The sequence below is a fragment of the Perognathus longimembris genome, chromosome 2, assembly GCF_023159225.1.
Source record: "Perognathus longimembris pacificus isolate PPM17 chromosome 2, ASM2315922v1, whole genome shotgun sequence".
NCBI classification, from domain to species: domain Eukaryota; kingdom Metazoa; phylum Chordata; class Mammalia; order Rodentia; family Heteromyidae; genus Perognathus; species Perognathus longimembris.
Window position 1 is genome coordinate 88,382,128 of NC_063162.1, and position 288,358 is coordinate 88,670,485.

Here is a 288,358-nt window from a genome sequence, read left to right on the forward strand (position 1 = left end):
GTTCTCTTTCCAGGGGGATTTTATGCTTGGATTACTGTCCCATTTTACTCCATTAGTTACCACTCTCTCCCCTCTTCTTTCCATCTTAGCAAGATAAGTGAGCTGAAACCAATAAACAAGTTTAAATACCTTTTTCCATTCTCCCCAGTCCCCTCCTCATTACTAACAAATGCCTTCCTCTTTTGCTGTTTAGGGTTGATCTGCAAATACTGTTCAATCTCCATAAAATGTTTTCATCAAGGTCTCAAACTTCATACTCTCCCCTCTCTAGAAGAATGAGTCTGGTAAGGGAAATGTGACAATAATTTAAAAACAAACCCAATTGTTTTTATCCCCTTCTTTGATACATTATAAAGTTTACCAGATAGATAAAATTCCCATTCCAATTCTGACTTAACAGTTGAGAATTTAAAAGAAAAATCAGTTTCTTCCAACCATATTCTGGAAAATGTTGATTGCATTAAAAAAAAAAAACCCTCAAGATTTTGAGAGAATATTTGAAAACATTCTGGGTTTTAGTTTTGGCTTATCTAGAAAAACTTGGATTTATTTTGCACTGGCAAATCCCTCTAGAATAAAACATTTTATATTGTATCATTTCAAAACATAAAAATGAATCCAACTTGAAATCATTGTCCAGATAATCAGGTCTATCAGGTCTTCATATTTCACATATCTGGAGTAAAAAAAAAAGGTTAGCTAATTTAACTCTGCAATCTTTAGCACTGCACTATAAGTAAATACAGTCTCTAGGCTTTAAAAACTTAATTTGCCTCAGATTAAACAATTTTTGTCTGAGGAATTATTTTAAAAGAAGGCTACAAAACCACTATTAAGCACATTGGCTGAATTATAAAATATAAGAAAATAAAGTGTAATAATGACTTCTGTTTCAAAAGTGTTTCCTTACAAATCAATTATTAAAACATGTTTGTAAATTGTTCAAATAATTTTTAGCAATTTGGAACATAGCAGTTTGTTAGTTTTCAGAAACTACATCTAAACAGTACAGAAGAAAATATTTTATAAAAGAAGTATAGAGTATGATGTAATTTACTATTGCTCAGAGTTAGTAATAGAAAAAGTTGAACTTAGAAAACCAATTCTTTAAACGTTTTAAATTGTTAGTGAGGAATTACCGTTTTATCGTTTTTAAAAAAACCAAATTAGTTTGTCAATTTTTAAAAAAAGAACAATTAAGCAATCTCTGAACAAATTAAGTTATATTCCTAACTGGTACATTTCCCTTTCTCCAGATACTAAAACATTGGTAACAATTTCTTGTGAGTTTAGTTGTATCAAATTTACACTTCCTTTTCCCCCCGTTATGACCGAAGTTCTGATTATTATTTTTGAGACCAATAGAAATTTATTTATATAACACAAATTCTCTAAAGGCACCAACACTTAGAATTCACCATCTGGCTGTATACCTTTTCAGTTAATCAAGAAAAATATGATTATTTCGTTTGTTTCGTGTTTTTCCAAGCCAAATTCATATTAATTTTTTCTCACCGTCTCCACCAAACGTCAGTAAAATTAGAATATTTCAGCTACAGAAATCGTTAATCCTTTCAAGGTCGGTGTCAGCTTCGCTGATCTTAGCACAGCTTCAAAGAAACGTGGTCTCGGCATAGTTGATTTTACCCGGAATTTTTCGTTTGCTTTTTTTTCCCCCCCTTTTTGAGGGATTGTTTGGTTTTGCTTAAAACAATTCCACGGACCACAAAGGGGGCACAAAAGAGGCGGGGATGGGGGGGAGGACACCGAAAGAGTCGATTTCTCTAGAAGCCCTGTGAAGTTTAGACAACTGGAAACGTATTTTGCTGTTCTAAATAAAAAGGACATTTAGATTCTAAGATGTTGGAAAAGATGAGCTTCCAGCTGCTGCGCGTGGCGCGAGCCCAGGACCTCTGGACGCTGGGGGGGTGGGGGGCAAGGGAGGGGACTCCGCGGACACCACGCGGCCACCCGGAGGGCGGGCTCCACGCCCGTTGCTGGACTACCTTCCTCTCTCCCTAGCTGTTACCTTCCCCTTCCTTCCTCGGGGGGGGGGGGGGCTGGGGCAGGGGGCGAGCAGTTAAAGGGCAGGAAAAACCCGAGCAGTCAGGGAGCCCGATCCCACCCCTCAACCACAACAAAACCAACGAGGGCGCAAAGGGTTATTTTCGCGCCATAAAATATGGAAATACAGGGAGGCTCGGGGGGCCAATGGGTGGAAACCAGCAAACGGCTGCTGCGGAGATAGCCGACGGTGATAGGCTCCCTCCATGCACCAATCAGGGACGAGCAGCCCCCTCCTCGCAGGGGCGGTGCCTCTCTCGACGCCGTTTGCTCAACTTGGTCTGGTCGGTTCGGCCCCTGTGCAGCGCCGCAGCCCCGCCCCGGGCCGCTTTTGCGCGCGGGTCTCACGGCCCGCTCCCGCCCCGCCCCAGGCTGAAACCCTGGGATCGACCAGCAGCATTTTGTGTTATTTTTTTTTTAGTGGGTACCGCGCATCTCCCGAGCCCCCTACAAGCCCGAAGCTGAGGTGGGAGGCTCGAGAGGGTCGCCCGGCACTCGCTGCGGGCCGGTGGTGACCGCGGCTCAGGCGCGGGGAGGGGCGATTTCAGGTGGAGTCGTGCATTGGATGCGCCCCTCCTCCTCCTCCCCGGCCCTCGTGTCCTGCTCGGCCACGCGACTTCGCGCGCGAAAGCCCCACCCGAGGCGGCTCCGGGAGCTTGCTATCCTCCGGAGAGCGGGCGGTCCAGGAGGATCGAGGCCCTCCGAGGTGGGCTGGCGGCCCACCAAAAACCTTAACCTAGAGGGCGAGGATCCCGCCCTCTCCCCCCCCCCCACCCCGGGCAGAGCCAGAGGAAAAAGGAAATAAAACAGCCCCATCTTCATCTCCTTGGGCACCATATTTTATTTTAAATAAATGTCAGGTTCTGGAGAGACCCAAGAGCCGGATTATCGCCGCTCACTCTGTTTTAAACAGATCAGCGTCTAGGAGAGCGCACGAGTGGGCAGAAATGTCTCCTGAGCCTTTGGCGATGCAGCGAGCATTGTCTGCCCACCCGCGAGCAAGGTCTCCGGCGGCCCACCCAGCCTTTGCTCACAACTGGTGGGTACAGCTACGACAACCGACTTTGTAGATATGCTTTTTCCTCCCTTAAAGATCACAGTGACCCACAGGAAACATTCGTTACTTTTCTCAGGTCAGCAGTTGAGGAGAGGCAGCTCTTTAAAAGTAAACAGATGGGCGGGAATCCTTCGTGGAATTAACAACAATTAGCTACAACTGTTTCTGGGAGAACTTGGGGGAGCCCATTTATAGTTAATTTGTGAGATTTATAAAAGACTTAAAGGTTACATTGACTTTATTCGTAAAAGACTTAAAAGTTACATTGACTTTATTCGTTGTTGAAAACTCACCTGGTATTTTTGCACCAGATTTATCTTTGTACTAGTAAACAAGTACTTTTCCCCCCTAAATCTTTCACTGAGTATATGCTTAGCCCTCTGTGGTTTAGTAGATTGCAAATGGATACACTTTTATCACTTTGCTTTTTGATGTCTCAGCTTATGTTACTTGTGTATGTTTTTAAGGTCCTAGACAGAGTATCCAGTTTGTTACAATAAGACACGGATTAAATTCACAAGAGTCACAGCAACATATTCTTTAAGCACACACACACTTGTTTTAAATTCCAGCGGTTAGATTTTTTTTGATGATTAAATCACAGGCTAGTATTTATCGAAAATAAGTATTTATCCCATGTCTTAAAAGCAGTTATTTCAATAGGTACCAGTTTTAGTGAAAGCACATAGTCAATCCAGAAAATCTACCTTGGAAGCAAACAACACACAAAAGTTATGAAAAATTAAGTTAAGTGATCAACAGTACAACATTTGAGGTGATCTATAAAAGCAAATGTTATGAATAAAAACATATTTCCCAAAATACTTTTTGATCACATGCAACAGGTACTTGAAAAAAATTCACGAAATTTTATTCTTACATTCTGAATTCTATAGAAGCCAGAGGAAAGAATGCTCTCCCCTTTATATAGTGATAAATAAGCACTTAAAGAGTTATAAAGAGAAATTTCAATTCCAAAATGTTCATTCCAGATTATTTATAAACAGTTTTTAACTCTGTGACACAGGTCACGTTTGTCCTCCCCCCCAGTCTCAAAAGTAAAAACATTTCTTAAGTTAAACGTCTATGAAAATATTGTGAAAGTGTGTTTACTTTCAGGAAGTTGGATTTGCCTGGCAGGGAAGAGGGGGGGAAACCTGTAGAAAGAACACTTGCATTTAAAATGGATGTTCTGACACCTTCCGGTTACTTAACATAAGATTCTACGTGTTTTTAAAAAACAAAATGCAAATACTCTTTAGATCTTGCAATACTTTCAACGCTGAGAAAATAATCTTCCATTCATCTTTACATTGGAAAATAACTTTTTAAGCGCTGCAGTTTTGACGAAGAGAAGCAGTGTCAATTGTTAATTACGAATTTCCAGTGTAAATCAGTATTTTCTCCATTCATTTGCCTACTAGTATATACAAGATTCTTGTTTAGATTTCCATGGCATGTAGACTTTGATTCACTTGCTAAACATTAGCACTTTTTATCTGTTTCATGAAATACCCGTTACAAATATTCTTCAAGTGTCTGGCACAAAGCCTTTGAATGGAACACACAACCCTTTAAACCACAGTGGGAGATTTTCACAAGAACCCCAGCACGCCTGCATTTCCGTATTCCTGGTCCCCAGTTCCGATTTTGTTGTCCTAGGAAGGCTCCTCCGGGCCCAGACCTCCCCCACCACCCCGACCATTGTACTCGTTACATACAGGGGAAATTATGAATGGCTTGCCGGCCTAAATGCGGGCAGAGGGGACTCCGAACAGTTTTACAAGTGGAAATAGCACCTAGGGCTAACGCGCAGCGCTGTTCCTGTTTGAGTCCCAAGTTCTCCAACTAAATTTTATTTAAATAAAAGTATCAGCCTACCCAAGCCCTCCCCCCGCCCCCCCAACCACAGGAAGAGAGGGTTTCCCTTTAAGTACCGACTTTTCCCATTTTGACTCCTCTCCAGAGCTGGCCCAGGCCCCCGACTTCCCCATCCCCACCCCAGAAACCTCCGCCCCTGCGCTCCCCTCCCCCACCGGTGGCCGAGCCCGCCCCCGGCCTCATTTATCCCAGAGCCTTTTCTGAATCCAGCAACCAATGGCAAACGCGAAGCCCCGAGCCACGGCGAGCGCAGGCGAGGCGGAGGAGGTGTCGCCCAGACACCCGCCCAGGACGCCGCGGGCTCCCCTCCCCCATCGCTGGGTCCCGGGCACACCCCCCTTTTCCCCGGGAGATCGGGGGCGGTGGAGGGTGCTGAGGGTGGGGCGCGTCTGCCCGCCCCTCAGCCCCGCACCGCGTTTCCGTCCCTGCCAGCCTTGGAAACGTGCTCGTCGCTTTACCGGGGCTAGACTTCCCTTGTCATCAAAGCCACCAAGCGAGTTGGAGATTGTGACTCGTTGCTTTTGTTAATTTCCTATCAAAAAAAAAAAGAATCGAATGATGAAAATAGCAGTAACTAAAGAAGAGGAATTGCCTACTTAGGTCTCCTAGCTTTTTCCTCATTAAACATAAAAAAAAAATCAGTATTCGAATCCTCCTTCACGAATCCTCCTTCCTGCACGAATCCGCCCAGCCCCGATAACCATTTCTAAACTCGGGTGGTGACAATTAGCTCCCCGCTCCGCTTTCCCTTCGGTACCCCGGCTGCGGCTGCTTTAGCATTTTTTTCTTCTTTTCTTCCTCCTCCCCCTTCTCAGGGTCCCTCGCCCAATCTCGTTTCCCCTCCCCCTCTTCCTCTGGCTTTTTTTTTTTTTTCTTTTTCCTCCGAAACCCACTCTAATTGAGGCGCAGGGATTCCTCACGTGAGAGGTTGATTTGTAGTTTGAACACGTGGCTCATTCAAAAAGCCGGACACTCAGAGCGGATTTTTTCCGCCCCCTGCGCCTTCCTCCCTCTCCCCCACCCGCGTCCCCTCCCTCCTGCCAGTCACCCGTCGGGGGTTTTTATGGGGAGGCGGCGCCTGCTTCACGTAGTGTGATGTTTTCACAGTCCGCTGGCTGATGCCAAGGGGCTGGGGAGGAAGAGACAAAAAGTAGTTTTCCCCCCTCCTCCTCCTCCTCCTCCTCTTTTCTCTCGCTAATCCCGCCTCCTCCTCCCCAGAGTTAGGAAGACTCGTTGAAGCGTTGGGTTTGTAGCTAGGTTTCTTTCTTTCTTTTCTTTTCTTTTCTCTTTTTCTTTCTATACCGAGGAGAGCGAACACAAGAACCCTCAGATCTGATTTTTTTTTTTTCTGCCCCGTCGTTCTGGTGTTTGGTTCTTAGTGTTTGTGTGTTTTAAAGGCGAGAAGACGAGGGAACAAAACCCTTTGGATCCATCCATCACCGTGGGTGGTTTTAGTTTTTTTTCTTCCCTTTCCTCGTTTTTTTTAAATTAAAAAAAAAAGCAACCAGTCTTCACAATGAACAAACTGTATATCGGAAACCTCAGCGAGAATGCCGCCCCCACGGACCTAGAAAGTATCTTCAAGGACGCCAAGATCCCGGTGTCGGGACCCTTCCTGGTGAAGACGGGCTACGCGTTCGTGGACTGCCCGGACGACAGCTGGGCCCTCAAGGCCATCGAGGCGATTTCAGGTGGGCCTGGCCGCACCCGGCGCCCCCCCAGCCCCGCGCTGCCGGCCGGGGCGTCTCCAGCGGGGCCCCAGGCCCGGCGCGGCCGGGGAGCTGGGGGTGAGGCCGGGGATTCTGCCCAGCTTCAGCTCCGACTCCGGGACCGCGGCTCGGTTCCCCTGTCCGGGAATGCTCGGTGGGGGACCGACGCGCTGTCAAGAACGACCGGGCGCAGGCTCTGGGGGGCGCGGGGCTGCGGGGCGCACTGCCGGGCTGCCCCACCCGGGCTCCGGCGCGTGCTCCAGGCCGCGGCACTCCGGGCCTCGGGGCCGAGCGCGAACCCCGCGCTTACCCCCGGCCTTCCTGCTGCCCTCTGGCCATTATTTACGGCGCTGGCCTCCCAATGTCCCCAGCTGTAGAAAATTGAAAGCTCCTCGAAGCCCGCAGCCTAGGGAGGCCAAGGACTGGTGCCTGGCATGGGGCCCCCCACACCTCCCCTGCCTGCGCCTGGAGGGGAGCAGTGAGCCTCCTTTCCAGGTTCCACCTCTCCGGGTCCGACGAGCTGAAGGGGCAGGTGGGCGGAGGCGGGCCCTGGGCACGGGGCTGCGGCCTCCACAGCGACCGGGGGTGGGTTGCTCTAGGCACAGCTATCTGAGCTGGGGTCCCCCCTAGGGGCCCCAAGCTTGGTGCCTTCTTTATGGGCAGACGGGATCCGGGCGCCCCAACACTCCTGACTCTTGGTTTGCAGTCGGTGCCGACCTGCACCCTAGGCCATTCGCTTTTTCGTCGACTCCTCTGTGAGTCCCCGACCCCCTCCTGCCACCCCGTGTCCTCTCCAACCCTATCGCTAAGTTTTCTCAGGCTTGGGCCAGCAAGGAGGGCAGGGGCGCCCCCTCTCCGAATGTGTCCTGTGGGCCTTGTAGAAGTTGGGGGTGACCCTCGAGGGGGCGAGAGAGGCGGTGTTGGGGAAATAGAATTTTGGCCACGTTGTGGACCGACAGTTGCCCCCCTCCTCCGCGTCTGCAAGTCAGTTTCCCACCCACGCCGCGCCTGGCTTCCCCTGTGGATCTGGGCCTTGGGAGCCTTCCAGGGCCCCAGAAGCCGTTTGTGTCGCCTCTTAAGCTGTGCGGATCCGGTGGCAGGGAAAGCTGCTGAATCTGGCCAACAGTCTCACCACCCCTTCCTCGTATGCCCACAGGTAAAATGGAATTGCACGGGAAAGCCATAGAAGTTGAGCATTCGGTCCCCAAAAGGCAAAGGTGAGCTTATTTAATTAGCTTCTCCCCCCTCCCCCATTAACGAGAAGCAAGACTCAGCACAGCTGAGAACACTTCTTTCACTTCATGGGGCTGCCACGAGGGTGAGGTTGCTCGTCCTTTTCATTTGCGTTCAGTGATGCATGTGTGTGAATTCTGGGGAAGACTGGGAGGGCTTGCCTGTGGTCCCTGTCCCAGGTTATAAAAAGGCTGTCTAGGAAGCACTCATGGCTACAGGATTGCTGCAGAGGTGGTCAAGTTGCCACAGGAAGAAATCAAAGCCTCAAAGGGCAGGTTTTGGGAGCCTGAGGGATTTAAGAAACTGTGGATTCTCCGCCCCTTCACCCCCCCTTCACGTTCAGGACAGGCAGTGGACTCTGCCCTTCTCCTGTCTGGACCCTGCCCTTCCCTGTCTGGAGTTGGTTCATACTGTGGGTGCTTCTGTGAGGAAAGGAATTTGCCTTTTCCCTGTTCACTCGCCAGAGGGTATTGGGAGTGAGCTCTTGAGTTTCTCCAGGCCAGCAGTGCCTTTCAGTCACTCTGAAGTTATGCTGGTTTCTGCCAACACCGCCATTGCCCACGGCTCCACCCACCTCTTGGTGTATTTTTGCTTGCAAATAACTACCATGGTTATGGTGAAGACCAGATGAGTTGTGCTACTTCAGCAGTGGCATTTCTTTTCTCTGAGAGCATATGTAGTATGTCACTTTACAAAATGTTTTCGGGCTGTTCTAGCCACTGAAGTATTTTGGAGAAATGGTTCTTTTTTTTTTTTTTTTTCCTAGCCCAGGCCAGTTCGAGGTCTCTGTAACTCTTAACTGGGATGGTGCTGGTTTTCCCAGTGGCAACTCGGGTTGTTTTGCAAGGTGGGGTTAGGGTTTCTGCCTTCCTCTTCCCATCCCCCGGCTCCCAACGAGGCCAAACAATAACCTTGAAGTTAATTCAAACCAGGGTTATGTGTGTCTGGTTAAGTATTGGTGAGAATGTGTGTTCTAGAAGTCCTGGAGGGTTTGCTCTGCAGAAATAGATGGCAGCAAAAATGTCATTTGTGTGCCTATCTGTTTCTAGTTGAGCTCTCTTCCAGATAGAGTATTTTTTACAAATCGATCTGTCCCCGTTTGAATTTTTATGGGTTTTTCTTTATGTGCTTAATGTTGCTTGGACAATTGGAAATATATTCAAATGACCTGATTTGGTCTTAGTTGAAAGTTTTTGGTAGGGATCAAGTTATTTTATTTTGAAGAATGCACTCTTTTTTTAAGCTTCTGAAATAACGTGTACTGAAAAGTATACAATTACAAATTGATCTTAGTTCCACAGGAATTTAAAGATTGAGGGGGAAGTTATAGCTTCTCAGAGTGAAGTTAAAGGCATAGTCTGAATTGATTACCTTGGGGGAAAAAGAAACATTCTGTAATTCAAATTAGTTTCATATCTAACCAGAATGTCTTAGTTTTCATCATTTTGTTTGTTCCTTTTAAAATTTTGTACTGAGAATCATTTGGCTTCAAGCATGCCATGGAAGTATTCTACCACTGAGCTAAATTCCTAGTCCTTAGTTTGTATCAAATATTGAATTAAAAGCAAGCAAATCACCATATGTGAAGGACTGACATGCAGAATTTGTGAGTTTCTAAGTTTAAAACAGTAAATGTCTTGAACTATTAGGTCAATTTATTGACCTGCACTACTCTCTGCCTTTCCTTTCCAACCTGGGGTTAATTTCTCCCCCTGTGTACTCTATAAAATTAGAAACATTGTCTAGTAACAACTGTGTTTCATTCTTTTTTTTGTGCCAGTCCAAGGACTTGAACTCAGAGCCTGGGCATTCTCCCTATGTTTTTTTGCTCAAGGATAGCGCTCTACCACTTGAGCCACAGCACCACTTCTGGCTTTTTCTGTATATGTTGTACTGAGGAATTGAACTCAGGGCTTCATGCATGCTAGGCAAGCACTCTACCACTAAGCCACATCCCCAGCCCCTATTTTATTCTTAATTTTTTTTGCCCAGCTTAAAACCTACTAAGTTATTTGTTGCTTTATAATGAACAGAAGTTCATTTGGGAAACAGAGAAGATATAACCATTACCAGTAGCAGCAAATGCTTTTTATTGAGAACATCTTCAGTTTATTAACAGTGAAGAGGGCTGGGGATATGGCCTAGTGGCTAGAGTGCTTGCTTATTTATACATGAAGCCCTGCGTTCAATTCCCCAGTACCACATATACAGAAAATGGCCAGAAGTGGCGCTGTGGCTCAAGTGGCAGAGTGCTAGCCTTGAGCAAAAAGAAGCCAGGGATAGTACTTGGGCCCTGAGTCCAAGCCCCAGGACTAGCAAAAAACAAAACAAAACAAAAACACTTCATTAAGTGCTTGCCTATTAACAGTGAAGATTGACTTTTCAAGCTTATTGTTTCACTAGCATTTAATCCAATGCTTAGGATTTTAAAAACCATCTTACTAGCAAAGTAAACAGGACTGAGTACATTGAAGACTTTTGTTTTTATAATTGGAAGAACAATTGAGTACTGTCAATCCTTTCCTTGGACTGTAGTGTCTTAAAACAAAAGTAGATTCTTTTCTCTGTCCTGAGAAATTTACTGGAAAATCTACATTAGATTTAAAGTGCAGTTTCCAATCTGGACTGCTTTCACCACCTTCATAGGCTCAGGAATAGGGCCAAGAAGGCACCCTAGGCTGCCATATTCCTAGCTCCCTGGCAAGGTTAAGAGTTGGCCTTGGCTATTGTGGGCTATCAATGGCTCATGCCTATAATCCTAGTTACTCAGGAGGCTGAGCTCTGAGGATTGAAGTTCAAAGCCAGCTGGAGTAGAAAAGATCGTGAGACTCTTACATTTAATTAACCTGCAAAAAGTCCGAAGATGGCTCAATGGTAGAGTGCCAGAAAGCTGGAATTGTAGACATGGATGGCTCAGTGGTAGAGTGCCAGCCAGCTATGAGTACCTGTGGAGTTTGTGAGGTCCTAAGTATAAGTCCTCAACCCCACCCTGCCCCCACCACGGAAAGAAAAAAGAAAGAAAAGAGTGGCATTATGGGGACTGCTTTGATAAGGAGTTGATTGTCAAGACAGCCTGCTGGATTTGTAGTGGTCTTTACCTTAAATTGTTAGTTCAATCTCTCCTTGTCACCTTGTGGATTTCTGAAGCAAGTGTACCCACTTGGGCAACAGTGACCTTTATACCTGCTGTGCAAGTCATGTTGGGAACCTGGTGTTGGAGAATGCTTATGGCAGCATTCTGAGATGGATGACTGGACTTGCACTAACTAAACCCAGAGCAGTCCTGGGAGGTGATTAGATACTTTGGAGGCTAGCGTAGCTCTGACTGCAAGCCGAGAGCTGGGCGGGAACCCTTTCAGGAAGGGCTTTTGTTGAATTTGGTTCAGACCTAGCTTAGTTCCCCCCCTTACCGTGGTCTCAAGGGAATGTGGAAGGAATGTGGCTTTTCTGCATTCACATATCTCTTGAGTTGGAGAAGATTAATGTAGGAAGGCCCTAAGCTTGAGGTCTTCTCCAACTGAATGAAGAGAGGACTCTTATCTGTGATAGTATGGCATTTTGCCTTCTAAGTGTAAAAGACACAACATTGAAAGTTTTCAATGACTTCAAAATGTAGACTTGTTTTTGAGATAAAGGTCAATGTGGAAAAGAATGATTTTGAAAGATTCTAGTTGATTCTAGAAGAGTCGCTGGTTGGGACTATGAGCCCCTATGTAATTAATGTAAATCACACCAGTGTTCTTTTATTGATAAATTGAGAGCTTTGGGGCACTAGTGAGGGAATGGCAAAGCTATTTGGGAGGAGGGGACTGAGAGGATGGTGGTTCTAGAAATTTCTATGACCTTTTCAAATTCTGAAAATTTTTTGAATATTCAATTTTTATAATCTAACCATTGTTTAAATCCAATGGGTCCATAAGATTCAGCTGGTAGCCATGATTATGATCATATGTTGCTGGAAATACATTTGAATAAAGGAGAAGCAATGGTGGAATATCATAGTTAATGCCTTTCCAAGAGGGTGTTTCTAAACAGCCTGAGCTCAAATATCCTTGTTTTCTACATTTTGGTCACATTATCAAATGATATTAACTAGTTCTGAGTTTCAACTTCTAAACCGCACTTTGGTAAAAAAAAAGTCCTTGTGTTGTGTTGCACTGAAAAACGAAGGTAAAATGAACAGCTTGATTTCTTAGAATTTTGTATTTACCACTACTGAATGTAGCATCATAAAAGTCACTGGAGTTTTTAATGTACCTTTAAGTGGCTATTTAAAAGCTAGTGTTGCATTTTAATAGCTGTTAAGTATAGAATACGATGGTGTCCTGACCAAGCAACATACCCATTAACCAGGGCTTATGATCTCCTCACTGTGGGGCTAACTTCAAAGTCTTAGGGTATTAGAAGCTATTTTCAATGCTGAACATTTAAACACAGGTCTGAATAGCAAGGCTGCTCCTTATCAGTGTGGTACTGGTGAACTTTATAAGTCAGGAAGGTTTTCACATATTCAAAGACTTCAGGTTCTTAATATTAGCAAACTTTCTTGCCTTTACAAGCAGGATTATCTGAAGAGTGCATAATTTAAGATCAAAATGTGTGACTGCTTACATTGTTATTGCTGGAGGGATTTCCCTTGATTTCATATTTTCATTTTATAGTTGAAAGGATCTCTTGTTTTTCTTTTTGTTCCAGTCCTGGGGCTTGCTCTCTGGGGCCTGGGCACTGTCCCTGAGCTTCTTTTGCTCAAGTTTAGCACTTTACCACTTGAGCAACAGCACCACTTCTGGCTTTTTGGTACTGAGGAATTGAATCCAGGGCTTCATACATGCTAGGCAAGCACCCTACCACTAAGCCACATTCCCAGCTCCTTAATAGAATTTTTAGAAACGGAATGTGACTAAGTAGCTTCTATCATGTGGGCTGGGCTGTTCCTAGGAGCCCAGGGAAAAATGTTGGGAGACATGGTGTGCCTGGAACCAGGGAGAAGTAAGAATTTGGTTTCTGTTCCTGGCTTTCCTTTTGATTTATGTGATCACTAACATTCTCCATTGAGGTCAACTGTCGCTGTAATACACTCATAAAGCAAGGGGTTTATTTTTTTCCTGAGATTTTTGCCACTCTTGAAATAGGTTATTAGCTAAGATTTAAAAAATGCCCCTGGAATTAGGAGATGGAGGATTTTTTCTCTTCAAGGAGTTTGACTTAAAGAGTATGGTAGTGTGTGTGTATGTGTGTGTGCACGCGCGTGTGTTTGTGTGTGCACACCAGTTCTGGGACTTGAACTCAGGGCTTGGGTACTGTCCCTGGGCTTTTGTGCTCAAGGTTAGTGCTCTACTACTTGAGCCACAGCTCTACTTCCAGCCTTGTTTTTCTTTTGGTGGTTAATTGGAGATAAAGAATCTCACAGAGTTTCCTGGGCTGCCTTTGAACTGTGATCCTCAGAGCTCAGCCTCCTGAGTAGATAGAACTCAGTTTTTGCCTGTGGAAAAGGATCTTTGCCATGTTTTGAAATGCTTTTGTGTGTCATACACATATCGCTATGGAATTGAGATTTTGTTTTAAAGTGAAATGGTGGAACTGCCTTCATCTCTTTGAGGTGACTCCATTATCATTGTCCTTAGAATTCATGCTGTAGCTTCTCTAGCACAAACTAGTTTTTGAAAGGTATGAATTATCCATTCAGTAACTCTGGCAGTTGGTTTGGTCTGAGAGGAAGGAGAGGCGGAAAGATGGGTAGCTAGATGTGCTATTTTTAGCTGAGTTTCCTTTATCGACTCGTCTCTGACTCAAGCTTCCAGAGTCATAAGACAGGAGGTGGCAGTGTGGTTGCAGAGACAGAGGGCTAGGGTTGGCACTCATAGTTGAGATTTCTACCCCATTAATGTGCTGTTTACAGATTGGCTTAGATTGCCAGGATTTTGCTTGAAGGCTGATGGCAAGCGTAGTTTTGAATGATCCATGAAAATTGAGGGTGTAATTTATCTTAGTCTGAAGTTGCTATTTGGCAGTCATTCCATATTTGTGAATAAATACAATTAAAATATTGTGCATGAATATCATTTCCCCAAAGGGCGATACATAATACATTAAATGTATGTGTTTTTGAGAATTATCCTGAGACCATTTAACTTGACTAGGAAATAGCATAACTACAACACACAGAAATATTCTAGGGGCAATCTAGTAGAAGTCAGGTATCTATGGCCCATGATTGTAATGCTAGCTACTGAGGAGGCTGAGACCTAAAGGAGCAAGTTTCAAGGCCAGCTTGGGCAAAAAAGTCTGAAAACTGAGAGATTTAACCTAATTAGCAAAAAACCAGATTTCAGGAACGGCTTAAGTGGTAGAGTGCCAACCATGGGCCAGCAAGCTTAATGAGAACATGAGGCCCTGAATTCAAGTCCTATAATGGCACAGAAAAACAACAACAAAAACAAAAAAGAAGAAAATATAAGCTGAAAAGAGGCCTAGGGAATGGGAGAAGGTTTAGTTGTATAGCCTAGGCTGGCCTCTATCTGACCATCTTCCTGTCTCAGTCTTCCCAGTGCTAGACTTGCCCTGGAGTGCTGGGTTCCATCCAGTACAACATCTGTCGTTACCACTTATTGTCTAGGGAAAATTTCCATTGTCATCACGGTATTTCAGTTACCTGTTACTGTATCACAACTACCCCCAGACAGTGGCTCGGCATAAGAACTTTTTCATGGTTCTACATGGCGCCATTTTAGGTCATTTACCAAGCTAGGCTCTCTGGTCCTAGAAGGCTTCATTCATATAACCGGTCCTTGGTGCTTATCCTTGTGGCCTTTCTCCACATGGCATCTCGTCAGTGGTAGCCTGAGGTTTTTTGTTTGTTTTTTTAAGAGCGCAGTGGTGTAGTGACTGATTACCCCAAGTAAAAGTGGAAGCTGCTAGTCTTCTTAAAGGATAGACCTAGAATTGATTGGCACATCATTTACTTCTCTCTCATTCCATTGATCAACACAAGTCACCCGGCCAGATTAGATTTAAGGAACGTGGAAATTGTCTCTGGGGGTGTGGAGTGACATGGTTGTTGTACAGAGAGGGAGGAATTGGTGGTTGTTATCTTTGGTTATCTTCTTTTTTTTTTTTTTTTTTTTTTGGCCAGTCCTGGGGCTTGGACTCAGGGCCTGAGCACTGTCCCTGGCTTCTTCTTGCTCAAGGCTAGCACTCTGCCACTTGAGCCACAGCGCCACTTCTGGCCATTTTCTGTATATGTGGTGCTGGGGAATCAAACCCAGGGCCTCATGTATACGAGGCAGGCACTCTTGCCACTAGGCCATATCCCCAGCCCCGATTTTGGTTATCTTCTTGTATGTTAACATACATTTGGGAAAGTCTCTGAAGTTGTCTGGGAAAAGGCAGTATTGGCTTCAAGACGTTTGGAATATAAAATATCAGAAATGAATTTAGCAATAGAAACAAAGTCGATCCATTGTAATGTCTTGGGAAGAGGCAATGGCATTAGCTAGAGATAATGAGTAGTGGCCAGGCCGTTCTCCATTCATGTGTAAGAAATAGCCAACCGGATTTGCTGATGGATTGGATAAAGGGTTAAGAATAGTCAACAATGATAAGATTTTTGGGAGCAAATGGGAAAAATATGTCAGTCACATGTTTCCATGGAAATTGGGAACTTATTCAATAAATTTTTTATTTTACTTTTTTTTTTTCAGTGCTGGGGATTGCACTTAGGATTTCATACTTGCTAAAGTAGATGCTCTACCACTTGAACCATTCTGCCAATCCTGGAAACTTTGCTTTTGGTGTGTTTGTAATACTTATTAGAAATTTAATTGGAGTTGTTAGTAACGCAAGGGAAGGAAGTGGAGAATCAGAGGCTTTATAGTTTGTGGCATTTGAAACCTTGGAACGGGACAGGATCACCAAAGATCTGAACCTGAGGCTGCAGGAAAAAGGAATGGGAAAATGATCCCACACACTGGCCAAGGAAAAGCGAACAATGAAGAAAGCCTGTGGAGGAAGATATAATCACCTGTGGAGGGGATCACAGAGGGTTAAGTTTGTGAGTAAGAGTGTTATTAACTCTTAGCTTTCTGAAGCTTTTGTTTGTAATCCTCTCAGGAGGCTGAGATCTAAGAATTGTGGTTCAAGGCCAGCCTGGATAGGAAAGTCTATGAAACTCTTTATCTCAAATTTACCACCAAAAACGTGGAGAAGCTATAGCTCAAGTGGTAGAGCACCAGCTTTGAGTGAAACAGCTAAGGTGTACAGTGCCAAGGCCCTTAGGTCTTTTGAGTTCCTTGAGTTCAAGCCCCAGGACTGGCGCACCTCCCCCCCTAAGTCTTCCAGCTCTGTTATAAATAAAAAAACCTGGAAAATAGTCTTTCTTCTAGGATTAGTAGGATCTTGGTTAGTTTTCCTAATTTATAGAAACCTGTGAGCATGTTCTATTTATAATCTGTTTGAAATGAATCTCTTAAGTTGATTAGATCTTTTTGCTCAGTGGACAAGAGTTGTTTGGGTCATCTGATCATTGACCTACCCTCTGGCATGTTTCAACATATCTCGTTGGAAGCTGTGAGCCTCACTTTTTTATAGACCAGTAATTTACTTTTTTTTGTTGTTGTTTGTTGTGGGGCTTGAACTCAGTGCCTGGGTGCTGTCCCTGAGCTCTTTTGCTCAAGGTTAGAGCTCTAGCACTTTGAGTCATAGCCCCACTTTCAGTTTTCTGGCGGTTAACTGGAGATAAGAATCTCATGGACTTTCCTGCCTAAGCTGGCTTTGAACCGTGATCCTAAGATCTTAGTTTCCTGAATAGCTAGGATTAAAGGTATGAGGCACCAGGGCCTGGCTAAGTAATTCACTTTTTATTAAAATTCAGAGAAATTATCTGAAGAGAATTTTGGCCTCAAGACCCAAAACAGTGGAGACCATGTACTTCAATTTGATGCTTTAAATACATAGTGATTTGATGTGCAGAGGTTGAAACGTGGCCAAAACATTCTGGACCTAGGCATGAGTGGCTCACTCCGCTAATCCTGGCTACTTGGGAGGCTGGAATTTGAGGCAAAGCTAGCCCAGGCAGACAAATCTGAGACTCCAAATAACTAGCAAAAAAACAAGAAATGGAGGTATGGCTTAAGTGGTAGAGTGCCATTCTTGAGTGTAAAAGCCAAACAGAAGTGAAAGATCCTGAGTTGAAGCCCCAGTATGGGCTCCCCTCAAAAAAAGTTATGGATATCATTGGTGAGGTTTAAAATACTTAAATCACTTTATTTTAGGTTGCTGGTATAATTGAAGCATACTTTTTATTCATAAAACTTGCTACAAGAGATGTGTTATGAAAGTACCTATGTTCCTTCAGTTTCATGTATTTAAAAATCCTATCATTGATAAAAAAATATACTCCCCGAATTACCAGATCTTTCTTTTCTTTCTCTTTTTCTTTCTTTCTTTCTTTCTTTCTTTCTTTCTTTCTTTCTTTCTTTCTTTCTTTCTTTCTTCATTGAAGAGTTTGCTTATTGTCATCCTTTGGGAGAAAGTCAGATTGAAGTTGTCTGGAATCAGAGCTTATTACAGAATGAAAACATTCAGACATCCTGTTTTAAGAAGAAAATGACCCCTTTTTTGCCCTTAATGTTTTTTATACTAATGCTAGCTTAATGCTTTGTCTATGGGGTCCTGCAGGATTCTATGAAGCACTGAGACAGCTCCATTTGACTGTAAATGAGGTAGGGGGATGGAGGGCAAAGGCTGAGGGGATGGGAGAAGAGGGCAGAGGCCACGGAGAGGGAGATGCCTTTGTTTTCTCAGGAGGGTGATTATGACTCATGGTGATGTTTCTTAGATTGCAAAAGAGGCAGAGGTGTCCAGAGTGGTGTCGGGGACACCTGGAGCTTGCTTGTCTCATCTCATTACCAACTGTGGGAAGATTCTGCTTATAGAGGAAAGGTTTTTCCCTTGCATTGTTGAGGATGAGGAGGGGGAAGCTGTGCTCAAACCTCTTATGTTGAACTGAAGGGTGCAGCCTGGAGAATGTGACATGTAGTCATTGGTCTGGGTCTGAATACCAGCACTGTATGCCAAATGCATGACCATATTTTAGGATAAGGAAGTTGAGGTTTGGGAGTATTAGAATGAAAAGGATGCTTTATAGCTGGGCACTGGCTCACACCTGTAATCCTATCTACTCAGGAGGCTGAGATTTGAGGATCATGGTTCAAAGCCAGCCTGGGCAGGAAAGTCCCTGAGACTCTTTTTTTTTTTTTTTTGGCCAGTCCTGGGCCTTGGACTCAGGGCCTGAGCACTACCCTGGCTTCTTCCCGCTCAAGGCTAGCACTCTGCCTCTTGAGCCACAGCGCCGCTTCTGGCCGTTTTCTGTATATGTGGTGCTGGGGAATCGAACCTAGGGCCTCGTGTATCCGAGGCAGGCACTCTTGCCACTAGGCTATATCCCCAGCCCCCGAAACTCTTTATCTCCAATTAATCACCAGAAAATCAGAAGTGGCACTGTGGCTCAAGGTGGTAGATCACTAGCCTTGAGTGAAACAAAGCTCAGAGGCAGCGCCCAGGCCCTGAGATCAAGCCCACGACCAGAAAATAAAAGGATATTTCATACAATCCAGTAGGACTACATATTCAAAGCATTAAGACAGCATCATATAGCTGTCACTCCAGTGGCAGCTGTTGTATTGTGTGTGGGGGCATGTGCCGGCACTGGGGCTTGAACTCAGGGCCTCCTGATCTCCTTTAGCTTTTTCACTCAATCTGGTGCTCTACCATTGGAGCCATAGCTCCACTTGCACCTTTTTTTGTTGTTGTTGATGTTGGTTATAGGGCTTGAACTCAGGGCCTTGGTGCTGTCCCTGAGCTCTTTCACTCAAGGCTAGAGCTCCACCACTTTGAGTCACAGTGCACTTCTGGTTTTCTGGTGGTTAATTGGAGAGAAATGTTTCATGGACTTTCCTGTCTGGGCTGGCTTTGAACCGCAATCATCAGATCTCAGCCTCCTGAGTAGCTAGTAGCTAGGCCTATAAGGCCTGAGCCATGGGCTCCTGGCGATGTCTTTTGAGTGTTAATTTTTATTATCTTTAAGTAGTTTTACAAAGGGGTTTCTCTTCAACAAATAAGTTTATAAGTACCATATAAAGTACCTCAGAAACTTCTTACAGTGGGAATTTAACACAGGAAGTTTATTATTTTCTTTCTGTGTTTGTCTCCCCTCTCCTTCCCTTCCCTCTCTTGTCCTCCTCTTCCCCTCCCCTGCCCTGGTAACTAGGTTTTGAAGTCAGGACTTCGTGTTCTCATGCTTGCTTGCTCTTGACTGGGTTAATTGGAGATAGTGTCTCATAGACTTTTCTGTGCAGGCTGCCTTGGAACCATGATCCTTCAAGCCTTAGCCTCTTGAGTAGCTAGTATTATAGGCATGAGCCACCAGTGCCTCACTGAAATCATTTTCCGAAGAGAAATTTAATTAGTTTCTAAAAGAAAGTGCTATTCACTTTGTCATCCTAGCTGGGCAGCAAAAAGAGCTTAGTTAAGAAAATCCATGGTTAAAACTATTTGAGAAGTGATTTGAGTTCTTCCTTACTGCATACCCAGGCTGGCCTCAAAAGCCTGGGCTCAACGGAGCCACTTGCTTCAGCCTCCTGAGTAGTTGGGCCCACAGGTGTGCCTCATTTTGCCCATATGCAAATATTTTTCTTTTTAAAATCAGCCAGTTTTGCAAAAAAAAGAAAATGGGGATGCTCTTGCCTTTCCTTTGGTGAGTTAGTTTTCTTATTTTTGTGGGGTAGTTTATTTTTGTATTTTTTGGGGGGGGATTAGAAATGAATACATTCATTCTAGCTTACTTGAGCACAGACTGAACACCTGTGGTCATTCTAGGCTTCATAGGTTAGAAAGAAAACGAAAACTCCTTGTCTTAAAGAAATGTTCCTGGAATACAGTGAGCTTTCACTATGTTCTGGTCCATCCCTGGGTGATCTCACTTTTATTTTCAGTAGTATGATTTGCTATGGTAGTGATCTGAAAGGTAGATTAAAGTTTCTGCAAGTAATGAGAATGTTTAACTGTTGAATGGTACGTATGGGATGCTGAAAAAAACACAGATGGGCTGGGCACTGGTGGGTCACGCCTATAATCCTAGCTAATCAGGAGGCTCCTGGATTGGGTTCGAAGCCACCCAGGCTGGAAAGTCCGTGAGGCTCTTATTCCAACTAACCACAAGGAAACCTGAAGTACAGCTCTGTCTCAAAGTGGTAGCGCACTAGCCTTGAGCACAAAAACTCAGGGACAGTGCCCAGACCCTGAGTTCAAGCCCTATGACTCACAGAAAAGAAAAAGAAAAATCAAACAAAACCCCCACAGGTGTGGGGAATTAGGTTTAGCCTGACAGACTCAGAAAGGGATATAGAGCTGAGGAGAGACTAACCAGGCTGTGACCGTGGAAGTAGAAGGGACAGCATGAAGCATTGTGTGATTGTGTGTGTATGTGTGTCTGTCTGTCTGTCTGTGAGTAAGGTGGACCTACAAACTGTTTGGGATTAAAGAAGCTCAAGTGAAGATGGGATTGAGGCTGAGCCTAGAAGGGGTGTCTAGAGGGACTTGCCTGTCAGGTGGAGTGACTGTGTCTTTCTCATTCTTCATGTTTTTAACTTTAGGGCTCCATCAGTTCAGTTAATGCTGTTTATTCAGCAAATGGTTACTTAGGATTAGCATGGAAGACTTGATGTCTGGGTTAATTTAGGATCTGGGCACTGGAGAGCCTGTTGAACTACTTTTGCCTCTTTAGTGCTTCATGGGAACGGCTGTGTCCTAAACCACTCCATGGAGTTCAGAGCTGCTCTTAGACTATACCTTCTGACAGGTAATTAGTGTAAATTATCAGGTAGGACTTGGAGCCCTGTAATGAGGATGACTGAACTTGTTATTCACATGATCTATGCTAAGATAATCATCAATAATCATGAAAGCGACACATTCTTGATTTTATAACTCTTAGAGAAAATCATGACTGCTGTTTTTATGTGCATCCAATGGAAGTTGGGGCAGCAGCCCAGTAGAGGGTAGGGAGGCGCAATGGAGCCTTTTTCGAGCCACATGGATTTCTTTTGAAATCGTAGTTTACCTCTGTGGTCTCAGACAAACTTGTTAAACTTTGAGCTTCTCAGATTTTTTTTTTCATCTGTAAATAAGGGGAATAAAACATGTGGTACAAGGTTGTTGCCAATTGACTTCTGGGATTATTTGATATGTAAGCAATATTATCTCAGTAATAACTTTATACACTACCACATGGCAATGGAGAGAGGAAGGGATGGGTGTGTCTTTCCCTGCATAGTCCTGTGGTCTTTATGTCCCAGATGTGTGCAGATTCATAGAAATGTTCCACATTCCTTTGTAATATGAGTTATTCACTGTGAATAAGCTGTTAATTTTTACTTTATATCTGATGTCCATAAGATGTGTGGAATGTAGTTATGGTATGAAAAGATCACGCTGTTTTATTTATTTATTTATTGCCCATCCTGGAGCTTGAACTCAGGGCCTGAGCACTGTCCCTGGCTACTTTTTGCTCAAGGCTAGCACTCTACCACTTGAGCCACAGTGCCACTTCTGGCTGAGGAATCGAACCCAGGGCTTCATGGATGCTAGGCAAGCATGCTGCCACTAATCCACATTCCTAGCCCCCTGAAGAGATCATACTTGAAAGACATAATAGATTAGCAGAGAAAGAAAATCTTGCTAATTTCAGAGGTAGACACAGCACAAAATGGACAAAGGGTAAGTGGCAGTTCCAAGTCTATATTGAAAAATATATCCAGCTCTAGTTGTTAGGGACATGCCAATTATAATGGTGTTTTCTGCCTATCAGTTGGGGAAAATGAGTAAGGTTGATAAATCTGATATTGGCAAGACTGTGGAGTAAATGGCATTTTTACAGCTAGAGTAGATTGCCAGGCATCTTGGCATGCATGCCATTTGGCAGTATAGATTGAATATCACTTATCCAAAATGCTTGGGAGCAGACATGTTTCAGATTTTGGAGGTTTTAGATTTGGGAATATTTGTATAGATGTTACTGGTTGAGTTCTCTATTCTGAAAATCTGAAGTAGTTAAAAGGTTGAGATTTTTGGTTTTGGCTCTTTTTTGGGCGGGGGGGCAGTGGGATGGGAAGGTTGCTGGTACTGGGGCTTGAAATCAGGGTCTTGAGATCTTGCTTGACTTTTCCCACTCCAGTTTTACTTATGCCACCTGCATGGCTGAAATTACAGGTATGTTCCATCATGCCAGTTTATTTTTTTTGTCTTTTCTTTTCCTGTTTTTTTTTTCTTCTTCCTGGAGATTGAACCTAGCATGTTGCACTTGCTAGGCAAGCGCTTTGCCACTGAGCTATATCCCAGCCCTTCTATTAGTTTTTGAAATAAGGCTCCAAAACATTTGCTCAGACTGGCCTCAAACTGTGATCTTTCTATCTCTGTCTGCTCATCTGAGTAGCTAGAATTATAGGAATGAGCCACCATGATGCCCCATTGCAGTTACCGATCTTTTAGCTGTAGAGGGTAGTTTATTTTTAAAGTATTTTTTTTCTCTTACACTTTTTTGTTTTTGGTGCCAGTCCTGAGGCTTGAACTCAGGGCCTGGGTATGGTCCCTAAGCTTTTGTGCTCAAGGCTGGCACCACCACTTAAGCCACAGCTCCACTTTTGGCTTTTTGGTGGTTAATTGGAGACAATAGTCTCATGGACTTTCCTGTCCGTGCTGGCTTTGAACCACAATCCTCAGATCTCAGCCTCCTTAGTAGCTAGGATTATAGGCATGAACCACTGGTGTCCAGCTCCTGGTTATTTTGAGATAGTTTCCTGTTTGTTTTGTTCTATGTTATTCTTGCCTGGGCTGACCAGATTTGCAGACTTCTTGTGACTGGGATGACAGGCATACACCACTGTGCCCAGCTTTTCCTTTGGTATGAGCTGTGTTCTAACTACTATCCTCCCAATTTCTTCCTCTTGAGTAGTTAGGATTCCACGGGTACATGTCCCATTTTTTTTTTTTGAGTTTCATTATGCCCTTTGTGTATGTGTGTATTGTACTCAAGTAATAATCATCCATTCTTCATATCCCATGGTTCCAACCTTCTAATAATAGTCTTCTTCTGTCCATTGCCTTAAAAAATGTAGATATTGCATATGAGAGGAAACATGTATTTGTATCTGACTTATTTTGCTTCATGTAAAGCTCTACAGTTCCATTCACATTCCTGCAGATGACCTCACTTCATTGTTCTTTATGGATGAATAATACTCTATTGTGCATATCACATGTTCTTCTTTCATCTATTGTAGACACCTAGGCTAAGTCCATAACTCAACTATTGTGAATAGTGCTGTGATAGACATGGGTGTGTCACTCTCTCCATTGTATGCTGACATACAGCCTTTTGTGTATATGCCCAAAACTGGGCTATGAAGTTTTGGAGGCCCCTCCGTACTTATTTCCATAGTGTCTGGACTAGTGTAAAAGGGTTCCCTTCTTCCCACTACATCCTCACCAGTATTTGTGCTCTTGGTGGTAGCCATTCTAACTAGGGTAAGATGGAATCTCAGTGTATATGTAGTTTTGTGTGTACATGTGCGTATGTGCATGGCTTAAACTTGGGGCCTCAATTATTTCTCCTCCTCCTCCTCCTCCGCCTCCTCCGCCTCCTCCTCCTTTCCCTCCTCCTCCTCTCCTCCTCTTCCTCCTCCTCCCCCTCCTCCTCCTCCTCCTCCTCCTCCTTCTCCTCTTCTTCTCTTCTCCTTCTCCTCCTCCTCCTTCCTTTCCCCCACCCCTCCCCCTTCTTCCTCCTCCTCCTCTTCCTCTTCCTTCCTTCTTTCTTTCTTTCTTCTTTGTTTGGTCAGTCATTGGGCTTGAACTGAGGGCCTGGTAACTGTCCCTGAGCTTTTCTGCTCAAGACTAGCACTCTGTCACTTTGAATCACAGCTCTACTTCTGGTTTCTGGTTAATTAATTGGAGATAAGAGTCCTATGGACTTTCCTACCCAGGCCTCCTCCTACCTCTCTCCTCGGATCTCAACCTCCTGAGTAGCTAGGATTACAGGTGTGAGCCGCCAGTGCCTGGCTAGGGTCTCCATTTCTTACTAAGCTCTTTTATTCATGGTTGATACTCTTACCACTTGAGTAACACCTCTGATCTGTCATTTTGCTGGCCAATTGGAGACTGTCTCTTGGACTTTTCTACCCAAGCTGGTTTGAACCACACTCAGCCTCCTAAGTAGCTAGGATTTATGCTATGGATTCCTGATTCATTGTTTTGATTTGCCTTTCCTTTATGAATGATATTGAATCAAGTGTTTATTAGCTATTTGTTGTTTTGAGAACGGTCTGTTTAATTGCCCTTTTGTGGTGTGTGTGTGTATGTGTAGTTTAAACTCAGTCTTGTGCAAGCAGTCTACACTTGAGCCATGCCCCTACCCCTTTTGTTTTTATTATTTTTCAGATATGGTTTTTCTCTTTCAGTCTTGGACTGAAATCCTTTGGAATTAATCTGTGAGCTCTGTACCAAGTTCATTTGCCCATTGGTTATTTGGGTTGTTTGTTCCTTTGATGCTTTATATTTTGAGATACTTTATATAGCCTAGGTATTAATCCCTGTCTAGTTAGTAGCTGGAAAAGTTTTCTTTCCATTCTGTGGGTTGTCTCTTTATTCTGATGTTCATTTTCTTTTTAATTTGATGCAATCCCATTTGTCAATTTCTGTTCTTATTTTCTGAGCAGTTGGTGTTACATTTAGAAAGAAAATACATCATTACCCATGTCTTGATCTTAAAGTGTTTTTCACTATAAGAGGAAACTATAAGATTCAAAGTTTTAGGTCTTATATATAATATCCTTAAATCTGATTGTTTTTCCTTTTTTGGTCTGAGGCTTGAACTTGGGGCCTGTGCATTGTCCCTGAGCCTTTTTTTTTTTTTTCCTCTTCCAGGCTAGTTCTCTATCACTTTGAGGCACAGCTTCACTTCCAGTTTTGGGGTGGTTAATTGGAGATAAAAGTCTCACAGACTTTCCTGCCTGGCTGGCATTGAACTGAAATCCTCAGATCTCAGCCTCCTGAGAAGCTAGGATTACAAGCATGAGTCACCAGCACCGGGCTCCATTAATCTATTTTGAATTGGTACTTGGAAAATGTTCCAGATTGTAACCAAATACACTATGGTATATTTTGTAGCAAAGAATAATACAGAATTATAAGAGCTGACATGAGAATGAAAGGGAAAACAAATTATGGAACAGCTCTTAAAAAGACATTTCAGAAAAAAATTTACGTGTGGACATGTGCATAAAAATGTAGGAAAAGATCTGGTGTAATTATCTCTACCCAAAAGCCAGTGGTTGGTTTTGGCTTTTTACTCTTTTGTAGTGGTTTTGAAACTTTATGGCTTCAGGCCTTTTGCATTTGAAAAAAAGGATTTCTAACTGTGTGTGTGTGTGTGTGTGTGTGTGTGTGTGTGTGTGTGTGTGTATATATAACCATCAACTTAGTAAAACAATTTTTTTTAAATTCTAAAGTTTGAACTCCCAGTACTTGCTAGGAAGGTGCACTACCACTTGAACCATGCTCTTAACTCAATTTAAAAAAATGAATTAACTATAATGTATGTAGGTAAGGCTGGCCTTAGACTCACACTCCTCTGCCTTTACCTCTTAAGTTCTGGGATGATAGGCACACCTCTCCATGCTTTTTTTTTTTTTTTGTAGAGCTGGAAGTGGAATCCAGGGCTTTTCATTTGCTAGGCTAATGCCCTACAACTGAGAACTGAATTATTACTCTGCTCTCCAGTAGTTAAGGTTGTGGGTTGTTTTTTTGGGGGGATTGCCGGTCCTTGGGCTTGAATTTACGGCCTGGGTGCTGTTCTTGAGCTTTTTTTTTCTAAGGGCTGGGCCTCTACCACTTGAGTCATGGCTCTACTTCTGGCTTTTTTGGTGGTTAGATGAAGATAAGAGTCTTTACAGAGTGCCAGGCTGGCTTCAAGCCTTGATCCTCTAATCTCAGTCTCCTGAGTAACTTAGGGTTACAGAGTGAGCCACCAGTACTTGGCTTAGCAGGTAGCTTTCTTAAAGACTACTTGCAGTGTGAAAGCTGAAATTCTATCTGAACTTTTTCTGTTATGTTTCCTTTGATCTTTGAGGGGGTCTTTAAGTAATGAGGAGCTATCAGCTCATAGTGGTGGATGAAAGTTATCTAAAAACAGTTTGTCTGAAATGCCTTCATTCAGTAGTGGTGCTTCCTAAAGCCAAAGAGTGAACAGGGCATGGTGGGACACTCCTGGGATTCTAGCAATGGGGAGACTGATGTTGGGGCATTTCCAAGGATTTTAAGACCAGCCTATACAACATAGCCTATTTCAGTATTAGGGAGAGGGGAAAGGAGATTATTTTGCATCTCAACTACACAGTGTTGTTGTTCAGACAACCATAGTATGTAGCAAAAAGGCTATATGCATACTTAATGTGTGCTCATGGGTTGAGACTTAATGAAATTCTATAACGAGTTACTGTGAGAATACAGTGACTACTTGCAAAGATGGCAGCCACTGCCTTGATTCATGTCATAGGCCAGCAGTTTTACTCTCTAAGGGTGTGCATAGTCAGCACAGTGCAGAGGAAAAGTAATGTTCTAGTATTATAAAGATAGTATTGGTTGGGTGCTGGTGGTTCATGCCTGTAATCATAGCGACTCAGGAGGTTGAGATCTGAAGATTGTGGTTTGAAGCCAGTCCAGGCAAGAAAGTCAGTGAGACTCATAGGTCCAATTTACCACCAAAAAGCTGGAAGTAGTAGATCGCCAAGTGAGAGTGCAAGGTCCTGAGTTCTAGCCCCAGGATTGGTACACACATACAAACATTTTGACTCCTTGAAAGTGTCACAGGAAAATGCTCCTCAGACTAGATTAAACTCTACATGTTGACACCTGTCATGCCCAAGGATATGAATCAGAACACAGGGAAACAAGGAGGTCTAGTTAGGATCTTTTGACAGTGTATAGATGCTTGAGGCTGGATATTGTTGTGGCTCATTGTAGAGATGACCAAGGGAATGGTCCAGCTTGTGACATTTTCACTCAGCTTTAGTCACCCTGAGTAACTGTTACTTAATTTAGAAAATAGCTTTTGTTCCTGTCACTTGAGAGATACTTAGACAATGATTTGTTCCAGAATTACAACCATGACCTTTCATGGTTTTTACCTCTATCTTTTCCATTGTGTATGTCTTTTTTTAGGTTGAGAAAACTTGGTGACTTGCTGTTAGACTTTTCCTTTTCAGAGTTTTATTGGGCTTAGGTCTTAGCACGTTTTTTTTTTGGCCATTCCTGCGGCTTGAACTCAGGGCCTGAGCACTGACCCTGGCCTCTTTTTGCTCAAGGGTAGTACTCTGCCAACTAGAGCCACAGCACCACTTTTGGGCTTTTTTATATATGTGGCACTGAGGAATCGAACCTACGGCTTCATGAATACAAGGCAAGCACTCTTGCCATTAGGCCATATTCCCAGCCCATGATCTTAGCAATTTTAAAGTGGTGGATTCAATAAAGTGTGTGTGTGTGTGTGTGTGTGTGTGTGTGTGTCTCCTGGGACCTGAATTCAGGCCTGGACACTATCCCTAGCTTTTATTCTTTACTGCTTTACCACTTGAGCCACAGCTCCACTTCCCACCTTTTTCTTTTTCTTTCTTTTTTTTTTTTTTTTTTTTAGTGATTACTTGGAAATAAGAGTCCCATGGACTTTTCTACCCAGGCTGGCTTCAAACTGTGATCCTTAGATTGCAGCCTCCTGAGTAGCTAGGATTATAGGCATGATCCACCAGCTCCCATCAAAATTCAGTAAAAATTTGAATGTTCACATCCCAAGTATTGTTTTAGGTGCTTGGAGTAAAAGTAGTCAGAAGACAAGAATCCTGCTCTGGTGAAACTTAGGTTGGAAAAAACGACAGTGGGACAGCGTCCATTGGCCATGTGTTGCTGTTGAGCAATTGAAATGTGGCTAGTCCATTTAAGGTGTGGATAAATATAAAATGCACATTAGATTTCATGTAGTTCAATAAAGAATATAACATTTCAGTTGTGTGTGTGTATGTGTGTGTGCGCATGTGCGCGTATGCACCAGTTCTGGGGCTTGAACTCAGTGTCTAGGTTCTTTCCCTGAGTTCCTTTTGCCACTTGAGCAACACTTCAACTTTTGGCTTTTTTTTGGTGATTAATAGGAGACAAAAGTCACAGACTTTCCTGCCTGGTCTGGCTCCAAACCACAGTTCTCAGAACTTAGCCTCCTGAGTAGCTAGGATTACAGGTGTGAGCCACCAGCACCTGCCCTCAGAAATAATATTTATATTTCAATTATTTTTATTTGGATGTGACTAGTAAATAATTTATCACTCCTGTCATATTATGTTATGTTATATTTCTAATAGGCATCACTGGTCTAGAGGGCAGAGATGGATAAAGTAAACTTACGGTGTGAGGCATGTCAGAAGCTAGAGAGCAAAATAAAAGGGAAAAAGAATGGATACATTAAGTAGACAGCAGAGTTTTTCCAGATCATTTGAGGGTCATTTGCATATACTACACTTTCTATGTAGATATTTCAGTGTATTGCTTAAAAGCAAGAATGTTCTGTGATGTCATCATACTACAGTGGCTAAGATGAGCAAAAGTAATACACAAGTGCATAATAATCTACAAATGTCATTCGTACTTTGCCAATTGTGTGTGTGTCTGATTGTGTGTGTGTGTGTGTGTGTGTGTGTGTGTGTGTGTGTGTCCATGTCCATTCTGGGGCTTGAACTCATGGCCTACGTGCTGTCCTTATCCTTTTTTTCCTCAAGGTTAGCATTATACCACTTGAGCCACAGTTTTACTTCTAGTTTTTTTTTTTTTTTTTTTGTGGTGGCTAATTGAAAGTAAGAGTCTCTTGGGCTTTCCTGCCTAGGCTGGCTTTGAACTATAATCCTCAGATCTCTGCCTCCTGAGTAGCTAGAATCAAGGCATGAACCACTGGCACTTGAACCTTTTTTAAATCCTGGATTTGATCCAGGATTATGTATTTGGATATAATATCTCTTTGGTTTCTTAATTTGGGACAGTTGCTAGGTCTTCATTTGCGTGTAATGACTTATGTTTGGGGGAGGTTTAAGCTAGATAGGTCTTGTGTCTCCCATGTTTAGAATTTGTTTATATTTTTATTCTTAGACTGCAGATGAAACCCAGAGCCTTGAACTAGGCAAGTTTTCTAGAACTAAGCCACATCTCCACCCCCCAGATTGTAGTTATTATTGTTGCTTATTTAAAGTTTTAGCAAGGATTTACTTTAGTACAATAGGAGAATTAAATTTACATTAGAGACGAAAAATGGCTATTCATGTGTGGAGCCTTCCATTCTTTGTTTCTACCCACTTGTGAAGACTTTTTTTTTTAATTAAATTTTTTTAACCATCTTAAAAGAGAAGGTAGGCTGGGCACTGGTAGCTCACATATCCTACCTACTCAGGAGGCTGAGATCTGAGGATTGTGTTTCAAAGCTATCCTGGGCAGCAAAGTCCATGAGACTCTTGTCTTCAATTAACCACCCAAAAGCTCAAAGTGGAAAGCTGTGGCTCAAGTTATACAACCCTAGCTTTGGGTGAAAAAAAGCTCATGGACGGTGCTCAGACTCTTGAGTACAAGCCCTAAAACCAGCACCAAAAAAGAGAAAGAGAGAGAAAGCAGGAGGGAGGAGGGGGGGGGGGAGAGAATGCATGTGCGAGAGCACAGGCAGGTAGCTTCTCTGTGTCCTTGTTCTTGGAGCAATATCCAGAAGTAGATATGGTAGGAAGGGAACTTAACTGCCTTTTCTCAGCTTATCTCCTATTTTCAACTTGTAAGTCTGGCACTTCTAGTGTCTGTTGAATATAATTTGCCTGTCTCCTCTGTCCTGCCTCATTCCTCCCTGAGAGAAGGGTTCCCCTCAAATCTTCTGTCAAGTGTCATCAGCCATACTTATGGGGTGGGGGTAGTGTCATGGAGCTCAAGCCCTAACTCTCCTGGGAGTGTGAGATTCCATCAGTTGCTGCAAACACTGCAGTGAGGTTTGTTTTGCCCATGGCAACTTCATGAAGTAAGGGTTGGATCTCCTGGTTCAGCATCACTTGGTGTGTGATACCTCTAGTCTTCAGTTTTAGTAGAATTAACCCCATAAACCATATCAGCTTGCAGTTTGGTAGCCTGCAATCCACTAAGATTTAAAATCTGACTCAATTTGACAAGTAAGTACTTGTAAGAAGAAAAAGCTATCCTAAAGGAGCCTGACTACAAATTCTCCAAGGAGGATCAGATCTTGTTAGAGTCAACTTCTGGTTCAGGCTGTCCAATTTCTGTCACCAAATGATTCACTAGATGATGGATGAGGGGGTTCCCTCTACTTCAAAGTTTCCTCCCCAAATCACAAGACTTTGAAAGATCTGTGCATGAGCATTTCAGGATGTCTCCTCAAAAGGAGAGTCTCACAAGGTGCAAGTTTTAGCAAGGATTTTAGGAAGGCAGAGGAAAGTAAAGAGAAATGAGAAAAACAAGTAGTTTTCTGCTCCTCACACAGGAAATGAGAGTTAAAAGTTCCCATTACGCATCCTTAGTGGAGAACCTTGGGGCAGTGTGTTGACTTGATGTTGGTCCTGCTCCAGTGGTGGCGATCACTTTGATTAATTGCCTAAGGTGCTTCTACTAAGTTGCTTTAGGGTAAAGTTACTGTGTTTTACTTTGTAGTAAGAACTTTGAGGTAGATATTATGAGACAGTGTAAAGATCTTGTTTCTTAGTGCTTTTCACTAACTTTTTTTTTTTTTTTTTTGGCCAGTCCTGGGGCTTGAACTCAGGGCCTGAGCACTGTCCCTGGCTTCTTCCCGCTCAAGGCTAGCACTCTGCCACTTGAGCCACAGCGCCGCTTCTGGCCGTTTTCTGTATATGTGGTGCTGGGGAATCGAACCTAGGGCCTCGTGTATCTGAGGCAGGCACTCTTGCCACTAGGCTATATCCCCAGCCTTTCACTAACTTTTTAACACACTGGTTGCTGTCTGAAACTTATTACTGTAAGTATTACTTATGGCTGTTACATGGTGACATTCAAATAGTGTCAAATGGTGACTTTCTTACCCTTCTTAGTCAGAATTTTACATTGAATTTTCTTTCCTACCCTATTTTGTTTATATTGGTCTGAGTTTATGGCTTATTTAAAAGAAGATAGCACGGTTTAACTACCAATTCTCTGTTGCTTAGACTGTCAAAAGTAAGGGGTTTTCAGGTAATGGATACTTTAGCATGATGGTGGCATGCCGAAGGCAGTGATTCGGTGCAGATGGAAAAGATAGTTATGATAATCTGATGTCATGGCACTAGATGAAGTCTTTGCTTTAAGCTTCGTTTCACATGAGCAGTTTGTGCTTAGCTTCCGGCCAACTTTAGCTACCTAAATGCAATAAATCTAAGATACTTGACTCTGTTCTTTGGAGTATCTATACCAGGACATTCTTCCTGTGTGTGTTACACCAGGGCATACATTTGATACCCGTCCTTCACAAAGCACTGCGGATATTACCTGTGCCACAACAATGTTAAACAGAATCAGATTTGTGTTTTTTCATACTAGTCACTTTGTGCAAAATGCAGACTCATGAGCCAAAACAATCTATTGCATTTTAAATTTCTTCAGTGTTTTACCTACTTTTAGGTCTTGGTGAATGGGATATTCATTGAAAAATAAGATCTCAGCTGGGTGCCAATGGCTCATACTTGTAATCTTAACTATTCAAGGAGGCTGAGATCTGAGAATTGAGATAATCAAAGCCAGCCTGGGCAGGAAAATCTGCAAGCCTCTCGTCTCCAATAAACTACTCAAAAAAGGCCAGAAGTAGTGCTGTGGCTCAAGTGGTAGAGTGCTAGCCTTGAGCAGAAGAAGCTCAGGGACTGAACTCTGGCCCTGAGTTCAAGTCACAGGACCAGCAAAAAAAAAAAAAAATTAAGAAAGAAAGAAAAATAGAACCTCAAACTTTTTCATAAATTACATTGTAAAAAATACAGGAATTAAGTAACACTACCCCCCTCCCCATGGTAATTAAAAAAAAGCCTGAGTACTGGTGGCTCAGGCCTGTTACCATAGCTGCTCAGGAAGCTGAGACCTGAGGATTAAGATTTGAGACCAGCCTGGGCAGGAAAGTTCATGAGACTGTGTGTGTGTGTGTGTGTGTGTGTGTGTGTGTGTGTGTGATATGGAATTATAGGTAGTAATTTAATACTGAGTTACATCTTGGATAAGTTGTATGTCCTTAAATTTCGATGCCTAGTTTATTAAAAAAAAATGTTACTATTAGCTGGTCTAGGGAAGAAAATCAGTGAGACTGTTATCTCTAAGCACCAAAATAAAAAAATTAAGAAGCTGGAAGTGGAGCTGTGTCTCAAGTGGTAGAGCGTATTGAGCATAAAAGCTCAGGGATAGCATCCAGGCCCTAAGTTCAAGCCTCAGGCCTAGCATGTGGATGCCCCCCCCCCCATAAAATGTCACCATTTATATGTTTAAATATATAGGTCCAATTGATAAATTTTACTTTTGACCATATTTGTGTATCAGTATTAACATGTAAGTTTTTCAAAATGAGCTTTTAACCTTATGTAAGTAATCTTATACAAGGAACTAGAAAATGTTAAATTTTGGCAAAGCATAAAGTTCTAGTTGCCTGGTTTTGTAATGAATTTTAACATGGTTTACACGCTACCACTCTAAACCTATCAAGTTCAATTAAGTTTGGAACACTATCACCTCTTGATATGTATGATTGCTCTCAGGAAGGTATGAGCACATTTATGTATTGTTTTTAGTTATTATAAAAATGAAAAAAATACCAGGTGGAATATGTTTTACTGATCTAGCACAAAATTTAGGACAATCCATAATCTTTAAGGGATTGTACCTTAAGGTTACTGACATTTGCAATTTGACTTCTGTTACTTATTTGCAAATATCTGTCAGCCTGTCTGTCTGTCTATATCTGGAGAAGAGATTTAGAATCCTAAATGCTTATAAATGATGTGCTCTAAAACCTAGGCTCTAGTTGCCATCAGAGTAGACTAAACTCCAGTGTCTATACATGATGAGGGGGAAATTAGGACAAAAAAGCGCTACAATTTTGACATAAGACTTTCTTGCTCCAGTAAGAGCCTGTGTAAAAAGAATGCCTGTGGGCAGCTTACTGGTGCTGGGGTGTGTTTGGGTGCCCGTGCGCACCTCTGGCCTGTGGACAGTCTGTTCTGATCACTTCCATTTTGGTGGGCTGGCTTCTGCAAATCAGGCTTCAGGCAGTTATTAGAGGGCTTGGCTATTAAACTTAAAGCTTGTGTATTTCCAAAACACTTCTTTCAACATTTTTTACAAGGTATTAAAATGTAAATAAAGCTCAGCCCACTAAAGTTTAATGCCCTGTACAGATTCTTAATTACAGATTGAGTTTATGGTTCTTTTGCTAATTGTAATGCTTTCAAAAGAGGTAGAACATTTGGCTGGGAGGCAAAGGGCTGTTTTAATCTCTTGGTGTGTGTGCTCAAGGAAGCTTGAACTCAGGGACATGTACCATGAATACATAAAGCCCTAAGTACAGTGGAAGGAAGAGTCATTTACTTAGACCTTTGGCCTTGGTGCTGCCTCTTCCTTGTTTTTGGACTTGTAACTAGCCAAAATGTTAAGCATAAGCATTCATATTGTAAAAATGAAGCGATCCTTGGAAAATTGTATTCTCTGTACTTAGACATTTGTTGAGGACATAGGTAATGGGTTGTTGGGTTTTTTTGTTGTTGTGGTTGGTTTTTTTTGCACATAATCACATTGATGGTGAGGATTGTCAGGAGACATGTTTTTATCATTGTCACTTCTTTTTTAAGATACAATTTTATTGTTATTAAGGTATTGTTCAAAGCGGTCACCATTTTATAAGTCAGGTGATACGTATATTTCTACTTTTTGGACAATGTCACCTCTTCCTTCCCTTTCCCAATTTTTCCTCCTATTCTTACCCACAAGTTACATAGTTCATTTTCCATGTAATGCATACTGAACAGCATGATTGCATTTGTTCACCTTTCCTTCTTCCCTTTCTGCATTCCCGTCTCTTTGCTCCCCCTAAAAATAAAATCCAAATGCAAAAACAAGCACCATCACCACTACAACCACTACTTTTTAAAAATTATTATTTATTTAACCAGTCCTGGGCCTTGAACTTAGGGTCTGAGCACTGCCCCTGCCTTCTTCTTGCTCAAGGCTAGCACTCTCCCAACTTGAGCCACAGCGCCACTTCTGGCCTTTTCTATACATGTGGTGCTGAGGAATCAAACCTAGGGCTTCATGTATACGAGGCAAGTACTCTTGCCACTAAACCATATTCCCACTCCCACTTTTTATTTTTGAGACTAGGTCTTACTCGCTATGTAGCCTCAGCTGACGTGTTGACTAGCCTGCTTCCGGCCAAAGCCTCCTGAGAGCTAGGATTACATTCCACCATGCTTGGCCCCCAAATACTGTCCTTTTATCTTCTTAAAAGTCTTAGGTGTGCTGGGCATTGGTGGCTCACGCCTGTAATCCTAGCTACTCAGGAGGCTGAGATGTGAGGATGGTGGTGCCAGCCATGGCAGGAAAAGTTTTGAAACTATCTCCAATTAACCACCAGAAAACTGAAAGTGGTGCTGTGGCTCAAGTGGTAGAACACTAATTTTGAGCTGAAAAGCTCAGGGACAGTGCCCCACGACCGACTGGGGGAAAAAAAAAGGCTCAGGAGAAAGTTGTGCAGTTTCATAATGATCCTTGGGAACTTTTCCACTTACAAACTTCTAAAGCTCTGCCGTGGATAAAGGCCACACTTATTTTGTGATAATGAGAAATCAAGCTGGGCATCGGTGGTTTATGTTCGTAATCCTAGCTACTCAGGAGGCTGAGATCTGAGGATCTTAGTTCAAAGCCAGCCCAGGCAGGAAAAATCCATCATTATTACTTCCAATTAACCACCAGAAAACCGGAAGTTGGCACCGTGGCTCACGTGGTAGTGCATTAGCCTCAAACAAAAGAGCTCAGGGACAGCTTTCAGGCCCCAAGTTCAAGCCACACCACCCTGCCCCCCCCCAAAAGAAATCAAAAGTGCTAATATGGAGATATTCCTATGTAGCAGTTTTAAGTTTAGTCATTATAAAACATCTTTTATGTGGAAAATAAATACTACATTAAAAACTGCCTCTTGATTTTCGAGTGCCTTTGACACAAAATTTAAACAGTTTGCCTTTGAATATCAAGCACACTAAGTTTTCTGTTAGCTCTGTCCAATTGAAATATGTGAAGTATTCATAATCTAACTTTCTAGTAGCCACATTAAAAATTAAAAAGAAACAAAATTAATTTTCATATTTCATAAAACTAAGCATGCCTAAAATATTAATCATTTAACTTGAAAACAGCATAATAAATCATTGAGAAATTCATTTTTTGTACCGAGTCTTCAAATCCCACTGTGATTTTTATACTTACAGAGCAACTCATTTGGACCAATTGTATTTCAAGTACTCAGTTGAACATGGACTTCTTTGAAAATCACTTAAAACATGTTGAGTTTTGGCTAGATGTGGTGGCCCAAGTCTGTGATCCCATCACCTGGGAGGCTGAGGCAGCATTGTGATTTTGAGGCTAGCTTGGTCTACATAGGGGGAGACCCTGTGTAACTCTTGTTCGAGTTTTGTTGGGGAAAAAATAGTGCTTATAAAATTTATCTATAAAATGTACAGGAATTATTAATTGATGGTGATGATGATTTTGATAGGACATAAAGCTTGGTATGGGCGCTGCCCCCTGAGCTTTTTTGTTCAAGGCTAGCCCTCTACCACTTTGAGCCATAGCTTCACTTCCAGTTTTCTGGTGGTTGGATACAAGAGCCTCACCGACTTCCTGTGTGGGCTGACTTTGAACCTTGATCTTCAGATCTCAGCCTGCATAGCTAGGATTATAGGTGTGAGCCACCAGTGCCCAGCTAGGAATGATTAATTTTAAGTGTGATTCGGGCATTTTATTATTTCTGTCTCTGTGTGTGTCAGTATTTGGGCTTGATCTCAGGGCCTGAGCACTGTTCTTAGCTTTTTCTCTCAAGGCTTGAGCTCTACCTCTACCACTGGGAACCATAGCTTCAGTTCTAGTTTTTTTTTTTTTTTTTGTGGTTAATTACTGCTTGAGCCGCCTTCAAACCATGATCCTTAAATCTCGGCCTCCTGAGTAGCTAGGATTACCGGCACCTGGCTTCAAGCATTTTATGTGAAGAGGTAGGTCTGTAGCTCAGAGGTAGAAGGCTTGATTTCTAAGGTCCTGGATTCAGGGCCCAGCAATGCCAAACAACACATCAGTCACAAATTTTTATAGCCAAGTCTTTAACTTACTTGAGGCTTAGCATCCTACTTTTCAAGAATGATGTGTAGTTTAGTGTTAGACTTTGGAGAGAGCTACTTTCTGGAGTCATAATTGCTGACATTTATATTTAATATAAATTTTTGCTGGTGTTCACTTCTATGTGTTGAAATGTTGAGAGATACTTTGTTTTACAGGCATTTTTTCCCCAGGTAAAATCTCAGCATGAAAGCCACAAGAATCCTTGGTTATTCAGGGATTAAAAAATAAGTCTGGGGGCTAGGAATATGGCCTAGTGGCAAGAGTGCTTGCCTTGTATACATGAAGCCTTGGGTTCGATTCCCCAGTACCACATATACAGAAAATGGCCAGAAGTGGCGCTGTGGCTCAAGTGGTAGAGTGCTAGCCTTGAGCCAAAAGGAAGCCAGGGACAGTGCTCAGGCCCTGAGTCCAAGGCCCAGGACTGGCAAAACAAAAACAAAAACAAAAGTCTGCATCCTGTAATACTAAGTTCAGCTGTTTTTCCTGTTTTCTCTTTTCGAGAGACTATCTCACTATGTAGCCCAGACTGGCATTAAACTTGTGGTTTTCTTGCCTCCGCCTCTTAAGTGCTAAGATCATAGGCATGTACCACTATGCCCTGTAATTTATTTATTTATTTATTTATTTATTTATTTATTTATTTATTTATTTTTTTGGCCAGTCCTGGGCCTTGGACTCAGGGCCTGAGCACTGTCCCTGGCTTCTTCCAGCTCAAGGCTAGCACTCTGCCACTTGAGCCACAGCGCCGCTTCTGGCCGTTTTTCTGTATATGTGGTGCTGGGGAATCAAACCTAGGGCCTCGTGTATCCGAGGCAGGCACTCTTGCCACTAGGCTATATCCCCAGCCCCTGTAATTTATTTTTTTTGTGTGCCTGTGCTGGAGCTTGAACTCAGGGTGCTGTCCCTTAGCTTTGTCTGCTTAAGGCTGGAGCTTGACTACTTGAGCCTCAGCTCCACTTCTGGCTTTTTTTTTTTTTAAAATCATGTCTGAGCACTGTCCCTGAGCTCTTTTGCTCAAGGATCTAGAGTTTTACCAGTTTGAGCCACAACAATACTTCCTGTTTCCTGGTGGCTATTTGGAGTCTGGTGGTTAAATGGACTTTCCTGCTTTAGTTGGCTTTGAACTGTGATCCTCAGATCTCAGCAGCTAGGATTAAAGCAGGATCCACCAGCACCCAGTTTATTCCCTTTTCATAATTGGTAGAGTTTCTTTTTTAAACATAAGAGCTAAAAGAAGTTGAAAATTGCTCATGATTCTACTAGCAAGCGCTGTTGTCATTATTTTAATGTTATATTTCTTTCCCTTCTCTCCCTTATTTTTGTGTGAGTGTATGTCTTGCTTGGAGATTCTATGCAAGAACACATTTTACAATGAGGCACTTAATGTTCTATTTGTGTTTTGTTTTCAGTGAGTAATGTAAATCTATGTCCTTATTAACTCTTCCACATTTATAACATACACAAGATTTTTTTTTCCCTAGACATTGTAGCTTATTTTGCAAACCTCTATCCCTCCCTCCTCTTTTTTTTTGGGCAGTACTAGGGTTTGAATTTAGGACTTCCTATTTGCTAGGTAAGGTGCTCTTCCATTGAGCCCCATCTCCAGCCCTGTTTTTCACTAATTATTTTTAGGATAGGATTGCCTGGGCATGCTGCTGGGCTAAGAACTTCTTACTTTAGGCTTCTCTCATCATTGCTGGAATGACCCCTCCATTGACATGACTTTTCTGCCCAGCCTGGTCTAAACTGTGACCCAATTTCAGCTTCTTGAGTAGCTTAGATTGATGGGCACAGGCCACTGTGCCTACCTGTGCCCAGCTATGAGCTGGGAAAGGGGTCTTATGAATGTTTCTGCCTGGTCTGGCCTTGAATTGTTATCTTCCCTGTCTCATTCTCCTGCAAGTAGCTAGAATTACAGGTTTAGTCCATTGGTTCCTGGCTAGCAGTCCTTTTTCTTGGACCTCTTCCCCCCCCCCCCCCATCTACAAATGTAAAGCTAAGCCTTGAGCCTAAAAAAATGATATAAGAAAAAAAATCCTTGAATTAAGTGGCACCTTTTGTTGGGAATTTGATAAGACATTCCCGACTTAGCACTAAGGCAGAGTTATTCTTTGTGGCACGGACAGTTAGGTGATAGTGGTCATTTCTCCCACTTTTTATCTACTTGGATTGTTATTAGCCTTCAAAGATGGAGCTTTTTAATTTTTTGTTTTGTGTGTACACATTTAGTTTTATTGTAACAAAGCAACTTGTATAACTTTAACATTTAAAACTGAGCATTATCTTTCCAGTGAAAACAAAAGAAAATTTAAAAATAAATGAACAAAATTACAATAGAGAATGTCAATTCCGAATAAGATCTTACAGGGTCTGTTTTTTTTTTTTGATAAATAATTTATTATTATTTTTTTTTATTATTAATTGAACATAAATTTTTTTACAAGGTGTTGTGCAAAGAGGGTGCAGTTACATAGTAGGGCAGTGTGTACATTTCTTGTGATATCTTTCAACCTGTTTTTCCATCCCTTGTCTAGGTCAGGTAGACCCATATGCAATATACAATGTATCAAGCACATACACAGTGTTCACAGACTTGGTCTCTACTGTCTCTCCGTCTCCCTTTGTTAACAGTCATATATCAGGGAGATCTTGCCCCTTTGTTTTCTGTGTTCTAGGCTTGTCTCACTCAACATTATTTGTTCGAGTTCTTACAGGGTCTGTTGATTCTCCCGTAAGGGTAGGGCTCAAGTCATCATTAGGAGAGAATTTTATTTAAAAGTGTCATCTTAACTGTATAAAATGTGTAGGGAATAAATGAAAGGATAGGGAAAATCACCATGTGACAGTATCAGATTTATCCAGGCTGAGCAAATTCCTCTTTGGGTATAGATTGACTTAGTCTGACACAGCTGGAATACAGTTTGTAGCTAGGACAAAGTGATACTAAGAAGTGGATAGGAAAGGATACACTTTATTGCTCTTGGTTTACATGGTTTGACTTTGTATTTAGAAACAACCTGTCCACATGTGACCTGGGCACCATCCCTTTGTATAGTAAAACAAGGTAAAGGGAGCAAGTTGCCCATGTGACTTGGTTTTTCTCTTGTTTGCAACTGGTATTAGCAGCATTAGTTGGCTCCTCAGTGTCTTTTGCTGATTAAGTGTGAATGCAATGATTCCCACTTGATTGTTAGTGTTGATAGAAAAAAAAGAGGGACAACTGAAATAAGGTAAAGAAAACTGTATACTCTGGATTTGGGGCTGTTTGATGGAAGGTTGTAGGTAACTCAGGCCTTCCTCACATTCTCGCTTGGCTTTTTTGCTCAAGGCTGGTGCTGACACTCTACCACTTGAGCCATAGCTTCACTTTCAGCTTTTTACTGGTTAATTGGAGGTAAAAGGCTAGAAGATTTGTCTGCCTGTGCTGTCTTTGAACCATGATCCTCAGATTGCATTCAAAGATGAGTAGCATTATGAGTGTGACCACTAGCACCTGGCGAGTCTTCTATGTTTTGTGAGTAGATTTTTTTGTTATGAAATGTATACATCCTATTTATTACTATGTATGCTGCTGGAGGAAGTAAAAAACTTAGCTAATTGTTGAATTGAAGTTCATGATTTAATAGTGTATTAGAAACAATATTTACTTTGTTGACTCAAGTATTTATAATCCTAAATATAACTTTACTCCAAAGGGTTAGATGGGATATGGTCAAAGAGGTGGCAAGATGATCATGTTTGATTGTGGCTTCTTTGACTGTTTGATTGTGTGGGGTCCTGAGTTTCTTGCCTTCTTTCCTGTGCTGCATGAGTATAGTTCATGTCTTTGGGTCGATTTGTTTCAGGAATCAGAAGCAGAAAGGTAAGATAAAAGAGTAGTAGGAATGAACAATGTGAGATGTCAACACTAGGTGTATAGAAATAGTTCTGTTTGTCTAAGATGACATAACGGAAACAAATCATCTGTTTAAAGGAAAGAATTATTTTGCATGGGCTGGGGATATAGCCTAGTGGCAAGAGTGCCTGCCTCGGATACACGAGGCCCTAGGTTCGATTCCCCAGCACCACATATACAGAAAACGGCCAGAAGCGGCGCTGTGGCTCAAGTGGCAGAGTGGTAGCCTTGAGCAGGAAGAAGCCAGGGACAGTGCTCAGGCCCTGAGTCCAAGGCCCAGGACTGGCAAAAAAAAAAGAAAAAAGAATTATTTTGCAGTAAATCCCAATATGTGAATGTTGAATGTTCATTTTAAGAAAGTCTTGGGAAACACAGTGGATTTTGTTTTTTTCTTTTCTGTGTTGCTTGGGTTTTGAACTCTGGGCCCCCATTCTTGCTAGGCAAGTGCTATCCCACTAGAACCATGCTTCTCAGCCCTTTATGCTTTAGTTTTTCAGACAGGGTCCTCTTTTTTTTGGTCTGGGGCTAGCTTTATACCAAAATCCTTCTTTCTGCCCTCTTAAGTAGCTAGGGTTACAGGCATGCACTAGCAAGCTCAGTCTTTGGATTGCTTTTAATGTACAAAAGATATTATCCCATTTAAACAATTTCTTGGAAGCCTCAGTAGTGGATATTTGTTTTTGTGATTAACCATCGGCTAGTTGACTTGAACTTTTTAATGTACATTTACATGGGACTTTTGGGAAAGTTTTTAGGGTGTATATGTACTTCCCCAATGAGCCCAGTTGTGGTGAATATACCATTTTTTAGTACTGTGCTGCCAGTTCTTATGGTGTCAGATGCATGATTAAAATAGATTTATATTTGCATATATATAGAAAAAAGTTCTTACCTCATTAGTTACTTGGGGTAAATATTTACAATGTCAGTAACTTATGTTAGCTGAAGGAATATACAGCAGCTCAGAAATCCATGTGTTCATACTTGTCTTACTTCATTAATGATTATGAGAATGAATCATTTTTAGAAACATCCCAAACTATTTCATCTGCAAATTCTAACTAGGTGGCGGCTGGAATTATTTCCCCTTAAATCGAGGCTTTTTTTTTTTTTTAACCATTTCTTTGATACACTCATCTCTTGATGATTTGCTTTTTCACTCTGTCATAAAGCTGATTTAATTGACAGTGCCTAGCAAGTTAAAAGCTTGCTCTGAACTCAGTTCAAATCCTAGTCTCTCTCTCTCTCTTTCTCTCTCTCTCTCACACACACACACACACACACACACACACACACACACACACACACACACACACACACACACACACTATCTGCCTTTCCTGTTCCATTTTGATTGCAGTGTGCCTGAATTTGGTTTATGAGAGCAGTGCCATTATTCTCTGTGTTCATTTCAAAATTGACCTGGGTAGGGAAGTTTACCACAGTTTAGAAATCTAATAATTTCACTTGATGTCAAGGTCAGTTGCTAAATTGGTATTGATAATTTATTGTTATTATTAAGGTCTGTCTTGTCTTAGGTGGTATCTAACTTGAAATCCCCTCCATTGGTCTCCCTGGTAGCCATGGAGGTAAATACTTAAGTGTGCTCTACTGTACTAGCATTGTGGTGTTTAATAGTTAACTGTAAATGTCTTTCCCTTCAAAGGGATTGATTGGCATGTGGTGCCTGTAGTACAATCTCACATACTCAGTGAGTTATTTCTCTCCCTTCACAAATCTACATGTACATGTATATAAGTGAGCATTTTAACTAAGATGAAGAATCTTCATAATGGTTTGTTTTTTGTGTGCGTGTGTGCGTGTGTGTGTGTGTGCACGTGTGCTGTGAATTCTTGTGGCAGTCTCAAACCTCAGGATATTTTTAAGCACATGAAGTACATAAGCTTATCAACAAAACAAGTCATATCAAAATGCAGCTAGCAGATTAAAAACTTACAGAAATATGTGCTTCTTAACAGAAGTAACAAGTTTTAGCAATATATCTAAACTTAACAGCAATGAGTGTTGATATTTAAATATCGGCAACAACTTGGTGTGGCATGAAAATATCTGATTTATATTCATATAAAAATTTCAAGTGCTATCATTCTTTGTGACTTAGTGCCAACAGTCATAATTCAAGAAAGTGTTGAATTTTAGTAAAGGGATAGTGAAAATAAATAAATGTGTGATTCTTTCCCCTCCCCCCACCCCAGTCTGTGTTCTCTGAATTCCCCTGGGTCTTGGCTGTGATCTCAGAGTAAAAAACATCTGGACTGAATCTTTGTGTCCTGGGAGACTTAATTTGAGGAAAAAGGGTTTGAACTTTGAATATAGTCATCTGATGAAAATGTTTTTTTTTTCTCCTTCAAACATCCGCTAGTTATCATGGATGGCTTTTAAAATATGTCACAACAATCCAATAATGCCAGCCTTCCAAATGGTCTCATTCTGCAACTCATGATTAACTTTCTTCCTGGAGCCACATTTGGGAGACACACACGCGCACGCACACACACACACAAGTGTGTGCTCATGTGTACACGTATGCATGTATTTGCACTTGTAGTTAATACTAAAATTAATATTTTAAATAGTTCCTAACTTCGACAGTGGGTGGCAGTGGGCTGGGACTATTGATGTGGTTTGCTTGGGATGTTCTGTTCCTTAAAATTTTTTTTTAAACTAATTTTTTCTACAGGATTCGGAAACTTCAGATCCGAAATATCCCGCCTCACTTACAGTGGGAGGTAAGAATTAAGAATTTCTCTATTTAAAGTTAAGATGTGGGCTGGGAATATAGCCTAGTGGCAAGAGCGCTTGCCTCCTACACATGAAGCTCTCGGTTCGATTCCCCAGCACCACATATATGGAAAACGGCCAGAAGGGGCGCTGTGGCTCAGGTGGCAGAGTGCTAGCCTTGAGGGGGAAGAAGCCAGGGAAGGTGCTCAGGCCCTGAGTCCAAGGCCCAGGAATGGCCGGGGGGTGGGGGGTGGGGGGTTAAGATGTAATCACTTAACTCTATTGCTAATAGTTTTCCCAAAGTTTTCTTTCTCAACTGCTGGATGTGTTAGAACTCAAAATCCTTCTCTCATATCATAGCTCCCCGCCCCCCCTACTATTCTTTGCATTTTTAAAAGTTGAAATAGTGTCTTGAATTGCTGAATTGTCTTTTTAGTCTCATCCAGACAGGATCTTGTTGATTTGAGTTTTTCTAGTGAGTGTACCAATTATATTTAAATATAAAGGTCTCTTTATCAAGTACTTATATTTTCATTTTTATGCTGGGGCTTAAACTTAGGGTTTAGACACTGTACCCTACCTATTTTTGGCTCAAGGCTGGCTCTCTATCAGAGCTCCACTACTGGCTTTTTCTGGTTAATTGTAGATAAGTCTCATTGACTTTCTTGTCTAGGCTGGCTTTGAACTGCAATCCTCAGATCTGAGCCTTCTGAATAGCTAGAATTAAAAATGTGAACCATTAGCACTTGGCTGGCAAGTTTCTTAAAAGACAAATAAGCCTACTTACATTTATTCTAAAATGTCTGCTTCCTCTTGCTCAGATGATAGCCTGAAGAGATTGTGAATGAATGCAAACTAGTAGCACAATTGAATAGTTCATGTCAGCAATTTCCAAAGGCATAATAATGATGTCATGGTCAGAATTTGGGACACCAGTAGTTGAAGAGATCAGGGGAAATGATTGTAATCTCTTCCAGACCATGAAAATGCAAGGATGTTAAGCTTACCTTGGAGAAGTAGTGCTAGAAAGCTGTTGGTGGGTCTTCGTGTCTTTGTAAATATCACTAGTTTTGTGTGTGTGTGTTTCAGATTAGTCTTCTAAAGTGACATTTGATGAGCTGCTAAAACAGAGCCCTCATCAAAACACAAACTTGAGTAAAAGATTTCTTTGATAGTTGAGTGAGATTGGTCTGGATTTTAAAAAAAATACAATTTTATGTTATTCAGGGGTTATACAAAAAGGTTACCATTTCATAAGTAATGAATACATTTCTTTCTCTGACTAATGCTATCCCTCCCTTTGCTTTCCCCCAGTTGTCCCTCCCATCCCTGCCCACTTTAGTTTGTATCAAATCAGTTGTGTTGGCTGGTCACTGCTGGCTCACACCTGTAACCCTGGCTTCTTATGAGACTGAGATCTGATGACGGTGGCTTGAAGCTGATCCAAGCAGACAAATATTGGATTTTTATCTGCAAATAGTTAGCAAAAATGCTGGACTAGAAGTGTGGTTCAAGTGGTAGAGTGCCCGAGTCCCGAGTGAGAGCCCAAGACCCCAACTTCAAGCCCTGTTACCAGCATGCATGTGTGCACACACACACACACACACACACACACACACACACACACACACAATCAATACATGCATGCAAAAAATTGTGGCTAAGAATAGCTTACATAATGCTATCTTCATAATAGTATCACTGCATTTTATCTTTGAGTGAAAGAGTTAATGTTTTGGTAGATGCAAAATATTTTTCATATGTCATAAATATACTTTGTAGATGGAAACCGTGACTGAAGGTTAAACTCAATATATTCCCATATTTTAAGTTAATATTTGTTTAGGGATTTCAGTACCTTGGGAAATGAGATCCCAGATCAGGTGTTTGGTATAAAGATGACTACTTTGATTCCCTTACTTTAAGATGAACCATATTTTGTAGAATTTTATTGGGGTGGGGGGAGTGGTACTAGTCCTGGAGCTTGAACTCAAGGCCTAGGCACTGTTCCTGTGCTTTTTTTTTTTTTTTTTTCTCAAACCTAGTGTTCTACCATTGAAGCCACATCTCTATTCTGGCTTTTTTTGGTAGTTAATTGGAGATCAGAGTCTCAGACTTTCCTGCTCAGACTGGCTTTGAACTGTGATCCTCAGATCTCAGCTTCTTGAGTAGCTAGGATTACAGGCATGAGCCATTGACATCTAGTTCTTTTACATAGGACTTTAAGTATGATATAATATGGTAATTCTGTTAAGGAATTACATCTTAATATAGCCTCTATGAAATAGTGAAATATTAGCAGCCAATTTTTAGGTAATGGTTAGAATGCTAGTGTATCTGCCAAAGGCTAGTGGCAAGAGTCATTCATAAATATCTCTTTAAGCCAGGTACCCATGACTCACATCTGTTTTCCTAGCCACTCAGGAGATTGAGATCTGAGGCTGCAGTTCAAAGCCAGACGCATCAGGAAAGCCTATGAGACTCTTTATTTCCAATTAACTGTCAGAAAAGACAGAAGTAGAGCCATGGCTCAAGTGGTAGAGCACACTGGTCCTGAGCAAAACAGTTCAGGGACAGTGCCCAAGCCCTGAGTCTAAACTCTAGGACTGGCACCAGAAAAAAAAATCTCAGATGTGCATTGTGGCAGTTTCTAGTTCCTTTCATTTTCCTTCTTTCTTGGTAAAATCTAGCTTGTCTATTTTTCTTAATTTTTATAACTTTTCCCCCCTTCTGATAGCCTTTTTTTTTTTTTCTTATGCCAGTCCTGGCACTTGAACTTTGGGCCTGAGTGCTGTCTCCTGAGAAACTTTTGCTCAAGTGTATCACTTTACCACTTGAGCCATAGTTTTACTTCTGACTAATTGGAAATAAGAGCTTCACTTTCCTGCCCAGGCTAGCTTCAAACCATGATCTGAAGATCGCAGCCCCCTGAGTAGCTAGAATTACTGGCGTGAGTCACTGGCATTGGCTCACATCATCTCAATAAGTATCCCAGCCTGGCCTTAAATTCAAGAACCTCCTGCATTTGCCTTCTTAGTTCTGAGATTCCAAATGTGCACCACCTCACTTAACCTTATAATCTTCTGAAGTATTGCCACGTTGGTGACATTTCCATCTTCAAATGGGCAAACATGACACACGATTCAAAAAAGCAAGCAGATTCCTGGTGCTGGTGGCTTCTATTTGTAATCCTAGCTACAATAGTGGCTGAGATATGAGGATCAAGGTTTGAAGCCAGCCCAGGCAGAAACATCCTTGAGACTCTTTTATCTCCAAGCACCAACAAAGCAGGAAGTAGAGCTGTGGCTCAAGTAGTAGAGCTCTAGCCTTAAGCACAAAAGCTCAGGGACAGCACCCAGACCCTGAATTCAAGCCTCACGACCAGCACTGGTAGAAAAACATGTAAGCAGGAACACAGAAGTTTGGAACTAAACTTTGGAACTACTGTCTAGCTGTGACTATTTTATTGATTGACATAGATCAGCAGAAACAAACTTACCAGAGGTTTCTTAGGGGTAGGATGAGCTAATTAGCATTTCCTTTATTTGAAGATTTTAATAATAGCATTATTATTTCCCTCTGGAGAAGGGTTTGTGTATCTTTTAGTTTTACACAGTGGGTATGTTGGCCATCTCTTGTGCCAAAGCTTACGGTAGACAGTGATAATTTTGCACTTACAGCTCCAAATTCCCATGATAATGAAAGGCTTAGGCTTTGAATCCACTGATTAATCTTAGGATTATAGACAGTAGAAAACCAGACATTATGTGACTCCTGATGTGCTGGGGTGGGAAACACATAACATCCAGACAAAATATTCTTGTTTGAAAAAGAGGTTTGACTAGATTCTGCTTCAGCCTACTTTGAGTTTCCAAGACAGATGCAAGATGGAAAGCCAAATTAAATGATGCCATAAAGAAATAACTAGCCAAATCCAGAATGTGGACATTCCACAGGATAAATGATACTGTCTAGCTAGACAAGCAGTGGCATGAAAACAGGGAAGTGGACTTGTAGAATAAGACATGAGAAGATAAGAAAGTAAGCACGTGCCTACAGTGAGTTCTTGTGAGCAGTGTGAACATGTCTGCGAAGAACCACAGAGAGCTAGAGAAGCCTTACAGTTTTGTAGGAAACATGGCAGCCTTGAAGCCAGACTTAGAATTGTATCCCAGCTCCATCCACTACCTTCTAATTGGGTGGCCTACTTGTGGTTTCCGATTGATCAGGCTTAAAAACATCTCTGCTTCAGTCAGGCACTGGTGGCTCATGTTTGAATTCAGATTGAGATATGAGAATCATGGCTCAAAGCCAGCCAAGCAGGTAAGTCTGTGAGACTTTGATATCCAATTAACCATTAAAATGCCTGAAGTGAGCTATGGCTTAAGAAGCAGTGTCAGCCTTGAGCAGAAAAAAGCATGAAGTCCTAAGTTCAAGCCTTAATACAGGCACCAAAAAAAAAAAAAAAAGTAAAAAATCTCAGCATCATTTTTCTTACGCTACATGGAAACAATAATTACTAGTTCCCTGAAGATTAAATAGGATTGATACAGTGTTATATATACATATTACATATATACTACACATATATATATATAACAAAAAGTTTTATGTGTGATAGAGCAACCTTTGTTATTGCTAGATCCAGCCAGGATCATAGAAAGCATACTGGGTATTCATCAAGAGCTTTAATATGGAGAATATCCCAGGTGCTAGAGGGGGTAGAAGAGCAAAATGAGACAGAGAAGTAGCAAATCCAGGGACACACCATTCTGAGTGATGAGAATGAATAAATTGAGGTTATCAGATCATAGGAAACTTAAGAGGAAGAGCCCCAAAGACCTGAGACTCCAATCTCTGAGCATGGGAAGCTCCTGGGCTTTGGCTGGCCCCTGGGATGGGAGGAGGCCCAGAGAAGCTAGAGGCTGGATCCAGGTACTGACAGTGGGGATGCTGACAGGGGCAGCTGACCAGAGTCTTGTCTCCCTCCACTCTGCCTTGCATCTCCCTCCAGTGCCATCTCTCAGCAGAAGGTTAGAGAACAGCTGAGGAGGGAGAATTAGAGAACACAGTCCCAGCCTCTGCCTCCCAGAGTTTTGCAAGTGGATTTGGAAGGGAGGGATTCAAGCCCAGCCAAAGTTGTAACAGAAATGAAAAGGTCATGTTGTCTGTAAGCCATTTTCTGTGAAGTTCCTTGAAGAGTCACAGAATCTGCGACTATGGTGGAAACATTTTTACTTCGAGGTCACTGTGCAGTGTGGTGTTATGTAAGATCTGCGGCTGAACCATTCGCTTGACACACTGTTGTGTCTTTTGCTCTACTTGTCCATATGCTACTGAAAGATAAAAAAGGAATTCCTCTCAGGTTCTTTAGGTAGTGGCATTTTCACACTGCATGTATGTCAAGCAGGAGTAAATGACTTTTAACCGTTTAGTTTTGGAAGATGCTAACGTATTATGGGAACAAGATTGGCTGAATATTTTACTTTTATTGGTGGGAGGGGGTACTATGGTTTGAGAGCCTTGTACTTGTCAGGCAGGTTCTCTGCCACCTGAGCCCTGTTCCCAGGTAGGATCTAATCCCCTCCTCCCCCCCCCCTCCAGCCCCAGGCCATGACCTTCCTACCTACAGCCCTTCTCCTGCCTCCTGTTTAGCTGGGATTACAGGTATCATGCCTAGGTAAATGTTTTACTCTTAAATATTTGTGCAGATAACAATATGAGGAAACTCATTGTTTAAAAGACCTGCTCTGGAGAATTAGGAAAGTTTGTTTTCCCCCAAATATGTGGAATGGAGACAGGAAACAGAAAACTTTTTTTCCCCCTCTCATCCCTTACTTCCTTGCCCAGGGGACTTAGAGTAGAACTGGTATAACTATCTGGAAGGTTCCTTTTCAGAAATGTTTCTGATGGTGGACAGATTTGGGCCATCAGATACCCTTGGGAGGCGTGTGGGTGGGTGGAGTGGAGGGAATCCTTCTTTGAGTGGATCATGTGTTTGGGGGTGGTGGAAGAATTCCTAGGATGCTACCATACCATCCTACCAAATTCTTTATTTTTTTTTTATTTTTTATTTTTTTTTGGCCAGTCCTGGGCCTTTGACTCAGGGCCTGAGCACTGTCCCTGGCTTCTTCCCGCTCAAGGCTAGCACTCTGCCACTTGAGCCACAGCGCAGCTTCTGGCCGTTTTCTGTATATGTGGTGCTGGGGAATCGAACCTAGGGCCTCGTGTATCCGAGGCAGGCACTCTTGCCACTAGGCTATATCCCCAGCCCCAAATTCTTTATTTTTAAAAAAATTTATAACAGTGATATAATGTACAGAGGGTTACAGTTATATAAGTAAGGTGATGAGAACATTTCTTTATGGACAGTGTCACCCTTCCTTTGCTCTCTCTAGTTTTTCCCTTCTATCCCACCCACAAGTTGTAGAGTTCATTTTCAACACAATGTCCAGTGACTACCATTGCTACATTTGTTCACCCTTTGTCCCTCCCATTTCTGTGCTCCCTCTTACCCTCCCAAAGAAATATAAATGAACAATCAGAACAAAAAGAAAACAAAAATAGCAAACAAACAAACCTCTTGTTTCCATTTCCTGGAGTTCATTTAGATATAAATATCATTTTGTATGATCAAACACATAAGTATTGCACCTTTTTGTTCCTCTTCTAAGAATATCCTCCTTTGCTCTCACTGCGTGTGAATGCCTACAGTCCTGTATAATTTATTATGTCTTGGTGTATTTTAGATCTAGCTTCTGAATATGAGAGAAAACATGCACTGTTTGTTTCTATGGATTTGGTTTACCTCACTTAACATTAATTGTTCTAGGTCCACCCATTTCCCTGCAAATAACATTCTAAAGGCTGTGTAAAATTCCATTGTGTACAAGTATCAGTTTTTGGATTCACTCATTGATTGCAGGGCATCTGGGCTGTTTCCATAACTTGACTATTGTGAATAGTGCAGCAATGAACATGGATGTGCAAGCGTCTTTACAGTATCCTGGCTTGTGATGTTCTGGGTAGATACCCAGGAGTGGTATGGCTGGGTCATAGGGAAGATCTATATTGTTTTTCTTTTTTGTTGTTGTTGTTGTTTTGAGCAACCTCCAGACTGCTGTCCAGTGTGGTTGGACTAGTTTACATTCTTTTTTTTTCTTATTTATTGTCAAAGTGCTGTACAGAGAGGTTACAGTTACATACATTAGGCCTTGGGTACATTTCTTGTACTGTTTATCTCTCCTCATTCCCTCCTCCCCCTCCCCTTCTCTCTCTCCCCCCATGAGTTGTTCAGTTGGTTTACACCAAATGGTTTTGCAAGTATTGCTTTTGGAGTCGTTTGTCTTTTTATCCTTTGTCTCTCGATTTTGATATGCCCTTTCACTTCCCTAGTTCTAATACCAGTATATATAGTTTCCAGTGTACTCAGATAAGATACAGTGATAGTACAACCACAGGAACAACCACAGAAAGGATCATCAACAATAGAAGCTACGGTTTCACATGGCATGTTGAAAGTAATTACAACAGTGATATAACAGTCACTTCCATAACATGGAGTTTATTTCACTTAGCATCATCTTATGCATTCATAAGGGCATAGCTATTAGGCTCTTGTGATCCTCTGCTGTGACTAGCCTAAACCTGTGCTAATTATTCCCTATGAGGGAGACCATAGAGTCCATGTTTTTTTGGGTCTAGCTCACTTCACTTAGTATAATTTTTTCCAAGTCCTTCCACCAGCACAATGTTCATCGCAGCACAATTTGTCATAGCTAAAATATGGAACCAACCCAGATGCCCTTCAGTAGACGAATGGATAAGGAAAATGTAGTACATATACACAATGGAATTTTATGCCGCTATCAGAAAGAATGACATTGCCCCATTCGTAAGGAAATGGAAGGACTAGTTTATATTCTTACCAACAGTGCAGTACGTTCCTTTTCTGCCACATCCCCACCAACATTTGTTGTTTGAATTCACAATGTTGGCCAATCTAACTAGGATGAGATGGATTCTCAGAGTTGTTTTGATTTGCATTTCCTTTATGGTGAAGGATGATGAGCATTTCCTCATGTATTTCATTGTCATCCTTCCCTCTTCCTCTAAAAGTCTCTTCTTAGTTCCTTTTCTCATTTAGTGATTGGCTTATTTGCTTTGGGAGGGGTTTCTTGAGCTCCTTGTATATTTGGATATTAGGCCTTCATCTGGTGTATTGCTGGGAAAGAGCTTTTACTCTGTTAGCCGTCTTTCTAGTTTAGTAGCTATGTCCTTTGCTGTGCAGAAGTGCTTTGTTTTGATGTAATCCCATTTGTCAAGTCTTTCTCCTATTTTCTTGAGCTGTGGATCAAGTGGTAGAGAGCTGGCCTGTAGCAAAAGAAGCTCAGGGACAGTGCCCATACCCTTGAGTTTAAACCTCAGGACCAGGGGGAAACAGAGTACCTATCCCAAAGTGAACATTACCAACTATATAAATGACATGGTCCTAAAGGAAACATAAAGTCTCATGTTGGGTCAGGTGAGGAAAACAGAGCATGATGCCTCCAGTGTTCAGTGTTTGGACAAACAGTTACGGTTAGTCATCTGCACCATAAGGTTCTACATGCTAATGTGGCCCTCTTGTTGCCTCTGACTGAAATGACTGTGTGTTCCTACACAGAGATTTGAATCTATGATCTGAGAAAAATTTATAGAGAATGCATACTGAAAATCACAATCTTACTAGAAAATCCAGAGTCTTTTGATTTACTTCAGCACCTGGATATCTCATATTTCCCAATCTTACTTGTACTAGAAAAATAAATATTTTACAAAGTTTCCACTGTGCAAGATCTGATTTTTTTTCCCTAGTGTATTGTCCAGTGTAATTGATTAAGGAGGCCGAAGCCATCTCCTGGACTAAAAGTAGATTCCAGCGGAGTTCTCTATTCCCAAATTGTATCTGTGCTTCTGACATGCCAGCAGGTCAGTTGCTACTGTTTAACATGCAAAGCAAGTGATCAGCATGCTAAAAACAAAAGGCCTTGCTGGCCACTGGTGACTCACATCTGTAATCTTAACTAGGAAGCTGGTAGAGAATTGAGGTTCAAAGCCAACCCTGGCAGAAATGTCTGAGAGACTCCAGTTAACCAGCAAAATGCCAGACTGGAGGCATGGCACAAAAAGAATGGGGAAATCTTAGGGAATGTTTATTTTCATGTGCAAGGAGGCTCATGCTCATAATGGAGAATTTATATCATCCATATTAACTTTAGTGGATTTCTTTTTTCAAATTAGATGTGTTTGTTAGGCATTTCTTTTTGGACATTGTCACCTGTTCATGCTCTCCCAGTTTAGTGGGTTTCTTAATAAGGAAGTCAGAAACTTAAGGTTAACAATGGCTTCTTAAAGCAATTAACATCTTAGTGAAGTCTGACATTTGGATTTTCTGTATAGATTGAATGTAGAAAGAAAGACTGAATAGAAGAGATCTCCCTTTTGAAGGGGTTAAAAAGTAGCAACAAGAGTATCATTAAGCTAGGGGTTGGAGGTGTGGCTCTATTGGGAGAGAACTAGCCAATTTTGAGTGAAAGCATCAGGTTTGAGTCAGTCTCAGACTTGCCCCATCCTACTCCCCTCCCCCCCCCCAAAAGAGAAGAGTATCATTAAGCTAGGCTCTGTATTTTTTCTTTTTTAAAAAGGGAAACCAAGGAATTGTTATTTTGAAGGAATAAGGAAAGAAGCAGGAGAATAGCAATGCCATGTTATTTACTGTACAGAGGAAACAAACAATGGCATAGTTCATGTGAAATAACTCAGGGACGTCTCACTGTGAGCCTTGGGTGAATGTACAGGGAGAACAGCAAGACTGCTTGTTGTGAGGACGGATGGGAGGTGGGCAAGTTAGACAGGGGCCGTGGTAGATCTGCAGAAGTCCTTAGAGGCTAGAGATGCATTCTTCTGCACAAGTGCTGTTTTTGTTTGGCTACGGTGGTCAGCCATTACTTAATTCGTGATGGATACAGTTATTAATGCTAGGTAGAAGTCAGGTGAGACAGGCATATTAGATATAATGGATAATACAAAATGAATGCAAGCTGATGGCTCATGCCTGTTATTCTAGCTCCTTAGGAGGCTTAGATTTGAGGATCATGAAAGGTTCAAAGCCAGCCCGAGCAGAAAGTTCTTATCTCCAATTAAACAGCAAAAAAACCCAAAGTAGAGTGGTAGAACGCCAGCCTTGAGTAAAAAAGCTAAGGGACAGTACCCAGGCCCTGAGTTCAAGCCCCATTACTGGCACCCCTCCCTAAAAAATTATAATGAAGTACCTTAAGTACTTCAAGAAGTTAGGGGAATCAGTGATGTGAAATATTAGAATTTAGAACTGGAAGTATGGCTCACATGGTAGCTTACCGTGAGTTACAAAAGATGAGAGACCATAAGGCCTAGAGTTCAAGTCCTAGTGCTGGTCATGAAGGCTAATACAACACAGGACTAGGTGCATTCATTTCCTGTAGGTGCTGTAATGAATTATTGCAAGTTTAGTGGCCTAAGGCAACATGAATTTTTCTCCAGTTCTGGATGCCAAGAGCCTGAAACCAGTAGGGCTGATACTGTGGTAAGAGAGGGTCCTTTCCTTTGACTTTTCCTGATTCTTGTGGTCTTTCTCCATCTTCAACATGCGTTGCTCTGATCTCCACTTCTGTTATCACCTTACCTTCCTTTTGACTTTGACTCCTCTTCCCTGTCATTAATCAATCCTACGCAGATAGCTCTTATGATTTTCACAACTTTAGGATCTTAATCACCTCTAAGTTCCTTTTACTATGTGAGTAACACTGAGTACTTTCAGCAATTAGGAGATGGATATATTTGGGACTCTCTACACAGTAGAATCACAGAGTAGACAGCACTTAAATGTTAAGTAAATGATGTGGTCACAACCCCAAGAATGGGGAACCTAATATGGGAAATGCATGAACTTAGAGGGACCTCTGTGCAGAAAAGATCTTGTAGCATTCCCAGCAGGTAATCAAAGAGAATGAGGCACATGTTGTTGTAAGGCCAGTTAATAGCCTGTGCCTTTTGAGACATAGAGAAGAGATGCCATTGCAGTGGTGGTGGACTGTGACTCCTCATCTCATGCTTGACTGTGTCCAGCTGGCAGCGCTGTTTTACATCCTCTCCAGGTGCCTGAGCTCAGCCCTCCCTCCCCTCCTCTCCCCTCCTCCTTCCTCTTCCTTCCTCCTCCTGGATCTCCTTCCTCCCACTCCCCTCTCTTCCCACCCCCACTCCCCACCCCCCCCTTGTCATAAGCCCATCTTGAACTTGGTCCAGGGAGGTGACTCTCCTGCACAGGGCAGCTTTGATGTTTTAGCCAATCAGTACTTAACCTCACAAACTAAGCCAAAAACCAGATTCTTCCTTTGGTTTTTCAGTTCGCAGGGCCTTGTTTATTCTCCACATATATATCTGCAGAAGAATTTTCTTATTTCGGTCAGTCATGGGGCTTGAAACTCAGCCCTTGGGCATTATCCCTGACTTCATTTGCTCAAGGCTAGCACTTCACCACTTTGAGTGGCAGCTCCATTTCTGGTTCTCTGGTGGATAATTGCAGATAAGAGTCTCACTGATTTTTCCTGCCTAGGCTGGCTTTGAACTTCAGTCCACAGAGCTCAGCTACTAAGTAGCTAGGATTACAGGTGTAATCCACCAGCACCTGGCTACAGAATTTTCATAAACTGTAAAGCAGATGCAGTGGAGTTTCCATGTCCAGAACACCAGCAAGTCTTGGAATGGTGAAGTGGAAGCTTAAAAGACTTCCAGGGCGGCTTCCTAGTAGCAGTAGCAGTGAGATGAGGGAGGTGATGGGTAAAGAGACTCAGCCATTCAGAGTCCCCCTTTCCTGCTGGTGCTTTCAGGATCATTGTGAGTAATAGAAAATAAATAGTGCCAGCACCTCACCATACTGGGCACGCACAATGTGACTTACACAGCCTCTCCAAAGCAACTTTCCTTTGCTCTCCTGTGAGGGGCTTTTCTTCCTCAGCTCATCTTGCTCTTCGTTGTAGGGCTTTCCAAGTACAAGTTTTCTCTGCCAAGAATTCCTTGCATTTTTCTTAATTCCCACACATCAATGCCCAACTCAGACATCATTTCTTCCACAAAGCTTTCATTTATTTTCCTGCCATACCTGGATCAGGTGTGTCTCCCATACTGGCTAGTTTTGTAGCACTTAGCACTTTATGGGTTGTTATTGGTTGTGGGGCTTAAACTCAAGGACTGGGCATTGTCCCTGAGCTCTTTTGCTCAAGGCTAGCGCTCTACCACTTTGCGTTACAGTGCCATTTCAGGTTTTCTGGGGGTTAATTGGAGATTAGAGTCTCATGGACTTTTCCTGCCTGGGCTGGCTTTGAACCATGATCCTCAGATCTCAGCCTCCTGAGTAGCTGGGATTGCAGGCATGAGTCACCGGCAGCACCCAGCTTATTCCTCTTCTCTTTTTCTTTTTTGATGGAAAAAACCTCCAACTTTAGTGTTATAGAATGAGCCACACAGAATCAGAAGGCTAGGTGAATGATGGTCCTTATGGCTGTGTTATTGAGCAGGCTGTGCCCCCAGATGCCGGCCTCATTAAAGTGGATTAATGCTAAGCCCTCGGAGCTTACACCCCTGATTACTCCAAGTTCTCTTTCTCAGGCAATGCGGTGCTCCGAATGTTCTGAGCCCCTTCCACTATCCCAGAACTGTTGACTACAGCTTGAAGCTCCCCAGCTGAACAAATACTTGTGATTTCAAACTTTGTACATGATTTCCTTTCCCATAAAAGACATGGCTTCATATTAGATTCTGTCTTAACTAAGCATGGGCAAGTCTTTTCTTTGGCCACAGCTTTGTTTCTGTGTAGTAGGAATTTTATCTGGACTTGCTGCTTAATTAATGTTTGTTTTAAAAAAGGACCTTTGCTCGTGGGCTCCCCTCTGCTGCTGGAGACGGCCCTTGGCAGTACGAGGCAGGGCCTGAGCTACCTCTTGCTGATCAGGTTTGGTGTGTGGTGTCTGAGTTTAAGGGTCACTTCTACCTTACGGTATAGTTTTAAAATATTAACTTTACTACTGACTTATACATTTTTAACTCTTTATTTCCCTGGCTTCATTTTTGCAATTATGGATAGCCTCAAACAGTTTCTGTTGATTATACATTGCTTTTTGGAAGTAGTTGTGTTGTTTTTGGCTGTGCAGGTTTTTCCATGGCTAAAAGACTGGGCAAGTGACCTAGATTGATGCTTCTGTTACTTCAGAAAGTGATAATTCTAGTCCATAAGAGAAAAAAAGTCTGTTCATATTTATATCTGAAAAATAATGGAATATTTTATGTGTATGTAGCATATATTGTTTATTCACTTTAACAAGCATTGAAAGAATGTGTGATTATTGTACTCTTGCAATAATTCTGTGGCCTCTCAAGGACCTGAGGCCACAAGACAGGGCCACTGCAGGAAATCCAGTCCTCTTACAGGAGAAGAGTCTTTCAGGGAGAGAATCCTCCTATTGAACCCCTTAGATAAAACCCCCAAACCTTCTCACAAGCTGCTCCACATATTTACAGTTGGTCATTTGCTCCTGGCACGCATGGGCTCGGCATGCATTTTGGAGTACACCCATTTGCCCCTGTGAGTCTGTTTGTAGAGGTGTGCTCCTGAGAGGGTGATGCCTCTTCCACATACAGCTACCCTCAGCATGGCAGAGGGCATGGCCAGTGCCATGTTGCTTATCTACAGTAGGGTTCCCCAGATGACCCATCTGTCTTCTAGTGTTCCATTTCTCTCACCCCTGTTTCTCTGGAGTTCCAGATTCTGCGTCTGCAAATAAGGTTGAGAAACAGTACATTGTATTTTGTGTGGCTCTGAACTGTGTCTGGCCATGTGGGACCCTGGGCGTTGACTTCCATTCAGTGGGTGGAAGATTGCACATCCGTGTTCCTGGAACCTGAGACTTTATTATTGATTACAACTGAATAAGCTCATTAAGAATGTTAAAGTAATTAATTTACATGTTCAAAGGTGCTGTTAAGGTGTGTATCTCCACAAGTAACCATGTTGTTTGGGTGCGAGCACAGAGGGAATCGGTCAAGGTAAGCAGGGGTGAAGTGTCCACCCCCAGGCCAGGGCTCTGTGGAGGGACACATCTGTGGGCAGGTTAGATGGCAGCTTGTTCTTGTTCATGGAAGTGGAGATGAGTTCATCCTAAGGAAGGTGATGAGTCTTTCTTAGTGCCCCCCAGGAAGACAGGCATCAGGATACCCTCACTACAAAAGAAAGGACTACTGACCATCTTACAGCAGGTGGGAGTTGTAAGGAGTCCACGAAGATTTTTTGATTTTTTTTTTTTTTTGGGCAACTGTATGTTAGGGGTTTCAACATAATAGTTCCATATATACTTACAATATACTTCAATATATTCACCCATCCTCTCCGTATTAACTTCCTCTTCCCATCTTCCCAACTTTTTTACCTCCCTAGTAATCATCTTTGAATTTCAGGACTTTGATTGTGTTGTTTCCCTTTAGTTTCTATGACTGAGAGAAAAACAGGACACTTGTCTTTGTAGGATTGGGTTATTTTACTTAACTTGATAATCTCCAGTTCCATCCATTTTCCAGCAAATAGCAAAATTTCATTTTATTTATTTTTTTTTAAAGTTTTTATTATCAAACTGATGTACAGAGAAGTTAAGTTTCATGCGTTAGGCATTGGATACATTTCTTGTACTGTTTGTTACCTCGTCCCTCATTTCCCCCACCCCCTCCCCCTATCCCTTCCCCCCCATGAGTTGTTCAGTTCATTTACACCAAACAGTTTTGCCAGTATTGCTTTCATAGTCAAAATTTCATTTTAAATGGCTGCCATTCATATCTTAAAGAAAACTGGAAATGTTGCTGGCACTTGCATCTCACACCTATAATTTAAGCTGCTCGGGAGGCTGAGATATGATGATCACAGTTCAAAAACAGCTTGGGCAAGAAACTTAAGACTCTTACCTCCAAATAACCCTCCAAAAAGTCAGAAGTGGAGCTATGGCTGAAGTTGCTATAGAACCCTTTCCTTGAGCAAAAAAGCTTAAGTACAGTGCCTAAACCCTGAGTTCAAGTCTCAGGATGATTGCACAAAAATATTTTTGTTCATTGTGGATTTTAAAAAACTGATCATGAGGCTTGAACTCAAGGCTTGCGTTCTGTCCCTGAGCTTTTTTTGCTCAAGGCTAGTGCTCTACCACTTTGAGCCACAGTACCACTTGCAGTTTTCAGATGGCTAATTGGAAATCAGAGTCTCACTAACTTTCCTGTCCAGGCTGATGTCGAACAGTGATCCTCAGATCTCAGCCTCCTACTTATCTAGAATTACAAGTGTGAGGCACCAGCACTTGGCTAAATTTTAACTTAAAAATTCTACCATTTTGGAGCTGTAGTTAGTAGCTTTATATTTTGTTGACTTATATAGGGTGAACTATTTTTCTCAAAAATGGTGTCCTAGGTGTCTGAGCCTTAGTGATAGCCAGGGCTTGATGTGTTCATAGGTATCGCTGGCTTATCCTTGGAGAATCATCATGCTTTAGGAGTTCTGGTTATTCAGGGCTAGTGAGAACTCTACCTTCTTTGTTCTATCTTCTTTCTGGCCAGATCCATTGAGCAGAGCAGTTTTGGCCACCATTTTAGGACTGCTTTGAATGCAGAGAAGAATAATTCCTTCCTTTTTGTCCTTTACCTCCCTGTCCCCAATTATTTCAAAGCTGAGTACTTTGTGCCTTTGGGTAGGCTAGCTGTGCTGGCCAGTGTGGATGGTAGCAGGTAACACCAGTGTTGTGCATTTTAATCAGAGCACAAAATGTTGAATATCTTAGAGTATCAGTGAGATTCACTAGGTTTCTCAATTCTTTGTTGCTTTATATGCATTGTGTTCATTGTTTTTTGAACTCAGTGGTGTATTAAAGAGTCAGGGATAGCTGGGCACCAGTGGCTCATGCCTGTAATCCTAGCTACTCGGGAGGCTGAGATCTGAGGATTGCTGTTTGAAGCCAGTCCAGGAAGAGAAATCCCTGCGAGTCTCTTATCTCCAATTACGCACATAAAAACTGGAACTGGTGCTTTGGCTCAAAGTGGTAGAGCACTAGCCGTGAGCAGAACTCAGGGACAGTCGATGACTGTCACTGATTTTTTAAATTATATCTTTTACCTGCAGAGAAACTTTAATTTGAAAGTTAAAAAAAATTTTTTTTTATTGTCAAACTGATGTACAGAGAGGTTACAGTTTCATACGGATGTACAGAGAGGTTACAGTTTCATACGTTAGGCATTGGATACATTTCTTGTACTGTTTGTTACCTCCTCCCTCATTCCCCCTCCCCCTCCCCCTTTCCCTTTCCACCCCATCAGTTGTTCAGTTCATTTACACCAAACAGTTTTGCAAGTATTGCTTTTGCAGTCGTTTGTCTTTTTACCCTGTATCTCTCGATTTTGGTATTCCCTTTCAGTTTCCTAGTTCTAATACTAATATACACGGTTTCCAACGTACTCAGATAAGATACAGAGATAGTGCAGGTTCAACCACAGGAAGGGGATACAAGAAGATCATCAATAATAGAAGCTACGGTTTCACATAGCACGTCGAAAGTAGTTACAACAGTGATATAACAGTTGTTTCCGTAACAAGGATTTCATTTCACTTAGCATCATCTTATGTATTCATAAGGGTATAGCTATTGGGCCCTTGTGATGCTCTGCTGTGACTAGCCTAAACCTGTGCTAATTATTCCCTATGAGGGAGACCATAGAGTCCATGTTTCTTTGGGTCTGGCTCACTTCACTTAGTATAATTTTTTCCAAGTCCTTCCATTTCCTTACAAATGGGGCAATGTCATTTTTTCAGATAGAGGAATAAAATTCCATTGTGTATATGTACCACATTTTCCTGATCCATTTGTCTACTGAGGGGCATCTGGGTTGGTTCCATATTCTAGCTATGACAAATTGTGCTGCGATGAACATTGTTGTGCTGGTGGCTTTAATTGGAAAGTTTTGCAATTTTGAAGAGGGGCAATATTGAGATTTGAATTGAAGGGCTTCTGCTTAACTAAGTAGGCACTTTACCTCTTGAGTCATGCTCTAACCCACAGTTTTATTTTTGCCAGTCTTAAAGCTTGAACTCAGGTCCTTGGCTGTCCCTGAACTTCTTTTTGCTCAAGGCAGTGCTCTATCATTTGAGCCATTACCCAGTTTCTGGCTTTTTGTAGTTTAGTGGATGGAGATAGAGGGTCTCATGGCCTTTATCCTGCCCAGGTTGGCTTTGAACTGGGATTCTCAGATCTTAGTCTTCTGTTTTGCCTTGGTGACTGGTGATTGTTAGATTTTTTTTTTTTGATACCTTGGCCTTTGTAATAAACCCCAATTATCTGTCTTACTTGGGACTCCCTTCTGAAGACTGGCCAACTGCTTTTAAATAATATTTCCACTTATTTTTTGGAGACAGAATCTTGCTGTGAAGCCCAGGTTACTTGAACTCCACTCAATGGCCCTATCTCAGCCTCTCCCAGCATTCCCACAATAAAATTTTTTTTCTTTTATGATGTAGGTATTTATTGCTGCCTTCACTACTGCTTTTGCTGAGGAAAAAGCAAAGTTTTTGGTATGTTGTACTTCCATTTTGTTGAAGAAATGTTATGTTTTCTTCTTACCTTCTTACAAAGCCTATCCACGTGTCCACTCTCCATGTGCTCACACACTTTTCCTGCTTTTTGCTGGTTAATTGGGCATCAGCGTCTCATGGTCTTTCCTGCCCAAGGTGACTGAACCATGATCCTCAATTCTCAACCCCTGAGTAGCTGGGATTACAGGTGTGAGCTGCTGGTAACCAGCTTGCTAGTGTTTCTTGGTTCTTCATGCTGCTGTTTCCTGTCTCTGTAGTTAGGCAGATAAAGCACAGGACCATTCCTCTTGTGTCCTTTCATATGCATGTGAAGACATATTGCTTTTCTCTTGAATGTCTATAATCAGTTAAAATCGCAACTCCCTAACCACTGTATCTTGGTAAGGGTAAAAAGGTTTTTCTCCCAATACTTTCATTTGTCTGGCAGATGTCTAAAGACAGAATAATTTAATCATAAGGTAGGCAGATGTTTATGTTTCTAGAAACCTTCAAACAATCTTCTAAAGTAGTTGTACCATATTTTTTGTTCCCTCTAGCAGACCCAGTCCTCAGCAATACTTCATATTTCCAAGTTAGCCCATACAGAGGGTTGTAATATCTAATTTTGTTTATGTGTATTGATAACCGCTTTATTGAGATACTCATGTACTATCAAGGTCACTTTTTACAGTGTGCATTTTCTAGTGCATATTTAGTACATTCACAGAATAGTAGAATGTCAACACTATTTTTAGAACATTTTTGTCACCTTAAGAGCAAACATGCATTTTCTACTTTTCTCCTCTTCCCAGTAGCCCCTGGCAACCAGGAATCTGCTTTGTTTCTATAGATTCCTGTGTTGTTCCAGCACACACTGGTTTATCTGTGATAGCTGTTGCACACAGAAGCAGCATGCTAGTGATGAGATGCATCTGAGTATACGGGAGCACGCTCTTCCAGCTTTTCAGTTTTCCTTGTTATCTACAAAGTTCCTTTAAAAAGGAATGAAGCAGCCAATACATGCTGAAACATGCTTGAACCTTCAGAGTTGAAAGGAACTAGACACAAAAGGCTCCATTTCATTCCATTTACAACACATGAAGTGTCCAGAATACACGCCTCCAGACAAATGAAGACCTGTGAGGAATCGCTGGTGCAGCCTCCTGAGTCCCATCTGACTCTTTCATGTCTGCTCTGTGATGGATGAGAGGCCTTCCCTCTTTGAAGTCTACTATTTGGGTCCTGGAAACAGGGTTAATATCTACCTTGGAAGATTGGATGAGTAGAAGGGATAATGTGTGCATAATCATGAATGCTTGGTGGCTATAGAGGATGCAATTCTGAGCAAGGGCCTACGCTAGATAAGGAGTCTCAGTCCATCAGAAAGACTAGTCAGCTGCCTGTGGGAAGACAGGCTTTCCTGGGTGAGGTTCATGGTACTTTACCTGGGAGACAAAGGTATACATTAGTTTTTCTCTAATATGGAGCTGTTTTCCACAAACCAGGAAGCTTGAAGCAACAGAAATTCATTTTTGCACAGTTCTGAAGACCTGAAGTAAGAAATGAAGTTGCCAGCAAGTGTGTTTTCTAACTGGTGGCCTTTGTCAGTTGTTGGGCTTGAACTCAGGGCTAGGGCACTGTCCCTGAATTCTTTTGCTCAAGGCTAGTGCTCTACCACTTTGAGCCACACCTCTACTTCTGGCTTTGTAGATAAATCTTACGGGCTTTCTTATCCAGGCTGGCTTTGAACCACAATCCTCAGATTTCAGCCTGCTGAATAGCTAGGATTATAGGTTTGAGCCACTGGCGCCCAGCCTTGCTTCTGTGTAGCGTCTGTGTAGCCTATATGTAGGGCCTAGAACACTAACCTACACTCTCCTCTAGATTTGCCTATTCTGGAGATTTAATTAAATCATACGGTATATAGCCTTTTGTCTTTCTTTTGTTTGTTTGGGTTTTTTTGTTTTCGTTTGTTTTTTGGGACAAGGTCTTTCTGAGTAGCCCAGGTCTAAAATGCATGATCCTCCTATTTGTATGCGAAGTACTGACATTATGTCTAGCTTGCTTCTTTCGGCATGGTATTTTCGAGGTGTAGTCATTTTAGAATGTATTTTAATTCCTTTGTATAGCTAGAAAATATTCTACATGAGTATGTCCACATTGGTTCTCTATTCTTCATTTTATTGGACTTAGTTTGTTTCTGTATTTTGGAATGCTACCATGAACATTGTATACATGTTTTGGGGCAGATGTAGTCTTTTAGTTCTTCTTACCTAGGAGTGTAACTGCTGGTTGGTGTGTGACTCCTGGGAGGAATTGTGAGACTGTTTTCCTAAGTGGTTGCATCATTTTACATTCTTGCCTGAGGATTTCAATTTCATCATATCCTTGGCCAAACACTTGTTATTGTGGTTTTGGTTTACATTGCCCTTATGAGTAATGATGCTGATCATCACCACGTATTTATTGGCCTCTTGCATATTGTTTATAGGAGAATGTTTATTTAAATCCTTTGCCCAATCCAGTTTTTTAAAAATTAAGTTTCGATGGCGCCAGTCCCTCATGCTTGTAATCTTCGCTACTTGGGAGGTTGAGATTTGAGGATTGAGGTTCAAAACCAGCAAGAAAGTTTGTGAGGGCTTGGGATATGGCCTAGTGGCAAGAGTGCCACATGAAGCCCTGGGTTCAATTCCCCAGTACCACATATATAGAAAACGGCCAGAAAGGGCGCTGTGGCTCAAGTGGTAGAGTGCTAGACTTGAGCAAAAAGAAGCCAGGATAGTGCTCAGGCCCTGAGTCCAAGGCCCAGGACTGGCAAAAAAAAACAAAAAACAAAAAACAAAAAAAGTTTGTGAGACTCTTTATTTCCAATAAACCACTGAAAAAGCCAAAAGTGGAGCTTAAGTGGTAGAGCATTAGCCTTGAGCAAAAAGACACTCAGGAACAGTATTCCTGTCCTGAGATTAAGCCGCAGGACTGGCACCAAAAATATAAATTAAAAAAATTGAGTTTTGTCTAGTGATTTGGTTTTTCAGTCAGTGCCTCATCGCTCTACCACTGAGCTATATCCATGACTCCTTTTGTCTTTTTGTTAAGTTGTGAGTGTTCTTTTATGTAAGGCTAGTGATCTACCACTTGAGCCACAACTCCACTTCCAACTTCTTTGGTGATTAATTAGAGATAAGACTGACAGACTTTTACTGCCCAGGCTGGCTTTGAACCACACTCCTCAGATCTCAGCCTCTTGAGTAGCTAGGTACAGGCATGAGTTTAGTTTGTCTTTTCAATTTTTAGTAACATATTTTGAAGCACAGAAGCTTTAAACAGTTTAAATGTAATTAGACTTCTTCAGTGTTTATAATGGTGGTCTGTTCTGTTTTATTTATATAGTTACTAATTTCTTTAATCATTCTTCATTGCTGGCTGTGTAAATAATTTTCAGTTTCAGTTCAGCAATTCATATAATGACACAAACATACCTGTTAACATACCTGTGCACAATTTTTCTGACATTCTTGATTTCTTCAGTCATAATTAAACAGAAATTAAGTTAGTGTATCAGAAGTTACTTATGTCTCATTTCATTTTAAATAATTTATGAGATTGGGTCTCATGGTATATTCCAGGTTGGCCTCAAACCCAAGATCTTCTGCCTCAGCTTCCTCAGTGCTGGGATTACAGGTGTGAACAACCATACCTGGTTGGCTTCATTTCCCTTTTTCATTGTCAAATTGCTTTAGAGAAATGTTGAAAGTCCTCCTCCCCCTCCTCCCCCTCCTCCCCCTCCTCCCCCTCCTCCCCCTCCTCCCCCTCCTCCCCCTCCTCCCCCTCCTCCCCCTCCTCCCCCTCCTCCCCCTCCTCCCCCTCCTCCCCCTCCTCCCCCTCCTCCCTCTCCTCCGTCTCCTCCATCTCCTCCATCTTGGGGCTTGAACTCAGGGCATGAGTACTGTCCTGTTCAAGGCTTGCACTCTACCACTTGAGCCACAGCACCACTTCTGGTGTTTTTTTGTTTATGTGGTACTGAGGAATCGAACCCAGGGCGTCATGGGTGCCAAGCAAGCACTGTACCGCTAAGCCACATTCCCAGCCCAGTACAAGGCTTTCTGGTGCCGTATGGTTAGAATGGCACACAGCATGATCCCTTAGGCCTGTTGGTGTCCCTTGCCCATTTGCAATTGGAACTGCTTAGTTTCTTCAAAACTATTAATCTGTTTTAACCAAATTAGGACCTTTTGCAAACAAAACCCATTTAATGTGACACTAAGACCCTGTAATTGCTAATTCAGTCCAGACACAAATGGGAGAGCCTTGACTTTTCTATATTCCCTTCATTAAAATGTACTGTGTATTCTGATAAAGTCTTGAGGTATGGAACAACAAAAGCACATTTGAAGGATGGATCCTTGTGAAAAACATCAGTATTGACTTCAGAACCATTTCTTTCCCTTCTTAGTATTTTTGTCTTTTTTTTTTTTTTTTTTTTTTTGATACTAGGGATCGAACCCAGGACGTTGCACTTGCTAGGCAAGCGCTTTGCCATTGAGCTACATCCCGGACCTTCCCTTCTTAGTATTTTTAAATCATTCTTTTAAAAAAGTATTACATGGGAGGATGGCATGTATGTGGCTCATGTGGTAGAGTGCCTGACTAGCAAAGGTAAGGCTCTTGAGTTTAAACCTCAGTACTGGGCTGGGAATATGGCCTAGTGGCAAGAGTGCTTGCCTCGTATACATGAAGCCCTGGGTTCGGTTCCTCAGCACCACATACATAGAAAAGGCCAGAAATGGTGCTGTGGCTCAAGGGGCAGAGTGCTAGCCTTGAGCAAAAAGAAGCCAGGGACAGTGCTCAGGCCCTGAGTTCATGTCCCAGGACTGGCAAAAACAAAACAAATAAACCTCAGTACCCCCCCCCCCAAAAAAAAGCCCCCCACAAGAAAAGCAGTATTGAATAGGGCTAGTGAGTAAAATGCATCTGGGATGATTACTACTGCTTCTTCTAGAGGCTGTTTACAAAAGCTACTTCCTACATCAGTGACTTTATTCAGAATTAGACTTTTGACCTGCCTGCTGCCTTTCTCTTTTCCTCTGGTGATTTGTAGCCTTTTGGAGTGATGGCCTCTGCCTGTTTACTAAAGAAATAAGCTACCGAGTTCTGACAGTGCTATGTGACTCTCATTGTTTTGTCTTGTGAGACAGTCTTACTATGGAGCCCAGATTGACTTCCCATTAAGGGTCCTCCTGCCTTGGTTCTCCTAAGTGAACTATTGCAGGCTGATGATTATCACCAGCATTATATGCTATGGATTGAGTGATAACCCCTTATGGTTTTCATTTGCATTTTCCTAATGTCTTTATGGGACAATCACACTTCTAAAAACCATCTGGAGAGATCAACTAAAGTGATTTCTTTTTTATAGTTGAAGGTACCTCCACCTGTTTTTGGAAGCAGGTGATTTAAAAAAACAACCCTAACATTGCAGCTTTTACACATGTATCAAAAACTAATGTGAATACCTTCATCTGACTGAGGAATATTGAAATACTGGATTTGGTACTTGGAGCTTGAGCTTATTGACTCTGGGAACAGATGCACAGCACAGGTTTGGTTTTCTCTTCAGGTGCTAGCCAAACAAGAACCATCCTGTTTTTCACTCTGTATGTTTATATGATTTTATTTAAGTTACATGGTGAGACGAAATAGATTTATAGATCAAGGTTAAGACTGTGGGCTGTGGCATCTGACAGCTGTGATTTGAACCACTCTGCACGAGTTCTGCGGCTGTGAACCTTTCTGTGCTGGACTGTGTCCGTCTAGATGGGGCAATCACGTTACCTTATGGGATTGTGTAGCTTACAGTGAGAAGTCAAATGTGACCAGCCACGTTGATGACCAAAAGATGGTGCTGCCAGAGATGAGATGAGCAGGTCCCACAAGGATTTTAAGGCACTTGTTAGAGACTTGGGCTCCTACTCTAAACATAAAAGAGAAGCCCTTCGAGGTTAGGGAGAGCTGTGGCTTGATCAGCACAGCACCGACTGTTTGCTGGAAATAGAGTGGAAGCCTCTTAGGCTCTGAAGCTTCTGCGCCTTCAGAGGCAGCAGAGGGCATGGCGACTCTCATTTGTCTCTGATCACGTGACTATTTGGAGTGCTAAACTACCCTCTCCCTTCCTTTGTTAGAGGATCTAACTGAAAATTGGAGGGTTTTTTCCAGAAAGCTGTGAGGCTTTGCTCTGTGTGGCTGGATCACTGGGACTGGGCTTTTCTGAAGGTAATGGAGTATGCCCAGAAGGTTTTGTGAGAGTACCATGAGCAAGAGTCTTCCTTAGCTTTGTTATAAGGGTTAGAGTCTTTTCTGAGTGACTTTATACTGGCAACAAGGTGATAATTTTTTCTTTTCAGTGTTTGAATTTTGTGCCCATATTTGCTATAAATTATTGGGGCCTGTGATGCAGGACTGTCTTATAGTCACACAGTTTTCTCTCAAAGAGATAGAAAAGAACAAAGTTACCAGGATGATTGTATCCATATTTGATGATTGCTTCCTGTTTCTACAAAATGTATTGCACCGTATTTGAAGGAAGTTCTGCCCTCTTCCTATTGCTGCTCTACAAAGTGAGTTCTTTGGAGCCGTTACCCTCACCTTGTTGAAATAAGGAATAACCAAAGCATCTTTATGGTAACCTTTCCTGGATGTCTGGAAGGTTATAGGCTGGGCAGGTATGTTTCAACAAGGTTTGGATTGGAAGATGTTAAATGCTCCTGCTTTGAATATCACTTGAATTTCACTGTGCCTTTGGTCCTGCTGTGACTTTGTGCTACCACAACTTTTTAGTATGCATTTGTAACAGATGCCTGTTAACTTAAATGACCATGGGCTTTATTTAGTGTCAATACTGGGGCTTGAACTCAAGGCCACATGCTCAGCTCCTCTTTCTACCCGCTCCCACCCCCTACTCCCAGGCCGGCACTCTACATGTGCCAAAACTCTACTTCCAATTGTGGACTTTTTTGTTGTTAAGGAGTTGCACAAAAGCGTTAAAATTCTGTAAGAAAACAAGTTCAATCATCCTAGGACAATGTCACCCCTTCCTCCATTTTCCTCTATTTTCCCCCACCCATCCCTGCCTATAAGTTGCATAGTTTACTTTTTACATGGTGTATATAGAATACTACGACTGCATTTATTTATACTTCCCTCCAGTCCTGTGCCTCCCCCCTCCAAAAAAAGAGACAAAAGCAACAACATTTTTGTAAGAGTTTCTATTTGCTGAATTTGTTTATAACTATGGACCTTTTTTTGGGCAGGGGGTGGTCATTCGTGGGGCTTGAACTCTGGGCCTGGGCACTGTCACTGAACTCTTCAGTTCAAGTTGAGCCAAAGCGCCACTTCTGGCCATTTTCTATATATGTGGTGCTGGGGAATCGAACCCAGGGCTTCATGTATATGAGGCAAGCACTCTTGCCACTAGGCCATATTCCCAGCCGCGCTGTTCTTCTCTTTTGGCCCTTAGAGGTCAGATTAGCTGTGGTTGCAGAGCCATGCAGAAGGTACCCCATTCCCAGAGGGCCCTACAGAATATGGCATGTCATACAGAGCTTATTGCCCAGTGCTGTGGCTTCATCTTCTGAAACACACAGGCAGAACAGCACATAGACAAATAAAGATAACTGTAATCTAAGGCCATACATATGCATCATAAATGACCTGCCCACCTAAGTATGGCTACCAGTGGGACTATAAAGAACAGATTTCTCTGAGGCTGGGAATGTGGCTTAGTGGTAGCGTGCTTGCCTGGCATGCATGAAGCCCTGGGTTTGATTCCTCAGCACCCACATGCACAGAAAAATCCAGAAGTAGGCACTGTGGCTCAAGTGGTAGAGTGCTAGCCTTGAGCAAAAAGAAGCCAGGGACAGTGCTCAGACCCTGAGTTCAAGCCCCAGGACTGACAAAAAGAAAAAAAAATAACAGATTGCTGTGACACACTGACAGCCCTATCAAAGGTTACTGACCATCAGGATAGTGGGAGAGTAGAGATAGGAAGATTATAAAATGATACTGCTTTCATTTCCAGGAACCATCAGAGCCTTGAGGGTGTGGCTGGCACACAGATGCAGGGAAGTGTGGGTAGTACATGGACTCGGGAGAGGGGGCAGTGGAAAAGGGGCAGGCTTCTCCATGCTGAAGCAGGAGCAACTTGCTGAAGCATCCACAATTTGAAGCACTGAAGCGGGGGAGCAGTGACTTGTGGGTGGAGGAGTGTAGTGTTGGAGTGCTGGGCTGAGAGCAAAGTTCCTCAGCCTCTTGGTTCAGATACTTCAGAGGTGACAGGACCAGAGCAGAGGGGATAAAGAATAAGTTACTGGCAGAAAGTTTGTTTCTGCCACTGGTGTTACCAGCTGAAATACAGCATGTGTTGTGGGCTGCTGGGCTGCTGGGCTGAGGCTCGAGCACAGAGGAAATCTTGTTACACTGGAGATAAATAACTTTTAACTTTATTGCGTGATATATGTACAAATATACTGGCTACTAGATGGCCTCAAGGACTGAAGAAACTTATCTGATAGTGATGGATCTGAGTGCTCTAATTTCCAATTAACAAAAAATCTGCAACTGGAGGCATGGCTCAAGTGGCAGAGCAACAGCTGTGAGATGCAGGGTTGTGGGAAGGAGCTGAGTGCGAGCTCCAGGTTCAGTTTCTGGTGTGTGCGCGTGCATGAGCATACACACAAAGAAAGGAAGGAAAGGTCAACATTATAAGGAAACTCACCACCAGAGCAGGGCACACCTCATGAAGGGCACTGTTCTAATGTGCTGTACCAGGCTCCTCCCCAGCACACGTTTCACTTAAATATTTGATGTCAGGCAGATCAAATATCACAGGTGTGAGGTGGCTCACACCTGTAATCCTATCTCTTCAAGAGTCTCGAGGTCAGAGGATTGTGGTTCAAAGCTAGCCTGGGAAGAAATTCCATGATACTCTTTATCACCAACTAGCTACCAAAAAGCGGGAGGTACACCTGTGGCTCAAGTGGTAGCGCGCTAGCCTTGAGTAAAAAAGCTCATGGGCCGTGTGCAGGCCTTGAATTCAAACCTCAGGATGGTGGGGGGTGGGTGGGAAGGAAGATTATATTTGAACAAGTTTTTGTGCCTGTGTGTTCTAGAGTTAGAGCTGGGAACCAATGTCTCCTTTTCTTGTGGAGTGCATGTGCTAGTGTCTGAAACAGATGTGTGTGGCGTCTTTAATGCTTAGAAGGAAAAATGTGAACATTAAGTTTTTTGATGGGAGGTATAATTAGAGGCAAAGGTTAATGTGCTTCTAGTAGTGTACTCAGAGGAAATTCACCGTGTGAACACTTCCATGAAAGGGCATTCTATGCACAAGTAGGTATCAGCCTTACTCCAAAGAAGAAAAGCACGTCCCACAGAGAAACGCTGTTACAGAGTTCACAGTCAATGAACTAAAGGCCTAAAGGATGCCACCCAAGGCAGAGCTTCCTTCAGTGTTACAAGTCGCTTAAGTAGGAGCTCACCATAAAAATTTAGCATGTTTCTTTTTTTGCAGTGGTTGGTATCAGACCTGGGGCCTTGACCTTATTGGGCAAGCAATCTACTCACTTGATCCATGCCCTCAGCTCCCCTCCTCCCTTTTTGGAACTTGTTTTTGAGGAAGGGTCTAACAAACTGCCTGGGTTGGCCTTGAACTCTTGGTCTTCCTGCCTCTGCCTCCTGAGTAGCTGAGATTACAAACATGCATCACCATCCTGGGTGTGGCTTTCTTTTTTTTTAAGTTTGTTTTATTCTGGGCCAGAAAATATTTTCAAGAAACTGCCCTAAATTTGGCAATTAAGTTAATGAATGATTAAATTAAGAAGTTTCATGGAAATGTATAGAAACTTATTTTCACTGTTCCAGAAAAAAATTTGTTATATAGTTTTCAGAAGCGAACAACAGCTGACATAAGCATATAGCTCATAATATGACAAACGTGCAGTTACTGTTTTAATGGCTTCTTCATAGACACAAGAAAGATGTTGAAAACAGATTTAAATTTACTTTTCCAACCAAGTATAGATTCAGGAATGTTGACTTCACTTGATACCATTTATTCTACATGCTTTGTGTATATTAGTCTTCAGTGCAAGACTCCAAGAAGAATATCAAGTATGCTTCATTTTGCAAGTCTGTTCTGTTATACATGGAAGGGCTATAAAAGGAAGTTCTTTGGAAAGAAGATCTTATAGTTTCTTAACTTGGTCCCATCTCATGACTGTGTGTCCAAAGAGGAAGTCAGATGACATGCTCAGTGTGTAAGAAATGGGTGCTTCTTTCTTCTTCTTCAGACTCCAGATCCTGTTCACAGGGGCCTCTGGACACTGTGCAAAGCTACTAATACTTCTTCTTCTTCTTTCTTTTTTTTTTTTTTTTTTTGGCCAGTCCTGGGCCTTGGACTCAGGGCCTGAGCACTGTCCCTGGCTTCTTCCCCGCTCCAGGCTAGCACTCTGCCACCTGAGCCACAGCGCCCCTTCTGGCCATTTTCCATATATGTGGTGCTGGGGAATCGAACCAAGAGCTTCGTGTGTAGGAGGCAAGCACTCTTGCCACTAGGCCATATTCCCAGCCCTACTAATACTTCTTGATGTGCTTTAGGAAATGAGATTCATGTCAGGGATCAGAAAGTCAGCCTGGTGACCGCCCCCCCCACCCCCCACTCCAGTACATGAAGCTAAGGCAGGAATATCTTGAGTTCAATAAAAGCCAAATCAGGCTTTGGGTGAGACCGTGTGTCTATACAAACCATGGGCCAGGGCTATAGGTCTGTGATAGAGTGTTTGCCTAGCATGTATAAGGGCCTGGGTTTTGATACTCAGTACTACCCAAAACAACCAAACAGTAGGTTAAGGGGTGGACAAGAGAAAAGTTCAGCGTCTCTAGTGTTCATGGTGGTGATGCCTCTCCCATAGGTGTATGGTGCAAAGTCCCAGCTAACTTTTGGTTTTGGTTCCTTTTTGTCAACAGTTCTTAATTATTTTAAAATATATTCTTGCTCTGGCTAATAAGTTGGGAAACTCAACATGTATATTTTTCTCTCCCCTCCTGCTAGGTGCTGGATAGTTTACTCGTCCAGTATGGAGCGGTGGAGAGCTGTGAGCAAGGTACAAGTCTTCTGAATTCCTTTCAAAGTTGTAAGAGGAAGGAAGTAGAAAGGAAACTAACTTGGATTTGCTTTTTCTTTCTCCAGTGAACACTGACTCAGAAACTGCCGTTGTAAATGTCACCTATTCCAGCAAGGACCAAGCTAGACAGTAAGCAGCCTGAATCTTATCTGTTATTTGCTAGTTTAAGTACAGTAACTTACTGTTTGTGGATTTCTTAAGAAACTTCATCTGGTAAAGTTCCATCCTGCAAATACACCTTTCATCTCCCGTTTGAATGGCTAGTAAGAATTTACATTGGCCTCACTTTATTCCCTCTTCTGGGGATCGAAGACCATTTGTAGATTGAGGTAGTATGAAGCTGAGCCACAGCCTACTTGCAGAAAGGCCTGAGCCTGGATATTGCTTCCAAACCCATAAATTCCTTTTCCTCCCTCTTGTGACACATTATTACGATTGTATTTGAAAGTGGTAAGTTGGTCATGTGTTAAGCCAACAGGAGCTGAGTGTTCTCTTGTCTCCCTGAATTCTCTAATGATTGCTACTGACATTCAGAAGGTGCCAGACAATGAACCAATGGTGCTTTTAGATTTAGGCAGCATAATTAATAAAACTTCACAGATGAATTTCTGGTAATTTTGTAGACCCCAAATGACTGATCTAACGAATTGACACAGAGGGAGAGGAAGAGAAAGAGAATGGCACAGACAGTGTGAGAGAAAGAGAGAGAGAATGAGGGTCTCATGCCCCCGGCCTCTGTCAGCTGTGTTTGGGACATGAGAACCAGGCATCACGGAGTCCCCAGCAGTAAGATGCTGAGGGAGTGGCAGTGGACTGCGGGAAACCTCAGGCCTTTGTGTGGGAATGGCGAAGGGACCCCACACCTCTGCCTGAGCCCTAGGGAAAAAGGCAACATGAACTTCACTGTCACCAAAGGCAATTCTCTCTCTCTCTCTCTCTCTCTCTCCCTCCCTCCCTCCCTCCCTCCCTCTCTCTCTCTCTCTCTCTCTCTCTCCCTCCCTCCCTCCCTCTCTCTCTCTCTCTCCCTCTCTCTCCCTCTCCCTCTCTGTCTCTCTCTCTCCCTCCCTCTCTCCCTCCCCCCCCCTCTCTCTCCCTCTCTCTCTCCCTCCTAGGAATAAGGTAGCCATTCAGGAGACACATGGAACTTTTGTATTAAAACAGGTCATATCTCCATGGCTCAAAATTGTAAAAGATCTAGAGATGTACATAGTGCAAATCTTCCCAGCATTGCTCCCTCCACGACCTTGACACTGTCAGATAGCCCTGTGGAAGACAAATACAGTCTTCTATTTTTCTTTCACACAAATGTTATTTATTTTGGTAGTGGCTTTAGGATATGATCATATAGATGTGAAGTGACTGTTTTAGTTAATCCCTCATTGGATGTTTAGACTGTCCCAGTCAGGAACAGTGTTGTGGTGAATCCTTTCACAGATGTCATTTTGGGCACGTGTGTGCATATGTCTACAAGATAAATTCCTGAGGTAGAATTGCATTTGTGATTATCCTTTGTATACTTGAAGTAGTTTAAATCTCCTTAGCACTGTTTGAGGGTGTTTGTTCATACACTCCCTAATGTAGGGCTTTATCGAAGATTACCTTTCTGATGGAATGAAAGCGATATCCCGTTCTGTTAATTTCAGGTACCAGTGGCTCACACCTGTAATCCTAACTACTCAGAAAGCTAAGATCTGAAGATCAGAGCTAGCCTGGGCAGGAAAGTTTGTGAGACTCTTATTTCCAATTAACTACCAAAAAAGTTGGAAGTAGAGCTGTGGTTCAAGTGGTAGAGCACTCACCTTGAGAATATAAAAAGCTCAGAGTCACAGCCTAGGCTGAGTTCAAGCCCTAGGACTGGCATTTTAACAAGAAAAAAAGTGGGGGGGAGGGGGCAACACTGAAAAATTTTAATGTGTAAAAATTTTTATTTTCTTTTGGTTTGTCCTTTGTGTTAGTAAAGAAAGGTTGCAAACAGAAGGAAAAATATATGTGAGGTCTTATACATCATAGGAATTGTGGGTTTAGTTCATCAGCTCTGTCATGTAAGATTATCTCACTTTAAACCATCAGTAGGAGGGCTGGGAATATGGCCTAGAGGCAAGAGTGCTTGCCTCGTATACATGGGGCCCTGTGTTCAATTCCCCAGCACTACGTATACAGAAAACAGCCAGAAGTGGCGCTGTGGCTCAAGTGGCAGAGTGCTAGCCTTGAGCAAAAAGAAGTCAGGAGCAGTGCTCAGGCCCTGAGTCCAAGCCCCAGGACTGGCAAGATAAATAAATAAAATAAAATAAAAACCACAAAAAAAACCCAAAAACAAACTAAACCATTGGTAGGGTGGGAGTTGAACTGGCCCTGTGGTTCTTACATGTGTACACTCACCTAAAGATCTTCATGGGAGTCTTGGCAAGTCAAGAAGTCTTTATTAGAGGGAACCAATGGTAGAATTTGAAAATTGACAAGGCTAACAAGATGAAGGCAACAGGTCTACTTTAGCTGGTAAAGTCCTGGGAGACACGTGTGTTGGAGACATACCTATGTATCTTTAATGAGGCAAACTTAACAGAGACAAACTAATTGATAATATAGCATGTAGCTCCTGGTTCCTGTTAACAATAATTTAAAAAAATTCCAAGGCATTCATGAGTAATTCTTAGCAGGAGAGGGAATGGGAAGAGAGGGGCAGGGAGGTATGGGGAGGGGAGGAAAGTGTCTGCCTAGACAGGATTAATCTTATCAGACAGCAAGCTGAATGTGGAGAATTATGCTTGTAAGAGACTGAGCAGTGACTTAGTGATATCAAGGAAGTAGGGAGAAGGTGTTAGAAATTGTATAATTTTGGTAACTAGGTAACATAGACAAGTAAATTAGGCACTGGAGTTAGCAAAGTCCTATCCATCCACTTAGTTCTCATTGCATTGAGTACTAATTCTTGGCCACAAGCTGCTAGTGAGCAAAGGGCTTGTTGGCACTACATGCTTCCTGAGGTTGGAGAGTGCTTGGAGAAGGAACACGTGAATTTAGTTCCTGCCAGAGTCAAGTGGCTTTAAAGAATATTGTCCTCCAATCACTGCCTTGAATTCCAAGATCAAAGGGAATTAGAACTCCATTATGGCTTTTTTTTTTTTTTTTGGCCAGTCCTGGGCCTTGGACTCAGGGCCTGAGCACTGTCCCTGGCTTCTGTTTTGCTCAAGGCTAGCACTCTGCCACTTGAGCCACAGCGCCACTTCTGGCCGTTTTCTGTATATGTGGTGCTGGGGAATTGAACCCAGGGCCTCATGTATACGAGGCAAGCACTCTTGCCACTAGGCCATATCCCCAGCCCTCCATTATGGCATTTAAAGAAAGGTTAAAGGTATTTCCAAAACATAGAAAGCTCCGTTTGGAGCCAGTGCTGGTGGCTCATGCCTGTAATCCTAGCTACTTAGGAGACTGAGACCTGAGGATAGTGGTTTTTGAACCACTAGCCCAGGCAGGAAAGCATGTGAGACTGTCTCCAATTAACCACCAGAAAACTGGAAGTGAGGGTGTGGCTCAAGTGATAGAGTGCTAGCTTTGAAGCTTTGAGCAAAAGCACTCAGACAGTGCCCAGGCCCTGAGTTCAAGTCCTACACCTAGCAAAACAAAAACAAGACAAAAAAACAACCAACCCCCCCCCCCCCAACAACCTCAGTTTGTGACAGAATTATGAAATGGTCTGTTAAGGCTTTCAATACTTTCTAAAGGGATATGGAGTGTGGTTGCTCATTTTGGTAAGGGAATTCATTTGATGTGAGTCTCACTGGATGAAGTGGAGGAAGTATGCACCATGGAGTCAGACATATTGACTTGGTGAACTTGAGATTTCAGTTTTTTTCAGGTACAAAACAAAGATGGAAAAGCAACATATCCCCTCATATATGTGCATATTATAGAAAGGCCCAGCACTCCCCATCCAGGAAGGCTGGTCCCTTTAGGCCTTGCTCCACGGGGCTCTCCAGGCCCACAGTGCCTGCCTGTGCCCGAACCAACACAGTGTTGTTTCTCTACGCTTCTCGTAGCTGGCCACGCGAGGCTCTAGTCTTCACCATGAGGGCTGTCTTGTCCTTAGTTGAGTGGTGTCTGTTCCTTGGAAGTCTGTGTGCCTGGGATGCATCTGGAAAGGGGTGGGTAGAGCTTGCCAGTTTACAGGATAAGTTCTGGTGTCCATTTGCCAAGGGCCGCACGCTTGCCCTATCTTAGATTTTGGTGAAGTTCATGGTCATGGTTCACCCTCATCAAGTTTGTCAATCATCACTTAGCCCATAGGGCTGTTGAGAAGCACTTGGATAAGGCTTGGGAATTCAACTGAGTGATACAATGCCCACTTAACACCTGCAAGGCTGGGGGTTTAGTCCTCAGACCACATTATATACTTAGAAGGTGGTGAGCATGTTAAAAGCAGCTAGTGTGCATTTTCTGGTATCACTTGGTTATTGTGCAATGCATTGGTCTTCAGATAATGACTGATTCCTCACAGCCAGACCTGTGGAGGATTCCTCAAATAGCTACTTCTAAGACAGAATTTTCCATGGTGATTTCTGCCACCTTGTGGCTAAGAAAAACCAAGGCTTCCTTGCACATGGATTGGAAATGTATTTGTTCTAAGCCAGCCTTGAATCATTAAATTCTTGAAGTAGTAAAATTAACGGAAACAACAAAAGTTTAAAACCCATTAGAAAGAGAAGTTTGTGTTTAGCAGATGCAGCAGATTGAGAAGCTTAAGTCCCCGCTCCCCGACTTCCTTCCTCTTCCAGGAATGCTGAGAGAAAGCCCTCAAGGACGGACAGTGCTCTCTGGAAGCATGTGGGTGACAAAGAAATAATCCTGTCCAGTGTGTAGACACTGAGTTCTTCTTATGTTGTCACCTGCTGGATGCTCCCATTTCTGGTGTGGCTTTCTGGGAGCACAGGAATGGCGGTGCTTGCAAGCCATCAGTGCAGATCGGTTCTCAGTGTGAGATTCTGTGTCAAGCAAAGGTTAGAAGTGTTCGGGAGGGCTGGGAATATGGCCTAGTGGCAAGAGTGCTTGCCTCGTATACATGAGGCCCTGGGTTCAATTCCCCAGCACCACATATACAGAAAATGGCCAGAAGTGGTGCTGTGGCTCAAGTGGTAGAGTGCTGGCCTTGAGCAAAAAGAAGCCAGGGACAGTGCTCAGGCCCTGAGTCCAAGGCCCAGGACTGGCAAAATAAATAAATAAATAAATAAATAAATAAATAGAAGTGTTCGGGAGGAACTTCCCATTAAGACTTCAAAATTTATGTAATTAGATTTATTGTGGAAAAGAAACTGGATTGTACAATGCACTCAGGAGGCCGAGGCAAGAGCATTTGCACGTTACTTGCTAGCCTGGGCGCCATTGTAAGACACTGTCCCACAAAAATCCAAAGCACAACAGAAAATGAGACAGATGGTTCAGGAAGAAAGAGAAAAGAACTTTTTGCCATTCAAAGATAACCACTGCTACAGTATTGTTGGGTTTATTTTTGCAGGATCCTGAGCACACATGTTAGTAACCATCCTTAGTTCTGCTGAACTAAAGGCATGTGTTTTAAATAATTATGAGGATAATGTTTGCCTCATGTCTTGCAGGTACTGTAGGATATGTGAAGATATTTTGAATTTTTCGCCATGAATTTAGAGGCATGCCATGTGACAGAACTCAATATCAAACTCTGAGCATAGGCGATTTCACTGCAGTCCGCTTCCTCCAGCGCCTTTGCAGTTATTTCTAGCTTTGGGGGCCTGGACTCGGCTTTGTTCTGTATTGTCTCCAGAAGGTTCTGTACCCTTTTGTAACATAAATGATTTTAATTTGTAGTCACCCCCCTTCCCTCTCACCTTCATCCCCCTTCCTTTTCTATCTCTCCCTCCCCCTTTCCTTCTTCCTCTTCTCCTCCTCTCCCCCTCCCCCACTGTTTTGATGTTATTGGGGTTTGAACTTGGAACCTTGTGCTTCCTAGACAATTCTCTTCCATTTGAGCCACACACCCTACCGTATTTGAAGCTACCATTACTGTTTTACAATATGGAAAGGTATGAGATCAAACTGTCCTTCTTGTCTACATATGTAGTTAATGCCTTTACTGCGCTCAGACTTTTTTCTCCCTTTTGTTTTATTGTAAAGGTGATGTATAGGGTTCCAGCTACACAAGTCACATAATAAGTACATTTTGAACAGTGTCACCTTGCCCCTCCTAATCCCTTCCCTCCAGTTGTATAGTTCATTTTCAGCATAGTGTCTAGTGAGCATTACTGTTGGCATTTGTTCACCTTTTGTCCCTCTATTTCTGTGTGGTCTCAGACTTTTTGAGAAAAAAAAAATTCTACTTCTGAAAGTTGTTTTGACTTTTTAATTGGTTGAAATTTTACATCTCCAAAATAAATATGTAGCATAAGTATTAATAGACTTTCTCAGTTCCCTTTAGAAATAAATTATTTTAGGGCGCTTAATCGACATTTCCTTAAGAAAAAAAGAAGAAATCTCTAGGGGCATGGCTCAAGTGACAGAACAGAGAACAGTGTGGCAAAATCTGCCATGAGGTTATTGGTAAATACTATGTGCATGTTAGCCTTTGATGCTTGTATAAGCAATCAGTGTACTCTGACATAAAATCTCATGGAAATATTCTAATACATACTGTATTTGAAGGAAAGCCAAACAGAGCAATGCACATCATAACCCCAATTAGATATTTTTTTTGGTGCCAGTCTTGGGGCTTGAACACAGGGCATGTGGGCACTGTCCCACTGTTTTGCTCAATGCTGGCACTCTACCACTTGACCCACAGCTCTATTTCCAGCTTTTTTTTTTTTTTTTTGAGATAAGAGTTTCACAGACATTTCCTGCCTGGACTGGCTTCAAACTGTCATCCTCAGATCTCAGTCTCTTGAGTAGCTAGGATTATGGCCTGAGCCACCAGGGCCTGGCTCCCAGTGAGATTTTTTTGTTTTTTTTTTTGCCAGTCCTGGGCCTTGGACTCAGGGCCTGAGCACTGTCCCTGGCTTCTTTTTGCTCAAGGCTAGCACTCTGCCACTTGAGCCACAGCGCCACTTCTGGCTGTTTTCTATATATGTGGTGCTGGGGAATTGAACCCAGGGCTTCATGTATATGAGGCAAGCACAAGCACTCTTCCCATTAGGCCATATTCCTAGCTCCCCCAGTGAGATCTTGAAATAAGGTACTGCATGTGTTTGTCCAGTTCGGAAAGGACTGGTCTGTTGGCAGGGTGTCACAGCTTGAGTTCTGGCAAAGGCCTCAGAGGGTTGTTGGTAACTGAGCAACATCTCATTCTTTCTGTATTTCCATGTGACTGAAGGTCTCTGACAATAGGTTCATTCATGTGCTAGGAGAGAACGGATCAGTGAAGTGAGGAACGTGGCAGAATTCTGGGCCCGAGGATGCTAGTGAGCCGTCAGCACAGCTTGTCTGAGCCCGTCTTCATTCCATGGTTTCTTCGTTCTGCAGGGGGCTAGGAAGGACCACCTTCACTTTCTCTCCCCACCATCTTTCTCCCTCTCCCTCCCTCTCCCTTTCATAAGCCTCTTCTTTTCCATGGAGAAGTGAAAGCAGATCTTCAAGTAAGGGCACAAATGTGCAAGGCACACCTGACATGAACATGGGACAGCCAAAAAGTGCATTCTACGCCATTTCCTTTTCCTATGTTGATGGAACTCAGGGCCCTTTGGAACAGCATCTGAGCAAAAACTGAGTGACCTAGGAAAGATGTAGGACTTTTCTGTTTTGTTATTGCCAGGGAGTTAAAAAAGAGATGTGTTAAGATGGACTAGGAATATGGCCTAGTGGCAAAGAGTGCTTATCTTGTTTACATGAAGCCCTGGGTTCAATTCCCCAGCACCACATATGTAGAAAACAGCCAGAAGTGGCACTGTGGCTCAAGTGGTAGAGTGCTAGCCTTGAACAAAAAGAAGCCAGAGGGCTGGGGATATGGCCTAGTGGCAAGAGTGCCTGCTTCATATACATGAGGCCCTGGGTTCGATTCCCCAGCACCACATACAGAAAATGGCCAGAAGTGGCGCTGTGGCTCAAGTGGCAGAGTGCTAGCCTTGAGCAAAAAGAAGCCAGGGACAGTGCTCAGGCCCTGAGTCCAAGGCCCAGGACTGGCAAAAAAAAAAAAAAAAAAAGTGTTAAGAACATTTATGTATATATATTTTTTTTTTTTTTTTTTTTTTTGGCCAGTCCTGGGCCTTGGACTCAGGACCTGAGCACTGTCCCTGGCTTCTTCCCGCTCAAGGCTAGCACTCTGCCACTTGAGCCACAGCACCGCTTCTGGCCGTTTTCTGTATATGTGGTGCTGGGGAATCGAACCTAGGGCCTCGTGTATCCGAGGCAGGCACTCTTGCCACTAGGCTATATCCCCAGCCCCTATGTATATTTTTTTGAAGTCCTGGTTATATACACTAGACTATCTATTGCCTTTTCTCCTTTAAAATATATAGTTCAGGTAGAATAAAAAAATGAATCAACCTAAAAGCACAATAAAAGATACCAGACATGAGAGAATGAATACATAGTAAATACTATGCATTATATGAATCTTTATTCCTACAGACTCATATGGAATTTCAAAATAGGCAAAATTAACCCATCATATCAAAAGTCTGGGAGAGAGGCAACTACTGCAAGGAGTGCTTTTTTGGTGCTCTGTGGCATGGGTTTGGTTGTGTAGCTAAAATTCAGAGATATTTGCCTAAGATTTGGGTGCTTTTTTTCATATAAATGTCAATGAAGTCAAAATATGGGGGGGGGGGGGTAAAGTTCGCCCTAGATAGATACCTAGTGTATTGGATGGATCAAAACTAGCCAGCATCCATCCATCCTTCTTCTCATCTTCCTCATGTTTCTCATGGAGAGAAAGGACTACTGTTTTCCAGGCTTGAGCTTATACTAAAGTACTGAAATTTTACTGAGTGATTGACTACCATAAGTTAGTTCTATCTGTCTCCTATACACGGTTTAGAGATTTTTGTCCCCTGGTGTGTAAATATTTTAAACATTTGTGCAAGGGGATGAATCTTCCATCCTGGCTTGGAATCACTGGCTGTGACAGGGGACTCATTCATTCCTTTCCTGTTCTTTGGCTATTTTTTAAGCTGATTCAGCTAAGGGCTGAATCATGAGGCTGATAAAATGTATGCGTTTGCTTTTTTTCCCCGTTGGTAGAAGGTAGAGCCTGTCTGCCCTTTTCTTACCTGTGTGAACTTCAAAGGAGAAATGAGGGTAATGAGATTGTGTTTGGGGTGCTCCCTGGAGCTGGTAATTCTGAGTGGAGCAGATGGGTGCTGCTTTGTGTAAGGATTTATCATATCAGTCCGTTTGCCTTCCTGCCCCTTTCAGAGCCTTAGACAAACTCAATGGATTCCAGTTAGAGAACTTCACCTTAAAAGTTGCCTACATCCCCGATGAAATGGCCACCCAGCAGAATGCCTCACAGCAGCTCCGAGGGCGCCGTGGGCTTGGGCAGAGGGGCTCATCCCGACAGGGCTCTCCAGGATCAGTATCCAAGCAGAAACCCTGTGACTTGCCTCTGCGCCTGCTCGTTCCCACTCAGTTTGTTGGAGCCATTATAGGAAAAGAAGGAGCCACCATCCGGAATATCACCAAACAGACGCAGTCTAAGTGAGTATTACTGAGGGTGGTGGGTGTTATTACAGAGGAGGTGGCTTGTTCTCAAGAAGGCTAGGAGTCTTCTTTTACAGTTCTTGGGAAGGTTGAGGGGTAAAACCCAAGCTTGTGATTTGATATCTTAGTGTTCACTTGTACAAACCTCAAAGGGAACCTCAAGTTTTCACACATGAGTGGAAAACAAATGACACCTGATCACCTTCTGGTGTGAAAGGCCCTGGCAGACAAAAGGGCATCGTCTGAGTTGTTCTCTGCCTCGTTCCCTCCTCCCTGCCAGCAGTCTGCTCTTGGGAACTCGCTCTGTGGAGCAGTCCATTTCCTCTGGGGTACCAGTACAGAATTGCTCAGCCTGTGGTTGGTCTGTTCTGTGATGAAGCCCTATAGAGGCGTGGAATGGCCTTTTCTTTGTGATGTTTGATAGTTTTGCCAGGTTTTAAAGAACTGAATGGTCTGTTAAAATATTGGAGCTAGCTTTTTAGGAGTAGACCTAGGAACTGCACGTTTCTATTTTCCTTCATAGTTCTAGAGCCAAGACTGTGGCCAGACACACAGAAGACTTTACTTGCATTTGCAAAATGAGTGAAAGGACCATGTGTGAAGTAGGTTGGAAGCCCTTACATATAGCTTACTTGAATTTACATATTTCTGAGTTTGGAAGCTCCAGTACATTATGTTATATATTTTGCCTTATAAGCCATACTCCTGTTCAATATGTGGATATCTTGCTCCAAGAAGCTTGGTGATGGACGCTCTCTCCATCCCTAGCTCTGAGTGCTCCAAGCACTCATATTGTTCCTATGCTAGCAAACAATATGACCTTTAAACCTTGGGCCAGCTACAATTGAACCATAATTTAAATGAATCTGTCTGGCTTTAATCTGAAAATTTTAACAATTTCTTATTTCCTGTGATCCACCATTACCTGCATTTTCCATGTGGCATATTAGAGTTGTTCCTTTTCAAGCTCCTCATTTCCTTATCAGGTACAAGAACTGAGACTTAAATTGTACTGTTTTACTTAAAGCAGGAAGAGGATCGAGAAGGGAAGCAATTTTTGTTGCATCCGATGATTTGTGTGTGGAGCTCTGCCTAGTACATTTAATTAACTCTTGCCATTGGAATTAATCATTATTAGGACCTAAGTTTGTGGAATGGTCTCAGGAGGCTGCCTTAATCACCAAGGCAAAACCTTCCTTTTTCTCAAGGGATCAGAGTTTGGCAGCCTTCACATTGGCAGGCAGAAAGACACTGAAGGAGGGGTATGTTAACATGTTACCAGGAGAAAAGCGTAACTGAGAGGGACAGTCGGGTTTTTCATTATGGGCTAACTGGAACTGTTACTTATTGTTTTTCATTACTTATTTCTTAGTAGCTTTTGTTTATCCTTGAAAATGAAAAGTAGATGACTGAAATCTGCACACACCATGCCTGTGGACTCCGGGATGCCCTGTGCAAGTCCAACTCTAGCTTTTTGTTTTTTTAATGTTGGTTGTGGGTCTTAAACTCAGGGCGTGGGCACAATTCCTGATCTTTTTTTTTTTCTTCCCCCTCAAGGGTAGCACTTCATATTTTCTGGTTACTTGGACTTTCTTATCCAGGCTGGCTTTGAACTCAGATTTCAGCCTCCTAAATAGCCAAGATCACAGGTGTGCACCACCAGCACCTGGCTCTGGCTCTAGTTCTCTTGGTGCACTTTCTAGCTCTTATTTGAGCCTGAGTAGCCTGAATCTCAGGCTCCGTGACATGATATGTATGTTCTGGAGCATCTGGAAGGAAATTTGAAGCACAAATAACTAGGGAAGGTTGAAAAAGATGCTCCTGAAATTCAGTTTGTCTCAGTGTCATCAGTGTTGATGCTTGTCAAGTTTCTGTCCTTGTGGGAAGTGAGTCATCCACGTCAGGACTCCCGTGACTTTGACGTCAGTAGTTGTGCACTGTTGTGATTCCACACTTACAGCTGTCGTGTTTCTTTGTTATTGTGCCCACGATCAGAATCGATGTCCACCGTAAAGAGAATGCAGGGGCTGCTGAGAAGTCCATTACTATCCTCTCCACCCCTGAAGGCACCTCTGCGGCTTGTAAGTCTATTCTGGAGATTATGCATAAGGAAGCGCAAGATATAAAATTGTGAGTAAAGAGGGCTTGCCTGTGAAGAGGTTTCTAGCTGGTCTATTTTAGACTTCTCTGATACAGTTCTTGGGGATTATCAACAGAGAAATGCTATTTTGATGCGTGACAATTCAGTGTGAGGCATAATGATGGACTATGGAGCAAAATGGAGTAATGGGGAAGAGACATCTAGCTGTAGGGGAAGGTACCCGGGCGGGATGCAGAGAGCCCATTTATCTGAGGTGGGCCCAAATCCACACTGGTCCTTCACTGAGAGACTGTAGAACATCTGGTCTTGTCCTTTAGCCAAGATCCCACACATAGGAAGTTTGGAGTTCAAGAAGTTCCCAGTTCTGTGCTGAGGTAAATTGGAGATTTATTTGGCGGTTACAGGTAGGAACGCTGTGTCTCTTCTATAGGAACTTGGAGTAGAGTTGAGTTCCACACGACTTTATTGCATAAAAGGGCACTGTACTGTGAGTAGGATCCAGAGAGCAGCCCCCTCGAGTTAGCCTGGTGCCCTCATCACTGACACATAATTTGTAGAGATCACTAACTAGGTTCTGCTAATACATTCTGTATGGGCATCGCATTGTGGCAATTCAGTTACTTTTCGTATGAAGTAAATATTAAAAAAAATCCCACCATATGATAACCATAAGGACATTTAAAAGAGTGATATGTATATGGCTTAGAAATTCTCAAAGACATAGAACTGTAAAGTGAAAGCCCCACTTCTTGCTCTTCTACCATGCCACAGTGTGAGTTGAGTGTCTTCTGTTTTCCACTTATGCATATATCTCCAGGTATGTATCTTAAAGTTTAAACTAGACTTATACTATTTTACATTTCTATATTCTGATATTAGGAGTTGAGGTGAATAAAAGAATCCATCACTGAAGGTAGATATTCTCTGAATCGGATAAAGGAAGTGTGTGTGTGTGCGTGTGTGTGTGTGTGTGTGTGTGTGTGACTGAATTCAGGACCTTCAGCTCTTGCTTCACCTTCACCTTTCTGCTCAGAGTTGGTCCTCTACCATTTGAGCCACACCTCCATTTCTAGTTGGTGGATGTTTTTTACTAACTAGAGAAGAGAGTTAGCGTGTTTGGGCTGGCTTTGAACCACAGTCCTCAGATATCAGCCTCCTGACCATGAACCACTGGCAGCTTGGCAGAAAAACTGTATTAAAAGTGAGCTCATCAAGTACTGAGTGTTTTCACCCACTTCATCCCCTTTTCATGCATTGCTAGAATTATGCCAATTACTAGCGTATTTAAAACCATACCTGATGTAACATTTCCTAGAGGAAGCTGGTATGAAGTATTAAATGAATTAATCTTCTCTACCCAAGAGTAAGTTTATTTTCTCTTATTTTTAAAACTATTGTTCTCTCTACAGCACAGAAGAAATCCCCTTGAAGATATTAGCACATAATAACTTTGTAGGTCGTCTTATTGGCAAAGAAGGAAGAAACCTTAAAAAAATTGAGCAAGACACAGACACTAAAATCACAATATCTCCGTAAGTGCTGCCTTGCCTTTAAATTAGAAATCTGTAAATACTGCTTTAAAATTGTATGTCTTTGGGGCTGGGAATATGGCCTACTGGTAAAATGCTCGCCTCAAAATTGTATGTCTTCTATTAAACGTCTATTAAACTGCACAGCTGTTTGAGTAAGCGTGGACCATCCCACTAGATGCTAATTCTCAAACTCTGACCACCACCCGCTCCAACCCATCCTGAAAGCATGGTCTTCTCTCATAGAAGAGATAGGAAGAACTGATCACATTCCTTCTAGTTCAAACCTTGATGGAGTCTTTAACATTTCAAGCATGGGAACAGCTAGCCGCAGGACCTCCTGTTCTTGTTTCATTTGCTCACAGCTGATGCTCTAACCACTTGAACCTTTGCTGTGTAGTTCCTGCATTTCTCAGCCTCAGACACTAGTGGCTCAGGATGTTAAGATTATGTTAAGAATCCCAATGGCTTTTTTTTTTCCTAGTTGGTCACAACTGTCTATGTCTAGGCAGTCAGGTTTATTGACATGTTATATACAGTGGGATTGAACAGTCATGTGCACACTTTCCACAATAACCTTCCATCGATGCAGTTATTTACGTGTTAATTCACAGAGTTAAACTCATGGAGAGCAGATCAAAGGGCCAAGTCTCTGCAGCTATGAAAAGACAATGTGGTGCTGCACCATAGAAACTCCATTTACTCTCCAGGGCTCTCCAGAGGCAGGGGAACCCGACCTCACGCAGTCAGTGACACCAGGAAGAAACCCAGAAACTACCCATCTCCTCTTATAGTGTGCTGGATTACCACATGGGCCTCTCCACAGAGCTACTTGTTCCAGAGGGAATGACTTACGAAAAGAGAAGTGGTAGCTGCCATAGTTTTTGTGACAGAGCCTCAGGAGTTACTCTCTTTTGTGTGTTTGCAGTACCACTGATCAAATCCAGGGCCTCGCACACACTAGACAAAACACTGTAATCATTTAAGTCATACTTCAACCCCTTTCCCCCCAGATCTTACCAAGCTCTTCATGTGTTGGTAACTTTATTTGGGTGCTTTGAACTCAAGATCATCCAGTCTCTGCTTTGTGAGTTGTTGGTATTAAAGGTATATGTCACCGCACGTGACTAGAAGTTCCACGCTTTTCATTTTCCTAGTATTATTTATACATGTTAGTCTCTACCAAAGGGACTACAGATAACTTGGAGATGGGCGTCATCTTGGAGGTGGCCAGCAAGCCACCAATGCTCCATGTATATGTATATATGTGGATAAAAATATTTTTGCCTTTGCTTGAGTGGTGGTAAGCAAGTGTTAGTATAATGTAAGTATTCTTATTTTTCCTCAGAATACCCAGAAAGGTCGAAGGCAATGGCTTATCTGAAAAAGAGTGATTATAACTGCAAAACAAAATGCTTCTGAGGGCATTAAGTCATCTTTAAGTTGTCTCATACATTTAGACTTATATACTTGATTATATCACATTTTTAACAAGTTTGAGACAAAGTTAAGGAATAGTATGTCATTCATCTGACTCAAGGTCAGTCTACATTTTCCTAGTGTGAATTCTAGTAATATGAAGGAGTTACTACTATGCCCTATCTTTTCAGTCATTGTATTTAGACTGTTCTTTACTGTAATATCTCCACTGCTTTTCCTGTTAATGCTGTTGGCCAGGTTATGTGTTAAGTTTCCTCAGATAAAAGTTTTAGTAGATTTTGAAGCTTCAGCAAGCCCTGGGTTAAGCAGGATGTTTTTGAATATTGCTATGTTTTTGGAGTCTGGTCATCAGTGAACTGTTTTAAAATTTTACTTTAGATTGAGTTATTTTCTCCAGCCTACTTTAACTTATGAAAAAAATCAACAACAAAAAAAAGCTCAGATGCATGGATTCTTGTTTGCCTATTGGGACCATTTCCATGCTTTTTCCTTGCTTAGTGACCCAGGAAATGCAATCGCACAAAAAGCCAATTAAGTCTAGAACTGGTCAGTACAGATGTGGAACATACTAACAGGTTGTATGCCATTAAGACTGTGTGCATTCTTCTAATCATTCTGTTGGAATTCACTAGGTTTGATTTTAAGGGCCCAAGAAGTAAGCCATGTTTGAAACTGGGGCTTAAGGATAGGTAAATGGGAGAAAATGAGGGATAGGATAACGGTGTTTTAAAGACAAATGTATTCATTACCTTACTTGTAACTGTAACCCCCTGCTAATCACCTTTTCAATAAAGATTTAATAAAACTGGGGCCCAAACTATGTAACCTGATAATGTTTGAAAGGAGAGAGACTTTTCCCCTTACAGCTTCCCAGTTCTTAGATTCCTATCTTATTTCCCATCATGTTTGACCACCCACTTGTGCATGCCAGACTTTGCCATCTATGGATGAGTTATTAACTGTCTTCCTCCTGTAATTTCCATTCTTTATCTTTCCACTCTCTTTTCAATCTGCAGATTGCAGGAATTGACGCTGTATAACCCAGAGCGTACCATCACTGTGAAAGGCAGTGTCGAAACCTGCGCTAAAGCTGAGGAAGAGATCATGAAGAAAATCAGGGAGTCTTATGAAAATGACATTGCTTCTATGAACGTTAGTTTTAATGTGGTTTTTATTTCATGAAGTTCAAAGATTTTCTAAACTCTTATTTCCTTCAGTGGTAGCATCATAAATGGAATTTTAGCAACATACAAAAGTATCCTTGGGGAGTAGGAAAGACACACTTATTAGGCTTAGCTATCCCTTGATTTTAGTAAATTATTTAGCTTTTGAGCCTTGGCTTCCTTAAATGTGAGGACATTCATATCTGCCAACTAAAGATGAATACTTCCTGTATTATGTTCATTTAAAGGACACTCTAGAATGAATGTGGGCTTTGGAGGCATATGAACTGGACTTGAGTTCCATTCCAGTCAGTGATGAACTGAAGCCCTCTTTCCTTTAGTCATTCTCTGAGGCTTTTTCCTCACCTGTGAAATGGAGTTGTGATAAATCTTGCATGTTTATTAGGTTTGCAGTAGTTACAGCTCATATAAAACTACTGTATTTCAAGCTACTCAGGGGGGTGAGATCTGAGGACTGTGGTTCAAAACGGGCCTGCTGAGAGACTTATATCCAACGAATCCCCTTCTCTTTGCCCCCCCCCCCCAAAAAAAAACAAAACCACAAGTGCTCAAGTAGTAGAACCGTAGCCTTTTGGGTGGGGAGAGCTAAGGAAGCCAGGCATCAATGGCTCATAACTGTAATCCTAGCTACTCAGAAGGCTGAGATCTGTGGATCAAGGTTCACAGACGGCGCAGGAAAATCTGTAAGACTATTAGATCCAATTAACCACCAAAAAATGGGAAGTAGAGCTGTGGCTCAAGTGGTAGAGCACTAGCCTTAAGCACAAAAACCCAGGCCCTGAGTTCAAGCCCTAGTAGTGGCACCAAAAGGGAACACCAGATTTTAAGATGTAGAGCACCTGTTGTGAAGCAAAGTCCCTGCGTTCAAACTGGAGTACTGCCAAAAATAAAAGTACAGGTTTAAGAGCCTGGCATGGTGGCACACACCACTAACCCTAGCTACTTACTTGGGAGGCTGAGTGAGTCAGGTAGATTTTGAGTTCAAGGCCAAAATGAGCAATTTACGAAGGCCCTATGGCAGTACTAAGATGAACAAAAACAATGATGGCCCTATGTTAATAATAACATTTAGGGTCTAGAAGTGCAACTCAGTAGTAGAATACTTACTTCATGCACAACGCTTTCCACTATAAAATAGAAATCACAGCTAAGGTCTAAAATTTACTAGTTCTGCATATAAAACTTGGAGACATGAGAATGTTAAATAACAAAATATTCTGTGCAGTGTTTCTTGTCTGTTAAAGTCAATTCATGACATTCTTTAATGTGTGGAATGGTGCTGAAAATGAGAATTTGGAAATTTGTTTAAAAAAAACAGCCCATCTGAAGTTTTCAAATAAATGCATTAACATTTTTCCATGGGGTCTCTTGTATGAAACAGTAAACCTGAAGTAAGGCAGATGTGACACTGTTAGCCCTTGTGGGAAGAGCTGGATACTGCCTAATTTCAGGTTCTGCTTGTCCAGGCGCTTTAGACTCACCTGGTGCAGCCCCAGTTTACCCAGCTTTCATTTCCTCTCTCCATCTTTTTCAACTCTTACCAAATGAAACAAAATCCCCTTAGCGGCTATGACATATATTCCAAAGATCAATTTATCTGCAGTAGTTACATGAAAATGGGACATAATTCCCAGACTTTTAGGCTTATAGGTTCAAGGAGTAAAAAAGATCTTTGCACACTGGTTCCATGTGTCTGATACTTTCATAGAGCAAATCTTGTTGACTTACCTTTCCAATGAATTCAAACTGAATTTACAGGGTTCCCATAGCCAATAGTACTATTCTTTCTGTCTGATCCCTGTGGGCTGCTGGTGTGAGAAATGAAGGTGCTACTCTTTTTCCTCAAGGTACCTCAATGCAATGGATATAGGGGAATGGTGGCAAACCACCCCACAAATTAAAAATGCCACGATTTGTAAATAGCTGTAAACTCAAGTACAGTTCCAAGGAAAGGGGCTGGGAATATGGCCTAGTGGTAAAGTGTTTGCCTTGTATACATGAAGCCCTGGGTTTGATTCCTCAGCACCACATATATAGAAAAAAGCCAGAAGTGGCGCTATGGCTCAAAAGGTAGAGTGCTAGCTTTGAGCAGAAAGAAGCCAGGGACAGTGCTCAGGCCCTGAGTCAACAGCCCAGGACTGGCAACAAAAACAAAATAAATAAACCAAGGAACACCTGCTTAGTACTTTTTATTAGCCAGGAGGGTATAATCTGAACACTGTCACTTAGAAGTGCTCACTTTGAGGTTTTTTAATTGCCAAATTAAAAAGGATGTTTTTACCATTGCAGCTTCAAGCACATTTAATTCCTGGATTGAATCTGAATGCCTTGGGTCTGTTCCCACCCACTTCAGGGATGCCACCCCCCACCTCAGGGCCCCCTTCAGCCATGACTCCTCCCTACCCACAGTTTGAGGTAAGGTCACTGGCCTCTACGTGCTTTGTGGGTGAGTGGGATCCAATCAGGCAGACACTGCCTTGTGGCCCTCCAGTAGTGTGGCGTTTGGTGCTACCAGGGAACAGTCTTGATGGGGGAACCATGTGTCCATGTGGGCTCTCTTTTGTTTGAAGCCAGTGCTCTCTAGTTCTTGTCAATAGGACCTTTTAATTTGATCCAGTGAGAGTAATTTGATCCTAGTGAAAGTAATAAGCTTGAGTTGTTTTGAAGTTTTGGGTTTTATTTTTTGTTTTGTTTTTGATGAGAAGGTTGTCGACAAGTATTGAAATGTTTGTAATTTTATGGAACAGGAAAGGGTTTGTTGTTGTTGTTGGCTGCTATTGGTTTGGTTTGGTGCTTTTTTGCAGGTGAATAGTTGAAGTGAAATACTTTTAATTGTTAAAGAAAAAGTGTTTATAAAGGCTTCTCGCTGTGTGTAGTGGTAGATGCCTGGGATCTCAGCACTCAAACTGAGGCAGGAGGATCACAAGTTCTAGGCCAGCATGTTACTTAGTAAAATCCTGTCTCACAACAAAAATGGTTTCCTTCTTTGCTACCTGGAAGTTTACTGCCTTAAAAGGTCAAGAAGATCTGGGTGTTGGTGGCTCCTGCCTGTAATCCTATCTCTTCAGGAGGCTGAGATCTGAGGAGTGCAGTTCAAAGTCTGCCTGGGCAGCAAAGTCCATGAGATTCTTATCACCACTAAACTGCTTAGGAAAAGATGGAAGTGGCACTGTGGCACAAGTAGAGACAGTGCCTAGTCCTTGAGTTCAAGTCCCAGGACCAGTCCCCCCCCCCAAAAAAAAAAAAAAAAAAAGGTTAAGCAAAACTGGGACATGATTGGTTTCTGCTTTGACTATACAGTTTTTAGTTCATGAGCTAAGATAACTTTGCATGTAATTCTGTATTTGTGTACTATATCATACGTGTGTACACACATGCAAATATTAAACAACTTTTAATTTTGTGAGGAGGTAGATTATGTGAGAAATCTTATTTCTGTATCAATTCTTAAAGATGACATTTTACCTGGGAAATAGACCAGGTATAGTATGAAAACAATGGCACCACAGCAGAGACCTAACACTGGAAATTATCATGAAAATAACTCAAAATTAAGTTTCATTATCAATGATAATAGATGATAGACCTTCAAGTGAAATAGAGTTGAAAACATTCTAGGATCTTCCATCACAAATTTGTCTTTATATCTTTCCCTTGTTTGTCTCTTAATATTTTGAATAGTAACTCCTAAACCAATTCAGGAAAATATCCAAATGGATTAGATTAAGGATTCCATTTTGTCATTGCCTAGGATAAATACGAGTGAAACGCCCTTGCAATTCTGCATGGGGCACTGATTACTCGATTGTCTGTGTCTTATCTCAGCAGGAATAAAGATTCTCATTTCTGTCCTTGAGCTTGATATGCTGGTAGGTGGTTGGAACTCTTGCTCTCTGGCAGTGTTTCTTCCTTTGTCTGTATCCTCCCCTGTGACTCACTTGTCATTTCCTATATGTCTATTTGGAAGATGTAGCAAATCCAATGATAGCCATCAAATGGCTATAAATTGGGCACAGTGGTGTACATCTATAATCCTAGCTATTCAGGACGCTGAGATGGAAGGACTGCTTGTACCCCACACATTTGAAACTAGCCTGGGTAACACAGCATGTCTTTTTTTCCAAAAATATATTTTTTAAAAAAGCAAAATTTCAGGGGCTGGGGATATGGCCTAGTGGCAAGAGAGCTTGCCTCATATACATGAGGCCCTGGGTTCGATTCCCCAGCACCACATATACAGAAAACGGCCAGAAGGGGCGCTGTGGCTCAAGTGGCAGAGTGCTAGCCTTGAGCAAAAGGAAGCCAGGGACAGTGCTCAGGCCCTGAATCCAAGCCCCAGGACTGGCCAAAAAAAAACAAAAAAAACAAAAAAGCAAAATTTCAACTAGTGTCAAATATGAATGTATTCATACCTTATTTGAAGCTCCCCAGTATAAGTAAAGGCAGTCTGAAGTAGCTACTATGCTTAATATCCTTATACTAAAGGAATCTAGAAGAAAGAGCTCTGATATGGGAGTCCAGGCCTAGCCTTGCTCTGTCTTGAGTTTGTCACTGAAGTTTAGATCTCGGTTTGCTCTGGGTCTGTTATCTCACCAGCATAAGGAAAGCATGCACAAGATGGACATTTGAAGACTTGGGTCAAACATTTCTGGTGACAACAGAGCTCAGTAATAGGAAAATTTGAAGGGGTAAATTAGGAAATATAAACTCTTTAACATGCCCACTAGTTTATTACAACTAAGATATTTTTGTCATAAGACTGATGTACATGAAGTGTTAGGGCAGATGTATCCCTCACTTCTTTTAAGTGGCCCTTATGTAGAGTTATGATTTGCTTATCATATAAAGTAATTGTTCTAGATAAAGTCAAGTGTAATGAGCATTTCTGCTAGCTGCCCAAAGCAGCTACTCTGGACAGATCACTCAACTGCTATGCTGCTCACACTCCTTTGTATACTGAAGTGTACCTTTTACCATTTCTTTCCCTTTCTACACCTTCTCCTACTGATGATGGGATCCAGTCAGCAAAGCCTCTTCCATTAAAGGTGGTATCCTTGTAGAATGTTCTGGAACATCTGTCCTTTAAAATTACACATATATTTTCCAGTTATAAAAGATGATCATTAACAGGAACATTGTCCTGTTTTGAAATTTTCCCCTCAAGGATGTTCACCTGTATAACCACAGTGTTATTACTGTCAGGAAATTCAACACATTATCATCTCCTATGTTGCTATTCTTAGGTTGATATAGTTCCAAAAATGCACTGTATAGTTGTATACTTTCAGTCGAGTCCATCAAGGGCCATATGCTGCATTGAGTTAGACCCCTTTAAAAAATCTCTTTAACAGTACACTGGGCCCTCTCCTCCCTTTCTTTTTACATAGCATTACATGTTTTGAAAACTCGCATGCCAGTGGGTTATAGGATGCACCTTAACTTTTTATTTCCTGCCTGCAGGGGATTAGGGTCCCATCATCCCACACTGTCTTACTGTGTCACTTCAGGAAGGAAAGGAAGTCAGTTCGTCTCATGATTAAGGCGGTACCAAATTTTCCATTTGTTATGTGAGTCATCAGTAGCACTTTGAAAAGATGATCTTTGTCAGTCACCTGAGTTTCATACCTATTGCTGCCATGTGCTCAAATCAATCACACTAGTTTTCTTTCATTCTTTCCATTCATTCATTGGCAGTCTTGTGTACAGCATATACAGTCCCCCACCTAGAGAGGAAATGGTTTCATCTGTAGGTACATTAGATCTGCCCTAGGCTAAATCAGGGTCCCCAGGGGAAAGGCATCCCTTTGTAAAGTGTCCCAGGTGACTGCACTGTGCACCAGGCCACAGCTGCCTTGGGTTGAAACGGGGTGGGAGATTGTGTCCTGCTTACCATGAATGAAAACCTCAGTGGGAGCAAGCAGCTGCCCAGCTTATAAAGGCTGTCCGGTCACTGTAGCTCATTTCACTGTCAAGAGCTGATGCTCTACAGAGAATGTTTACTTGTTTGGAGAAGGGACTGAAGCATTGGAATATTTTCTGCCAACACCAGTGTTAGAAAAGATTTAGAGTAAGTATAAACACTCACCACTTCTGTGTGTCCCTCTTTTACCTTGTTCTGTGTTTTATTTTAAAAATAATTAAAAGGAAAAAAAAAAAGGCCATGTAAATTCTAGCTACTCAGGAGGCTGAGATTTGAGGATCATAGTTCAAAGCCAGCTCAGCCAGAAGTTTGTGATATTCTCATCTCTAATTAACCACCAAAAAGCAAGAAGTGGAGGTGTAGCTCAAGTGATAGTAGGTAAAGCACCAGCCTTGGGTGAAAAAGCCAGGTGAGTATGTGAGGCATGGAGTTCAATCTCCAGTACTTTCACACACAAAAAGGGGAAAACACAAAACAAAATAACACCTTCATCTCTGGACCAGTCATTCTAGGTCATAGGTGTACACCAAGCCCCAAGCCACTGAGGTTCTTTGTCTGTTCCCACTCTTCTGATTACACTCTGGCACATATGTATCAGGAGCAGGTTTGTCTGTGTGCTTAAGGATTCCTCATGAGAAGAGCACAAGGGCAGATAGACGGCCTATGGTGGCAATCTCCCTTCTAGGACTGTTCCTATCTGTTTAGCATGCCATTCCCCCACCCAGTGTAACTACTTAAGCTCTAGCCTTTGGCTTCCATTCTAGCCAACAAGAAGCACAAAAGATCAAAAATTGGGAGGATCATCCTCTAAGGATAAGGCCTGAAGAGATAGCTATTTAACACTTCCACTGGCCAAAGCAGAACCCCTGGCTTTGTGTGTCAACAAGAGAAAGTGAGAAAACACCTTCACGGGGCAGCCATGAGCCTAGTAAGCACAGGCTGTATCACTAAAGGGACATCTGCTGGACCTGGTAGTATATCCTGTTAAAGGAGCATCCAGAATCCTGGGCGGGGGTGGGGGTGAGAAGCAAGCCTTTAAATTGTGCAAAAAAAGGAAAAGAGGACCAACATCAATTTGAAAGGGGAAATCTCATACTCCAAATTCCACCACTACAGGTTATTTCACGTAAATAAGAGGTAAAATACCAGTATTCAGACAAAATGTCTCCGGACACACACACACACACACACGCACGCACGCACGCGCGCGGAATGTGTAGATATTAGTTACTGTGAAGTAGTTGTCTGGCAATGTTTAAGGGAACAATTCCTTAACAAGTTCTCAAGGCAGGGGAATTAGCTATGATGCCTTCACTGTCTACTTTTAGATTTTATTGTTTTTTGAATCTAGATCATAGATACAATATTACTGTCTTATCTGCAGTCTTGCTGTCTGTGCTGTGACGTAATCTAGTTGACTGTGGTCCAAAAATAACTGACTCAAGGGAGAGAATCTCATTCACTTAACACCCGCAATCTCTAATTTTCTTTTTTATTGTTATTACTCTAGTTGAACCCAATTTATAAATTAAATTATTATAGGAACAATAGTACTTGTAGGATTTGGTACTGTTGGCAGTTTTAGGACCTGTTGGAAGTTTTGGAGAAAGAGAGTCCACTGTATTTCCTGTTATACGCACCTAGTGGTCACACATTTTGAAATATATTTAAGATACTGTTTTTAAAGGCAACTAAAGAGGTATCAAATTTTCTTATTATATTTCTTTTGACTTTCTCACTATTATTGCTGAAGAATATGGTATTGTGGGATCTGTGGTGTGTTTTTTTTCTTCCTTTTTTTGTGTGTGGTATTGGGGTTTAAACGGAAGGGCCTTGATTTGGGTTTGCACCATACCACTTGAGCCACATCTCCAGCCTAGCATTTCACTGTTTTTGTTTTCTTTTTTAAGTGTAGTACTGTGGACCTTTCTGCCTAGGCTGGCTTCAAACATCAATCTTTTAGCTTTCTGAGAGCTCAGATTAAAGGCATGAGCCAACTGGTAGCAGGCTTGTGATGTCGTTTTGAAGAAATGGGAACAAACAATAGTTGATGTATTTTCTTTCAGCACTTTGTTTTTTTCCTTTTTGGGCCAGTACTGGAGTTCACACTCAGGGCCTTGGGCTCTCTCATGGTATTTTCCTCTCAGCTGATACTCTTACCACTTGAACTATGCCTTCAATCCAGCCTGTCTTAGCATTTTTAAGCTATTCTTCTGTGCATCCTATTATCTGGTTTTGCTGATGAGACTCTCATTATTCCTGCTTGGGGAATTACTTGAGTAGGGGATTACTTACCTAGTAACACCCTGGGTTTGATCCCCAGCATCAAAAATAAAGAGAAGTGTGCTGTTCTTAGATGCTATCTCAGAAAAGGCAGATTATTTGGCATTATCTTACCTTGGTGTCCTGTAAATTGAGTCAGTCTCTGCTTTAACTTTAAATAGATATTGATGGCTGTTAGAAAGAAGCTGATTCTGTGTTTTTATATATTATTTCCTCCATCTTTCTATTTTTCTCCTTCCTGCTTTGTAACATTAGAGGAGAATGCTGTATCTTGTCTTTGGATAAGCTCCTATCTCTGTTCCATTCCAGAATTCTGCCCACTCATCCTTCTACAATATTCTTCTTTTTCCCTGAGCCTGCCAGATTGCTTTTTCCAGTAGAGCCAATGGGCTGGCTCTTCTCCTAGACAAAAAGCCTCTAGTTCCTGCTGGGCAGCCGGCTCGCGCAGTACTTAATTGGCAAACCTCTAGTTTATAAATGACAGGAAATGCTCCTTTCAGAAATGCTCAAACAGTAGGGAAGAGGGAATTGGCAGCTAGTGAGGCAGAGCAGGAGCTGGCATTGGCATTGGCATCGTGCACATTGCCCTAGCTGGATGGCGCTGGCAGCTTGCAGTTGGGTTGGCAGGAGTAAACCTAAGGGCTGTTGTCTCCAAAATCTGATAGCCTCTTTGGAGTCTTCCCAAAAGTCTCCAGAATGATAATGTAACCTTCAAACTGCTAACTTCTGCTGGTGACAAGATGAGTACTTCTTTTTTAGGTCTAATTCATTTTAAGGCACTCTATAAGAAACAGGAGAGTTTCTGAATTGAAATTCCAGCTTTTATTTAAAAAAAAAAAAAGGAAATTCCAACTTTTAGATGAAAGAATTTTCATGAAGTCTCGCAGTTCTTAGGGTTTCTCATAGTGAGTGTTTCCTCCTTTGTTGGTAAACAGTCCCCAAGTAAATAACTCCCTGAAATCCTCAGAGAGGCCTTCATTGTTGAGTTTGGGGGAGGGACTTACTTTGCCTCTTTTTTTTTTTTTTGGAGACTTCAGTAATTTTTTTCAAGTCATGAAGTTGAGTCAATTTACTCTCAGTCCCAGACAAAAATTCCATTTAAAAACAAAATGCGCCCCCCCCCCCCCCCCCGGCCAAATATGTACTTTACAAGCAAAAGGGCAGCAGCACTGGCATCCTTCCAAGTTCCTGGAGGCTGACCCTGTTGGCTAGCATGCAGGTCTCCGTGCCTTTGTGATTAGGCTTTGTTCCCCACAAAGTAAATACACTTAACCTCACTGTTTGTTCATACTTCTATCTCTTCACAATGCATGAGTGGGAACTTACATGCTGGCAGACTTCAGCAGTTATGCAAGTTTAGCTGCCGCAACTTTGTTCTATGATTTCAAGCCATAGCACTGCGTTTGCCAAGAAGCTCAAAGGAGCTTTTGCTGGTAGGCAATCTGGCAGAAGCCCACTGGAAAGCAGCTTATATCCTGTGACTATCCTTCACCCTAAAGAATGGATCAAGGTTGTTTTTTTTAAATTGTATTAAAAATTAGTGTTATGACATTTTCATATATGTATATAATTATTTTGATCATGGACCCTCCTCCATTACCCTCTTGTGTACCTAGCCATTCCCATTAATGGACCCACTAGTCACCCTCTACTTCCATATCTTTTTCTTAAAATTATGGATTCCACATGAGTGAGAAAAAGTGTCTGGGTCTGGATTATTTTTGTTCACATAAACCATTTTCTTGAAAATGACATTTTATCTTTCTTGGTGGCTGAATAAAACTGTTGTGTGTCTATATCCAATCATTTTCTTTTTCTGGTCATCTGTTGATAGGCACTTAGATTCCACAAGTTAGCAATGGTACTGCAGGAAATATGGGGATGGCAGGCATCTCTCTCCAAGATTCCTTCATATCCCCAGCGCCATATATATAGAAAACGGCCAGAAGTGGCGCTGTGGCTCAAGTGGTAGAGTGCTAGCCTTGAGCAGGGACAGTGCTCAGGCCCCGAGTCCAAGCCCAGGAGAGGCCCCCCCCCCCCCCCAAAAAAAAAAAGATTCCTTCATATACTCTAGCTAGATCACTGCAGTGGTCCTGTTTTATTTTGCAGAAACCTCCATAGTGATTTTGAAAAGTGGCTCTACTAGTTTACATTCCCACTGTGTATAAATGTTCCTTATGAAAAAGGTTTTGAAAAAAGGGTTCAATGGGGCTGGGAATATGGCCTAGTGGTAAAGTGCTCACCTTGTATACATGAAGCCCTGGGTTTGATTCCTCAGCATCACATATATAGAAAAAGCCAGAAGTGGCACTGTGGCTCAAGTGGTAGAGTGCGAGCCTTGAGCAAAAAGAAACCAAGGACAGTGCTCAGGCCCTGAGTTCAAGCCCCAGGACTGGCAAAACAAACAAGAAGGGTTCAATGGAGTTCAATCCAAGGAGCCTGTAAAAAGAGGATAGATAGGATTCTACATTATTTGACAGGTTCTGTTGCTCTATTCTCAAGCTATCGTGGGACATTTTTTAAGTCAATATATTAGTTCTTTACAGTAATTGACCATTTCAGTTAATATTCTGGTCCTTTGACTACCATTCCTTTCCCAACACTTGCATGTTTGCTTTTGGGGATGAAGGAAGAACTAGATTTGGATTTAGGGTCTTGGCATTCACAAGGCTAGATTTCTATCCCCTAAGCCACACATCTCCACCTCCAGCCCTGGTTTTGCTATTTTGGAGATAGGAGTTTTGGTGACTTTTCTTTTGACCTGCAATCCTCCAGATTACGGCCTCCTAAATAGCAAGGATTAGAGGCATGAACCATAAGTTTTTGGCAGTAGTGGAAATTGAACTCAGGGCCCTTCTATTTGCTAAGCAGGCACTCTGCCACCCAAGCCAAACCTCCAACTCCTTTTGCATTGACTATTTTCAAGGTAGGGTCTTGCTTTATGTTTGATTGGCCTGGGCTTTATTTGTCCTACTTCTGCTTCAGATGTTCACTAAGCCAGTCCTCTCACGAGCTTCATTTTGTCCAGGGTAGCCTTAAACCTCAACTTCTTACTCTTTGCCTCTTAAGTAGTTAGGATACAGGCTTGTGGTTCTCTACTTGGGTGTTCTATCTTCTTAATCTTCATATTGGATTTGTAACCTTTCATCTTTGTGCCCTGCAAGTTAACAAAAACATAGTAGCCTTTCATTACTATGTCAGAAAATTAAGTTTTGTTCAGCTTTTGAGGCCTCATGGTGTCCATCTCTGTGGTGTTCTAGGCTAAGACACATGCTGTGGCTGTATTTTTGAGGCTGGGACTCTTACTCCAAGAATGATGTACAGGATGATGGTTAAATTTTTCCCCTGAAAAGATTTACAAGTTGTTCTCTGGGATCATCATCAGAAAAAAAGGAGTTTTAAACAAATGTAGTTTTTCTTTATGGAATTGGTGAATCGTGCCATTGATTGATATATTTTTAAGTTAGCTGTTAGCTTAAAGCCCTATGCATGTTAACAGATTTTGATTTCACCTTATGTTAATGTTCAGATCCCTATGCTCTTATTTTTTCACTGTCTGTTGCTTTATCTTTCAAATTATGTATTTTATAAGCAGCATGAAATTCTGGAATGAGGCCCAAGAAACAAGCAACACAATAGTCACAGTGAAGTACTATGGGGAAGATGTGGGCTAATTACAGTTTAGATTTAACCCAACCATTTAAAAGAATCTTATCATTTCGAAGCTAACAACAAAACTTTATTATTTATATTGTTATTTACATTTAGTTAGAACACAATATGGATGTTTTTAGTAAAATAATTAGATACTACTTGAAAAAATTAGTCAGCATTCACTTAACATGCGTGATAAAGGGCCAAATGACATTGCGCACACTTCATGGTCAATGTCAGCATTGATTTAGTTGGTTCACTCAATTATAAAACAAGAAAAGACTTATGATGTCGGGTGAATATATAAGACACTGCAATGTAATTCCTTCCAGAGAGGCACTCACTCTTCCTATGACCTGTAAGTTCTGGAGAATAAAACAGTTTTATTTGCTAATGGATATGTAAGAGAGATGATTTGGTTAGACCGGCCATGAAAGGACCCTATCACAGGTTGAGAGTTTAGTGAGTAGCACTTGACAAATGCAAAGTCTTGAGTTCAAACCACAATTCTGCCAAAACCAACAGAAACCCAAAAGTTAAGCTGGGCACTGATGTCCCATGCCTGTAAATCTAGCTACTCAAGAGGCTGAGGTCTGAGGTTGTGGATTGAAGCCATCCTGGGCAGCAAAGCCTGTGAGATTGTTATATCTAATAAACTACCAAAAAAGCCGAAAAAACAAATGCTGTGGCTCAAGTGGTAAAGCACTAGCCTTGAGGGAGATAAAAATAAGCTCAGACAGTGCCCCGGCCGTAAGTTCAAGCCTTGGGACACCAAAAATAAAATCTAAAAGTATAACCTACACACATTCAGGGATGGAGATGGTGTTCTTAAATGCTGCCATGTTTGCTGATTTGTAGCCCAGAATTTCATTTACTTGTCAAGAAACTACCTTGGGATATACAGTGGTTGGGAGATAGTAGTTGTTAATGCAGTTTTGTCATTTTCACCTGTATCTTTCAAATCTGCATATTCAGTGGCACTTTAAAGTTTAAGAAAATTATGTAAAGTGAAATTAAACCACAAATTCCTTTCAGAATGTGTATGCACAATACCCCTTGACTTCTTTGGCAAACTCTTGTCAACTTTCTTAGTGATACTACTGTGTAAGAATATGCTTATCTGGGCTGGGAATATGGCCTAGTGGCAAGAGTGCTTGCCTCATATACATGAAGCCCTGGGTTCAATTCCTCAGCACCACATATATAGTAAAGGCCCGAAGTGGCGCTGTGGCTCAAGAAGTAGAGTGCTAGCCTCGAGCAAAAAGAAGCCAGGGACAGTGATCAGGCCCTGAGCACAAGCCCCAGGACTGGCAAAAAAAAAAAAAAAAAGAGAGAGAATATGCTCATCCTGAAGGTGATGATTTATAAAGAACAAAAATAAACTTGGCTGGGCACTGGTGGCTCAGGCCTATAATCTTTACTATTCAAGAGGCTGAGATCTGAGAATCATGGTTCAAAACCAGCCAAGGCAGCAAAGTCTATGAGACTCTTATCTCCAATTAACTACACCAAAGGGCTGGAGCTGTGGCTCAAGTGGCAGATTTATGGCAAGTAAACATGTACATATTGGCTTTCTTTTTTAACAGCAATCGGAAACGGAGACTGTGCACCTGTTTATTCCAGCCCTATCAGTCGGCGCCATAATCGGCAAGCAGGGCCAGCACATCAAACAGCTTTCTCGATTTGCAGGAGCTTCAATTAAGGTACTGTTTTGCCAACCATGGCTGTCTTGGTTCTTCAAGCAAATTACAGAGAGATGAGTCTTCTATCCACTTGATTATTTCAATTGAAAGTAGCAGGCTGTTTTGGATTACATAGGGTATGACAGAAAACTCCAACAACTGTGGCTTTAAAAAGGTGAGTTAACTTTTCTCTCCAGAAAAATCTTGTCTGGCAGTGCAGAACTAGATGATATCTCTGCCCCACCAAGGCCTTGAACTCCCTATTTCCCTCTAGCTCATCATCTTCCCCAGGAATGACCTTTTATACATTCAAAGCTTGTCAGTGCTCTGCATGTCAGTTTTGGAGGGAGAAAGCAGAATTTCATTTAAAAATACTTTTTTATGTAAACGTGGGGAAAGGTCTTAGAAGACTGAAATAATTGGCAGTGGTCATTTTCAAATGTGGAATTTGAGGTGGCTTGGGTGGGGAGTCAGTAGTGAGGCTTGAACTCAGGGCTTGGGTGCTTTTTTGCTCAAGGCTAGTTAGTGCTCTATCACTTTGAGCCACAGCTTCACTTCTGGTTTTCCTCAGATCTTTGCCTCCTGAGTAGCTAGGATGACCAGGGTGAACCACTGGTGCCTGGCTTGAGGTGACATTTTATTTTTCCTGTTCTATAGTAATGATGCTTTGGTTTGTTTTACACAGTAAGAAGCTGGACATGGTGGCACAAGCCTGTAATTCCAGCATTCAGAAAGTGAAGGCAGGAGAATCACTGAGTTAGAGGCCAGCCTAGGCTAAAAAATACTAAACAAAAATCTTAAAACAGTCTGGGCACCAGTGGCTCAAGCCTGTAATCCTAGCTACTCAAGGAAGCTAAGATCTAAGGATCATTGTTTGAAGCCAACTTGAGCAGGAAAGTCCATAAAACTCGTACTCTTCAATTAACCAACAAAAGTCAGAATTGGAGCTGTGACTCAAGTAGTAGAGCATTTACCTTGACCAAAAAAATCTAATGGACAGTGCCCAGGCCCCAGTACTGGTGTGTTTGTGCATATGCACATACATGTACTATCTTACCTATAATTACCTTATACAGCAAATGTCTTATCAATTTTTATTTAAAGTAACACCTATCACCTGGGTCCCAAAATAGTTTCTTCCAATATGTGATTTTATATATTCTGAGAAAACAGAAAAGTCTGACTTCTCCCTTCTCCTGCATAGTTAATGTTATTTCATTTGGCATGGTATGCTAATGAGTGTACTTGCAGATAACTTATGAAGTCCAGAAATCCAGAGTTTGCTTTATAAATTAAATAAATTAAAAAGTACAATCTTGACTATTAATGTGTCCCTCCCCTTAAAAGTTAGGGAAGACTGGGGTGCAGTGGCCTCGCAGTGGTGTGCAGAGTCCCCTGGAGTATAATAGCACAGGCAATTCTGGAGAAGAAGCTCTCCCACTAGTCTAGTTTCTCCAGCTTTCCATTTCTCCATTTGTAAAGTGGAGGTAACTAATGAAGATGCAGGAAGGTTAGCTTTAGGCAGTGCATGCTCATAATATATAATGGAAGCCCCTTGTGATTAAGCCACATTATGCACTGCCTCCTGTTTAATTTCCAGTTGTAAGGCTTTCAGTTGTACATTTTAATCAGGTACGAAGGTCATGCTGGTGGCCTACAGTTTATCAATTACACCTGAAAGTATAACTAGTTGGTGATGGGTCTGTTATAGATTGCTCCAGCTGAAGCACCAGATGCTAAAGTGAGAATGGTGATTATCACTGGACCACCAGAGGCTCAGTTCAAGGTATGTGCTGTGTGTGTGTGTGTAACAAATTATAGGGAAAACAATAATTGCTGCCTATGCAAGTTGGTAACCTGCTTTCCCTGGCAAATGTAGCTGACATTTAAGAAGTAAGCATCAATGAAATCCGTATCATGGGGCTTGAGCTTAGGGCCTGGGCGCTGTCCCTGAACTTTTTTGCTTAAGGCTAGTGTTCTAACACTTGAGCCATAGCACTACTTTCTGGTTTTCAAGTGGTTAATTGGATATCAGAATCTCACAGACTTTTCTGCTTGGTCTGGCTTTGAACTACAATCCTCAGATCTCAGCCTCCAGAGTAGTTAGGATTACAGCGTGAGCCACCAGGCTAGCCAACTCAAGCCTTTTATTTCAGGTGTTCTGTAATTGTTGCTTTACCTGTCTTCCAAAGATGTGAATTTGCTCACTGCACTGTTATCTGTGAAGGTGAGACCTTAAAACTGAAACTTACAAACATGCCTAGTTAATATGTGTTGGAAACTTATTCCAGGATTTTCCTTGCTGTCCCTGAACTGCTATAACCTCACATCTAAACGGCTTCCATTCCTCTTACCATAAGATTAACTGTTAATTCCTATCTGTAGACTAGGCACAAATCACATTACTCCTAATTTTAGATGCAGAAATGGCAGAAGCCTGTTGGACTGAGAGATGGTGTAGCAGAGTGATGAAAGGCCTAAATCTTGGTGGCTAGTCTGGTGGTTCAAATATTAGCTCTGATTTTTACAACCTGTGTGACCACTGGGGCAAGTTACTGTTCTCTCATTGATTTCTTTTTGTTTGTTTTGGCTGGTCCTGGGGCTTGAACTCAGGACCTGGGCACTGTCCCTGAGCTTCTTTTGCTCAAGGCTAGCATTCTACCACTTGAGCCACAGTGCCACTTCTAGCTTTTTGTTTATGTGGTACTGAGGAATCGAACCCAGGGTTTCATGCATGCTAGGCAAACATTCTACCACTCAACCACATTCCCAGCCCTCTTGTTAGTTCTTCATGTATAAAAGCCAGGCATCAGTGGCTCACACTTATAATCCTCGCTACTTGGGAGGCTGAGATCTGAGAAATAGCAATTCAAAGTTAGCTCAGGCAGAAAAGTCCTTGAGACTCAACTACCAAAAAAGCCCGAGTGGAGCTGTGGCTAGTAGTGTACTAGCCTTGAGCAAAAAAGAACAACAACAACAAAAAAGAACACAAAAAAGCTCAGGAATGTACCCAGGCACTTGAGTTCAAGCCCCACCACTGGCACCAAAAAAAACAAAAACAAAACCCAAAAAGCAGAAGAGTATATAAAATAAGGAGAACAGTTATTACTGTGTTGCTGGTGGTGACATTCAGCCAACTCTGGGCAGATCAGACTAAGACTAGGTCAAATTCAAAATTACATAACTTTTAGAATGACTTCTATAAAAAATCATCATGAAGTTGAGTACCAGTGGCTCACACTTATAACCCTAGCTACTCAGGAGGCTGAGATCAGAGGATTGGAGTTTGTTGCTAGTCTAGACAGAAAAGTCAGAGACTCTCATCTTCACTTAACTAGCCAAATGCCAGACTGGAGGTATGTTTCAAAGAAAGAGCACCTGCCATGAGCAAGCAAGTAAAGACAGGATAAAGTCCCAGTACTGACACATACACAAAAATTTTTAGTATGAAATCTCGTCTTAGATAAAAGAAACTACTGGGGCTAGCATATAGCTTAGTGGCAGTGTCTGCCTAATGTACATTAAGAATGAGCAAAACTACAGAATTCTGTTTAAAACATGTATCTTCATCCTACCTACTACTTAGTAGCTATGTAATCTATTTAGCCTTAAACCTACTAATGCAGCCTACATCTTACCACACTTCCCTTACCTCTCATCATCCCTAATGCCTAGGATGTGATAAGCCCTGGATCTATGCTTAGTACCACAATAAAAAGTTTAGGAAATGTTGAAAATATGTACCCTGAAGGATCAGCACTTAATCTGTAATCTTAAAATGTAAATAGTATCATTGGTTATTGCATGTTTCTCCTTGGTGCTGAGCTTTTACTCTTTTATACTGGCTTATATAATGGGAAATTTCAGTTCTTTTACCTGTTTCTTCAAATTCCAAGGATCTGTTAAGTGCAACACCTACACTATTAACAGTTCTCTTTTATTGTGATCAGCGAGAATTCCAAATGAAAGTTTTATTTTAGAAATCTGGAGTAGTAAACTTTTTTTTTTTTACTCATTGTGCTAGGATATGTGTTCTTTAGTTTTGAGAAATGTACTATTTATTTGACATCTTTTTTTTTTTTTTTGCCAGTCCTAGGCCGTGAACTCAGGGCCTGAGCACTGTCCCTGGCTTCTTTTTGCTCAAGCCTAGCACTCTGCCACTTGAGCCACAGCGCCACTTCTGGCCATTCTCTGTATATGTGGTGCTGAGGAATCAAACCCAGGGCCTCATGAATACGAGGCAAGCACTCTTGCCACTAGGCCCTATTCCCAGCCCTGGAGTAGTAAACTTTTTAACCAATAGTTTTTCTCATGAACTCATCAGCTTCTGTTGTGGATAATGTACAACCCTAGGGTCCAGTGCCTTTGTTAATGTTAACACCCATGTGTGTGACATGACATGAAGAGTGGATAAAATTTAGTGTACTGAGGTGAATTTTTTCTCTGTAATCCCACAAAGTGAGTTTAGTGTTTCTGTACCACTGAATTCTCACTACATCTTCAGTTCTTGTGATCTGTCCTGGCAGCTTATCAGGCTAGCCCAAGTCTCATACTTTTTTTCCCTCTGATTTGCTCTGGAATACACCAATTAAGGGTTGTACATATTAGAGTTTCCTGTATATATAATTTAATGGTAGACAGCAGGTAAGTGATAGTATACCAGAATTGTATATGTCAATTTGATTCTGTAGTCTCTTTAAAGCGTAAATCAGCTAAAACTTAAATTTAAATTGGGTATGGTGGCTCGCTCACACCTATAATCCTAGCTACTCAGCAGATCGAGACTAAGAAGACTGTGGTTCAAGACCAGCTGGGCCTTGAAAGCTGGGTGGGTTGTACACTCCTGACATCTCTGATACATAGGAAATATAAAGTGGAGTGAAGCTAGGCATAAACACAGGACCCTGCTTGAAAAAATAAAGGGTGTATGGCTCACATTGTAGAACATCTGCTTGGAAAGTGCAAGATGTTGAGTTCAAACCCCAGTAAAGCCAAAAGAAAAGAAAAGAATAGGAAGGAAGGAAGGAGAGAAAGAAAGAAAGAAAAAGAAAGGAAGGAAGAAAGAAAGAAAAGAAAGGAAGAAAAAGAAAAAAGCATGGCTCTGGCATTGGCTATGTAGTTTTTTCCTTGCTTCTTATTTCCAGAGGAGAGAGGTGTGTTGCCTTTCAGGAATGGAGTGTGAATGGCCATTTGCATATAAAAATGACTTTTTAGCTTGACTACTAGTTGCCATTAGCTGTTTTCATCAGAAAAATGTGGCTTAGCCTTCTTGCTATCTTTAGTTGGCTCTCCTGTGATGCAGCCATTGTTACCCTTTCCAGCGCTCCTAGCCTCTGTGTCTTAACTTCTTCAGCAACCTTCCAGATGTAGATGCATCAGTATAAAGGGCTATTCCAGGTGGGTTTGGGCCTTCTTTAAGTTAACTGACCTTTGTGTTTTAAATATGAGTGACACTGAATAGACATCTCATTTGTAGGCTCAGGGAAGAATTTATGGGAAAATAAAAGAGGAAAACTTTGTTAGTCCTAAAGAAGAGGTGAAACTTGAAGCTCATATCAGAGTGCCATCCTTTGCTGCTGGGAGAGTTATTGGAAAAGGAGGCAAAACGGCAAGTACTTCAGCAAAACCTGTCCAGGGGGTATGAAAGGGAAAACACTGAAAGTTACTTGAGTTCCAAGCCCAGAACTTTGGCTATTTTGTAAAAAGCTGGGCCATCTTGACCAAGATTTGGAGAAGATTGCCTATTATTCCTTGCACACTGGTATCAGCAAGTAGCTGATACATATTTCAGACTGCTTTGTGTGAAGGGATGGTGTAAGGTGTTTTCAACATTGTCTTCTTGGCTTTTACTCTTTGTTATTATACGCTGAAAAGGACATGAACTAAATGCTAACCGAAAAAGCAAATAGTTTCCCATCTTTACCTAACATGGCCTCTTAAGTCATTGTCAAAACGATTTGCAATTTTGAAGTAATGGACAACCAGATCTTAAAATTTGAATGTGGTTTTGCCAATCCCTCATGTTATGGAAAAATCATTTTCTTTAGATGAGCCTTAATTGAATAATTGTCTTAAAATGGGGACAATAGTCTTAAGCTAGTGGATTTAATGGAATTATAAAGCCTGCAGTGTAGTATGTACATAGGGATTAGTAGTTGCTGTGTTTTATGTCACTTATTATGATTCTGTATTTCAGGTGAATGAACTCCAGAATTTGTCAAGTGCTGAAGTTGTTGTCCCTCGTGACCAGACACCTGATGAAAATGACCAAGTTGTTGTCAAAATAACTGGCCACTTCTATGCTTGCCAGGCAAGTGGGCTCTTTGCTCCTTAGATGAAGGCAATTCTGCGTGGATGCTCCCACCTCATTCAATATTTACAAATACTTAATGCCTGGGGGCACTTATATTTTTATTATAAAGAGGGTAAGGTTGTGGTATATTGCTTAGGCTGGCCCCAACCTTCTGGATTCTGTTGATACTGAATTCTTTGCCAACTGTGTACAAATTTGTGGGTGGTCTCCAGGGCCACACTGCTCTGAATTGTTGATTCTGTTTATTTTGTTCACCAGATGATCAGTCACTACATTACACTGATCTGAAGGGTGTTGTAAAACACTTATAGAATAATTTTTCCTCATTCATATTTTAAGACTTCTACAAACCCTAACCTAGTACCTCAGTTTCTATAATAGTAGGATTAAAAATGTGTGTCATTGTCCCAGGCTTAATAGGTACAGTGTAATTTGCCTAAAGCTTCCCCTAGCCATTGCATTTTTATACTGTGTTTCTGAGATAGGGTCTCAATAATTTTGTCCAGACTGCTCTAGAACTCTTGATCCTCTTGCCTCTCCAGAGTAGCAGGGATTATAGGTATATACCACCACATCTGGTAGCTCCCTTTTAGCAGGTGAACCTTTTAAAGACTACCAGCAAACTGACTGGTATGTATTGCCTATTTTTGAATGGATTTCTGTTTTGAAGTTGCTGAAATGGAGGAATAAAAAAACTTTTAGGGGCTTATTACCTATAATCCAAGCCCCTCCAAGAGATGGGGAGGACTTTGGTTCAAACTCAGCCTGGGCAAAAAAAGTTAGCAAAACCCCATCACAACAAAACATGTCAGGCCTGGTGGTACAAACCTGTGATCTTAACTATGGGAGGCTTATGTAGGAGAGGATTAAGGTTTAAGAGCTGCTCATAGATGAAAAAGGTTGAGGCCCTATCTTAAAGAATAAAGCAGGCAGCGCTGGTGGCTCATGCCTAATTCTAGCAAGATCTGAGTGTTGTGGTTCAAAGCCAACCCCGGGCAGGAAAGTCCTCCATGACTCTTATCTCCAATTAACTAACAGAAAACCAGAAGTGGCGCTGTGACTCAAATGGTAGAATATTAGCCTTGAGCTGAAGAACTCAGGGATAGTGCCCAGGCTGAGTTCAAGCCTCATGACCAACCCCCCTCACACTCCACCCCCCCCCCCCCAAAAAAAAGGCAAAAAGGGCTGAAGGTGGGCTTGAATGTATCTCAGTGGCAAAGCATTTCCTAGCAAGTGCAATGTCCTGGGTTTGATCCCCAGTATCAAAAAAGACAAAAAAAAAAAAATACAGTTTAAAAAAAGGGGATGGGCACCTGAAGGGCATGGCTCTAGTGGTAGTGCACCTGCAAGTACAAGGCCTTGAGATCAAACTCCAGTACCACCAAAACACAAAGTTTAGGAACTTTTGATCATGTAGTTTGTTTTCAGAGCAATGTCTTTTTTTAGGTTGCTCAGAGAAAAATTCAGGAAATTCTGACTCAGGTAAAGCAGCACCAACAGCAGAAGGCTCTACAAAGTGGACCACCTCAATCAAGGAGGAAGTAAAGGCTCAGGAAACAGCCAACCACAGAGGCAGATGCCAAACCAAAGACAGATTGCTTAACCAACAGACGGGCGCTGACCCCATCCAGAACCACATGCACAAGTTTTTTCCTAACCAGTTGTTTCTGAGGACCAGGCGACTTTTGAACTCCTGTCTCTGTGAGAATGTATACTTTTATGCTCTCTGAAATGTATGACACCCAGCTTTAAAAAAGAAAAAATAAGGGGGAGGGAGAGAAAGAGCTCTGCATTTCCCTTTGTGATCTCACATATAACAGATATTCTAATTCTTCTTGATATCCCCTATATGGTGCCAGAAATTGGCTTAAATGGTGTAGCCACTAAATTCATCAAATGAATAAATTAAAAGTAGATTGCTCCTAAATCCAATTGTCAAAATTGGATCCAAATACAATTATCACAGGAACTTAGTTAAGTCATTAGCGTAGAAAAACCATTTTATTTTTATCTAACACTAACACAAATAACAAGGGAAGTGCTAAACGGTGTTGGCAGGGGTATTAAATGTGCATTTTTACTCAACTACCTCAGGTACAGTAATACAGTGAAAAGCAAATTGTTCCTTTTTTGAAAATTTTATATACTTTAGGTCCAACCACTTTTTTTAAAAAAAATTAAAATTCAGTAACCTATCAGCTAACAGGCAAATAATTGAGAAATTTTGCTTCTGGCTGGTGACAGTAAAGTAGGAAAATTAATTTTGGGCTTTTGGAGGCTATGAGTGGAAAATCCAACAAGTATTCAAAGATACGGAGCAGTCAGTGCCTATATTTAGGGAGCAGCCATACCATGTATTTCTTGTTTATAGTTGGGAAGTTTTTGATACTAATGGCAAAGTGCTGGCAGGAGGCTTTGGAACAGCTAGTTTAAATGGCTTCAGGAGACTTCAGGATTTTTGTTTAGCTGTGTGATTGAATGCATAAATATGCTTTGTGCTTTTGACTATCACTATATGCATTGATGAAGTTCAGGATTTATACAGGAAAAGCGCGGGCTTGGGCTTGTCTTACAGGATGTTTAACTTGCCAATATACTTCAGACCCAATGACCTACACAAATTCCAGAAGAATTGCTTTGTGAAGAGATAGTAACAGTGTTTGAAGGCACTGTCACGTATTTTGAAGATTCTTAAGCAGTGAATTTTTTTAACTTCATCTAAACTATTACGTAGAGTATAGCAGGACTTCTGTATACCCTGCAAACAGTTATTTGAAAATAAGTCAAAAGGTAGAAAATGCAAGGAAACAGTTTTGTGAATATAATTTGAATGACTGTGAAAACATCTGACTTGTTGTTAGTGAATTCTTTGCCCAGTATGTACAAATTTGTGGGTGGTCTCCAGGGCCATGCTGCTCTCTGAATTGTTTTTCTGTTGCTTTTGTTCACAAGATGATCACAGTCATCACATTATACTGATCTGAAGGGTATTGTAAAACCCTTTAAAAGTCATTTTTCCTCATTCGTATTTCAAGATTAATTTCTACATACTCTAGGTAAATTTTCTGAGGATCAGCATGTAATTTAGACATATGAAAATGATTTGAAATGTCTTCCTAAATACTTTCTAAAAACCAGTTTATTTTGTAGTTTTAGCCAAAAAGTGCCCTTTTCATCATTGAATTCACCTAGCATTCTTTTTTTCCCCATACAATGAATTTAAATTGCTAAAATAAAATCATGGACTTACTTGCTTTTTGGTTGGATTTCAAGTGAGATGTGTTTAAGGCCAGAGCTCTTCTTCAATATTTGATTTTTTCCCCCCAGTATTTGATGTTTTAAAAATACTGACAGGTGCTATATTTATAGCTGCTGGTTTAAATTCTGCCATATTTCACTTCTAGCCTTTCTCTGGCAAATCATGTTTTACTTTCACTTAAGCACCGGGAATTTGGAGTATCTGGTATTAAGAATAATTTTATAATTAAGTTTTGTACTCACCATATGCAGATCATTCCTCATCTATAATGTGCCCCAAATGCAGCTTCATTTTCCAGATACCCTGATGCAGAATAAAATTTTTCATTGTTAGATGCGGCTTGTTTTGTACTATTTTCAGATGAATGTGTATGTTCTACAAACTTGAACAGATTTTTGAATGATGATATATGTCAGTGTTAAAATATGCACCATTTTCTAATTGATTTTCAGCTCCTGAAACATTGTGGACATTGATTATACTATTATTGCCTATGAACTACAGGTTCCAGGTAGAAGAATATGCTGACCTCTTGCCTCAAAGTAAATGAATTCAATGTGAAGTGATTTTTGTTACTGTACAAAGAGTAAGACTTATTTACACTTAAGCAAAATCAGTAAAAAAAAAATAAATCTGAACACAGCACTCAATCACAAGAACTAGTGCTAGTGCTAATATTTAGGAAATCCTGCTGGGATCTCAGCAACAAAGACAATTACTTAAAGCCACTTATCTATAATACCTGTGTGTCCGTTGGCATAACTGCCCACCCATGAGGTAAATCAGACTGGTTCTAGCAGCAGAACTGAGAAAGTAAGATTTAAGACCTCTTATTTTCCAAGAAGTGACTCAATCCAAGTCTGAAATGACTGTTTTATTGACATTTGAATTCCACTGGTGCCAAGGATGAAGTGTTATCTTCTATTCCAAGAATGAAGTCTTCAGGTAACACCTCAGGTGCTATCTGAGATAACTGGTCATCATAAGAACGTAGGGTCCATAATTTCTCCAATTCATAGGTTTCTCTGGTTTCTGGGAGCATCAGATGCATCACCATGCTGCCTGTTAAGGACAAACAGAGCAAAGAAACAATTCATGTTCATTCTGTTTTCATAACCTCAATTTAGTATGAGCCTGGGACATTAGAACAGTGGTTCCAAGATCACCATTACCTAGGAACTGTTTAGAAGAGCAAATATTTGTGCACCCTGTCCCAGAACACAAAACACCTGCAGAAGTGATACTTATGCCAACATGTATCATTGCTGACCCAAGTGAAAATGATGATCTGTTGGGTTCCACTTAGGAGAATTCTCCATGGATATCACAAATAGTCCAGAAACAAAGGCAGTCAGTACTATCAAGGTTTATTTTTATAGTCTTAGAAATCTGTAGGGACTACTCTCATTACTGCTAAACATCCTAAAAGATATTGCCAAGCCCACAAGATGAACTGATCCAAAATACTAATAGTGGCAATGCTGGTAAACTTCTAGCCTAGGTGTACAAGAACAAAAGTGCCCTGCTTCCTGGTAATTATAAAAGGCACCATAGTCTTAGGTTACTCTACATGTGTCAGCTGGCCCTTTGTTGCCAAATGGGTTCTAAGACAACTAGTATAAAATCTGTCCTCTAATTCCCAAATGATCCTGTCATCTGCTGGTATCTATGAACCTTGAAGGACAATTCAGGATAAAATCTCAAACTGCTCATATTCTTTCTTGGGGCGGGGGGAGGGGGAAGAGTGGAGGGGTGGCATAGGGCTAGAACTCTGGGCCTGGGTGCTGTCCCTGAGCTCTTCAGCTCAAGGCTACTGCTCTACCACTTTGAGCCATAGTGCCACTTCCCATTTTCTGGTAATTAATTGGAGATAAGAGCCTGACAGTTTCCTGCCTGGGCTGGATTGAGCTGGCTTTGAACGGTGATCTTCAAATCTCAGCCTCCTGAGTAGCTAGGATTATTATAGGCACAAGCCATCAGCACCTGACTTTTCATATTCTTTTTTTTGGGGGGGGGGGGGTTTACAGCCTGAAAATCTTTATTGATCTAAATTTGGCATGATCAGAGTATTCAAGTGGCAAAATTGTGAACATTACTATGGCTTTTCATATTCTTAACATAGTGTTGGAAGATTGAGTTTCATCTATTGCCAAGCTAACATTTACCTTATCGTTACCCCACAGTACTTTCTCTACTAAGGATCTATCCCATCTGAACCATGGTAGTCAACCTTCTGGTCCCATGTGGTTAGGTGCAGGTATCTATTAATATGGTCCTCAGGAGTGTATTTTCTAGAATATTTTAATCAAGTAAAGCTTTCCTTTCACATGTAAGACTACTTGAGAATTATTAAAATTCACCCAACAATTTTAAAGTAACTTACCAAAATCCACACAGAGCCAGTCATCTGTTTCCTTCCCTTCAATCTTAACGTGAGGCTTACTTTTACATTTTAGATATTTGTACTGAAAAACAAAGCCAAGCCATATATTAAAAGGTGAAGGAAGTCTCTGACAGAAGCATGTAGTGGCATTTTTCTGAATTTGGAGACTAACTTGTTTCTTTTATCTATTTCCTTCTACGTGACTGATAGGACTAGACAATTCTGTCTTCTACATCTCCAAAATCCGTTAACCTATCATCTTCCGTGTTTTCTGATCACTTTGGGACATGACTATTTCATACTAGAAATCAACAGCATGAAAACTAGAGTATGTATAAATTCAACAGTGCACTCTTAAGCCAGTGGGGCAAAGAAATTGCATAGGAAAAACATTTTGAAACAGACAATTCTGAGATGAAGTAGCAACACTACTGGGGGGGAAATTTTGTAGATGGAACAGAGATTACAACAACCTAAATTTACATGGTAAGAATTTAGGAAATGAAGCCATGTGTGGTGGCTCATTCATATAACTCAGAAGATCAGGAGAATTTGATTTGAATTTCCTGGCTTGAGGCCAGACTAGGAAAAAGGAGCACCTCCTCCCACTCCCCAATTTGACCAGTAAAATGCTGGGTGCAGGGCTGAGAATATGGCATAGTGGCAAGAGTGCTTGACCTCATATACATGAAGCCCTAGGTTCGATTCCTCAGCACCACATATATAGAAAATGGCCAGAAGTGGTGCTGTGGCTCAAGTGGCAGAGTGCTAGTATTGAGCAAAAAGAAGCCAAGGACAGTGCTCAGGCCCTGAGTCCAAGGCCCAGGACTGGCAAAAAAAATAAAATAAAAAAAATATATATATATATATATAATTAGCATACCAAATTCAACAGTATAGTAAAAGGATTATGTGACGTTACCAAGATTTATGGAATACAAAGATGGTTTGAAATGAAAACCAGTTCATGTAATAAATATATAATTTTAGTAGAATAAAGGGAAAATATATGATCATGTGAATCAGTGCACCTGACAAATCTCAACACACTGTTATGATAAAATTAGTAAAAAAAAAAAAAAAAGGAATAAAAGGGGGAGAATGAAGTCATATTCAGTTCATATTGTATAAAATTAGGAAAATTGGAGGGCACGGGTTAGAAGGAACAGGGGAAAATGATGAAAGGGGTGATATTAATCAAGATTCATTGTATTTATAAACTGACATCTTGAATGGTAACCCCTTTGTACAACTAAGTCAAAATATAATTTTTTTTTTTTTTTTGGCCAGTCCTGGGCCTTGGACTCAGGGCCTGAGCACTGTCCCTGGCTTCTTGCTCAAGGCTAGCACTCTGCCACTTGAGCCACAGCGCCACTTCTGGCCATTTTCTGTATATGTGGTGCTGGGGAATCGAACCTAGGGCCTCATGTATACGAGGCAAGCACTCTTGCCACTAGGCCATATCCCCAGTCCCCAAAATATAATTTTTTTTTTTTGGCCAGTCCTGGGCCTTGGACTCAGGGCCTAAGCACTGTCCCTGGCTTCTTCCCGCTCAAGGCTAGCACTCTGCCACTTGAGCCACAGCGCCGCTTCTGGCCGTTTTCTGTATATGTGGTGCTGGGGAATCGAACCTAGGGCCTCGTGTATCCGAGGCAGGCACTCTTGCCACTAGGCTATATCCCCAGCCCCAAAATATAATTTTTTAAAGAGTCCTTCTCAATGTAAAAAGGCACATAACATACTCAATGGCTAAAAAGAAGTGAAAGCTTTTCATCTTCAGATTAAGCCACAAAGGCAGCTTTTGATAACTTCTATGCAACAATAGAAAAGCTATCCAAACAGAAGACAGCAAAATGATTTCTGTAGACATGATTTCATGCAGAAAGCCCTGAAGATGCCACAAACCAACTCCCCAATCCTTTCCTAGAACTAACAAATTGAACTACACAGAAATCAGCTTCATTTCTTCTATTCACTAAGTAATCTGAAAATGAAACACTTAGGAATAAACCTAGCAAAGGAGAAAAAAGGACTTGTATACTTGAAACTACCAAACACTGCTAAACGAACACTATCAATCATTGTAGATTGAAAGTGTGTTTATTTGCCATCCTGGGGCTCAGCCTCTGGGGCTTGGGCTCCATCCCTGAGCTCTTTTTTGCTCAGGGCCAGGACTCTAACCACTTGAGCCATAGTGTCATTTCCAGCTTTTTCTGTGACTAATTGGATAGGAGTCTCACAGGCTTTTCTGCCCCTAGTGGCTTCGAATTGGGATCTCAGCTTCCAGAGTAGCCAGTATTATAGGTGTGAGCTACCAGCACCCCTTTTGAAAGACAGTAGTTTTTAATGTCAATACTACTCAAAACATTCAACACAATCCTTTTCAAAAGCCAACGATGTTTTCAAAAGAAACAGAAAAATCCATTCTCAAGTTTATGTGACTTTCAAGTGATCCTTAACAGTTACAAACAATCCTGAAAAAGAACAAAATTAAAGGTCTCTCATACCCTGATTTAAAAACTTAGTTCTGGGATTGGGTGCTCTGTTTGTTTAGCATGCTTAAGGCCCTGGGTTCAACTCCAAGCACCAAAACAAAAGATTTGGTATAAAGCTACAATAATCAAAACATTGTGGTACTTGCATAGTTGGACTGTAGACCAATGAAGATTTTATGAATAAAATTTCATCCATCTGTCCAAACGATATTCAACAAGGTTGCTAAGGAAAAGCTAGTTTTCAACAAACAGTGCTGAGGACACTAGGTGTCCATATGGAAAACATTTTATCTAAAAAACTTTAAAATATGGGGTTGGATCCCTCTGTACATCACCTTTATAATAACAAAAAAAGTTTTAAAAAATGTGGGGTTGGAGGCATGGCTTGGTTGGTAGAGCACCACCAGTGAGTGAAAACATCAGATACCAAGTTGAGTACTGGTGGAGGTGGGAGGACTTAAAATGGATTAAATACCTAAGACCTGAAAGTATAAAACTCTAGGAAGAAAACACAGAAAGCTTCACAATGTGGATGTGGCAATGATTTCTTGGATAATATCAGAGGCACAGACAATAAAAGAAAAGAACTAGTAAACTGGACTCATCAAAATTAAATACTTTTCAAGCTAGGAAAGGGGGATGTGGAGAAATCAGTAGTAAAGGGCTGGGAATATGGCCTAGTGGCAAAGAGTGCTTGCCTCATATACATGAAGCCCTGGGTTTGATTCCCCAGCACCACCACATATATAGAAAACAGCCAGAAGAGGTACTGTGGCTCAATTGGCAGAGTTCTAGCCTTGAGCAAAAAGAAGCCAGGGACAGTGCTCAGGCCCTGAGTCCAAAGCCCAGGACTGGCAAAAAAATTTTAAAAATTAAAAAAAGACATCAGTAGTAACTCACTTACAGGCAAGTTTGAGGCCTTGGGTTTGATTCCCAGCAAAACACACAATACCACTTAATGCATCAAATGACAATGGTAACAAAATAGGCCATTTACAGAATGGCAAGAAATACTTGCAAATTACATACTTGATAATAGAAGAACTCTTACAAGTAAAGAAATTCTTTTTTTAATAAAGTTTGATTTAAGAGTGGACAAACAGAGCTGAGTGCTGGTAGCTGACACCTCTAATTCTAGCTACTTGAGAGGCTGAGATCTGAGGATGGTGGTCTAAAGCCAACCCATATAGGTCCATGAGACTCCAATTAACCACCAAAAGAAGCCAAAAGTTGATTTGTGGCTCAAGGGATATGAGTTAGTAGCCTCGATTAAAAAAAAACAAAACTCATGGACAGTGCCCAGACCCGGACTTAAAGTCCCAGGACTAGCACAAAACAACAAAAAAGTCTAGGTGCCAATGGAACAAGCCTGTAATCCTAGCTACTCAGGGGGTTGAGATCCGAGGATCAGGATTCAAAGCCATCTTGGGCAGGAAAGTCAGGAAACTGTCATCTCCAATTAACCACCAAAAGCCAGAAGGAGAGCTGTGGCTCAAGTGGTAGAGTGCTAGCCTTGAGCATGAAAGCTCAAGGAGAGCACCCAAACCCTGAGTTTGAGCAGCAAGACTGGCAACAACAACAACAAAAAAAAGTGGGCAAATGTCTTATCTCTATTTGGCAAAAATATGAAAATGGAAAATCATAAAAATATGACAACTAATCATTACAGGAATCCAAATCAAAACCACAATGAAGATAGGGATGTTGCTCAAAGGCAGAGTGCCTGCCTAGCATGGAAGAGGACCTGGGTTCTATCCCTAGCAATGGAGGATGGAAAAGCGGCACCAGAGTATGAAGAATATCTTTTGGTTACAATGTGGAGAAATTAGAAACCTTGTGAGAATGTAAATTGACATAGTAATTATGGAAGAAAATATGGTAGGTTCTCCAAAAGTTAACAGAATGACCAGTAGTTCCACTTTTGAGTGTAGGATTTAAAAGCAAGTTTACTGCACTATTCACAACAGCCAAAGTTGGAAGCAAACCAAGTGGCCATCAATGGATGATGGCTACACAATGACCTAAAACATACAGTACAACATTACCTTAAAAAAGAAAAGGGCACCAAGCACCAGTGGCTGAAGCCTATAATCCTGGCGTGGGAAGCTGAAATTTGAGGATCAAACTCAATCCAGACAGAAAAGTCCAATGAGACTCTTATCTCCAATTAATCATTAAAAAGCCAGGAGAGGAGGTAAGGCTTAATTGGTAGAGTGCCAGCTTTGAGTAAAAAAAAGCCAAGTGAGAGCAAGAGGCTCTGAGTTCAAGCCCTAGGACTGGCACAAAAGAAAAGGGCTGAGGATGTTGATCAGTGGCATTTTCATAGTAATGTACAAGCCCCTGGGTTAGGTCCCAACACCTTCTGGTACCTTTGATAGATGACCTTTGAAGGCATGATCTGAGAAATCACTAAAGGATACTGTATGGTTCTACCTGTGTAAGATCCTAATAATAGTCAATTTCATGGACAACAAGCATGGTAGCTGCATGTGGAAGAGGGAATGGAGACTGTTTATGGAGTTATTGTTATTTCAGTTTTGCAAGGTAAAGTTTTCAGGACAGTAGCAATGATTACTACTAAAGCCACTAAACTGTACACATAAAAATAATTACAAGCCAAGCACCGGTAGCTCATTCTTATAATCCTAGCTACTCAGGTGGCTGAGATCAGTTTGCAGTTTGAAGCAAATCCAGACAGCAAGGTTTGTCAGACTCTTACCTGTAACTAACCACCAGGAAGCTAGAAGTTTTAGAGCTGTGGCTCAACGTGGTAGAGCACTAGCCTTGAGCAAAAAGAGCTCAGGGACAGCATCCAGGCCCCAAGTTCAAGCCCCAGAGCCAGCACAAAAAACAATAAGCCCTACGTTATACATATTTTACCACAAACTTTTTAACCTTACATTTCTCTCCATTCTCATTACTTTGTAAAAGGAATTTCTAGTCCATTATTTTTCCTCTTGTAGAAACTTTTCTGAAAAACCTCTCATTCTTTTAATATCCCCAAGTCCAATGTCATTACTGAGTCTTTATATTACTCCATCACACTATTATATCACACAGAGACTCTGGCTTACATCTCTTCCCTATACTTTCCTGGTTCTCTTCTCTTCTCTATTTTTAGACTCTTCCTCTGTTCTGTCACACTATACCAGATCTATTTTTAAGAGCCCTTTTTATTTTACAACCCTTTTCTAAGCAATTCCAGCTATTCTGATCTTGCCTTTGGCCAATTTTCATCACCCAAGAAAATTCCATTATCCTATACAGTGGTGGCAGAATCAGCTATATGCTTCCAAGCAGTTTCAAGACTTAGTCCAAATGGGAAATGTGCCCACCTTCCTTTCCTAAGACTTGTGAGTTCACAGAGCAAGGACTACATCATTTTTACTTTCCCAATACTGAGCATAATGTTGGGGAACAGTAGACATACTCAGACATCCAAATTAAACCTTAGACAAGCACTGCCCAGAATATTTTAAATTTTGGAACTATTTTGTAGATCTCTTATATGGTAGCAAAATATGGCTAGTGCAACTGTGTACTAGAACAAACAGAATTTATAAGCTTAACTTAGAACTAAATAGTGGCTAATGGCTACCATATTTTAGTGTCGTTCTAGAAATCTTTCTGATTTTACTGTTTTCTAGCTTGCCCTTATTTTCTTGGGGTTGTGGTTACAAAAGACAATTAGAAATAGTTTGACTCAATGGGGTTGAATACTTCCATCTAGATTTTTCACTATTAAAGAACAAATTCTGCAAATTTTGCAACTTCTGAAAGTTCAGGCTTCCTAAGTAACCTAAATACAACAGAAGTGTTCCTCCTTCATCTGCTCCATTGACAACATTCCCCTGAGTTAATTGGTCCAAAAGAGAAAAGAAAGCATCCTACCATTTTCACAATGTAGTAGCCCATAGCATGTATGTGCCGGGTGGAAGTTCCACTACCAATTACAAAGTAATCAGTATACTGCATTTCTGGAGGAACCTTGATCACACAAATATCTCTTGCATTTTCTTGCCTCAGAAGTGAAACCAGCATATCGATGTCAAACTTGAGATCAGTATGATCTGAAATGCATAAATGTTTGTCAGATAGCCAAGTAGAGGACAGTCCTGTATGTATTCAAAGAAGCAGGCAGAGATATCGATGTGTCCCAGAGAATGTAAAACTGCTACTTCTTGAGATAATCCAGAGTCCAGGCCTTCTGAAAGTTAAACCTGAGAAGCAGTTTCATGTATTCCTGCTCAGCTTTTACAGCCAGAGTGTTTGGGTTACCACCCTGCATCCTTTGCTAGTGCCACAATTAAATAGAGCGAACCACAGGATACTGGCAAATGACTTTTTATTCACTGTTACTGAAATGTGCAATATACTTAAAACTCAGAAATGCTATACAATGAACAAAAGGGAGTAGCACAATCTGGATAGGGGATGACACCTGGGCCTATTAAATTGAATCCCACTCATTAAAGGTTACGGAACTAGAAATGTGAGCTGGAAGTGCTCAAATAGTATCTATTCTACAGTAAGTCTGAGATAAACTCAGGCTTACACGTGCAGCCCAAGATCAAAAAGAGCCAAAACTTTCAGTAATTCTCATTTTTTCAATCAGGTTTTTTTTCTTACAAAGCAATCTGGACTATGTCTATGACAATACTTCTTTTCAAGCAGCGATTTAAATAGTTTATTCTTCAGTTTGGAGAAGTCTGTAAATGTACAGCTTTCTTAAACACTAAAACTGCCTCCAAAGAACCAAAGAGCCAGTAAGTCCATCGCATCACCTGGTGATTGCCGCTCATTCCTGTAATCCTACCTGCACAGGAGGCGTGAGATCTGAGGAAGCTAGCCTAGACAGACAAATCCACGAGTATCATCTCCAATTACCCAGTAAAAAGCCAGATGTGGAGATGTAGCTCAGGTGGTAGTGCGCCAGCTATGAGCTGGAAAAAGCAACGCGAGAGCGGGAGCCAGAGTTGAAGCCCAACCACACGCATGCACACAAGAAGGTACGTACACGCACAAAACTTGCTCTCTTTTTAATGACTTCTTTACTATTTTACACTCTAAAAACGTATACAATAACCCGATTATCTTAACCCGGACTCATCTCAGCTCATACACATCCATTGACTCGAGCTTCTGGCTCCTCCTCAGAACCCTCAGGCCCCAGCAGGCAGGACCCTAGGAGGAGCGAGAAGCGGGTGAGGACAGCAAGGCTGAGCCGCCGGGGCTCCGGGGTGGCCTTCGACGACCGATGGCGTTTTGAGACGACAGCTCATCTTCCCTCCCGTTTCTTCGCTATGAAACAGGCATACTAAGTCCCTTCCAGCTTTGGGTCTACAGCCTGGTAACCCCGAAGTGCACACAGAGGGAACTCAGGCCGCCTCGGTCGGCCCTGGGCCCCCCGCCTCCACACCATACCTGCAGCGCCCGGCTCCACACGCCCCTCGCCGGCCCGCCGCTCCTCCAGCTGAGGCCCATGGTGTAGGCCGCGCACACAGTTCTGGCTCAGACCCGCCCAGCAGTGTGCCGCTCTAACAGGAAGCCGCACCTCCGGCAACAGCTGAAACCAGGACCCCAAAAACACTGCGGGCCGAGCTCCCGCAGACAGGGACCCGCGCTCGAGGAGCAGCGCGACACAACGCGCCGCACAGCCGCCGAGCCCCATCTCAGCGGACGCGGCGCAACGACGTCATGGGGCGGAGCCTCGTGACAGCCTAACATTACGTCCGCGATGAGCGGGGCCAGATCCCGGGGGCGGGGCCGGGGGCGGGGTCTGGAAACTAAAATGTTCCCAACTTTCCCGTCGGCTGATTCTGAACCGTCTAAATCTCCCCAGCCGTGATTGCTAGGACTGCACATAAAGTTCTTTTACTTTCTAACTTGATTGATACGGCTAAAGTTGTCTCTGGATGAAATGACCCCCATGCCTAATCATCTTCAGGCAAGATGGCAATATTCCATTCTCAAGAAAAACAATTTCTCATCATCTATGAGTTCAGAGACAAGGGCTGTCAGGTCTCCATCCTTAATATTAGATACCAAAACCCATTTGAAGCTAGGTGCCGGTGGCCCACGCCTGTGATCCTAACCCCTCAGGAGGCTGAGATCTGAGGATCATGATTCCGAGCCAGCCTGGGCAGGGAAATCTGTGAGCCTTTCATCTCTAGGTAACCACCAAAAACCTGAAAGTAGAGCCATGTCTTCAGTGGAGTGAAAAAGCCCAGGGACAGTGCCCAGGCCCTGGGTTCAAGCCCCAGGACTTGCACTTGAATACACAATTTAACGGTGCTGGTGGTGCACTTCTGCAATCCTAGCTATTCAGGAGACTGCGATTTGAGGCTAATTGTAGTTCGAAGGTAGCCTAGAAAGAAAAGTCTATGAGACCATCTTTAATCACCAAAAAGCCAGAAGTGGAGCTATGGCTCAAATGATAGACCATTAGCTTTTGGAAGAAATGTTCAAGGACAACACCTGGGCTCTGAGTTCAAGTCATAGTACCAGCACACACACAAACACACACACACACACACACACACACACACACACACACACACACACACACACACAGAGTTCTGGAGCCTGGAGTCCCCACAGCGTGCTCATAGTATCTAAAGGTCCCAAGGACCAGTAGGAACAGCAACTTTCTAATGGTGTTAGAAGGAAGGCAGCAGCCGGAAGCTTTGAGACACAGCTGACTTGTGGAAGAGCAGCTGTTAGGGTGGGAGTAAAGGGGACTCACTTCCTTAGCTGCCTCTCATCAGAAGATTGCAGATGCTATGGGCATGCTGAGTTAGCCACCAGCAGTCATGGTGAATCTAAGCAGAAGTAAGACCTTTAAGACAGAGGGTGATGATTTCAGGGAAAGCCTAAGAAGTCAGGGCTCTAGCCAGTTTTGAGTGAAATAGCTTAAATTTTATCCCAATTGGTAAGTTCAGATTGCACACAGAAAACAAAAAGATTGTCAATAATCCATTCTTTAAAAAATTATGAACAATTTCCAATAGTACAGAAAAAAATAAACTACTCTTCAGCAAATGTTTATTGTGTTATATTTGTTTCAAGCTGTTTTTTTCTCCAGAAAGAAAATGTTACAGATTCAGCTGAAGCTGCTCCCACCCTCCCTCACCATGCCCCTCCACCACCACAGCTAACCCCAGCCCTTGAGTTCCTATGAACCATGCATGCACACTTTGGCTTTGAAATTTGTGTGTATTCATGAACCACTTATGACATTTCAAAGCTTTCCTTAAACACTATGATACTGTACCAGTGACTTATAGCTGATCTACCTTTGTTCTTTTTGTTTACATTTCTCTAATTACTGTGGTTGAACTGTTGTTTGTTTGTTTGTTTGTTTCTGGTGCTGGGGATTCAATTCCGGACCTTGTGCACCCTACGCAAGTGCTCTACTATTGAATTACATCCTAATCCATGGCCCCCCAAAAACATATTTTCATGCCTATTTAGAGTTCTTTTTTTTTAGTTCTCTGTTTGCTAACCTTTGCCAATTTTTTCTCTTTAAAATTCTTTTTAGACGTTCCTTTGTGTGTATGTATGTATGAGAGAGAGAGAGAGAGAGAGAGAGAGAGAGAGAGAGAGAGAGAGTGCTGGGATGTACTGAGGCTCGAACTTAGAATCTCAAGTTCTCCTTTAGATTTTTGCTCATGGTTGAAGGCTGGTGCTCTACCACATGAGCCACAGGTACACTTCCAGCTTTTTGGTGGTTAATTAGAGAAGAAAAAAGTCTCCTGGACTTTTCCTGCTAAGGCTAGCTTCAAACCATGATCCTTAAATCTGAGCTTTCTGAGTAGCTAGGATTACAGGTGTAAGCCACCAGCACCTGGTTTGACAGCAGTAGTTTTTGAAAGATAGTGGCTAGCCAGGAGTGATAGGGAGATTCTGAGGAAATTTAAAATGGAAAATTGTTCAAGGCCTCTAGTCCTTAAAGGTAAAATGATGGATAACAGAAACAGTATGGAGGCAGGAAGAAGAGCTCACAAGATCTCAGAAATCAGCAACCACACCACTACAATTTATTTTATTTTATTTTGTGGCCAGTCCTGGGCCTGGAACTCAGGGCCTGAGCACTGTCCCTTGCTTCCTTTTGCTCAAGGCTAGCACTCAGCCACTTGAGCCACAGCGCCACTTCTGGCCGTTTTCTATATACGTGGTGCTGGGGAATCGAACCCAGGGCTTCATGTATATGAGGCAAGTGCTCTTGCCACTAGGCCATATTCCCAGCCCCATACTACACTACAATTTAAACTACCTGACTCAGCTGACCTCAGCTCTCGGGATGGGCTTCAGGCTGGACCTGGGGACAGGGATTCTCACAGGCAATCTCAGTCAGTACTTGAACTCCAAAGGCAAAGGTTGCCATTTTCACCCCAGAGACAGCCCACTTTTAGTCTGTTGGAAGTATATTTGTACTTAACATTTTAAAATATTTTTACAGAAAAGTACTGACTCTTTACTTGGACTCATGAATTAAAAGGAGAAAAGCTTAACATCTCTGCCTCCATTTTGCATTTGTCTTTACTAAGTCATTCTCTTTACAGTCAATTTGCAATCACTTTGGGTTCCATGAAAGAAAGGAAGGATCAACAACATCTCTATGACAAAGGACTGAAACTACTCCCAGGGAACAGCAGAGCCTTGTAGGACAGATAACCTTTGCTTCTGGCTTTTTTTTCCTGGTTAATTGGAGATAATAATTTCAAGGACTTTTCTGCCTGGCCTGGCCTGGAACCAACTCCTAAGTGGCTAGGATTACAGGTGTGAGCCACCAGCTTCCAAGTCCAGAGCAAATATTTATTCCAGAAACTTGATGAAAAGTGAGGGGATGTTCAGGTATAAGTGGAGGGAGAGTTGCCCTGAGATGACTTCCATGTGGCAGGGTTGAGCTCAGCTATGTCACTCTAGTGTCACCTCCCTCCTCATGATGATCGTCTTCTGCCTTTTGGATTTACTACACATTCTGGGTATATGATGTCCTTGGCAACCCATAGTTATAAATGAGTCACATGTGTTTAAACTGCAGACATTTATAAAGGTCCTAAGAGTAAGAAATTCCCAGAATAATTTATTACCTACACATTCAATTTTTGTTGGAAGTTCTAATTCTTAGCAGACATGGATCAAGCCATCCACTATCTTTTAAGTTCATGTCCTTGTTTCACAGTAGAAGTTAAATGAGTCATTGTGAGGGTCAGTTGGACGATATCAATCTAAAGAACTCACTATTCTGGCTCTGTCTCTTGCATTTTCAAAATGGAAATCCATTTAGGTTTGATGGAGGATTGCCACCTGCTGCTTCCTTGGTGACTATTTATTGCTCTCTGCTACCCCCTGTTGATGTGAGAAGGGAGGCGCTGATCATAAAACCACATACGCTGAAATTTGGGTCCTTTGGAGCCACATTATCAGAGTCAACTAGAACTTGTTGGAAACCTTAATTATGGAACTTCGCGGTATGATACTTAATTAGAAACTTTAGGGTGGGGGCTTAGAAATCTGTGTCGTAACAGATCTCCAGGTGTAACTTGAACTGATTTTTCTGCTTTATGTACTAATATTCTGTCTTCTTACCTCATCACAAAATCGGTAAAGCCCCTCCACACTGCTTCTGTGTTCAGGCCTCACAGGTAATGTACACGATAGCCCATAGTCAAGGAGCTTTATTCCAGTTCACTTTTACAGTTGGATTTGCAGCTGCCGTGTGAAGGGGTGGACCCAATTTACAGCTAAGGAGACTGAAAAAAAAAATCAAAGAACTTTCCCAGAGTTACTCAGCTTTAAGTGGCAGGCCTGGGCTCAAATCCAGTCTTCTGTTTTTACACCTATTCCTAGGGCTTTTTCAAGGACTCTATGGCAGGGGCCAACTCACTCTTCAGTGTAAGGGCTGTGCTATAGATTGTAGAGTTTTAGCAGCATTCCTGGCCTCTAAACACTAGAGGCCAGTAGCACCTTACTCAACCTGTGTCAACCACACTATCTCTAAAGTTTACCTGATATCCCCTGGGTGAGGACCGGCCATGGCATAAATGGTGGAAAACTGGAGCAATGCCTGCAGAGAAAATTTTGTTTTATTTGGAGGCAACTTCAGACCAGAGACTTTGTTTGGACCTCTAGGCCATCTAGAAAGCAAAACTAGATTAAATGTTGGTCTCTATAATATCTTCATCATTCATTAAGAAAATGAATGTTTGTTCTAAATTACCACCTGTTATTCAGGATGTGTTAAGATTCCTTCAATTGTCCCTAAAATGTTTTACCATTTTTCCCCAATGTAAGAGCTATCTGGATTCTAGGATTTCACTTGGCTGCAATTTAGTCTTTATCAGAGAAACTATGTTCCATGGATCAACTATATCCCACCACCTGTTTTTGAAGACAGGTTTTTGTTGGAATTCAGTCATCCTCTTTCATTTATTCAATGTCTCTAATTGTTTGCAGTCTATAATGGCAGAGTGGAGTAACTATGACAGAGACTGGACAGCCCCAAAGCCAAAAATATTTACAACTTGATCCTTAACAGCAATGCATGTCAATCCATGATCTTGAATCCTGCTCCCCATTTTTAATTTTTACTTTGAAGTTCTTTTTTCAGTGGGATTATAACATTTTCATACATCTATAATGCACTTTGGTCATATTCAACTCCAATTAACCTCTCTTCTCTCCCTTTTATGCACACCCTTATTTTACACATGCTATTGATTAGTCAAAGAGCCTAGACAATTACTTATAAAAATCTCTTACTTGATTTTTTTCAGGCCTGGGAATGAAGCTAAGAACTTGTGCTCTCACTGAACTGCATCCTCAGACAGAATCTTTTATTTTATATTTGCCCAACTAGACACATTTATAAGTTATGTTAAACTTTTATTTAGAATTTCACACACCATATAACATACTTTTAAGATAGAAAATATGTGTGAGCTTATCAGTGCTCTTTGGGGGTCACACTAAGAAACTTTTTGCCTGTCAAACTATAAAGAAATTAAAAATGAACAACATATATGAAAAATAATAACAAACCAAGGTCTTGTCTCTTCTCACAATTTATTTTTCAGGAGGGTGAGAAAAAGAATATCATGTCTAACATATATAAAACATATGATTTTAGCCATAAATGGAGGTAATAATCTGCTCCAACCAAGTTGCATGATTGTAAATATATGAAGCAGAGAATGAGGATATGCAGATATATACACAAGAGTGTCAACTCTCTGAAGGCAGGGCCATGTCCGTAGTACCAGGGCTGGCATACAGAAAGCACTAAATAAATGCCCATGAGAATGAATGAAAGAATAGTATAGCTATATAGAAGTGTAACATGCATACCTATTTATTAGAAGACTTTTTTCTTTTTGCCTTTTCATTTTTGTCTTTTTTCCTTTTTAAAATTTGTGTATGCTGTTCCTTAGCTTTTTTGCTTAAGGCTAGCACTCTACCACTTGAGCCACAGCTCCACTTCTGGCTTTTTGGTGGTTAATTGGAGATAAAAGTCTCATGAAGTTTCCTGTCCTGACTGGCTTCAAACCGTGATCCTCAAATCTCAGCCTCCTGAGTTGCTAGGGTAACAGGCGTGAGCCAGCAGCATCCAGCAGATAAGCACTTAAAAAACAACAACCAAGTATGCACATCATATGAGAGGCTTGAGCTTATTATTGATTCATCAGCAGCTTATGCATATTCAATGAAATAGAATTCAATAAGCATGGAGCTAAATCTAGCCAGAACTACAATGGTGTTATTGCATATGATTGTACAGAGAGACAGAAAATGTCCAGCCTCTTTTTCCAGCTAATCTGGGTCAGAGTCTAATGAGTCTTCTTGCTCTTGAGACACAGTATGTCTACCCTAATGGAGTGCAGTGTGAATTATAACACATAATGAAAGGCAGTAGGGCTATCATTTCTCTAAAATGTCATTTAACCAACCTCCCTAGATCATAATACATATTACAGAATAAGCTTTAGGAAAGAAGAATCAACAGCTATCTACTTCTGCACAGCTCACATTAACGGCACTGAAAAGAGGGCTGTTGGTCAGAAATAAGGCAGAAGACTTAAGGAATCCCCCGTTTGTCCTGCAGCAATGGATTCTTCTCATGGTTTCCTGGAAATATCGCAGCCTTGGTGTGGTGGAGGCAAGCATGAAGGCCTTTGCTTTTGATCACATGCCCAGAATGGTTTTCTATTGGTCTGTATTTCTTGTGTTTTCTGAAAACAACATGTTGGACAATGATTTTAAATTAAAGCTGATATTACCGTCTATCTTTCTGATGAAAGAATATCTTCAATAAATTGTACTTTCTATCATCTTTTTCATGGCAGACACAAAAGAGCTAATTCTACAGAACCTAATCTATGGCTTATAACACATTGGTATCTTGTGAAGATATAGTTAATTTTCTATTTATGTAAGAAATGTGTACACTCAGTATAATTTGAGATTTTTGTTTCTTGGGTGCCAATAAAACTCAGGACTGTGTTCTCCCTGGGCTTTTTCCACTTAAGGCTAGTGTTCTGCCACTTGAACCTTACCTCCAACTTCTGGCACTTCACTGGTTCACTGGAAATAAGAGTCTTACTAACTTTTCTGCCTGCTTGCTTCAAACCATGATCCTCAGATCTCTGTCTCCTGAGTAATCAGAATTACAAGTGTGAGCCACCAGTGCTCAGTTAATTGGAGATTATGTGTTAGACATTCTGTAGATACAACAAACTACTGACATCTGGTAGCACTTTTAGGATAAAAAAAGCAATATTAACAAGTTCCAGTTTAGTATTCATAGTTCAAAAGAAGATTTTTTTCTCATAACCAAAATGTTTAAAAGGAATTTAAAAAGGAAATAGCACATTTGTGCAGAAATATGCTATTTACTACGGACAGAAATATGCTACTGCTGGCAAGACACATAAGGTTAAAGTGTTAGGAGCTGAAACTTACTTGTACATCAAGGCAGCAATCACAGTGACAATTATGGCCAAGCAGCTGAGGGAGATCAGGGCACCATGTGCCATTCTTAAAGGGAAGGCTGTGTCTGCAAACAGAAACAATGTTTATTACATCTTCCCTTTACAGGGCATCTATTTGTAATGCCTTTAAATAAATGAGGAAGGGAGCTCTCATAGGAGATACACTCTCCCTTCCCTCTGGGATTTTAGTGATCTTTTAAAATTAAATACATTAATACTAAATCTTTGGGTATCAGCTTATCTTCCATTTAGAGAATGAGTTGGAGTATCTGCAACACTGTGTTAGGGCTCAGGGAAAGATGCCATGGTGTAGAGACATCTGCTTGGGTGTCTGTTGAGCCAGCAGCACACAGATGCTGAGGGGTCCCATGATGCACTGTGCACTTGTAGCCTTGCCCTACCTGCTTGCCTCCTATGTTAAGAATCTTGGGAGTTCCTTGCAACCTCCCTGGTCTTCCAGCTCCACATCCTCTGAGACAATGCCCTTCCACCAGCTCTTTTAAGTCTCCTCATCTGCTAGTCTCCAGCCATTCTGGATGGCACCAGTTCCCTCCTCCTGTCCCCAAACTGATTGCCTTTCTCCCTGGGCCTGGATCACACTGTGTTGCCAGCAGTTTCCTAGTACCCTTCTCTTCCTCCCTCTCCCTCCCTCCCTCCCTCCCTCCCTCCCTCCCTCCCTCCCTCCCTTCCTCCCTCCCTCCCTCCCTCCCTCCCTCCCTTCCTTTTTTGTGTGCCAGTACTGACATGGGCTTAAACTCAGGGCCTTGCACTCTCCCTTGTCTTTTTCCACTCAAGGCCAGGGCTCCACCACTTGAGCCACACTTCCACTTCCAGCTTAGAGTCTCATCGACTTTTTTTTTTTTTTTTTGGCCTGGGCTGGCTTTGAACTGTGATCCTGAGATCTCAGCCTCCTGAGTAGCTAGGATTGATTACAGATGTGAACCACTGGTACCCAGCTTCAAAATTTTGAAATGGAATTTCTTTTTCAACTTTGTTAATATTAAGCCTCTCCAAGCATCAGAAGGATGAAGAGTAGAGTTTCTGTTGAGTCTGTAGGAAAAGTAAGATGGTTTGCTATCCTTTCTGTGTAATGCTTGGTAGATCTACCTTCCTCCTCCTGGGGTGAGGTATCCATGGAGTTTCTCACATCTGTTGGCCTTGTGTCCTTGCCCAGGTGGACTCATGTGACAACCTGGTCTCAGCCTCCCCCTCGTTACCAAGTCACTGGAGGAGAACATTCGTTTTTTTTTGATGGGCTTTACATTGTACTCTTACAGTATAAATCTCTTGAAGCATATAATGATCATAGTTCATTATTACTGGCCCATGATCACAGCTGATTTTTTTTAAATTAACAGACATAAGCCTGAGTTGTTTTCTCTCATTACTGCCCTACATTGATTTACAGTTGGCTTTTAATGCCAATTCTCAAATCACTATTAACAAGGGTTCAATGAAGGGTTTGAAGGTTGGCTGTAGAGTGTTTGCTTGCCACACACAGAGCCCTAAGTTTGGTTCTTCCTGAGACAAAATATCTCAAATGAATTTTGCACTGGAATATAATTGAACATTGATGGCGAAGCCCTCAGTGGCTTTGACCTTGGGACACACTTTACCTGTGACATCAAAGTTCTCAAAGGACCATGAAACAAATCTTACCTTTGCCAGGGATGGATATCAGTGTGCTTGTGAGGGCCAGACTTGCATCGTCCTGCAGAGTGAAGTTCACACAGTACGTGCCAGGCCCATTGAAGGCTCTCCGCATGCTCAATAGACGCATCTCGTCCACATCCACTGGGCTGCAGACCACATTCTGGGTGGTCTGGCAGGTGGGGTCAGCAATGATGGTACAGACCTCCGTGGGGATGCTGTGAGGTGAGAGAAGTGGGTGGACACAAAGGGTGAGGGTGGGGGTGGGAATGGAGGGACAGATGTAACATTACTTTCAACGGTTCCATAACAATTTCATCTCACTCATTCAAATCACATAATGCTGAATTGTCACATACGATTTACTCTTTTTTTATGTGTGATATTGGGGCTTAAACTATGTTCTCAATTGCCTTTCTTATTCTCTTAGCAAGAGCTCAACTGCTTGAACTGTTTCCAGACTGGCATTTTGCTGCTTATTTGGAGGTGGAGTCTCATGGACTTTTCTGTCTGAATGGGATTCAAACCTGGATCCTCTGATCTTAGTCTCCTGAATAACTAGGATTACAGGTGTGAGCAATTGGAGCCTGGCTTTGAGTTAGTATTAAACTAAGCCCAGGGCTGAGCTCCCATTTTCTCTTCAGGCCCAGGAAGGTAAGGCCCAGAAGATGGAGGAGCAGGAGATTGTGTCTCCTTGGGTGAGGGGCTGGCAGAAACTTAGCAAAGCCCCAGCCATTCCTGCTATATTCTGGTCCCCAGAAGGCTAGAAGACACAGATGGCTTACGTGTCAGACAAAAACATTATCAGGAGGCAGAGTCAGCCCTGCTTGGTCCTAGAGAGGTATGAGGACAGCTGCAACACAGCTGTTTGTGTAGGACTTGCTATGTGCAAGGTAATAAGTAAGGTCATGACATGATCTTGCTTGTTCCTCAGGATGGCCCCTTAAGGAAAGTAACATTACTCCCTGTAAGAGGTGACAAACCAACTCAGGGAGGGGACGCATTTAGGTCAAGATCACACAAGCAGTTCATTCTGCTCTTCCATGAAAGCTGAAGAACTTCTTAGTTATTCTTTTCTACCAAATATAACCATTTTAGATCATCCCATTCTCCTGATTACTTTATATATTTAAACATACAGTAGGTTTAGTATTTTTTTTGAGAAGTATAGCTGGCCCTAGAGTCAAGATCTTCTTTCCTCAGCCCACTGAGGTAACCTGGGATTACTATTCTTGGCCACAGGTGTTTTTATTACTTTAGTTAAATACATATAAATTCATTGATTTTTTAAAAATGTATCTGATTATTTATATTCAGCTTGATGTATATAGCCTGACCAAAGCATAAGAAATCAAATTAGGGGCTGGGAATACAGCCTAGTGGTAGAGTGCTTGCCTCGCAAACATAAAGACCTGGGTTTGATTCCTCAGCACCACATACATAGTAAAAGCCAGAAGTGGTGCTGTAGCTCAGGTGGTAGAGTGCTAGCCTTGAGAAAAAAAGAAGCCAGAGACAGTGCTTAATCAGTTATTGTGGGACAATTGCCCATTAGATTTCTACACACTGGCTTTCAGCCATGAGCTACACTCTGCCAGGTCCCAGTGATACCTGTGCCTCACTTGCCTCATCTGGAAATGGAGGGACTCAGATGGTGAGGACTCAGAATGAGAAGAGATGTAAGGTGTTGAAGACATAATAAATGTCCAATTAGTTACCATAGTAGTTAATTGAAATGGGTCACCAGTTAAAGGTAGTGAGCCTTGCTCAACTCTAACAAATATGGTGCTTGATAGCACCTTCTAAGGACCTTTATAAGTCCTTTCTCATGGGGTTACTAATAAATAGGAATTAAAATCAGCTTAAAAGAGATGCCTGGTAGTCAAGGCCTTAGCTCAGAGCTGGGGTCCTCTGTTGATGCATGCCTTTGGTGGAAACCACGTACTTACGTCCCTCTGAAGGCTACAGTGAAGTCCACCAGGGAGTTGTCAGGCTGTGCCCCAGGCATTGGAACATCTGTTATCTGGATGATGTTAACCTCTAGGATTCCGTCTAACAGGATGACCGCCATCGGAAAACAACAAAACACACAGTAAACGAGCCACACTGATGTTCACTGAGTGTTTCTGTTCACTCAGTTTCATATATTGAAATCCAAATCAAGGTTGTGGTGTTAGGTGATGGAGAGACCCCAGAGAAGCACACAAGGCTCCCTTTCTTCCCTTTTTGCCATGTATAGATGCAGTGAGAAGATGGCCCTCACCAGACAATGAATCTGCCAGCACCTTTATCTGGATTCAGCCCTTGGACAGTGAGAAATCTCACAGAAATAAATCACTGCTGGTTAGGAGCTACCGAGTCTATGGTATTCTATTATAGAAACCTAAATAGGTTAAGCCACACTCCTTAATAACTCAGAAGAAGAGAAATGGAGACAGCCATCTTGCCAAGCAGAAACCCTCTAAATCTGGGAATTCATGCATGTCCATGTAGCATTTTTCGAAGTTACCCTATATGGGTCTGTCCCACCTAGGTCCTCGTTTCTAGAGCCAGGGTGTATATGAGGAAGTAGCATCCCCTCTGGGAAGATGTTTTAGGAAAAGGTGACCCTGGTCAGATGCAGCCCTGGCTTAGAATGTGATTAGCTCCCCTTAGGCAGAGGTGCTGGATTGGGTGCAGCTCTGACTTCCTCTCTCTGTCCCCAGAACCAGGGTACACAGTGCCCAAAATGCACTGCCATGTGAGATGGCCTGCTCATCCTTCCTTTCTTACACAACAAAAGTGACTTTGTGAACACTAGCAGAGAGTGGGGGACAGTGAAAATTGGGGGAATTCTATCCGAGTCTTTCTCCTCCCTATTCATTCAGATTTCTGGATGCACAGGTGGGTCCATGCCCAGGGCAGACTTGTTAACACATGGGCTCTGCAGAGGGCACTTTCCTCCAGGACGGGTAAGGAATGGTGAGTAGTGAGCCAGACTCTACAACTGAGTTGTCTTGCTAGTGCACAATGGCATCATCTTGGAACCTTCCAGTTTAGCCAAGTGACTGGGACACCCATGCACATTGGCATCGCTCTCCACTGGTCTTTAGCCTTACCTACAATTGTGATGGTGGCTTTAAAGTATCCAAATCTGTAAATCTGGCAGCTTTCATCAGAAATCTGGCTCAGCTCCAGGGAATTGTCACCAGCAAGCCCTGGAGTAAATAAGAATTTAAAATAGTTGTTCACGATGTGACACGAGATAACCATAACCAGAAACATGGCCAAGCACAAGTAGCTTGAGATTTGAGGATCAAAGTTTGGGGTTAGTCCAAGCAGAAAAGTCTTCCAGACTCCTATCTTCAATTAACTGGCAAGAAACCCCCCAAGACCCCCACAAAAAACCCTGGAGATGGGGCTGTGGCTCAAGTAGTGGTGTGCTAGCCTTGAGCATAAAAGATTAGAGACAGCACCCAAGCCCAGAGTTCAAGCCCAAGGATTAGTTTGTATGCACACACGTGAATGTGCACACACACACACACACACACACACACACACACACAGGCATAGCGCTGCTCTTATTTCTAATGCCTTTTTTTTTTTTATTATTTATTGCAAATAGTGAAAAACAGCTACAAGAAGCCCATTCATTATAATAAAGCACTCCTTTTGGACTGAGTCATAGTGCCCTCTTGAGGCCAATGAGGGCATGTCAGCATGGGGTGCCAAGAAGTGGGAATGGTCAAAGTGGCTATGGTAAGGAGGCAGGGTGAAGAATTAGACACTTCCCAAAGCAGGCTTTTAATTAAAAACTTTTTGGATGTCTTTACAGACCAGTAATGGGTGACATTTAATTAATATGCCTTATATTAAAAACACTTTTAATGGCTTGCTTGTCCAGAAGTGCTCTCAAGTGACATTCATTTTGGGCCACTTGGAAATTGCTTTCAACTACAGATGTGTTTCCATGGGACACTGGATGTTAGTTGGTAGAGTAGTGAAAGAGAACAAGTGTGGGGAGAACTGTGGGAAGAAAGTGAATAGGGCCTGAGTCTTTATAAGGGGTCAGTGTGTGCTCTCCTAGCTATGGAAAATGTGAAATAATCAGAAATGTGACAGGCTAAACAAGCAAAAAGCATTCTATACATAGCCAGGGCTAGGCAGGTGCCAGTGGCTCTTGTCTCTAATCCTAGCTATTGAGGAGCTTGAGATCTGAGGATCCCAGTTCCAACTCAAGTCAAGCAGACAAATCTGTGATTCTCTTATCTCCAGTTAAATGGTGAAAAACAGAAGCAAAGCTGTGGCTCAAGTGGCAGAGCACCAGCCATAAGTGAAAAAGCTAAGGGGGAGCTGTGCGCCCTGAGTTCAAGCCCCAGTACTCTGCATAAAGCAAAAAGAAAGCTGAGCACAGGTGGCTCATGCCATAATCCTAGCTACTCAAGAAGCTGAGATCTCCAAAAGAGAACCCTACTTCATTGTTGGTGGGAATGTAAACTGGTTCAGCCACTCTGGCAAGCAGTATGGAGATTCCTCAGAAGGCTAAACATAGAACTCCCCTATGACCCAGCAGCCCCACTTTTGCGTATCTATCCAAAAGACCACAAACAAAATCACACTAAAGCCATCAGCACAACAATGTCCATCGCAGCACAATTTGTCATAGCTAGAATCTGGAACCAACCCAGATGCCCCTCAGTAGATGAATGGATCAGGAAAATGTGGTACATATACACAATGGAATTTTATGCCTCTATCAGAAAGAATGACATTGCCCTATTTGTAAGGAAATGGAAGGACTTGGAAAAAGTTATACTAAGTGAAGTGATCCAGACCCAAAGAAACATGGACTCCATGGTCTCCCTTATAGGGAATAATTAGGACAGGTTTAGGCAAGTCACAGCAGAGGATCACAAGAGCCCGATAGCTATACCCTTATGAACACATAAGATGATGCTAAGTGAAATGAACTCCATGTTATGGAAATGATTGTTATATCACAGTTGTAACTACTTTCAACGTGCCATGTGTAACTGTAGCTTCTATTATTGATGATCTTCTTGTGTCACCTCCCTGTGGTTGTACCTACACTATCTCTGTATACAAGGCGAGCACTCTTGCCACTAGGCCATATCCCCAGCCCCCTACACTATCTCTGTATCTTATTTGAGCATATTGGAAACTGTGTATACTGGTATTAGAACTAGGAAATTGAAAGGGAATACCAAAATCGAGAGACACGGGGTAAAAAAAGACAACTACAAAAGCAATACTTGCAAAACAGTTTGGTGTAAATGAACTGAACAACTCATGGCTGGGGCGGGGGGGAAGGGAAAGGGGAGGGGGGAGGGGGGAATGAGGGATGAGGTAACAAACAGTACAAGAAATGTATCCAATGCCTAATGTATGAAACTGTAACCTCTCTGTAATTCAGTTTGATAATAAAAACTAAAACAAAAAAAAAAAAAAAAAGAAGAAGCTGAGATCTAAGGATCACAGTTCAAAGTCAACCTCGGCAGGAAAGTCTGTGAGACTTGTATTTTCAATTAACCACCAAAAAAAAAAAAAAGAGGGAGAAAGCCCAGAAGTAGAGCTATGGCTCAAATGATTGAGCACTACCCTTGAGTAAGAAAGCTCAGGGAAAGCATCGGGCCCTGAGTTCAAGCTCTGCTTCATATGTGTTACCAAATGCTACCACAAGATGGTTTTTAAACATATTAAACTTTTAAAAACTATTGATAAGGAGGTTAAAAAAATCCACAAGTACAAAGTGGAACCATTATAAAGACAACACAATTCTTTTAAATAGACAATTATTTCCTGATCTGTTTTTGTGGTGCTGGGGAAAGAACATAGACATGTGAATGCTAGGAAAACACTCTCCCAGTTAACTGTGCCTTTAGCCTCTTAAGTAGAAATTTAGTAATATAACCTATGCTTAGGGAAGTAACTCAGTGGTAGAATGCTTGCTTAGCACATAGGAGGCCCCAAGTTCAATCTCAAGTACTGAACACACACACACACACACACACACACACACACACACACGCACCACACACATATTACATGAATATTTTTTTAGCCCTTAAGAAGTCTACCTCAAAGATCACTCAGAAAATATTTACCTAGAGAAGGGGTGGATAAAGGTGAAGGACAAGGCCTGGGCACTGCAGCTTGCACAGTGAGATTGAGGTTGAAGGTTCCATTGAGCACATATGTGTGGTTTGAAGTATGGTTGTTGGAAATAAACAGACCAGTGTTATCTCCAAAATTCCACTTGTAGTAAATGGCAGAGTTATTGAGAAAGTGGCTGGGGTCATGGATGAGGACATCAAACACAATCGGAAGGTCTCTGAGGAAGGTTTCATCAGAGGAATTTCGATCATTCTTCTGAAACATGGTCACAAACACAGGAATCTGATCTAAAAGAGACAACATAAGAAAGAGAGCATGCACAGTGGTACTGGGGCTTGAACTTGGGGCATTGTGCTCTTGCTTATCTTTGTCCACTAAAGGCTGGTGCTTTACCACTTGAACCACATCTCTACTCCTTGCCTTTTGCTAGTTAATTGAACATAAGAATCTCATGGATTTTTTTTTTGCCCTCCTGGCTTTGAATTATGATCTTTTAGATCTCAGCCTCCTGAGGAGCTAAGATGACAGGGGTGAGTCACCAGAACCTGACAGCTGGTTGATTTTAAGTAAAAAACTACAATAATGCTTTTATATTAAAATTAAAATTAAATCTGTAATCCTAACTATTCAGGAGGCTGAGAGCTGAGGATCTCCACTGGAAGCCACCCAGGGCAGGAAAGTTCATAAGACTTTTATCTCCAATCAACCACCACAAAGCCAGACATATAGCCATGTCTCAAATGGTAGAGCGCTATCCCTGAGCAAAAAAGCTCAGGGACAGCGTTTAGGCCCTGAGTTCAAGCCACAGGACTGGCACCAACACTAAAATTAGAGATAACAACAGCATGCTTTCCTTCTTGCATGAACATTTTCTAGAGTTTTCAAAAACTGTTCTGGAAATAGGTGGGTACAACATGATTAAATACATAAGTTTGAGTAGGGTCACAGATTGAGCCATAACCTAACCACAGCACTTGGTGCCTACTTTAATCCATTAGTGTGGAGAGACCTAAGGGTCTCATCCACAGTTAACCCAGAGTTCATGCCACGCACCTGTGACCACATACACATCTTTAACCTGAGCGATGGGAAGGTATGCCCGACCGTGTCTTCTGTAGATGGTTACTTCCATGACTTGAGGACCAAGAGTCAGGCTGGACGTGTTAATAGAAACTCTCGCAGAACACCGTCCCAGTTTCTGGAAATACTGACCTTGAAGACAATGGACATTTTTAGCTATTGTCAATATCACCTGATCATCATAGGAAGTTGTTTCTCAAAGGTTTCCCACAATGTTTGTGGGAAAAGCTTTGTGAAAGGCTTTGAACCTTGATCCTCTGGATCTCATTTTCTTGAGTGGCCCCCTCCTCTGTCCCCTCCACTTAGAGATCACTCAGAGGAGGGGAACAGGCTTCGAATGTACAATGGTTCCACACAAAGAGAAAGTGCTCAGAAATTCTATGTGAAACCTTACAAAACCTTCCCACTATGTGCAATGACATCTACTTAGTTAAAGTATTAAGAGATATTTAGTGGAGTCATATAAAATGTGCTTACTTTACAAATAAATATTTGATATATTATTTGGTCCTTGAAACACATACTTTGCCTATAGGAAGTACATTTAATGTAATAATAACATGTCCAAGGGAGTTAAGAAGATATTTTTCTGGAGCCAGGCACCAGTGGCTCATACCAGTAATACTAGCTACTCAAGAAGCAAAAATCTGAGGATCCAGGTTCAAAGTCAGCATGAGCAGGAAAGTCTGTGAGACTCTTATCACCAATAAACTCCTACTTGACCTTTAGTTCAACTAGTATAGCACTAGCCTTGAGTAAAAGCAGCTCAGGGACAATGTCCAGGCCGAGTTCCATCTCCAGGACCAACACACACACACACACACACACACACACACACACACACACACACGCACGCACGCACGCACACATAATTTTGGAAAAATTCTATGTTAGTTTTGTAACAGTATGACTACAGCTACATTATCATATGTAAAAGAAGATCAATATTCTCAACTTTCTAATAGTATTTCTACATAAAAACACAGCTAATTGCTGGTGCTGGTGGCTCATGCCTATAATCTTAGAAAGCTGACTTCTGAGAATTCCAGCTCGAGGCTAGTCTAGGCAGGAAAGTATATGAGACCCTTATCTCTGATTAGTGACCAAAAGCCAAAGTGGAGCTGTAGCTCAAGTAGTACAGATTCACCCTTAAACAAAAGAGCTGAAGGACAGTGACCAGGCCCTCACTTCAAGCCTCAACAGTGGGCATGAAAACAAAACAAAACCAAAAACAGATACAAAAGATAAAGTGGTTCCTTAAACACATTTCTTTTTTTTTTTTTTTTTTTTTTTTTGCCATTCCTGGGGCTTGGACTCAGGGCCTGAGCACTGTCCCTGGCTTCTTTTTTGCTCAAGGCTAGCACTCTGCCACTTGAGTCACAGCGCCACTTCTGGCTGTTTTCTATATATGTGGTGCTGGGGTATTGAACCCAGGGTTTCATGAATACGAGGCAAGCACTCTTGCCACTAGGCCATATTCCCAGCCCTTAAACACATTTCTAGAGCATCTTTGAGTCACTCCTTTTCCTTCTCCCATTTTCCTGAATCTAACTGCTATTAGCTGGTAGGGGACTGGTATGTCCTGGACTGTTTGGGCATTGTAAGATGAGTGCATGTGAGATGGTGATGTTTAAAGGCCACGATTATCACATGGCTGAATGAGTGAGAAAAACGCACTGCTGGTACAATGTGGAACTTGCAAACTCCCCTTGTCTGATGGAGGACAACTCCACCAGAGGTGGTAGGGGAGGAGGAGTCTCTGTCAGGGGGCTGGTAATGCATGAGGGCATATTAATGCCATGAGGGATGAGACCACCTCCAGATGAGGGAGACTCTGAAGAAAATGGAAATTCAAGAAAGTCTTATTAGAAAAGCAGAGTTAACCAGGTGCCAGTGGCTCATGCCTATAATCCTAGATACTCAGAAGTCTGAGATCTGAGGCTCCCAGTTCAAAGCCTGCCCTGGCAGAAAAGTCTGTAAGACACTTATATTCAATAAACCACTCAGAAAAAGCAGGAAATAGCACTGTGGCTCTAGTGGTAAAGCGCTAGCCTTAAGCAAAGAGAGGCTCAGGAAGAGAGCCCAGGCCCTGAGTTCAAGCCTCAGGACTGCCAAAGAAAAAAGAAAAAAAAGTAAAGAAAAGCAGAGTTATTTCTAGGTTGAAGGTAGGTTTTACATTAAAAAAATCTGCTCTGGATATGTTTAATGGAATGTCAACTAAGCTTTTAAAAAATGTGCTTTAAAGAAGGTGCTGGTGGCTCAACCTATAATCTTAACTACATAGGAGGCTGAGATCTGAGGATTGCAGTTCAAAGCCAGCCAACCTAGGCAGAAAAAAATCTGTGAGACTCTCATTTCCAATTAAGCATCAAAAATTCACAAGAGGAACTATGGCTTAAGTGGTAGAACATGAGACTTGAGTGAAGAGGCTAAGGGCCAGCACACAAGCCCTGGGTTTAAGCCTCAGTACTGGCACAACAAAGGAAGGAAGGAAAACTTTATTTTTCATTTGTCTTTTTTTCATTTTCTAAATTTCCTACAGCAAATGTTTCATTAATTATTAAAAATTTCATCCAGGGGCTGGGGATATGGCCTAGTGGCAAGAGTGCTTGCCTCGTATACATGAGGCCCTGGGTTCAATTCCCCAGCACCACATATACAGAAAACGGCCAGAAGCGGCACTGTGGCTCAAGTGGCAGAGTGCTAGCCTTGAGCAAAAAGAAGCCAGGGACAGTGCTCAGGCCCTGAGTCCAAGCCCCAGGACTGGCAAAAAAAAAAAAAAAATTCATCCATGCATTGGTGGCTCAAGCCTATAATCCTAGGTGCTGTATAATTTATTTATATATTTATTTATTTTTGTCAGTCCTAGGGCTTGTACTCTGGGCCTGGGTGCTGTCCCTGAGCTTCTTTGGCTCAAGGCTAGTGCTCTATCACTTTAGCCACAGCTCTACTCTGGCTTTTTCTGTGATTAATTGGAGATAAGAGTCTCACAGACTTTCCTGCCTGAGCTGGCTTCAAATTAAGATCCTCAGATTGCAGCCTCCTGAGTAGTCAGGATTACAGGTATCAGCCACCAGCACCCAACATAATTTTTTTGTATTACTATTTTAGATGCAAAGTATGAGCAGCTTCATTTTAAGAAGGCAGTTGAGCCTACTTATCTTCTCATTTTAAGTCTTTGCTGTCCTGGGGATTCACAAGGTTAGCCAGGATTTTATTTTTCTTTCTCACTGTCCACCCAAGTAAGGAAAATTACCAGAGTACCTGTTAAACTCTTGGCGCTCTAATGAGAATAAGGAAACAAGGTTCAATTTTAAAAGGTAAAGGAAAGATGAAGGCAAATAGCAAAAGTCCAACCATGTGTGTGAAAGATGTAGATGAAATTCCATTTCTTCCATCTGTGGGGCTGAGGAAAGGGCCTCCCATCGGGAAACACATGCTGGCTTTGGTCCATGTCATTTCCCCAGACACCATCCTTGGACCAATTGTACACATATGGGTCAGGAGACAAACCAGACTCTAAATAGAAAAGGAAACAAGTCAGGAGTGGTAGGTACCTGGGCTCCAAGTGCCCAGTGTGCATCATGCAAACATTGCTTTATAGTTTTCCATAACCAATTGAAAAACTTTTAAATGCAGGATTAAAAACCTAATGTTTGGAATTTATCCAATAGAACACTTGGAACTTGTGCATAAACATTGTATTTCAAGAAAAGTACTATATGAAGTAAGATTTCAGGAAAGTTCAACTTGGAGATTTCACTTAATTCTATATTAATCTCCCCAAATTTCAAGCCTACTCAAAGAAGATGGGAGAATGTTTGATGTGTCTACTTGACACACTCTAACAGAATCTTTCTTGTTTCACTTGACGTCATGATTCTTTTGGAGGGGGAGGCAGTCCTAGAGTTTGAACTCGGGGCCTGGGCGCTGTCCTTGAGCTTTTGTGCTCAAGGCTAGTTCTCTAGCATATGAACTGCAGCTCCACTCCCCATTTTTGGGCAGTTAATTGGAGATAGAGTCTTTTGGATTTTCTTGCCTGGGCTGGCTTCAAACCTCAATCCTCAAATCTCAGCCCCCTGAGTAGTTAGGATTACAAGCATGAAAAACCACACCTGGCAACATTATGACTATTCCTAAAAATATCAGCCAGGAATGACCAAGAATAAGAGGATCTCCCACCAAACTACACCACCACCACCACACTCATTCCACAGCCCGGACTATATCTGTATACTACACCTAGCTCTTCCATACTATTTATTTGTCATTTCAAATGATTCAAGGAAAACAACAACAACAACAAACCCCAACTGTACTGGACACTGGTGGCTCATGCCTGTCATCTTAGCTACTCAAAAGGTTGAGATTTGAGGATTGTGGTTTGAAACAAGCCCAGGTAGACAAATCCAAGAAATTTTATCTCCAATTAAGCAGCAAGTAAACAATCAGCAATCATGCTGGTGACTCACACCTGTAATCCTAGACACTCAAGAGGCTGAGATCTGAGGATAGTGGTTTGAAGCCAGCTTGGGCAGTAAAGTCTGAGAGACTCTAATCATACACGCACGCACACACACACACGCACACAGAAGTGGAGCTGTGGCTCAAGTGGTAGAACACTAGTTTTGAACAAAGCAAAGCTCAGGGACAACGCCCAGGCCCTGAGTTCAAGCCCCAATACTGACACACACAGACAAAACCTCAAAGACACAAATTAATACTGGTTAGCAGAAACTAAACTCATCAGCAAAAGTCTGTTACATGGGCTATTTTTGAAGTAGCTAAAAATGTCCCAAATAATAAAGTCAAAATCAGAGTCTATTAATCGAGATGTTAAGGGTGCCCAGTAGGCTTGGATGTATTGATACTTAGTGTGATGAAGGGGCCTGGTGGCACCACAGGATCACCCTGCATCATCTGACTTGAAGAGGAGGTGGCGAGGGACGCCAGCATCATCTTGCTATTAGGTGCATTAAGGCTTACGATCCGGGCCCCCGGTAGTTTAGGTGAATTTCTTACCATTTCTGCAGTTTTTCTCATACACTATGTCGCCATTGGCATCTTCCTTTTGGCATCTGGGGAACACCAGATTCACCACAAATGTGATATTTGAACCCAGCAGTGCTGGGGAGTCACTGGTCAGGACTGCCTGCACACGGCCTCCTAGGATGACAAAGCGGGCATGGAACACACTGAGCCAACATCAGCATCAGTTTCTCCTTGCACCCAGAAATAAACAAGGAAAGGCAAATAAAAAAAATAAAGAATTGAAGGAGGGGCTAGGAATATGGCCTAGTGGCAAGAGTGCTTGCTTTGTATACATGAAGCCCTGGGTTCAATTCCCCAGCATCACATATACAGAAAACAGCCAGAAGTGGCACTGTGGCTCAAGTGGCAGAATGCTAGCCTTGAGCAAAAGGAAGCCAGGGACAGTGCTCAGGCCCTGAGTTCAAGCCCCAGGACTGGCAAAAAAAAAAAAAAGAAAAAGAATTGAAGGAGCCACAGATTTCTTTACAATGCATTGAATTCACTTTATGGATGCTAGCATCCTAAAAGATGAATAACAACAATAAAGTGAAACTAGTTAAAAGATTCTCTAACTATAGAGAGACTATTTATTTAGGAAAATTAAAATAGCAAGGCATTGGTGACCAACATCTAATCCTAGCTACTCAGGAGGCTGAGATCTGAGGATCAAAGTTTGAGGTTAGCCCAGGCAGAAAAGTCCATTAGACTTTTATCTCCAACTAACCAGCAACAAACTGGAATTGGAAGTATGGTTCAAGTGGTAGAATACCAGCTTTGAATTAAACAACTAAGGGAGAACATGAGGTTCTGAGTTCAAGCCCCATTACTGGCACAAAAATAAAAATAACAGGGGCTGGGAACACGGCCTAGTGGCAAGAGTGCTTGCCTCATAAACATGAAGCCCTGGGTTCGATTCCTCAGCACCACATATATAGAAAAGGCTAGAAGTGGCGCTGTGGTTCAAGTGGCAGAGTGCTAGCCTTGAGTAAAAAGAAGCCTGGGACAGTGCTCAGGCCCTGAGTTCAAGCCCCAGGACTGGCAATTAAAAAAAAAATTACAGGGCAACCCACATAACACCTTTCTCTTCTGACACATTTTCCTCTCCTCTTCAATATACCATCTTACCAGTCCTCCAGCCTTCCATCCACATCTTAGACTCACTATATTATTAAGCTGAAGAAAAATAAAAATAAAATCTTCCCATTAGATTAAAGAGAAATGATAAAATTATGTTTACTAAAAAAAAATTTAGGGGCTGGGGATATGGCCTAGTGGCAAGAGTGCTCGCCTCGTATACATGAAGCCCTGGGTTCAATTCCTCAGCACCACTTATATAGAAAACAGCCAGAAGTGGCGCTGTGGCTCAAGTGGCAGAGTGCTAGCCTTGAGCATAAAAAGAAGCCACGGACAGTGCTTAGGCCCTGAGTTCAAGGCCCAGGACTTGCAAACCCCCCTCCCCCCAAAAAAATTTTTAAAGCCCAATGGCTGAAGGACTCTCTCTTCTATCTGAACAAACTGATGATTCACTTTCTGATAAACCACCATGGATCAGAGCCACAGGTGATGCCCATTTCCACATTAGTTAAATATGTTTGAAACTAAATCTGTACTCAAAAATTTTAAGTTTAAACATTATTTTTTGTAGCTTAGACAGTGAAAAATAGTAGGATAAGGGAAAGATTTCCAGAGCAGGAATCCCTAGCTTGGCAACTAGGGCACCATCTGTCCTCCATGTGGGCCCATGAGCCAGGCAGTCTCATCGGCTCTCCAAGCAACCAGGCTGATTGGTGTTGGAAGCTCCAGTTTTTCAGGTGGAATTTTTTTCTTTGACGTACCTTTCCACGAATTTTCCCATCTTGCATCTCCCAGATTCCACACTGGGTACAGCTTTTCATTCCAGTCATTCTCATCAGAAGACCAGCCAGGTAATGGGTTATGTTCCCTTGTAAACCCAGGATGTCTTTCACTGCCCAGCACGTCATGAAATCCTGTGTCAGCATTTGAAAAGCCAATTATTTGTCTAGTCCATTTCCCATTTAGTTCTTAGGCAGCAATGGTGATAGAAGCTACTCATATCAAACTGTTGGAAAAGCAAGTCTTCAATATGTCCAGAAAGTAGGGAATGCTTTTTAAAAAAAAAATCTACTGCAAATACTTTGAGTATAACATTTCGATCCAATCTCTGTGTGTATGCAGAGTGGATACATTAAAAAATTAAAAACTCTTATTATAAAGGTGATGTGTAGAGGAGTTACAGTTACATATGTCAGGTAATGAGTACATTTCTTTTTTGGACAATGTCACCCTTTTCCTTATGGTCTTCCAGTTTTTCCCTCCCACTCCATACACAAATTGTATAGTTCATTTTCAACATAGTGTCCAATGAGTACCACTGCTGCATTTGTTGAATACTTTTTTTGTTTTGTTTTGTTTTGGTGGCCAGTCCTGGGCCTTGAACTCAGGGCCTGAGCATTGTCCCTGGCTTCCTTTTGCTCAAGGCTAGCACTCTGCCACTTGAGCCACAGCGCCACTTCCGGCCGTTTTCTATATATGTGGTGCCGGGGAATCGAACCCAGGGCTTCATGTATATGAGGCAAGCGCTCTTTTTTTTTTTGGCCAGTCCTGGGCCTTGGACTCAGGGCCTGAGCACTGTCCCTGGCTTCTTCCCGCTCAAGGCTAGCACTCCGCCACTTGAGCCACAGCGCCGCTTCTGGCCGTTTTCTGTATATGTGGTGCTGGGGAATCGAACCTAGGGCCTCGTGTATCCGAGGCAGGCACTCTTGCCACTAGGCTATATCCCCAGCCCAGAGGCCTAGGTACTAGGCCATATTCCCAGGCCACGTTTGTTTTTTTGAAAGCCAATATTTCTTAGTCACCACTTGGATTCTCAGAATATTTGCGTTTGACTTGAAATCATGAGGAAAATTGACCTGTTTTTAAATCTTTCCTCAATGTGAACTAATCTCTGTGTAGAGCAAGGCATCACAAAGCCTAGGAATGCCTCCAAGATTCAGACACGCAGTGGGAGTGGAGAGCCCGCTGGGAAACAGTGTTCTGTAGCCCACGATGCGGTCTGTCTTGGTAAAAATTTCAAATACACTTGTGTAGTCTGTATTTGTTGAATAGAGTGTTTTGCTTTTAAAAAAAATGTCATTTCAGATGAGGTTGTAGTTCACTGGCAGAATATTTTCCTAGCATATGTGGGGGCCTGAATTTGATCCCCAGAAAAAGATTCTTTCTCTCTCTCTCTCTCTCTCTCTCTCTCTCTCTCTCTCTCTCTCTCTCTCTCTCTCTCTCTCTCTCTCTCTTTCTCTCTCTCTCGCTCGATCTGTTTCTCTCTTTCTCTCTCTGTGTTTCTCTCTCGCTCGATCTGTTTCTCTCTCTCTCTCTCTCTTACATACACACACGCGCACACAAAATGTTCTATTTGCTGGAATTAAAAAATAATTAGGGGCTGGGGATATAGCCTAGTGGCAAGAGTGCCTGCCTCGGATACACGAGGCCCTAGGTTTGATTCCCCAGCACCACATATACAGAAAACTGCCAGAAGCGGCGCTGTGGCTCAAGTGGCAGAGTGTTAGCCTTGAGCGGGAAGAAGCCAGGGACAGTGCTCAGGCCCTGAGTCCAAGGCCCAGGACTGGCCAAAAAAATAAAAAATAAAAAAAAAATAATAATAATTCGGCCTACTCTTTATTTCAGTTACTGAGAGTAGAATCTTAGTCTTTATTTTCTCAGTACTGAATTTTTAAAAATTTATTGTCAAAGTGATGTACAGGGGGTTACAGTTTCATACATAAGGCAGTGAGTACATTTCTTGCCAAACTTGTTACCTCCTTCATTTTTCTCCCACCTTCCCTCCTCCCCAGTTCCCTCCCCTGCCCTGAGTGGTAAGTTGGTTTACAGCATATTGTCTTGTAAGTATTTCTGTAGCATTGGTTTGCCTTTTACCCTTTGTCTCTCCAATTTGGTGTTCCCCTTCCCTTCCCTAGTTCCGATAAACGTATATGCAATACCCAGGGTACCAAAATCAGTTACAGTGACATCAGGGGTAAAACCATAGGGAAGAATAACAAAAGAAAAAGGCATAATTTCACATAGTACATTGAAAATAATAACAACAGTGATATCTTGAAGTCTTTATAATTGTGTATTTGCCAGTTGCTTATGTTTTCTTGAAGCTCCATTGTTATATGAATCTAGAACTATTAAAAAATCTTGTTGATGTATTGACTCATTTGTTATTAACCCTGGTGATTTTCCTTATTATAAAGAATACTTTGATGTTAATGCTAGATGTTTAGCTAATATATTATTTTGACTTTTAGTCATTTTTACTTTATATCATATGTATGTATATATCTATGCAGTTTGAACTCAGAGTCTCATGTTTTCTATGCAAGTGCTCTATCACTTGAACCATACTCCCAGCCCATTTTGTTTTAATTATTTTTTGGATAGGGCTTTGAGTTTCAGCCCATGTTAGCCAGGACCACAGTTCTATTTATGATTCTTGCATAGCTAGAACGACAGCCACCTGCCACTGTACCTAGCAGGTTGAGATGGAGTCTCACTAATTGTGTGTGTGTGTGTGTGTGTGTGTGTGTGTGTGTGTGTGTGTGTCTTGGGGTTTGAACTCAGGGTCTTGGTACTGTCCTTCAGATTTTTTTTTTTTTTGTCAGTCATGGGGCTTGAACTCAGGACCCATGCATGAGAAGTCCCTGAGATTTTGTGCTCAAGGTTAGCACTATTCACTTCTAGCTTTTAGGTGGTTAATTGGAGATTAAAGTCTCACAGACTTTCCTGCCTGGGCTGGCTTCAAACGGTGATCCTCAGATCTCAACCTCCAGCTAGGTAGCTAGACTGTAGTCATAAACCACCAGTGACCGGCCTGTCCTTGAGACTCTTTGTTCAAGGCTAGTTTGCTTTGCTAATTGAGCCACAGTTCTATTTGTTTTTTTGTTTTTTTGTTTTGGTGGTTTATTAGAGATTAGAGTCTCATAGACTTTCCTGTCCAAACTGGCTTTGAGCCATGATCTTCGGATTTTAGCCCCCTGAATAACTAGGACTACAGGCATGAGTCACAGGTGCTCAGCTTCTTCATTTACATCTTTCAGGAACTAGCCTTGAACTTCAATCCTCCTGATCTTTACCTAATTGAGTAGCTAGGATTACAAATGTGAGCTACAGCACCCAGCCTTTATTCTTATATTTGAAAGCAGTTTCGTGTAGACAATATAGAGTTGATTATGTTTTCATTAATCTAGTCTGATAATCCTTACATTCATTGCAATGTTCAGATAGCTTACATATGATGTAACTATAGATAATATGGGATTTAAGTTTACCATTTTATTATTTTTCAATCTGTTCTGTTTATTTTCTTTTCCTGTACTTTTGGAGATTATATTTCACTGGTTTATTAGGTACACCTGGATTGTATTGTTTTAAGTAGTTGCTCTAAAGTTTGTAGTTTTTGTTCTTTAAATTTTATTTATTTTATTGTTTTGTTTATGTGGGGAATTGAACCCAGGACCTCATGCATGCTAGGCAAGCACTTTACCACTAAGCCACCTTGCTAGCCAAGTTTATAATTCTTTAAAAACTCTTTATAATCTTGAATTGATGGTAACTCTAATGGCTGTGTGGTTTCTACTTTCTTAGATGGAGATATATATATATATATATATATATATATATATATGCCTTTTTAGTGATGGGATTACATGTCACTACTTTTTTTTGATACAGAGTAACACTGTAGTTCTAATGTTCATTTCTTTAATGACTAATAATATAGAACATCTTTTCCATTTCCAAAGCCTAATGCCCTGTGATTCTGTGAGAGTGTTCTTGTTTAGAAATAGATGTTAAGTGAGGACAGAAAATTTGTGTTTAGTGATAAATATTTGTAACCGGATATTTACTTTGAATGGAGTCACATGGAAAGAACTAAGATTCTTTCATTTGAAACAATTCTAGAGACAAATGTGATTCATCCAGGGTCATCCTTAATCTGGTAGAAATGAAGAGTCACGACTAGTTCTGAGAATTTGTCCTTTCCACTGTTCCAGAGTCTACTTCATTAGGGCCTGAGAGGGTGTTTCCAGAAGTATAATCAAAACTCAGTTTTCCCTCTTCTGAGCTTAAATATCAGATGTCAAGGACAAGCACACAAACTTCAAAAAAGAGTAACAATGAACTGGGTGTTGACGGCTCACACCCATAGTCCTAGCTACCCAGGAAGCTGAGATATGAGAATCATAGTTCAAAGCCAGCAGAGGCAGGAAAGTCCATGAGATTCATATCTCCCATTAACCACCCGAAAGCTGGAAGTGGAGCTGTGGCTTGGGTGGTAGAGCACTAGCCTTGCTCAGGTACAACATTCAGGTACAGCACCCTAGGAATGACAAACAAAAGAAAAGAAAAAAAGAGTAACAAGGAACAGACACATTGGTCATTAGAACAGAATAAAGCACAGAAATAGACCTACACAACTATACCTCACTGATTTTTGAGAAAGATGTAGAAATAATGCAATAAGACTGGAGACATGGGGCTGGGAATATGGCCTAGCAGTAGGGTGTTTGCCTCATATACATGAGTCCTGGGTTCAATTCCTCAGCACTACATATATAAAAAAAGCTGGAAGTGGCACTGTGGCTCAAGTGGTAGAGTGCTAGCCTTGATGCACTTGGTTTTTTTTTTTGGTCAGTCCTGGGCCTCGCACTCAGGGCCTGAGCACTGTCCCTGGCTTCCTTTTGCTCAAGGCTACCACTCTGCCACTTGAGCCACAGCACCACTTCTGGCCGTTTTCTGTATATGTGGTGCTGAGTAATCGAACCCAGGGCCTCATGTATACGAGGCAAGCTCTCTTGCCACTAGGCCATATCCCCAGCCCAGAGTGCTAGTCTTGAGCAAAAAGAAACCAGGGACAGTGCTCAGGCCCTGAGTTCAAGCCCCAGGACTGGAAAAAAAATCTTAAAAAAAAAAAGACTGGAGACATGGCTCAAATGTTAGAACATCAATCATGAGCAAAAAAAAAACCAAGAACACAGGCCCTGAGTTCAAGTCCTAGTACCAGGCAACAAAAAGTGGGGGAGGACATTAAGTAAAAGAAACAATGCAAGGAAGAAAAGACAAACTTTTAAATAAACAGTGCTGTAAAAAAAATTAGAGCACAGATGAAAACTTCTGGATTTAGAGCCAGACAAGAATCCTTAGACTTGAGAGAAAGAACTCATCCATAAGAAAAGGATGGACAAACTGGACCTTATCAAAATGAACATTTTGCTCTATGAAACTATGAGGAAAAAGAAGAGCTACACACATGAGAAAATTATTTGCATACTACATTTCCACCAGAGGGCTAGTACCTAAAATAAATAAAGAATTTTCAAAACTCAAGACTAAAAAACAAACAATTCAATTAGAAAATTGGTGAAAGGCACAAACAGATGTATCAAGAATGGAAATATAGGGTGGGTGCTGGTGGCTTACACTTGTCTTCCTAGCTATTCAGGAGGGGTCTGAGGATCATGGTTTAAAGCGAGCTGTGGCAGAAAAGTCTGTGTGACTCTTCAATTAATCAGCAAAATGCCAGAAGGGGAAAGGTGGTTCAAGTGCTAGAGTGCCAGATTTGAGCAAAAAAAGCCACCTGAGAGCTTGAGACCCAAAGTTCAAGCCCCAGTACCGGACTACACACACACATACAGAGAGAGACAGAGAGAGAGACAGAGAGAGAGAGAGAGAGAGAGAGAGAGAGAGAGAGAGAGAGAGAGAGAGAGATAGAGAGGAGAGAGGAAGGGAGAGAGGGAGGGGGAGAGGGAGAGAGGGAGAGGGAGAGGGAGAGAGGGAGAGGGAGAGAGGGAGAGAACAAAACAAAATAAAAGCCAAAGAAGATGCATGGGTGGCAAGAAGATACTCGGCATTACTACTCAGTAGGAAAATGAACACTTAAACCACAATGTAAACTCCCTGTAGCTATAGCACTATAACCAAAACAGAGAGTAGTGGCAGTTCCTAACGCAGGTGCGGATGCAGACTCCGGCTCACTCAGACATTGCTGACAGGAATATAAAATGGTCCTCTGATAGTTTCTTATAAAACTTACATACAACCAGTTGTATGCCTTAATTGTATTCTTTGGCACACATCCCAGGGAAATGGAAGTTAGATTCACTCACAAATCTGGACATGAATATTATTTATTCATCATAGCTCAAACTGGAATAACCCAGGTGTTCTTCAATGAGTGAGTGGGTAAACAACTTGTAATGGAGATATATCTATTATCTATATGTATAGCTATATCTATTATCTATTTATATATCTATTATCTATTTATATAGCTAGATATCTCCTGGCAATGGAATACTACTCAGCAATAAAACAAAAGCAACGATTGATACAGCAAACTTCAATAAATCTCCAGATGATTATGGGGGGTGGGCAGTGTCTAAAGGTTACAAGCTGTATGATTCCATTGGTTGTGGCATTCCAGAAATAATTGTAAAAATGGAGAGTGGATTTGTGGTTGCCATGGCTGGGGGTACAGGAGGTGACTGGCTGTAAGTGAGAATAGGGCACTTGTGGAGATGGAATCTTCTGTATTTTGACTGCCTCTGTATCAGTATATTGGCTATGATATTGTGTTGTGTATTTACCATTGGCGCATCCTGGGTAAAGGGTAGTTGGGGGTCTCTTTGTATTATTTCTTACAATTCTATGTGAATCTACAATTACCCCCAAGTAAGAAATTTAATTTGGGGCTGGGGATATGGCCTAGTGGCAAGAGTGCCTGCCTCATATACATGAGGCCCTGGGTTCGATTCCCCAGCACCACATATACAGAAAATGGCCAGAAGTGGCGCTGTGGCTCAAGTGGTAGAGTGCTAGCCTTGAGCAAAAAGAAGCCAGGGACAGTGCTCAGGCCCTGAGTCCAAGCCCCAGGACTGGCCAAAAAAAGAAAAAAAGAAAAAAAGAAAAAAAATTTAATTAAAAAAATTAACCCAATAGTAAGCAGACATTAAATGGATTAAAAAAAGAAAAGAATGTGGGGGGGGGGTGTGTGGAGGTGAAGGCCAATGTCTGATCTCAGGGATCTGTGCCCCTCACATCTGGTACATCTGGGCCTACTCTTGCCATCAGCAGAGTTTTTTAAACCAGGAATAGCGCTGCAAAGTGGCGGAGCGGCCTTGCAATTCCATATAGCACTAAATCCCTGTTTCTTCTGGCCAGACTATTTCACCCAGCCTTGTCAAACTCAACATCTTATTAGACCTGGTTTACTGGGCAGAGTCTGGGATCCAGGTGAAAGGGGGCTGGGCTCAGGAGGAGGCAATTCTCCGGCATCGCGGTTCTCCCCCTGGGTTGGTGGGATCCATCCTGGGAGGTTCACCCGGGACCGACCCCCCTCCCCCCCCCCCCCCCCCCGCCGCGCCCCATTTGCAAAACCTTACCCGGTTTCACAAATGAGGGAAGGGAAAGTCAAGGAAGCGAAGTCACTGGTAGTCCATCCGCTCCCACCCCTCGGCTGGCAGCCCAAATCCGCTGTGCTGCCCCCTCTGCCAGGAAGGACAGGACTGCCGGCAGGCTTGGTCCCTTGTCTGCCAGCTGCGTGGTGGCCTGGTGTGAATTCCCTGCCCTCTCCGGAAAAGGTGACAATCAGTACCAGACCCCGCCACCCCAGGTCCTCACTTCTTACCCTCCCCCGCCCCCAGTTGCTGTCCCTCCCGGCTGCAGTCAGTAAAGGGGGGTGGAAGGGGGCGGAGTCGGGCCTGGCACCCCCACCCACCAGGTCTGCGCATCTCCAGCTTCCATGAGGAATCACAACCCCCCAGCCCAGGGCTCCTGGTGCCCCCTCCCAGGCCCGGGTCCACTGGCTCTCCCCGGGAGGAGGAGGCTCAATGAGAGTGTTCTCCACCCTTCCCCCCCTCGCCCCCCCCCCCCCCCGCCCCCCGTCAGCTCTCAGAACTGCACTGAGAAACAAAGCAGGTCTGGGGTTGGGAGCCCTGACTGTTCAATACGGGGACCACTGCTCCATAAAGGTGGATGTGAGGATCGCCTGAGCAATGTGAGCAAGGCAGCCGGCCTCGCAACCACACGGAAGGGTCTGCCTCAGGTGCAAAGGGCAAGAGAAGGTTTTACTCAAGCTGCTCTGACTCTCATTCCCACAGCGGCTTTTAAAGGGGCATTTTTAAAAGTCCAGCACCAGCAGCTCTCACCTGTAATCCTAGCTACTCGGGAAGCTGAGATCTGAGGATCGCAGTTCCAAGTCAATGAAACTTTATCATCAATTAACCAGCAACAAGCCAGAAATGGAGGTATGACTCAAATGGTAGAGCATCAACTTCTAATGAAAAAGCTAAGAGAAAGCACTGTGGCCCTGAGTTCAAGCCCCAGTACCAGCACCAAAACCAAAATGAAACAACAAAGACATTTCAAAACCTCTCAAGTGGAACTATGGTGAAGAGGAATGCACCAAGTGCAGTCACCCCATGAGCGCAGCAAGCTCCAGAAGGTTGGGGGAAGTTCAGCTCAGTTAGTATGAGTTCCAGTTCGTGCTGTGGGGGATGAAGGGGACTGAAGCCCCTTTCATCTCTTCATCTGGACTCTCCATCCTTTTGGAGGGAACTAATATTTTGTTGGGACAGAGACTGTCCTCTTCCCTCTGACCACTGTGTGGCAAGTGCAGTAGAAAGAGCTCAGGGAAGCTGCATGGACCAGAAGCAAAGATGGGCTTGGAGGCCTTTTGCTATCCTTCCAACATTTCTCCTGTTAGGAGAAGAAATGGGTGAGGCCATACTTGCTTTCCATGGAGCTCTAGCCCAGCTCTAGTCAGAGGGCATTATTATCCATCACTTGGGCTAACAGCCAGAGAGATAAACACCTACAGAGAAACAGAAACTCACGTTTGGTGGTGCAGGGTGGCAGTCCTAAAGCTAGCAGCAGAAATCCTAGGATGTGGTAGACACGTTCCATGCTGAGATCTCCCTGGCTGGGGCAATCAGGGCTTCAGTACTCTTCTGAATCCATCCACCCTGAGCAACAGTGTTCTGGGTTCTGCTCTGCCCCACTCTTTATTTTAATGGAATATGGGGCCTCCGGGCAGATCATGTGATGGTATTAAGCAGCACTGCCTGATCTGTTCTCTTGAATTCAAACTCTTGCAACTCATGTGCTTGTGACTCATAGGCTCTTGGCATCTATTAGTCCCTTTTCAGAGGCACGCTATTTTGACTTTGTAATTCCACATCTACTAGTATTGAGGGAACTTCTTTTCTAACTCTGTTTTAATACCCTTCATCAATTCTAATTTCAGTTCCCCAACCTCACTTGGATGAATACACTGCTCATGCATCTTTTTAAGAATTTAGATAACAAGCGCCCTGTGCTAGTCAATGCTGTACATTGCTTTTCCCCAAGAGGAGATAGTTGTGGAGGTGTCATTCCAGTCACTGGTAATCATGTCATACCTATGTAGATAGAAACACACTCGTGAGCCAGACACTGTGGCTCACACCTGTAATCCTAGTTACTCAGGAGGCTGAAATCTGAGGATAGCAGTTAAAAACCAGCCAGGGCAGGATCATCTATTCCTTCTTTTCTTTCTATCTCTCACAGCTGGGTCAATTCCAAAACACTAAAATGGGGTAATTTGTTTCTTGGTAATCAGCAGTAGACAATGTGTAGTACATAGGGATATTTGGAATAAAGCACATCTATACATCAAGAATGTTATATTTATTATATTTATTTATATTTATTTAATTGAGTTAACATGTGTGCAATATCAGGAATTAATTCACTATATCCCCATTGCTCCCGTGTCTCTGTGTGAGTGTGTGTGTGTGCCTATACCAGGTCTTGAACTCAGGGCCTGGGTGCTGTCCCTTAGCTGTTTTTTGCTCAAGGCTGGTACTCTATCACTTGAGCTTTCTACCTCCACTTTCCTTTGCCCGTTTCAAGCAGTGTATGTGTAACTTCCTTGGCTTTTCTTTACCCTCACTGTGCCCCCATTGCCTCCTCCATAGTCTCTTTTGCATTCATGTCTCATTACTCATTTTAGGGCTGTACTTCTTAATGAGCAGGCATAGTTGTTTTATTTTTGAAAATTAAAAAATCATATTATGAAAATCGTTTGAAATAAGAAAAGGAAATTGTTTTGGTATTACATGCACAATTGATTTGGTTTAGAAATGACATTGAGGAAGGCAAGTAATGTCAAGTTTTGAGACCTGTCTCTAATCGCCTCCAAGTGTCTTCATCGCTGCCATACTTCTTTCTTACAGTTCTGGCACTCAAGGAGCATGCAAGGCTGGGAATATGGCCTAGTGGCAAAAGTGCTTGCCTCATATACATGAAGCCTTGGGGTCGATTCCCCAGCACCACATATATAGAAAACAGCCAGAAGTGGCACTGTGGCTCAAGTGGTAGAGTGCTAGCCTTGAGCAAAAAGAAGCCAGGGACAGTGCTCAGGCCCTGAGTCCAAGGCCCAGGACTGGCAAAATAAATAAATAAAATAAATAAATAAATAAATAAGGAGCATGCAAGTACCTGAGATTTGGTGTCTGCAGGAGCTGCATTTAAAAGGACATGTGGAGTGACAGGCAGTTACACATTCCACAGTGGAGCCACAGTAGGCTAAAGCCAAATCTATTTTTTCCCTCCCTTGTGCTAGGCTTTGAACTTGAGTGCCTCATGCTAGCTCAGCTTGCTATTCAGCCACACCTCCAGACCTGCTTTTTGCTTTTTGGAGATGGCATCGCAAGGACTTTTTTGTCCAGGTTGCCTTCAAACTGCTGTCTTACAGATCTCAGCCTCTAGAGTAGCTAGGATTACAGGCAGGAGCCAGATTCTCAGTGTGAAAATGAACATTTTTAAATTTAGAAATTGCTCAGTTCATCTTGATGTTTTTAAGTGAGATCGTAAAAGTTAAGGTCCTTACCTTAGGGCCTCCCCAGCTCTTGTAAACAGCTACTGTATCTGTTCTCTATTGCTATTTACAATAAATTATTAGAAATCCGGAGGCTTAAAACAACACAAATTTATTATTTCACTGTCTGGAAGTCAGAGGTGTGAAATGGAGCCAGACACTGGTGGTTCACACCTAAAATCCTAGCTAGTCGGGAGGCTTAGATTTGGAGGACTGCAATCTGAAGCCAGCCTGGGCAGACAAATCTGAGAGACTCTTACCTCCAACTAACTAGAAAACATCCACAAGTAAAAGTGTGGCAAAAGGGGTATAGCACTAACATTAAGTGGAAAAAAAGCAAGCAGGAATGTGAGGCCCTGAGTTTAAGCCTCATTATTGGTACATGTGCATGCCCATGTGCATGCATGCGCATGTGCATGTGCACACGCACGCACACACAGTCTACAATGAATGGCACTGGGCGAAAACCAAAGAATCAGCAGAGAAGTCCCGGTGAAGAGGGAATCTGTGGCTTTCCGGCTTTTTTAGGAGCTTTGTATAATCCCTGACTTTGTTGCCTCCCTTGCCTCCTCTTATCTGCAAAGCTAGCAGTGGCTAGGGCCATGTCTCATGTCTTATTCCTCTTTGATTCTCTGGTCTCCCTTGCTGACTTACAGGATACTGGTGACCACAGTAGGTCCACTTCGATAATCTAGAACCATCTCATTTTTTTTTTTTTTTTTGGCCAGTCCTGGGCCTTGGACTCAGGGCCTGAGCACTGTCCCTGGCTTCTTCCCGCTCAAGGCTAGCACTCTGCCACTTGAGCCACAGCGCCGCTTCTGGCCGTTTTCCGTATATGTGGTGCTGGGGAATCGAACCTAGGGTCTCGTGTATCCGAGGCAGGCACTCTTGCCACTAGGCTATATCCCCAGCCCAAGAACCATCTCATTTTAAAGGTAAGTTAGTTATTTATTCTTTTTTTTTTGTTTTGTTTTATGCCAGTCCTGGGGCTTGAACTCAGGGCCTGAGCACTGTCCCCAAGCATTTGTGTTCAAGGCTAGTGCTCTACCACTTGAACCACAGCCCCACTTCTGGCTTTTTAATAATCTCATGGACTTTCCTGCCCAGGTTTGGATTTGTACTGTGATCCTAAGATCTCAGCCTCCTGAGTAGCTAGGGTTACAGGTGTGTACGACAGGCACCCGGCTGACTATCTACTTTTAATACAACTTACAACCTTAGTTCCAACTGGTAATAACAAACACTCACAGGTCCTGTAGGTTAGTGGTAGACATCTTTGAGGGAGGGCTTTATTCCGCCAAGCACAGTCATCCAGCCGGTGACCGCTCAACAATCTATTACCAAAAAAAAAAAAAAAAGATGAGTGGTGGGAACAGCAGTGGGAAGCAGCTCCCAAAGCTTGCAGACCTGTTGAAACAAAGCCCTCGACATTTGGCAGAGTAGGAAGGCAAGAATAAACTCCAGATAAAGAGATCAGTTCAAAGAGAGAGGCTGTCCATGTGACTGACCTGCCCTAACATGGGCTTATTTAAGGTGCCATAATCAGAGTCACAACTTTCAGATTTAAGTATTAGCAAATGACTCAGAGACTTCTGTTGTAAGTCCAGCTCTTCGCTCTCTCCTGTCTCGATGTTCTTTGAATTAATGAGTTATTAACCTCCCTTGTTACCAAGATTTACTACAAGCTTTGAACTCATTCTCTTATTACAGTATGGTCCCCTCACTTTCCAGGAAAAGTAGAGAAACAGATTGCAAAGATTCTAGCATCCTTTCCAGTCCCCTCCCCCATTGTTTTAGCTTAATTTTCTGCTAGATGTGGGCAGAAGTATTTTCTTCTTAGATCTTTGGCAGCTTTTTGCTTTTGACATAATTATTCTTTCTCATGGGTTCCTGACCTCACTTGAAATTTGAAAGAGCTGCCAGAGTGGAGCTGTGGCTGAAGCTGTAGAGCACTAGCCTTGAACACTAAAGCTTGGGGACAGTGCCCAGGCCCTGAGTTCAAACCCGAGGACTGGCACAATAAACAAATAATAAATAAAAAAAATAAGATTTAAAAAATAAATTGAAAGAGCCAAATGTATTTAGGTATATGAATTACCACACTAATATTTATGTGCTAGTTTCAGAGTACTTTCTTTGAATTACCAGTGTAGGAGAGTCAATATGGGCACTTAGTGTGCAGTTGTGTTGCTGGGGATAAAATGCCAGGTTTCATGCATGCTAAGTAAGCACTCTACCACAGAGCTGCACCCTGCTGCCCTGCTGAGGGAGCTGAGGTGAATGCATGCTTCTGAACTATTTGTACCTAGAGGAGACTGGGATTCAGGAGGGAGATGCAGACTGGACTCTATAGAGATGGAGCAAAGGGAAGGGGCAAAATGGGAACAGGAAGGTAACTGGCTTTCAGCTGTAAGATTACTATGGAATATCTCCGATGTGTCTCAGAACAGAGGATGGGGGTCCCACTCATTCACTGGAGATCAATGATAAACTCAAGAAAGGCACAGCTAGAGTAGAAATCAAAAGAAGGCTTGCTGCTGGAAGGAAGGCTAGGAAACCATAGTCAGGACAGCACTTTGTTCCTTTCTTCATACCTAAAGCTAGCCTTTTCTTAATGGAATTTTTTGGGGGAACACTGCACAGAACTGAACTCAGTAGTAAGTGCTAGTGAAGGTCTACATTTCAGTAACAATCATCATTTGATGATTTATGAACAAAATTTCTAGAGGCATAGTCTTATAGGGAGGGAAGACATCATCCCTAAAATAGGTGGTAGTATGAGACAGCATTGGAAGTTTCACAGTGGAATAGTCCAAGCATGCACAAAAGTAGAGAGGATTTCAGGCTGGCTTTGCAGTCCAATCCTCAGATCTTAGCCTCCTGAATACCTAGGATTACAGGTAGGAAGCACCAGCACTGGGCTACAATGGAGCCGTTTCTAAAACAAGTTATCTGCAGGTGATAGGGATGTAGAAGTTCTTCAGGTATCCTCACTATTAAAACCCCTGAAGCCACATTTAGGAAAGGAAAAAGAGGGGTTGGAAGAATACAACAGAGGGGATTAGGTTGTTCAAACTCCACTGCATGTATTTATGCAATGATTACAATAAAATCCCCTTGTACTATTTTTTTAAATGTGTGCCAGTACTGGGGCTCAGACTCATACTCTTAGTTGGCTTTTTCATTCAAAGCTGGTGTTCTACCACTTGAGCCATGCTTCCACTTCCAGCTTTTTGCTGGGTAATTAGAATTAAGAGTCTGATAGAGTTTCTGCCTGGACTAGTTTTGAACCATTTAGCCTCAGGTCTTAGATTCCTGAGTAGCTAGGATTAAGAATGTGAGCCATGGGAACCTAGCCTCTTCGGACACTATTGAAAGATGGTAATAAAAACAAAGAAACAAAGGGTTTCAAAAGTACAAAGAAACAATTTTAAATGATTTGAAGATTATGCTTTCTTTAACTTGTTACGCCTAGAGCATATCAACACATAGCAATATTAATGAGAGAACTTACAGGAAGAACCTTTGAGATCTGATGAGTGTACTTCAGCATGTGGTTGTGCTCAATAGCCACATGTTCTGGTAGCTGCTGCAGTAGGTGGCACAGTTTTTTTTGGGGGGGGCGGTGAGGAGGCATGAAGGGCTTCCTGAAAGGCTGGGACTTGTGATGCTCTAGGCAGAGAGAGTCATGAAAGCCTTGGTCCAAAGGGCAGTTGAGGGGATTGGAGGCTCAGTTGGTAGAGTGTTAGTCAATAAATGAAAACATCAGGTACCAAGTTCAAGTCCTGATCTCAGACCTTAAAAAAGGGGGAGGCAGTTGAAGTCCGTAAGCTGAGGGTGACCTGATGGTTGGACTTCAGCCTGCTTTGTATGGAAAGTGAGTATCACAGGGAAGATATTTTCATGTATATTTAGTGGATTTTTTGTTTTATCTCTTTTTTTTTCTGACAGATTTTCCAGGCTTAGGGGGAGAGAAGAGGAAATATAGAGGCTGAGTTCTCATTAGACATAATTCATTTACTGACCACTTCCCATATCCGACTGTCTGTCTCCAGCTCGCTTTTCAACAATGCAAATAAATCTTGCAAAATCGACTTGTAAAACGTTTTGATCTCCACTTAGTCATCAGCGCATTGCTCAACACCATGTGCGAGTGTCAGCCAGAGTGAAATCTCAGAACAAGCAAGTCCACAAGAAGAGCAGGATACATGCCCCTAATCTTAAAAGTTTTAAGTTTTGTTTTGAAATTATTTCAAACACATAAGCATGTTACAAGAATAATACAAGAACTTTCCTATGCCCAGATTTACCAATTTATGTGGCTTTATGTGGATTTATGTGGCTTAGGCTGGACTGGAACTCAAGATATCATGATCTTAAGGTGTGGCTATGTGTGTACTTCGACATGTATATGCATATCATTATTATTTAAATACACTGTAAGTTGCAACTACTAGTTTCCTTTGTCCTTATTTTCTTCAGCTGCCATGTTGTACGATCAAGAACATTTTATTGACATTAGTATGGAGCAATGATCACAATTAGGAAATGTGGCATCATTACAATACAACTGTTCAGTTTTGCCAATTATTCCAAGAACTTCTTGTACAGCATTCCCCCACATACACACCAGTTTTATTTACTTGTCCCCTGACTTCTGTTTCCTTTCATCTGGAATATTCCCTCAGCTTAATTTATCTCTCATGGCACTAATTTTTTTTTTTTTTTTTTTTTTTTTTTTTTGGTCATGGGGCTTGAACTCCGGGCTTGGGTGCTGTTCCTGAGCTTGTCATCTCAAGGCTAGCACTCTATCACTTGAACCACAGAGCCACTTCTGGTTTTCTCGTGGTTAATTTGAGGTAAGAGTCTCACAACTTTGCTGTCAGGTCTGGTTTTGAAGTGTGATCCTCAGACCTTAGCTTCCTGAGTAGCAAGGATTACAGGTGTGAGCCACCAGCGCCTGGCTGCGCTAATATTTTTGAAGAATGTTGGCCAGGTTTTTATAGATGACCCTTCATTTGGGATACTGGATGGTTAGGTTTGAGTACATTTTGGACAGGAATAAATACTGCATAAGTGATATTACCTTCTTTCCCGCCTTTCTCATCTTTCAATAACTTCTGAATATTTTTTGTTCATGAAATAAAAAACAGAATCTAAATAGAAATATATACAAACTCTTAGCACAAGTCAACATTTAGAATAGACGGTGACACATTCATGTGCACTGATTGAAATTTGGAGGCCTATTGTCAGTAAGGGATAATCATTCTAATTTTTGTTTAGAAGATAAAGTAGCTGGTGCCAGAGGCGCATGCTTATAATCTTAGCTATTTAGGAGGCTAAGATCTGGAGGATCAATTTTGAAACCAGCCTGGGCAGAAAAGTCAGACTCCATCTCCAATTATCTTACAGAAGGCAAGCCTAGAGGCATGGTTCAAGTGATAGAGCACCAGTGTAGCAAATGTAAGGCTCTGAATTCAAATCCTAGTACTACTCAAACAGAAACAACATATCATGGTTCTATTTGGCTCTGTGTATATCATTTTTCACCATGGCCCCACATGCTGCAAATTCTTTAAGTGTGTGGATTTATTTATCTGTGTTCTCAGTCTTAACAGGACAGGACAAGAGTGTGGGATCACATTCCACTAAAGTCACAGATGGAAAAAAATGATAAATGTTGTGGAGTAAATACAGAAACCAACCTACATTTTATGCTTTGCAGTGCTGGTATGGAACCCATGGCTTCGTGCATGGGGAGTACTTTTCCACTGAGCTACAACCCCAGCGACTACATTTTTGAAGAGAGTATAAGAACTCCCTTTTTATAATATAGCCATTTTACAATTCCTAATTTTGAAAGTTACCTTGCTTTCCTTGTCAGCTGATTTTTGGTTGCTCCTGAGCTCAGCTTCTGAGTGCTGCGTTTCATGAATAGCCCGTGAACACATGAGCATGGGGGATCAAAGGAGCTGTCTGTTGAGGCATCTCAAGGGCCAAAGTCACATGGCTAGCTCTAACTCCAAGTCTTCTTGGAACCTGTGCGTTAATATCCCAGCCTTTCTTTGATCTGTTCTCTATGTACTTTGGCTATTATCCATGACTATACCTCTGTTTGCTTGTGTAATGATGAGGAAAGATCATTCTAGGATCCTGACAAGCTGATCCTTATAAGAACCTGGACAATACAGGGCCTGTTGAATACTAATTCAATTTACAGCCAATACCACATGACTGTCCCGCATCTGAAAGGTCCTGACTGTAGAACATGAAATCTCATTAGGCCAAGCAGAACATACAGAAATGAAACTAGTTAATGTTTGTGCTTCTATGGTTAAAAAAAAAACAGCACCATAATTTGGAAAAGTTATTCTTTTAAAAAATAAGTTACTCATCTTAGGAAAAGTTGAAATTAAGCTATTTCTTGGTTCTGCAAATAAAAAATAGGTCAATATTTTTTAGACAGTGTCTCACTGTGTAACCCAGGTTGACCTCAAACTCTTGATCCTCTTTGCTCACCCTTGAGAGTGCTGGCATTACAGGCGTGGACTGCCACACTCAGTGCTTGGTTGTCTTTCGAAAGTGAAAGATTAGCCTCGCCTCTGTGCATCTGATCAAACAAAATATCATGTTTGGAAATGAGCTCCAGGAAATGGAAACGAGAGGTTTTCTTTCTTTTCCTTTTGTTCTGTTTATTTATATGTCTTTGGCAGTATAAGGGGAGACACAGAAATGGAGGGACAAAGGACAAACAAATGCAGCAATAATGATCACTGGACACTATGTTGAAAATGAACTCTACAACTTGTAGAATGGGAGGGAAAAACTGGTAGAGAGGGAGGGAAGGGATGACACTGTCCAAAAGGAAAGGCCTTCTTTACCTGGCCTATCTAACTGTAACCTCTCTGTACATAACTTTTATAATAATAAAAATAAAAAATAAACATCTAGCTAATAAAGCTCTGAATTACACAGGAGAAAAAATGAGCCTTTCTTGGGGAAGTCTTCATTGTTTACCCCAGAGCCATTGTCTTTTTCTTTGTTCCTTGAACTGCTGAGTTTGGTGAAAATCTCCACTTCTCAAGGGAAAGGGCTCAATCTTTAAGATCTAAAGAAGACTGTGAACCACTTCTAGCTAATGCTGCTAGGTAAAGCTGCTTAGGGGCTTTGGGGTCTTTTCTCCCTTGTATGTGGGAAATATACATGTCAAGTACACTGGAGTTGTGGCTCAAATGGTAAACTGTCAGCAATGAGCAAGAAAGCTGAGGAAAAGTTCAAGAATCTCACAGAAATAGAGGGAACAAACAGTAAAGGGACAAAAAGGGAACGCAAAGGGGTGAACAAATGCAGATACTATGCTGAAAATGAACTGTACAACTTGTGAGTGGGGTGGGAGGGAAAAACTGGGAGACAGCAAAGGGCAACATTGTCCAAAAAGACATGTACTCATTACCTGACATATGAAACTGTAAGCCCTCTGTACACCATCTTTTTTGTTTGTTTGTTTTTGCCAGTCCTGGGCCTTGGACTCAGGGCCTGAGCACTGTCCCTGGCTTCTTTTTGCTCAAGGCTAGTACTCTACCACTTGAGCCACAGTGCCACTTCTGGCCATTTTCTATATATGTGGTGCTGGGGAATCGAACCCAGAGGCTTCATGTATACAAGGCAAGCACTCTTGCCACTAGGCCATATTCCCAGCCCACTGTACACCATCTTTATAATAATAAAAATATTTTTAAAAAGAGTTCAAGAATAATGCTTTGTGGGGTAGGAGGATACAGGAATAATGAAAGGGAATAAGAGAGTTAATAAACATAAAGCAAGGAAAAACACTTCAATAGATTAGTGGCAATAAAGTAGCTTAAACAGGATAAAATTAACTTTTCTTTTTACCAAGATGAATCACCAAAACAATAAAGGTAAAATGAGCAACTTGAAAGGCCAGCTGTTTCCCATTGTGGCCTGGGCTTTCCTGTTCCTGCTCACCCTGCAGCCTGGTGAGAACTTGATGGTTTGCATCTATTCTTTGCTTCTTCTGGTGAATGCTGTAGCTTTGGCTAGGTACAGGGGGCAGGCAGGTGTAGGGGGCAGACAGATCCAGGGGGATGGTAGGTGTAGGGGGCAGACAGGTGTAAGGAGGTGATAGGTATGGGGACAGGCAGGTTCAGGGGAGTGGTAGGTGACAGGCAAGTGTAGTGGGGTGGTAGGTGTAGAGGCAGGCAGGTGTAGGGGGTGGCAGGTATATGGGGCTAGCAGGTGCAGGAGGTTGGTTGGGGTAGGAGGTTGGTAGGTATAGGGGACAGGCAGGTGCAGGGGAGTGGTAGCTATAGAGGGCAGGCAGGTGGAGGGGGTTGGTAGGTATAGAGGCAGGAAGGTATAGGGGATAGTAAGTGTAGAGGGCAGGTAGGTACAGGGGGCTGGTAGGTGGGGTAGGCAGGTGTAGGGGGTTGGTAGGTATAGGGGGCAGCAGGTGGAGGGAGTTGGTAGGTGTAGGGTCCAGGCAGATGTAGGGGAGTGGGAGGTTTAGGCGGGGGCAGGTGTAGGGGGTTGGTAGGTATAGGCAGCAGCATGTGGCACTGGGCCAGAGGGCTAACCATTCTCCAACTAGGGTGACAACAGAGATGAGGAGGCCTGTCCTGTCTGGCCAGTCACCAAGAGTCTCCCGAGCTTGCCTAGGATAGGAACTCCAATTGCCTTTACAGATGATCTGAGTCAGGCACAGAACGATAATCTGCCCACCATCACACAGCTGTCAGTGTGGTTCCAGAATCTGCCTCTGAACCCTCCTGTGCTGAGGGACCTAGTGAAGTTAGCCACCTTCCCACCTCCCTTATGCTTCTGGAAGTTCAAACAGGAATAGAAGTTTAGTCTTTTTGTTGTTGTTAAATATGCAGTACTCAGTACTACTGGACACAATATGTAAAGTGTTTTATTTTGTGCCACTACTGGGGTTTGAACTCAGACTCTGGGTGCTGTCCCTAAGTTGTTTTTTTTTGTTATTCTTGTTTAAGGCTAGCATTCTACCATTTTAGACATGCCTCCACTTCCAGCTTTTTCATGGTTAATTGGAGATAAGAGTCTCACAGACTTGCCTGGCCTTGCTGGTTTTGAACTGTGATCCTCAAATCTCATTCTTCCTCAGTAGCTAGAATTACAGGTGTGAGCTACCAGTGCCCAGCGTTTTAAATCTTTAATTCCTTTTCCCCCTCCAGTATGGGGCTGGAACCTAGGAGTTCATGCCTCCTAGGCAAGTACTGGCCAGTGAGTTACTTTTCCACCTCCTAAATAATTTCTCAGGAATATTTCCCTGTGATTTTATTTTTAGGGCATATGTATACCATTGGCTGTTTGTAGTGGAGAGTGAGGCCCATGTTCTTTGCAGTGCATTGAATGTACTGTGAATTATCTCTCCTGGGCCTGGATTTTGAGAAGGGAGAGGAGAGGGAAGGAAAAAGTGAAAGGAATCCATTCTGATGCAGGTCTAACCACACTGAGTTAAAGGTCAACTGAATCTTTTCATTGCTAATTACATTATTTGTACCTTAGTCAATGGAAAAGGATTTTGGCATGTCTTTCTAAATCTTGAAAATAAAAGAGTGCATTTGTACTACCAAACAGATCCAAACACTGCCAGTGAGCAGACTAAAAAGAGGAGGAAAGAAAACCATTAGAACAACATCAATGAACTGTTTAGTAGGGAAAGTTAAAGGGTTTTTGGGTTTTTTTTTTTTGTGGTTGTTGTTGCATTCAGGGCTCTCCAATGTTAATCTTTCAGGCCAACATGTTGGAGCATATCCAAACTAAGACAAAAGGGTGACATTCTTCATTTGCTAGTGCTAACAAGAGGCGGTCTCAGGGGGCTTTAGGGCTGGGCTGAGACCATGGTAAGCATGGAAATAACGAGGGGGCTGAACTCATTTGATTTGTGCTATTTACTGATGTCCCCAAATCAAAAGACCTCATTGATTCAAGTTCTCAGCCCTTGAGACCTTTCATTAAGGAACTGGCATGGCATGTGAAGCTACAAAAAAAGTGACACCCTGAAAAAAAAAGGAGGGGGTCTTAAAGGAAGTAGACTTTTCTGGCAGGAACACACCAGAGCCTGTGAGAGGAAACACTGAGCATCTGTGGGGCCCGGCTGGGGCCACAGCTGTCAGATGGGCCTGGGCCAAACATGTGGCTTCTGCTGAAGGAGTGGGGCTTCCGAGGAAGAATTATGGCCAGGCCAAGGTGGTGAGAAGCAAGACAGCAGGAGGGTGCACGGGCTCCTGCACAGCAGCCATGCTCCAAGGAGGGCCATTGTGCTATCCTTGCAAGTCAGCTCCCAGAGCCTCAAGCAGATCTCCCTGCACTGAAGGAGAGCTCGGGCAAGCTTGCCCACGCACCAACTACAGCTTAGAGGCTTAACCCAACATCTAAACAGAAGATTGCCAAAATATGCTTTCACAGGCAAATCGTTCAGAAAGATAGCAAACCAAATGCAAAGCCCTTGTGATATAAAGGAGCAGCCAGAAAACTACATAAAGGAGGAGGAGAAAGAAGGAAAGAAGGAGGAAGAGGAAGGGGGGTGGAGGGCAAGGAGAAGGAAGAAAGAGATGGAGGGGGAAGAAGAGAGAAATAGGCTTTAAGACCATCTCTCTGTCTCTGTCTCTCTTCCCTCTACTACACCCTTATATGCACATATATTTTCATTCTATTAAGAAATATACCCAACTCCTCCATGTAAAACTGCCTGACATGCATGAATCACTGAAACAAAAACTTATCTTTTATGACTCCAAGTTAGAAAACATAAGCTAACAATAAGTTAATAGCAAAAATATAAGCTAATAATAATTCCTTACTATCAATTTATACCTAAACCACAAATTCACTGTCATAATCTCCAGGGGTCTGAACACTGCATCACAGGGTCTTCTGCACACGGTCACGCAGGCTGTGGTAAAGTGTCAGTGGGGCTTGGGTTCCCAGGACTACTGCCCAAGTGGCTAACAACTCAGGACTAAGCTCCCAGGACTCAGCTCTCCCATTTTCTTTCATTCTCTTTCCTTCCCTCCTTCCCTCCCTTCCTTCCTTTTCTTTTGTGTGTGTGTGTGCTAACCAATACTGGGACTTCAATTTAGGGGATTGGCATTCTACCACTTGAACCAAACCTCCACTTCTGGCTTTTTGCTAGTTAGTGGGAGCTAAGTGTCTCATGGACTTTTCTGCTGAGGCTGGCTTCAAATCTCAGTCCTCAGATTTCAGCCTCCTGAGTAGCCAGGATTATGTGTGAGCCACCAACACCAGACTTGAGGCCAGTTCTCAGAGCACACTGATGCAGTTGTCATCAATTGAAATGGACGTCAGCCATGGCAATATCCACACTTAGCTATTAGTTTCAGTGCCCTGTGTTCCACACTCACAATCTTCCTTGATTTCACAAGAGTGCACACTCTCGAGACTCAACTGTTTTTATAAGTGTGCTGGTCCTGGGGCTTGGTCTCAGGGCTTAGGTGCTCCTGTTCCTGAGGGTTTTGTTTGTTTGTTTGTTTGTTTGTTTGTTTTTGCTCAAGGCTAGCACTCTACCACTTGAGCCAAAGCTCCACTTTTGGTTTTTGGTAGTTAATTGGAGATAAGAGTCTCACAGATTGTCCTGCCCAGACTGGCTTCAAACAGTGTCCTCAGATCGTAGCCCCCTGAATAGTTAGGATTGCAGGTATAAGCCACTGGTGCCCAGCTGCTCTGGCTTTTTTTTTTTTTTTTTTTTTTTGCCAGTCCTGGGCCTTGGACTCAGGGCCTGAGCACTTTCACTGGCTTTTTTTTGTTCAAGGCTAGCACTCCATCACTTGAGCCACAGCACCACTTCTGGCCTTTTCTGTTTATGTGGTGCTGAGGAATTGAACCTGGGGCTCATGCATGCTAGGCAAGTGCTCTACTGCTAAGTCACATTCCCAGCCCCTTTTCTGGCTTTTATCTGATAACATAAGCCACCACACGAAGGCACACTACACCAAGGGGAGTGGAAGGCATATTATTTTCTTAGGCTAGCACTTAAAAAATACAAGCTGATGACTTAAGCAACAGGAATTTTTCACACCTCCCCCACGCCCCACACCGCTTCTGGAGATAGGAGGTCTATAACTGATGCTGGCGTGCCACACTCCCAAAGGCCTGTTCTGGCTTGCGGTGACTCCTGGCTGTCCTTGGCTTGGATATGTGACACTTCATCTCTGCTTCTGTCTTCACATGGCCTTCATTCATGCACAGCTGTGTCTCAATGTCCAAATTGCTCTCTTTCTATGGTGACACTTGTTACCAGAGTTGGAGCCCACCCTCATCCCAGATATCTCACTGTGAGGCGAGGAGCTCTGCAAAGGTTAGACTTTCAAATAAGGTAAAATGCACAGGCTTCTAGTAAGCCTACATTTTAGGAGTCACTATTAATGTGTCAGTTGCTTTTTCATCACTGAGAAAAAAAGTCTGAGAAAATGATTTAAGGGAGGAAAGATTTATCATGACTTAAATGTTAGACATTTCAGGCACTGGTTGACTCCATTGGTTTGAGGCCCATTGGTGAGGCAGAAACATCATGGTGGAATGGCATGGGGAGCAAAAACTGCTGACCTCATGGTGACTGGGATGCAGAAACAGACAAGGAAGTGTCAGGGTAAGACAGACCTTTCACAGACTTCCCTCCATCCTAGGGGCCTACTTCCTGCTCTCAGGCCCACTACCTAACTCCCCATGATCTCTCAATAAGTCCATGAAATTATCACGGCACCACTGGTCACTGGTGGCTCACACCTGCAAGCCTATCTACTCAGGAGGCTGAAGTCTGAGGATTTTTGTTCGAAGTCAACCCCAGGCAGAAAAATCTGTGAGATTCTCACCTATTTAATCAGCAAAAAGCTAGCAGTGGAGGCATATAGCTCAAGTGGTAAAGTGCCACCCTCGAGCAAAAAAGTCATAGGAGAGTGCAAGGCTCTCACTTCTAAGCCTCAGTTCTGGCACAAATATAATTATGACTCCACCAATGGAGTAATAAATTGACAAGCTGGGTGTCAGTGACTCATGCCTGTAATCCTAGCTATTCAGGAGGCTGGAATCTGAGCATCAGTTTGAAGCCAGCCTGGGAAGAAAAGTCCCCATTGCTAGATCTGCCTAGGAAAAATGGACTCTTCCCTTTGTTTTCCCTCGATGTCAAGCTGGCCCTCCCTAGAAGTCTCTGGCCAGCATCTGTAGCCCAGTTATCTGGCATAACTGGATGTAGTGGGAGGTCCCCCAGGCTCTGAGGTCAGTCCTCACCTGCCTGGGTCATACCTCCTTAGGACCATGAGAGGTTACCAGGCTCTGTGGCCACACCTCCTCCCTGCCCTCTCCCTATATACTCAGTCTCCATGATTAGTCCTTCCTTCTCTTCCTATTCTCTACATGGTGGGCACTCGATGGGCACTGGTGGGTGTGCTTTCTCTCCCTGTCCCTCCCCCCTCTCTGTCCCTCCCTCTTTCCCTCTCCCTCCTCCCCTCTCTCTTCTCCCTTTCCTCCCTCTTTCCTCTCATCCCCGTCTCTCTCTCTGTGTCTCTGTCTCTCTTCCTCTCTTCCTCTCTCTCTCTCTTCCTCTCTCTCTCTCTCTCTCTCTCTCTCTCTCTCTCTCTCTCTCTCTCTCTCTCTCTGCCATAAACATTTTGGCTCGAACAATTGAATGGCAGTCTCCTTTTGGAGACCTTTACACCCATGAGACTCTTATCTCCAATTAACCACTCAAAAACCAGAGGCAGAGCTGTGGCTCAAGTGGTAGAGTGCTAGCCCTGAGCCAAAAGAGCTTAGGCACAGTGCTTAGGCCCCGAGTTCAAGCCCACAACTGATTTTTAAAAAATTGATGAGGTCAGAGCCCTTGTAATTGAATCTCCTCTCAATGAGTGAATTCACCAACTGGGGATGAAATCTTCAACACAGGAGACTTTGTAAGGACCCCTCACACACAAACCACAGTACCTGGGAACACTAAAAAAGATGGCAAGTTGTCAGTGAATGCACTTCCTCTTGTCAGCCTTGCTGAATCTGTGATCACCAGCATGGCAGCGATACCCCTCATCTCATCCCATTTGGACACGGCTGGTTAATCAGATGTGGGGAGCTTTCTGTGCTCAGACTGCAGGCCTCCAACTCTACCAAGCTGATGTACGGTGCCCTGAGAGCTCATGATGAAGATTTTCCCTTCCTCCCCAAATGTAAAGCCCTAACATAGACTCAACGCCCAGGCCAAGGGGTGCCCATGTACACATTAGCTGCCAGAGACCCCTGAAACCACTCACCAGGCCTTCCTAGACACCAGCTTTTCCTGTGTGGAGTTATTAGAGAATCCATGCTCCCTGGACTTGAGGACCAATAGGAGAGGAGATGGGAAGGAACTAGCCCATAGCTTTCTCATTTCCCTCCTCACAACACCGGATTTTAGATGCAGTGATTGCCTATGCTTGTGTTAATGAGCAACCTTCTGTACTGGCTGTAAGCTGTGGGCAGTGGGGTAACACAAATCCTGGTGCTTGTTCTCCTTCCTGCCCTGACTGGCCTCTGCTTCCCATCAGTCTCGCTTCCATCCTAAGAAAGCATTTCAGTGTCAACGTTGGCCTCAGGCTGTTTCTAGGCTAGGACTACCCTCCCAGATTGTACATGGAAATATTCATAGACAGTTAAAAATAAATAACAGGGGCTGGGAATGTGGCTTAGTGGTAGAGTGCTTGCCTTATATACATGAAGCTCTGGGTTCAATTCCTCGGCACCACATATATAGAAAAAGCCAGAAGTGGTGCTGTTGCTCAATGGCTCAAGTGGTAGAGTGCTAGCTTTGAGCAAAAAGAAGCCAGGGATAGTGCTCAGGCCCTGAGTCCCAAGCCCCAGGACTGGCCAAAATAAATAAATAAATAAATAAATAACCAAAACCCTAGCCCAGCGACTTGAGAACAACTGACCAGCATATTATACCCCTACTTGGATCCCAAAGTATAAGTTTATCCATCGTCTATTAACCTACTACGGAAAGGTCTGGAAGGAAAGGGTAACTTATTAGAGGAATCACAAAGGGAGCTATAGAATTAAGGCTTATTATTTCATTGTTAGTTTTTTTGTATCAATGTCATAGTACATTTTTAGACACAAATACAAATATATAAAAATAAAGAGTACATGTTAAATCAATGTAACATATATATTTGGATGCAATTTGCTTATTGTACACTAACAACAATCACAGTTAAAATGGCTTTGTCCTCACTGCCCAAAGATTCCTTGGGTCCCTTTGCAGGTTTTCCTTCTCTTTATACCTAGCCTAGGACCATGGATTTGTTGTTGTTGTTTTTAATTCCTGTATTTGTATCTATGCAAATAAAACCATACTGTATGCATTCTTTTGTATCTAACTCCTTTTCACACAGCATAAAGACTCTAAGAACTATCCTTGTTATGTGTGTTTCTTTCCTATTTCCATATCATATTCCATTGGATGATACAATTTGTTTGCTCACCTGTTGACGAACTCTTCACCTCAGTGTTTGGCTGTGATAAATTTGCAATGAACATTTGCATAATAGCTTTTAACTGGGCAAAACTTTTGTTTCTTTTAGATAAACATGTAGGAGTGGAACGGTTGGGTTTCATACTAGTTAACTGCATGTGTAACTTTCTAAGGAACCCCCAAACTCTTACAAAATAGCTTGTACCAGTTGCATTTCCACGTATTGCACAACTTCGTCAAAATTTAAAATTGTTTAAAAACTTCTTCCATTCTCATGTGTATGGATGGCACCACATTGTGGTTTTGTTACGTTTCCCTAGAGACAACTGGCAGTGAGGTCTTTTCTTTTTTTTTTTTTTTTTGTGCCAGTATTAGGGCTTGAACTCAGGGCCTCGGTGGTGTCCCTTAGCTTCTTCTGCTCAAGGCTTAATGCTTTACCACTTGAGCCACAGCTCCATTTCTGGCTTTTTTGATGCTTAGTTGGAAATGAGTCTCATAGACTTTCCTACTCAGCTTGTAACTAGAATGCTTTGATCTCAGACTCTTTAGTAGCTAGGATTATAGGCCTGAGCCACCAGCACCCAACTTTTTGAACAAGGTATTCAAGCTGCATTACATTTTATGCTGAACCCCACCAATGACATAGGCAATTTAGGTCCACTCTACCTGTCAGCACTGTGTGTGAGCTCACTGCTGATGTATCTGCATAGGGTAACAGAGGTGGGGATAAAGGTGAGAGAGGCCCATCAGAGCCCACCCAGGAGTTAAGGTGACCAGCTGAAATGTGTCCCCCAAATATATAATCTTGGTTCCCTATAGAGCTGATTGCTGATGCTCCTGGGGCTTGAGGTCTCCACCTCTGCTACAGGATGTTGTATTGAAGAAACAGCCCAGGAAGTCATTGCTGTATATCCTTGGGGAACTGCCAAGGGCTCTGTTGAAGGTAATTCCTCCTGCAAGAGAAACCTCTCTCATGACAGCAAGAGGAATGCCTAGCTTTCTGTGAGCAGTTGTTTGGTTGTGTTCACATTTAGAAAAAAGCCCAGGGACACCATGAGGCACATATCTACTTGTCATCTTCATTGTATTGCTGTGAAAAAGCTGAGGGCAGATGGGCACTGGTGGCTCGTGCCTGCAATCCTAGCTACTCAGGAGGCTCTGCCAGGCAGAAAAGTCCATGTGATTCTTATCTTCAATTAAGACTTTTCTGCCCTGGCTCGCTTTGAACTGCAATCCTTGGATCTCAGCCCCCTGAGTAGCTAGGATTATAGGTATGAGCCACCAGTGCCCAGCTCAGAGTTGATTTTAGATTCAGTCATTTCCAGTCTATGTTATCTGTCCTGTTCTTGTTTTCCAGTTGCCCCTGTTTTCTCATTCATAATCTAAATTTGCATCCTGTTGTACATATTTGTGTAAGGCTTCTTGTGTACATATCAGAGTAAACATAATTTAATCAGTAAATGGCAATGATTAAAATAAGCCTTGCAAGATTAGCCATGCTCTTCCCACAAGATCCTGTAATACAAAGTGTCGGTCTGCTTATTTCAGCAGGGTTGCTGACAACAGAACTCTGGCACAAGAATGATGCAGCAGCCCCAAGGAGTCATGAGATTTGCTCTGCAGGTGCCTGAGCCTGATGTTGAAATTCAGGTCAGCAATCCCTGACACATAATGTCAGCTGCCAGGACTCTGAAGAGATCACCACAGGAGTCTTCCTCTTTCTCAAACTCAAGATAAATCCAAACCAATGTTCTGGCCATTGGGCAATGATGACCAATGCCTGATTTGTGTGTGTGCGTGTGTGTGTGTGTGTGTGTGTGTGTGTGTGTGCATGCATGTGCACACACCAGTACTGGGGCTTGAAATCAGGGCTTCATGCTCTCACTTGGCTTTTTGACTCAAGGCTGGTGCACTATCATTTGAGCCACAGCTTCATTTCAGGCTTTTTGCTGGTTAATTAGAGTTTCAGGGACTTGCTTGCCTGCTTTGGCATCATCAGCAAAAATAAAATAGTAAGGGTGAGAAGTGAGGCATTATTAACTAGAGAGCTGGGTGATATTGGAGCTGGACTCCAGCCCCCAGCATAAGATGATCATGATGATGATGTAACCATGTACCTACACCAGGATCCATGGCATACTTCTGACAGATGAATTAAGTCAGCCAGAAGACTGATTAGAAGGCAAGTGAAGCTTCCATAGAAATTGCAAGTTTGTTTTAAATTTAGAGGTCTCTTCAAGGAGCCTCTTGGAATAGAACTGATGAAGATAGTGAAGAGAAAGTGTAGCCATCACAGTCTCCAGGGGCTCTCCTCCTCTATGCCCCCCGTACCCCAGTGGGCACAGAAAGCTGACAAGATATGTTGGTGGTGTGATGGAAAGTTCCTTAAAGACACAGAAAACACAACTCAGCAGTCATGTGCTTGATGAGGCTAGTGAAGAAAGACCTCTGTCTTCAGATGTGTGCGCATGTGTGCATTCATGTGTGGTCCAGAAAGTGCATCCTGACATTATTTTTGTTAGTAAATTCCTAGAAAAGCCCCCAATGTCTTTCAATAATAAATTAGGACACATCTATGCAGTAGGATACTGTATAGCCATTAAAAAGACTCTGGTACGGGCTGGGGATATGGCCTAGTGGCAAGAGTGCCTGCCTCATATACATGAGGCCCTGGGTTTGATTCCCCAGTACCACATATACAGAAAATGGCCAGAAGTGGCGCTGTGGCTCAAGTGGCAGAGTGCTAGCCTTGAGCAAAAAGAAGCCAGGGACAGTGCTCAGGCCCTGAGTCCAAGCCCCAGGACTGGCTAAAAAAAAAAAAAAAAAAAAAAAAGACTGGTAGATTCTTGTATTGCATTTGGTCTGTGTGCTGCAGGTGTGGGGGGTTTACTGAAGGGACTTAAGGCTGGGGAGGGCAAAACAAGGGAAGCAGCCTACTGCTGAAGACGTCTGCATGGAGCCTGTGGGAACCTTGGTTTCTATAAGATTTCAAAGGGTGGCTTTGAACTTTATGACTCGTACCTGTCTAGGGCAGATTACTTCTGGAGGAAAATGGGAGCCTCCTGGCAAATTAAGCAATCCTCACTGGTGGGCACATTGAACTCAGAACTGGAGAAGGGGATTCTGGGGAATGTAGTTGTGGCTTCAGATGTGAGGCCCCGGAGGGCTCCAGTGAGTGGGTGCATGTGACTGCAGACAGATTTGGGCCGCCTTTGTGTGCTGTGAGGAAAAATCACTGATAAACTTGGGGGTGGGGACTGGGGTTTCAAATGGAAGTGGAGATAAGACGAGAGGACAGGCACTCATGCCTGGGAGGTGATCACCTCTCATTGGTGGATGGCCCTGTGATATTTATGGAGTACAGTGTGATGTGTTGATACAATTAAACATGTGGAATGATCCATTTGAGGGCAATGAGCAATACCATGGCTGGCTGGGAGGCACAAATCCCCTCAGACTCCTCCCTGCCCCTCTCAGTTCTCAGGCAGGGCTACTCTTCTCTCTCCTAGTGAACCCTGCCACTCTCTTCTGGCTTGTGCCTGTGGCTACACAGGTGTCTGGGTTCTCACACCACCCACTTAGGGACACTAGCACACATTTATTGCCTTGCCTTTCATCTATAATCCTACAATCTACCTTGCAAACCTTCTTCTTGAACTCAGGGCTTTGTACTTGTTAGGTAAGCACTCTACCATTTAAGTCTTTTTCAGAGAAGCTCTTGTGTTCTGGCCTGGGGCCGGCCTCAGACTTTGACCCTCATACCTGTACCTTGTGTGTAGCTGGGGTTATAGATGGCCCGCACACTCAGGTTTGTTTGTTGAGATGGGGTCTCATTAACCTTTTCTCTAGGCTGGTTTTGAACTGAGGTCCTTATACTTTCACTTCACTGATCCTGCTCCTACATGTACAAGGTTCCCATGATAAACTGACTGCTTCTAAGTCTGCTCTGAACTTTTCTGCCCTCACAGTTTTGCTCTCAGGTCAGTCTATCTGGAAAGAAAACTTTTTTTCTCTCAGTAAAATTCTCCTTTACTCAATGCCAGACTCAAAGCTCACATCTGCCCTAAAGCTTTCCTGCTGCACCGCAGGCTCCAGTGATCTGTCAGCTTTAAATGGTTCAAGAGCTCATTGTCTGGGACATTCCTTTTGATCTTTAATAATATGCTTTGTGCTTTCCCTCTGCCCTGAACAGCTGAAAACATGTTCTCTGCTGTGCTTTTTTGGTCCCTGCTTCTTGCTGATGGTCTTGGTTATTGGGTAAAGCAGTTTCTAAGCTTTTGCTGCAAAAAGGACAGCAATTTCTTCTGTTGTGACTGGAGGGGAAATTCTCCATGTGAGGGGCAGGAAGCTGTGTGGTCATTTCCTTTTTTAGTAGATCTGTTGAAATATATGTCATATGCCACAAAATGGAGCCACTTGAAGTTTCCAGTATGATGGCTTTAAGGCAGGAGGTATGGCTCAACTGATAGAAGGCTGGCCTAGCAAGTAAAATGTCCTGAGTTCAAACCTCAGAACCACCACCACCACCAAAAATGGTTTTTATATGTTCCTATTGAAACAGGATAGAGAAAACGAGGCATGGTAAACAGCAGCCAGGAATTCAGAAACAAACAGCATTATTTAGAAACATATAAGCACTATCTTTTTTTTTTTTCTTGGATCCTTATACTCATTCATAAGCTGCAGTATTAGTGCAAGGAAAAAGAAAAGAGCAAGAGTAGCTCACCTGACCTGTCTTGTCACCCCTTCCTAGATGCCGAGACTCAGATCTGAGGACTGCAGTTCAAAAGTAGCCTGGGCCAAAAGGGCTGAGTTGTCTTATCTCCAATGAATCACCACAAAGCCAAAGTGGAGCTGTTGCTCAAGTGCCAAAGTGCCAGCCTTGAGCAAAAAAGCTAAGAGACAGCTCCTAGGGCCCAGTACTAGCACAAAAACAACAAAAAACTTACTGGAACAAAGCCTCACCTGACCAATCCTGAGACAACAGACTATCAGACTACCAGCAGCCACGAACTGCAAGATGACTTAGACTGTTTGAATTATGCATACCTGCTTACATCTTGTCTCCTATCTAACTGAAGGTCAATGTTTGTACCTCTAAAAGATGTGGAAGATGGCTGAGGATGGCCTGAAGTGCTGTCTTATTGCAGATGACAAGTAATCTTTTCATTATTTCGGGTCTAGTAATTTTTTTTTTCCTGCTAGTTATGGGGCTTGAACTAAAGGTGCTGGTCCCTGAGCTTTTTTGCTTAAGGTCTAGTGCTTTCAGACATAGCTCCACTTCAGTTTTCTGGTGGTTAACTGGATATGAGTCTCAGGAGGTTAATTGGAAATAAGAGTCTCTGAGACTCTTGTGGTATTGTGACATTGAACCTTGATCCTCAGATCTGAGTTTCCTGAATAGCTAGGATTACAGGCATGAGCCATCAGGGCTCAGCCTGTCTGGGTATATTAAACAAGCACCCCTCCTATATTCAGGCATATTTAACAAGTGAGCCCTTTGTTTGTATTTTCTGAGAGCTTAAAGGGCACCTTAAAGTTCAATTAGGACCTGAGGACACCTGTAACCCAATTGCCAGGACCAGGATTTGCTTATACCCTCTCTATATTTCATCACTGAATCAACAATGTTCTACTACTAAAAGGTGGGGCTTTTAAAAAGTGACTAAATCTCTAGGGGTGGGCTTAGGACTCATAATAGGCTTGATCCTGAGGACAGAGGATTTTTTTTTCCAGTCCTGGGGTTTGGGACTCAGGGCCTGAGCTCTGTCCCTGGCTTCTTTTTGCTCAAGGTTAACACTCTAGTTCTTAAGGCACAGTGTTACTTCTGGCTTTTTCTATAAATATGGTGCTGAGGAATCAAACTCAGGGATTCATGTAAGCAAGGCAAGCACTCTACCACTAAGCCATATTCCCAGCCCAGGACAGAGCATTGTGTTGTTGTCATTTTTTCACTCTGCCATGTGAGCATGTAGCATCAAGACATCATCTTGGAAGGCTGGAAGATCAGGCATTCAGCAGCACTGAAGTGACATCCAGGCCTTGAAACATCTATGTTTGAGAACTGTGAGGAATAAATTTCTGTTCTTTATAAATTACACAGACTCAGAGGGTTTGTTACAGTGGTAGGAATGAACAAAGATATCAACCTATAAGTAGTGTAGGGGCAGGAAAGCGCTAGGATTTTACTATGATTAGTTGGAGATGGTTCTTCATAAAGTGGGAACTTGAATCCTTTGAGGACTGACTCATTTCCAGATATGATTTGGAATACATATCTTTTGTCAGGTAAGTTATTTATGTAAAAAGTAGGGCTGGGGATGTAGCTGAGTACTTGCTTAAGTTTGACCTATAGCAATTTACACAGAAACTTTAAAGAGGCAGTACCAATGAGAAAATTATTTAATGTTTTTCAGTTCTGTTCATGATTACAGTAACAAAAAAATCCCTTGCATGATGGTTTTTCCTTTTTTTTTTTTTTAATCAGGGGAGGTATGTTTCATTTAGTTAAGACTTAAGAATGTGAAACTTTAAAATTACTAAAATTATCCAAAGTTAATCTTGTTCATAAAAAATAGATACGTGTGTGTGTGTGTGTGTGTGTGTGTGTGTGTGTGTGTGTGTGTACATCTGCTCTCTCATCTGAACCACTCAGAATAATTTCAAAATCCATTCTTAGAACTGAGGGTATAGCTCAGAGGTAGCATGCTTTATAAAAGCCCAAGTTGGACCCCCCCACCACAAAAAACTAAAAATAATAAAAGCTATTCTATTCTGTATTTAAAATTACCCTTTAGATACTTAGGAGCTCCACAGGTGGTGGTTTTAAAGGAATTCTTCCAAGAGTAAATTTCTTGGATTGATATTGTTCCAGTTCTTCTACTGTCAGTTGATCTCTGGGTGTGAATAACGCATTCTGTGTAGTGACGATGACATTTGAGCCTGGGAGAGAGGTGGAGACACTGCTACCTCCAAAGATGTCATTAGGTTGCTTAGAAAACACAGTGTGAGACTGAGAACTGAGACTACCAAAACCAGACATAGCACTGCTGCTTCCAAAGGCTGGAGCTCCCACAGGGCCTGTTGCCACAGAGGCTGGAAATCCCGAAAATCCAGGTGACTCAAAACCGGAAGCTGCAGAGCTCTTAAATGAAAATGCAGCCACAGATGTGACGTCAGGTTTCCTAAGTCCAAAAGCTGGAGTGGAAGCAGAGACGGCAGAACTGCCAGAGGGAACAGCTCCAAATGCTGGAGGGCTACCAAACACAGATGGGCTTCCAGGAGTGGTGCCAAATCCAGGGCTTGTTTTAAAACTAAAGTTCTGAGCACTGCCACTGCTGCTGCTATTCATGGGAAAACCTACAAAACACAGAAAACGGGAACAATAATCTGGTAGAGTAAAAATATGTAGCCACAGGACCTTTTTCTCTTATGTCTGCCATGTTTAGAGACTGGGAAAATAGCTTACAGAAAGAAGAGTGAAAATGAAAGGTCAGAATGAACCACTACACTCCTATTCCCAGTTGTTTCTGCTACTGTGCATTACCTACACAAGAAATCTCAAAGACAAGGGAGTGATTTCCACTTTGGTTTGCCACCTCCTCTCACCAGAGCTGTCATCTGACAGCTATGTAACAACAAGAACATTTGCAAGGTGCTGTACCACAGCTGTGTATTCCTATGAAACTCCTGAGAAAAAATTTTAAAGTGTACTTTTTTGTCAGTCATGGGGCTTGAACTCAGGACTTGGGCACTGTCTCTGAGCTCTTTTGCTCAAAGCTAGTGCTCTACCACTTTGAGCCATAGTTCCATTTCCAGTTTTCTGGTGGTTAATTGGAGATAAGAGTCTTATGAACATTCCCACCCAGGCTGGCTTTGACTCACTATCCTCAGATCTGTGAGCCACTAGTGCCTGGCTCTTAAAGTGTACTTTTACAACCTGAGCGGTAGTGCCTTTTAAAGCACATGCCCATCCTGGCCTGCATTTCACAAATGTCTCTGAATCACCCTAATCGAAGGTGGCATTAATTGCAAGGGTGTTTTGGAATGTGTTTCAGACTTTATGACCCAAAACTTATGAAATTCTACTTCTCTGACTCAGTGAAGTCTTGCATTGCTTTTTACTTACCTGATGACCCAAATGCTCCTACTTGCCCACTTCCAAAGCCAAAGGTGGGGGCCGTTGGATTTGCTCCATCCTTTGTATCAGAGAGCTTTAAAAAGAATATGCAACCAAAATATGAATATACATAGAAAAACATACATCAAGAAGTGAATAGTGCTAGACACTAGTGGCTCACATCTATAATCTTAGCAACTCAGGAGGCTGAGATCTGAGGATCAAAGTTTGAAGGCAGCCTAGGCAAGCAAGCAAGAGACTCATCTCCAATTAACCAGCAAAAGGCAGCAAATGAGGGAGTGGTTCAAGTTATTAGGATGCCAGTTTGAGCAAAAGAGCTAAACAAAAATGCAAGACCCCAAGTTCAAGCCCCAGTACCCCCACAAAAAACGTAAACACATTAAAAAAAAAAGAAGAGAGACTATCTCTGAGTAATTATGGATGCTTTTAACTTTATACTCTCTAAATTTCTACAAGGAGCACAAAGTATAATAAGAATTTTCTTTTGTGTGGTACTGAGATTTGAATTCAGGGCCTTGCCACACCTTTAGCCCAGGAGGTGGGGGGAAAATATATGTGTGTGTGTATGTATATATGTATATACATACATATGTGTGTGTATATATATGTATATATATACACATACATACATGACTCTCACAGGGGCTTCTCTGCCTGGGATTGGTTTCAAACTGTGATCCTCAGATATCAGCCTCTTGAGTAGCTAGGATTACAGGTGTGAGTCACCAGCACCTGGCCTAAAAATAACTTTTTTTAAAAAAGTAAAATTATGCCTATTTTCTTTCCTCTTTCTCTTCTACTTTGGGGAATGAGTTGAGATAGTCTCACTATGTATCCCAACCTTGACTTCTTATGATCTAGCTACAGTTTCTTTTCTTTTTTCCCTTTTTCTTTGGTGTCAGTGTTGGACCTTGAACTCAGGGCCTGGGTGCTGTCCCTTAACTTTCTTTCTTTCTCAAGGCTTGCACTCTATCATTTGAGCAACACCTTCACCTCTGGCTTTTTGGTGACTAACTGGAGATAAGAGTCTCAGACTTCACTGCCCCAGCTGGCTTCAAACTATGATCCTCAGATCTCAACCTCCTGAGTTTCAGCTAGGATTACAGACATAAACCACCAGTGCCCAGCTCTGCCTGTTTGGATTACAAGTGATGATGACTACACTCAAATATCCCTGCTTTTCTGAGAGAAAACAATTCTAGGATCTTCACTATAAACGATACTGTGAAAATGGTAATTTTAACAGAGATTTTAAAAATTAGTTATACAGAGGAGGATTTCACTTAATTTCCACGTTAACAATGTATTACAATCAATCTCACCCTTTATCACTTTCTTTTCCCCTTCCCAAAACAATTTCAACAGGTTTCATGTTCTATTTTAATAGTTACATATAATCTTGCCTACTATATTCAACCTCCTGTCGTCTCAATTCTTCTCACCAGTACCTTCTCTTATAGAATCTGTTTTGTCTCACCCCTAACTAACTCTTTATTGATCAATAGCTCTCACTAAGGTTCTTTATGCTGTTTTCATATATACTTGCATTATATTACAAAACTATTCGCTCTCCCATCTTTCTTTTTCCCTCCCTCACTTCTCCTCCTAAATAGTCCCTTAAATTCATGTGATGTTTATCCATGTATAAAGTTATATATACAGGTATATACCGATGTTGTCCATGAATATGTATATCTTTTGTGCTTTGCTCTACAAACTCAATGTGAAATATTGTGCAAAAGAACTACCAATAAACTACTTCCTTGAATGACACTCCAATACTCACCAGAGCTAATTTAGTTGAAGTATTTAAACTCTTCAATTCATTTATCCTATTCCTCCACTGATTTATTAACTGTTGGACAGAGGTGAGCTGAAAAGAAAAAATGGAAGACTTTAACTCAATACTGAGTGGTTAATTTCTTCAGTAACTTCAAATCATTTATGAAAAAAAAACCCCACAAAAAGTTTGTGTAATAGGTTTTTGTTCTTTTCTTTGGTGCCAGAACTCAGAACTCTGGTGCTTGAACTCAGAACCTAGTCATTGTCCAGTTTTTTCACTCAAAGCTGACATTCTATCACTTGAACCACACCTATACTTCCAGGTTTTTGCTATATATTTTTTTTCTTTTTTGAGATAAGGGAACATGGACTTTCCTCCTGCTTAGGATGGCTTCGAACTGTGAACTTCAGATCTCAGCTGATTGAGTAGCTAGGTTCACAGACATGAGCCATAGGTATGAGCCACTACTCCAGCTTGAAGTAACTAACAGCTTTTTTGTTTTTGTTGTGTGTGTGTGTGTGTGTGGTTATGCCAGTGCTGGGCCTTAAATTCATGGCCTGGGTGCCATCCTTGAACTTCTTTGCTCAAGGATAGTGCTCTACCATTTGAGCCACAGCTCCACATCTGGCTTTTTGGAAGTATATTGGAGGTAAGAGTCTGATGGACTTTCCTGCCAAGGTTGGCTTTGATCCACAATCCTCAGATCTTAGCCCCCTGAGTAGCTATGATTATAGGCATGAGGCACTGGCACACAGTTTTTTTTTTTTTGTTTGTTTTTTAATTTAATTTTATTGTCAAGATGATGTACAGAGGGGTTATAGTTACATATGTAAGGTAGTGAGTACATTTCTTGTCAAACTTGTTACCTCCTTCCTCATTTTTCTTCCACCTTCCCTCCTCCCCAATCCCCCTCCTCGAAGTTGTACAGTTAGTTTACAACACATTGTCTCGTAAGCATCGCTGTTGCATTGGCTAGTCCTTTGTCTCACCATTTTGATGGTCCTCTGGCATCCAGCTTTATTTAACCTTTTCTCCTAGAATTCATCATGGCATCCATACCTAACAAATGTTTGATAAATGCCTATCAAACAATGAAAACCATTTGATTTCTGGGTCTGAAGGATGGGTAATTTGTTGTTAAAAACAATGACATTCCTGACTACTATTGCCAAAATATATTATCAATTTAAGTAGCTAACCAATTTCAAAGAAAATAATCTAGAAACCAATTTCTAAAAGTATTGATCTGAAAAAAATTAGCAGTCTTCATCAACTTTGCTAAAACACAAGCAATTCACTACAAACACAGAACATAGTAATTGATAGCCAATTTATTACTGAAGTAGATGAACAGTAAATAAACTTACATAACTCTGTAAGTTATTGCTGGTTAAGAAGTTAAGGTACTCAAGTCTCAATTCCTCTGGCGAAATGTCTGTAAAACCTGAAGTGAGGAATCAGACCAATGATTGTGACAGTAATGCTTGAGGCACTAGACAAGAAAATATGCTAATGTTGATTATCATTAAGATTTTGGTAACCATAAGAAAAAATTCAAAGGTTTACTCTAATGTCTACTTAGTAAAGTATGCAAAATTAGAATAGTTACTTGGTCTCTGAATGGGGAAGAATTTTCTAAAGTGAAGCAGAAAGAGTAATAAAAGATCTGAATACATATACATTCAAACTCAGTCTAAAAAATTTCTGTCACAGTCTACAATAAAACTAAAAAGGTAAATGATGCCAGGCATGGTGGCCCATACCCGCAAATGCTGTAGAAGTAGAGATTGAGGCCGGCATGGGCAAAAAAGTTAGCAAAACCTAATTTCAATAAGTAAGTCAGATGTGTGGTACCAGATACTAGAAAGATCTGAGGCTAGTCCTGGGCAAAAATATAAGACCCTACCTGAAAAGTAACTAAAAGCTCCTTCCCGCAAAAAAAGGGCTGTGGGTTTGGCTCATGTGGTAGAGCAATTGCCTAGTAAGCATAAGGGTAGCTTTGGAGCTCAAACCCCAGTACTGCCACACACACACACACTCACACACACACACACACACACAGAAGAAAACTGTAAACTAGGAAAACCATGTATATATTGCAGTTCACTAACTGCAACTTTACTGTATCATGGTTTTTTTTTAAAAAAACAAACCATATATCTAATTCTGTATTGTAGAATTTTTGCTGTATTGTGGGATTTTGCTGTACATAGGTATTTATATAATATTTATGACTTTAATTATTTTTGCCTAGAAATTTTAAACAATATAAAAAGGTTAAAGTTAATAAGAGAGTGGGAAAGGTTTATAGGAGACTGGGAAGAGTTCATAAAGCTTTAAAATATATATAAAAAATAAAATAAATATGCTGCTACTTCATGGATTTTCACCTATCACAAGTGTCTCTGGAATGTAACTCCCATGATAGGTGAGAGATTTCAGTAATTTTAACAAATACGACAAGGTAATAGCTCATGTTCTTAATGTATAAATAGCTCTTATAAATCAGGAAGAAAAATAAGTTCATATGGGCAAATACAAACAAGAAATTCACAGGAAAGTTCAAATAGCAATTAAACAGGTGAAATTAAGTTAAAAATACAACTTAAACATGTGAAAATGGAACAATAAAATCTGTTGGTATTGGTTTGGAAAGGGGGGAAGGGAGAGAAGAAAACAAAGAATGAGTGAGCAAGCAAGGTATGATTATAATCAAGTGACACAGTATGTGTAGATGGACGTATCACAGTGAAATCCTCTTATACAACTAATTGATTTAATGGAATTTTAAATGTAACTAAGTGATAAAATGTTTTATCAGATTGACAAAAAATAAAAATAGGTGTTTATTGCTATTCAGTATGGAGTAAAACTAGATACTCTCCTAAATAGCTGTTAAGGAAACTTTCCTGGAGAAAAAACTGTCAATAACTATCACAAGCATTCAAAATGTTGACATACTTAGGCACTCAGGCCAGGTAAGGAGGCTCATGTCTGTAAATCCAGGTAACTGAGGCAGAAATTGGAAGGTTCATGGTTCCAGGAAAAGAGTTATTTAACAAGATCTCAACAAATATGATAATGTGGTGGTTCATACCTGTGATTCTGACTATGTGGGAGGTGTGGGCAGGAAGGTTAGAGGATAGACCTAGACAAAATGTCTGAAGAACAACTTGCGCGGGGAGGAGGGGGTGTGGGGAAGGGAGTTTATCCTCTCCAAACTGTAAGTATTTCAGGACTTAAACTTAAGAGAATTATATGTGCAAACCAAGGGTGTTTTGTACAAGGATGTTCATTCCAACAGTTTTAGTAAGAGACAAAACAAAAAATTAATCTATTGGGTTGGGGATGTAGTTCAATAGTACAGTGCTTACCTAGTATACATGAAGCTAAACACTAGACTATGATCTTAACTTTAGACATACACATTAACATAAATTACGTTTGTGAGTCTATGTCTTGAAATATATTAAAATGTTTCAACTGTCACCTCTGTGACATCAGGTGCTTTTTCTTTTAGTTATGTATTATATTTTCTAAGTTTTCAAAGCAACAGCTTATAACTTCTATAATTGGGGAAAAGTATAAGAAATGGGGAAAAGATGTTCCTTTAATTCCAGTAACACTCCAGGACAAAAAACAAAAGTCTAGGAATCATACTGAATTTCTCTCCTTTCTGTATTAAATTTATCAGCATCCTGCTGGTTCAGGCTCCAAAACAGACCTTGAATTTGATCAATTGTGTCTAATCTGATCAGGAGCAGCAATCATCTCTGACCTTGTTTCTCTGCCTCTACTCTGGCCCCTGCTCCCAACCCTCTACATCCCCACAGCAGTCTGAGTGAGCTTTTTCTAATCAGACAATATTCGCTGTTTAAAGTTCCTCATGGCTGCCTACCCAATACAATTAGGCCCAATATCATCTGGCCCTTGGAAACCTCTCTGGCCTTATGTTGTATTATTCTGCCTTCTTTACTCTCCTCCAGTGTTTGAGGCTCACTAGTACTCATGCCTGATCTGGCTGCCACCTAAGGGTCTTTATACAAGTTGTCAGAATATTTTCTCTGAATGTTTCCATAACCAAATATTCTCTTCACTCAGGGCTCAGCCACAACATTGCCTTCTAAGAATGGATATCCACTCTATGTAAAGGAACACTTTCTCTGTGGTTATTCCCTATTCCTTCCAGGAATGTAACTTAAACCTGGTGATTAAACAAATTCCTTACAGAATACAGAAAATAACCTGAGTAACAATTTTCTCAATTTTTACAATGGTGGGACGAAAGGAGTATTATTCTAGCTGCATAAGAAATGTTAATTCACTATTTACAGTGGATGTCTTAAGGACCTCAAGAAGCTTTTGTTTACATGGGTTATATATAGTGATGATTACCATACTTGAAAACAGAGTGTTCAAAAATATTATTTAAAAATAAGAAACAGGGCTGAGAATATGGCCTAGTGGTAAAGAGTGCTTGCCTCATATACATGAAGCCCTGGGTTCGATTCCCCAGCACCACAAATACAGAAAACGGCCAGAAGTGGCGCTGTGGCTCAAGTGGCAGAGTGCTAGCCTTGAGCAAAAAAAAAAAAAAAGAAAAAAAAAAGCCTGGGACAGTGCTCAGGCCCTGAGTCCAAAGCCCAGGACTGGCCAAAGAAAAAAAAAGAAACTATGTATCCACATTCACTTATTTTTCAAATTAAAAAAATAGTGAGATAGGGTTTTTTTCCTTGAGGTGCTGAGGCTTGAACTTAAGGCCTTTGGCACATGCTAGACAAGCACTTTACACTGAGCTACATGCCCAACTCTATATTCTTTTGTTTTTGGTTGGTCATGGAGCTCGAACTCAGGGTCTAGGAGCTATCACCGAGCTGTTTTTGCTCAAGGCTAGAGTTCTTTCACTTTGAGCCACAGTACCACTTCAGTTTTCTGCTGGTTAATTGGATAAGAGTCTCACAGACTTTCTGCCTGGACTGGCTTTGAACTGTGATCCTCAGATCTCAGCCTCCTGAGAGCTAGGCGTGAGCCACCAGCACCTGGCTCCAATCCTAGATTCTTATAATGTGCTTCTGCATTCACTGTTGTAATATGGTTGATGTACATGAAGAAAAGCTATTTTCATGGATATGGAAAAGATTAAGAATAGCCTTTTTAGTTAAGTGTGAACACACTTCTTTGACACATATGGCACAACTAAGTGGAAGTTTCTTAAAGGCTAGCTAAAATATAGACTCAAAAGAAAATGGGAGCTGGGAATGTGGCTTAGCAGTACAGTGCTTGTCTAGCATGTATGAAGCCCTGGATTCGATTCCTCAGTACCACATAAACAGAAAAAGCCAGAAGTGGTGCTTTGGCTCAAGTGGTTGAGTTGCTAGCTTTGAGTAAAAAGAAGCTAGGGACAGTGCTCAGGCCCCGAGTCCAGTCCAAGGACTAGAAAAAGAAATGAACTTTTTGTACTACTACATTATAAACCACTGGTTTATCTTATACTTAAAATGGATTTTCATACATTCACAATTTTGTACCACACACAGGTCATTTGGAAAATACTGGTTCTATAGGTTATGTAGAACTTCCAAATGTTAACACCAATCATTATATAATATTCAAAAAACCTTTTGAATGATTTTGAAAGATACTGCAATTATTTATGAAAATAGTGTAAAAAACTTCAGTGTATGTTGTAGATCAATAGGGTGTTGGGGTAGGGAAAGAGAAACAGGTGCGGTTGGAGGTGTGTGGATACTATTTGGAGGGGGGTGGTCTAATAAGAAAAAGAGGGTGAATATTGCCAAAGTAGATTATTTGAACTTATGAAAACAGAACAATGAAACCTGCTGAAATTGTTTTAGGGAAGTAAAAAGAATGTGATAGAAGGGATGAGACTGATTGTAATACATTGCAAACATGTATGGAAATATTATACTGAAATCTCCCTTTTTACAACTAATATATTGTAATAAAAAAACACACAACAAAACTGAACAAGAACTACAGTCCCCCTGCCCCATTTGTTAATGTTGTCTTCAATGTCATCAGAGTATTGAGTATATGCTCATAGTGACAAAAAAAAGTTTACCACAATTCTAAGTGTTGCATGAAAGCTTGAATTTTACCACTGGCAATAAACCCTGTCTGTTTTTTCTTTGAAGTAACAGGCTCATTTAATTTATTTACTCATTTTTTTAGAATATATCTGCAAAATGCCTAAGTCTAATAATCACAGCTGGTACTTCTTTCCAATAAAGAAAGATATGTGAAAAAAAGAGGTTGGCTGAGCCCTCAACTCAAATGATCACACAGGCATTTTCCCTCAAGATACATATCATACTTGGGAACAGGCAGATCTTTATTGGACTTACCATCTTGTCATAAAGCGTATTTAACACATGTGACAAGATTAACAAAATTAGTAATTTTTACTCCTTTACCTTACAATGGCATGTAATTTTTTTCTTTATTGTAACTACTATAGTCAGCTAGTACTTTGTTATCTATGGTTTGATTTACACTCAGATACAGGTGTAATAGTTTTACTCATCAATGCTTTTATACCAAAATAGAAATGTCAACACAGTGAAAAAAAGCAATTGATTTCTTAGTATTAATTTAAGCGGATTTCTTACATAATTCTTTTAAGAAGTCTCAGGGATATGGTTGTCAGATTTAGCAAATAAAAATACAGGATGTCCAGGAAAATCTGAATTTCAAACATAATACATTACAAAACATAATGAATATGTTTTCAAATATTACATGTTATACATATATTAAAATATTATTATTGGGCTGGCCACAGATGGTTCATGCTGTAATCCTAGCTACTCAGGAGGCTGAGATCTTAGGACTGAGGTTTGAAGCCAGCCTGGACAGAAAAAGTCAGTGGGACTCTTATCTCCAATTAACTAGCAAAAAGCCTGAAATGGAGCTGTAAGCCAGGTGGTAGAACACCAGCCTTGAGTGAAAAAGCTAAGGCACAGCACTCTGATCCTAAGTACTAGCATGTGTGTGCACGTGTGCGTGCGCTGGTTTGTCTGAAATTTAACTGTATATCTAACATTTTATATGGCAGCCTTCAGGATCTATATTTTACGTTTTGAGAATCACTATTTAGGGCCTTAGGCATCAAGATTACTTTTGAGATAATTAAGACTTAATACTAATATTTAAACTGAATAAAGGCTCATTACTATTGTATTTTCTTTCTAAAATATCACTATCTAAAACTATCTATTTGCATTGTTTCTTGTTTCCCTTCTCCAAGACCTAGGCTTCATAAGGATGTAATCTTGCTTACCTAGCTTACCACTGTATCACTAGCACTTGGAACATACAACAAGGTACAACATAAATTCAATAAATATAAAGTGATATTTTAAAGAAATGGTGTCTCCGTAGGTCTTTAACCATTATTTCCAGGATAGGTCTTAACATGGTTTAAGAAAAGTAACTATTCTTAGAAGGAAACACTGGTAAGACTGAATACAACTAGAAAGCCAATGCCTTAGCGGCAAGCAGGATGTGTAACTGTCTTCACTGCAGGCAGCCAGGTTAAGAAATTTTACATACTAGGAACCAAGAAAGCAGGGATTTTTTGGTTTATGGAATCAGAATTGTTGTGGATCTTCATTTTACTATCTTTACTAACTATACATCTTACAAGAAATACCTTCTCCAACCTCAATCTGAATTATGTTTTGTATACTATAAACAATGTCTTAAGTGTCCTAATTGAAGCTGTTTGTCTTTTTTAAAGTTAATGTCTGTGTAAGTATGGTCTTAGTGTAAGAATATATTTTTTAAATACTATTTCTGTGGGCTTACAGCTCAGTGGCAGAGTGCTTAGCATATGTGAGGCCCAGGGTTTGATCCCCAACCACCAAACAGACAACTCAAAACACATTAATTTCTTAGTTACCTGAAATATTAGGTTTCTTTTTCATCGGTGAATAAGCAGAGAACATCCACTGCCCTGATGATTCCCAAACTTCCATATCTTTTACAATTCCTTCCCTGAAAAAGCCGGGGTGGGTGGATGGAAGAGTGGTTTGTTACTTGCTCATTTTCTATGAAATTACCAGTGTTTTGGCATGTCATGAATTTTACCACTAATGTTCCTTAGAAATATCATAAATCCATCACACAATAGTGAAGGAAAGCAAACAAAGTCAGTCTGTGACTTCCTGCAAATGAAGATTCTGACCTACATCATTTGCTTCTCCCTACAGAAAAGATTATGACAAAAATCAGCTTCTTAAGAGCCAGGTGCCAGAGGCTCATGCCTGTAATCCTAGCTACTCAAGAGGCTAAGATCTGAGGATTGTGGTTCAAGCCAGTCCTGGTGGAAAGTCTGTGAGACTCTTATCTCTCCAATTAACCACCAGAAAACCAGAAGTGGTGCTAGCCTTGAGCTGAAGAGCTCAGGGACAGTGCCCAGGCCCAGAGTTCAAGCTGGGCAACTCCTGCCCTCCCCTCCACCCCCCCCCCCTCCAAAATCAGCTTCTTTTTTTTTTCTTTTTGGCCAGTCCTGGGCCTTGGACTCAGGGCCTGAGCACTGTCCCTGGCTTCTTCCCGCTCAAGGCTAGCACTCTGCCACTTGAGCCACAGCGCCGCTTCTGGCCATTTTCTGTATATGTGGTGCTGGGGAATCGAACCTAGGGCCTCATGTATCCGAGGCAGGCACTCTTGCCGCTAGGCTATATCCCCAGCCCCAAAATCAGCTTCTTGGTGTTTAGCGAGAAGATCAAGTATATCTGTAACTAACGTACAAATTTTAGAAAGAAAATTGATGCTACTGGGTCATGAAGATCACACTGTATGCATAACTACTTGATACTTTGTAAAGAACGCACAATTTCTAATCTTCAGCAGGGCTAGCCTTAGAAAACATATTCATAGTATATTATCAGTACAAAGTGGAAAAAAGCATAATCGTTTCTACAAAAAATTCTTCTAGTATGGAAAAATATTTCTAAGTGAAATAAAAGTCGAGGAGGATACATAACAATACCCATGATAAAATCATGTTTTTTAAATAATAGATTAATTTTTTGTGTCTGGTCCTGGGGTTTGAACTCAGGTGTAGATGCTGTCCATGAGTTTTTGTGCTCAAGGCTAGTGTTTTACCACTTGAGCCACCGCCCTACATCCAGACGTTTTTGGGGGTAGGGTGGGGTATAAACTAGAGTTAAGATTTTCATGGACTTTTCTGTCCTGGTTGGTTTTGAATCAAGATCCTCAGATCTCAGCCTCTTGAATAGCTATAATTACAGGCATGAGCCGAAGATGCCCAGCTTAGATTACTTAAAAATAAAATTATAGGTGCTTATGGAAATAAAATGGGCAAATGGGTAGTGATTAAAACTTTCACTTACAGAAGTTTTTTTTCTTCTTTCTGCTCATCAGAGGTAGGTGAAGCAAATGGGTTCTGAGACAATCCAAAGCCCCTGTTCCTGCTAGTTGAAGTTCCAGAATCAAAAGAACTGAATGATGGCTTTTCATGATCTCTGCTGCCTCCCCATGGTGTGGATTTGGCAAAACTAGACGGTTGGATGACACTGGAGTATCTCTGGCTGGTGCCATTCCATCCACGCCTGTTATTACCTAAACAATAAAAGCACAAATTTACTGGCGATTTCTCTTTTAAATCTTAAGTTACATTTTTCCTTATTAGGTAGTTTAACATAGTGCTATAACCTTCCCAACTTTACCCTAAAAATTTAAGCATATGTGCGCATTTTTCTGCGAGATGGCTACCTGGCATTCGAGTTTCAAAGGAGTTTGCGACTTCCCCCAAATGAAGATTCTGACCTACATCGTTTGCTTCTCCCTCCAGAAAAGAATATGATAAAAAAAAAATTAGCTTCTTGGCGTCCAGAGAGAAGATCAAGTATACTTTAGGGTCTTCAAGGCGGAGTCCGGGGTCGCCACAGGCGAATTCTCCCGACCGCTACCACGACCACCGCACAACGTGGCTTGGATTCACACTTCTAATTTTGAAACTCACTGTTTGGCACTAGCATCCGGGGCCAAAGCCCGGCCCGCAGGTATTCGGCAAAACCCGACTTGTCCAACTCCGGGAGGGGAACATCCGACCACCAGCGCTGCGCGGCGCCCACTGGGCTGGGAGGGGCAGCGACGCGGGGCTATCCGCGTCACGGACCCGAACTGGGCGGCAGACAGGAGGCGTCCGGACCCCACCAGCCGGGACGCCAACGCGAGGCTGTTCCCGGCTGGTGCCGACGGCAGTGGATAACAGGAAACGTCACCTGAGGCCTGTGGCTGCGGTTGCTGCCGCGCCCCACCCGCATCGCGGGCTCCGGGATGTTCATTCCAGCATCGGTCTCCAAAGCGACACCTGCCCTGAAGAAAGAATTGACAAATTGTCATTACGAAGGCGGCGTCGCTGGCGGAGCAGTCATCAGTTGGCAGCGGGTGGTGAGGCCACAAGACTAAGCAACGGAAGACACTCGGTCACACACTGTGACGTCATCGCCATGCGCCTGGAAAGACTTTCCCTCTTGTCCCGCCCACAGTCCAATGAGAGGCGTACATGTTAGCCAATAAGATTCGAGAAGGGCGGGACTGTGCTAGTGTGCTGGGTACAGTTGCTTGAACCGTTATGTAGAGAGGAGGGAAACGGTCGACCCGTGTCCGGGTAGGGAATGAATAGAAAGCAGGTATAAGCAAACTTAAGCAAAGCTTAATTCCTTTATGCAACTACTTAAAGATAAAATTAAAAGAAGCAAGATCTGAGCTTTAGGTGTCTTTGTAACTGTTGAGGTATTGTTGCTTCCAGAACCTTCAGGGGCCATTGCTACCAAATATATATGTGCAACACATAAATACACTCACTTCCCTACATATTCCTACATCGATGTGTCAAAGATACCAATAAGCTGAGATTTTTCTGATTTTATTTTCTCCGATAGCATGAAGCCTAAAATCAAGTTCTCTGTAGCCACTGGCATTCCTGCAAATGCAAGCTTATGTAAGGACTTTCCTGGGATCAGATATCTCATACTAGTAGTGGTTGAACCTTACGGTTGAGCATGATGTTGGTTGCATGTGAAGGGATAGAAAAGGCCAGAGTTGAGACTGTCTACATGGAATGCTGTGTGAGAGGATGACGTCAAAGGTTAAGGCTTGCAGAATTTGGCAGTGATCAGTTTTGTGAAAGTTATGGTGAAATCAGAAGAGTGATGTAGGAAGGAAACTCCTTGTTTTAAGGTGGCAGAGGAAAAATGTGCATACCTTCCTTCTCGACAGTTATCACACAGGAAAGAAAATAAGGGAAAAAAACCACCTTTGATTATACTAGGATATCCACAACTCAAACCACAATTTTTATATAAAGACTGAATGCACATGGAAAGTCAGATAGTGAATCACTTAGAAGATTGGAAAGAGATCAAATTAACCTGCTGCAAGGTAAACACTAAAGCCTCCAGTGTCTCAGGAGTTAAGAGCAAGCAGGTGCCAGTGACGAGTGAACTGTCAGAAATCTGTAAACTGTGGTTAGAATTTGGCTCCAGAGACTCATCTAGTAAGGCAATTATCCCCACTCACAGGAAAAAAAACATGAGAGGTATCAGATTTAAGGACACCAGGACACAGACTATGCTTACTGAGTGTGAGTTGGGAAGCCTTCTTGTCTATGTGCCACAAATCCTAAGGCCAGGCTTGATGTCCTTTCATCCCAACTACCCACAAGGGGAAGAATATTGAGATTATTTTCTGGAGAATTTAATATTCCAGAAAAATGCATATGGATCTCATGGATTTCCAACAGAAATAGCATTCCCACCTATGATGATCCCAGTGAGAATTTTGGGGAAGGGGTTACTGGGAACTATACCCAGAATCTAGTGAAGGCAGGTTAAGCACACATTCTACCAGAGCTCCACCCTGAGGTATTCACTGATTATTCAACTCACCCTTGAACACAAAAATATGCTGTTTAATGTCCAGTTTTAAATGTAAGTGTGCAACAAGGAAACATATTTGAGGACAGTCCAAACACTGATTTTTTTTTGCCAGTCCTGGGGCTTGAACTCAGGGTCTGAGCACTGTCTCCGAGCTTCTTTTGCTCAAGGCTGGTACTCTTCCACTTGAGTCACAGAGCCACTTCTGGTCTTTTCTGTGGTACTGAGGAATCAAACCCAGGGCTTCATGCATGCTAGGTAAGCACTCTACCACTAAAGCCACATTCCCAGCCCAATGATGGATTTTTTAAAATCATGGAATATATAGCAAACAAAACAGAGAGGTTAATATTAAATTACCCTTAATTTATTAAATGAAATGTGAATGCTCTCTATAAAAGATCAACATGAAAAGTTATCTTAGAACTTAAAAATGGATAGTAGGAAAATTTATAAAGTTGGAAGTCAAATTTGGGGTAATCCTTTCTAAGACTTAAATAAACTAGATCTTTTGTGTGTGTGTGTGTGTGTGTGTGTGTGTGTGTGTGTATGTGTGTGTGTGTGTGTGCCAGTCTCTGGGCTTGGACTCAGGGCCTGAGCACTGTCCCTGGCTTCTTTTTGCTCAAGGCTAGTGCTCTGCCACTTGAGCCACAGCGCCACTTCTGGCCATTTTCTATATATGTGGTGCTGGGGAACTGAACCCAGGGCTTCATGTATAGGAGGCAAGTGCTCTTGCCACTAGGCCATATTCCCAGCCCATAAACTAGATCTTGAACCTCATTTTATACTTGGTATGATAAAATATACAAAACTTTAGAAAACAAAGAGCTAGTAAATCAGATTTCTCAGCACAGATTATTTTTGTGTGTATGTTGTGTGCTGGTTCTGGGGTTTGAACTCAGGGTCCAAAGTACTGTCCCTGGGCTTTTCTGCTTAAGGCTAGCACTCCATCACTTGAGGTATAGCTACACTTCTAACTTTTAAGTGGTTAAATAGAAATAAGAGACTCATGGACTTTCCTGCCTAGGCTCACTTTGAACTGAGTAGCTAGGATTACAGGTGTGAGTCGCTTGGTCAGATTCTTTGCTTTTTTTTTTTTTTTTTTTGTCTGTCCTGGGCTTGAAATCTGGGCCTGGGTGCTGTCACTGAGCTTCTTTTGCTCAAGGCTAGCACTCTACCACTTGAGCCACAGTGCCACTTCTCTCCTTCCCCAGATAAGTAGATTCCTCCCCCTCAACTAAGTCCTGCTGGAAAGAAGAAACGTTAGCAAGATGAAAGCAGAACTTTTAAAATCTCTTGAGGCAACTGTAAAAAGAAGGTATTTAAGGTAAAATTCACCACGTTTTGAATGACACAACCTGTACAACATCCTTCCAAATAGCACCAACTTCATGAGGCTTGCTGTGGACTTGATTGTCTTAAACTGTTGTCTTGCTAACAGTATCAATCTTTTAAAATTGTTATGATAAAGGCGATGTAGAGAGGGATTACAGTTAGATGTCAGGTAGAGTACATTTCTTTTTGGATGTCACCCCTTCCCTTGCTCTCCATTTTTCTCTCCCATCCCATCCACAAGTTGTATAGTTTATTTTCAACATAGTGTCATGAGTACCAACCACTGTTGCATTTGTTCACCCTGTCCCTTCATTTCTGTGACCCAACCACTTATCCTCCCCAAGACAGATAAACCAACGAGATAGAAAACAAAACCAGCAACAAAGGAAAACCTCTCATTTCATTTCCCCGAGTTCATTTTGATAAATATCGAATTACTTTATATGATCAGATGCACACAGGCGTTGTGCCTTTATGTTCCTAAAAGTATCCCTCCTTTAGTCTGTGTGTGAATGCCTATAATCCTGTATAACTTATCATGTTCCAGTGTAGTTTAGATCTAGCTTCTGAGAAAAAAAATGAGCTGTCTCTCTGGGCTTGGCTAATCTCACTTAACTTTTTTTTCTAGGTCCATCCATTTCCCTGCAACTAACATTCGTTCTAATGGCTGTGTAAAATTCCATTGTGTATAGGTACCACATCGTGGTACCTATTGTACCACTCAACTAATGTAGGACAGATATATATGGGTTATTTCCATAACTTGGCTATTTTGAATACTGCAGCAATGAACATGGATGTGCAAGTATCTTTACGGTATCTTGAGTTCTACCAGGAGTGGTATGGGAAGTGAAAGGGAAGATCTATAGATTTTTTTTGAGGAACCTCCAGACTGCTCTCCAGAGTGGTTGGACTAGTCTACATTCCCACTAACTATGCGATAGGATTCCTTTTTTTCACCACACTCCCACCAACATTTGTTTGAATTCACAATGTTGGCCAACCTAACTGGGGTGAGATGGAATCTCAGAGTTGTTTTGATTTGCTTTTCCTTTATAGCCACGGATACAGAGCATTTCCTTATGTTTGCCATTCCTGTCTCTTCTTCTGAGAAGTCTCTCTTTAGCACCTTTTCCCATTTAGTGATTGGTTTATTAGCTTTGGGAGGGGTTTCTTGAGCTCTTTGGGTATTTTGGATACTAGGGCTTTGTCTCATGTTTTGCTGGTAAAGTCTTCCAGTCTGTGGCTTTCTAGTTTAGTAACTGTCCTCTGCTGTGCAGACACTTTTTGTTTTGATGTAATCCTATTTGTCAAGTCTCTCTCTTACTGGCTTGTGCCCTTGGGACTCTTTTCAAAAGGCTTCTGCCAATGCCTGTAAGTTCTAGTGTTTCTCTTACTCCTTCTTGTAGTGATTTCAAGGTTTCAGGTCTGGTGTTGAGGTCTTTGTCTGCTTTGAGTTGCTATTTGTGCATGGCAACAAGTAGGGACCCACTTTTAGTTTTTTGCAGATGGATGCCCAAGTTTCCCAACAACAATTATTGAAGAGGCTATCTTTTTTTGTATTGTATATCTTTGGCTCTCTTAGCAAATACCAGCTAACTAGGTAACAGTAGAAATCCTAAAAAAAAAAGTGCTCTAAATATCTCATCTTGGCAAATGCAGTAAATTCATTTTTTTGCCTGCTAACAGCATATAAGGTAAAATGGATAGACATGGTGGAATAATTGTTTACCAAATGGCATATTTTAATTTTGATATATCAATATAGTTAAGCAACTCAAAATCTTTTCATGAGACTGTCAAGACCTTAAAGCTAGGCCAGAAAGCCACCGTTTAATTACTGTTGTTCATTGCAATACTTTTTTCAAGATGCTAAACATTCATGTTCATATTATGATTTTCAAAAATATGGACTGAATTACTGTCATTAAAGCACTGTTGCAAAGGACACAATACATTAAGTAGACACAAAAACCAAGTAGAACAGTTTACAGGACAGAACCTTTGGGGAAAATAACAGAAAATACACTTTCAGAATAGTGTGCTTTTGCCCATTATCCTGTCATTGACAAGTGTGTAAAACAGTTATAGGGAGAAAAAGGAAAATTACTGGAAATTATGATAATGATTACCAAGGGAAAACAAACTTTATTATGACTTACATCATTCCTGGCTATATACTTTATGCTCTATAGTTGCTGACACAGCCTGAAAAAGAACACCTAGTATATTTAAAATATTCTAACCAGCATTGAATACAGGGTGATTACCCTACTAAAATAATATGATGACAAATGGATCTTCTGTCCTCAAGAAAATTAGATTTAAAAATCAAGAGTACAAAATTTAAACTTCTACATAAAAATGTTCAGCAGTCAAATCTAGTGGCAGAAAGATTAGTGGCTGCGTAAGGCCTGGAGGATTCTGGATTGAATAGTATTCTTTCCTCCCAAATTCATCTCTACCTAGAACAGAATGTGACATCATTTGGAAATACGGTTGTTGCAGCTGTAAGTAGTTATGATAATAAAGGATTGGTGGTGGTGGTAGTAGTGTGTGTCTGAAATCCAACTGGCTGTTATCCTTATGAAATGACAGAGGTGAAGACTATGTGATGCAGCTGGCAACTACCAGAAGCTAGGGGAGAGGCCTGGGAAGTTTCTGTCTCAGGGCCCCCAGAAGGAACTAATCCTGCTGATGCTCTGATTTAGAACACCTGGCCTCCTGAACCGCAGTGACAAATCTCTTGTTAAACCATCAAATTTGCAATACCTTGTTACAGCAGAACTAGGAAATGAACACAAGGGAATATGAGTGATTGCTTTCCTTTAAGGTGATGACAGCATTAGGAAATTATGGTGATGACTGAACAACCCTATGTATATACTAAAAACTACTCAACAGTATGATTTAAATGGGTGATTTGCATGGTTATATGAATTACATGTCAATAAAGTCGCTTTTTTAAAAATTCCTTTTGAATGAATAAATAAAATTGATCAATCTGTTTTAAGTTAAAAATATTTAATATCAGATAAAAACATTGATGACAACGTCATATGACTCATTCTCTATGTAGTGAAAAGAGCAAAACACTGCTAGGAAAGAAGTAGGTGGGCTGGTAAAGAATTTGGTGATCACATAACACATGAGATGACATATTTAACTCAAATGATTACAAAACCTTAGAGACAACTACATTAAATATTTCTTGTGTGCTCTGCCAAGGGACAAGAAAACATACTTTTAACCCATACAAAGTTCAAAGTTGCTAGGTCCCAGTGGCTCAAAGCTATCCAGGAGGTGAAGATGGAGAAGACTGAAGTTCTAGGCCAATTTGGGGATGGGAAATCAAGGGATGCCTGCCATCTTAGTTATGTGAGAGGCTGAAATCAGGAAGATCAAGGTTCCATGCCAGCCCAGGCCCCTCCCCTGAAAAGTTTTGGAGACTCCATGTCAACAGAAAAAATTTGGGCATGGTTGTGTGAGCCTGGTATCATAGCTATGTTTGGAAGCATCAGTAGGAGACTTCAGTCCAGGCTGGAGTGAACAAAAAGTGTGACCTTATCCTAAAAATAACCAGAGTGAAAGGGCTGGAGATGTGGCTCAAGCAGTGAGTGCCTGCTTAGCAAGTGCAAAGCCGTGAGTCCAAATACCCTAGAACTGATAAAAACAAAACAACTTTAAAGTCAACACTGATACTCTGGCAGAATTACTAGTGCTTTTCTAATGAGCAGTCTTTTTCCTAGAAGCTTCCTATAAACAGATTTATCTTACTGACTAATCACTCTTACTATGACTGGATTGTATATAACTGAGGACTAAAGGTATAGAAAACATTTGGAGGGGGGAGCACAGGGTTTGACCTAGGGGTCTAGGTGCTGTCCCTTGAGCCCTTTTGCTCAAGGCTAGCACTCTACCACCTTGAGCCACAGCCTCACTTATGGTTTTGGGGGTGGTTAATTGGAGATAAGAGACTCATGTTTTTTTTCTGCCTGGGCTGGCTTTGAACTGTGATCCTCAGGTTTCAGCCTCCTGAATATCTAGTATTATAGGTGTGAGCCTCTATTGATTGGCCAGAACAACACTTTTTTAACTATTATATAAAACCATATATATATACACTAATGTTGGGTACTAAGCTTAACATTTATGTTGAAAATACAGATTGGATTAAACAGACTTTACGGGGCATGGGTATGATTAATTAAAAAGAGAATACATTTGGCATTAAATGAAACAAATGAAGATAAGTGAAACTAGGTGACTGTCAATTGCTCCCTCAGAGGTACCCATTTTGACTTACAACTTATATACTACTTCTTAGTTCTGTTGTTTGTGTTTTGGGACAGGATCTTGCTATGTAGCCCAGGCTGACCTCAAACTCAGGATCTTCCTGCCTCAGCTTCCCAAGAACTTCTTGGATTACAAGCACCACCACACCTGGCCTACTTCTTAGTTCTTGATTGACTGAATAAAACAAATAGACTTAACTACAGAACACTTATATGACATAGGAATATAGAATCTAGAGCTAAGATGGGGCTATTTCACTGATGAACATCCCCCACGCTGCCAAATCAGAAATTCATTTAAGCAACTCACTGAAAAATGCTTATCATTTTTCAAGTTTTGTGGCTAGATATGTTCTTGGGTAGGTAGCCACTTAAATATAATTTTTGAATTAAGTAGGAAATCCATATAAAAATGTTTATTTTATAAGGATCTTCCTTCACTCACTTGAAACTTTCTCTACCAAAATACCAATCCAGAACTTTGTAACCAAAACTCTTGAAACAAAGCCATGGTGGTCATATTTTGAGTCTCTCTTGAGTCTTCAGGTCCCCTTGTTTTTCATGTTTCAAGGGTCTCTTCATTTGCTCCACAAGTATCAACCACACAAATTAAACAACTTGTGACTGGAAAAGCACGGACTTTGGAATTGGCTATCCATTTGTCTGTCTCAGTATTATATTCCAGGATGTGTCCTAATCGGCCTACACCTTGAAAACCAGCCAAGACATAAATGATAGAGCCAACTGCTGCACACTTCACTGTTACACCCTTCCACGGCATTGGTGATACCATCTTCCATTCATCTAATTTAATATCATAATATTCCACATTGTCCAAACCACCTGCAAAACAAGAAAACATAAAAAATTATATGACTAATCCTAAGGTCTTAATCATTTTTATATTTTTCCAGCATCTAACTTTCAAAATAAAATTTCACACACACAAAGGTTGTAGAAATCTTACAATGAATACCCAAATGCTCACCTTCTGAATTTTTATTCTTACACTAACACATTAGATATTTATTCTACAATTGAAAAAATTATATTTTTTTCTATAACATTAAAAATAATGTATTTATTCTGGAAAAATGAAAAAAGAAAACCAGTGTGATTTCACCTCTGAGTAACTATTGTAATTATCTAAGTATTCTTTTCTTTCTATATTTTGTAGCTTATGGAAAACAGAAATGAATGAGGATGAAAGAAAAAGTAGGTTGTTTTTTTTTTTACTTAAGCTATTTGTACTTTGTTGTACTCAAGTGATGCTAAATTTTTTGATAAAATGAAATTTGTGAACTACCTTTACATATGCATTTCAGACTTCCCATTATTTATAACAAATATTTAAGACTTCTGAGATGCCATTATTAAGGAAAAGGGTAAATTTTAATTTAAAAAATTTAAAGTATCACTGATATTTTCATGCAAAATTTAAAAATGTTCAGAAAACTTGGCTAATTACAAGGCCTAATTAAAACTTCTATTGAAAAGTTTTTTGTAACATGTTGAAAAGCTAAAAAAAATGTAAGGTTCAACTATCTGTACAGCTTAATAGTTCTAAGCTGGTGTGATACTATTCCCTAGGGGACACCTGTAAGATGAGATTATTAGCCTGGTAGCTACCCTTGACAATTAATAGACAAGAATGTTTAATATTTTCACTGCTTTTGAATGTTAGTGCCCAGAACCCTGAAATAGATACAATCATGTGCACGGTACAGGATTATATTTAAATTTACTTCAAGAAATACTTCAAAAATTCAAGATAAGAAGGTAGCGGTAAACTCATCAGGACAGTGACTTAATGTCATGTACCTAGGCCATTTTGGCCACCCACAGCAAATATCTTGTCTTTTACAAATACTAGCCCATGATTCTTCCTGGGCTCAATCATTGGACACAGCTCAGTCCATCTGCAAAAGAAAAGAATGTTTTTAGTGTGCTTATTTAATAAGAAAGTGTTGTTCAAAGTAAGTACTTATTTACTACTGTGTTCCATGCATATAAAACATTTAGAAGGCTAGAAAAGGCTGTAGTGATTATGGGTAATTATTTTTTTTTTATAGATGAGATACATCTGGGACCTTCTTTTTTTTTTTTTTTAACTCTGAAAGGATATAGGAAAAGAGTGATCCTAGTGGTACATACCTATAATCTCAGTATTTGGGAGGTAAAAGTGGAAGAATTGTGAATTTGAGACCAATCTGAAGTGCACAGTGAAAGTCTGTCTCAAGAACACCAAAAACAAAACAAACACCATCTAAAGGGTATGAACTTAAGCCTTACAGTGGCTCAGCTTGCTTGCTTGCCTGGCTTGCACTCCATCACTTAAGCCACACCTAAAACCCTGCTTTTTACTAGTTATTTTTTGAAAGGTGAAGTTTGTGGACTTTTCTGCCTGGGCTGGCTCAGATCTCTTTTCTCTGGACCTTAGCCTCTTCAGTAGCTAGGATTACCACAAGAGTCCCTGGTGTCTGGCTACCATGTCTTTTGAAGAAATCCATTTCTTTTACTTTAAAATAATTTAAAATGGAAACAAAAGTAGTGGAATATACAACCTTTATTCTGTCACATGTGGCTTTTACTTAATATGTGGGTATGTGTAAACAAACCACAACCTAAAATAAGCCTCAGGAAATTATCAAAATTAATAGTGTTTGTTATTATTCACATATCCTTTTTGTTGTTTTCGATATACTTTTTCAATATTACTAGAATAATAGGCACCAGCCACCAGCACTTGACTGAGTATTTTGCCTTTTGTTTTCAGCTACTCAAGAGGCAGAGGTAAGAGGATAACAGTCCAAGACCAGCCTGGCAAAAACACGAGATCCTCTCTGAAAGATAAACTAAGACAAAAAGGAACTGGGGCATGGTTCAAGTAGTAAAGTACTTGCCTACCAATTATTAGGCCCTGAGATTAATCCCTACTACTTCCAAGACAAATAAATAATAAAGGTTTTTGCTTCTCATATGACTTAAGAATAATTTAAATATAAATTTAAAGATACTTTAGGAAAACCCTAAATACAATATTGTATCCACCAAGACAATGGTATAATAATAATATCATAAACCAATACCTTGTATTTCTACTTAAGGGAGATTTACTTCTATTAGTTTCTTGCTCACCCCCTTTTATTTCCTGATCTCTCAAACAAAACTGTTTTAGAAATTTGATGAATCAAATAGGTATGTTTTCTAGGTATTTACTGCACAAGCAGGATCAGAAAGAGAGGGGCTCTCATAAAATCAGGTCATGTCTGAGGTTGTTTAAGTGAATGTACATTCTTTTTTTTTTTGGCCAGTCCTGGGCCTTGGACTCAGGGCCTGAGCACTGTCCCTGGCTTCTTCCCGCTCAAGGCTAGCACTCTGCCACGTGAGCCACAGCGCCGCTTCTGGCCGTTTTTTTTTCTGTATATGTGGTGCTAGGGAATCGAACCTAGGGCCTCGTGTATCCGAGGCAGGCACTCTTGCCACTAGGCTATATCCCCAGCCCCATACATTCTTAATATAAGAACTAAACGCTTGTATTGGGCCCCTTCTGCCATTTTATATACCTTATGCAATTGAACTTAGAGACTACAGTAACAGTGAAATGAGAACTTTAAATTGATACATACGTTTCGGTGGCAGGATCATATACTTCACAGGAACTAAGCACTCTCCCAGAAACATTATTCCCTAAGCTTCCACCACAGACGTAGATGAGGCCATTGGCTTCCACCATGCCGTGGCTGCAGCGCTGCGTCAGCATGCTGGGCTTGGTGTGCCAGCTTTCAGTTCTGGTGTCATAGCACTCAAATAAATACAAAGCTGAGTTTCCTGTAAAGAACGAGACCACTTAGGAGTCTGAGGTAGAAGGCTTGCAAGTTTTAGGCTATCTTGGGCTACACGTTAAGACACTGTCAAAAACCAGAAAAAAACAACCAACCAAACAACCAACCAATGAAGGAAACAAAAGCAATAGAATGAAAAGGGTTCCATAAAAACTTGATTTACTGTGTATGTGGGTTAGGAGTCAACTAAGTGTTGAGCTACATCATAAGTTTTAAGAGGGAAAAATTTAGGTTTATGGAGTCATTTGTATACTTAATCAATGAAAATGTAGTATAGTCCTTAGAAAACATTCAAGAAAGGATCTGTTGGAAAGATTCCTTGGTAGCTAAACTTCTAGGAAGATAAATTGGTCTGATTTCAGAAGTAAAATAAGAAACATTATGTATGTCTTGGAGTTCAGTTATAACACGCTGAGTTAAATTCAAATGTTTATTACATAGACTGGAAAGCCATAGCTAAAATACAAAAATTATTGATGGTATTATGAGACTTACTCAATATATTTTTTTCTTTTTTCCAGTCCTGGGGCTTGAACTCAGGGCCTGGGCACTGTCCCTGAGCTTCTGTTGCTCAAGACTAGCATGATACCACTTGAGCCACAGCACCACTTGCGGCTTTATGTGGCACTGAAGAATCAAACCCAGTGTTTCATGCGTGGTAGGCAAGCACTCTATCACTAAGCCACATTCCCAACCCATTACTTAATATCTTATTATAATTCACCTCTGACAAAATTGTTCTTTCTGACTGTTCTCAGTGATTGGGGTTGGTAAGTCCTGAAGGATACTAGCCCCTCTTTCAGCATAAGTCCCTAGGTATCAAGGTACACTTCTGGTATATGTTGACTATTCATTTTATGTTTTACAACATTTTCACACTGTAGTAGCTGAATAGAGAATCTTAGCAATCATACTATTAAAGATTGCTTTTTCCATTTCCTAATGAAAAGGAAATTAGTACTTTACCAAACTATTTTTCATCTCTCACTCTTAAGTACAACACTGCGACATCTATAGCTCTTCACTGCAACCAATGTCTATGAAAAGGTTCAGAGAAGGACAAATAGAAGCAGCACTATAATTTTATCAATATTTCCAATTTGATAGATTTCGGCTGGTGGAGACTAGGGAAAAACATACTGTATATGGAAAACATTAAAGATACGATATTAGCCAGTGTCAATGTCTTTTGCCTATAATCCTAACTATCCAGGAGTCTGGGATAAAGAGGATCACAGTTTGAGGACAACCTGGGCAAAAATGTCTTTAAGAATCTATTTCCAAAAATAATTAGCAAAAAGCCAGGCTAAAGGCATAGCTCAAGGAGTAGAATGCCAGCCCAGAATGCAAGCTGAGCAAGAAGTAAAAAAACAAAACAAAAAATAATACAAAACAACACTAGAAAAGTCCTCCTACTAAAGTAAAAATCGAGTAATAAAGGTCACCTCAAGGAAATTTAGAAAATCACAATTTTTCTTGTATTCATTTGACATGTAGTAGAGGGTTAAAAACTTAGAACTGATTAAAAGCAAACAATTTTCTGAGTTAATATAAAAATCACAGATCAAGCCAGGTACTGGTGGCTCATGCCTGCTCCTAGGTATTCAAGAGGCTGAGATCTGAGGATGGTGGTTCCAAGTCAGTGGGGGCAGGAAAGTCCATGACTCTTATCTCTAATGGACCATTCAAAAAGTCGGAAGTGGGCTGTGGCTAAAGTGGTAGAGTTCCAGTCTTGAGTAAAAAAGCTAAGGAACAATGCACCCAGGACTGAATTCAAGCCCCAGTATTAGGATGACAGGGAGGTGGGAAAAATCACACACCAAGACATTGTAGTTCATGCCTGGAATCCTAGCTACTCAGGAGGCTGAGATCTGAGTATCCTGGTTCCAAGTCAACCTGGGCAGGAAAGTCTGTGAGACTCTTATCTCTGATAAACTACTCAGAAAAAGCTGAAGTGGCCCTGTGGCTCAAGTGGTCTTACTAAGCACAAAGGCACTGAGGGAGATAGCCTATGTCCTAAGATCAAGCCCCACAATCAGCACGCCCCCCCTAAAAAACAAAAAACAACAACAACAACAACAAAAGCCACTTGGGAGGCAGATTAGCAGGATCTTGATTTAAGGTAGCCTGGGTAAAAAGTTTGAGAAACCCACCTAAACAACAACAACAAAAAACGGATGCAGTAGCAAATGGCTGTCATTCCGGCTACAAAAGGTATATAAATACCAAGATTTTAGTCAGGACCTGCCTGGATGTAAAGAGAAACCTGTTTGAAAAACAACAAAAGTGAAAAAAGTGTTAGGAGCATGGCTTAAGTAGTAGAGTGCTTCCTTAGCAAGCACAAGGTCCTGAGTTCAAAATCCTAGTACCACTAAAAGAAAAAATTAAAAGAAATGGAGGGGCTGGGAATATAGCCTAGTGGTCACCTCGTATACATGAAGAAGCCCTGGGTTCGATTCCTCAGCACCACATATATAGAAAAAGTTGCAAGTGGCGCTGTGGCTAGCCTTGAGCAAAAGAAGCCAGGGACAGTGCTCAGGCCCTGAGTTCAAGACCCAGGACTGGCAAAAAGACAAAATCAAACAAAGAAGAGGGAGGTGTCTGGCATGATGCACCCACCTGTAATCCTACCACTTGGGAGGTGCAGGCAGGATTGTGAGTTCTAGATCAACCTGGGCTACACAATGAGACCCTGTCTAAAATTAAAATAAATAAATTAATTTTAAAAAGGGAGGAAGGGACTCGGAATGTGGCCTGTGGTAGAGTGCTTGCCCAGCATGCATGAAGCCCTGGGTTCCATTTCCCAGTACCACATATATAGAAAAAAAAAGAAATGGAGGTGTGGATCAAGTGGTACAGCACCAGCCTTGAGAGAAAAAACTAAGTGACAAGTAAGAGCACAAAGATCTGAGTTCAGGACCCAGGACCAGCGCACTCATATAAAAAGTTAACACATTTAAATTCCATACATTGGGGTTTACTTGATATTCTTAGCTCTTCTTGCTAACACATTATTTAATTAAAGAAGTAACTTGAAAGGATGAGAGTAAATAAAAGCTACTATGTGTCTACTCTACACCTAGAATATTCATTGGGAAATAACGTTTATTTAGCAAAAGACTGGATACTTACAAATGAGAATGTGACCTAACCCACAAGCATAAATTACCATATAAATCATTAGATTAGAAGTGTTAAAGCAAATGAAAAGGTAATTATTGAGCTGGACATAGTGGTGTCTGCATGTAATCCCAGCACAAGGGAGGCTGAGGCAGAAGGATCAGGAATTTAGGACTAACCTGGGTTACATAATGAGGCATTCAGCATATACATATTGAGAACAAGAACAAAAATAACAGTGATATCTTTCTTCTGACACAAAGATATAAAAAGAAAACAGATTTTAAAAGTTTGAGTATATAGTTTTTAAAGGGTCTATAAGTCAAACTCAGCAAATAACACTATCTACCAAAAAATAGTGCCAGTTGTTAGTGTCATAATAAAAAAATGGGCAATTAACAACATACGAAGCAACAGTCTTGTAAATTAATAATTTAAAGGATTAAGGTATCCCTTCAAAGAAATGGGCTCTAATATGTTAGATATGGACTTAGATTACCAACATATCTGGGTAAGTATAATCAATTTTTATTTAGATGTGAAAGCCGAGTCAGCTGGCTTTAGAGCATTCCCCTTGAACAAAAATATTAGCAATACTTACCTACTTCTGAGCCTCCAGATGTATAAATCTTGCCTTCTGCAGCACAGGCAGCAAGGCTATCTCGAGGTGTTGGAGGGCCCAGTTTAGAATACCAGCTGTCCTTCACAACATTATAGCAGTCCATTCGTTTAATGGGGAAAAGCTGAGAGCCACCCAAAATGTACACTACATTGTCCCAAAACACACATGCTGCATCTCTTCGTTTTTCAAAGGGGCAGCGAATGTCCGTCCAGCTATAATCCTGAAGCAGAAGGGAACAACTCTCAGAAAGGGAAAATGAAGCCAGAAAAGACAGAGCATTGGTTTGAGAAAATATTAATGTAAGACAAAGGGTGAACAAATGCAGTAGTGATACTCACTAGACATTATGTTGAAAATGAACTATACAACTTGTAGGTGGGGACAGGTGGAAAAAATTGGGAGAGCTCCAGGTAAGGGGTAACACTGTTCAAAAAGAAGTGTACTCTTTTATCTGGTTTATGTAACCATAGCCCTCTGTATATCACCTTTACAATAATAAATTTTTTTTGAAAAACATGTGTTTTACTAGGATATACAAATATTTGGTATGAAGACTGTTATCTGATTTAATCTGTGATTTCTTCGGAATGATGGTTAGTTGAGGTAGCAGGTAAAGGAAGGGATATGATTACTTTGTATCTTTCTTAGCTTTGAAATAAACTTAAATCTATTTATATAGGTCTTCTTTGTGTAAATTATACAGGAGAAAATTCTAAGTGTCTTTTTAAATTTCAGATTTATTGTGTAACATCTGAGATTTAATTTCAGACACAAAAATGGGTATCAGGTAGCTAGGTAGATGAGAAGCAAGGAAGGAAGGTAGATAGGTAAGTAGGGTGAAACTCTTATCTCTAGTAAACTACTGTAAAAAAGCCAGAAGTAGACCTCTAGCTAAAGTGGTAGCATTGGCTTTGAGCAAAAAAAAGCTCAAGGACAGTTCACAGTCCTTGAGATTAAGCCCCAGGACCAGAAAACAAACCAAAACCAAAAAACCCAAAACTAACTTAATTTACGAACTCAGTTTAGGAAGAGATTTAATCAGGAAAACGTGATACAATACTTTATAATACTTTGTAATAAAGTATTGTATCACTTCCTGGGTTTAATCAGTGCTACAGATTTAACCTAAGACCCTCTGACTAGCACTAGACAATTGCTGTATTACTGAGCTGCACCCCGTGCCCCCCCCCCAAAAAAAAGAATCCCAGGAAAAACTACTCTTGTGACTTAGCTTCAACAATAACATGATAGTGGGATTAAAAAAAAAATTGCACTGGTGGGGCAGGAAAACTGGATGTGCTATAGCAGGCTGCTTGATAAAATTAGGTTCATGTGGTGACAGATAACATATAAATGGTTATTTCTCAACTATTAATGAGCAGAAAACCAACTCAAAGGGAATTGCTGAGAATCACTATTTCATCAGGTCACCAAATGCTTTTTCTTTCTCTACTCCCAAACTAAAACTTAAACCAAAACACAAATTTTAATTCATCAGAAATTAAAATAAAACTCAGTGTCAAAGTGAAACTTCACATAAATATAATCCTTGAAAATACCTGAGTAGAAATAAATCTTAGGGAAGAATTCTCATGTTGGCATATTGTCAAGTTATCTTCAACATATTTGACTCTACTGAGCTGTGATGTGTAGGCAGTTTTTGTTTTCAATACTGGGGCTTGAATTTATGGCCTTATACTTAGGCTGGCCTCAAACCACCATCCTCCTTATCTCAGCCTCCCAAGCACCATTACACATGGCTTGTGAAATGTAACTTTTAATCTTTTTACAGCAAAGAATATTTCAGTTTAAATCATCTCGAATTCCTGAATATGAGAACATACACATTAATAAAATGTTCTCACCAATGAAATAAGCTCATTGTGCTCAGAAGTGTAGAATATAAAAGTAATAGATGTTTACACAAATATTGAGAAGAGTTGAACTTTTTGTTTTTAGACTAGGAAACTGAAGGCTAGTCATATACCTATATTTAAATGGTCTTTGTATAATACAGATACTTTACTTTAACAAAAGTAAAAAGACCCAAAAATTGATCTCAGAAAAATGACCAACATTAGCTATTCCTTCAGTTCTTCCAATATGTCTAATTTTTATATGTAAAGTAAAAAGCTAAGGTGAATTCTATTCAGTTAAATATTTTGGGAACTTTTACTTATTATTATACAGGTGATGTACAAAGGGGTTATAGTTACGTATGTCAGGTAAGAGTACATTTCTTTTTAGACAATGCCACTCCTTCCCTCAGTATCTCTCCCAGTTTTCCCCTCATTTTGGGAGCTTTTATGAAAAAAATGTGATTATACTTTTCAAGTCAGAAAGATAGTCTCAAGTCTTTTCCCTTCTTTTCATTCAAACTCCTCAAGTCTCTTAAAAAAAACCCAACTTATGAAGTTTCCTATGAAATGCTACAGAATGTTTGTTATAATAGGTCACTTATGCTCAGAAACTTGAGCACTCACATTGAGAAAGGCACTAACTTCAGTGATGAACTTACTTCAGAGTTCTAAGCAAGACAGTGATCAAGATGCACTGTTCTTATAAACCGATTTGCTGAGTGGTAAATCCTTTGTACAATTACTTATATAATATTAACATATAGTTTTAAAAATGCACTCAAGGAAAACATGATCTTGATGGTTCCATCTGGTTTTCTATCAGAGTGAGGCTGTCTGTTCCTCCTTCTTTTTCTACCAATATTCAGGAAGAACATTACTTTTTTTGGCATAATTTTTTGGTTGTCAGTTGGGTACAAATATTTGCCTTCTGATACCAATTATATCAAAGACTATCTAAAATACTTGATAGTATAATGATTTAATTCAGAATAATTTAATTTAAACAACACTACTCAATTGTTCTCTCTGAATGTAGATAAATTCAGTGAAAGTGATTTTCCACTTTTGACTAGTATAGAGTCCACAAAAATAGATCATATTTGATGATGATGAAACCCATTTAAAGATTTCTAGATATATTGAATTGAATAATTTTATTAAGCAGTCAACTTGAATAATAAAATAATGGTCATTATGGGAGGTCCATTAGCCACTCTATTTTAATATAAAATAACAATCCATTTATATTGAAATATTATACATAAATAATAGAATATGGCAAAAAAAAACCCGTCAAGATGAATTCTTAGAGTAACAAGAGAAGAAGCTGGGCACTGGAAGATCATGCCTATAATTGTAACTCAGGAGGCGAAGATCTCAGGATCACAGTTCAAAGCCAGCCTGGACAGCAAAGTCTATGAGACTCTTATCTAAAATTAACCACTATAAAATCAGAAGTGGCACTGTGGCTCAATGTAGTAGAGTGCTGCTAGCCTTAAGTAAAAGAAAAGAGCTCAGGGACAGTGCCCAGGCCCCCAGTTCAAGCCCCACAACTGACAGAAGAAAAAGAGAAGGGCTAGCACTTCTAATAGAAACAGCCAACAAATATATTCAATGAGATTCTAATAGTGTTATCTTTAGGGAATAAGAGATAATTGGGGGAATGAGGATGGCTTATTACGTGAATTTTTGTACTGGAAGTCTTAAAACTTGTGGTGGAGTGTACAAAAATTAAGTAATAATAAGTAATTGAAAAGAATCAAAGCAAAATACTGAAAGAGAATTTTTTAAGTTCAAGTCAGCCTAGGCAGAAAAGTCCCTGAGATCAAAAAGCCAGAAGTAGAGATGTGGCTCAAGTGATAGAGTGCTTAGTCTTGAGCAAAAAAGGTCAGCAAACAGTGCCCAAGCCCTGAGTACAAGCCCCACAACTGGCATACAAACACACAAAATGGGCTAATGAAATGATAAAAAAACCATTATGTGACTGGATTCAGCATAACTTCTAGATAATTGGAAAGTTTTAGGTGCTATCTTTTGAGATTGTGAAATTGGTCTGCCCTAGCAATGTATGTAGTATAGAAAAAATAATTCTACTTTCTTTCTCTACAGCTGAAAAACATACAACAAAGAAATAAGTCAAAATATTTCTAAATATAGAAAATGAAATTAGAAATCTTAATTCTTAGTATACCATATTACAAAACAATGTGATAATTCATGAGAGGCTACAGATGCTCCATGCAGTCATCTAAGATACCAGGTCGTGTGTGGTGTGTGTGTGTGTGTGTGTGTGTGTGTGTGTGTGTGTGTGTGTGTGTTCTAAGCTTGAACTCAGGGCCTGGGTGCTGTTGATGCTTTTGTTCAACAGTCGCCTTCCACCACTTGACCTCTACAGCTCCACTTCTCACGGACTTTCCTGCCTGGCTTTGAACTATGATTCTATGATCTCAGCCTCCTGTGTAGCTAGAATTACAGGCATTGGCCACCAGCATATGGCTCCTCTTATTTTTTTTTTTTTAAATTTTCTGTGGTTCTGAGGTTTGAACTCAGGGCCTTGTACTTGCTAGGCAGATACAGTACTCCTGAGCCATACCTCCTGTCAAGAGATAGAAATGTTAGGTGATTCTCTCAAGGTTACAAGTAGTGATCTTCTTATTTTTTAATTTGTATTCCTAAATCTATGAATCAGACTGCTAATCCAATGGGCATAATATTTGCTAGAAGTAACATTAAAGTTGGTGATTGTTTCTACATGTTTGAATGAAAAGTAATTTTATCTTTGTTATTTTCTAGGTTTTCCAAATTGTCTAGAATGACTATGCATATTTTACACTAAAATATAATTACTAAAGAAACTCATGCAGTCCTAGAAGCAGAATTTTCCTTTTAAAAACTTATATAATAAGAGCAGGAATTAAAATGAACTATGCAGCTTGTGGGAAAGGATGGGACATAGAAACTGGGGAAAAGTGAAGGAAGGGGTACCATTGTTCAAAAAGGAATGTACTCATTACCTGATGTATGAAACAGTAACCCCTCTGTTCAATACCTTAATAACAATAAAATCATATATATTTTTAAAAATGCAGGAATTAGAATGAAAGGACACTGTAATCAAGAGGTTCGACAAGAAATGTACTTACTACTTTACGTAACTGTAAGCCCTCTGTACATCACCTTGACAATAAAAATAAATTTAAAAATAAATAGAGGTAAGATAAAACAACTAGGTCTTGTAAAGACTTGCTAAAAACAAAAAAGCATAAGATAGAAAAAAAATAGGTCCTTTAAAAAAAAAAATACTGGGGAATGAAACCAGGGCCTCATATATGCTAGGAAAGCCTCTACTACTTGAGCCACAGCCTCAGCCCTTTTGATTTCAACTTTTTTTTCTTTTTAGTAACTGGGATATTTTGTTTTGGGGATTTTGCCTACACTAGCTTCTACATTGTGATCTGCATTCCAGGAAGCTGGGATTACAGATATGTACTGCCAGAGTAGATTCCTGTTTTCTTTAGTAGTGCTTACTATAAAGCACATCAGACAGAGCAATTACACATTTGAAATCTAAGTATCTGTTTTCTTTCCCTTCCTCCCTCCCTTCCCTTCCTCCCCCTCTCCTCCCCAACTTCCTTCCTTCCTTCCTTTTTTTTTTTTTTTTTTTTGCCAGTCCTGGGGCTTGAACTCAGGGCCTGAGCACTGTCCCTGGCTTCTTTTGGCTCAAGGCTAGCACTCTACCTTTTGAGCCACAGCGCCACTTCTGGCTTTCCCTGTTTATCAGTGGGGCTGAGGAATCAAACCCAGGGCTTCATGCATGCTAGGCAAGCATTCTACCACTAAGCCACATTCCTAGCCCTAAGTATCCATTTTCCTGTCTGCATAACAAAGACAGTAACTAACTATCTCATAAGGTCATATAAAAGAATAGTAAAGACCAATATCTTTAAAGGTAAGACTCAGGAGAGTGCTTATTTGTTCAGTGTTTTCAAAAGCAAAATGAGAATAAAAAATAGTTACCTTTGGATTAAAATATCTACAAGACTGTGGTTGGGAGCCTCCAAACAGAGCTATGCGGTAATCATGTTTTTTTCTTCGAGGCCTAGTTCCATCTACAAGCTCTTCTCGGTCCTCTGGAGATAGTAGGTGGTACCTCATTCCACCTGCAGAAAAATACATGCATTTAGGAACCTCAATCACTAATGTGATGCTCTAAAAAGAAATTCCTAGACATCATATGCCATTAATTTCTCCAACTTTCTTTTGTTATTTCTCTACAGCTTTAGGAGCTTTACCTAAGGAGGCAAAGAGGCTAGAGACATGTATTAAGTAACTGCTTCCTAACCAAGTTATTATTTGAGGTAACCAACATTCATTCTAACACTCTGAAACTCACTATGTAACTGAATTTACTTTGTTTCTCAATCAATAGCTGATGAGATAATGATTACTGAAATCTAGATCTCTTAACACTGTGGTTTCCAATCTTTTTATTTGGACAGTCTCACTATGCATTATGTAACCTACACTGCCCTTGATCTTGCTATATAGCCCTGAGTTGTCCTTGATCTTAATGATCCTTCTGCTCAGGCTTCTAAGTGTTGGGATTACAGACATGTACTACAACAGTCTTAATCTTAACTATGTATTTGAATCAACAAGGGATTCACTGGAACTATTTATTCCACAAACCAACAAAAATGTAGTGATAGGGCCTAGGCTTTGGCATTTTAGAGTTCCTTAAATACTTGCCATTTAAAGTGCAGTTTAAAGAGTGGAAATGAAGCATCTGGGAGTTTGTTAGAAATGCCAGTCTCAGACCCTACTTAATACTTAACAAAAGCCCAAGGTAATTTAGATATATGTAAAACTTTGTGAAGCAGTGAGATAGCTTTCAAATGCAATGAGAATTCAGAACTGCTGTGATCTGACATGACTCTCTTCCTTTAGCACTTACTTAGTTTAGCCACAAACCACTTAATAAAAAACTCTAGCCTGAAAAAAACGGGGCCACTGAATAAAAGGGACCAAAAACAAATTCTGGCAAGTATATATTGGGGTTGCAGGTAGTTGAGATAGTAGCATACCAGCCAATGAGTGAAAGCATCAAATACTGAGCTCCAGTCCTGGTTCAGACAAATAAAGAAAAGTATATTAAATTGCAAGTTAAGATGCTGCATGGCAAAAATAATGGAATCAAAGTACAGTGACAAAGCTAGGAAAAGTTATATTTATAAATAAATATATAAATTTGAAAAGACAGCTTATTAGTAAGATCAAAACCAGAAATTTAACAGAAAATTAGTAATCTGAATAGAGTCCACAGGAAAAAAAAAGGCCACAATTTTTAAACATATGAAAACATACTTAGCTGCTCCACTTAGGAGAAATAAAAATTAAAATCATAAGTTTTTCAACTATCAGACTGGCCAAGAGTCACTGTTCTGGGTTTGTAGGGTGAGCAGTACCTGTTGCCACTTGGATAGAGGTGTGGCTGGGTATAAGCATTTTGAGAGGGCCATAGCCATCTGGGAGGATATAGTGAGATACATTAAAATCACAAATGTACATACTACCCTTTAGCCCAGGAGCTCCCCTAATGCTCATATGAGGAAAAGGGGTTAAAAATTATGGTACATCTATATAATGAAATATTTTGTTACTGTTAACAGGAAAGGTTAATATGCACACATGAAATGACCTCCAAGAAATGGTATGGGATGAAAAAACAAAGCAAGATGTAAAAAGTCTACAAAATATAATACTATTGGTTTTAAAATGTATGTTTTCACAGTAACACATTTCATTATATATAATTTATATGTGTACATGAAGTAGTAGTTTCAAACTACTTTAGGAAGAATATATAGGATATATATGAAGTAACCTATGTAAGGGAATGTAGTATAGGGAGCAGGGATATCAGAGAGACCTTTTCACAATATAACCTTTTATGATTTTTTGAATTGTGCATTGTATACAGTATTATTAAAAAGCAAGATTATGGCTGAGTGCTGGTGGCTCATGCCTATAATCATAGCTACTCAGGAGGCTTAGACCTGGATGATCTCGTTTCAAAGTCAACCTAGGGAGAAAAAGTCATAAAAACTACTCCAATTAATCAGCAAAATGCTAAACTGGAGGAGTAGTTCAAGTGGGTAGAATGTCAGCCCTTAACAAGAAAGCTGAACAAGAGTTAGAGGCCTGGAGTTCAAGCCTCAGTACTATCAATCAATTAAATTATGAGAGAAATAAATATGATACTACTTTTATAAATGAAGCTGTGTTAAGCCTTTACAAAAGAGATAGATATGTTTGGAGGCATGTCTGTGAATGAATGAAAATAATTATAAATATTTAGCATTTCTTTTCACTGTAGAGAAACACTTTTTCATAAGAATAACTAGAAACCTCAGAGGCTAAGGTATGTTTTAGTGAGGTTGGCAAACTTTTTCTGTAACATGTAGACAGTAATGCCTTAAACTTTTCAGGATACATTTGGTTTCTGAGGAATACTGTTTGTATTTAATAATCTTTTAAAAATTATTGTCAAGGTGAAGTACAGAGGGGTTACAGTTTCATACATTAGTAGTGAGTACATTTCTTGTTCAATTTGTTACCCCTCCCTCATTTTTCTCCCACCTTCCATCCTCCCCAATTCCTCCCACCTCGCCCCAAATTGTACAGCTAGTTTACAACATAATATCTTGTATGTATTGCTGTTGCATTGGTTCGCCTTTTATCCTGTCTCACCACTTTAAGGTTCCCCTTCCCTTCTCTAATTCAGACAAGCATATATAAAATACGCAGGGTACCAGAATCAAATATAGTTTTCAAAAAATCTTTTAATCACATGAAAACCATTTTTAGATCAAGGCAAAATTTTGCCTAAAATAATTCTTAAAGTACGGCCCAATGACCAGCAGCATCAGAATCACCCCCAAACACACCAGAGATCCAAATGGATGAATACTAGCTCAAATTTTCTGACCCTGAGGATCTGTTCCACATATGCTGAAGATGACTTGTATGAAATACACATAACTCTCAGGAACAGAAGGTAGAGAGGAGAGAGACAAGAGGGAGCTGTTTCCAGTTAGCAGATCACCAGTGCTCACTCAGAGGAAGCATGTACTTGCTGTTTTGCTAATTTAATTGGAATACTTTCCTCCCTAAGGAGAGGACTAGGGACACTATGGTACCTTTCCTTAGGAGCCAGCTTTTCATTCCTCAGACTTATTCTTTTGGGGGTTATTCCTCCTAGCATTAGTTACTAGCATTTGTAAATTCTGAGTAAGAACTTGGCTTGGCTCTTCATATGAGGAGTTTTGACTGTGAATTTTACATTGTAACTTATTTTCTTTAAGCTAAAATTCTTTTGGCCTGGTTTCATCTATGTTTGTTTTCTTTTCTGTTTTCTTCCTCTGTACAAGGCAACATTACTTAAATGGTGGGAAGTCATCTGATGTCTGAAAAGGGAGCCTGGTTTACATCCCCAAACCCTTCCTAAAAGGGAACAAAATGAAAACAAATAAAATGAAGCAAAATAAGTTAGACCTAATTATACATATTTATGAAAAATATATAGGGTCATATGAATATACACACAAACATAATAACTAAAGTATGGTAGATGCATGGGATAATTCTAATGTGTAACTCCTTTGAACAACTAAGTTACAGTCAAACAAAATGAATACCAGGAAGCTGGAACGAGAGAGAGAGTGTATAAAGTCAAGGGGAGGAGGGCAGATAAATAAAGAGGAAGAGCAGGCAAATATAGTCATAATATTCAGTGTACTTATGTGAAAATGGTACCATAGGTAGAGTTGGGAGAGACGGGGGGAAATGATAAAGACGCATTTTACTCATAAAACTGACATGCTGAATTGAAATCCCTTTGCACAAATACTTTAAGATAAAACAATTTTTAAACATGAAACAAAGCAAAAGAGCAAACATGGGATCCAGAAGATAATGCACATAACATGGAACTCAAAGAACTTCCTATGATAGGGAAGAAAAGTTCCAAGGCAAGAACTTTTCAAACTGAAAGAGCTAAAAGTCCATATTGGAACAAGCAGAAGGAAGGTTCTAAGTGCGATATTTTCATGAAATAAAAGCTGCAGAATAACTCTACCAAAAACTTTATTAAGTGGCATGTTATAGAAGCATCAAGGCTTGGCCTCTGTAAGTTAAAAAGAATCAAAGAAAAATAAAATCAGTTTTTTTCTTTTATAGTACCAGACACTGAACCCAGGAGGGTCCTATACATGCTAGGTGAGTGCTCTACATTTAAGATAGCCGCCTCCCCCAAGGCCTTTTGTTTATCTATTGTTTTCAAGATAGAGCTTCTTCTAACTTCAACCAAGGTTACCGGAACTTATGATCCTTCTGCCACTTCCTTCTCCACAGTACAGGTATATACCACTATGCCCAGTGACATTTAGCAATTATGAACTCTAGACAAAAAAACAACAAAAGCTGCTATGAAACAAAATGAGCCAAGTTCATACCTGTAATCCTAGCTACTTAGGCGGCTTTGATCTGAGGATCATGGTTTGACGCCAGTGCAGGCAAGAAAACCCACAAAAGACTCTTATTTCCAACTAACAACCAAAAAGCTGGAAGTAGAGCTGTGGCTCAAGTGGCAGAGTGCTAGTTTTGAGCAAAAAAGTTTGGAGACAGTACCCAGGCCCTGAGTGAAAGCCCGGGACACTATTTGGCTCAATAAAAAAGGAAACACTAGGAACAAAGGGCACAAAATCTATTATATATACACAAGTAGAAAAAGAATAAACAGTTTTCATCTTGTCACATAAATCAAGTATTTCAATATATTTCAAGCATTTCAATATTTAGGAGAATGAGAAGCCCAAGAGATTAATTTTCTAGGAAGAAGATAAAGTCTTTACATTTCTCCTTAACTACTAAGTCTGATCCATTCCAATAGGTTTTAAGTATAAGAAACTGGCCACATGATCAGGATATAAATGGATATGAAGAGAACTTACTTATCACCATCTTCAGGCATTCAGGATTATCTTGTATAAGTGGTTCAGCTTGTACCGTTTTACTTAAGAAATTCTTTGATATAAGAGGAAACCTGACTTTAGCAAGGATATCAACCATAAATGGCTGGCGATTAGGTTCATCATACTTCAACCACCTGACTGCAGCATCATAAACCTAAAGGGGAAAAATAGCATAGCAAAGTTCTTAGTTGGCAGCCACATCCTAATTACTTATGTTTACTCTCACATTGAAGAATGAAAATGTTATCAGGAGACAATATTTCTCTCTAGTATTTTCCTCAAATATGTTTACATGTTGAAACATTTGACTATATTTCTTAAGTTTATTGACTGCTTTGTAGTATTATAGGTTACATACTTTCTAGACATAACTACTACATAATGTAATCAAGATGTAAAATATAGTATTAAAAAATTCATCTTCCTTTTTGGAAGGAAGTACATCCAACTGAAAGAAGTCTACTAGTCAGTGATATTTCCAATGTATATTCAGTACTAAGAAAACAAATTTACCAAGACAGCTTCTACCCAGAAGATAAAAAGATCACTCATGATTAATTTCAACTCATATACTGCAAACTTACAGAAATGTCTTTCTAGTGAACTTTAACATATAAAATTCTATACTTAATTATAGGTTATATAAGAATTGTTCTCTAAAATATTGTAGCATTAATTTACTGCACCGAACAAGTGCAAATTCATTAACATGCTTTAATTTACAAACCATTAAGCATATTAAAAACAAATGATTTAATGCATATTTTTCATCTACCACATTGTTTGAGCTAGCTAATTAATAAGGCTAGTATTAATAAAGCCTATGTTCCTTCTGGTCTTCTGAGTTGAAGAATTTTTTTTGGCCAGTCCTGGGGCTGAACTCAGGGCCTGAGCACTATCCCTGGCTTCTTTTTGTTCAAGGCTAGCACCCTGCCAACTTGAGCCACAGCGCCACTTCTGGCCTCTTCTATATATGTGGTGCTGAGGAATCAAACCTAGGGCTTCGTGTATACGAGGCAAGCACTCTTGCCACTAGGCCATATTCCCAGCCCCGAATTATTTTATTAAGAGACTTTAAAATAGTTTTAGAGTTACAATAAAGTTGCAAAGATAGTACAGAATTCTGATATATGGTACTCTATACCCAGTTCTAGTTACCTTAAGTATGATACATCTGCTATAAGAACCATCACTGGTACCCTAAAATCCATCTATACATTTTTTATTTCTTTACTTTTTATCTAATGCTATTTTTGTCTTATGATTCCATAAAAATACCACATAATAGGGCACTGTTGGCTCACATCTGTAATCTTAGCTACTTAGGACTCGGCTGAGGTATGAGGATCATGGTTCATAGCCAATCGGGGCAAGAAAGTACATGAGACTCTTATATTTAATTAATTACTCAAAACCCTGAAGTGGAGCAGTGATTCCAGTGGTAGAGTAGTAGCCTTGAGCAAAAAAGCTCAGGGACAGTACCCAGGCCCTGAGTTCAAATCTCAGAACTGGCACCAATAAACAAACCAATATTAGTTCATTGCATTTAGTAACTAAGTCACCTTAGGCTTTTCTAGCAAGTGACAGGATTTCAGACTTCCCTTATCTTTGATGATCTTAACAGTTTTGAGTTCCAGTTAGGTACTTGAGAGAATGTGTCTCAATTTGAGTTTGTCCCATGCTTTATTCATTCAACTACTGTTTTCGTGTTTGGGGTAGGATCAACACAAAGGTGATGTGGTATTCTAACTATATCAAGAGCACATGTCATAATATGATTTATTATTGATGTTAACTTGGACTACCTGCAGATAGTGTTTGTCAGGACTCTCCAGTACAAAGCTACTTTTCCTTCTTTTGCATAGAAACCAGTTAATTTTGTAATTATTGTGGGTTTGTTGTTGTGTTTTGTTTTGTTTTTTTTTCCTTTGACAAAGAATCTCACTTTAGTGCCCAGGCTGGTCTTGACCTCATTGGCCCAAGTGATCCTCCTATCTTATACTTCAGTGTACTAGGACACTTGACATACAGAGAGACATGTTTTTTGTTTGTTTTGTGCTAGTTCTGGGGCTTGATCTCAGGGCCTGGGTACCATTCCTGAGCTTTTTTACTCAAGGGTAGCACATGAGCCATAGCTCCACTTCTGGCTTTTTGCTAGAGTCTCATGGACTTTGCTCTTGAGCTATCTTTGAACTGTGATCCTCAGATTTCAGCCTCCTGAGTAGTGAGGATTACTGGCACCTGGCTAGACCTGGTTTTCTGTTTTTTGGTTAGGTTTTTTTTTGTTGTTGTTGTTTAGTGAGATCTTCCATGCTCAGTCCATTTGCAAATACAAACTGTAAGACTTGAAAAGGACGGGGCCAAAAGAACATGGCATAGTGCAAACTTTTATTTTAAGAACAAAAGCAACTCAAAAAATGTGGTCTCAGGGTTGGGAATATGGCCTAGTGGTAAAGTGCTTGCCTCATATACATGAAGCCCTGGGTTCGATTCCCCAGCACCACATACATAGAAAACAGCCAGAAGTGGCGCTGTGGCTCAAGTGGTAGAGTGCTAGCCTTGAGCAAAAAGAAGCCAGGGACAGTGCTCAGGCCCTGAGTTCAATCCCCAGGACTGGAAAAAAACCCAAACAAGCAAAAATAAAATGTGGTCTCATTGTATCTTTCCATACTAGTTTTCTAGTGCTGCTATCAAGAAATTACCATAAATTTAGGGTCTTAAAACACAGAAAAGGATGTGGGGATGAAAATAAAGACTGACAGCACCCAAACATTCTGCAGCTCAGAATTCTCACAAATTGTCTGACAGTTCTAGAAGATACAGTATAAAACTGGTTGTACTGGACTAAAATTAAGGCACTGGCAGAGCTATCTTGAGGCTCCATAGGATAAACTATTTCTTTACCTTTTGCAACATCTAACATCTGCCTTCATTTCTTTTTTTTCCCCCCTTATTTATTGTCAAAGTGATGTACAGAGAGGGTACAGTTTCATATGTTAGGCCTTCAGTGCATTTCTTGTACTGTTTGTTGCCTCCTCCCTCATCCTCCTCCCCCTCCCCTTTTCCCTCTCCCCCCATGAGTTGTTCAGTTGGTTTACACCAAATGGTTTTGCAAGTATTGCTTTTGGAGTCGTTTGTCTTTTTATCCTTTGTCTCTCGATTTTGATATTCCCTTTCACTTCCCTCGTTTGAATACCAGTATATACAGTATCCAGTGTACTGAGATAGAAGCTACAGTTTCACATGGCATGTTGAAAGCAATTACAACAGTGATAAAACAGTTGTTTCCATAACATTCTGCCTTCATTTCTTGGCTTGCAGCCTTCCTCCATTTTCAAAGCCAGTAATGGCTGGTCCACCCTTTTGTACACTGCATATCTTTGAACATTAAGGATCCTTATAACTATATTGGATCCACTTGAATAACTTCCTAATTCCAAGGCCCTTTACTTAATCATACTGTCCAAGCCCCTGTACCAGGAGGTAATGTAACAGATTTAGGGGTTAGAATGTGGCCCTCTTTTGGGGTAGGCATTATTTTGACTCCCATGGTACCGAGCAGTTTTCTCTCTGTCAAGTGGCAAATCTCTCAAATAGCCTGCCCTTATAAGTACTAGAGATTCATAGGCTTTGTAATCCTATACTATTGTAAAGAATATATATTCTCTTAATATGACTCTTTATCCTATGTATCTAAACATCAGATGTAAAAATTTCCTTATTGATTACTAAGCAAAATGTGAGAAGGCAATTTAGTCACCTGATCCTCTGCTCTCACAGTGAGAGTATCCTGGTTGAGAAGATGTGTTACACGTTTGACATCAAGTTGCAGAAATTCATCAGTTTTGTAAACTTCAGTAAAATGCTGATGAATAAATTCATCTGCTGTTGCTTTCAGTTCAGGACAGTCCAGACACTCTGCAAGCACACTTATACCTAAGAATGGGAAAACAAAACAAAACACAACACAACAGAAAATTCTTTATTCTTTTTATCAGTCATGGGGCTTGAACTCTGGGGCTGGGCATTGTCCCTGAGCTCTTCAGCTCAAGGATGGTACTCTACCACGTTGAGCCAGCCACAGTGCTACTTCTGGTTTTCTGGTGGTTAATTGGAGATAAGCATCTCACAGACTATCCTGCCCAGGTTGGCTTTGAACCATGATCCTCAGATCTTAGACTCCTGAATAGCTAGGATTATTGGTGCATGCCAGGATTATCTAGCTTAAAATTACATGCTTTGGGAATTCCAAAACCACACTGCAAAAATGTATATAGATCAGGAAGTCTATTAGCCATTTATCACTGTAAAAAAACCAAAACAACATACAATACCCTTGATATCAATAGCTTAAAGGATAAAAGATTTTATAGGTCCACAGACTCAGAGGTGTCATTCCATTTTGTACAGTCACAGTATTAAGCCAGTGTTATCACTACCTAGTTCCTGAACATTTACCAACCCAAATATAAATAACTGGAAATAAAAATATCACTAGGATATATTTAAGAAAGGAATACCTTAGTCCATTGATCAGGCCTGAGTATAACTTAGCTTAAAAGTTAGTATTTTTGTCGGTCATGGGGCTGAACTCAGGCCCTGGGTGCTGTCCCTGAGCTTTCTTTCATGCAAGGCTAGCACTTTACCACTTTGAGCTACACAAAAACTTGTGATTTTCTGGGGGTTAATTGGAGATAAGAGTCTCACAGACTTACCTGCTTGGTCTGGCTTTGAACTATGATCTCAGATCTCAGCCTCCTAAGTAGCTAGGATTATGGCACAAGCTACGGGTACCCAGCTAAAAAATTAATTTTTTAAGCCAAAAAAGTTTGCTTTTCTTCCATTTGTTTCTTCTGAAACTCCTATTTCACATTAGTATCCATGTCTCCCTCTCAAGTCTTCCATACTTCACAAATGACTTTTTCTTTGCATTTTTTTTGGGGGGGAGGGGAGATCATGAGGTGATGTTCCCTGTTTGATCTTTCTTAGTTTGGGTCTTTATTGTTTTTCAATTTGATTCAATGTCAAAAATATAATATTATGGATTTGCCTGTTTAAATGCATTCTTTCTTTTTCTTACATTGGAAATGTTCCTTTCCATTTCTTATACTGCATTTATCAATAGAAGCCATTTTTTAGGTTGTTTAGCATGACTTTCTATCTCTCAAACTACTGGGTTTCCTAGAGCTTTATTTGATTCTTGACTAATCTAATCACCAGAGAATTGATACAGGTTGTCATTTTAAAAATTCCATCAGTATAGTCATCTGCATAGCTGTTTTCCTTCCTGCTCCATTTAGTTCAATTCCTTTCTTCTGGACACTAGGACATTCTTAATTTTGTCCCTTTTGTCTGTATTTTTTTATTTTCTGAAATTAATCTGCTTCCTTTTTACTTGCTTTCCAGTTCTCCCTCTGTGTCCGCAGTTCCAGTGTGTGCAGAAATGAACAACAAAATGTCCCAAAGGAGGGAGACTTATCATTATGTTTTTTCTTTACTAAAAGACACAATGAAGAGTAAAACAAAACTAAACAAACAACTCCAAATCAGGAATCTGGTATTTCTTACCAAGACAATTTGAAGCATCAACTTGTTCTTTCAGAAATTCAACACACATTTTCTTCACAGGTTCAATCTGGTACTGATTTGCTGCATCTAACAAAGACTGAACATTGTTGCTATTTACAGAAATCCTGCAAACAAGTTAAACTGAATATTAATTTCATGTAATTTTTTATTATTTAAATAATGTTACTGTAGAATGTACCTTAGTGAGTTACATTTGCAAACTCCTCTACCTTTACAGCTTTTCCTTCTGAAGAATTGAGCATACTGCTTTGTGACAATTCTTTGCTATGGTATTATTATTCTTCTAAAACAGAAACAATCTTTAACTCACCTAGCAGTATAAGCAAATTCCACAAGTTGTTCAATAATGTCAGGTTCAGCATCTTTAAGTTCTACTTCAAAGGACTTGGACTCAAGCATGTTAGCTGAAATGGAGAAAAAAAATGACATCAGGATTACCACAAATTTAACTGAGAAACCCAGAGCATCTAAACTAGATTCTGTTTTACCAACCTCAAAATAATTTAGCAGTACTCTTAAACTGTTACAAGCAAAATGTTTGATTTAGCTGCAACAAACTTATGAGAACAATGACTGCAGAAGATACATAGAACAATGATTATATAGTATATACTGTATGCAAAGCTGTCATCTTTTCTAGGAATTTTTGTAGGCAGCTAGAACACTAAAGAGGAAACTTCAGATAAATATGTTATTTAAGTTGATCAAGACCATAAAACAGTATTAAGTAGAGGAAGCAGGATTTAGACCCAGGTCTCATCTTCAAATCTAGGTCACTATACTATGCTATGTTTCATTTTTCTTCCCTTTTAAAGCATAACTTGGTATATTTGTGTCATTTTTTTCACTTAGAGTCCACCTAATTCTTAAAAGAGAAAAGAAAAGCCTTCTTGTTACCTTATGATACTTACTGGTGAACATTAAGTTAAAGAAATGACTGGCTGCAGCAAGGACAACACGATGTGCAGGTATCTTTCTGTCCTGGACCATGAGGATTACATCACACAATGTTTTCTAATCAAAAAGGAAAATATTTAAATTAAAAAGGGCTCACTAGGCCTAGTTGACAATACATGTAAAACAGGTGCTAACCAGATCACTATTTTATCAATGTTTTTATTTAAATGTAATCTTTTTCTTTCTTTCTTTTTCTTTTTGGCCAGTCCTGGGGCTTGAACTCAGGGCCTGAGCACTGTCCCTGGCTTCTTTTTGCTCAAGGCTAGCATGCTGCCACTTGAGCCACAGCACCAGTTCTGGCCTTTTCTATATATGTGGTGCTGAGGAATTGAACCTAGGGTTTCATATATATGAGGCAAGCACTCTTGCCACTAGGCCATATCCCAGCCCTAAATCCAATCTTTTTCCACAATAGAATTTGTTTATAAGATATTCAGGAGGGAGTTGCTAAAGCTTGAATATTTCCTCCAAATCTCAGATGAAATTTAATTGCTATTGTAACTGATATTAAGAGGTAGGTCTTGGGCTGGGAATGTGGCTTAGCAGTAGAGTGTTTGCTTAACATGCTTGAAGCCCTGGGTTCAATTCCTCAGCACCACATAAACAGAAAAGCTGGAAGTGGTGAGTGGTGCTGTGGCTCAAGAGGTAGAGTGCTAGGCTTGAGCAAAAAAGAAGCGAGGGACAGCGTTCAGGCCCTGAGTCCAAGTCTAAGATGGGAGGGACGAGGGAGGGGGAGGGGGAGGGGGAGGGGGAGAGGGAGAGGGAGAGGGAGAGGGAGAAAGAGAGAGAGAGAGAGAAGTGTGTAGGTCTTTTAAAAAGCAATTAAGTCATGAAGGCTTTTCCTTCATGAATGGATACCACAGAAATGTTAGTTACTATGGAAGTGGGTTTCTGACAAAAAGAGTAAGGTTTGAGGGCTGGGAATATGGCCTAGTGGCACGAGTGCTTGCCTCATATACATGAAGCCCTGGGTTCGATTCCTCAGCACCACATATACAGAAAAAGCCAGAAGTGGCGCTGTGGCTCAAGTGGTACAGTGCTAGCCTTGAGCAAAAAGAAGCCAGGGACAGTGCTCAGGCCCTGAGTTCAAGCCCCAGGACTGGCAAAAAACAAACAAAAAACAGTAAGCTTTTCCAAGTTTCTTGTCTTTGCCTCTTGTCTTTCTGCTTTCTACCATGATGTAACGGAACATGAACACCATTGAGAGATATTGGTAACATGTTCTTGGAACACAGTAGCCTCTAGAACTGAATCAAATAAACTTCTATTGTTTATAAATTACTTGGTTTGTGGTATTCTGTTATACTACAGCGGAAAACAGACTGAGGCTGATTTTGAAGTTATTTTATTTTATTTTGAAGTAATTTTATTTTTAGTAGGATTTAGTTTATTTCTTCAAGTTTAATATAGCATTTTATTTTATATATGTCATCTTCTTTTATACTATTTATTATGCTTTCTTGTTGTCTTCTTTCTTCTTTAGCTGACAGTTAAGGTTCCACTTGCTATTTAGATGACATTTTCTTTGCACATTTTTCTTAATTTATGGAATCAGATATCTGTCAAGTATTTTTAATTGCATTCAAGTATATTAATCAAAAACTTTAATGTAAGATTCCATGAAGTGGAAACAGAAAATGCATTCTATAAAATGAGCATTACATTCATCCCCAAACCAGGCAGGGATCCAATGAAAAAAGAACCATGGGCCAATCTCTTTGATGAACACAGATGCAAAGCTCTTCAATAAAATACTTGCCAACAGAATTTGGCAACTAATCAAAATAAAATGATGCACTTCGATCAGGTAGGTTTTATCCCAGAGATACAAGGCTGGTTTAATATACATAAATCAATAAAAAGTAATACATCACATCAACAAAGCCAAAGACGAGAATCCCACGATTATCTTAGTAGATGCAGAAAAGGCTTTTGGCAAAATTCAACATCCACTCACGTTAAGAACTCTGGAGAAGCTAAGATCAGAAGGAATCTACCTCAAAATAATGAAGGCCATATATGACAGACCAACACGCTAAATGGTGAAAAACTAAAACTATTTCCTCTAAAATTAGAAACAAGGCAAGGATGTCTATTCTTTCCACTTCTTTTCAATATAATCCTGGAACTCCTAGCCAGAGCAATTAGGCAAAAGGAAGACATAAAAAGACTGTATAAAGAGAGAGAAGTTAAACTATTCCTATCTGCAGACATGATTTTTTTTTTGTTGTTGTTCTTGGCCATGGGGCTTGAACTCAGGGCCTGGGCACTGCTCCTGAGCTCTTTTGCTCAAGGCTAGTGCTCTACAACTTTTAGGCCACAGCACCATTTCTAGTTTCCTGGTTGTTAATTGGAGATAGTCTCAGGGACTTTTCTGCCTGGGCTAGCTTTGAACTGTGATCCTCAGATCTCAGCCTCATGAGTAGCTAGGATTATAGACATGAGCCATCGGCACCAGTTGCAGACATGATTTTTAAAAATATCTTGCTATTCTTGGTGTTGTACAGAGGGTTACCATTTCATAAGCCAGGTAATAAGTAATTTATTTTTATGGATGCCACCTCTTCCTGAGATACATAGTTTTACATCTTAAGGACCTGGGAGACTCCATCATCAAGCTCCTAGACCTGATGAGTAACTTCAGCAAAGTAGCAGGATACAAAAATAAAACCCACAAAAGTCAGTAGTCTGCCTAACGTATGAAACTGTAACTGCTCTGTATATCAGTTTGACAATAAAAATTTTAAAAAAGTCAGTAGTCTTTCTGTGTACCAACAATACAAGCAGAGGGAAAACTATTAAACCAGCAATAGCCGTGTGTGTGTGTGTGTGTGTGTGTGTGTGTGTGTGTGTAGGTTTATATTTAGGAAAAAGCTTATCCAAGGAAGTAAACGATCTATATAGTGAAAAGTATAAAAGTCTGAAGAAACTGAAGACAACATCAGGAAGTGGAAAGATGTGACAAGAGTGTCAGTGCACATATAGGTAGGGGTCCTGGTCATTCTCCTAAAAGTCTGTTTAAAATGAGACATAGCTCACTGGGTAGGTTTGTCGTTCCTACAAGGGAGGAATCTTTCTGTTCACAGGTGCTCTGCCTTAGCATGGATAAGCAAGTTTAGTTTAGGGATGAAAGAACAGGAAACCCAATTTAATATTCAAGTCAAAGTTATGACCTCCAGGCTGTCTTCACCATTGATTCATCTGTGTCTATTTCTCATCTGTTCAGGATCAGAGATAGAGAACAGCTCCTCATACATATAGTCATACAAAGCAACACAGAGGAAGATAGAAACTTTGTACCATCATTGCTTGTACACTTTGGAGGCTTTTCAGGAAGAGTCATTTAGTGCTAGGAAAGTTTCCCCTCAAAACACCTAGGCATTTCAGCTACTTTAAGATGATACAATGACTTTTTGTATTATGGTTGCCAGGCTGGACTGCAAAAGGCAGTAAGTTCCAGAGTACTGTACAAGATTATGGCATTTTACAATATGTATTAGTCTTACTAAGAGGCATGTAATCAACTGTCCCAAAATCTATTTTTCATAAAATCCTAAAGAGGGGAAAGAGGGGATTGAAGGATTCAAACTAACATTTGAATTATGTTGTTTGTAAACAAAGTTCTGAAATCAGTCCTTTGCAGTGTGATTTCAAGTTGGCTTTGGCTATATAAACCTAAGCAGACTCAAGTTTCAACTTCAATTGAGTGATGTATTGATTTAAATCACTAAAATGATAATGTAAAATGGAGTTCTTACTATATTTGGGAAAGGCATCTTTTTAGGTTGAGTTACTTGAGAAGACTCATTAAAGTCATAACAAACCTGAAACCTAAAAGAAAAGTTTAAAATGCCTCTTCAGGCATCATGTTTGTTCACAAAAGCAGAAGAAAATAGGACTGGACCTAAACACAAATATGATCTGAATAACCCAAGTGATAAAGTAAAAGAAGCAGCAAAACAACTAGATTAAGCTAAAGAAAAAAAGAAATAAGGATAGAAAATACACGTAGTTCCTTTAAATGATGGGACTAAGGGGCTGGAAGGAGGAGAGGAACAGCTATTTCTAATGTTTATCAAAGGAAGGAGTTATGGAACTCAAAAAGAATTCAGTTATCTCAGAAAGAGTTTAAATCTAGGAAATAATTTTTAAAAATTGCTTTCTTTTCTTTTTTGAGCGGGTCCTGGGGCTTGAGCTTATTGGCCTGGGTGCTATCACTGAGTTTCTTTTTGCACAAGACTAGTACTCTACCACTTGAACCACAGCTCTACTTTCAGCTTTTTGGTGGTCAACTGGAGATATATGAGTCTCACAGACTTTCCTTCTTGAGCTGGCTTCAAAAACCATGATCCTCAAATGTCAGCCTCCTGAGTTGCTAGGATTAAAGGCCCATGGTACTTGCTTGTTTTCTTACAGTTAACCATTTCTTCTTCTCAATTAGAAGATTTTACTTACAGATAATATAATTATAGCAGATGATTAGAACAGTCTGGATTAAAAAGAGAAAAAGGAAGGTCTTTCTTGAATTAGTAATTTTCAAGGTGATATCGGTGTGAAGATAGGGCTGGTATATGTTATGGAGAATCTGTTGAAGAAAAAGGAGTGTACTAGATCAGATTTCCAGAATACTAAGGACTGGCAGTAACTTCATCAATCCTATTTTCCTCTATAGGAAACTCAGTAAGAATGATATACAATATAAAATGTACATTAGAATGAAACAAACATTTAGGCTCAAATCAAAAAAAGAGGGAGGAAAGACAGGTATTTTTTATCTAAACAATGTCAGCTTTTTAAGATAGAAAGGAAAAGAACCTACTTAGAAGCAGGTTAACAAGTCAGCAAAGGCTGCCTGAATGGAATAATAGATCCAAATAGAGGAGACATTAGAGACATAGCCCATTTGTTATAAATAGGTAAGAGAACATATCTGCTGCATAGTTGGCAAGATAGTGAAAACTTAAATGGTAAAGGTCAAACTGGCTCCTATGGAACCACAGGCCTTAAAGGAATAGGTTACAGACCATTTTTCAGCTAAGACAAATGAAAGTGAGAGAAAAGACTCTCCAAAAGAGGGTTCAGAGATATGAGTAACTTCGGACCAGGATAGAATCATATGGGACAAAAATGCAGAAAAATCAGGATACTGGAATTGTAGAGAATGTAAGCCTGCAAATAGTGCTTTGCAGAACTGCCTGCAACTAATGTGGATCAGTCTTCCCTCAAGCTTTGCCCTTATACAAGTCTTATGCAGCACTTGTCAGGAACACAGGTTCAAAAAACAAGTTTAAATTAAGCTATAAATATATAGATGGACAACAGGGAGAGAAAGAGAACTGTGCATGACTTAATGGATGATTCGATCACTATGAAAATTTTCTAACATCCCCTTCCCCCCGCCAAAAAAAGAATGTGTCATATGCCAGAGAAACACAACATACACATCTGAAATCTTTACATAGAGGGCAAATAGTCCCATTAACCTCTTGGTAGAGAATTCTTCCCAGCTGAGTTGAATTTGACCATCAGTAAACCATACATAGCAAGATAGATGGCAACCTATTAAGGCCAAAGCCAAGATTTGCTTTTCTTATTTTCTTTGGAAACCTCTGTTCCCCAGAAACAGAAGTGTCTATTCTGGTTTTGGCCAGAAATAACATGAGCTAGACTATATAATAATCTGTTAGTATTTGTGAAGTGTACTACAAGATAGAATTGTATATTTTCAGTTTTGTGGAGGTAAGTGACACTGTGCCATTTTTAAGCAGTCTAGGGCCCTTTGTCATGTCAAAAAAAAAGTGGGGGACCAACTACCCTGAAATGGAGAAATTTAGCTTTGCATCTGCTATATTAACTAAATCTGTTTCACAAGAGAATAGCTCAGAGTGCAGTAACTGAATGAGCTATCCTGATCAAGTGCTTTCTAGTAAGGAAGCTGTATCATATAAGAAATGAGAAGAGCAGACATTTGGAACTTGCTTGCCTTTTAAGTCAGAGAGAAAACTGACATGCCAAATTTGGAAGGCTTTATGTTGCTAGAATGGAATTAAATGTAGGGCCTTATGCTCTGTTGTTTGGTTCACTGGAGAATATTCAAGAGCTATGGATGAAAGTCATAAATCTAAGATAGGAAATAGAAGTGAACTTCTAGCCTGTAGTTAACCTCTTAAGGCATATATTAATTTAACATTTATCTACCCATATCAAAGCTTTCTAGAATAAAACCCCCCTAAAGTGGTCTGTGGGGGATACTTCACTAAGCACTGAAAATAGAACAAAGTAGTTCCTGTTCTAGTGTTTTTGTTTTTAAAGAAAACCCAAAAGATGAGGCAAACTGAGAAATAAAATGACACTTATGGGTGCCGGAGGCTCATATCTGTAATCCTAGCTACTCAGGACTGAGATCTTAGGATCAGGGTTCAAAGCAAGCCCAGGCAGTAAAGTCTGTGAGACTCTTATCTCCAATTAACCATCAGAAAACAGGAAGTGGTGCTGTGGCTCAAAGTTGTAGAGCGCTAGCCTTCAGTGAAAAAGCTCAAGGACAGAATCTAGGCCCTGAGTTTAAACCCCACAACCAAAAAAACCAAAACCCAAAAAAACCAAAAACAAAAACGATGGTTACTTTGTCAGTTAACTTGTGTTAAGAGCTTTGGTGCCTGAATTGTAGCATTTAGCTCTCTGAGATTGTCAACATAGACAGCTATTATGAAGACAGAAATCCAAGTAAGACACAATAAAACACACTGCCAAATGAAGAGTAAGTACTTGATTATCCCCCATATACACTGCTAAAACAACACTGGAAAATAAGTCTTTGAAAAGCCAAGGTAGCAAAGCCTTAAAATCACTTGTAGACATCCCAATTATCTAGTTCCTGGCATCTGACATTCACATATCCTAGAGGGGAAAAAAAAAAAGGAATGGCTGGGCCTAAGCCCAACCCATGGAGCCTACCATAAGACATACCGTAACAGTGTTGCTTAGCAGATGGAAACTTTTCAGAAGAGTATACTTCAAGAAGAATATACTTCTTATCAGAGAAATTTTACTATTAACAAAACAGTAATGCTCTAAGTTTTAACTTAGATTTGGCCCCTCTCCTAAGGCAAAGTTAGGAAGGGATCAGATAAGAGCTTAAACACTTTCTTTTGGATGAAATGATTTTAATCAAATGTTATGAAAACACTATTATAAAATTGGCTAAAAGAAGGTATGATTGAAGAATTAGGTTGGGATTAGAAAAAACAAGGTTCTAAAAGCCAGTAAAAAAAAAAAAAAAGCCAGTACCATTATAAATTTATAACATCCAAACAAAACACTACAAGTCATTATACCATTTACAAAGAATTTTTTTTTCAACCTCTAGCTTCATCTTCTTCCTCCATGATAGCAGATGATTCTATCACAGAAGTCTCTCGATAGAAATCTGGTTTTCTGATTCCACATAACCAATATCAATCCTTTCTTTCTACTTCAGAAAAGGAATTAACCCCTCCAACTGAAATTAATCACAATTATTTTGGGTTGCAGTTCAGAAATTATTAATTGCCCATTCTGTCCCCCATGTAGGCAATCTCTTCATCTCAAATGACACTAGTTTTTAATATTTTAATCCTACTCATTTAAATAAATCCAAAAAAGCAAACTTCATTTGGTTGTCTCAATCCCTTCAGCGTCATATCTTAAAAAGAAAGCTGTCTCACATTTTCTCAAGTCTTAACTTAATTCAACTCATACCAGTCTGATTCCCATCTGTCTCTCCTCCCATGTAACTCTCTACTGTCAGTAAAGCCCTCTGTGGCTACATTCTGTCAGCTTTAGTTATGTTCTTACTTTGACCTCTCATTGGCTTCAAAATTGGCAATCCTCATTCTTCCATGATTTTCAAATTTCTTATATATTCTCCTGCTCTTCTGGCCATTCCTTTCTCATCTCTTCCACAGGCTCATGTACAGCCTTTATCCTAGACTCTTAACTCTTCATAGTTTCAAATGCAGATAATTCATAAGTTTACACTTCTAACCCACAACTCTCCAGACCTTCTTACTAATCATATATACTACAAAGTCCCATAGACATCCCAACTTGACAATACCACAAATTATAAACCTTTCTCCAATGCTCTGATGCATTTCCATCTAGTTATGCATTACATAATACCAAAATTCATTAGTGATACTTTGTATTAAATCCCTCAGCATCCAATAAACCACTAGCCATCATAAAAACAACAAAATAACATGTATTGACATCTTTCTTATTTTCAGTCCTCTTTTAAGTTATCCTAATTATTTCAACCACATATAGTAGTCATAATCACCCAGGCCAGTTGATTTTACCGCCTAGTTAAAAAGCATTATATATATATATATATATATATATATATATATATATATATAATAGCAACCATGTCTGTATTACAACAGTGACATCCAAAGGTCTACTAGCAACCAATGAAAACTCTCTAATTCATCTAGTACAAAGCATGAGCCATGTTTCCAAAAAACATACAACATTCTCTCTTCCCATTAACAAAAGGTTTTAGAATAAAGCCATACCCTTCTAAATTGATGCCGCCTCTTCCTTTTGCAATGTTGAGGGTTGATCTCAAGGTCCTGTGAATGCCAGACAAGCACATTACACTGAGCTAAATCCTCAGACCTAGATTTCTAAAGTGAGATACATGAGGCAAGCTTACTAGCTACTCCTTCTTCATGTTCTGTGCTCTAGTAACATTAACCTCTTAAAACTCAATCTCTTGTACTTGTCATTCTATAGTAACGTAGAAGGCTGGGAATATGGCCTAGGGGTAAAGTGCTCATCTTCTATAGTAATGTAGGTTTCCAATTCTACATATACTGCTGGTCCATCTGAGAGACTCTTTTCTGTGCCTAGGTAATGTTACCTCTCCTAAGGGAGACTTTTCTTGTGGTTAAATCACGCATCCAGCATGCCCTCCATTACCTTCTACTTAATAATTTCTACCACAGCTGCAATTTTACATTTCTTTGTGTGATGGCTTTACTAATGTCTCATTCTTTTTATTAGACCATAAGCTGTATAAGGGTAATGCTCATCAGATTTTGCTTAACATTACAAGTCTATAACCTAGTAAAATGCCTAGCATACAGTTGGCTCTCAGTAAGAATTCACTTGAGTGAGTTAGAAAGCCAAACTGAAATAGGGGCAATAAATGAATGGTGAGTACAAAAAAGCAATGAACTCAACCAACTCTGGAGTTCAACAGGAGAAAAAGTACTGTTTAGAGAATAATGTTAAGACTAAGAATGATGGACAGGATTGTTGGTTGGTTCAAAAGCTGAAGAAGTTAAAACATGAATATGCCCAACAAATGTGGAATAAACAACACAACTTTTCATTTGTTACCACAGAGGAGGCCTGCATCAAAAAAGCCAAAGGCTAGGTAGAAGTACTGATGTTATTGTTATGGTTAAAATACAAAAACACAAACTGGGTGTTGGTGGCTCATACCTATAATCCTAGCTACTCAGGAGGATGAGATCTGAGGATCATGGCTCAAAGCCAGCCTAGGCAGAAAAGTCCCCGAGAGACACACTATAACCACTCAAAAACTAGAAGTAGTGGGGTGGCTCAAAGCGATATAGCACACTAGCCTTGAGCAAAAGGACTTCAAGGACAGCACAAAGGGCCCCAGTTCAAGGCCCCCAACTGACAAAACAACAACAAAAAAACAAAAACAAGAAATACAAAAGGCTTGGTCCCCAGTGGTAGGTACTATTTGGGGGAAATGCTAGAAACTTTAGGTAGAGCTTAACTAGTAGAAGTAGCCTGCTATGTAGCAGGTTATTGCAGGCTGCCTCTAGGGAGGTTTATAGTGATAATGAATGAGGAGTGCACAAAAGCAGAAAGACCTGAAAGAATGGCAGTTTGTGCTGAAGAACCCATGTAAAGTTGGGGCTAAGAAAGGCACAGATTCTGAAGAGATATGTCATTAAAAATAAGCTAAGGGGCTGGGAATATGGCCTAGTGGCAAGAGTGCCTGTATAGTATACATGAAGCCCTGGGTTCGATTCCTCAGCACCACATATATAGAAAACGGCCAGAAGTGGCGCTGTGGCTCAAGTGGTAGAGTGCTAGCCTTGAGCACAAAGAAGCCAGGAACAGTGCTCAAGCCCTGAGTTCAAGTCCCAGGACTGGCAAAAAAAAGAAAGAAAGAAAACTAAACTAAATGCTTTGAAAGGTGTTTTGAGGCATTTCAGGAACTGGCTGGGCCCCACTCATGACAGGCTAAAGGTATGAAAGTGTACTCACTTGAAAGAATATCACTCACAAGAGCTTCTTAGGGCAACCCACTTACACAAGGCTACCTAAGGAAGTTGTTTCACTAGGATTCATTTCATGGAGCTTACCACTCAAACACTCAAGATTCCACTGACATCCTAGTCCAAAGAAGCATAGCTATCACTCAAGATGGAGGCAGACTCTGGCATTATTCACTGGTTTGGCAGGCATGCAGAACACAAGAGTTATAGGTAGTGGAGGCTTCCATCTAGATTTCGAAGGAAAGCCTGTGAAGTTAAATATTGCATGACAGGGCAAGAGTCCCCACTATCAGCCTCTGAGGTGATTCATGAAGCACAGAGGCACATTTCAAGCAACAAAGACAATGTGGATGCCAGGAACATAAAATAGCTGTTGAGTAAAGTCAAAGGGAGCAAACAAGGCCTGTCCAGGAGAGAAGTCATGTGAACGGCAGCCAGCGAAGTTACAGGGCTGAAACTGACCAAGTCCAAAGAAGCATACAACTATGTGTTCTGAAAACTAGCTATGGATCAATAGGATTTAATGTTTGCAGGCTGGGAATATGGCTTAGTGGTAAAGTGCTTGCCTCGGATTTAATGTTTGCGCTCATGTATTTTAGTCTTGCTTTGGTGTAATCCTTCCTTTCTATGTTCCCATTCCTCACTTTAGGAGTTGGAATATTCACTTTGAGCCATACATAAGAGTATGTAACTTTATTTTTATAGAGGTTTATAGTTAAGAGTTGTTCTGGAGTCTGAGAGGAGACTTTTAGCCTGGATGCCTGAACAACTCTGGAACTATTAAGACTATGGGGACTCTTAGAGACAGACTGGATTGGATCACATTTTGCATTGTGAGATGGACATGAGCATCTTGGGAACCAAGAGCAGAATGTTATGATGTGGATTATAAAGTGTTACCTTTAAAGGCTGTATTTTAGGTGCTTGGTCCTCAGCTGGTGGCACTATTTTGAAAGGCTGTGGGAAGTTTAGAAAATAGGTCAGTGGGGGTAGGCTCTTATTTCTCTTTCTCTCTGCTTTATTTCTGCCATGAGGTAAAAGGTCCTCACCACACATTTTGGCTCGTTCTGCCAAAGAGCATGGGACCAAGCAATCATGGACTGAGCCCTGTGTAACTTGAGGCAAACAAAATAAATCCTTCCTCTCGTGTTTCTCTGTTGCAGAAAAATTAAAAGAGGAAAGGGAATGTACTATTTCTACCCCAGACTTGATGGCTCATGCTTGTAGTCCTAGCTACTCACGTAGCTGATACCTAGATCACAGTTCAAATGAATCAAAGAAGAAACGTTTGGAAGTGGTGCTGTGGCTCAAGTGGTAGAGCCCTAGCCTTGAGCTGAAGAGCTCAGGGACAGTGCCCAGGCCTAGAGTTCATGCCCCATGACCAACAACAAAGAAAGGAAGGAGAGAAAAGAAAGGGAGGGGAGGAAGAGAGGGAGGGAGGAAAGGAAGAAAGGAAGGAAGGAAAGAAGAAAGAAAGAAAGAAAGAAAGAAAGAAAGAAAGAAAGAAAGAAAGAAAGAAAGAAAAAAAAAGGAGAAAGAAAAGTTTGCTAGATTCCATTCTAAAATAAACAGCTAGATTCCATTCTAAAATAAGCAGCAAAAAGCAAAGCTGGATGGGTGGCTCAGGAGGCAGAGTGCCACATCTATAAACTAGCAAGACTGAGGCTCTGAATTCAAACTCAAGTACTGTAACCCCTCCCCCCCCCCATGATTTCCTGAAAGTAAGGATTCAGAGAAGGGGGCTTAGATCAGAGGAAAATAACAAAATACCAAAAGTGAATATGTAGAATTTCCTACTAGTACAGCAAAAGTTAATGGCAAAGAACTTACTTAACCACTAATGACTGACCAAATGGATATTATCCAGCTGTGCTTAGAAGTCCGCCATAAATAAATAATAATCAATACTAAAATTCTGCCAGATGGACATGAGTTAAGAATAGAAATGTCTGGGTGATGAGACCTGCCAAATGGAGTCATGAGAATTAAACGATAAAGCATGAAAATTTTTGCACAATGCCTGATATAGAGTAAATGCTCCAGAAGTGTTTCTATTATTGTGAGTTTAATGCTGAAGGCTTATTCACAAGAAACTCTAAATGATAGTGACAATTCATAACTTAAAATTTTGGACAGTTGAATGGACAAATGAAGCAAAGCTATTTTAGCTAGTAAGTCCAAGTGACCTCAAATCAACTTTGTGGCTTTCTCACACAACTCACAATAAGGGAATAATATAAGATTTTAAGTGCTAATTATGATTTAATGCATTTTGTGTGGAGATAATGTGAACTATGCTGGTGCTCTGGAAGATCTCAAGACATGTCCCTAAAAAATGTTCAGAACTCTTGGATTCATTAATACAAAAGAAGGTAATCACAAGCAATAATGATTATGACCCAGTCCTTAGAGTCTGTTTCTAATATAACAAGTAATTTAAGTAGTTCAGAATTAGAGAAATAAAAAAGATTATCATAAAAAAATAACATGCCACCATACATTCGTGAAAATGGCTAAAGTTATAAACACTGGCAATACCAAACTGGCAGAAGTATAATTTGGAATAATCACATTGAAAAACATTATGACAGCTATCAATGGAAACAGAATGTATAGTTGGATGTGGTAGTATATGTATCAGGCAGAAGCAGGAGGATCTGGAGTTTGAGGTCAACTGGAACACAGTGAGACCCAAATCTCAAAAACAAAATATAAACAAAAGGGCTATGTTAGCCATACAACTCAAGTGGTAGCACATACAAGGTACTTGGTTCTATCCCCAGTACTTCTTCCCTCCCCGCGCAAACAAAACAAAAAGCCTGAATGTGCTATACTGTATTCCTGTAATTTTCAGTATTTCCCAACAAAAATTACATGTGCACACAAGGCATACCCAAATCATATAAAACGGTTTAAAGTAGTACTACTCAATATCACCAACATGAAAATAACTGAAATGTCCATAATGATAGAATGGTGCATTCATACAATAAAATGCTAATATACCACAAGGACAAACTAGTGCTACAAATTACAACACAGATGAATCTCAATGTTGGCTTTAAGAAGTAAAACACAGGAAAGACAAACCAATGTAACAGCAATACTTACAAAATGATATGGTGTAAACCAACTGTACAACTTACGGGGGGGAGGGGGAAAAAGGGAGGAGGTAACAAGCTGGATAAGAAAGGTACTCACTGTCTTATGTATGAAACTGTAACCCTTCTGTATTTTACTTTGACAATAACCCCCCCCCGAAAAAAAAAGAAATAAAACACAGGTTTAGGGGTATAGCTCAGTGGTAGCCCACATGCCTACTAGCATGCATGAGACTCTAGGATTGATTCTCTGTCGTGCAAAAAGAGAACAAAAATTAAACTAAGGAGTATATACTGTATTATCATATTTATTTATAAAAGCAAATCTATGGTTGATAGTACAGTGGTTTCCATGGGAAATTAGTAACTCAGAAATACAAACTAGGGGACTGCTTGTATACTGGTCATGCTATTCCTTCTTATTGATGATATATTTACTTTGTCATAGGTGCTTTGTGCTTATGACACGTGGTCTCTATGTAGTCTATACTACACAGAGATATATAGTATCTGTACTATATAGGAAGTCTACACTACATGGGAAAGTTCTCTCTCTCTCTCTCTCTCTCTCTCTCTCTCTCTCTCTCTCTCTCTCTCAGTCCTGGGGCTTGAACTCAGAGTCTGGGCACTGTCACTGTCCCTGAGCTTCTTTTGCTCGAGGCTAGTACTTTTAACAATAGTTTTTATGGTGCAGTAGGTCTTCATCTGAAGCTGAACAGATGCTGGCTATGTCTTGGCTATCCAGAACTATAAGCCAAGTCAACCTCTTTTCTTTATAAATTTCTCTCCCTCAGATATTTCATTATAGCAACAGAAAATGACTAATATAAGTAGAGAGAGATGAACTGACGTAAAGCATGTTAACTAAACTCACAAAAACAAATTATTGGTGGAGCAGGGATTGCAGTTGAGGGCTGCTAATTTCAGAGTAGTCTCATAGTCTTGAAGGGATGATTTTGGCTAATATGCAGTACTCATTATCCTGATCCCTAAAGTGATAAGGTTATAAAGGTAAGCAAAAATAATCATAACATGAAAACATTTACTAAAGAACAAGAACACTTATGAAATTGTTCTCAAGAACACTTATAAAATTCCCATTATCACTTAAACATTCCTCCTCTGATTCAAAGCAGTTTGTGTTTCTCCAAATTCCCATCATCTGCCCTGTTGGTCATTCTCAGTGAAATATTATCTATGTTACAATGTTAAACAAGATGGCTGAGATATGAGGACTACTATACTAAGCTAGACTGAGTAGGAAAGTCTGTGAGACTTTTATCTCCAATGGCTAGCAAGAAGCTGGAAGTGGAGCTGTGGATAAAATGGTATGGTGCTTGCCTTAAGTGAAAAAGCTAAGGGACAGTGCCCAGGCTCCAAGTTCAAGCTCCAGCACCAACACACATATCCACACAAAATATGCTACTGGAGAAGCTTGTAACACATTCAAAACCAATGATTAAAAGAGAATCAAGCAGGCTACGGCAACAACTATTTATGAAAGAGAACCTGGGTTGCTCATCAAGTACACATTTTTTCCTTCTTACTTAGTAGCAGAACCTTGATTTTTTTTTTCAGTAACTATAATTTAGTAACCACATTTCTATTTTTTTCTTTTTTGTGCTGGTCATGGGGCTTGAACCCAAGGCCTGGGTTTTGTTTCTGAGCTTTCTTTGCTCAAAGCTAGAGCTTGACCACTTGAGCCACAACTCTACTTCTGGCCTCAAAATTTTTTTTTTTGCTATCTTAAAAGTTATGTACAGAGTGGTTACAGTTACATAAGTCAGGTACTTCTGGCCTTTTTGACAGGTAATTGGAGAGAAGAGTCTCACAGACTTTCCTGCCCAGGATGGCTTTAAACTACAATCCTCAGATCTCAACCTCCCGAGTAGCTAGGATTACAAGCATAAGCCACTGGCTCATGGCCTGTATTTCTACTTTAACAGTAAATAGGTAGGTGATACTGTAGTCTACAAAGCTAAGTCTAGGAGATGGAGAATATAGTTCAAAACATAGGACTTTTCATTATCTGACTTATAATTTGGTAACTTCTCATTACCTGACTTATGAAATGGTAACCCCTCTGTACATCACCTTAACAATAACACAAATTTTTTAAAAGATTAAAAAAAAAGTTGGACTTGCTTGGATACTGAGTTCACTTCCCAGTAAGTACTGCTCACAAAGGGTGGGGGGTGGTAAGACAAACTCTAAGAAATATTATGAGTTAATTTCTTGATTGGTGTTACTGGGGTTTGAATTCAGAATCCAATGTGTTGCACTTCCTAGGTCAACTACAGAGCCATGCCTCTAGCTTTGTGAATGCAATTTTAAAACCAAAAAGCTAAATATATAACCTCAGACAATTCTTTCCTCTGTAAGTAAACATCTGAGCTGCCGCCCAGTTGCACTGTAGCTATTTAAAGAATGAGGTAATGGTTTTCAGTACAGTCCACAATGAAGATATTTTTGGGGAGAAGTTTCCATATGGGGTCTTCACCAATTTTAAGCACTGGTCACTGGGTTCAACTATTCTTACAGTCAGACAAACACACTCCCGCAATATAAAATGGTTACACGAAAGAGTAGCAATGTGAATAACATGAACAACTGTATAAAATAATGAATCCAACCATTCACAGCCACTTCAGCACAAGGGCCAGGGGAGATTTAGACATCCCCATAGATAGCTACTGAACTAGTACACTGTGCTAGCACTTGGTGAACAAAGCCAATCTCTTCAGCTCGCGTTTGCAAGAAGAAACTGAGTTGAGGCCTTCATGGGAAAACAAAACAAAACAAAAACCACTAAAACCTTAAATTCCAATATTACTCTTCACACTCCCAGCGAAACCAACACATAAGGAACAAACAAGGTTTCTCAGTCTTGCTCACATCCATCACCTTTGTCTTCTTGAAAAACAGGACCACAATCAACAAAACCCAAGCGATCCACCATCTCCTTACATATGTTTTTTACAAGACCATCAAAAAGTAAGTAAATGACTTTTCTAGGCAAAGGCTGATGAGTGGATTAGATGTGATGAAATGAACACACACACACACACACCCCAGAACCTATCTATGCCCAGATTACCTTTTCCACCGTTCAAACCCGTTCTTTTCAAGAACCCACCTTTTGCGGCCGACGTACTGCTGACTTTCAAGAATGCACCACACATCAAAGACAGAACAAAGACGTCTGCTTTAATATCAGGGGTGCCCTGTGTCCTTTGGAAGATGGTATTTACCAATGGTTGTTTCTCCTCTAAACTAACACGTACAGGAAGGAGGATTTATCTTTAACTAGTTCTACCAGAGTAACACAGGCGGTGGGTACGGGGATCCTTATTTAAGAGTAGCCGCTTTCAAGGCCAGCAACACATCTCCCCTTTCGGGGGTGAGGATTGGGCTGTGCCAACTGGGCGCTTCTCCACCCCCAAGATCTCACCCCGCCGTACGCAGGGCTCGCCAAATGGCAGGCGGCTCGCTTCACAAAGAGATAACTAGGGCAGAGCGGTGCGTTACACAACCCACGCCCGATGCCCTGCCGGCCCGAGGCCCCCCCGGGAGTCTGACACGCAGGCCACAGCAGCGCCGGCGGCGGAGGCTCGAGAACCGTCCAACGCCACCCTCCGCTCCCTCCAGATTCCGCCCGGCCGAGCTGGGGCAGCGGCCGAGCAAGCGGGGAGAAGAGGGTCAGCCATGCCCGGGGCCCGCGATCCAGCCCCGGCGCCAGGGCCTGCGCCCCGGACCCCTGCCCCCCAAGCCGGCCGTCACTCCCACAGAGGCGGTACCTGTTTCCGCATGTTATTCATGACGCCCATAAAACCTGCCAACAATTTAGCTTCTTCTCGAGCAGCAAGTTTCTTCTCGGACTTCTTCTTACCGCTTTTCTCCACCCCAGAGGCTGCCATACTCCCACTGCGCGGTGGACGCCAGGGGGTCTCGCCGAACCGGGCGAGGGCCTAGCGCTTCCCCGAGCTCGCTGGGGGCTCTGGTAACGACAGACAGGGGGCGGTCAGGGCTGCGGCTGCGACGCAGGACTCAGCTTCCAAGCGGGCGGCGCCGGCTGGACAGATGGGAGTGGACGAGGCCCGCGGCGGTCCGCTCTGGAGCTCCCGAGTGTGAGGGAGACGTTGCGTGGGAGCCGTGTCCGCAGCCGAGCGCTGGCAGAGCCTGCGCACTACGCCAGGGGAGGGGCGGGGCAGGCGGCAGAGAGCAGAGGGCGGAGCCTGTACGTCATTGCCGTGCGTGGGCGTGTGATAACCAACATGATTATCTATTTTAGATCGCTGGGCAGTGAACACACTAAAGTCTCTCCAGAGTGGAAGCTCGTTGGGGACAGGATTGGTGTATTCTTCACTGTTGTATCAGATCCTCGCCTCGCTCGCTTCCTTCACTTTTCTTTTTTTGGTGCTGGTACTGGCGCTTGACTCTTAGCCTGGGCGCTGTCCCTGAGTTTTTTGTGCTCAAGGCTAGCCTTCTACCACTTGTGCCGCTGCACCACTTCCTGCTTTTTTTGGTGGTTAATTGGAGATAAGCATTTTCTGCCCTGGCTGCCTTCGAACTGTGATCCTCAGATCTCAGCTTCCTAAGAAGCTAGGATTAACAGGCAAGAGATTCCTTAGCCCAGTTTATTATTTATTAAAGATGCACGGCAAGGAAAAAGTTTACTACACTGAGCACAAAATTTATTTGCTTCGGATTCATATTGCGAGAGCACACCATCTCATTGATAGGTTTAACTATGTTAAAACTGAGATCGGGTGTTATCGGGTGTTATCTCCGGAAATCTTCAGTTAGTCTTTGCCTGGTATTCTAAGAAAACATAGAACTCGATCCTACCGCGCAGGGAAATGCTTTAGTAACTATAGTTTTGTTGGTTTTGGTGTTTGAGTATAGAAAGGATTATTTGATGTATGTTTTTCATTCTGAAAATTTCTACGTATCTTAATTTCTTAGTTAGATCTATATAGGACTCTATAGGGGCATGTTTTATGTAAAACTATACACTATTGCCTACATCACCACTTTGCTTTAGAGAAAGTAGTTTCTTCTAAGCCAAATGAGTGCCTATAGCCTCAGAACACAGATTTAACTCAGTCTGAATGCCATGCACCACTGTGAAGAGGTTACAAGAAATTTTATTATCATAGAATAAAAGTATCATAAATCAGTATGCTTACCAAACACATTGGTGAGAATATCAGGTTAGGTAGGCTACAACAATGACTAACAATTTACATGTTTTAGATATTGATAGCATTTTTTTGGTCTTGAAAGTATGTAACTTTAAGTAGCATTCTTGACTTTAGAAAGGTAGAAGCTAGGGATTTTCTTTTCTTTTTTTTTTTTTTTTGTTGCCAGTCCTGGGGTGTGGACTCAGGGCCTGAGTACTGTCCCTGGCTTCTTTTTGCTCAAGGCTAGCACTCTACCTCTTGAGCCACAGGGCCACTTCCAGCTTTTTTCCATGTATGTGGTGCTGAGGAATCGAACCCAGGGCTTCATGTATACTAGGCAAGCATTTTACCACTAGGCCATATTCCCAGCCCCAAGCTAGAGATTTTTCTAAGCTTAATGATACATAAGAATGTTAGGTTAGATATAAAAGTTAAGAGAAATGATGATGAAAAGACCTAAAATAAGCCAAGCACTGGTGGCTCAAGCCTATAAAACTAGATACTTGGGGAGCTAAAATCCTTTGTGATTTAAAGCCCGCCCTGTCAGATAAATCTGATTCCATCTCCACAATAACTCAGGAGCCACCTTACTAAGTGAGGCCCTGAGTTCAAACCACAATACCAGCAATAAAAGAAGCTCCCCAAATGGCCTAAGATTTTGGTCCAATAGTCAGCCAGTCTAGCTTCTCCTTGTTTATTTGTTTTGTTTTTGTTGCCAGTCCTGGAGCATGGACTCAGGGCCTGAGCACTGTCCCTGGCTTCTTTTTGCTCAAGGCTAGTACTCTACCTCTTGAGCCACAGTGCCACTTCCGGCTTTTTTCTATATATGTGGTGCTGAGGAATCGAACTCAGGGCTTCCTGTATACGAGACGAGCACTTTACCACTAGGCCACATTCCCAGCCCCTAGCTTTTCCTTATTCTGCTCCTGTTCTCCTCATTTTTCCTCATGTACTCCTTTTTCTTCTCCTGTCTTTTGGTGATCTCCAACTGAAGGTCATCTTGCCTTCCACTGGCCCTGGCTATGTTTTTTTTTTTTTTTTTAAACTTAGGCTTAAGTCCTATTCTATTTCTTAAACATTAGCTTTCACTAAAACTTGTTAGCATCCTCCCCCCCAACCCCTCAGGTCCTCAGCTCCTCCCTTTTGCCCCCAGATCCACCCATACTAAACTCCCTGCCCTAAAACTATAATGGGCCACTCCCACTCACCATTAAGACCTACCTACTTCCCCTTTAGCCCCAGAGAAGCTGCCACCTGGATAAGGTGCAGACGCCATGTTGCTTCCTCTCCCGTGGGAGATATGGCCCCACTAATACACCTCCTTATGAACCTTCTTCTCTTGTCTGTGACTATCTCTGCATGGTCCCCTGGGATGGCTGGGACATATTCTTTCACTTATTCCTTAAGGATGAATCACACTGTTGTGCCAAGTCGTGAGACCACCACCAAGAAGACCACCGAGATTCAGACATTCCGAAATGCAAAAGCAAGGCAAGGCTTTATTTAAGCCAGCTGCAACTCGGGCCTCGTCCTACCCACCGACACAGCGGAGGTTAGGAGGAAGCCCCGAGCTGTGATTACACAGGGCTTATAAAGGCAAAGAACAAGGTTACAACAATCAGGTGTTCAAGCAAGCAAGATTAGGACACAGGTACAAATCTGATTGGCTCAGGGTTCAATTCTAAAATGGGGTTCATGTGGTAAAATGGGGTTCACGTGATAAAATGGGGCCTGACTTCAAAGTCTGGCACTTCATTTCCCCCTTTTTTTTTTTTGGTACCTTGGGAGCCAATCATGGCTCCATTCTGACCATTTCAATGGCTTGCATGTCTAGGGGATGATATAGAGGTAAGGCATGGGCCAGTAGGGCCCAATGTAGTAACCAAAGGGCCTGTCACCATTTCTTACAAGAATAGTCTCTGTACCTCTGTTTTGCATGCCTCTAGTTTATCCTGCCTCATCTTCCCCAAAACAACTCTGGTCCCTTGGTTTTAAAGGGGGGCTGATGGGTGAAGATCATCCATCTTCTGTAACTTCTTCAGGCTGACTCAGGGGCTTTGACCTTACCTAGCCAGGAACCTATAACCTTAGTCTACTTTACCAAGGGACTGCAGGATTACTGCAAACTGAAAATTAACTTTCAGCTATACAGACTTACCATTAGCTGTATAGTGTTTAGTATCCAAATGTAAGCAACAAAGTAATACATAAACTTCTCAGCTGTGCTCTAAGGGTCGGGTGGCTATACCTGTATTCCTGAGCAAGCCCAAATCTACCTAAAATAAGGGGGTCACCTCACTTTTGAGTTAGCTGCCAAAATAACATCAGCACTAGCCAGGATAGTAAGGAAAGAAGGCAAAAAGAAAATTATCTACAAAAACTAGCAAATATTTGTAATTTCTGTGAAATCTACTTCCCAATACACGCCTGGCCTATTCCCACAGAGGCGAGCTCCTTTAGTAATCTGTTGATTGGGGGCATTGGCAAGCTGACAGGCCTTGCAATTTTTAACAGTATCTTCAATAAGTTGATCTCCTTGTCTAATTTTCACTTTGGTTTGTCGGAGCAAGTCCTGCATTTTTCGGGTTCCCATGTGAGAAGCTCAGATTCTCTTAAGGATCCCCTTACCCAGCCCTTGTGGCAGGATATGTTTCCCTTCACAAGTTTTCCACTAGTCATTGTTTCCTTCTCTGTCCAGGGGTTTTGTGGGCCATGGGAATTTTCTTTATCCACTCCAAGCCTTCTTGGGAATACTGGGGCACAGGAAGCAAAGCTTGTGGCCCAGGGTCTACTAAAGTCTGTTCCCAGGAAGTCTGACTTGTCTGGCTGATTTAGGCAAAGGGATTTTCAGCACAGTCTACGTGCATCTGACAGCCAACACTTGCTCTCTTTTAATATGAAGCCCAGATGGGTGACTTCAGGTTTACAAATTTGTGCCTTTTACTTAGCTCTGTTTTTTTTAAATTTTAATTAAAGAACCCTGAGAAATCCTTTAAAGCATTTGGTAATGCCCAAACTTGATGACCCTTTGACTTTAAACTTAAACTTAGTTTTGCATCATACTGCAGTCTTGAACATGTTCACACTCACACATGCATACACACATTTTCAAAAGATCTTAAAGCGTGCAGAATAAGCATCGGCCATACATTTTAAGACAAAAACCTTTAACAAATGATTTTAGCATTCTCCAGCCTCATTTTCCAGGGCTTGATAGTTTTAGTAAAACATTTTTAGTCTTAGTAAAACATTTTAGCACACCAAATAATTTTCTGCTTAAGAAGGCTGGGTGGGGGTCCCCCTAGAGTTCTTTTTTGCGGACACTCTCACTGATTGACTGATTGTGGGCTGTCACCTGTACATCTTTCCAGTGAGCTAAAGTCAAGTCCAGGGGAGAGGAAGGAACGTTGCCCATCATCCGTTTGTCAGTCAGGCACAGCACAAGAAAGAAACACAAAAATAATCACAGGCACAAAGTCCAGACAACACTTACAGACAGACTTAGGGAGCCACGGCTTACAGGTTCGACTGTGTCTCTCCTGCCCCTGTGAGGGGGCAGACCACACAGTCTCACTGTGTCTCTCCTGCCCCTGTGAGGGGGCAGACCACACAGTCTCACTGAGTCTCTCCTGCCCTTGTGAGGGGGCAGACCACACAGTCTTGAGGCTCTCTCTCTCCCGTTCCTGTGTAGGAGCGGACCAGACAACCCCAAATATAGAGTGGACTAGATGGACGCCCGTTAGAAGGGCCTCCCGGTCCAGTCCTTCAGGTTCAGGGTGGTAGTGGGAAGCCTGAGCCCCCTGCGGAGGGTTGAGGTGTCCCCCAAGTCCTCCAGAACTTCCCATATGAGTGTGTCCACTCTGGCTGGTCCTTCACTACCTACAGGTTCAGATTCAAGCGGCTGGCCTAAACAGAAAACAAAACTACAAATCACACAGAGACAGACACACAGAATGAACAGCCCTATTTTCTTACCTTCGGAGTCTGGGGTCTCGGGGGGGTCTCTGGGGCCATCCCGGACGAGCCCCCAAATGTTGTGCCAAGTCGTGAGACCACCACCAAGAAGACCACCGAGACTCAGACATTCTGAAATGCAAAAGCAAGGCAAGGCTTTATTTAAGCCAGCTGCAACTCGGGCCTCGTCCTACCCACAGACACAGCGGAGGTTAGGAGGAAGCCCCGAGCTGTGATTACACAGGGCTTATAAAGGCAAAGAACAAGGTTACAACAATCAAGTGTTCAAGCAAGCAAGATTAGGACACAGGTACAAATCTGATTGGCTCAGGATTCAATTCTAAAATGGGGTTCATGTGGTAAAATGGGGTTCATGTGGTAAAATGGGGCTTGACTTCAAAGTCTGTCACTTCAACACATACAGCTAACTAGAAAAGCATAAATGGTCCCTTCTTAAACATGGACTAGTCCCAAGTTCCAGATATCGCAGCTGAGAGGATGTTTTTTTTTAAAAAAAAAAAAACCACACACACACAGCAACCAAAAAACTAATCATACCAGCAATAGACACAATATAGGAGCCAGGCCAAGAGAGAGCAGGCCTTGTGGACTGCATCTGGCAAGGATATAGGGATGGGTATGCCTCAGCCCATTGAAGCTTGCATCAGAACACCTCTTGTCTCAGAGGCTGAATGTGAAGCTGGAGGATTTAGTGTTCTTCCTGCTGAGTTTCAATCTTGATTTGGGTCCACTCTTCATTTCTTTTTTTTTTTTTTTTTTTTTTCGCCAGTCCTGGGGCTTGGACTCGGCCTGAGCACTGTCCCTGGCTTCTTTTTTGCTCAAGGCTAGCACTCTGCCACTTGAGCCACAGCGCCACTTCTGGCCATTTTCTGTATATGTGGTGCTGGGGAATCGAACCCAGGGCCTCATGTATATGAGGCAGGCACTCTTGCCACTAGGCCATATCCCCAGCCCACTCCACTCTTCATTTCTATGCTCTGTTTATCCCTTTTGGAATGGAAATGTTCATTCTATGTTATTGTATATTGGAAATGTGTAACTTGTTTTTTAATTGTTACAAGGACTTAAGAGTTATAAGTTTGCCTTTACTCTAAAGACTTTGAACTTGGGTTTTTGAACTATGATTCAAAAGTGTTAAAACTTCCAGGACTCTTGAAGATGGAGTGAACACATTATTCATTATGAAATGGCTATGAGTGATTGGGAACCAGGAATAGATGTTAAGATTTGAATATGAACTGTTGTCCATAGGATCATGTTTTTTTTTTTTTTTTTTTTGGCCAGTCCTGGGGCTTGGACTCAGGGCCTGAGCACTGTCCCTGGCTTCTTCTTGCTCAAGGCTAGCACTCTGCCACTTGAGCCACAGCACCACTTCTGGCCATTTTCTGTATATGTGGTGCTGGGGAATCGAACCTAGGGCCTCATGTATACGAGGCAAGCACTCTAGCCACTAGGCCATATCCCCAGCCCCCATAGGATCATGTTTTAAATGCTTGGTTCCCAGCTGGTGGCACTATTTTGAGAGATTTTAGAAACTTCAGGAAGTGGGGCCTAGTGAGAATAAATAGGCCATTGGAAGATGTGCCTTTGAAGGTTATACCTAGTTTGCTTCTCTCTCTCTCCCTCTCCTTCTTTCCTTTTCTGTCTCTCTTCTTCCCTCATCCTGTCCAACATGGAATGAAGAATTTCCTTCTTTACATGTTCCTACTACTGTAATATCCCATAGAAGTGCATGGGGGCCAACCAACCATGGACTCAACCCTCCCTTGAGGTTTTCTGACAGGTATTTGGCCATGACAATGAGAAGAATAGCTAATATAGTATAGGTGACAGTCTGTGATCTTCCAACTTGCTGACATGTTGCTAATAAAGATCTTTCTTCTCCATACCCATCTCTTGATTCATTGACTTCATCAGGTGGCAATAGGAACTGAACTTTGTGCAAGGAGGATGCTGGTGGCCCACACCTATAATCCTAGCTACTCAGGAGGCAGAGACCTGAGGATAATAGTTTGAAGCCAGCCTGGGAAGGAAAGTTTGTGAGACTCTTATCTCCAATTAACCACCAAAAAGCCAGAAGTGAAGCTGTGGCTCAAGTGGTAGAGTTTTTGCCTTGAGCAAAACAGCTCAGGGAAAGCACCCAAGGTCAAACCCCAGGATTGGCACACACAAATTTTTTTTTTTAGAAAAAAAGTCTGCCATATATGCTTTATTCTCCTATTTAGTTAATAACCTCATCTCATTTTACATGTATATTCTCTTATATCTTCCCTAGGAGTCTTGGGTAGGCTTTTTTAGGGCCACCATGCATCAGATACACATCTTTATAACCAGCTCTGAAAAAAAAATAGAAAGACTGCTAAGATTATATAGTGCAGAGGTAAAGCATAAGAATATGCCTGGATGCAAAATAAAATATCCCAACTTTCTAGTGGTAAAAATTTGGGAAGATTGCTTAACTTCTCTTATGTTTCAGTCTCCTTATCTGTAAACCTACTAGAGCCATTATCTGTAAAAAACAAAACAAAACAAAACAACTAGCATAAGGATTACAAAAAGGTTAGTACTGGCACAAGGCACTTGTGTTGCCTTTCTGATTTAATAATACTTACTATTATTAATCTAGAATATACAAAACAGTGTTCTTCAGAATACTAATCTTGTAAACCAATCTTTTTTTCTTGTATCCTTCAGAACTGAAACCTTGAGAGAATATACCTGCAAGAGAACAGGTTCCTGGTTGACCTTAACCAACCCAGATCTTCCCTTTCCACTGGTTATTCCCAGAATATCTGTAAAATGCAACATCCTGAGATAGGGAAGTAATATCTGGAACAATTCAGGTTGTGTCCTTATTTCTTTCAGAACCAGATTAATATAGATTGGATCTCAGCCACATCTGGAGTATAAAACATGGAACAGAATACACAGAATATATAGTCCCTTTGTTGATGGGATACAAACAAGAGCAGATACCCACTTCCCTGAGTAGCTTTGCAGAGCCTTGGAGAACTAGCTTGCCATGGTTCTGAGGTTTCTGATTATTTTTGCTGTCTCTCTGTGAGTAATAAGGCTCTTCTGCCTAACTTCTGGAATGAATGTTCTGTTTCACTGCACTTCATCAAATGGTAAAGAAACTTTAGAATGACTTTGGGAAACATAATATATATTCTTGGAGAAAATTCTAAAATACATTTTAATATTAAATGCTTGGAAGTTTGCTGTACTTATTGTTTGAACTCATCCAACTTTATTGTAGTCTCTTGCCTTCTGATATGTCAATTTATTCCATCTCTGTTTTCCACAAATTACTTACCATGCTATTCACTCATAGATATTCATAGGATAGATCTCTAGAACTGGTTTTGTCCTGTAGGGCTTATTCTGTATTTGCTCTATAGGAGTCTTCTACCAGTTTCAGCTTATTGGATAAAAGCTGAACATCTTAACCAAAGAAAGCCAGTTGATAAGCTTGAGTAAAGAGTATCAAGTATCTTTGGAACTTGGACAGGGGAATGTTGGTGGGTAATAATTTTATTGAGAGTAAGTACAAGGGGCTCAGACTGCTTATGTAGATAAGCAGGGGAAGGAAGTCTACAGAGTATGAAAGAGGGAAAAATAAGCAGAGACCCAGAGAAAAGATTGTGGTGCTGAAGTTTACTATGAGGATCACTTAGCTTAAAATTCAAGGTCAGTAACTTGAGCAGACCACTTTCAAGGTTGGGAGACTTCTGATATAGTCATACAACATTACTTTTGAAATAGTAATACAAATGAGATCTTTTAACTGTAACAAGTTAGTTCTATTGTCTGATCCCACTGACTTCCTGTCTATAATACCTTTAATACCATATAAATTGAGATGGTCACAGGTATTTTGGGGAGCTAAGGATAAATCAAGTTGCAAATACATAGATATGGATATATATGTAGGGGGACAAATTTTTGTAGCTCATTTACTTAAATGTAATAAGCTCTCTTCATTTCTTCATATGTAGAAATGACATTCACGAATAGCCATTCCCAACTGCATCAATCTTATAATGCAAAAATAAAGGTCCAAGAGTATTGATTTATTTGGTTTTGTTGAGAGAGCATCTTGCTATGTAGCCCCGACTGGCTTTGAATTCACTATGTAGCCCAGGGTCACCTAAAACTCACAATCCATCTGCCTCAGCCTCACGAAGTGCTCAAAGTATAGGTAGGTGTGAGTCACTATGCCAGCTATGCCCTTGATCTTATCATGATATGTCTGAAAGTGCCAAGCAAGGGAAGTATTAATTAGTGGAGGTTTGTAACAAATATGATTGGCCAACTATTCAGTGAGAATTCCTCCAGTTACCAGATATGGTATTCCATCTTTTAGACAAAAATGAAAGAAACACAGAGTCATCTGTATGTTTTACAGACAGTGTATGAGTTATAACTGTGACCTTAACTTCCAAAATGACAAATACATTCTGAAAATATATTCATTCATAAAAGGAAATTGTCACAATCAGCTTTTCAGAATTCTGGAGATTAACCTAAAGTGTGAAATAATCCAAGAAATATTTACTTTGGAAAGATTGCATCTCAGAACAAAGATACTTAAGGTATTTTAACTTTCCCTCATCCTTCTTTATCCCAGATTTGTGATAAATTCAAAAGCTCACAACTGAGATAGCAGTGAAGAATGCCAATTTACCAGCCATTGGAGGAGGCAGAACAGGTTAAGAACTCCAGCAAAAGTCCCATTCCTGAGGAGCTTTTAGCATTTGACCTGTTTGACATCTTGCCTCAAAGCTCCATGCTTAGAGCTTGCTTTGTGAAAATAGCATTTCCAGCAAGACTTGTGATAGAAACAAAATAAATAAAAGAGATTTGTCTTACACTGTAGCTACCTGAGGTAGCTTTACCAGTGACTACACTATCCACTTAAAAAGAAGTAGAATCTGGACTCTGGTGGCTCATGCCTATAATTCTAGCTAAGCAGGAGTCTGAGAGCTCAGGATTGCAGTTCGAAGCCAGTTTGGGCATTAAAAACCCCAGAGATTCTTACCTCCAACTAACCAACAAAAAGTTGAAAATATGGTGTGGTTTAAGTGGCAGAGTGTCTGCCTTGAACAAAACCAACCAACCAAACAAACAAACAAAGCAAGAGTAAGAGGTCCTGAATTCAAGCCCTATGCAGAAAGAAAAAAAAAGTGGGTGTGTAAGGATACAATCAATAGGAATGATAAATATGTACATATGTACAGAAAAGGGGATTTATGATGGCAACTGATTTTTATATCTGGAGAACCAGGGAAGATGGTAATATAATTTAGTGTGAGTTCAAAGCACTTAGCACCAGAGGAGCCAATGTTGCATTTTTCAGTGTGAGGCATGAGAAACTGAGGGCAACTGATGACAGTTACAAAGTTCAAAGGCCTGAGAGTCTAGGGTTCTTATGCCTGAGGTTAGAATGGATGTCAGAGTTCTAGAAGACAGAGTAAATTCACCATTTCCCACTCTTTTATTCTATCTAGGCCCTCAACAGATGGTATGATGCTGGCCCAACTTGGGGAGGGTGGATATGTTTTTTGATTAGCCTACCGATCCAAATACTTCCCGAAAAACTTTCATAGACATTTCCATAAACAATATTTTACTAGGTGTCTAAATGTCCCTTACCCAGACAACATGACACCTAAAATTAGTGATCATATTGTGTGTGGTATTTTTTTTAAATTTAGAAGGCCATGTACATGCTCAGGTCTGTGTGTATGCTCATGAAAAACATGTGTAGGCCTTAAACTTTTCTCTGTGGTTGACCTTTGGGGTTCTTGTAATAGCAGCAAGTGACAGATAAAGCAGCCCTATAGCCTACCTGCTGGAAAAGCATTAAAGATGTAACCCAATGTAAACTTGGAATCCCTTTAAAGAGTGAGACAATTATTAGATTTGGTATTTTTAAAAAGTCAGTGTGTAAGCATTAGCTGGTAGTGATCAGTAAAACTGAGGGGAGACTTCAGTGATTATACATAGCAAGGCATTAGGACTATATAGAATAGTTTAGCAAAATTGCTAGGTGAATAGCAGCAACAAAAATTTGGGTCAGGAGGATGAATTTGATTTCCAGAGTTGACACATTAGTACTGTTTTTTAAGCATTTGAAGATTTAACAGATTTAAGCTGATAAGCCTGGAGACATCATGATTTCCCTCCATCCTTTAAAAAATTTGATTACCTGGATATGATAGTGGAACCTTAGGTTCTTGAAATCTTTGATATAAAAATGATTTCTATATAGATGAGTAAAAATGGCTTGCCATTTTGAAAATGGTAAAAAAAATTGTTTTAGTTTTATTTTTTTTTCCTGGGAATTGAACCTAGTGTATGGTACACAAACACTATATTTTCCTATGTATCATCTCTCACTGAGCCACCACCCCTTCCCATGAAGTCTTACTAGGATCAAGCATCCAGGGCCTCTCATTTATGAGGCAGGCACTGTAGGACTTGAGCCATGCCTCCAGCCTCAGTTTGTGTTTTGAATTTTGCTTTGACTATTTTTCTTTGGGATTTTTTCTCATTGATTGGTAAGCACTCTTTGTTCAGATGTGTTTTTAAGCCAATTGAAATTTGAGACCATATATATGCAAACATGTCCAGAAAGCCATTGAAGATATAGTTCAGACCTGTAAGGGAAAGAAAAGAAATGAGAAACCCAAATTACTGAACAAGAGCTGAAGAATGGGAAGGATCCAACAGAGAGAGGCAAAGAAGTGTTCAGAGTGGCCTGGGAAAACATGTCCTTTCATGATCCAAACCAGACACAGACATACTTGCTTTTACTGTCCAATTTGACAAGGCCATAGATGCTTCAGAAGGCCCAGTTGTTTCTGGAATTTTCCTTCCCAAGTGGATCCAAGATGCCCCAGCAGTGTTGATTCATATCCTAATGATTGTTTTGTTTTTGTTGTTTTTCACATTTCAAATGCAGTGTGGCCTCTTGAGGCTAAAGGATCCCACAGAGTTACCGCTTTGCTGTAATTCTAGAATGAGCTTCCCATATAGTCATGCCTCATATGGAGCTCTCTGAAGACTGACCTGACTATGCCATGTTTCTGCTGCCCAAGGGCTTTGTCCACCTTTGCCACGTTGTTGTTGAAACAGAACCTCAGTGATGCTGTCCAGTAGGGCAACTAGAACAGCTGTGGTGCAATCTGGGCCCCCTGTTTTAACTTTAGCCACCAGGGATAGGGTGTATACCTATGTATGGATTCCTCATTAGACCAGAGAGATTCATGAAATTTGTAGTAAAATGGATCTATACCAAAAGTGGCCAAGCTTCTGCACCTTCAAACTCCCATGATTCAATTGGGTTCTTTCTTGGACTCTACCTCAGGATGGCTGTGTTGAGGGCAGATCCATTAATTAATCCAGATTCAAGATGCACTTTTCCCAACCCATCTCAGCTTGTCTTTCTTTCTCTGCCTTTCTGGCAAATGATCTCCTAGGGATTGGTCTTGTTGCTTTTTCCTGCTTCCTATCTGGGTTATGGCAATCGAGTCCATCAATTTTTGACACATTTGAATTTGGGATAGAAAGAAACAAGTTCTTACTTCCAAGCTTTCCAGGAGTATCACACTCTCTCACCTTTTGCTCATACTAAAGTCACTGACCAATAGACCAATAAATTTCAGCAATGGTTATATTTTCTCTCTCTCTCTCTCTTTTTTTCTTTTTCTTTGCCAGTCCTGGTCCTTGGCTTCTGTCCCTGTGCAGGGGTCCCTGCACCCCGGGTGCTCTCCCAACCAGCAGGAGAGGCAAGGAAGCGCACCCTGCTGAGTGTGAACCCAGAATAGGTAACGAGCTGCTAGTCGCCCGCACCCAGCCCAACCCAACCTTTCGCCGGCAGTTGGACAATCAGACGACTCGGGAGAGGTTCAAGACTGCTCTCAGTTTTAGTGGGGCGGACCCGATCTTAAGTATGGGCAATGGCAGCAGGAAGAGGAGGGTGTAACATACCTAGCCAGGGGCGATGATTGGCGGTCCAAGCTGTCAGTCAAGGGCGGAAGGCCATGGGACCTCCCTAAGGGGCGGCCTAAGTACTAGCAGGACCGCCCCCAGGTTACTGCTGGCAGCCATCTTGCTGCACATGGTCTTAAGGCTGGGAGGCGTGGCCAGCTAGAGCCGCCTTTCCAGTTCCGGACCGGAAGGCAGGCGGGGCTAACCCGGATCCCTCCTCCAGGAGGCGGTGCAAGCAAGCACACCCCCAGGGACTGAGGCAGGCGGGGCTCTTTAGGGCCTCACTCCTGAGGCGCAACAACCATACACCTCTGGGGCTGGCTTCTTTTTACTCAAGGCTAGCACTCTGCCACTTGAGCCACAGCGCCACTTCTGGCCATTTTCTGTATACGTGGTGCTGGGGAACCGAACCCAGGGCTTCATGTATACGAGTCAAGCACTCTTGCCACTAGGCCATATTCCCAGCCCCTGGTTATATTTTCTGATAGAAAAAGTTGCCTAGTATCATCAGTATGTGCTCTTGCTTCACAAAAGTGATTTCTGTACATTCTTAACCTGAAAAAGTGAATACCCAGCAGAAATAGATTTTATTTCTGGTGATACCAGGGTTCCCCCCCCCACCCCCTTTTTGGAGATATTGGAGTTTGAATTCAGGGCCTTGTGCTTACTAGGTAACTGTTCTACTACTTGACTCTCAATAACAGTGCCTTTTTTGCTTTAGCTATTTTCAGATAAGATCTCATGTTTTTGCCAGAGTTTTTGCTCAGACCACAGTCTTTATGCCTCCTATTTGACTGGGATTACAGATGTGAGCCACTGTACCCAGCAGAAGTGAATTTTCTATGCTAATGAAGCTTAAGTATCACTTGCTCTGTCTCCTGAAGTGCGCACACAATGTGTTCACATGCTCATATATCTTTATAAAGTTTACAAAATGAGATTTTTTGTATTCATTATATAAGAAGAGAAGTTCTCTACTCCATAGTATGTAAGCTTAGGCTCCACAAAATCTAAGTTCATTCTTGATTATAGGGAAACCTTCATGAGAAGTTTTTATTTTGTTTTAACTGTTACAAGGTAAGATGGAATAACAGAATCAAGCTGACCTAATTCTACCCTTGTTGATAATTCTTAGTATCTGCATATGTACAGTATATTACTTATCTTTTCTGAACCTGGAGATAATATGCATGTCTTGCAATACTGTTGTAGAAAACTGGTTGCAAATGGTGTTTGGCATGCAATTGGCAGTAAGAAATGTGGTGCATTATTATGGCTACCAGTATTTTTGTAATTTTGTAAGATCTGTTTTGAAGATGTGCGAAACTATTTCCCATGTTTCCTACAAATGTATTCATTCTCAACTCTTACATACACTTGTGCAAAAAGAAACTTGGACATGAAGGAAAAAGCCAGAAGATGTAGATTCAGCACTGGACTTTTAACTGAGTCGTTCCATTAAAAGGCTAGATAGGGGGGCTAGGAATATGGCCTAGCAGTAGAGTACTTGCCTTACATACATGAAGCCCTGGGTTCAATTCCCCAGCACCATATATATAGAAAAAGCCAGAAGTGGCGCTGTAGCTTAAGACCTAGTGTGCTAGCCTTGAGCAAAAAGAAGCCAGGAACAGTCTTCAGACCTTGAGTCCTGAGACCCAGGAATGGCAACAACAAAAAAACAAAAAAAAGAAAAAAGAAAAAAAAGGCTATATAGGCATGGGGGAAATGGTAAACTATATGGTGGCAGGTTGATACAGTGGCAGAGTTATGTTACAAGCAAGACATCATATGACCTGTCAAGTGGTAAAATGTCCAAGACATCCCAAACCAACTAGAACCAATATCGCCAATGGAGATGATTACTCCCATTTGTTTCATTATAATGGTGTCTCCATATTATGAGCCTTGCAAAACTAGATACCCCCATCATTTATCTGGTGCTAAGAGACATCTGAAAATGCCATAAAAGGACCCCATAAAATGGTGCCAAATATCATTAAATCCTAGTTCCCTACAACATACTGTAAATACATAATTATCTCTAGGTTCAGAGAAGTTAAGTACCAGTCTGTACTGAGAAGTACCTGTTTGTGTAGGAGTGGGTATAATCAGCTTGATTCTATTATTCCACCTTGTCTTGTAACAGTTCAAACAAATAAAAAGGACAAAAGGGAAGTAAACCTTATTCTGGAAAAATTGTGACTCATTCCTGAACTTCTCTGCTCCTCCTTAACTCATTGCCTATAAAACTCTACCCCAAATCTTGGGTGATGTGATGTTCTTTTGAGTAGGTCTTACTCCCTCTTAAGCCTGTTTGCCCTGAGAGAACACTTCCTTCTAGTATCTTACTTTGTGTGGTTATTTTTTAAAGTTTTAGCAAGGATTTATTTTAGTAAAACAGAATTAAAGTAGAGAAAAATAGAAAAAGAGAAATATTTCCTGCTCCCCATGTAGGAAATGGGGATTTAAAGACACAGTCTCAATTGTGTGTGTGTGGGGGGGGGGGGGTGCTTGTCCTGGGGTTTGAACCTAGGGCCTGGGCACTGTCCCTGGACTTTTTTTTTTTTGCTCAAAGCTAGCACTCTGACATTTGAGCCACAGCTTGACTTTTTTTCCCTCATGACTCTCCTGCCTGGGCTGATATTGAACTTAGGACCTTCAGATCTCTTCTTCCTGAGTAGCTAGGATTACAGACATCAGCCATTGGCACCTGGCCATGCTTGAACTCTAAACTGATGGTGATAAAAAGCTAGAAATATTGGGCTGGAGTCTCAATCTTGTTTATCTTTAAGAATTCTCCAGCCTTTACTCCTAGAAATCCAAGCAATCCTTTGTAAACCTTAAATGTAAGGGTTTCTGAGCAATTAGATTGCTTTTTCTTTTCCACTATATGTCTTTTTTTTCTGTAGTGGGGCTTGAACTCAGGGACTTATGTTCTTGCTTAGCCTTTTTGGCCAAGGCTGGAACTCTACTACTTGAACTACCCTTCCACTTCTGGCCTTTTGCTGGTTAATTGAAGACAAGAGTTTCTTGGAGTTGTTTGTCCAGACAGGCTTTGAACAGGATGAGATCTCAGCCTCCTGAGTAGCTAGTATTACAGGTGTGAGCCACTAGCACCTTACTCATTATAGTTCTAGAAATTTGTATGTAGGTGATTCTTAACAGCATGAACTTTTGGCATATTGTCAAAGAAATTTTTACATTGAAAGTACAATATCAAGGCTTATCATTCTTGCAAACATGATTTCAAAAGGGATAGAGAGCAATACTCAGAGTGTATGCCAACATACTAATTCAACTGGCCTTGCTCAGGATTGTAGTGTTTTTCTTTCCATTAAAGAGATAAATGTATTTTGTGTTGTAACTTCATCTGATTTTTAGTTGAAAGAAAAGTATAATTTAGTCACATCCTCAGTTCAGAATATATAAATTATGTGTGTGTGTGCACTTCAATAAAAATGACTCAGCAGGGGCTGGGGATATGGCCTAGTGGCAAGAGTGCCCGCCTCATATACATGAGGCCCTGGGTTTGATTCCCCAGCACCACATATACAGAAAATGGCCAGAAGTGGCACTGTGGCTCAAGTGGCAGAGTGCTAGCCTTGAGCAAGAAGAAGCCAGGGACAGTGCTCAGGCCCTGAGTCCAAGCCCCAGGACTGGCCAAAAAAAAAAAAAAAAGACTCAGCAATGAAAGGAAACTTCTCAAATCAAATCTTAATGAGGTTAATACACTCCTTAAAATTGCTTAATTGATTATTTTTCTGTGGTTCATACACCAATTCACTGTTATCATAGCTTATAATTAGAAGTCTATTTGAGTTTAAAAAGGAAATTATGACAGCAAATCATGTTTTGAAAGGATTTCAGTGTAAAGCATTGAATTTTGCTTTAGGCTTGCTAAAAATGTGAATGTTGACTCCGGATCCCCTTAGTACTTAAAATAGAATATTTCATAGCCATCTTGATTTAACTGTACAAAATATTTATGCTGAACACTAAAAAGGCACTATAATAGATTGCAAATGGAATCTTTTTTGTATCAATTAGCAAACTTTTATTTCTGTCTAATAACTTGGCTGTTGAAAGTCATTTATTAGTAAGTCACTTACTAAAAAAGAATTCATGTATTGCCATAAACTATGCAACATAGTGGGTACTTAAAAGTGGATTATATTGAATGCCTAAGTGACAAAGGAAATTCTGAATGTGGACTATGTGGTTTTTACCTGTGGGTACTTTCCAATGTTGATTCCAGACTTTCAGTTGAGTGAATTGGGCAGTGATATTCCCAGAAGAGCATAGACTGCTGCCTAAGGCAGACTAAAAATCATAGCTAAAGTAACAAAAATGATACCAGATATTGAGTGTGCACCTGTGTACCTATGTGCAAGGCATGGTACTAAACAATTGACATTCATTATCTCATTTAATGAGGAAAATAAACATGATATAGGGAATGCTGCCACCATCACTTTATAGCTGAGGAAACAGGTTTTGAGACCATAAACAATTTTTCTCTGGTAATGTTATTCCAGGAGTCCACACTTTACCCCATTATACTAACCCTACATAGGTAGGTAGTTTTCCCATAGTATTGAGGCAGGATAGATAAAGGAAAATGAAGTATGAGAAACCAGAGCCAGAAATTCAGAAATAAACACTGTATCAATAAGTAGTATGATTGAAAGCACACAAGTTCTACTTCCTTTAAGCCTCACAATCTCAGTAAGATGCATTTTTTTTTTTTTTTGGCCAGTCCTGGGGTTTGGACTCAGGGCCTGAGCACTGTCCCTGGCTTCTTTTTTGCTCAAAGCTAGCACTCTGCCACTTGAGCCACAGCACCACTTCTGGCCATTTTCTGTATATGTGGTGCTGGGGAATCGAACCCAGGGCCTCATGTATATGAGGCAGGCACTCTTGCCACTAGTCCATATCCCCAGCCCCAGTAAGATGCAATTTTTTTTTTTTTGGCCAGTCCTGGGCCTTGGACTCAGGGCCTGAGCACTGTCCCTGGCTTCCTTTTTGCTCAAGGCTAGCACTCTGCCACTTGAGCCACAGCGCCACTTCTGGCCATTTTCTGTATATGTGGTGCTGGGGAATCGAACCCAGGGACTCATGTATACGAGGCAAGCACTCTTGCCACAAGGCCATATCCCCAGCCCGCAATTTTTTTTAAAAGGAGAAAACCGTACCTTTTCCCCCTCTGACTTTGTTCATTTGCCAAAATATTTAGTGTACTTGGGCAACTGAATACCTTACAGAAAAAAAAAAACCCACCATATCCTTGGGGAAAAAAGTTGGGAAATGACTCCTCTGGGTATAAAAGGTGTTTACAAAGGAGAATACTTATCTCAAGTTGGACACCCATCTTGAAAGGAGCATTGAGTAGGCCCATCCTTTGTTAAAAGGGTGTGTTCTATGTCATAACACACCCAAACTTAGTCAGCAGATCAACTTCAAAATCACTGGGCCCAGTTAATAAGACAAAGTGACAGCAAGAATGACTAAACTTACTGGGTATCAGAACAATGGGGTTACTCACCCTAAGTTGAGTTGGAGCTAACCCTCCAGCCTACTTTTTTACTATACATACACAGAATATTAGGACATTCATTGACCTATTGTCAGATGTGCTCATACACATGTCCTCCCTGGCTTTGCTTTCCTAATAAACTTCACTTCAGTTTATCGTAAGCTAATAAACTCTACTTCAATGTGTAATAAAATGCTGCTTCTTCCTCCACCACCTTTTTGACAACATCACAAACTCAGTACTCAAGGGCCAGGATAGATTCTTTTTCCCTTCTGGGGCTCTCTCTTTGGAGTATCATTGGTTTCAATAATATTAGACTCTCACCTGTTGCATGAGCCTGAATTCTTTAGCAATTAGACCTTACATGACCACACTCTATGCTGTGGCTCAGTCTATCCTGTTTCTAGCTTGCATGCTCATATTCCCAGCACTGACTTGACTCCACAATTATGACTTCCTTTCTTTCCTGGTCCTTGATTGAAAGGTCAGGATGCCAGCTTAGTTCAGCTCTTGCTTACTAATAGTAGTTAATCGATTCCAATGCTGATTACAGCCATTCAGGCAATAAATATTAGTCTATTTGTTTCAGGTTCCAGGTAATAAGTAAGGTATTTGGAATGGAGGGAGGGTATGTGGAGAAAACTGTCACACCAATAAAAATATATGATAAAGGTTTTAGTGTGATTATATTTAAAGTGATATGGCAAACAAGAAGAGAAAATCATTTATAGATCTTGTAAAAGATCTCCATTTCAAGCACGAATAACACTTTTCCCGACTGAGATTATAGGATAACAGTACGACTAACAGACTCTGTGACTCTTTGCCAAGAGTCACACTAGTTTCCTGCTTCAACACTGTCTGGAGGTTACCAGATACTCAAACCTCCACTGTGGGACAGCTTACAGACAATCAGCCCTCCATCACCTCCTCAAGACCATCCTCCTGACCCCTCCTACCATCTATATTCAGCTGCCACCATGATGACTTTCATCTCTTTGAAGAGGAATTAGAACCATCACCATGATTCAGAAGCCACTGCCTACCAGGTAACCTAGAGCTCTACATCTCCTGGCTACAGCCATGTTCATGTCTACTTGTCTGTGTCTTATACTGTGATCATGATCGTGTGGCTGTGAAGAATTTTGACAAAGACTTTCACCACTAGTCCCCTGAAAGGAAACAAACCAAGAGACTGATAAAAATTTCCTTCAGGATATGCAGAAATGAAACCATGACCACTGATGAAGTGACCTGAAGGTGATAGAGTGGACTTGGGGGAAAAAAAAACAAAACATGTGAAACAGTCCCTACTGGAAAAGCACAAACTGATCACACACAAAATGACCCTTGCATGTGTGATTTCATCAAGCTGCATTGCTGAGTGGTTAGGAGAATTCGATTAAAAAAAAATGGAGTGACTATATAACCATCTGGTAAAGATGGTAGCTCCTAATTTGGCACGGCAGTAAAGCTGTCTATCAAGCACATCCTAGGACACAGTGATCCTTGGACATATCTATGGGGTGACATTCCTGATCACACAAAGGCAGTGCACACATATAGGGTTACCTTTTTTTTTTTTTTTTGGCCAGTCCTGGGCCTTGGACTCCGGGCCTGAGCACTGTCCCTGGCTTCTTCCCGCTCAAGGCTAGCACTCCGCCACTTGAGCCACAGCGCCGCTTCTGGCCATTTTCTGTATATGTGGTGCTGGGGAATCGAACCTAGGGCCTCGTGTATCCGAGGCAGGCACTCTTGCCACTAGGCTATATCCCCAGCCCCTAGGGTTACCTTTTTTTTTTTAAGGTGGACCAAAACATTCTACTATATCTTTTGTAGCATTCTTTCAAGGTAAGTTGATACTTTGTTCCCCCAAAGAAAAAGAGCAAAAGTATGTATCTCTAGTCATATCCCTGGTTCAGGATGTGAACCTAAGTTCATAGATTCTCCTTAGCCTGCTTGACAGCTTTTCTCTGACTTAAAGGCCCATGTCATTGAAGGGCTTAGGAAGAGGGAGAAACTCTCAGTTTCTGTCCACACAGAGACCTTTCAAAGGTCAAGTCCCAAATTGTAAGAGAGCTTGAGTGACTGACATTTCTGAGTGGTAGTCTCTAATAGGCCCATTCACTTCACCTAATTTACATGTCCCCCATAAACACTTCTACTTCCTTCATTTTTGTGCTAACTTTGCAGCCAACTCTTAAGTGACTTAGGATAAACCCTATACTTTGGTAGGACAGAGCCTTGATCTTCCTCTGTATCAACTTCTGTCACTCTGTGCCCTAGGGTCTTTCTAGACTGGCAATAAGGGTCCTTTATGCTAGCTCTTTCTCCTACATGCTTGGAGAACAAGCATGTAGAGGACTTCTATGTTTGCTTCTTTCTTTCTTCCCTCCCTCCCTCCCTCCCTCCCTCCCTCCCTCCTTCCTTTCCTTCTTTCCTTCCTTCCTTCCTTCCTTCCTTCCTGTCTCTTTTCTTTCTCTCCCTCTCCTCTCTTTTTCTTTCCCCACTTCTTCTTCCAGTTTTTGTGTGGTTAATTGAAGAGCCTCGAGGGAGGGAAGATGGCGCCATCACAACAGGGAGGCACCCCAACATGCTTCAACTGAATAGTGAGCTGGGAACTCCAGCACCAAACACCCCATCAAGAATCCAGCAAACCCAACAACCAGAAGCAACAGAGAACCACAGGAAATGAAAAAGAACAAAAAAGAAGAGCCTATAACCTGTACGGAGCCGGAAAATCTCGGGGGTACCCCACCCACCCACCTGCTGACCCCGGCATGAACAGGGCCAGGCTGGGAAAGGGGACCCAGCGCTGGCAAACCAATAGCCAAAAAGTCACGCCAGGAGCGCAGAGTCCAGACAGCAGGAGCTCCATGGACCCCAGACGGAGCACAGACCGACCGAGACAGACAGAGGTAACCAAACGGCTGGGAACTGGGTGGCACAGACGGGGAGAGCTGGGACCGCCACCACCACCCACCACCGATCACCACACCCCAGCACCCCAGCCCCAAAAAGCCCACAGCAGGGAGGGACACAAACACAATCCAGGACCAGTAAGTTCCCCATTACCCCCCCCACCCCAACCGGGAGACCAGCCCTAGCAGAGACTCAAAACCTACAAAGAAGCTAGAGCTCCCTCCCTCCCCCTCCCTACCCCGAGGGAACAAAGGAGCCCCATATCTGGTGGCTCTAGGACCCTACAGCCTTTGAGAGGACACCGGAGCTAGCAGAGGTGGAGCAGTGCCCAACAAGGGGACCAGGAAACACCTTAGTCAGGCATCCCCCCAAAGCCCCAGTGGAAGAGCCTGAATCTGGCCACACCAGCCCCACCCCTTCCTCAGGAGGGGCCTGGGGACTGGTAGGCATTAGAAGCCCCACCTGAGGCGCCTGGTCCTCACGGAATTTTTGAACAACAGTCACAGGCTTGCTGGTGTGCAATACCAGACCAGCAGGGACACCTGGGCCCGAACACACGCCCCCCTCCCTCACAGCACAGGCGCAGAGAGTCTGTGGACACCAACCCACACCTGGACACTTGAACCTGCTGGGGTCCACGCATACCGCCCCCCACAGCAGACTCGTGAGAGGGCACAAGCACCCTCCAACAACTCGGGGCTGCATGTTCCTAAAGGAAGCACTAGAGTGCACATGCACATGCCCCCCAGGAGGGCTTCATGGGCCAGTGTACTAGCCCTCCAGCAGGAGGATCTCCTGCCCAACCCCCTGCGGGAGCGCACAAGCGGGCAAACTACAACACCCGCTCTGATAGGCGCACTCTGCACAGGTGGGCAGGGCCCCCCAGCGGCATTGCCCGCTCTGATAGGCACACTCTGCACAGGTGGGCAGGCTGCCCCTCAACAGCAACACCTGCTCCAACAGGAGCAATTCATACAAGTGGGCAAGCGCCTCTCAGCAGAAAATCTCAATCTGAGAGGTGATCTCCTCTGACCAGGGTACCAGGTGGAAAAAAGAACCACAGAAGAGAAAAGTCTCCATGCCACACTGAATCAGTGACCCGCAAACCCCCACCAGGGGCACGCCACCTGGGTCAGCACAACACAGCGGCAGGACACTGTCCTGCAGAGAAAGACACAGAACCTACCCACCCCCCAAGTGCAGTGAGGGTGACCACCCCAGCAACAACCGAGACAGTCATGCTCACCCATTGAGCAGGAAGGTTCAACAGCCAAACTCAAACCCAGAGCCAGGACACAAACCAGTTTCCACTCATGGACCAGCGGGAACCAGCACAAAGCCAACCCAAGGATGCCACCTACAGATCTCCAGATGCGCAAATAACAAATAAATTTTACAAATTTCATGAAAGGGCAAGCCAACTCGCCAGCTCCAAAAAGCAGTACGACAGAAGAGGAGATGGAGAATAAAAAAACAACTGAGGCTATGACAGCAGAAATGATGGAAAGCCTCAGGTACAAATTCAGAAAACAATTCCAGGAGTTTAGAATGGAAGTCTTGAAGGACCTTCAAAAAGCCAAGAAAAAAATGGAAGCAAAAATGGATACAGTGCAAAACTCCGTTAAAGAAGACCTTAACATCCTGAGAAGCAAAATGCATGAAAAAATAGATTTAAAATACAACTCTTTAAAGGAAGAAATTTCTGTGACCAGAGCTGATCTGGCAATCATGAATAGCTCCCTGACATCCATTAACTCCACACTTGAAACCACATCACAAAGAAGAGATCATATTGAAACCCGAATCTCTTTCTTGGACGACGATGCAGCCGACAAGGACCAGAAAATTACCACACTCCAAGAAATGGTGAAACTCCAGGGCAGACTAATCCAGGAGCTAGTGGACAAAGACAAGAGATATAATCTGCGCATAATTAGAATAGAAGAAGGAGCCGAATACCAGAGCAGGGGGCTTCAACATATTTTCAATAAGTGATTGCAGGAAATTTCCCCAATCTCACAAGGGACCTCACCCAGGTAACCGAAGCCTATAGGATGCCTGGCAGACCAGACCCTAGAAAATCCTCGCCCAGGCATATAATAATCAAAACTATAGATCTCAAGAATAAAGAGCAAATTTTGAATGCAGCCAAAGCGAAGAAAGAAATTTATTACAATGGGAAAAGGATCCGAATAACAGCAGAACTCTCCACACAAACCTACCACACACGAAGAGAATGGAAGAACACCATCCAAGTCCTACAGGCCAACAACTGCTAACCCAGAATAAAATATCCAGTGAAGCTAGAGTTCATATTCGAGGGAAAAACCAGATCTTTCCAAAGCAAAGAGGATCTAAAGGAGTATGTGAATAAAAAACCAGCCCTACAGCAAATTCTAAGAGGGGGAACCCCACCCAACAGAAATTGTACAGGACACACAGTCAGAAACAGAAAGAAATGACAATAGCCAGAACCCAACAGAAAGAACAGCTCACTAAAGACAAGAGAAAAAAAAAAAAAAACAGAGGGAAAACAGCCTAAAAGGAAAATGGAAGGGGAAAAAACACTCTTATCCTTGATCTCTTTGAATAAAAACAGTATAAACTCTCTGATAAAGAGGAGCAGACTGGCAGAGTGGATCCACAAAGAAAAAGTGGCCATCTGTTGTCTACAAGAGACCCATCTTACAGCAAGGGATAAAAACAGGCTCCAAATGAAAGGATGGAGCAAGATCTTCCAAGCAAACACACCTACCAAAACGGCAAGAGTAGACATCCTGATCTCAGACAAGCTGGACTTCTCATTAAAATCAACTCTAAAAGACAAAGAAGGACACTACATTTTAATACAAGGAAAAATCCAGAACCAAGGCATCACGTGATAAAGGTATACTCACCGAACAAAAGAGGCCCTACATATGTCAAGCAAATTCTCAGAGAACTACGGAACAAGATAGACCCAAACACAATCATAGTGGGTGACTTTAATACCCCACTTTCTCCAAGAGACAGATCCAACACCCAGAGGATTAGCAAGGGAGCTGAGGACCTAAGTAACACCATATCCCAATTTGGATCTGATAGATCTGTACAGAGTCTTTCACCCTACAGAGACCAAATACACCTTCTTCTCAGCAGCCCATGGATCATACTCCAAAATAGACCATGTCATAGCCCACAAAAGTTCTGACGTCATCCCATATATTATATCTGACCACAGTGGAATAAAGGTAACCCTCAATAAAAAAGAATACCACAGAGGCTGTACATATTCTTGGAGGCTAAACCCCTCACTTGGGCCACAGACCAAATTAAAGATGAAATTAACGAATTCATAAGCCACAATGACAATGAAAATACATCACAAAGAAACCTATGTGATAGAGATAAGGCAGTACTGAGGGGCAAGATCATTGCCCTCAGCACTCACATTAAAAGAATGGAAGCAGAGCAGGTGAATAACCTCACGATGAAACTAAAACAACTGGAGAAACAAGAAATGATCGAATTTAAAATGACTAGGAGGAGAGAGAACACAAAGATTAAAGAAGAGATAAATCTGATTGAAAATAGAAAGACCATTCAACAAATAAAGAAGACTAAAAGCTGGTTCTTTGAGAAAATAAATAAAATTGACAGACCCCTCGCAAGACTTACAAAAAAAAGAAGAGAAGATACTCATATACGTAAAATCAGGGACTCCACCGGAAAAATTACAACAAATACACACGGTATTCAAACAATCATAAGGAACTATTTCCAGAACCTCTACTCACTAAAAAACAATAATTTTACAGAAATGGATCAATTCTTAGAGAAGTATAAACTGCCCAAACTGAACCAAGAAGAAATAAATCAACTAAATAAACCAATAACTTACAGTGAGATACAGAGGGTAATGAAGAGCTTCCCAACAAAGAAAAGCCCAGGCCCAGATGGATTCACCAAAGAATTCTTTTTTTTTTACAATTATCTTTTTTTTTGGCCAGTCCTGGGCCTTGGACTCAGGGCCTGAGCACTGAGCACTGTCCCTGGCTTCTTTTTGCTCAAGGCTAGCACTCTGCCATTTGAGCCACAGCGCCACTTCTGGCCATTTTCTGTATATGTGGTGCTGGGGAATCGAACCCAGGGCCTCATGTATACGAGGCAAGCTCTCTTGCCACTAGGCCATATCCCCAGCCCCCTTCACCAAAGAATTCTTAAAGCCTTTAGTGAGGAGCTAATACCAATACTCCTCAAACTCTTCCGTGAAATAGAAACAGAGGGAGAAATCCCAAACTCATTCTATGAAGCTAATCTTATACTCATCCTCAAACCAGGCAAAGACCCAACAAAAAAAAGAGAACTACAGACCAATATCACTAATGAACACAGACGCAAAGCTCCTCAATAAAATATTAGCTAACAGGATCCAGAAACTGATCAAGAAAATTATACATCATGACCAAGTAGGCTTCATCCCACAGTCACAAGGATGGTTCAACATTCGTAAATCAATCAATGTAATTCACCACATAAACAGATCTAAAATTAAGAATTACATTGTTATCTCAGTCGATGCCCAAAAAGCCCTTGACAAAATACAACATCCATATTTATTAAAAGCTCTGGAGAGAACAGGAATAGATGGAACAATTCCTCAAAACATTCCTCAAAACATATACAACAGACCAACTGCTAATATCATATTAAATGGGGAGAAACTAAAATCATTCCCCCTAAACTCAGGAACAAGACAAGGATGGCCACTCTCCCTACTTCTTTTCAACATAGTGCTGGAATCCCTAGCCATAGCAATAAGACAAGAGGAGGACATCAAAGGGATCCACATTGGCAAGGAAAAAATCAAGCTATCCCTATTCACAGATGACATGATCTTATATCTGAAGGACCCAAAAAACTCAGTCCCCAAAACTCCTACACCTAATAAACCACTTTGGCAAAGTAGCAGGATACAAAATCAATCCACAAAAGTCAGCAGCTTTTCTGTACACCAGCCATGTACAAGCAGAAAAGGAAATTATGGAAGTAATACCATTTACAGTAGCCAAAAAAAGAATAAAGTACCTAGGGATCAACCTAACCAAAGACGTGAAGGACCTATTTAATGAGAACTATAAAAATCTAAAAAGGGAAATCAAAGAAGACACAAGGAGATGGAAAGACCTCCCATGCTCATGGGTAGGCAGAATCAACATAGTGAAAATGGCCATATTACCCAAATTGTTATACAAATTCAATGCAATCCCCATCAAAATCCCTTCTTCATAGAATTAGTTGGTGAATCCGTCTGGGCCTGGGCTTTTCTTTGTTGGGAGGCTCTTGATTACCCCCTGTATCTCGCTGTAAGTTATTGGTTTATTTAGTCGATTTATTTCTTCTTGGTTCAGTTTGGGCAGTTTATACTTCTCTAAGAATCGATCCATGGGGCTGGGGATATGGCCTAGTGGCAAGAGTGCTTGCCTTGTATACATGAGGCCCTGGGTTCAATTCCCCAGCACCACATATACAGAAAATGGCCAGAAGTGGCGCTGTGGCTCAAGTGGCAGAGTGCTAGCCTTGAGCAAAAAGAAGCCAGGGACAGTGCTCAGGCCCTGAGTCCAAGCCCCAGGACTGGCCAAACAAAAAAAAAAAACAAAACAAAACAAAAAAGAATCGATCCATTTCTGTAAAATTATTGTTTTTTAGTGAGTAGAGGTTCTGGAAATAGTTCCTTATGATTGTTTGAATATCGTGTGTATTTGTTGTAATTTTTCCAGTGGAGTCCCTGATTTTATGTATGAGTCTCTTCTCTTCTTTTTTTTGTAAGTCTTGCAAGGGGTCTGTCAATTTTATTTATTTTCTCAAAGAACCATTCTTCACTGAAATAGAGAAAGCAACTCATAAATTCATATGGAACAGCAAAAGACCTAGAATAGCCAAAGCAATTCTAGGCAAAAAAAGCAGTGCAGGAGGTATCACAATACCAGACTTCAAGCTCTACTATAGAGCCATCATAACAAAAACAGCCTGATATTGGTATAAAAACAGACCTGAAGACCAGTGGAATAGAATTGAAGACCCAGAAATAAAACCGCACTCTTACAGTCAGCTGATATTCGACAATACAATGGAATAAACAGAGCCTCTTCAACTACTGATGCTGGGAGAACTGGGCAGCCATACGCAGAAAACTCAAAGTAGACTCTAGACAGAGTAGGAAAGACACTAGAACTTATAGGCACTGGAAGGAACTTCCTGAATAGAGTCCCAGGGGCACAACAAATAGGGGAGAGACTCGACAAATGGGACTACTTACTACAAAATAAAAAGTTTCTGCACAGCTAAGGACGTAGCCACCAAACTAGAAAGACAACCAACCATATGGGAAAGGATCTTTACCAGCACAGCAACAGACAAAGGCCTAATATCTGTCATCTACAGAGAACTCAAAAAACTAAGCCCCTCCAAGCCCAGTAAACCATTAGGAAATGGGCAAAGGAGCTAAAGAGAGACTTCACAAGAGAAGAGATAAAAATGGCAAAGAAACATATGAGGAAATGTTCAACATCCCTGGCAGTAAAGGAAATGCAAATAAAAACAACCCTGAGATACCACCTCACTCCAGTTAGAATGGCCTGTACTTTGAACTCAGGCAACAACAAATGCTGGAGGGGGTGCGGGGAAAGAGGAACCCTCCTCCATTGTTGGTTGGAGTGCAAGTTAGTACAACCACTTTGGAGAACAGTATGGAGGTTCCTCAAATAGCTCAACATTGACCTACCTTATGACCCAGCCGTACCACTCCTAGGCATCTATGCTGAACAATAGCCCTCAATATATAAAAAGACACCTGCACTTCCATGTTTATCGCTGCACAATTCACAATATCCAAAATATGGAAACAACCCAGATGCCCCTCCACAGATGAATGGATCCAAAAAATATGGTACCCATACACAATGGAATACAAATAGCGATTAGAAATGGTGAAATATTGGTATTGGCTGGGAAACGGTCAGAACTTGAACAAATAATGTTGAGCGAGATAAGCCTAGAACACAGAAAACAAAGGGGCATGATCTCCTGGATATATGACTGTTAAGGTGGGGGGAGGGGGAGACAGTAGAGACCAGGTCTGTGAAACCAAAAACTTCTTGTCAAATGGTATTTCCCACAGGTTTGGGTCAGCAACCCTACATTATGTAACTAAAAGCAAAAATTCCTCAACGATAAAGGTCAAAAATAGACCTCTCAGTTTATCACAATAGCTCAAAAGCTATGTTTGTGCGTTCATATAAGACAAGGATAAGCGAACCCTATTGCCGACATTACGTTTAAAGCCCTAGGCGAATTTCCTTTGGCGTAGGCCACATGGCTACTGTATATGTTTTTGGTACACTGTGTATTGTATATATGTCTACCTGACCTAGGGAAGGGAAAGAAAAACAGGGTGTAAGATATCACAATAAATGCACATACTACCCTACTATGTAACTGTACCCCTTTTGCACAACACCTTGTCAAAAAATTTTAATTAATAAATAAATTATTTAAAAAAATTGAAGAGCCTCATGAACTTTCCTGCCCAGGCTGGCTTTGGATCAGGATCCTTCGACCTCAGTAGCTAGGATTGTAGGTGTGAGCCACCAGAGCCCAGCTCTAGGTTGCTTCTGAAACATCAAATATGACTAAAGGAGCTGTAAATGTAGCCTTAATGCTGGCTGTACTATTAGCAGATTGAGTGAAAATAAAATACAAAGAACAGTTTTCTTCTCCCCTTCTCTCTCACCAGTTTTCTGGGTGCCTGGCTCTTGCCCTCAATACTCCAGCCAGTTTACTCAGAGGCCCTAACCCATGGTACTATTTCCTGCTTCTGGGTCTTCGTGTGTGCTCTTTGCTTCATTGGCTAGATCTTTGTTGGGTCTAATCTTAGATGTTTCTTCTGGCAGAACATCTCCCTGATTCTACCCTCGAATTCCTGAGATATTTGTCCCATCTCTGTGCTTGCTTATCTGAGCACTTAGTGGATTTTTTTGTGTGTTGTTTTTATTTATTTATTTCCTGACAGATTTTGGCTGTGTATAGCCAAGGGTGAACTCAAATTTACAATTCTCCTGCTTCTGCTCCTGAGTGTTGTGATTGTAGGCATGCACCTCCCTATGTAGGTTAAACTATTATTGAGGGAACCAGGAATTAGATGGTTATGGAATGCTCTCTCTCTCTCTCTTTCACACACACACACACACACACACACACACACACACACACGATAGCTAATTTAGATATTACACTAGCTAACGTGTGATGACTAATGGTTATAAAACCATTGGCTGCTTGGGTTAATTGTTCTGAAGGCTATGCAGCATATCACCTGATTAAGTCCTGGAGGGTGACCTCTAACTGTATACCTGTATCACCATTTCACCATTTGCTCTTTTATCAGTTGTGGGTAATTAGTCAAATAAACTGTTGAAACTTAGTTACAATACCCACTAGGAGGAGATAAGGGTAAACTGAGACTGCAAGGTGTAACCGTATCTCCTTGGCAGACTTTCCTTTCAGCACTAACTTAGACATTTTTTTTTAAAGACCTAGTATTCTCTTATACAACAACTTCTAAAAGTGTGTACAAAGTTGGTGTACAAGGACTCTAGGAGTCATGGGTTGAATGGATTTGGAATATGTGAAATCTATTTTAAATACAAAACTGGCTAATAAGAACAGGGGCATAAAACCACAGCATCAATGAGGCTAATTTCTGTCAAAGCCAGGCAGCATGTACTGATCAGATCCTTCAAGGTGACCTGAACTCTCTTTTGCTTATCAGATAATTTGTGCTGAGTTCTATTTAGACAAAAGTGATTGTTCCCTTTCTAGCTGCCTTTGCAGCTAATGCTTCTTCTCATTAGTACAAGAGTCAAAATTTGAGAACTGTTAGTCAATTCAGGACTAAGATCAATCTTGATGGCAGATGGAGGCTCTTTTCACTTATGTATCTCTGGCTTAACACAACCTGGCACACAGTAAGTACTCAGGAAGAAAGCATATGACCAGATTATAAATTCATGCTGGAATGTAATGAGGTTGGACAAATGGCCTTTATGATTTACCCAAATAGAATTGTAGTATCTTTTCAAAAAAGAAGGGCAGCTGTTTTTGATTATGCCAAATCTCTTGGAAACTATGGGAGTCCTCATAATCCTGAGAGGAAGGTTAAAACGAACATTTTACTGAGTTCAAATCCAGAGGAAATGTGACTGAGACAGAAAGGTTTTTACCATATCTTGTTCCTATTCTGTCTTGAAATGCTTTTCCTGAACCCTTGTGCTTTTCCTTTCTCTTTTTTTCTGGTTATTATTATTTCTTCTTTCTCTGGTTATATGTAAATATACACAGGTCTAGAGCAAAGAAACAAATTAGAATTCAAATACAAATTTGGTTTTATGGACATCCCCAAGTGCTTCTTCTTTGCAGCTGGAAGCCTATTTGTGGGGTTTTGTTTTGTTTGCTTTTAAATAGATCTAGCATATTTATTTAGAAAAATGCTTATGGTTAAAAACAACAACAATAAAAAGGTATAGGGAAAGTAAGGTACAGCAACTCAATATGCTTGGGAAAATCAGCATGAACTCAAGACTTTTAAAACATGTATTTTCTGGCTCTGTGACTTCTTAAATATCCTAGTGGTGGCAGCATCAGCAAAAGATTCAGCCCCAGCTCTTCTGGATACTTGCAATTCAAGTCTGTGATGCATTTCTCCACTAGAAGGAGCTGGACGCTTTGGTGATAGAGCTTTTCAAGAACCAAAGCAGGCATCCTTGTTTAAATGGGCCAGCAAAATAGCCTTCTTTAGCCAGAAAGGTTTTTCAAAAAACATATTAGAGTGATGGCTAGAGCAGAAAGGAATCAAATTAAAGGAGTTCCTGCTAGCCAAGTTTTGAAAAATAAAGAATCAAATTATTATTTTTATAGTAAGTTTATAAGCTGTTTAAGAGAAAAAAGAGTGTGTAAGGAAGAGTGTGTAACATGAGGGAATAGTGAAGATGAACAGATTTGTTCAGTTACTAATTAGTAATTAGTTAATAAGGTAATGGGTAGGGTTTTTCCCTCCAGGATTTTTATACCTGCTTAAAAGATAATTTTTGAAAAGAGGGAATTATACACATATGACTGTCTTGTGTAGATATAAAACAAATCCATGTGAAATATTTAACTCATTAGTTAATAAGAGAACCAATATTTTGGAAAGCCAGAAATATATACATATATGCAATGAGTTGTTGAATTGATTGTATAAACAGATGCCCACAAGGTAATAATCAGTTGCATTCCATTTTAAACTTGCATTTCTATAGACAAGAATCTTTGTACTGTTTCTTGTTCACTCCAATTTAGAAAATTGTAAAATAGGGACAATAAAACCTGGACCAGTGTGCTACACAGACTACCAGTCATTTAATTTTCTGCCTTTCAAAATGGCTTTATTTCTTTGTTTACAGGAAAAAATTCACAAAGGGAATGTTGGAATAAATCCGTATTGTTCTAAGAAAGAGAAAAATTGAAACCGGTTGCTGGTAGTTCACACCTGTTATCATAGCACCTCAGGAAGCTGAGATATAAGGATTGAGATTCAAAGCCAAAACATGGCAGATATATCTTGAGAGACTCTTATCTCTAATTAACCAGCAAAAAGTTGAAAGTGGAGGTATGGCTCAAATGGTAAAGCATCAGCTTTGAGCAAAAAACTTCAAGTCCCAGTACCAAAACAAACAAAAAAGAGAAAAACTGATTTTCAGATATAGAAAGATAGTGTGCTCCTAGAAAATAAAGAAGCCAGCTACCACAGAAAAGAGAGTTAAAGACATAGACTTTGGGCTGGGAACATGGCCTAGTGGCAAGAGTGCTTGCCTCCTACACATGAAGCTCTCGGTTCAATTCCCCAGCACCACATATACAGAAAACGGCCAGAAGCGGCGCTGTGGCTCAAGTGGCAGAGTGCTAGCCTTGAGCGGGAAGAAGCCAGGGACAGTGCTCAGGCCCTGAGTCCAAGGCCCAGGACTGGCCAAAAAAAAAAAAAAAAAAAAGACATAGACTTTAAGCCCTCACTGCCATGAAAAATGTGATACATCTTTGTATTCAGCCTTGAAGCTCAACAATCAGCATGATTGGCCTTACTTGGATGCTTGTTAGACATACAAAAGTTTAGGTCCTGCTTCAGCTCCACTATAGTCTATATTTGAATAAGTTTCTCAGGTGATTTGTAAAACCTTAACCTTTATAAAACCCTAATCTAGATACTTTGGTTATTATAATGAGACATTTATGAGACTGAATTCTCCAATCATACCCCCAGGATAAACTATATCATAATGATAAGATCATTGTTTAGGTGCTTCCAGACAGAAAACATGAAAGAATGAATCATTTTGTGAAGGAAAATTATGTATCAAAATTCAAATTTAAGCTGGGTGCCAGTGACTCATGCCTGTAATTCTAGCTACTCAGGAGGCTGAACTATGAGGATCGCAATTCAAAGCCAGCTCAGGTAGGAAAGTCTATGACATTCTTATCTCTGATTAATCACCAAAAAGCCGGAATTGGAGCTGTGGCTCAAGCAATAGAGCACTAGCTGTGAACCAAAAAAACTCAGGGACAGAGCCCAGTCCCTAAATTCAAGCCCCAGGACTGGCACAAAATAAAAAATTCAAATGTATAAGAAAGACAGTTCATTAAAAGCAAAAATGAATTTTAATAACAACAGAGTTGGAATTTAATAATTAATGGCTTGAGGTTAAGTCATTTTGGATAGTGTAACTAGATTTCAAATCCACTAAGAAATATCCACTTAACCAGTCCGATCCTGTGGTACTGGTAGTCAATATAATATGAGGAATATGCATTGTCTCTATAAGCTTTTTAACATATTCACAAGAACATGGCACATTTAAGTAGTGATTTAAAATTTGTTTATATTTTGTAATATGTATAATTGAGGTGGCAATGACAGAAGACTTAAACTATGAATACTGTTGGTGAAATTTGTTTAGTAGAAAACTTTATTAAAGAATATATCAAAATAATGTCGGGTGAAATTTTTTGAGTGATAACAAATTTCCAGAACTTCTGGAGCCGGCCGGCAATGAAAGGGAATCCTGATTGAGGGGGTGAGGATTAAAGAAAAAGAAAGATACAAGAGAAAAAAGACAAGACAAAAGATGGGGTCCGGGAGGTCTGCAGCTCAAGACTGTACCTCAAGACTGCAGCCCCATTTATTCTTAACTTCCAGCTTGTACGCAGTTTAGGAATCAGGGAATAGCATAGGGTTACCAAAGTTCAAGAACACAAAAAGGCTTGGAGTTGGCAATATCCCATGGCAGCTAAGACAGGATGAGGTTGGTTAACATAAGAATGGACTCCTGTGGACATAGTAAAGCATTTCCGATAAGTGTTGTCTTTGCAGTAAGCCATGTCCTTGCACGACCTTGAGAATACAACACAGCCGGAGGTCAGGATGAACTTTGCCGCAGGCTCGGCTCCCAACACACAGCTATAAATATATGACTAAAATAGGCCAGTTTTGACAAAGAGACAACAAATGTATATAATTGAGATGCTGATAAATATGTAGTTTGAAAAAGAATGGCACAGTCAATATTAATGGAACCAACCCATAAAGTACAAACAAGAAAAATTAAAACAGATCTAGAGTGGAACAGTATTACTACTGTAATGTATTCAAATTGTGATTTGAAAATTTAAAAAAAATTTTCCATATATTTATATAGCATAGATAAATAGTACAAGGGGTGTTCATTGTGATAATTCCATAGCTGTGTGCTTACACTTTGAAAAAGTTAACCCTTTTGTTGTTATATTCTTTTAGACCCCTTTTCTTCCTTCAGTCAGTCTATCTGTCTGTCTGTCTGTCTACTTAACTACCTATTTGAAGATGTATCTAGATAAGATAGGTAGATAAATAGATAAGAGAGATGGAAAAATATTTTTGCTGGTACTAGAGCTTGAATTCAGGGAACTATGTTTGCTTGGCTTGCTAGCTTACCTAGTGATCTATACTTGAACCACACCTCTAGCTTTGCTTTTTGCTGGTTATTTGGAGATGGAGTCTTTGAGGCTTTTCTTTTTTTCCTGCCAGTGCTGGGCCTTGTACTCAGGGCCTGAGCACTGTCCCTGGCTTCTTTTTGCTCAAGGCTAGCACTCTGCCACTAGAGCCACAGCGCCACTTCTGGCCGTTTTCTATATATGTGGTGCTGGGGAATTGAACCCAGGGCTTCATGTATATGAGGCAAGCACTCTTGCCACTAGGCCATATTCCCAGCCCCTTTGAGGCTTTTCTGCTTGGGTTGGGTTCAAACCAAGTTTTCCTGGGTCTCAGACTCCTTGAGAAGCTAGGATTATAGGCTGAACCACTGATTTATAAAACATGCTTTAAAAGTAATTATTTGAAGAATGTCACTAAAGACACTTGAAGTCAGTGTTTGAATTTTAAGTTGTTAGATCTGTGATTCATCAGTTATATGAATAGTGTATGCATCTATAGAATTATTGTTTAATATTTAAGGATATATTAATTGCTTAATGTATCAGCCAGGTTTTTGCTGCATCAAATATGTGTAAAAATCACTTCCCAAATTATTTATATTATATTCATGGGCCTGCAGGTGCATAGAGGAGACTGCCCTGCAGGTTACAAGCTGGGTTGAAGTATGTTTCATGTGCTCTGGATTGGTGGCTACTAAGGGCTTTTCTTATGCAGATGGTAGAATGGCTCTAGTAAAGAGAATGAAAACATAATGTCTCTTAATTCCTTAAAGTAAAAGCTTAAATCTGATAGCTCTGTTTTCTCTGCTTAAATCCCATTGTCTAAAAGGAAGTACATGGTTACCTCTAACATCAAAAGAAAAGGGAGGAATGCTTTTCCCACAGTGAATCAAGTTAATGTCCCAGGGTAGGAAGAAACATGAGCAAATAAGACTATTTACCACACTTTAATAAATCCATAAGCTCAAATATTAGATATTAAAGCACATTGGTACTGAGAATTCTTCATGTCTCTTGTACACAAGAGATTTTTGCCTATAGCAAAAAGTTCTGAGTAATAAGATTTATTTTATTTGTGTGGGATCCACTGCAACATGTCATAAATTTAATATTTATGTGAGTGTTTTTGTAATGGTTGTAAAATAATTCATGAATACAGAAGTATAGAAGTGGTTAAGTTCCTTCATTTTGTCTATAGATGATTGGGTCTCGTGACTTGGTAGGTAGTGTGGGAAAGAAAAAGGAAATCTGTTTAATCTGGTTAATAAAGAATTCTGATCCAATCGATTAAAATACCTGTTTAGGTAATTCTCAGGTTTGGGGACTTCTCACATTTTCATTGTCCATTGTCCTCTCACCTGAAATCACATGAGGGAGTACAGTATACTCTAATCTTATGATATAGAGTGGGCAAGAATCCTTGTGGTTTTTTTAAATTAAATTTTATTGTCAAACTGAGGTACAGAGAGGTTACAGTTTCATACATTAGGCATTGGATACATTTCTTGTACTGTTTGTTACCTCCTCCCTCATTCCCCCTCCCCCCCTCCTTGTGGTTTTGTCCTGATTCTCAAGTGCACATTGGTTAGTGCCTTGTTATTTTCCCCAGGTTTTGTTTACACATTCCACTGGCTGGTCAAGCTGTCTGTTTTTTCCGGCTTATTCAAGGTATAATCATTCATTCTTCCCTATTGGCTTGGCCTATCTTTAGCTTTGTCTGGCTGTAGACCTTTCCAAGTCTTTCCTCTGTTGAGCCTCTGGTCAAGCTGCCCACCCTGGACACTTCTGCTATGGCATTGTCTCTCTCTTTGTCACAGCAAGGCCCATGACACTACACTATACCCATGTTACATGGATTATAATGTGGATTGGGAGTGCAAATTAAGTGGGGTGTGTGTGTGTGTGTGTGTGTGTGTGTGTGTGTGTGTGTCTGAATCTCAGTAGTCCAGGCTCCTAATTCTGCTGGAACAACTCTTTTTAAGTAAATACACAAAGCATACCTCTTTCAGAATCCTAAATGGACAAAATGATCATCTTGAAGCACGAGTTCCTCATCATCCCCCTTTTCTTTTCTCCCGTTTATATTTTCTTTCTTACCATCTTACAAGAGGAAGTTTTCCTTTTCCTCTGACACATCCAAAGAGTTGGAAATTTCCTTGTACAGTTTCATAGGCAAAAGAAGAAAAGCCTAATTATTGGTTCACCAAGTCTGGCTCCCAATATATTAAGTACAAGCCAGAGGTAGAAAATCTTCCCTTTCTTTGCAGCCAGCATCTCATTACAAAGTCTTGGTTCACAGGCCAGAAGCATTGCTCCTTGCATTCTGGATTACCACTCTCCTCCCTCAAAGTACTCTGGGTAAATGCTCTGAGCTCTTTAAATAGAAGACATGACTAGGAAAAGCAAAAGAGTAAAGCACTTGAGTTTTTCAAAATACTGCCACTATCACATTATTCAAATCATATTTGCTTCCACATTTAAGTCACTATCTTTTCTGGCAATATGGTAGAGAGCAATCTACAACATACATGGCATGAAGTTGATGTTTACTTATAAACTATTAAGTTTATGTTTGCCTGTATCTTGTGGGTTGAGAGAAGAGAAAGGAAAATAAATACGTTGTCCATAAATTATTTTTTTTACAGTTCCGCTACAATCGATAATCCTTGTCAAGCTTATCACTCACATATAACCTCCAATCAAAAGAAGTCTCATTTGCATTGTCTTGCTTCCTGTACCCACTCTCCATGGCCAAATTTGAGTATATGCAACTTAAAGACAAGTTCTTCAGAACTTTGGAAGGCAATCCTACCCCTTCTATTGATTGTCAGATATCCGGGCAAATTAGGTAATTGATTAAGAGCACTATTCCAGGACTCAGACTCAAGATCTATAACCTTAATCTCAGGTATTCTGGGTGTTGAGGCAGGAGGATCCCAAGTTTAAGACTAATATAAGCTGCATAGTATGGGTTCTATTCTAACAGGAACAGTAACAAGACCAACAATGTTACTTTTGCTCTCCAGGGCTCTCAAGAAATGGAAACCACCTCATTGATAATAATTAGTACATGGCTAGGATAGTCCTAGCAGAAAAATCACAATAGCTCAATATTTATGTACATGTGAACACATAAGAGGATGCTAAGTGAAATGAACTCCAAGTTATGGAAATAAATGGTTTATCATTGTTGTTGTTATGTTCAACATCCCATGTGAAATTATGCCATTTTCTTTTGTTTTTCTTTTTTTAAAAAATAATTACTTATTTATTGTCAAAGTTATGTACAGAGGAGTTACAATTTCATACGTTAGGCCATGGGTATATTTCTTGTACTGTTTGTTACTTCCTCCCTCATCCCCCCTCTTCCCCCCTTTCCCTTTCCCCCCTGAGTTGTTCAGTTGGTTTACACCAAATGGTTTTGCAAGTATTGCTTTTGGAGTCCTTTGTCTTTTTATCCTTTGTCTCTCAATTTTGATACTCCCTTTCACTTCTCTAGTTCTAGGTTTTACTCTTGATGTCACTGTAACTGATTTTAGTACCCTGGATACTATATATACGTGTATTGGAACTAGGGAAGGAAAAGGGAATATCAAAACCAAGAGACAAAGGATAAAAAGACAAACCAATACAACAGCAACACTTACAAAACTACATGATGTAAACCAACTGCACAACTCATGGTGGGGAGGGAATTAGGAAGGGGAGAGGTGGGAGAAAAATGAGGGAGGAGGCAACAAATTTGTTAAGAAATGTACTCACTGCCTTACATATGAAACTGTAACCACTTTGTATATCACTTTGACAATAAATGAAGTAATAATAAAAAAGAAATGGAAACCCCTTCATAATATAGTTTAGTTGATACAATCCAATTTAATATAGGATTTTGTAGACTTGCCTGCAGGAGATTACAAACCAATTTCAAACTTTATCAGGACTTACTAAAATTTGGATGATGAATTAAACAATGAGAAAAGGATGGTGCTGCTTCTGTTCTTTGTGTTGGCTCCAGGGGCTGTCAGCTATGCCTTGATAGCTCTTTGATAATATTGTCTGGTGGAGTGACGCTGAGTTATAATCTTCTTGGGAGAAGATATTGTTTCCCCCCTTTATTTCCCTGAATCTCTTTGGTCCTTTAAAAACTCAGAACCATATTGATGTAAACAATACGAGAAAATCCAGACTGATTATTCCATCAGGAAGAATGCTGCCATGTATTTTACAACTACTCTGGGCAAAGGGAAAGATAGCATTTTAGGAACTGCATTGAGTTACTCACTGTTCTGTGCAGTCTTGTCTCATTGGCCTTGAACATAAGGCCCAGAAGGCTGAGATGGTGTGTTCTGACATATACAAGCAGTCATCTCTGCTACTCCATGGCCTTCTGTGGGTATACCAACTCCAAAGAACACAGAGAAAGCAAACAAGTGACTGGTATTCAATGGTCTAACTGATTTCTTAAGACAGATGCTTTTGCTTTTATCACCTAAGAGATCTTAACTGTGTCATGGCCTAGAGGCTAAGCATTTTCAGATTTTCTGAAAGCCTTGTTAGATTCAACTACCTTTTTTGGTTAATAGTCCACCAAATGTAATCTTTTGTCCTAATTGAGCAGAGGATCCTATTGCTCTTTGAGACCAGGCACCAAGCTTATTTCAAAGATGAGGGCTCCTCCCTTCCCCTCCCCTCCTTCCCCGCTTCTCCCCTCCTCTCCTTTTCTCTCATCTCCTTCCCTTCTCTTCCCTTCCCTTCCCTTTGTTCCATTCCTTTCCTCTCCTCTCCTTTCCTTTCCTCTCTTTTGTGCCAATATCGGGGCTTAAATTCAGGACCTTGCACTCTTTTAAAAAATTTTATTGTCATATTGTGTACAGAGAGGTTACAGTTTCATATATTAGGCCTTGGGTACATTTCTTGTACTGTTTGTTACCTCCTCCCTCATTCCCCCCTCCCCTCTCCCCCTTTCCCTCTCCCCCCATGAGTTGTTCAGTTGGTTTACACCAATGGTTTTGCAAGTATTGCTTTTGGAGTCATTTGTCTTTTTATCCTTTGTCTCTCGATTTTGATATTCCCTTTCACTTCCCTAGTTCTAATATCAGTATATACAGTATCCAGTGTATTCAGATGAGATACAATGATAGTACAAGTACAACCACAGGAAGGGATACAAGAAGATCATCAACAAAAGAAGCTACGGTTTCACAGGGTGGGCGTGTTGAAAGTAATTACAACAGTGATATAACACTCGTTTCCATAACGTGGAGTTCATTTCACTTAGCATCATCTTATGTGTTCATAGGGGCATAGCTATTAGGCTTTTGTGATCCTCTGCTGTGACTAGCCTAAACCTGTGCTAATTATTCCCTATGAGGGAAACCATAGAGTCCATGTTTCTTTGGGTTTGGCTCACTTCACTTAGTATAATTTTTTCCAAGTCCTTCCATTTCCTTACGAATGAGTCAATGTCATTCTTTCTGATAGAGGCATAAAATTCCGTTGTGTGTATGTACCACATTTTCCTGATCCATTCGTCTACTGAGGGGCATCTGGGTTGGTTCCATATTTTAACTATGACAAATTGTGCTGCAATGAACATTGTTGTTCTGGTGGCTTTAGTTTGTTCTTGTTTGTGGTCTTTTGGGTAGGTGCCCAAAAGTGGGGCTGCTGGGTCATAGGGGAGCTCTATATTTAGCCTTCTGAGGAATCTCCATACTGCTTGTCAGAGTGGCTGAACCAGTTTGCATTCCCACCAACAATGAAGTAGGGTTCCCTTTTGGCCACATCCCCTCCAACATTTATTATTGTTAGTTTTCTTGATAAAGGACATTCTTACTGGGGTGAGGTAGAATCTCAATATTGTTTTGATTTGCATTTCTTTTATGCCAAGTGATGTAGAGCACTTTTTCATATGTCTCTTGGCTATTCTCATTTCCTCATCAGAGAAATCTCTCTCTCTTTTTTTTTTGGCCAGTCCTGGGCCTTGGACTCAGGGCCTGAGCACTGTCCCTGGCTTCCTTTTTGCTCAAGGCTAGCGCTCTGCCACTTGAGCCACAGCGCCACTTCTGGCCATTTTCTGTATATGTGGTGCTGGGGAATCGAACTCAGGGCCTCATGTATACGAGGCAAGCTCTCTTGCCACTAGGCCATATCCCCAGCCCAGAGAAATCTCTTTTAAGTCTTTAGCCCACTTGTTGAGGGGGCTGTTGGCTCTTTGCGGTTTTGTTTTGGAGAAATTTCTTAAACTCAGGACCTTGCACTCTTGCTTAGCTTTTACACTCAGAGCTGGTGCTCTATTACTTGATCCAAACCTGCACTTCTGGCCTTTTGCTTGTTAATTGGATTTAAGAGTCTCTCAGATTTGTCTGCCCAAGATGGTTTCAAGCCATGATCCTTAGATCTCAGCCTCTTGAGTAACTACTGTTACAGGCCTGATGGCATGATAGCACCTGTCTTTCCCCTCCTTTTCATCCTAGTTCATGTGTAAAGATTTGGAAATAAAACATAAAGTTAATATAACCAGCTAGGACTTATTCCTAGAATCAGAGTTTACCTTCCTTGAGCAAATGGCTTCCTGGTACTTGCACAAAGTTGGCCAGCTGATAGTTTGGGGATGGGGCGGAATGGCTCAAGACTGTCTCAAGGCCTCACAGTGGCCTAGGTGGACTGGAGACCCATTGCACTTGTATTTGAAGAGATTCTCCTTAATAACTGATGAACGGACACCCTGCCTCATGATTTAACGCAAAAACTCTGTTCCAAACTTTTTAAACTTTTCACTTGAGAGAACTGCAACTTTTTGGTATATGATGTTTTAGCCCAAAGCACAGTACTGCTCCAAATTCTTTTTCTTTTTGTACCAGTCCTGGGGCTTGAACTCAGGACCTGGGCTCTGTCCCTGAGCATTTTTGCTCAAGGCTAGCACTCTACCATTTGAGCCACTGCTCCTTTTCTGCATTTTTTTCCCATTTGTTTTGTTTGGTGGTTAATTGGAGATAAGAATCTCACAGACTTTTCAGCCTGGGCTGGCTTCAAAGGAACCCTATACTCAACTCTCAGCCACCTGAGTAGCTAGGCTTACAGGCATGAGTTACCAGTGCCCAGCTTGTTCCAAATTGTTCTACCATCTTCTGAGCAGGCTTGCCTGGCAGCGCTCAGTGATAGAAGACAGAAAGTTATTTGTAAAATTTTATTGCAAGAGACCCAACTCCAAATAACTCAGGTCAAGAAAATAGTGTCCTGAAATTGCTCTAGCCACTGCCCAAATATCCACTTTCTTCTAAGCTTTATACAAGTGGCCTAAATATATCTCACACTGGTAGACATCAGGGGTTCCAATACTTATGAGATCACAATTTTCTAGGCAGCCATGTGCTTCTGGGGAATGAAATTGCAATCAATTTTAAAACCTAAGACCTTTTACAATTGAGCTGGCAAAGAGAAGCAAGCTTCCATTTGTCACAAAGATCCAGGAAGTAGAACGCTTTCATTTCCAGCTTATTAAACCTTCCTTGACAGTGGCTGGCTGGATAAGCCTGACAGCTCTTGGCAGAAGCTGTAATAAATAGAATCTACCTTCTTCCCTCTATGACCTGAGTAATTCACAGCTCATTTATAGTCCTTTCTGGGAAGGGCAAGTCTCACTCCTAAGGGATATTAAAATGAAAAGTATACCAAATGAAGTATTTAATTTCATCAACCTGAGGATTAAGCAAATCTCTTTATCTCCTTAAGGCCTATTCTAACAACAAAGCACCTGTTGTGACTTGATTAGCAGCACTTTGAAAATAAACTTCCCATACATATTATATGCCATTTAAAATCAGAAAAAATTGAATGTAAACCTGTTCAATTCATTCCTTATGAGTGGATATGTATACAGTATTTAAAAAAATGTAACAAGTAGCTTCAAGAATGTATTTTAGTATGCTAAAAGTTTCTCTTTTTTTGATTCTTCTTTGGTGGAATTTGGGTTTTGAACTCAGGGCCTCACACTTGCTAGGCAGGTGCTCTACTACTTGAATTTTGTCCCCAACTCTTTTTGCTTTTTTTGGGGGGGGTGGATCTGTAGTGTGACAAAGCATGGTATGAAGCACTGGAGACATACTTTTCAAGAAACATAATCTGGGCCTCAATAAAACCTGGCTTGTACTCTCCTGTTAGCCAACAGGCAAACACGAGGCTGTCCTGTCATTTTGGAGATTACCTCTATTTGCTCAGTCTTTTTTTAAAATTTACTTTTATTTTGTCGTAATGTGATGTACAGAGGGGTTACAGTTACATACATAAGGTAATGAGTACATTTCTTTTCAAATATTGTTATCCCCTCACTCATTTTTCTCCCACTTTCCCTCCCCCTTCCCCCAAATTGTAGAGTTATTTTCCAACCTCAGATCTTCTGGGTATCACTGTTGTATTGGTTTACCCTTTGCCTTTTGTTCTTCCATTTTGTTATTCCCCATTCCTTACCAAAATCAGGTAAATGTATATATAAGACACAGGGTACCAGAATTAAACACAGTGACTACAGGGGCTAAACCAAAGGGAAAATAGAAAAAAGAAAAAAATTTGTATAGTACCTTACAAGTAACAACATCATCATCATCTACAACAAAAACCTCCTTTTCCATATTTTGAAGTTCATTCTTGGTTGTGCCAGTAGGTGTCATTATAGTGTAGATTAGCTAACCTAAGCAGCTAACTTGAGGCATGGAATTCAGTTATCTCTGTGTTGTCCTTCAGTCTCCATCTCTTTTGGTATATAACATAAATACTAAAAACATGTATAAATTTAATTTTCTGACGTAAACTCACAGCTTCCAGGGGCATAAAATTGTATTTCCAAAGTTAAAGAAATTTTGAAAACTGTCTAAAAGTACTTCTGCAAAAGGAATATATGTACAGCCTGCAAGGTTATAACCTAATAATTTAGCTGGCAATGAAGATTTTAGAACATTTAGTCTGATATATAGGCTAATCTGTTTACATTAAAAGTAAAACAACCATTAACAATTATTGCTTCTATTAATGACATCTTGTAATTAAGTTGAATTACAAGTTAAATGCTTCTGATCATAATAAAAGATATACATTTCCAGCATTCAGAACCTATTCAATGTTTCAGAGAGTATTCTATTCTGAAACAAGAACAATTTGCTAAGGGAAAAGCTGAATTAACAACTAAGTTCTTGCTTCAAATTTTAAAGTGTTCATTTGTTCATGCATTAAACAAATTACACTAATGCCCTGAATCTTCTGTGCTCTGTACAAATATTGCAAATGTAACAATGAGCATGTTATTGACTAATAAGATATACTTTTTAATTTTGTTTTATACAGTACTGCAGCTTGAACTTGGTCTCATGCTCTCACTTGACCTTTTTACTCAAGACTGGTGCTCTATTACTTGAACCACGCCTTCACCTCCAGCTTTTTGGTCATTAATTGGAGATAAGGATCCCATGAACTTTTTTGCTGGGGTAGGCTCACATCTAAGCCTCCTGGCCATCTTTTGTTTTCAAATGTTCACCAACTAAGTGAAACAACAACAACAACAAAACCCACAAGACCATTTGTCTTTTTGTAGTAGGAGATTGGCACAGGAAACCTATTTTATCTTTTTTTTTTTTTTTTTTTTTGCCAGTCATGGGGCTTGAACTCAGGGCCTAAGCACTGTCCCTGGCTTCTTTTTGCTTAAGGCTAGCAGTCTACCACTTGAGCCATAGTGCCACTTCTGTTCTGGCTTTTTCCATACATGTGGTGCTAAGGAATGGAACCCAGGGCTTCATGCATACGAGGCAAGCACTCTACCACTAGGCCATATTCCCAGCCTGGGAAACCCATTTTATGAGGCCAGAAATTACACTATTGTTAAAACCAGACAATACTACAATAAGAAAAAGACTATAGACCAATAATTTGCCCCCACAGTTCCTAGCAAAATATTAGCAAGTTAGATGTGGTATTATATTAAAAAGAAAAATAAATTATGACTCAACTGAGTTCAGTTCAGGAAGGCAAAGAAGCTCAACATTTGAATCTAAATTAATATAATTCAGTAGATTAAGATAAGAAAAATGATATGATCATCTCAATATATGCAAAAAAGAATTTGACAAAATCTAATGTTCATTTGTAATGAAAATGATGATCAGACTGGCCTATAAGAAAATTCTCTCAACTTAATAAAGAATGTTTATGAAAAATCCATTAGCTAACATCACTCTGTAGTTATCTTTATTAATGTGGCTGCTTTTACATAGATGGGGTGGCTTATAAACAGACATTTCTTTCTCAGATTGAGGAGTCAAGGAAGTCCAAGGTTATGACACTGATAGCTCAGGTTTTGGGTTTGTAGATAGTTGTGTTCTCATATAGCTAAGACTAGAGGGAATGTTTTCCCCTAAGGACAGAAGCAAGGAAAACTTGTACATTTTCATCACAGTGCTCCCCTTCCTGAAAATCAAAGACAGTGAAATAAGGAGGAAAAAAAAGGCAAAGAGAAATAATAATGAGGATCTCTGTCTACAGAGGACCTGATTTCTGCATAGGAAATCCCCAAGAATTCACACACTAGTTATTTAAATTAAGAAGTGAGGGGCTGGGGATATGGCCTAGTGGCAAGAGTGCTTGCATCGTATACATGAGGCCCTGGGTTCAATTCCCCAGCACCACACATACAGAAAGCAGCCAGAAGTGGCGCTGTGGCTCAAGTGGCAGAGTGCTAGCCTAGAGCGGGAAGAAGCCAGGGACAGTGCTCAGGCCCTGAGTCCAAGGCCCAGGACTGGCCAAAAAAAAAAAAGAAGTCAGGGACAGCACCCAGGCCCTGAGTTCAAGCCCCAGGACTGGCAAAAAAAAAAAAAAAAAAAAAAAATCCAGCAAGTGAATGCTGAATTTATGTGGAAAAGCAAAGGATAGTCAGAACAGTTTTGAAGAATGGTTGAGACAAATGTATGGTGAAAAGTTAGAAGATTCATAGTGATACTTAATCTCAAGACATAGAAACCACAGTCATCAAGATAGTGTGGTGTTGGTGAAAGAATAGATAAAAGTCAGTGGGACAGACTGGGGCAGAAGTGGCTACATTGTAGAACTAATCTGATCTGCTGTCTTTTATAAGTAAAGTTTTTTTTTTAAATATATTCATTTACATATTGTCTCTGGCTGCTTGTGTGTGGTAGTGGCAGAGTTGAATAGCTGTAATAGAGATTTACAACTTGCAATGCCTACTCTTTCTTACTTCTTCCTAAGTAGAAAATGTAGATCAATTCATAAAATAGAATCTAGACATAGAATAACTCTCTTTTCTCTGTCTCACACACACACACACACAAATCAATAGACATTTTTTCTAAAATTCACACTCTGTACATCACCTTTATAATAACAATATTTTTTTTTTTAACTCACAGTACTAAGGTTTGAATTCAGGGTCTTGTGATTGCTAGACAAGTGTTCTGCCACTTGAGCAACCCTTTGATCTACTCATTAGTCATTTTCTAGATAGTGTCACTCTATACCTGGACTGCAATCATACTATTTTTGCTCCCTTTTGCCATTGGGATGGCAGGCATTTGACACCACACCCAGTCACTGATTGAGATTAGGGTTTCATGAACTTTTATGCCTGGACTGACCTAAACTGTTTTCCCTTGGTCTCCACTTCCTAAGTACCTGAAATTATAGGCTAGAGCCACAAAGCCTGGCTCCAGTTGAGTTTTGATAAACATGCTGAGAAAATCTGGTGAAGAAAAGATAAACTTTAAACAAATGTGCTCAAAAGTAGTAGACATATGTGTGAAAAATATGACTCTTGAGAGTTGTACTTCATATTTGTATGTAATAAGACTTAAAGTGGATCAGACTTAGTCATAAAATTTAAAAGCATTATCAAGGGTGTGGCTTAACCAGTAGGATGGAAGACTGATTTTTTTTTTTTTTTTTTTTGCCAGTCCTGGGGCTTGGACTCAGGGCCTGTGCACTGACTCTGGCTTCTTTTTGCTCTGCCACTTGAGCCACAGCGCCTCTTCTGACCTTTTCTATATATGTGGTACTGAGGAATTGAACCCAGAGCTTCACGTATACAAGGTGAGCATTCTTGCTACTAGGCCATATTCCCAGCCCAGAAGACCTTGATTTCAAACTCTAATGCTGAAGAAAAAAAAAGCATGAATATAAAATTATAAATCCTCTAGGGAAAAAAAAACACAGATAAGTCTTTGCAACCTTGGGTTAGAAGACATGCCATAACCTGGAAAACTTAATTACATATCATTATAATAAATGACTACTATCCTTACTATATGAAGAATTCTGAGACCCCAATAATAAAATAGACAAGCCCATTTAAATGAAATTGATAAAGTACTTTAACAGACATTTCACAATATAAAGACAATTAAAAAGATACTAGTCATTAGGGAAAATGCAAATGACTACCATGATGAGAGATTAGTAAACTTTTATCAGTGCTATAGAAGATACAGTGACCTTTATGAATGATGTATAATGTTGTAGCCACTTTGAAAACTTGTGTGACGGCTTTTTATAAAAGGTTAAAGATACTCCTGAGTAGCTAGGATTAAAGATATGAACTACCAGCACCCAGTTCTATGACCACTTTTAATTGGATTACTTTTTTGTTTGTTTTTGCTGTTGAGTTTCTCAAGAATGGATAGTAATATGTCATATAAATAGTTTGC

General features: G+C 41.1%; 5 protein-coding genes across 13 annotated transcripts; 1 reads left to right on the forward strand and 4 right to left on the reverse strand.

Annotated features, from left to right (window-relative positions):
- The first annotated feature begins 6,284 nt into the window (after positions 1-6,284).
- Positions 6,285-111,140, forward strand: Igf2bp3 (insulin like growth factor 2 mRNA binding protein 3). 3 transcript variants are annotated; one of them, XM_048339688.1, is made up of 15 exons: positions 6,285-6,693; positions 7,868-7,928; positions 43,020-43,068; positions 71,830-71,881; positions 71,968-72,031; positions 81,278-81,559; positions 83,558-83,692; positions 85,073-85,195; positions 87,649-87,784; positions 90,106-90,231; positions 101,260-101,376; positions 103,067-103,141; positions 106,832-106,963; positions 107,552-107,665; positions 109,115-111,140. In XM_048339688.1, exons 1-15 carry the CDS (start codon positions 6,519-6,521, stop codon positions 109,211-109,213), a joined length of 1,740 nt encoding a protein of 579 aa, XP_048195645.1. In that variant the 5' UTR covers positions 6,285-6,518; the 3' UTR covers positions 109,214-111,140. The 3 variants fall into 3 exon arrangements, with proteins under 3 accessions (XP_048195645.1, XP_048195646.1, XP_048195648.1); XM_048339689.1 differs by lacking the exon at positions 103,067-103,141 and having other exon boundaries at positions 6,519-6,693; XM_048339691.1 differs by lacking the exons at positions 81,278-81,559; positions 83,558-83,692 and having other exon boundaries at positions 6,519-6,693.
- A 642-nt stretch (positions 111,141-111,782) lies between these two features.
- Malsu1 (mitochondrial assembly of ribosomal large subunit 1) lies at positions 111,783-121,494 on the reverse strand. The gene is made up of 4 exons (XM_048339694.1): positions 121,230-121,494; positions 119,697-119,875; positions 113,311-113,392; positions 111,783-111,989 (listed from the first exon to the last, which is right to left on the reverse strand). Exons 1-4 carry the CDS (start codon positions 121,474-121,476, stop codon positions 111,802-111,804), a joined length of 696 nt encoding a protein of 231 aa, XP_048195651.1. The 5' UTR covers positions 121,477-121,494; the 3' UTR covers positions 111,783-111,801.
- Positions 121,495-127,328: 5,834 nt separating this feature from the next.
- Gpnmb (glycoprotein nmb) lies at positions 127,329-153,746 on the reverse strand. 2 transcript variants are annotated; one of them, XM_048339693.1, is made up of 11 exons: positions 153,580-153,746; positions 144,505-144,657; positions 142,661-142,804; positions 140,996-141,157; positions 137,612-137,770; positions 136,549-136,845; positions 133,543-133,641; positions 132,397-132,496; positions 130,457-130,668; positions 128,769-128,862; positions 127,329-128,038 (listed from the first exon to the last, which is right to left on the reverse strand). In XM_048339693.1, exons 1-11 carry the CDS (start codon positions 153,647-153,649, stop codon positions 127,885-127,887), a joined length of 1,644 nt encoding a protein of 547 aa, XP_048195650.1. In that variant the 5' UTR covers positions 153,650-153,746; the 3' UTR covers positions 127,329-127,884. The 2 variants fall into 2 exon arrangements, with proteins under 2 accessions (XP_048195650.1, XP_048195649.1); XM_048339692.1 differs by having other exon boundaries at positions 130,457-130,665; positions 132,394-132,496.
- Positions 153,747-177,700: 23,954 nt separating this feature from the next.
- On the reverse strand, positions 177,701-191,497 carry Nup42 (nucleoporin 42). Of its 3 annotated transcripts, none has more exons than XM_048339699.1 (7): positions 191,297-191,497; positions 190,403-190,631; positions 188,947-189,041; positions 182,393-182,469; positions 181,029-181,115; positions 179,231-179,315; positions 177,701-178,461 (listed from the first exon to the last, which is right to left on the reverse strand). In XM_048339699.1, exons 1-7 carry the CDS (start codon positions 191,415-191,417, stop codon positions 177,896-177,898), a joined length of 1,260 nt encoding a protein of 419 aa, XP_048195656.1. In that variant the 5' UTR covers positions 191,418-191,497; the 3' UTR covers positions 177,701-177,895. The 3 variants fall into 3 exon arrangements, with proteins under 3 accessions (XP_048195656.1, XP_048195657.1, XP_048195658.1); XM_048339700.1 differs by lacking the exon at positions 191,297-191,497 and adding an exon at positions 191,035-191,280; XM_048339701.1 differs by lacking the exons at positions 188,947-189,041; positions 191,297-191,497 and adding an exon at positions 191,035-191,282.
- A 6,603-nt stretch (positions 191,498-198,100) lies between these two features.
- On the reverse strand, positions 198,101-241,184 carry Klhl7 (kelch like family member 7). 4 transcript variants are annotated; one of them, XM_048339697.1, is made up of 11 exons: positions 240,901-241,184; positions 223,561-223,663; positions 222,960-223,053; positions 222,629-222,753; positions 220,821-220,996; positions 217,040-217,214; positions 212,046-212,188; positions 206,149-206,389; positions 202,212-202,413; positions 200,404-200,501; positions 198,101-199,425 (listed from the first exon to the last, which is right to left on the reverse strand). In XM_048339697.1, exons 2-11 carry the CDS (start codon positions 223,637-223,639, stop codon positions 199,142-199,144), a joined length of 1,617 nt encoding a protein of 538 aa, XP_048195654.1. In that variant the 5' UTR covers positions 223,640-223,663; positions 240,901-241,184; the 3' UTR covers positions 198,101-199,141. The 4 variants fall into 4 exon arrangements, with proteins under 4 accessions (XP_048195654.1, XP_048195652.1, XP_048195653.1 ...); XM_048339695.1 differs by having other exon boundaries at positions 240,809-241,184; XM_048339696.1 differs by lacking the exon at positions 240,901-241,184 and adding an exon at positions 230,941-232,381.
- Between the last annotated feature and the right edge of the window lie 47,174 nt (positions 241,185-288,358).

Excerpts from the sequence above, each read along its gene's own strand:
- Malsu1 (XM_048339694.1), bottom strand. The coding sequence starts at position 121,476 with ATGGGGCTCGGCGGCTGTGCGGCGCGTTGTGTCGCGCTGCTCCTCGAG. Across the intron at positions 113,393-119,696 it reads GCTACTACATTGTGAAAATG|TACAAATATCTAAAATGTAA; the intron begins GTAGGATGCTTT and ends TTTGTTTTTCAG. Across the intron at positions 111,990-113,310 it reads CTGGCTCTGTGTGGATTTTG|GCAGCATGGTGATGCATCTG; the intron begins GTAAGTTACTTT and ends TGTCCTTAACAG.
- Igf2bp3 (XM_048339688.1), top strand. The coding sequence starts at position 6,519 with ATGAACAAACTGTATATCGGAAACCTCAGCGAGAATGCCGCCCCCACG. Across the intron at positions 6,694-7,867 it reads GGCCATCGAGGCGATTTCAG|GTAAAATGGAATTGCACGGG; the intron begins GTGGGCCTGGCC and ends GTATGCCCACAG. Across the intron at positions 85,196-87,648 it reads ACTAAAATCACAATATCTCC|ATTGCAGGAATTGACGCTGT; the intron begins GTAAGTGCTGCC and ends TTCAATCTGCAG.
- Nup42 (XM_048339699.1), bottom strand. The coding sequence starts at position 191,417 with ATGACAATTTGTCAATTCTTTCTTCAGGGCAGGTGTCGCTTTGGAGAC. Across the intron at positions 182,470-188,946 it reads AAAGAAACCTAATATTTCAG|GTTTTACAGACATTTCGCCA; the intron begins GTAACTAAGAAA and ends TCCTCACTTCAG. Across the intron at positions 179,316-181,028 it reads CTTCAACTAAATTAGCTCTG|CTCTCTGATACAAAGGATGG; the intron begins GTGAGTATTGGA and ends TTCTTTTTAAAG.
- Gpnmb (XM_048339693.1), bottom strand. The coding sequence starts at position 153,649 with ATGGAACGTGTCTACCACATCCTAGGATTTCTGCTGCTAGCTTTAGGA. Across the intron at positions 133,642-136,548 it reads TTTATCCACCCCTTCTCTAG|GGCTTGCTGGTGACAATTCC; the intron begins GTAAATATTTTC and ends TATTTACTCCAG. Across the intron at positions 128,039-128,768 it reads ATTGCTGCCTTGATGTACAA|AAAACACAAGAAATACAGAC; the intron begins GTAAGTTTCAGC and ends TGTTGTTTTCAG.
- Klhl7 (XM_048339695.1), bottom strand. The coding sequence starts at position 240,928 with ATGGCAGCCTCTGGGGTGGAGAAAAGCGGTAAGAAGAAGTCCGAGAAG. Across the intron at positions 223,054-223,560 it reads CTTTAACTTAATGTTCACCA|CTAACATGCTTGAGTCCAAG; the intron begins GTAAGTATCATA and ends TCTCCATTTCAG. Across the intron at positions 217,215-220,820 it reads CTGTGAGAGCAGAGGATCAG|GTTTATGATGCTGCAGTCAG; the intron begins GTGACTAAATTG and ends TTTCCCCTTTAG.